This window comes from Thamnophis elegans, chromosome Z (assembly GCF_009769535.1).
Source record: "Thamnophis elegans isolate rThaEle1 chromosome Z, rThaEle1.pri, whole genome shotgun sequence".
Taxonomy (NCBI): domain Eukaryota; kingdom Metazoa; phylum Chordata; class Lepidosauria; order Squamata; family Colubridae; genus Thamnophis; species Thamnophis elegans.
The window spans coordinates 115,436,474-115,719,752 of record NC_045558.1 but is presented as its reverse complement, the minus strand read 5'-3'; the positions used below and the strand labels follow the sequence as shown (position 1 = coordinate 115,719,752).

Sequence of the window (283,279 nt, the reverse complement as noted above, 5' to 3'; positions counted from 1 at the left end):
TCACTGTGTGAATGGTTTGATTCTTGGGTGTCATACAGTTCAATACCAATAAACATAACAGTATTATTCCTAGTAATTACATTTCATTTTCGTTTTGTTTTACTAACATGTAATTTCTACTATCATCTTTCAATTCTAAACCTTCTCATCATACATTGTATCAGCTTAACATCTATTTTTCCTATTTCCCCCCTCTTATTTCTACCTCTACTTTAGCCTCCCTTTTTCCCATTCCTCTATCATTCTAATATTCAGACATGATCCTTCCTTTTTCATTATTCAATATTTCAATATGTACTTCTAGCATCAATCATGATCTTTCAAGCATTTATCAAATTACTTAATCCTAGCTTCACTGTTAATCACATTTTATACATATTTAATGAAACCCTTATACAAATTCTGTTTATCTAATTTACAAACTATTTTTCAGCCTCTATAATTCTAATGATAATATACATTACATTACTACCTTATTAATATATATTCAAAAATGATTTTTTCTCACACCACATACCGAGCAGTTATCCAACTTATATAGTTCTAATATTCACACACATTATAATACACAATAATTGTAATAATATGCTTTTCTATAAACAGTTCTCATTTAACATAACGTCTTATTTATTGTATAGGTCTCTAGTAATGTTTAGGTAAATACTTATAATCCAACAATGTAAAAGGTCCCAAAGTTGTGTAGTTCTCCTTTTATCAGCAGATGGTGCTCAAACTTCAGCTTGGTACTGTCTCTCTGCGTAGTGCTGATTTTAATTATTTTAAATTTGTAAATCCAAGAGGGCAACATTTATCATAATAAAAAACAAGCTCCAGATCGAATTCCAGTATTTAAAAAAAAAAAAACCTTTTCAATACCACCTCTTCACTTTGAGAGTTCAATTTTCTTTTCCTTAGTTTTCTTTCAAAAAACTTCTCTTCTTAAATATTCTGATTTTTTAAAATGTGCTTTTTCCACTGCTAGCCAATAGTTCCAATATGCTTCCCCTTTGAATTTCTTGGGGTCACTTTTCAATTAAAAAAAAAGTCTCTTACCCAGTTCACAAGCCATTCACTTTCACTATTCCTGTACAGTCTTAGGTTTTCAGGCTGTCTTCAGCTTCATGGCAGCCATGTTTGCTGCTGCTGCTCCCCGTTGTCGGCTGAGGGAGCTTTCCTAGTCAGGGAAGGAGATGCGGCTCCCCTCTACTTGCTAGGTGGTCCCCCTTTGCATCACCACTCCTTCTTAGTGGTTATGGTCCAAATTTGGACCCTCCAGTAAGGAGAGATCATAGCTGACCATGGAGTTCACAGATCAGGCTTCCAAAGGTGCCAGAAGTGCAACCGGAAGTTCCCAAAAGTGCTTTTTCAAGAGGCAGCTGGACTTTCTGGTTTTAAGATGTTTCGCTTCTCATTCAGGAAAGTTTCTTCAGCTCTAAATAAGCTTCTGTGATGGAAATGGAAATGTCTTCAGTTGCCTCTTGAAAAGGCACCTTTGGAACTATTTTATTTTGCAGTGATAGCATAATATGGCACTGTGTCTTATGATTAAACACTATATTTATATTTACTTTGTTTAAATTAACATTATAAAAACAAAGAATTGCTTCAATGAGCAGAAAACTGTTCTTTTGTTTACACCACGGCATGTATGCCCATGTTCCCTTCAAAAATTGTTTGAATGGAAGGTTTCTGACTTCACAATACCTGCTCTGCATTAAAGCAAGCTACATTCACTACTTTAATGAAGGGCAAAGACATTTTCTGCTTCCGTGTTTCCAAGATCCATTTTATTTCTACTCAATCATATTCAAAGCTTTCAAATGTCTTCTTGGGGCTATAGATTGGCCTAATTTGTGTTTGTAAACTGGAAGTGGGAGATAGTAAGCTAAAAATCCTGGAGATAAGATTCTTGGCTTTGGTGCCCACAAATGAATTGTATATTCTAAAAGATCAATGTCAGCACTGTATCCTGGTTTTCCCTTTAAAGCATCAATCAGAAAACACCTAAGCCTATAACCTGAGAATAGTTTGTGGAAAATGTCCTTAACAGGTAGAGTAAATGGATACTTGAACTGGAAATTATGGGGCAAAAATGGTTGCATCCCTGCTTGTTCTCTAGAAAGTAGAGCTCTCCATCCCAGCCAGCTTTACTAGACAGGTGGGAGACATGCCTGGAGAGTTGCTAGATCCTGTAAAAATATCTGTGAAGAATAACCATAATTAGCTTTCGGAAATGGTGATCTCCAAATGTGATGGACCAAGGAATTCCGAAATTCTCAGCCAGCTTGGCTGCCTGTCTGGGTGTTGGCTTCCCATATCGGGCGTGTGCTGCAAAATTCTGGGTATGTTCAAGCCTGTATGGTGTGAATAAAAGTTGCAAAATGAAATATTTCTTATCTTACTGCATTCGTTAGGAATTTTTTTAAGTGATTCAGATGGTGTTAAGTAATGATCTGACAGATTTGCTGAGTCACTGCAAGAAGATGTCTAGGTATAAGTAGTCCTCAATTATAACCCCAATTGAGCTCTAAAGTTCTGTTGCTAAGCAAGACAGCTGTTAAATGAGTTTCACTGCATTTTTTCATGACCTTTTTTGCCACCACTGTTAAGTGAATCCCTGCAGTTGTTAAGTAAGTAATATGGCTGTTATGACTGTTAAGTGAATCTGGGTTGTCCATTGACTTGTTTGTCAGGTGACAAAACATGACCACGTGACCCCAGGACTCTGCAATCATCATAAATGAGAGTTAGTCGCCAATTTTGAGCATGTGACCACAGGGTTGCTTCAGCAGTCATGTGAAAGAGTCGTAAGTCACTGCTTTCAGTGCCATTGTAACTTTGAATAGACATTAAGTGAACAGTTGTAAGTTGAGGACTATCTGTATTTGGTAGATAAAAATATTCCTGGGCTTCTAATTGTGTGTGTGAATAAAAGTTGCAAAATGAAATATTTCTTATCTTACTGCATTCGTTAGGATCAGTTTTAATGAACTCTTGCAACTACTTGTAAACCATGATCACAGAAGAATTCGGTCTTTAAAACTATTACTTTGCAATACATCCAGTTCAAGATAAATTAGTAATCATAATAAGCACTTGGTTTTAGAAGTTTGCATTCATTAATTGAAGCAGCTACATGCTACATATGCTTGCCGTTAACAGGTTAACAGTTGATGTCTGCATAAAACATTTATCTTGCTGAAAACATCTTTACTCTTCAGCTACATATGTTTGTACCACATTCGTTTATATTTTGTTGTTTCTTGGGAAAGTTAAAAAAACCCTTTCCCTGAAGAAATTGCTGGAAGCTTGCAGAAGGTGTCAAGTTGAATCATGTTTAGCTGTTAAATCGTCTTTCTACTAAATATAAACCAGCAATTAACTGAATTCTGTACTAATTGTAGAGGCATGCCAGACAGATTTTTGCTGTTTTTTGCTTGCCAAAGTCAGATTTGATGTGGCTCAAAAGTGCTTCCTTCATCATTAATATTTGACTGTTAAATTGCAATATTTGAGTAAATGTGGAGAAAAAAGGATTAAAGTTTTAAGTAATGTAAAAAGTACCACAGAAGAAAATTCTATCAAAATGCAAACTAGAAGAGAATCAGCTGCAAATCCCATGCATTTGTTGTAATTCAAATATATTTTAAAGTAGTTTTTAGACTTAGCATTTTTTTAGGTTAAGGATTTTTGTACGCTGTCTGAGTTAGTATGATGTAGTGCATGAAATTGCTGGATCAAGAGCCTAGAGAGGCAGTCTTGTCAATGACCTTGGTTCAGTCTCTCAACTTTAGGAAAAAGACAGTAGAAAATCACTTCTGAAAATCAAAACTGCAGGGATTTACTCCTTTAAGCACCAGGAACCAGGTTGCCTCAATAAACCATAACTGCATCCAGCCTCATTTTAATAGTATAATGGAATGTTTCATGACATAATTTCTAGCATTTTACTTGAAGTTTCCCTAAATCTTACTGCTATTGTCAAAGTCGCTCTGTTGAAAGGAAGAGCAGGGAATAATTTAAAAAGTAATATAATAAACTACTGTATGATTGCCTAAAATTGTGAAGATGAAGCAGTTTCTTTTGAAAATCTTGAGCTCCCTCTAATGGCAGAGTTTTTGAATTGTATGAGATAAATATATTAAGACTTTTTTTTCCTCCAGAAATATTAAGTTACCTCATAATTTCCACCTAGCGTGCCCTTTTTCTGCAAATTATGGGTGTTTCAGTGCAGGGCTTCAGCAAGGTACTAGTTCAAGGAAGCTCTTGCATAAGTAACCCTCTAAGAATCATTAGAAACAAACAGGATTTTTTAAAAAAAGGATTTGGAGTTATAGATCAGTTGGTATGCAAACCAGAGCAGTTTAGTAGGATTAGGATTCATTGTATTGTGCCGCCCCCCACCCCACCCCTACGGTTAATTCAATAACCAGGTTAAATGCTTAATAGGTTAAATATAGTCAATGACTGCAGGAACACATTTCAATTTCACTCAAATCCGAGAATCCCTCGCAAGAAAGCAAATTCTCTTTCAACAAACCAAATGAGTGCCAACAGAAAATGCAGAATCAGTGTATAAAAGCACAGCTTGGAGTAAAGGTATTCTTGGCTTTTATGAACCATCATCTCGTTCCTTTCTGCAAGGGCCACAGCCTGGAGTTACGTCCTCTCTTCAGAAACCGCACACACAAGGCACTAATTGTGAAAGTTCTTTATTCTGAAGTTATTTCCAAAAGGATGTTCATTCAGGGATTCCATACTTTCCAAGATGGATAAAAAAAAAAAGTTGGTGGGGAGATCTCCCTTATCAGCCAATACAAAGAGAGAGAGAAAAGATCTTAGAACAAAAACTGCCACAAAGTGTGGTCTTTCACCTCTAACTCTTCTGAAGGTACCTTTTCCATTTCGGTTTCAAAACTCTCTCTCTGTTCACATTTGATAACAGAGTCACAAAAATATATTCTTCTTTGTTCCTATCTATAGGCCAAATATTTTGGTTTCTTAATTTTATGTCCAAATAGTTTTAGGGAGTAAATCCCCCTGAAAGAGTGGAATATAATTCTAAGTAAATAAACATAGGACTGAACCATTTCGGAAATGCAGAACTAGGTTAAGGCAACATCTGTTTTCCAACCAAAGCCTTCACATCTCAAATCATTCCCTCCATCAAGAGGCTACATTGGAGGTACAAAATACACACACACACATATATATATTCCCCATAGAACCATCACTCTGGATCACCTTCCAGAAGAGGCTGTGTGAATATTGTCATTCCTCATGACATTTTAGAAATATTGTAGGTTTTAGAGCCTTTCATTATCTCTGATAATTTTGATATTATTTGATGGTCAAGCAACAGTTTGGTCCAGCTGTTATTTGTAGCGATTTTACTGTACTACAATGTAGTTTGTTTTAATTCAAGGCCTTACTGGACTAAAAAAAAAAAAACCCGATAAATACTCTCAAAAAATAATAAATAATAGTTTAGCCTTCCTACATCTGCTATCTTTCTATGTGCGGGATTACATTCCCTCCACCAAGAAGCTATGTTGGAAGTACCAAATATTTTCCACAGAACCATTACTCTAAAAAAAAAAAAAAAAAACCCTTTATGGAAAAAAACCAACCCATCATTCTGGATTGCCTTCCAGAGGCGGCCGTGTGGATATTGCCATTCCTCAAGACATTTTAGAAATATTGTAGGTTATAGAACCTTTCATCATATCTCTAATTTTAATATTATTTGATGGTGAAACAACAGCTTGGTCCAGCTGTTATTTTGTAGTGATTTTACTCTACTCTGCAATGTAGTTTCTTTTAATTCATGGCCTTATTGGATTTAAAAAAAAAACAAAAAACGAGATAAATACTCTCAAAAATAATAAATAAATAATAGCTCAGCCTTTCTACATCTGCTATCTTTTCTACGTGTTGGATTATAACTCACATCACCCCAAAAGCATGACCGTGGTGGCTAAGGATAAAACGAAATGCAATTCTAGACATCTGCAGAGTCCCAGGTGAGGGAAAGCTATAGCAATATAGTGAAAGTGAATGTGCTCTTCTTTTCCTCTGAAGCAAGCTTTCTCAACCGTGGTCAATTTCAGATGTGTGGACTCCCAATTCCCAAAATTCCCCACCCAGTACATCAACATTCTGGGAGTTGAAGTCCACCTATCTGAAATTTGCCACGGTTGAAAACCACTGCTTTGAAGGCCCAAGCACTGCCTTATTTCTTTAAAGTAATTTAGCCCCCAGGGAAGGAAGGAAATTTCACCCAGATTTCCCAAGAAAAGAGGAAAGGAAAAACAGAAGTGCCGTGGAGAGTGAAAGTATCTCAGAGAAAGTATCTTTGGAGAGCCTACCATGTTGTCTTTCAAAATAGATTGATTAGCTGATTTCTTTGCCTTGGGAGGATTGTTAGAAATGAAGAATTGCTACTGAAGTAATAGGTTGTTGGATTCAATTCCAAATCAGACTCTTGCACATAAAGAGGTTTTTATTATTATATTATTATTATTTTAAAAAGTGGGAAAGGTCAGCTTTCCACACTGCAACAGCATAAGAGTGGGAAAAGTATTACTGATTTCTTTCTACATACCAACAGTGTAAAAGGAAGGAGTGCCCTGGCCTGCAAGGAACAACATGATGGCCCCACAGAGTTCTCTCATCGCAACAATCCCAGCTTGACCCACATATGTGCCACAGAAAGAAGTGAAGGAAGTGAGAAAAGCAGATTCTGTCCAATACCCCACCACAAGGTGTTCCAGGGAACAAACACTGCACTGCCTGATATGAGTAGCAAGGGGAGACCCATCCTGGTTATCAAATGTTTCTTTCCCGCTATCGAAGCTCTGCAGGAGCCAGATCTAAAATTAGGACCACAGGGCTAAACCTGGCCACCAATCTACCAGATCTGTTTCTGGGGGGCAGCCCTGTTTTTCAGCCCAACTACAGAGCAATTCATGGTCAAGAGAACAGCGTAGGCATCTTGTCCCAGAATCCTTTACAGCGTTTACACAAATCGCAGGCCCTGTTGTGCTAGCATTCTCTGCCAGGCTGTATGGAATCCTGAAACGTGTGCCTCTTGGACCCTGTCTGTGATACAGACCCTGGTGAAATAATATAACCACGAGAATCTCTTCCAAATGTTGTGATCGAAGTGTCCCACTCACCCATCCCGTGTTCCTTCTGAAATTACTTCTCTACCACCCAACGTGTCAAATTGTGACATGGATAGGACTCAGGAGAGGATCAACGAGGCTTTCTGCGTTAGGAGGGTTCATCATGTCCAGACCTTCACTAGACTCTCTCAAATGGATCCGCTGGTGGTACATCATGCTGTGTCTCCGCCTAAACCTCACTCCGCACTCACCACACTGATAGGGTCTTTCTCCGGTGTGAATTCTAAGATGCCGAGTGAGGTGCGACTGTCGGCCAAACCGTTTCCCACATTCAATACACGGGTAGGGTCTCTCGCCAGTGTGGGTGATCCGATGCCGAGTCAGATGGGATTGCCGACTGAAGGTTTTTCCACACTCGGTGCAAGGGTATACCTTGGTTCCCAGGTGGGTCTTCTGGTGTCTCGTGAGACCATAGAGATCATGGAATATTTTCCCACACTCCGTGCACTGGTAAGCTTGCTTCTCAGTGTGGGTTCGCTGGTGAGCGGCCAGCTCTGAAGGCCATATGAACCCCTTCTCACACTCTGTACAGAAGTAGCGTTTTTCTCCTGTGTGGATGCGCTGGTGGGTGGCAAGTTCCGATGGCCATCGGAATGCCTTGCCACATTCTCCGCAAGCATGGCGTTTCTCTGTCATGCCAGCTCCCAGGTAGGGAGGATGATGAGGTGGCTGGCTGATGCTGTTCTCACAATCAGCAATGGGAGGCAAACTGTTGCCTGCGTGGGTGCTCTGATGGGCTGTCAGCTCTGAGGGCCACTGGAATCCCTTCCCACACTCGGGACAGAGGTAGTGCTTGTTCTTGTTGTGAGTTTTCTGATGAGCGGCGAGTTCAGAGGGCCACCGGAACCCTTTCCCACATTCAGGGCAAAGGTGAGGCTTCTTGACTGTGTGAGGTTTTACCATCTCGCCATTGGGAGGAGCTTTCTCACCTGTAAAAATATTCTGCATTATACTGAACTCGGAGGGCCACTGACCCAAAGTGTCAGCATCCATGTTGTAGTGCGGCTGTTCAACAGCATGGATCCTCTGGTGGATGACTAGCTCCGTGGACCACCGGAATCGCTTGCCACATTCGATGCAGACGTGGCACTCCTCACTCATGTGGGTTTTCTGATGCCTGGTGAGATGTGAGGATCGACCAAACTGTTTCCCACATTCAGCGCAGTGATAGGATTTGGGCCGGGTGTGGACTTTTTGATGTAGAGCCAGTTCCGATTGGCAACGGAAACGCTTCCCACATTCAATGCAAGGGTGCCGTTTCTCTCTTATCCGTATCCTCTTCGGAGCCAAATGCTGCACACCGCCATTGAGTCTTTCTCCAAATATCATCTGAGGATCTGCCCTGTTGGGAGTCTGGGCACCTGCTTTGATGTGGGAATAAGAAAGAAATCAAGGTTTATAGGCATCACATAGCTTTGCTGACTCAATAAACCATTATCAGACAACTTATATTCATTCATGCATAATAGCAATATAGCAATAGCAGTAGACTTATATACCGCTTCATAGGCCTTCAGGCCTCTCTAAGCGGTTTACAGAGAGTCAGCATATTGCCCCCAACAATCTGGGTCCTCATTTTACCCACCTCGGAAGGATGGAAGGCTGAGTCAACCCTGAGCCGGTGAGATTTGAACCGCTGACCTGCTGATCTAGCAGTAGCCTGCAGTGCTGCATTTAACCACTGCGCCACCTTGGCTGTTGTTAAGGGAAACCATGATTAGCCAAGTTACTAATTCAGTTTAGATTAATTGACTGAATTAATTATGTCTACACAAGAGAAACTTATGCAAGCAAAATACATTCTTGGTTTTGAGACATCACACACATACCCACTCATATTCCAATAAGTGCTTCCATGGAAGAGCCTTTCCATTTTATCTTACACAGCAGATAATATCCCTCCTAAAATGGTCTCTCCTCTGCAGCTTTTCTTAGCTAGCCTTCTCAACCAAAGATTCTATGCATATAATTTGAGACTTCATTTTCCATAGGAGAGGATTTACTGCCCTACTTCTGAAAGCCAGAGGAGTGAGGCTTGGTTAGTATTTTAGATGGGAACTGCAAACTACATTAAGCAATCAAAAGTCAGCTGGGCCATTTATCCATGAAATCGCCAGGAGTCAAGCTCTGCTTGAAGATTTCACCTTTTTTTTTTTTTGGCCCATATTGCCAGAAACTCTAGTTGTAATCCCATTGTATTTGAGATTACAGAGAGCTTTGATGGTGCTGTGATTGAAGTACAATATTGCAGGCAAACTCTTGTTTACAGTCTGGAGTTCGATCCTGATGGGGCTCAAGGTTGATTTAGCCTTCCATCATTCCAAGATCGGTAAAATGAGGACCCAAATAGTTGGGGGCAACATGCAAATAATGCTGACATTGTAAATCACTCAGATAATGCTGTAAAGCACTATGGGGTGGTATAGAAGTCTAAATGTTTTTGTTATTCGTATATTTAGGTCTCCATTTAGACTAATCATTATAATAACATACCTTACATATGATAATAACATACAAACAGAAAGACAAAATCCAAAGTTTTATCCAAAATAGGGACGATAGCATCTACAGCAAATGGAATTGATGCCCAAACATGCAACTCCTGATATCATAACACAAATGACACAAGTAAATATTTGGGTTAAGACATCTGATACAAATTCAGAAGTTAGGACATTTGGGTGATGACGTTTATCTACACAAATTATTAGTTATCTCCTTGCAGATGCTACAAGCAAAGAACTAGTGGCTTTTAAGCTAGGGTTGGGATTCCCATCTCCCAAGGTCAAAGGTCAGGAATGATAAGAATTGTATAGGTGATCCTCTACTTATGACCACAATTGAACTTCAAATTTCTGTTGTTAAGTGAGATGTTTAGTGACTTTCTCCCCCATGTTACATTTCTCGCCACAGTTGTAAAGTGAATCACTGTAGTTAAGTTAGTCACCCAGTTGTTAAGTGAATCTAGCTTCCCTATTGACTTTGCTTGTCAGAAGGTCGCAAAAGGGGATCCCATGACCCCGGGAACACTGCAGCCATCATAAATATGTATTAGTTGCCAAATATCTGAATTCTGATCATGTGATGGCAAGGATGCTGCAAAGGTCATAATTGTGAGAAATGGTCATAAGTCACTTTTTTCATTGCCATTGTAACATTGAACAGTCATTAAATGAACTGTTGTAATTAGAGGACTACTTTTAGTTGATAATCAAAAAGACAAGCAATTCCCCCAAATGATTTAATGTTCAGTCTGAATGATATTTTTTATTAAAAAGTGATTCTTTTGTTCCTTATAAAGAATTTTGCTAGCTTCAGACACTATAATGTCCCAAGTACTTACTCCAGAGTAAGGCATCACTGATTTTTTTTTAAAAGCTTGCTGCTTAGTCTGCATTAATTGACAATTAGCATTCATTAAGTTGACAAAAACAACATGGGCCTTTTAATTGGCGAAATAGCTTCTTTGTAACATTTAAGGCATTTTCCCCAAAATACAAGCCTGTATTGCAATTCAACCAGACAGCATAAATAATAGTACAACTGGTTTCTATATCTTTCAATTATGTTCATATTTTTATTCTTATTATTACTATTATTAAAGCATATATTTCTATCCCCTATTACTATGATGGCATGGTTAAGCAGTGCTGGAAAAATTTTTTTTAGAAACTAGACATAGATGGCTGGAATAGATTTCCAATAGTAGGAATTATAGATAGTCCTCGACCACAATTGAGCCCAAAATTTCTGTTACTGAGCGAGACATTTGTTAAATGAATTTTATCCAATTTACGACCATTCTTGCCACAGTTGTTAAGTGAATCGCTGCAGCTGCTAAGTTAGTGACCCAGTTGTTAAGTGAATCTAGCTTCTCCATTCACTTTGCTTATCAGAGGGTTGCAAAAGGGGATCATGACCTCAGGACCTTGTAATTATCAAAGATATGAGTCGGTTGCCAAATTTCTGAATTTGGATCACCTGACCATAGGGATAGCAATAGCATTAGCACTTAGACTTATATACTGCTTCACAGTGCTTTACAACCCTCTCTAAGCGGTTTACAGAGTCAGCATATTGCTCCCAACAAACTGGGTCCTCATTTTATCCACCTCGGAAGGCTGGAAGGCTGAGTCAACCTTGGGCCTGGTGAGATTTGATCTGCCAAACTGCTGGCAGCAGAAGTTGCATGCAGCACTGCACTCTAACCACTGTGCTACAATGGTCGTAAGTATTAAAAAGGGACATGTCCCTTTTTTTCAGGGCCGTTGTAACTTTCAACGGTCACTAAATGGACTACTGTAAATCGAGGACTACCTGTACAACATCAACTCCCTGGGTGAAATTTTGTCAGCTGCTCCCCCACAAGACTGTCATCTTAAATGGAAGAATTGGAAGCTTCTTCTTTTCACAATGATCATGCCGAACAAGCCCACCCTTGCTAATGCATTAAAAAGAAAGGATTTGTCATCTATTTGTCTGGTACACAATTATCAAAATAAGATTATCCTGATGCAGAAGAAAATCTGAATTCATCTGCTTCATTGGTAAGTACTAAATGAGCTCGAGGGCCATTAAGGACAGCAGACTTCGGGCAATTAGCAAAAACCAATGCCTTTTACTAATGAGAGACTGTTTTGGAGCACAAAAAACTGTAAAGCCTTTTCGTTGTTATAGCCAGGCTGGCCAGCCTCTTGACAGCTGAAGCCTGCGCTCAGAAGAATGGGGTTGGAGGAGGGAGATTAAGATCACAGCTATTCAAAATAAGTTGGGTCAGGAGCAGGGTGGATAAAAATCAATGTTTTTTTTTTAAAAAAATTAAAAATCCAATTTTTAAAATCTAAAAGATTTTTTTAATTTAAATCTGATTTTTAAATTTTTTTAAATCAAATTTATATTAATAAAATGCTTTTGGAGTAAAAAAAATCTTATCTAGTTTTCCATTTAAGATACATTAATAATTTAGTTTATTCAGCATGAAATGGAGCTTAGTTATGTAGCATGAGGCGGCTGTATATTCTGCAATATTGGGGCTGTTGGGCGAGTCAAGGGGTCAGAGGAGCAGCCGCTGCGGGACGCAGGTGACTCGCTCTTTAAAAATCATGATTTAAACCGAGTTCATTTAAATCAAGCCTTTCTACTACTAATTTAAATCATGATTTAAACCGACTTGATTTAAATTTAAATCCACCCTGGTCAGGCACCCTTATTTTGAAGTAGAAAGCCTCACCCTCTTTGCAGGATTTCCTCCTACATGCTGCTGTAGAAGGAAAGGTCCTGACTCACCTGAACCTCCTCCTCCTCCTCCTCCTCTTCCTTCATCTGCAGAAGAATCCCAGGTGGCTTCAGTGTCAGAAGAACCTATGCAAGAAAGGAAAAAAGCCAACCCTAAAGCTTACTTGAAAACATGCCTCAGGATTTGTAAAGAATACTCACCGCCGCAAGACTTTTTAAAAGATCTTTTGGAAGGAAAGCTAGCAAATCAAATCTCTATTAGGGTCAAAGATCAGCATGTTGGAAAGCTGGCAGGTTTCTGCTTGATAGCAGGTGGTTAGTACTTGTCTGGGTTTTTCAAAGACTTTGGTAACATTGTGGAATCCAAGGCCAAGGAAGCACAAGAATGGATTGCATTATCCAGGGAAAATGAATGTGTACTGTTCCAAATTCACTTCACCAGAGTTCCATGAAAAAAAAAGAGGTCTCTATATTGTTTAATTGTAGCCCAGTTGAAAAAGAAAATTGTAGGAGGAAGTGACATCATGGCGTCTAACAGCTGCAGGAGAATGGAGCTCTCTGTCCCCTGCGCTGGCTTCTGCTTGTTCGTGGGCTTTGAAAAAAGCCAAACCCTCCTTGGAGGGGAGGTGAAGCTAAGGAGGACTGTCCTGTGAGGTTCCAGGAGAGATCACAACTCTCCTGAAGAGCCCCGGGGCTTTTTTCTTCTATGCCATGTTGAGAGAAGAGACAGCTTAAGATGGCTGTCACAAAGCCGGAAACAGCTTAACATCCAAGAAGAGTGCTGATGCAGATTTGGTGAACAGTGTTTGGAACTCGGTGAGAAGAATCCTTTTTAATTCAAAGTGTAACCCCAAAAGAATATTCAGGAAAGAGACTCATAATTACTTTTAAAGTGGTGGCAACCTATCTATTTTGAGTAAAATCTTAGAACTTTGAAACAAATGAGAAAGAATTAAAGGAAGAAAATTTAAAAAAAAAAGCTAAAATACAGAAGACTGGATCTTTAAATTGGACAGGAATTGGGTGTTGGATAGGCATTTTAAAATGATGGAACTATTTATATAAAAAGTTAACACCACATTTAAATTTTGGAGTATTATAGTACATTTGTATAAAGAAGAATAAGTTTGAAAGCAGATTTAAGAGTACCAACTGTTGAAAAAAGAAAGGTACAACATACCCCCCAAATCCTGGAAAGACAGTGCGAGATTAAGAAACCCCTAAAAGCTTCAAAATAAGACTAAAATGGCAGAAGGATTTATTTTTTGACTAATTAGAGGAACAGACCCGATTAATTTAAATTTGGGATACAAAATCTCTTGGACATTAAATAATCACTTGAGAACTGGCTTTAGTTTTAAAAATAAGATTGTTAGACAAAAAGAAACAGAATAAATAAAAATAAAAAACAAAAATGAGTAGAATTCGGGAAATTGCCATTAATCCTGGATTTTAAAGACCTGACAAGAGGATGTGAGGAGATTTTGAATAAAATGCAGAGCATAGATGAAAAGTTGGAAATTACAGCACAAAAGACTAGAAACCATGACTAGAGGTGGGTTCCTACCAGTTCGGACCGGTTCAGCTGAGTAGGTAGTAACTTGGCCTGCCAAAGCCCAAACTGTTTCTCTCGGGGGCACCATAGGCGCCGCCATTTTGTTTTTTGCTTCTGCGCATGCACAGCTTTTTTTAATAATATTGTGCATGAGTACATAGTGTGTATCAAGCATATGAATGAAGTGCGCGTGCAGTGCTTCCCTGAGCAAACTGGCGGCAGGAGCAACTGGAACCCATTCCTGACCATGACGCTCAGGAAGAGGAGTCAACTGAAAGAGTAGCGGGAAAAACAGAACAGATGAAACAATAAGCAAGAAGACAAGACAAAAAGGAGATTAAAATAAAAATAAGAATGATTGATGAAATAAACTAAGGGGAGAGTATTTTAAGGGAAATTAAACAGGAAATAGAAATACAGGGAGATTTTTTTGGGAGAGAAACATGGGTAAGAGTAGATAATTTGAAACTTAGACAATGGAATAGGGTAGAGAAGGGAGAAATATTTAAGAAGATTGGCCAAGCAGTGCAAGCAGATAGAGTAGATCCAAGAGAAGAACATGGGAGACAAGCTAAGAAAGGGAAAATCAAAGCTTTAAAATTGATGATGGATTAAAAAGAGAGGGGAATGTTTCCTTAAAATAACTGTGAGATAAGTTAAAATGAGGTTCCAAGTTAGAGAATGTAATATTTCCCCCCCCAGGTGAATTAATAAGAAGGGAACCTAGGCTTTTAATGATGACAATTTTGAATATATTTGAATAAAAGTGTTGCTTTAAAAATAACATATAGAAATATTGAATAAGCAAAAGATGGAAGAGTGTAACTTAATATAAATATGTGTATTATTAGAATAGCCATGCGTTTGTTAAAATGTAACAAATATGACTATCAACATTTTATTTGTAGTAAAAGGAATGATATGTAGAATTTGGTATGAAAATAAAATATTGAATTATTGAACAAGATAATAATGAAGAATTATAATTCAACAAAACATGTGTATGATTACTATTATTAGAATTATATAACTTGTCAAATATAACTAAGATGAACATTGTTTTATTTGTTTTAAAATGGGATTAGAAGGGGATATTTTTAAATATAACAGTAGCATAATTAAAAATTAAAAAGGGGAACAATGGAAGGTTATAATCCAATATAGATCAGTGTATTACTATTAGAATTATATGTTTGTTAAACATAACAAATATGATTATTGGTATTCTATCTGCAGTAAAAAGAGCAATTTCAAGAATATGGATATTGGCAAAAAAAATAATATATTGAAATATTGAATAATTAAGGCAAGATTATAATTCAACAAAATATATGTATTACTGCTAAAAGTATTTAGATTGTTAATTGTGTTGAATATGAAGTTTTTATTTGTACTAAATGTAACTCTTGGTTGTTTTATTTGTACTAAATGTAACTCTGGTTCCATATTGTTCACATAACGATGTGTTTGTAAAAAAGAAAAAGGAAATTGTAGGGGTATAACTTGGTTGCTATGTGCAAACTATAGGCTTCACAAATATGTTCCTGATCTTGTCTTGATATGCATTTACTATAGTTTGATTTCCAACCAGCTTTCAATTCTGCTTTAATGATTCTATTGTTTGTACAAAACAGTTTATTATACTTGAGAAGGATGTCTATGGATATTCTCAGTCATCCAGGTCATGGTTGTCTCATAGGTGCATTTTCAAAAGGTAAGTAGACTGTGTTTTTTTTTCCTTTGAGGAAGAAGAAGTTTCGCTTCCTATCCAAGAAGTTTCATCAGTTTTGGTTGGATGGGGGTGGGTGGGTGGAATGATTAGTTCTGACAGGAGGTTGGGGTGGAGTGGGTACAGAAGGATTGCTGTATTTTTCAGAGTATAAGATGCACCGGAATATAAGACGCAGAAAGGTTTTGAAGAGGGGGGGAAAAAGTTTTAGCACTCTGCAAACCTCGCAAAAATGGCCCATTTTTCGCAAAAATGGCCCATTTTTCGCAAAAATGGGCCCATTCCCCCGCTCCCCAAAGGCATGGAGCATTTAGGGAGCTTGCAGAGTGCTCCTCGAAAGGGGGGGGCAAAAACAAGCAAAAGACAGCCCGTTTTTCGTTAAAAAAGGGGGGGCATGGATAGCCTTTAGTGCTCCTGGGGGCAAAATTGAGCAAAACAATCTGCTCATTTCTGCCCTCCCCAGCCCCCAGGAGTTCTCTAAAAATTTCCTTCAAGATATGCACAGCCATTTTGGTGAAGGTGGCAGGGTTTTGGGAGGCAAAAAATGCTATATTCAGTGTATAAGACACACCCAGATTTTCAGCCTCTTTTTGGTGGGAAAAAGGTGCATCTTATATTCTGAAAAATACAGTATTTTTTTTCAGTCATCTGGTCATTAGCACTCCCTCTGAGAGCCATTGAGGCCATTTGTGGAATCTTCTTGGAACTGCAGAAAGGATTGCATTGTAGACAAGAGATAGATGCAGAAGTGGCATTCAGCCAGTTTGTACCTGTTTGCCTGAACCAGTAGTGGAAACTGCCCACCGGCCCTGGCTCTATGCCATCCTATTTCGGCACATTTTCAAGCCAAAGCTCATGCACGGAAAGCCGAGAGCACACGTGGAAGGCCAAACGCATGCACAGATGGGGCGAGTGTGAGCAAAGTGAGCATGTGCGCGCTCACATTTGTGAACTGGTAGGGAAAGTAAGTGAATACCACTCTTGGATAGATGCTGTCGTAGTCCTTCCCCTCTGTTGAGGGACCGCTGTTCAATTCACACATAAATAGCCTTTTATCCCTCTTTTAAACTAATGGTCCTCGCTATCCAGAATGTGGATTTCCAAAGTAGAGACCTGCTATGTTAGAATTAAACAGCACTCTCTCAACAGAGGGAGAGGAATACCACACCATCTATCTCCTGCTTACAACACAGTTCTTTTTGGCAGTTCCAAGAAGATTCCACACCCATTTGCAGTCTGATTCAGGTGACCTTGAGGGCACAGATAAACCCTAAGTGGCCTCAATGGCTCTGTGAGAGAGTACTAGCCACCAGATGATTGCAAAGTAATATAATCCTTCCATTCCTCCCAAACATCCAGTCAGAACTAACTCTTTCATTTCTGTCCTCCCACCTCCACCCCCAAATCATCCAGCCAGAACTGATGAAGTTTCTTGGGTGAGAAGTGAAACATTGTCTTCTTCCTCAAAGGAAAAAAAAACACAGTCCACCTGCCTTTTGAAAATGCACCTTTGAGACTTCTGGAAGATATCACAGCAGACCATGATTTTGTCCTATAAAAAAAAAAAGAACAGATTTTAAGGCTAATTGCTTTGACAGGTCTTCAAAACTATGGCTATGGATGATGACATCTGGAGGACACTGGATTGAAGAAACTAATAGCAATAGCACTTCGACTTACCATATTTTTTGGAGTATAAGATGCCCTGGAGTATAAGACGCACCTTAATTTTGGGGGAGGAAAAAAAGTTTCTGCCTCTGCCTACCAGCATCCATCTGGCTAGCGTCCTTGCAGCAAACAGAAAATGGCCAGGTCAGCCTTTCCCCCTGGTCTCTCCTGCTGTTGGCTGCTTCACCTTTGTCTACGCGTGGTAGGGAAGAACTCGGGGGGAAGCCCGGGTAGGTGGGGGGAAGAGTGTGGAATGCCTCCCCACAACCCTGATCAAGCAGTTCTTGCAGGCCAGCTGCCAGGGGAGCAATCTGTGCGGTGCTCCGGCCAGGAAACTTCATAATGGGAAGAATGGGAGGGGAAACCCCTCTGACCGCGAAGCCCACACTCAGCGACAGGAGTCGAAGCAGCCTTCTGCATGCCAGGATTTTGGAATCGGGAAGGAAAGCGTTTTCGGGTAGCAGTGCCATGATTCTCCCCCCCCCCCCCTTTCAGATCTGCCACCTTCCTCACGTGCCATTTTTGGAATTGGGAAGGAAATTTCCACTCTGCCTCCTGCTTCTCCAGATGACTGAGAAGGAGGGTGGCTAGCTTCTGATGGATCTGGCCAGGAGGAAAGAGAAGGAGTAGAGCATGCTCTTTTTCTCTTCTATTCCAAAAACAGGGCATGCGGAATCAGCCTCTAACCGAGGCAGCAAAGGCACAGGGGCTTGTTGAGAATGGGAGATGTATCTGGTCAGGAGGAACGCACAACCCATTTTTGCAATCGGGGAAGAAAAAGAGCTTTTCAAGCGGTGGGCAGTTCCAGGCTGCGGGGATTGCAGCTCCATCTCCTGGGCCAGGAGGAGAAGCTGACCGGCTTCTACCTGGGTCGTCTGGAGAAGCAGAGATGCCTAAGGAGCCGCTAAGCTCCCACCACTACTTTTTAAAAATTCAGGCCAAATTGTTTTGGGCACAAAGATTCTCTTTTGCAAAGCCACTCATTCTTTGGCTAGTCATCCTTTTGGTGGTTAGACCGACTCTACAAAGCAGGGAGCGGGACACTGGGCAACACCTGCCGTCCCTCCATGAACATGGAAGGGGCGGCCTTGAGAGGACCCCCTCTTTTCTTTCTCTTCCGCCTTCCCCCCAACCCACCTTTTTTTCTCCCCTCGGCTACTCATCAGCTGCTGGCTGCCCTTCCTTCCCTCTTAAGACAAATTGCTTCCCCCTTCTCCCTCAGAAAGGGAAGGAGACCCCCCCCACACACACACGTGGATGACCCCATTTCGGCCTCGTTTCATTAAAGTGGAGCAGTCCCTTTCCAACCTGCAATGTGCAGGCAAGACAAAACCTCACACCGTGCTCTCAAAAGCCCCCATTGTGTGCCCAGCATCTGGTCCCGCCTCATTCACCTCCACTAACCCCCGCTTTTTCATCGTGTGCCCGGGGCCTGGCACAGGCCTCCCACAAAGTTCACCTCTACTCCCCCCCAAAAAGCCTCCCCAACGGCCATCTGGTCTCCCGGGCTGGCTAGGGATGAAGGCAGCTAGCACAACACACATACCCCGCCCGCCTAAAGCTGCGCGGCTCTAGAAGGAAAGGCGGCACCAAGTCTTCACTGGAGGAATCCACCACCAGCAACACACACACACTCCCTGCCCGCTGCTCAGAGTTCCCACTTGCCTGGCTCCCTCCAAACGTAGCCAGGTCCAGATTAATCCTTGACCCACGTGGAGGGCAGTTGGTTTCTGCTCTTGGCCCGGGAGACAGATCTGGCTAGGGGGAATGCATGCCACATTTTTGTAATCAGGGAGGAAAAAGAGCATTTTAGGCGACAGGCGGTTCCAGGCTGTTGGGATCACAGCACAACCTGGAACTGCCAGTTGCCCGAAACGCTCTTTTTCCTCCTCGATTGCAAAAATGGGGCATGCATTCCTCCAGATCCATCTCCCGTTCCCAGCAAGCCCCTACACCTTTGCTGCCTTGGTTGGAGGCTAATTCCGCACACTCTGTTTTTGGAATGGGGAGGAAAAAGAGTGTTTCAGGCGACGGGCGGTTCCAGTCTGCGCTGCGATCCCTGCAGCCTGGAACCGTCCGTCACCTGAAATGCTCTTTTTCCTCCCTGATTGCAAAACAGGACATGCGTTCCTCCTGTCCAGACCCATCTCCTGGGTCAGGAGTAGAAGCCGACCACCCTCCGCCTGGGTCATTTGGAGGAGGGGCAGGTGAAGCAGGCGCTGCGCAGGAGGCGTAAGGCAAGATGGTTTACTGCTTGGCTTCTCGCTTCTCCAGACAACCCAGGCGAAAACCGATTGGCTTCTGCTCCTGGCCTGGGAGATAGTTCTGGCCAGGAGGAATGCATGCCCTGGTTTTGCATTTGGAGTATAAGACACACCCAGATTTTCACCCTCCTTTGAGGGGGAAAAGGTACATCTTATACTCTGAAAAATATGATGTATTCTACTTCACAGTGCTTTTACAGCCCTCTCTAAGTGATTTAGAGTCAGCATATTGCCCCCAACAATCTGAATCCTCATTTTAACCTCGAAGGATGGAAGGCTGAGTGAACCTGGTGAGATTTGAACTGCTGAATTGCAGGCAGCCGACAGGCAGCAGAAGTAGCCTGTAGTACTGCACTCTAACCACTGCGCCACCACCACTCTTAAATTTAGCTATTCTTAAAAGTATACTTAGTCATCTGTTAGGATTTATATCAGTATATACATTTTTGATCCTAGGTGTTTACCATTTTATATAATCTTTGAATGGTGGGAATGCATACATCAATAATACTTTTAAAAATGCATTTAGAGAAAGAGAAGCAATTGAAAGCACTAAGTAGGTGGATTGATAGTTCCTTACCAAGCAAACATATGTCTCCATCAACCTGCTGTCCAGTTTCCATGCATATATCTCCATGCTCAGTATCTGAAAGGACTTGGTCTTCATTAGGAAATGTCACCACTACCTCCTCAAATAAGTCAAAATCCTGAAGATTCATCAAAGAGGCACAATTAACAAAGCCAAAGACGGTTTAATGCTAAACTAAGCACACTTAGAAAAATAAAAATAAACATTTCCTCTCTGAAAAAGAAAATAAAAGATGTTAAAATTTTGGCCGCAGCTCTCCCAGAAGGTCTCTATTCTCCATACAGACCTGGTTTTTCAGCAGGAGGTTAGGAGAATATTTACATCTTATTTTAAAACTCCATATTCCTGGATGGGTTTAAGTAGAAGGTAGTTGGCCATCTGCAAAGGATGCTGTAGTAGATTCCTGCACTGAACAAGAGTTGGATTAGATGTTCTCCAAGATGCCTACCAACTTACCTTCTAGGAAACTAGAGATGATTTTTTTTAAATAACCCACCTCACAAGGTTGTTGTTCTAAGAAAAAGAAGAAATATTACTATATACATGCCAGCTTGAGTTGTACCAAGTAAGTGAGGAATATCATCATAATCATAACTGGTGATAGAATAGAAGGTGACAAGCAACAGAACAACTTAACTCATTTTTTGCAACTGTCTTTACACAAAGGGGGAAAAAACAGTCCAACCTATCAAAAATAGCACTACAAAAAACAGATTAGGAACACAAATTAAAATAGGGAAGAAAATGGTAAATGAGCACCTGTCTACCCTAGATGAATTCAAATCACCAGGACCAGATGGATTACACCCCAAGATTCTGAAGGAACTGACAGACGAGATCTCAGAACCACTGAAATATATCTTTCAAAGATCCTGGAGCACCGGGGAACTGCAAGAGGACTGGAACAGAGCTGATGTAGTTCCCATCTTCAAAAAAGAGAAAAAATGGATCCAAAAAACTACAGACCTATCAGCCTGACCTCAATACCAGGGAAGATTATGGATAAGATAATCAAGCAACGAATCAGCGAACACCTAAAAGCAAACTAAGTAATAACCAAAAGCCAACATGGGTTTGTCAAAAACAGGTCAGGCCAGACTAATCTTATTGCATTATTTGACAAAGTGACAAAATTAGTGGACCAGAGGAATGCCGATATAATTTATTTGGACTTCAGTAAGGCATTTGATAAAGTAGATCCTAACCTACTACTAGATAAAATAGAAAAATGTGGGTTAGACAGCATCACCACCAGATGGATTCTTAACTGGTTGACCAATCACATTCAACGTGGCGGTCTTCATGGAACTGCATCTACATGGAGGGAAGTATGCACTGGGGTTCTAAATTTCCTGACAGTTAGAACAATTAATCAGTGGAACAACTTGCCTCCAGAAGTTGTGTGAATGCTCCAATTGGAAGTTTTTAGGAAGAGATTTGATAACCATTTGTCTGAAGTGCTGTAGGGTTTCCTGCCTGAGCAAGGGGCTTGTACTAGAAGATCTCCAAGCTCCCTTCCAACCTTGTTATTCTGTTTTTTATGCAATATAGGTTTTCCCCATCTCACAGTATTCTGCTTTTGTTGCTATTCAAAATGTGATTTATTTGCATTTTAGTATCATTCACTGATGACAAGCAAAACACTACATAAAGTTTTTAATTCACATTATTCAGTGCAGTCTTAGCAAATGAAATCTTCTCTGTTGGAGAGCTAAAATCATGCATGGCTTTTCTTCTGCTTTTTTGTTGTATTAACTTTTGGTTTTAATCTTTTCTCTAAACCTCTAAAGCAGGAGTGCCAAATTTATGGTGTCACATTGTCATGTGACATATAATGACTCCCCCCCTTTGTTAAATTGGGGATGGGCATGGCCATTGCTTGGTGCATTCAGTCTGAGGGCCTGAGTTTGACATCACTGCTATAAACCTTTTCACTAAACCTGGAGCCAATAAGAGCCAAACAACAAAAATAAGAGAACCCCACAAATCGGTTCCCATTTGGATTTTTCCACTTCCCTTTTCAAACAGGAAAATCAAAATTAAAACCTGTCTGGAAAAAAAAGAAGCATCATTTCCTAGTGATTATATTTTATGTAGCTCTGCTCAATTGTAATTGTATGTCCATTCAGCCTTTTGGAAATCTAGCTTTTTATGTGCTTTCTAGCAGGTAAAATTTTTCAAATTGGCTTTCAATACCCAAAGGCACTTCTGAGTCTGTTTCCTCCAACACTGAATCTGCAATGCCCGTACTAAATTAAGTGAAATCTCAAAAAAGTCTGAATCTCTACAGTCTCTTGAAACCTTTAGCTTTTGATTATAAAGTTGATAAATTTAAAAAAAAATTTTTTTTTGAAACTTATGATTTGTGAGTCAATTTGGTTCAGTTGCAGTTATGAGTTTTGGGTAAATATTTCTTTCTCTTGATCCTTTTCAGACAAAGGTGTACAACAATAAACTGAGGGCCAAGGCATGCTAAGTTTGTTCTTTTATTGGCATTTTAGGAGCTGAGGCCAAAGCAAAAATTAAATTTCAATCAATGGAATCAAACTTCAGAATAATCTGTCAAATATAGTTGCGGCTTCCACAAATAATAAAGACTGAAATTCTAGAAATGCTACAAGAATTAAGAGAAACTCCATAATTGCATGGGTTTTAGAATTCGGGAAAGATGACAAAGGCTAGGGATGATATAGGATGCAATCAGATTGAGGAGGCTGGGATTGTTGTACAGTATGGAAACTACTTCCTGAACTGCTTCTGGTTTCCATAAAGACATTCCAATTAAAAATCATCAATTGTGACTTTCTGCTCCAATGTCACAATTTATATCAATGCCAACTTTCTGATTACAGTTTACAGAAAGGGGCTCTTAGAAGAAACCTAATTTAACTTCTTAGAAGAAACCTTTGCTTCGAGGCTGCAGGACTACGGCTCCCAATATCCTTTGCAGTGTTCTGGAAATCTACTGAAGGCAGATGATGCAACTTTCTTTGTGGAAGACCAGCACAACAAAGAGGAAATAAAGGGACAGGGGGAAAGATGTTGAAAGGTCTTAATTTAAAGATCTGTAAAGCCTATGAGATTTTGAGTGGACAGCTCAGAGATTTGAGGAGCTGAGAAATGAAAAGAGGTTCAAGACAATTTGGTTCTTTAAAATTATAAGCAGGATGATTGTTTAGAGCCAGCAATATCCCTGATGCTTGAGGCAATCTCTAAAAACATCTTGAGAATGGGGGAAAATGCATAATTTTTCCTGATGAGAGAGGGGAGAATTTTGCCCAAACTCATTCCAGCTGAGGCCCCTCAGCTTTGGTATCCCAAACTATTTATAATTGCTCAGATGTTAAAGAACAGATCTAATTGCCTCTGAAAATTACAGCCTCTGCTTCTTTCTTTCCTCTCTCTGCAAGGTCATCCAAGAATGTAAGGTGTATCTGATGTGAGTGACCCTTTCCTGCACTCTCCTTCTGTGGGGGAAGAAAGGAAATCAGAGTTGTGTGATGTCCTGGCATGTGAACCGTTTCAATCTATTACCAAAGTGGCAGAGAACATGTCAAATAATAGGGCACTTTTCCTAGGAAGCTGAGCCTTCTACAGAACAACAATATTGGCTTCTGAGAAAAGTTAACAATACTAAGTTTGATGTATATTGAAAATCAAACTCTGAAAATTTAGAATTTCTTTGAATTTATCAAGCTTGAATGCAAGTAAAAAGATAATTTTTACACTGCTGTCCTTGTCTTCACAATACGTAGGAAACTTTTTGTGGTTCATTACTTTTGATAAAAGTTTTGCGTCAACTTCTCTAAATAAAAGGATCAAACAAAAGGTAATGCGAAAATACTCTGATAGTAACGTCAGAGAGTTGATGCAACATAAAATAGCTGAAAACTGTTTAGCCTACAGTCCTCTAGATACGTGGGTGTTTTGTCTACCATTATGCCAAGGAATATTATTATTATGGTTTGTTGCACAGTACCCACCTGTTTAGACTGGATTTGGCATTTTTATCCATCTAGTTCTTCTCAAGGACGAGGACATTATCTATATCAAACCTTATTTTAAAAAACAAGGTAGTGAACATATCTAATACTCCTTCCTGTTCCCACAGTATTTTCCCCACAATAACCAGAGACTGGTCTAAAGTCACCTAGTCAATTTTCACACCAAGAAGGGACTAGAACTCATGGTCTCCTAGTTTCTAGCTTAGTGCCTTAACCATTAAACCAAACTGGCAACCTATCTCAATGTCTACATCCAGTCATACTGCTATTTCAACTCACAAACATTTCAAGTTCAAAACTTAGTTTCCAATTTTGCTGCAGTGGAGGCAGAAGCATCCATGAGCCATTTTAAATCCAGATTTGCAACTAATACACATTTGTAGATTAGGACAAAGTTCTAAAGGGCTAAATAGTTCCAGAAATGTCATTTTAATCTCAGTATGTAAATCAGAAATTCAACCAAAATAAAGTTTCTTTAGATAGGAACTTTTGATTGGTCTCATCTCCCTGTTTAAGAGATGGGGATACGGTGTCGGTAACAAACCTTTTAACAAAGAAAGACAGAAATCTAGTGAACCTCCATCAGCAGACACATCAGCCTAGCTGATGAAAAGACATGGTGAGTTGTAATTCAGCAGCACTGGGGTGGGGTCATAGTTTCCACACTGCTGGAAACCTCAGATGGGGCTGAGGATCAATCCAAGACTATAAACACATTTTTATGACAATAGCAATCTGATCCAGGAATTATCCCTACCACTGGTTTGCATCCCTATAGGAAATCAGTTTGAAAGGAATCAAAAACTCCAGCGCATTCAGCCATTGCCAGAATTTTTCCCCTATGCATATTTCCTCCCCATTTTGCACAGGGAATTGACTGTCTGCTGTTATTCCCTCCCCAACCCCACCACCCTTCCAAGCTCATGGATTAAAAGCAGCAAGAAGTGAGGTGAGCATATGGAATCAGCAGGCCACAGTTGGCTAAGGACAGCTGGCATTGCCAATAGATTGCAATGTGATAAGGCTGCTAAGGAGACAGTGGATTGCAGCATTTCAGATTGCAGATGATGAGATATCACACTTTTGGGTGCTCCCCACAGATCTGCAAGTAAAACAAGCCAAAGGAGAAGTAAGAATAACAACCTAAAGTACTAGGTGTGTTTTGGTGTGGTTGTCTAAAGCTTGTTATAGGAGGAAATATTTAAAAATGGCATTCACCTTGCTAATTTGGAGCAGCCATAAACCTGCTGGGACCTTCTCAGACTACCTACTGGAAATAGAATGAATGAATTATATTTCTTATGGGTGCTTTATGTTATTGCTCTGTGATTTTTTTTATGGTGAAGTCATTGAGATTTGTATGCTATGAAAGATAGTTGGAAGATAGTATCATAAAGTCTTCATGAATAATAATTGCGCAATTGCCACCAGCCAGGTGTGAACAACTTTTGCTCCAAAAAGAAAACATTTTGACTCTCCACCCATTTCATTTACCTCCCATACTTGCTGCAGCTGTCCTGTCTCAGACACCTGCCTATCCCAAAGTCTTCCCCCCAAATAATATAGCCCAACAATGAATCTTATGTATATATGTGAGGAAATGAAGGGGGACTGACCCATCTTACCTCCTCCTCTGGTCTTTCTGCTTCATTCTGCTTGGCTAGGAACTCCTCTGCTAGGGCCACTGCCCGTGCGCAAGTCTCCGGGCTACATTCCCATACCCTACTTCGGATTCCAGGAGGGAGAACAGCCAAGAACTGCTCCAAGATTAGGACGTCAAGAATCTGTTCCTTTGTGCGATTCTTTGGCTTCAGCCAATGATTGCAAAGCTCCCAGAGCTGACCACATGCCTTTCGTGGACCCTCAGTATCTTGGTAACAGAATTGCCGGAAGCGCCGGCGGGCAGTCTCCAGGCTGAAGCTGCTTCCTCCAGATATAGGTGTCCGTGCTTTGCCAATACTCCCTCTATCTGCACTAGCCGGTGAGCGTTGAAGGTCCCGGTGGCTCTCTTCAATGAAAGATGCTCCCCATGGGGATGAAGTACTCATTAGTTGCTCCAAAATGGTTGGAAAAGCCTCTGGTTCTACCCCTAGGTCAGCAACTTCCACTACCTCAGTGATATTGGAGGTGGCTGTTGCAGCAACTTCCACTACCTCAGTGATATTGGAGGTGGATGCTTCTGGAGATATTAATGGTGACTCTATAATTTCAGGAAGGAGAGGCTGTGAAGTTTGGGACACCTCCTCCCACTGGACCTCCCAGCGCTGAGGTTGTGTTGCCTCTAGCTGCACTGATTCAGCAGTTAGTGTGGCCTCTAGGCCTAGCAGCTCTTCAACTGTTCCAGTACACACCACAAACAGAGAGTCATCTCCATCAACTGCTGCCACTGCCACTTGCTGAGGGCCTCGTGGACATGCTTCCTCTTCTTCCTCCTCGTCTTCCTCCTCCTCCACTTCTCCCTCTTCCTCTTCTTCTTCCTCCTCTTCTTCTTCTTCCTCCTCCTCCTCTCCCCCCTCTTCCTCTTCTTCCTCTTCATCTGCCTCCCCTTCAGCATCTACTTCTACTTCATCAGGCTCTTCCTCCTCAATTGTGATCTCTGGATACATCTCCTGCCCAAGCAGCACCTTAAAATGGAGATCCAGCTCTCCTGAACCCTGTATGGACTCCATTTTGTCTTCTAAGAGGTAGACAGACTTGTCCCAATTGTAGACCGGGGTCTGACCAGTCATACCCAAAGTCTCACAGGCAAACATGATGGGAAGAGTCTTCCTCCTCCTCAAATTTTGACCACAAGCTTAGGCCAAAGTTTACCAACAATTTCCAGGAGGCAGAGACTGTTGTCAAGGAAACTGCTCTGTCACAGGATTCCGCCATACATCAAGAGGATTTGGTTTTTCCAAATGTGTTTACATGAGTACTTTCTCCCTAAAAAGACAAAAAAGTAAGCAATCACCTATGCAGTCAACAACATGAGATTAATCAAATTGATGTTTACATAATTCATTTCCATATTAAGAAGGAAGGTATTTCTGAGGAAAGGGGTTTTTTTGTATGGCTTGTTTTGGTTTAGTTTAGGATGATGGATATATTTCCTATGGTAGAAACCATTTTAAGAAAAAATTATCCTGAAGTGTAAAAAAATTACAAAAAAAGACATCATTTTCAAGAGTAGGACAGTTACCCCTAGATTTCACATATTGCAATTATAATTCAACTATGCTTCAACCATTTAAACCTGTTTTCATTCACAGGGGCAGTTGTCATCAGTCAAAAACCTTCTATTGCCATCACAAAGGCAATGGGGAAAGGAGTAACACAACAATGATTATTCTGTGTCCAATCTATTTTCAGAAAGGGAAGGGGAAGAAAGAGCAGAGGATGATGGTTTCATCCATATAGCTCTCTCCCTGAATCTACACATTCAGAATAATAACGCTTTGTGGATTCTATCACTTCAGAATCTGGAGGTATGATTAAGGTGCTGATCTAGGAACCAGGAGATGGTGAGTTCTAGTCCCATCTTAAGTTTGAAAGTCAACTCGGTATCTTTGGGCAAGATACCTTCAGTCCAACTCACCTCATAGGATTGTTTGTTCTGGGAAAAATAGGAGGAGGAAAGAGTATTAGGTATGTTTGCCACCTTGAGTTACTTATAAAGTAATAAAAGCTTAGATAAAAATCTAATAAATAGATCACATTACAGTAAGGTTGTCTCTTCACTCATCTTTCACCATGCTGGAAGCCACAGCTTAGAAGTAATCTTTCTCTAATATGACAGTGTTTCTTGATTAAATGTTCTGGTTGCAGAAATCACCTAATATATTATACCCACCTCATATTTTGAAATCCTAGAGCTCATACAACATTGTTCCATCTCCCCAGAAAATAACAAACCAGTTCCACAATACTTATCTTCTTTTATTGCAGTTCAAGTGTTTGTTTGCACACCACCACGCACAGGTGGTGATAAAATGAACCATTTACCAAATCTATACAGTAAAACAAAACAGCACAGCAGCCAGGATAATTGTAAACTATTCATTGTTAACCAACAAAAAAGTCAGGAATTTTCTTTCAAGTTTTCTAATTTCTCCCCACTCATGAAGATGTTGCAGTGGCACATGATGCTACTTCAGGATCAAGACTATAGAAAATTATGATGCTTTGGGGCAAATGTATAATATTCTAAAGGATTCCCTTCCAAAACAACAAATTTGAAGGTATCTTCATTTTCAACTACAGTAGTAATGAGTAAAATCTGAAAAATTTCCCTAATTTTTTATTTCAAAAATTGCATATTCTTCTTCCCAATTGCTCCTTGTCACATTGTAAGTATGATTTATAACTGTCTTTTCCATTAAAGTTACTCAGTCAATATTAATGAATAAGAATTTGAAAAGAAAATCTGGATCAGGGCTTTACATGTTCCCTTCATATCCAAGTAATTTCTATAGCGCTCAAAATAATCATTGAGACATTTCATCTTTCTAAAAGGAAAAAAACCTTTAAAAATGTAAATAATCAAACAATATAAAGCTACTATTCATAACAAAACCTATTAAGAAAACAAGCAACAGTAATAGCAGGGTCACTTTTGCCTATTCATATTTAGATTTACGCATTTAGATGTATTGTATATGGAAAGGGTATTTTTTTTCAGAATCAACAATTGTCAGAATTGGTTTACTGATTCTAATTTACTGGATGCAATCTCTGTTTGGGATTTTGACAAACAAGCAAAAATATCAAACAGATTATTTTCATTGATTTATTTTACCAACTCAATCATAGACTTCTGAGGCAAAGGAATTTTTCACAAGATATATATCTGAAAAATTCAAAATTCTATCCCTCATTTTCCAAACAACACCCAGAGAAATATCTGGCTCACAAATGTATCCCTTTCTAAAACATCCATAAAACCCCCTACAGAGAAGATAGGGTAGCAGAGGATAAGGACTGCTCACCAATTACCAACCTCATCAATCCTGGATTTTGTTTAATGCACCTGCTATTATAGCAACTCATAAGGAATTAAGAGCCACACCATCTTTTTAATAATTGGAATGAAGGCTCTAACTGGTTCATTAGCAAATTCATTGGGTGTCACAGGGTTGAAGACGCAGGCAGGACATTTACAGTTATTCCTAAATGAGCAAACCATGTCACTTTTTCCCAAACAGGGCTTGGGCTTATAACATCACCTCATTGTTGGAAAGGAGAACTTTCATAAAACGATTCCTTCCCTCTTTTCCACACTTCAGACGCTGAGATAGATACCCTTCCTCCATTTTAGGGTTTGCAAACTCCTCTTCCTGTTCTCCCCCAAGCACAGCTGCCCCCTAACTTTCCCCTTCCAACTTATGGCACCTCCACTTCCTGTCACCCGCTTTCCAAAACATGTTCTACCCAGCCCTCCTTCCTAAGTATCTGCCTCCCCACTACCACCATTACCACCCGCAAAGGGTTTCTCCCGTTGCAAACCCCGTTGGGGGCTCCCACCCCCTTTGCAAGAAAAACGCGCCCCCCCCCCCCACGGAAAGGACCTTGAGCCATTCATTCCCCAACCCCGCGCGCGCCCTGACTTTCCCCCCTGCTACGCCCACTCCTCTCCTGCAAAGCGGGTCTTTCGACTGCCCTGCACCCCACAGTGGAAAGTCTCTCGGGGCGCTTCCAGCCCATCCGTTCCCCCCCCTTATGACACCAAGACAAGGGGAATGCAGCCATTTTGCCTCTTTGATGTGGTTGGGGGTGGGAGGGGCAAAGAGATGGCCAAGCTTTCTCCCACCCAGCCACCCCTTTCCGACCTTTTGATATTATACCCACCTTGGATAATGATAAAACCCCACCTAAACCCTGTACCTTGCCGCCGCCGCCGCCGCCTCTTCTCGCACGTGTCTTTACAAGAAGGGAAGGCCCGCCTCTGTCCTGAAACTCACCCTTGGGAGAGCTGGTCTTCCTCCCATCCCCTTGCACCAGATGCGACTGCTGAAGCTGGAGAGGGGGCGGGGAGGGGTTTTCAACCCCAAACCTTTTTTTTTTACCAACCCAAAGGCGGAGCAGGAAGGCGCCGCCTCCTCTTCCTTTTATCCCACGTGGGCGCCAGTCTATTAACCCTTTCTCCGTCCAGATATTTAGCGCGACCCTCTCTTCCGTCTCCCCCCCTCACCTCCCCATTAGGATCGGATTTTATTTAAAAAAACATTGTGGCTTTCAAATCCGAGCCCTAGGTTAAAGTTTGAAGCGGGAGAGTTTTGGGTAAATGATTGTCTCCAGACACCTGCCTTGACAACGGGATAACCATAATAGTAGTAGAAATAGTAAAGGTAAAGGTGCCCCTCGCACATATGTGCTAGTTATTCCCAACTCTAGGGGGCGGTGCTCATCTTCGTTGTGGCCGGCATGATTAAATGCCAAAAGGCATGGAATGCTGTTACCTTCTCATCAAAGGTGATCCCTATTTTTCTATTTGTATTTTTATGTGCTTCCGAACTGTTAGGTTGGCAGAAGCTGGGACAAGTAATGGGAACTCACTCCATTTCGAGGCACTGGGGATTCGAACTGCCAACCTTTCTGATCAACAAGCTCAGCAATCAAACCCTGTCAGCCCTAGAGGAGATCAACCTTTAGAAGGCCAGACCCTAAAGATGAAACTCAAATACTTTGGCCATCTAATGAGAAGGACTCACTGGAGAGTCGGACACAACTTTCCAACTAACAACAACAAGATCATGATAGTTTGATCATGGGATATATACTATCATGGGATATACACTATTCTCAATGTTCTGCCTCATATTTTCTTTTCTTTTGAGATTACATTCAAACCATGCTTTTTCATTTTCATCCTCTAAAAGCAAACAAGCATTATTCTGGTATGTTGAGAGCTAAACCGTTTATTATCCTTTCCCCGGAGAACTCCAGACATATGATGTTTATAATCTACCAATAGCTTTTTCTTCCTTAATTCTTTTTTTTTTTGGGGGGGGGGCTGGGGAAACAAACTGAAGTTCCAGGTATGAAAGCTACGGAGAGTACAAATGAAAGATCACAAAATCTAGATCCCAAATAAAATTCTGGAAAATATGCTGGGAATCCTCAATAGAGTTCCTTTTTGCCAATATTCTGAAACAGGATTAAATTTCTTTCTAGAGGTTTTGCGTGGTCTGTTACAGCAGGAATGGAAAACACTGGGATTTCAAATTAAGGGCCACTGCTATTCAGAAAATGGCAGCCTGTGACCCAGTGATGGACAGGAGAATAAGGACATGATGTCTCACCTATGCCCAGTGTTTCAATGAAGAGCCAGGCTTGATGACCTCCCAACTCCCTTGAGGTTCCTACTGTGATATGAAGAGAACAAACATTGATGGAGGACACCCCTGGATTGAGTGGCTGCTGCACTTTAGAGCTAGTGTCAATGCTAGCATATCTCCGAGTAAGGCTTTCCATGTAATAGAACAAGACTGCCACATTAGGACACTGTTGCTACAGGGATGGGCAGAAGCAATAAGATATTGAAAGCAGTTTTCCCATAAACAACCCATTGTATTCAGAGGTGTCCCAATTGCTGAAGCTGAACAATATTTGTGTACATCTCCATCATGTTCTTGTTCTCCAGCAGGAATGTGACTTTGGACAACAGCAACTATAATACACACAACTAATATAGCGTTCCCAGGTTTAACAGAAATTACTGTCCTGTACCTTTTAGTCCCTCCCTCCCTCCCTCCCTCCCTCTCTCTCTCACACACAGACATCTTCTATCATCCACCCATCCATTTTTCTATCCTTCTAATGGAGGAAAGGATATTAACAAGGGAGCCATCTTACTAGTTCACATTCCCCTAGTGTTGCCATGCCTGCTAGCATAACCACTCTCCTTTAGCCCTAGAAAGCAAGCAATGTCAACCCAGACAGAAATAATGTATCGAAGAGAAAAACAAAACAAAACAAATCCCTCCACCCCCAAATTGCGGGGTCCTGAGGTTGTATTATATTATTCACATTTTGGTGAGGTTGTTTTTATTGTTCTGGTGGTCATGTTTTTTTCTGGTGGCAACTGGAACAGAAAAAAAGTTGCCATTTGCAAGTTTGCAGACATAACATGTCCCTCCCTTTCATCTGTATACATTGGAGAAAAAGCAAAGGAAGGACAATTAAAAAAGAACTGTCCTTGCTAAATAGAAACAGATGGATAAAACATACAGATTGCAAGCAACTATTCATTTGGTGATCACCCAAAATTACAGTGGCAAAATTACAGTGAGAAAATAATTGGTCTTATGACTGGTCCTCACACTTAACAACCATCACAGCATCCCCAGTCATGTAATCAAAATGCGGGTGCTTGGCAAACAGAACGTATTTATGATGGTTGCAGCATCCTCGAGTGATGGGATTTCCATTTGCAAACTTCCCAAAAACTTCTGACAATCAAAATGAGTGGGAGAAGCTGGATTCAAGGTCATAAAATCTGGCACGATTTACTTAACAACTGCCTTGCTTAACAATGGACATTCTGGTCCCAATTGTGGTCATAAGGTACAACATTTTTGAACACCCAATGATGTGCAATCATAACTTAGCTTGTACATCTAGACCTCAGGGCTTTTTCTCTTCCCCACCTCCCCAAGCAACGTTACTTCCAGGCTGAATTTGGGGACCCAATTGCGATTTGCATGTTTATCTCTCTTGCTATTTTTTTATTATTTCAAATAATTCATTAGGCGAAAAAACTACTTTTCAAATTACCGGCGTTCTCAAAGAGTTTGAACCAGGAAGCACCGGCAATCCAGATGTGGTCTCTTCTTTCTTCAGACGCGATTTGTACGACTTAAGTTTTCCAGGGGTTAATATGATAGAGGGCAAGAAGGAGCCAATGGGCTGGGAGGAGAGCTAAATTCCTTCCTGCTCCGCCTTCTGTGGTAATGGGAATCAGGTGTTCCAACCAACAGGGAAGTGGGACCGTTACGTGTGGGCAAATTTGAGGGTGAGTTTAAAGGGATCTGGAAGACGACAGTAGCATCAGAGGAGAACATATTCAGCTGAATAGTTGAGAGACATGCCTAAATCTATTGAGATCAGGTGATGCTGATTCCATGTGGCTTATTGTAAAGCATACGTACTTTAAAAAAATTACTACTTCCCAATCTCTTAAGTGTCCCCCAAACCTACCCATTGAAAAATGGTCCAAAACAAGGGCTAAAACAAGAACAGGGACAAAAAGAAGTATGTGATCTCTAATTTTATCCAAAATGAGTCCTGGATTTATAACGAATGCAGGTCAGAATGAAACCAAAATGAATCTCATTACTTCAGTTTTCAAGCAAGCTTGAGTGGATTCGAGAGCTATTATGAGAAATAGTTTGGATTTTGTTAAAGAGTGTTGAAAGCATTTTAATCAAATTCCTTCAAATACCACAATACTTCAAATTCTGATATTGGCATACGGAAACCTAAATGAGAACAAATTTGAACTTCGTTTAACTGCTTTGTTTGTAACATTTGGTATTTGTGACAGCTGGAATAGATTTGGTTGAGTCCTTGATCTATACAATAAAATTGTCTGCATGTCATAATTGGCTTTTGTCAGACTTCCTTTTTGGAGAACATCTTATCTTATTGCCTTATAATCTCTGGATGAAAAACAAAAATTGTTAGTGGATTAATTATAAGTATTTTAACTCATTCACTTCTGGTACATTTTTATACTAATAATGCAAGATGAAAAGTATTCTTTATTTTTGTTTGATGCGGAAGAATTAGATTTAATTAGTTATTAGATAGGTAGATCTTAGAGAAGGCTTTCCATACTATGTGAGACAGAAAGAGATAATGCAGGTTAATTTTCTTCTGTATTTGCTAGAGAAAGGGAGTCTTTGGAATAGAGACTTGAAGGTGGTGCCATGAGAGTGAAAATGGTGGTGGAGCTTGGGACCCTTAAAAGTGGCTCTGCACATGGAATCAACAGAGAAGAACAAGGAGCAACAAACTTCAGCATATGAGAAACTCCAGAGAAAGCAGGACAAATTCCTTGTGTCCTTCATGTGGGAAAAATCTTGAGTTGGAAGTCGTCTCCACTGCTAAAAGAAAAGCCCAATGTAGGGATGATCCAGCATTGGGAAATTCAAGGCCAAGACCCAGAACATCCCTGTCATTTTGAATGCAGGGGGAGGTGGCCAGTCGCATTTGAGCCATGAGAAGACACATGAGCGCTTCTAGCTTCTTTTGAACATATAGCCCAGGGATGGCTAAACTTTTCTGCACCGAATGCCGAAAGAGCGCAAGTGCACATGCGCACATACCCATTATGCAATGTGTGCGCAACCCCTGTGCCCTCTCTGCATGTGCATACAACCCCCACATGCACCCCACCCCCATGCATGCATGCACCCCATCCCTGCGCATGCATATACAACCCCCATTCACCTCCCGTGCATGCGTGCACATCTCCCACATGCAGGTCCCCTGATGGTACATGACAGAGACCCAAAAACCAGCTGGCCAGAAAGAGGCCGCACACATGTGCGGTGGAGCTGAGCTAGGGCGACGACTTGCATGCCTGCAGAGAGGGCTCTGTGTGCCATCTGTGGCATGCATGCCATAGGTTAGCTATCACAGATGTAGCCTATGGTCTAAGGAAGAACTAGTAGGCTGGCTTTTGCCAACTTTGAGTGGGAATGCCCTGAAGGCCTAACTGAGTTTGGATGTTAGGATTATGGAAAAGTGAAGGCCACCATCTTGAAGAAGGAACCTGTGGCTACTGAGAAGCAAAGATGACACTTGTGACACTTCCAATATCAGGAGGCCACCTGCTGCTTGGAAGGAGCTTCGGGAGTTTTGCTGTCAGTGACTAAGGCCAGAGAGCCACACCAAGGATCAGATCTCGGAGTTGTTGATCTTGCAGCAGCTCCTGACCACTTTGTCTCAAAAGATCCAGAGCCAAGTATAGGAACGTGTCCCTGAAACCTGCAACCAAGCGTGACTGTAGCCGAAACTTTTCTAGCAAGGCATCAAGCAAGGAAAGAGAGAGGCAGCTGCTGCAGGTGAGGAAACTTTCAACTCTTTATTGGCACCTTAAAAGTTTCAGATTTGAACTCAGAGGGGCCTTTTTCCTTTATTCCTCATTATGGAGGGGTGAATGGGGGACAATTGGTTTTCCCATAATTGCCATCTGATTCCTGGTCAAGCTCAATTCCTGGTAACTTTATGGACATGACATTTTCTTGGCAACAGCATGGAATAATTTCTATTGCCTTCTTTTGAGATGGTTTTTCAACATCCCAGAATTTTCCAAGAGTTTCCTCCCCAAATATTAACCAGATGTCTGGTTAAGTTGCAGACCTTTTAAAAATCAACCAGGATTAGGTTAGTCACCTCACAATTAGCCATGTTGGCCGAAGAGTGTCCAAGTAATACTTGAAGGGCTACAGATTTTACATCTTTTTTTTTCCTATTTAACTTGCATGTAAATTCAAGTGGCATTCCTATACAAAATTCAAATTAAAAATTAGTGCGAAAACTCAGTACTGATAAGGCAGATGAAACCTGCAGCCTTCAACTTATTTTATTTGGGTCTAAGATCAGAAATAACAAAATTGAAACCTAGAATAGGAAATAAGGAACAAAAAAAAACTTGGAAAAAGAAAGGCAAATTACTCCCATATTACAACATTGCTGGGAAAGGAATTAAATGCATCAATTGAATTAATAAGAGTTGAGATTGAATCAGAGATTTAAGGTTTTTACTAAGTTTAACTGTTCTTTGTAAAGTCAGCTCCCTTAGCAAAGAGTTATTTAACTCTGCAATGGAAGAAGGAAAGTAGAAAGAAAAAGAAACAGGTATTGCAGTCCAAAGGACTCGCAGGAGTCTTCAGCACCATAGTTCAAAGGCCTCAATTGTTTGGTGCTCAGCCTTTCTTATGGTCCAACTTTCACATTCCATCACTATGCCTTTGCTTTGCCTTGTGGTAGCTTCATGGGGTGTTTGCATCTATCTACCCCCAAATCCCGTTTGTGCTGGGGTTTTTGGAATGGGCCAGTGGAAGCTGAATCTCAGATTTTGTGTGTGGATAAAACAAAATTGCTGAAGGGTTATAATTGGACAAGGATCAAGCTGGGATCAAATGTTGGTGTGTGATGCAAATAAAATCGCTGGATGGCTGCTTTGAGAACAAAAACAGGAGGAAGGAATTCCAAATGCCAATGAAAATAATGTTATTGAAGTTTTTTGGATTTGGGAAATAAATTTCTTAAGAGCACAGGAAGAAGAGATAACTTTGCACATATTTATATAGTACATATTACATAATATACAAAAGTAGATCATTTGCTTTGTGCATCCTAACCTACAAGATAGAAGGCATTAAGAGACTGGTATTGAGATGCCCTATGATAGAGACAGGGACAGCCTCAAGCTCAGCTGCTTGGGAATTAATGGACCTGATTGGCTTCTACAAACAAACTGATTAAACACTGAAGTAGACAAGAAGTTCAGCTTAGAGGCTGCCCAGAAAACAGTCTGCTTGCTTGCACTAGGAAGACAATGTTGGCCTTGGGGCTTGGCTTCCCGAAGCTTTTTCAAGGCTGTCCTTGAAACATATGTTTGGTAGGCAACATTGTACAGCATTGTGAGTTTATGTCAATGAACCATTTGCCTTTATCCATCCATCCATCCATCCATCCATCCATCCATCCATCCATCCATCTATCATCTATAAAAATTATAGTACCATCCACCCATCTGGATGGCTGCTTCAAAGACAAAAAGAGGAGTAACGATTTACTCTCAAGAAATTTTTCCCTTATGTTCGCTTATAATTCATTGGCATCTTTCAGTCTTAAAAGACTATGGTATCATGCTCTGGAAAGAGGTAAAGCTGGTAAAATGTCCTCTCCAGCACGAGGCCTGAGTAATATGGAGGATAGACCGTTAACCAAGCAATAGCAATAGCAATAGCAGTTAGACTTATATACCGCTTCATAGGGCTTTCAGCCCTCTCTAAGCGGTTTACAGAGTCAGCATATTGCCCCCAACAATCCGGGTCCTCATTTTACCCACCTCGGAAGGATGGAAGGCTGAGTCAACCTTGAGCCGGTGAGATTTGAACAGCCGAACTGCAGAACTGCAGTCAGCTGAAGTAGCCTGCAGTGCTGCATTTAACCACTGCGCCACCTCGGCTCTAACGTCGCTGAAATAGTCCAATGGAATGGCAGAGCCGATACAATTGGTTCCAGCTGCATCGCAGGAGTTACCAGAACATGGGTGTACACAGTCACGAACTACTTCTGGGATTCTGGCTCCAGATTTTGCCTCGAGGTTGACTTCTGAAGCCTTTTCCAGTAGTGGATGTAGCCATCAGGCAGTGGAGGTTTGTAATCAGTTTCCCTTCTCCTAGAAGATGGTCCTGCCACTTTATCTGCCATTGGGGGATAGAGCCCTCTTCCGCCTTAGCAATAGCAGTTAGGCTTATATACCGCTTCATAGGGCTTTCAGCCCTCTCTAAGCGGTTTACAGAGTCAGCATATTGCCCCCAACAACAATCTGGGTCCTCATTTTACCCACCTCGGAAGGATGGAAGGCTGAGTCAACCCTGAGCCGGTGAGATTTGAACAGCCGAACTGCAGAACTGCAGTCAGCTGAAGTAGCCTGCAGTGCTGCATTTAACCACTGCGCCACCTTGGCTCTTTAAAACCTTCAAAACCATCTTCTCCTGTAATCCTGGAAAGAGACCCTTTTGAGGTGCTACCAGCTAGGCCAAGTTTTTTTAAGGAGGCGTTACTCCTCCATCACTCACCCTTTGTTCTGGCTTGTGACAGGCAGAGCCTGGCTTCCTAAACATTGGGCCCAGGATGGCGGGTTTTGCTTATAAGGAGTGTTGGAAGAAAACGTAAAGGTCTTATAATTCCTAATTTTCACAGGCATACCAAATCTTTCTCCAACCCAACAAGATATTTATTCCCACTCCTTCAATTTGTCATCTAGAACATGCAGCCTAGTATCCCACTCTACTAAGCCAGTTCTTCTGGACGGAATTGATCTCATCTTGCCATTTCAGATGCCAGGACCATGGAAGCACATGGATGCTGTGAATACTCCAGAGGCACAGTTGTTTCTATCAAATACTAGACTGATGTTCCCCTTCAGGAAGACCAAGCAGGGAGGTAGTGAGGGATACTCTGCTCAGTGGGTGAGTGATTCCAATATTTCTATGTTCCCTGGGAATGGGATCTGAAGTCTTCCTTTTGTATACCTGTCTATTTATCTTATAAATGATGGAGGTAATTCTTTACGGTAGTGTTTCTCAATCTTGGCCATTTTAAGATGCTAGCTGGGGAATTCTGGGAGTTGAAATCCAAGCACTTTAAAGCAGCCAAAGTTGAGAAATGCTGCTTTAAGGGCTTTGCAAATGATTCAGCAAAATAAGAATGGATCTCTTTTTGAATAGACTGAGAATATGACTGCTTTTCATCAGTCAGATTGTGATATAGATGTGATGTAAAGATAACCTTGATTACAAGAAAGAGCACAACAACCAGAGGTGGGTTGCTGCCAGTTCAGACCGGTTTGGCCAAACCAGTAGTGGCGGTGGCGGGAGGCTCCACCCACCCGCCCAGACACTTCTGTGCATGTGCAGAAGTGTTGCATATGTGCGTGAACATGCATGTGAGTATGAGCGAACCAGTTGTAAACCGGTTAGCAACCCATCACTGACAACAACCCAATATTGGAAGAGGAATGGGTAGCTGGATAAGTCTTGCGTGTGGCCAGACTCTGTGATTGAGATAAATTAAACCTTTACTTTTAAAGAGCATTTGTCTTTGTGGGGTATTGGTTTTCTTCCAGCATTAGAAAGGCATGGCCACCTGTGGCTTTGTTACCTTTTTCCTTCTGTATAGCTTAGGGTGGGCAAAATATGCCAACTTCACACAAAAAGATTTTTCCCTCCTTTATTTGGGGTTGTGTGCTCAGGAACCGAATACAGTAAAGTTTTTGTTCTTCTCAAGAAGAATGTAAAAATAGGAATCTGCTCCGGCTACATTCTGTGTGATTCATCCGGGGAATAACAGTGCTATATTTCACATGGTCTATTCTTGATTAGAACTACCCTTCTGGTGATAAGGATGGGAATTGAAACAAGGTTTTTCATGACAGAAATCTCTGGCAATGAAAAATCCAAGCATGTCAGTCTTTAAACAGGCCAAGGATGGGGAAGTTTATGTCAAAAGCAATATTCTATCATCCTTCCTAACCCTTCCCCTTCCTTCCTAACCCTTCCCCTTCCTTCCTTCCTTCCTTCCTTCCTTCCTTCCTTCCTTCCTTCCTTCCTTCCTTCCTTCCCTGATTTTATATTCTTTTCTTTCTTTGTCTTTTCTTCCCCTTTATTCTTTGTGAAGCATCTTTGTCAGAGGTGGTATTCAGCAGGTTCTGACCAGTTCTGGAGAACCGATAGTGGAAATTTTGAGTTGTTTGGAGAACCAGTAAATACCACCTCAGACTGGCCCTGTCCCCATCTATTCTCTGCCTCCCGAGTCCCAGCTGATCGGGGGGGCATGGGGATTTTTCAGTAACCTTCCCCTGGAGTAGTGTGGGAGTGGAGATTTTATAGTATCCTTCTCCTGGACTGGGGAGGAAATAGAGATTTTACAATATCCTTCATCTAGAATGGGGTGGAAATGAAGATTTTACAGTATCCTTCCCTTGCCATACCCACCAAGCCACACTATGCCCACCAAGCCACAGAACTGTAGTAAAAAATTTTGAATCCCACTATTGATCTTTGCACATGACAATCTGAGAGTCTCATTCACTATGTGGATTAAGCAGCTGAATACAAACTACCCTGGATAACTTGCTGGTTTTTTTATTGTAGAGAAAGCACAGTTATTCTTAACATGTGACGATAATTGAGCTAGAGAGAATAGTTCATTTTCCCCCTTCTTTTAAGTGCTCCTTGAATGAGGGCCTTGGACCAGGAAAACAATATTCAAAAATAATATTATTGGCACAACACACAATTCTCGATACATACAAACAGGAAGCATAATAATCCATTAGTTTCCTAATGGAAAACTGAGACCAGCACGCACACATCAGCAACACCCCATTGATGGAAAATTCTATCTCTTCTGATGTTTCTTGTTCTCTTTATCTGTGTTGGGCTGATCTGCTCTGAACTCTTTTCTTGCTGCAGGCTTTTCCGACACAGAAACTACACGGGACTCTTCAGTAGAAGAAGGGGGCTCTGTTGAATTTGGTAGGCAAGATCCTTTTGTAAGGGTAGGTAAGTTAGATGGTGGAGTATCTTCTCCTAGCCTGATGCTCTCCAGATATACTGGACCACAGCTTCCATCAAATCCTGAGCTGGATTGAAATCCAGCAATGTAGATTTTTCTTTAAGCAAGAAGAAGCCAAAAATTTGCTTTAGATGGATTGGTTACAGTTAAAACTCTGTGCTCCAAATCATAAAATGTCTTTGGTATCCAGCTTTGGGGGGGGGGGGGGGGGGGGGGGGGGGGGCTTAGGCAAGGTTTCCCATTCTCAACCTCAGGTTCCATCTGTAGTATGGGCAAAATATTATTCTGTCTTGGAATAATTGAAAGAATAACGCCAGGATAACGTATGCATTTTGAATAGATACTATATAAGCCTGATATTCAAGTTGGTTCACAAAGCTCTTGGGAAGATCTTGGATCAATCCCTCTTTCTAAATCTCTCTCCTAACAAGTTTGGTGTGAGAATAACTACGTATCTGATTGAACTTTTTTGTAGAGAAATTTATTCAGCAGTGTCAGTGTAATAAACAAACAAATAATTGAACAATATAAGGTAAGGGTGAAATTCAGCAGGTTCTGACAGGTTCTGGAGAACCGATAGTAGACATTTTGAATAGTTCGGAGAATCAGCAAATACCACTTCTGGCTGGCCGCAGAATGGGGTGGGAATGGAGATTTTGCAGTATCCTTCCCCTGCCACAACCACCAAGCCATGTCCACAGAACCGGTAGTAAAAACAATTAAATTTTACCAGTAGTATAAGGGCCTTCCTTGACTTACGACCACTTTTATTAATGAAATTTAAAGTTATGACACATTTGGAGAAAGTGATTGAGCCAGGATAAAATTAAATAAATTTTATTTACATTTAATTTTAATCAAAAGACCCAGTAGTTATTATGACTACTGTTCAATTAAATATTGAATCATCATTACAATTTGGTAAGAATTTGAAAGATTTCTGAGGTCTGCGATTTTTGTGGCTTGCAGGCACTTCTCTGAGCCCTTAAATCATGAATCTTCAATCAAGTAGCCTACATATCCTCCACTGCCAGCATGGATAGTTGTGAGCCAAATAGTTAAACAGCTAGAGTCAACATAAATGACTTTTTTTAGAACTTTGGAGGTCTTTGGAACAAGCAATGATGACCTTGTGCATCATTACATTATGTTAATTACTTGAATCAGGTTGATAGCTTTCTATCCCTTTTAGTTGTTGATAGCTGTGAAGTGAGAGCTGTATTCTACAATAAAAAGGGTCACCTGGCACAGGTCTGCCGGGCCACCTTGCCGCTTCCTCAACAGCCTGAAGCCCCTCAGCAGCCCTATGGCCAGCAGGTGCAGCCGTGCCCCCAGCAGCCGTGCCCCCAGCAGCCGCGTCCCCAGCAGCCGTGCCCCCAGCAGCCGCACCCCCGGCAGCCCTGCCTCCAGCAGCCGCGCCCCCAGCAGCCCCGCCCCCAGCAGCCGCACCCCCGGCAGCCCTGCCCCCAGCAGCCGTGTCCCCAGCAGCCGTGCCCCCAGCAGCCGCACCCCCGGCAGCCCTGCCCCCAGCAGCCGCGCCCCCAGCAGCCCCACCCCCAGCAGCGCAGACATGATGACTGCTTTGCTGTGGGCAAGGGTCTCCCTGCCACCCCTGCAGAGTTGGTCAGCCAAGCGACGGCCGGCTCTAAAAAAATAACTCTCTTGCTTCTGCTCGAAGGGTCGCCCTACACAATGGAGGTTGATTCCAGGTCCTCCCACTCCCTCCTATCTTGGGCAACTTTCTCCTGACTCTGCCCAGGCGTCTCCCGAGCCCAGCTGTCTCCACCGGACACCACTCTCCGAGACTACCAGGGGACTCAAATTCCCACCCTGGGTTGCTATGTGGTGCAGGTGGAGTTTGGGGAATTTAATGGCTGCTTCCCTGTTCTGGTTGTTCAGAAGCCGCTGCAGGCCCTGCTGGGCCTGGATTGGTTTTCTTCGCTAGGCCTGTCACTAATGGGGGTGCACCACATGGCAGACACGACCCCCCAGCATTGAAGACATCATGGCGGAGTACACTGATGTCTTTGATGATAAGCTGGGGAAGTACAAGGGGACCACTATCTCCCTGAACCTAGACCCCCAGGTTGCCCCAATTAGGCTGAAGGCCCGCAGGGTGCCTTTTGCCTTGAGGCCAAAGGTGAATGCAGAACTCAACAAATTGTTGGCGCAGGGCATTCTGGAGCCCGTCGACCACTCTAGATGGGAGACTCCCATAGAGGTCCCTGTCAAGGCCGACGGGTCTATCAGGATCTGTGCCGACTATAAGTCGACCATCAACCTTGGCCTCCAGGCAAACCCCTATCCAGCCCTTGTAGTGCAGCACCTGCTCCATTCCTTGGGGCGGGGCTGCATCTTTGCCAAACTGGATATGGCGCAGGTCTACCAGCAGCTCTCAGTGGATGACGATGCGGTGGCTGCCCAGACCATTGTCACCCAACGTGGGGCCTTTTGTTGTCACTGCCTCCAATTTGGCATTTCCATTGCCCCGGGGATCTTCCAGAGTCGCATGGAGCAATTGCTTCATAGGCTCCCTGGCGTCGTCCCCTACTTTGATGACATCCTGATCACTGCAAACAGGCGCTCAGGGCTCATTGAAGTATTACGGAAGATCCTTGACTGTTTCAGGGGCGCAGGTCTCAAATTAAAGCGCAGCAAATTTTATTTTGCTGTGCCTAGGGTGGAATTCCTGGGCTTCTTAATTGATGCCCAGGGCATCCACCCTACCCCCTCCAAAGTTGTGGCCATAAGGAACGCCCCAGCAGCCACTTCCAAGGCGGAGCTACAGGTGTTCCTCAGCCTTTTAAATTTTTACGCGCCTTTCTTGTCGCACAAGGCGTCACTAGCCGAGCCACTGCATCGGTTGCTCAACTGATCTGCGGCCTGGCGCTGGGGCAGTCACGAAGTGCATGCGTCCAATATAGTGACAAGCTGCTGCTGCTGTTGGCATGTGACGCCTCCCCTGTTGGTCTGGGGGCAGTTCTGAGCCATGTCCTTCCAAATGGCTCAGAAGCCCCCATGGCTTTTTATTCCCGGACACTCTCTTCGGCTGAGAGGAACTACAGGCTCTGGCTGCTGTGTCCAGGCTTAAAAAATTCCATGACTACCTCTATGGTGGGCATTTCACGCTCTTCACAGACCAAAAGCCTCTCCTTGGGCTTCTGGCCGGTGACAGGCCGACCCCTCCCATCTTTTCTCCGAGGATGACCTGCTGGATGGAGTCCCTGACAGTGTATTCCTATACGCTGAGGTACCGTCCTGGCAAACAGCTGGGGCATGCTGATGCCCTTAGCCGTTGCCCCCTTCCCTGCGCTGACCCACAGCCAGTTCTTAGTCTTTCTGTCCTTTCCATAGCTGACCTGGGATTGCCTCTGATGGCCACTGATGTGGCTGCCCACTCCAGGGCTGACCCTGTCCTCTCACAAGTCATGGCTTGGGTCCTGAGGGGCTGTCCTCCGAGGACTTCTGACCGTTCAAGGCCCATCAGCTGGAGCTATCTCTGCACTGTGGTGCCTATTGTGGGGGGACAGGGTCATTATTCCCCCACCCTCCGCCACCAGGCACCATCTCATCTCCATGGGGACCACCCGGGCGTCACACGCATGAAGGCGCTCGCCTGGAATTATGTCTGGTAGCCCCACCTGGATGACGAGATAGTGGCCTAGGTGGCTTGGTGCTCCCCGTGCCAGGTGTCCTGCCCTTCTCTCCCTATTGCCTCCCCCCGGGAGGGGGAGATGCCCAGGGGACCCTGGTCCCGCCTGCATCTTGTGGGCCCCTTCCGTGGCCAGGTGTTCTTGGTTGTCGTGGATGCATACTCTCGCTGGGTGGAACTCATCCTGATGTTGTCCACCACAGCTGAGAGTACGGTGCGGGCGTTGCGGTTGCATGTCCGACAATGGCCCACAATTCTCATCCACGACCCCAGCAATGGCCAGGCGGTGTGGGTGGTCCAATCGGCCAAAGAGGCTTTGGGCCGGATGGACCAAGGCAATTGGCCGGCAAGGGTGGCTGCTTACCTGTTGGGTCAGCATTCCACCCCTTACCCTATCACACAGAAGAGCCCCGCTGAGCTGCTGATGGGCCGGCGCCTGCAGACTATCCTAGATAGGCTGCACCTTCTCTATTCTGGGGAACAGCCTGGCAAACTGGGGGCCCTGCCCCGCACTTTCAGGGAGTGGCACCTCGTTTGGGCCAAGAGTTTCTCCGGGGATCCTAGGTGGGTGTCTGCCACTGTCACCACAATAATTGGTCCCTGTTCTTACAGGGTGCACCTACCAGATGGCACCGAGTGGCGGCACCATGTGGATCAACTAAGACGCCGCCTACCACCTGAGGCCTCCACTCAAACCAGCCCGTCGAGCCCGGCCACCGTCACCCAGCAACCGGTCTCCATTCCGCCGCAGCATTCGGCCTCGATACTATGTGAGGCCTTCCCACAGTCAGGCCTCTCCTATCCTGTTACCGCCTGCCAGCAACCGTTTGTTCCACTGCCTCCTTCCGGTCTCGCACCCCATGGGTTACCCCATCCAGAGGCCTTCCCCCAGTCAGGCCTCCCCTGTTCAGACGCCGCCTACCGGCAGTTGTTCTCAATCCCGCCCCCATCGGCTGCGCCCCCTCGCCCCGGCCTACCTGTATCTCCGGTTCCACCCTCTGATGCAGGCCCTGGTGATGTCACCCGGAGCTACACTCCCTTTGGGGAGGAGCTGCAACAGGGATGTCTTACCTCTCCAGCTCCTCCTCCTGAACTGAGGTGTTCTGGGCGTGTCCACCGCCGGACTAGCTACTTTCGCAAGTACGCATGCCCGACATTTCTGCATGTGTCCTCGCTAGGGGGGCGGGGAAAGAAGTGTTTAGTCCTCGAGCTTATGACTGACAGCCGGCAACAGCCAAGCCGTGCCTAATTGGCTAAGGCGCGACTGACTGAGCGCGGGCTGTCAGAAGCGCACCTATTGGTCGCCCTGCTTGACAGCTCCGTATAAATAGCTGTCAAGCAGGGCAAGGTGCTGAATCGCTACTTACTTGTTATCGTTGCTTCTCTGTTTGGAATAAACTTGTTAAACTAACCTCAGGCGCCTCCTGTCTCGTCAATCCCTCGGTCCACTTCAGACTCACCTTCCCATTCATCAGCAGCAGCCCAGGATCTGAAGAATAGCATCCACTGATTCTTCCCCTCTTTTAATTGAGATGCCATTTTGGATCCCATATTAAAATGGCTCAGGAATAACCAAAGATTTGAGGGAGGGTGGAGATTGTGGACACAATTGAACGACCAAAGTCATACCCTGTTTGTAGACCTTTACATTGACTTGGAAAAAGTATATTTGAGCCTTTATGTATCATTGCGGGAAATGATTCACATCATCAAGAAGTAGTTTGTCAGCATGTTTTGATTCGCTGAAGATTTGTTTTGAAAATTCAGATTTAGTCAAATCCCCACAGAAACTCTGAATTATTCAGCCAACCCTGCTGTTTTCTATCCTGGACAGGATGAATGGTGAACTAGCAAGAGGTCTGCATAGGTTGAATTTGCTTTCACTTGATGAAATATGGAGGTGGTTGCGAAGGAGGATCTCTTTTCAAAAAGAAGGAATGAAGCTTTAAGGTGTTACAGATGGTTGTTCCGGCCAACCGAAAGGATTATTACGTTTACTTTTCTGAAAATGTTTAAGTGTGCTGCTTTAAATAATTTCAAAATTCTGATTTGTGTCAATGATTTTAGGGATCTGGGGCTAGTCGTGATTTCAAATTAATTTTTTTAAAAAATGTAAGGTTTTAAAATGTTTTTTGTACCTGGGACTGAAGACAGATTAATATTTACAGCTGCAACACCACTGTGCATATTTGTTCAGTTGAAGCTAATATCCTTTTTCTGAGAAAACCATCCTGCAGCTTTGAAGGAGTTGCTAAGTGCTCAACACTGATTAGTAAGTACTCACCCCCAAACTTTCTAAAGCCTTTCAGCACTGTTTACTTTATAAACGATGAACAACAAAATGTTATGGTTTCTTTTGCCCTCAGCCTTAAGATTGCATGGAAGAATAAGAAACAATGTAAGTCTGGCATCCCAGAATTGAGATCAAAGGCTAGAACTTTAATAAATATTATAACATTAGTTGCACTGCATTATCTGAAGTTTGTCAAGATTGCTAGAGAACATTGTATTGTGCTGGGGTTTAGACTGCATGGATTGTAGTCAGTGTGGAAAGAAAGCCATTGTTCCTAAATCTAAGGGCAAACATGGAAATCGCAAAAATAATTGTTGAACACCCGTTACCGGAGACAATTTTGTGACCTTTCTTTATACCCCTCTACAATGTACACTCAAGTTAATTTATACCCTTCTACAGTCTAGATCCAATCTAGCATTAATTTTCTTCAAAATTAACCCAGATACATTTAATAACAAAACGAAGTAGTTTATTCAAAAATAACTTTATCTCGTTGGGCCAGCCTCAAGGTTCACATTCAGTAGCTAGAGAGCAGGAGTATCAAACTCAATTTCATTGAGGGCTGGATCAGCATTGTGGTTGTCCTCCAGGGGTCAGGTGGAGGGGCATGGCCAGGGTGGCTGCGGCTGAGTGGGCATGACCCGGGGGCATGGCCAGTGTGTTGTCACTCACGTGGGTGGTGCCTATGGGAGCCGGGCAGAGTTCGGAAGGGAATCCAGGTATCTCTGGTGAGTGGGGCGGGGACAGTGGGTGAGAGGCTCATCCTGCGGGATGAGGAGAGATAAAGCAGGGTGTGGGGCAGCTACAGCCAGAAACTGTCAGACACCACGCACTCGAAGCCCCTTGTGCTTGGGGGAGGGAATGGTTTCCAGTGCACACTATGGCTCTGGAACCCACAGGCTGGCTGTCCAAGCAGCAGGGAGAGGCAGGGAGAAGCATGTGATGCTGGACACACTTATTACGTCCCACTGTCTGTTTTGGCTTGTAGTTGGAAAGCAGGTCACCACTGATCATCTTCTGCTTTGCTCCTCACAGGTCTTGCTCTTCCCCTCACGCACCTTATGCACCTCAACCCAGCTGTGGTTTGCTGCCACCGCTGCTTGCCAGACCCACCCACCCTGAAGGAGGCAAAGCAGCCAGCTAGAAAGGCCGAGTAGCGGTAGTAGAGCACGCCCAGGCCCATTAGAGCCAAGGTGGCGCAGTGGTTAAATGCAGCACTGCAGGCTACTGCTAGATCAGCAGGTCAGCGGTTCAAATCTCACCGGCTCAGGGTTGACTCAGCCTTCCATCCTTCCGAGGTGGGTAAAATGAGGACCCAGATTGTTGGGGGCAATATGCTGACTCTCTGTAAACCGCTTAGAGAGGCCTGAAAGGCCTATGAAGCGGTATATAAGTCTACTGCTATTGCTATTGCTATTGCATTAGGCAAAAGATGGCCACTGCGAGTGGAAAAGCCAGATCCCATTGGCGCCATGGCCGCCCATGCCCAGCAGAGATGGTGGGAGGACATGATGATGGCAGTGGCCTAATGAACCTGTGCAAGATGCTGGCGGCCTCGGTGGTGGCAGTGGCCCATGGTGCTGAGGTACATCAGGTGCTCGAGGGGAATGCTTTAAGGTCTTTAACCACATAAGTAAAATAATGACAATCTAGAGCTGTACTGTCAAACTCCCAGCCTACAGGGCAGATTAGTCACAGGCTGGCCATGCCCACGTTCAGTTTAGTGAGGGGGGAGGGAAAATCCCAATACGTAACGTGATGCAGCCATGATGATGCAGGCCAAGGGCAATACCCACAAGGGGGCCTAGGAGATCACCAGTGATGATCTACTCTCCAACTGTAAGCAAAAACAGATGGGATGGGGTAGGCGGCCCAATGGTGTCTGGCAATATCCTCACCACTCCCTGCCTCACCTTGTCTTGGCCTGTGGCGGCGGCAATAACCAGAGGTAGAGGCAGACGGAGGAAGCATGTGGTCTGGACTGGTGGATGTGGTGGGCAGCCCCCTGCCTCATCCCAACCACATGGCAAGCGCATCCAGTGGTATGCATTACATGCCTCTCCCCAACTCTGCCTGCTGCCAGTGCCACCACTGCCGCCACCATGCCTGCCTCTTGGAGGGCCAGCTGCGGATCCCTGCTGCTGGACACCTTCCCTCATGCTTGCGTGCATACGTGCATGTGCACGCGCACACACACACACACACACACACACACACCTCCCTGAAAGGCCAGAGACACTGGTGTAGGAGCGGCTCTTATCTGCAACCTGATGGCATCAATGCCGTTATGGAGTGGGCCAGGCTGAGGTGACGCTGCCCCAATGCCTCCTTTGCACACACGCACACACCGGGATAGGGCGGACCGAACCTGTGTGTGCATGTGCCTGCCTTCTCCCGTGTGCCTGTACACATGCTGGGATGGGGTGGGCCAGGCCGAAGCGATGAGGGGTGGCCCCTTACAGTTTCCAGGTTGTAAGCTTTTGACTTACAAAATCTCATTTAGTGACCATTTGAAGTTACAAGAGCACTGAAAAAAGTAACTTATGGTAATTTTTCACACGATAACTGTTGCAGCACGCCTATTGATGACACAGTCAAAATTTGGATGCTTGGCAATTGGTTCATACTTACGACAGTAGCATTGCCCCAGGGTTTTGTAAGTTTAAGTTTATAAGTTTAATAACATTTATATGCCGCCCAATCCTTTAGGACTCCGGGCGGCTTACAATACAAAAATAATCAAAAAAGAAAAAAAAAGAAAGTAAGATACAGGGAAGAAAGATAGATATAAAATACAACACATCATGCACTCCATTCTCAATGGGGCTGGACTGTATTTGGGGTCAACAGCCCAAGGCCTGCCAGAACAGCCAGGTTTTAATGGCTTTCCGGAAGGCCGAGAGAGTGGGAAGGGTCCGGATCTCTGCGGGTAGATCATTCCACAGGGTCGGGGCAGCTACAGAGAAAGACCTCCCCAGAGTAGTCGCCAACCGGCATTGCCCGGTCGACGGTACCCGGAGGAGGCCCAGCCTGTGGGATCTTATGGGTCGTTGGGAGGTATGTGGCAGGAGGCGGTCCCGCAGATATCCAGGTCCCAAGCCATGTAATCATGTTTTTGGTGATCTCCCTCACAAGCAAAGTCAATGGGGAAACCAGATTCACTTAACAATCATACGGCTAATTTTACAATAGTAATGACTCACTTAACTGTGACAAGAAAGATCGTAAAATGGGGCAAAACTCACTTAACTGTCTCACTTACTGGTAGCAATGGAAATTTTAGGCCCCATTGTGGTCAAAAGTCGAGGACTACCTGTGCACCAGATCCCCATCCTCAGCACAACAAAATCAAAGCTGAGGTTAGCAATGGAGATACATTTCTAAATACTACTGCATCAGTGTGCAAAAGAGTGAAGGGTTGAGATGCGCAGCAGCTGGAGATCATCTGTTGTAGTATGCACACCAAACAGAAAACAATACTGATTTTTATCTCAAAGATATTGGAGTTAGCCACAATCTTCTAACCACAGCTTCCTTGGAATTTGTACACAAAACTCTAGCCAACCAGCCAAGAAGTCAAAGAACGATCTAATCTTTTCCCGCTTTCAGTAATGGCTCTCGTACACAGCATTCGTCCCATTTCCATAAATGGATGTGTACAAAATCTTTACTAACTAATTATGAACATTGGGAGTTGTAGCAAATCAAACCAAATGTTTTGTGTTGAATTGGAAAGTTTGTGTGCAAGATCCTTGGAGTGTGAGAATGTTTCTTAAAAAGTCAGTTGTCGTTGTTGGGCCTTGCTCTTGTATGTAACTTGAGCGTTAACAGTTTGGGAATGAACTTCTGGGTTCCCAGTAGGGCCGTTTTTGTCCCTCCGGAGGCTTCAGGGAAGCTTTCTGAAGACCCTGGAGGGCGAAAAACAGCCCTATGGGTTGCCCATAGGGCCATTTTTCGCCCTCCAGGGGCTTCGGGTAAACCTCTGGAGGGCCACTGGGAGGATGGGGAAGGCCGTTTTTGTCCTTCCCAGACTCCTAGAAAGCCTCTGAAGCCTGGGGAGGGTAAAAAATTGGTCCATCATGCGCCAAAAGCAGGTGGGCAGTGGTCGTGCACGCATGCACGTGGGGGTGCACGCACATGCATGTGGGGGTCATGCGCATGCACACGGGGTTGCACTCATGGAATTATGGGTATGGGCCCCCCCACGCATGACACCCCCCCAGCGCTCCCCCTCTTTTGGCTCTCGATGAGGAAAAGGTTAGCCATCATTGTTCTAAGCCATCACACCAAATGTTTAAACTAACGAATTTGTTCCCCCATTGCAATCTGAGCAGTCTAGAAGTACCTCCTCAGTGTAAACAAAAACCAAGCTTCATCCATATCTGCCTTTTAAAATTTGATGCTTGATAGGGGTCTTAACTGTAATTCCTGATATCTAGATTGAAGATATCTTCCGTATGTAACAGGGCTTGAAAACTCTGGAAACTTCATTAATCTATTCTTCAAGGTAATCTACTTGGTTATAAAAGGTGACTATAGAAACATACGTTTTTATCCAGTGGAGCTTCAGCTAATTTTTCTTACATTAAAAATGAATTTACGTTCTCATCATCTACAATCTAAAATCTGCATCATAATAAAAAGCAAATTCTGGATCCTATACAGACTGTGCAAATAAAATACATTTGCACATATTTGGGGGTCCTTTTGTATCAATTACAAGTAATTGGAAGACAATCCTGTAATTTCATCTTTTGATTACTATGAGTATTCAAGTATCTCTGTTTTTTCTTCTCACTTTGATTTTTCCTACACAGCTTAGTTCCAACTATAAATGCATATTTTCTTCTTGCAAAAATGAAAAAAAAACACAGAACTCTAAGGGGATGAATTTAAGGTAAAAGGTAGATGTTTCCCTCGCAGATATGTGCTAGTCGTTCCCGACTCTAGGGGGCAATGCTCATCTCCATTTCTAAGCCAAAGAGCCAACGCTGTCCAAAGACGTCTCCATGGTCATGTGGCCAGCATCATTAAATGCCAAAACACATGTAATGCTGTTACCTTCTCACCCTATTTTTCTACTTGCATTTTTACATGCTTTTGAACTGCTAGGTTGGCAGAAGCTGGGACAAGTAACGGGAGCTCACTCCGTTATGCAGCACTAGGGATTCTGTTGAACTGCTGACTTTTCTGATTGACAAGCTCAGCGTCTTAGCCACTGAGCCACCACATCCCGAGGATGAGTTTAATGCCCCAAGTTCAAATAGGTCCTTGCATACCATCATGGACAGACATTTTTTTTAGGCAGTTGGCCACAGAAAAGCAAACCTGGTTCAATGTATTGAGAAAATGTCAATGCCTCACATTTATGGTGAAAAATCTGTAATACCAATATGGTGTCCACTATGAAGGAGAAAGCTTATATAATTTCAGGACAAGGTAGCTGTGATGAGGCTGGGCTTTTGCTTCATGACAAAGAAATGATCTCAGAGCAAGGAATACAGGTTGCTTTATGTAACAATAAATCAGTCTAGATGACTAAAAGACCTTTTACCATTTTATTAATTGTTTTAATATTTCTCAGTGAGCTTCCCTAAGGGCGTTGTCAATCTGAAGCGAATCTGGCTGAAGGCATCTTTTTGCTCTCACATAGTTGCCATGAACCCTGAGAGGGGGCAGGAAGAAGGGAAGCAGATAGATGAGCTAACAATCAAAACAAAAAATTTTTCTTGTGGGAACCAAGGTCATTTCAACAGATGGCAGTTGAAGGAGGAAAGGAGTGACCAAGCAGCCTGCCAGCTATTTTCATTAGATAATGTGATCGGTAACATCTGGGAGAGGGAATATTTGCTCTTTTAATTAGGTGAAAAGCATGAAACTTTTAGAATTTATTTTCACCAACTGCACCGATATGATGTATCCAATAAACATGTTATTTGAGGAATCTACCTGCCTCAGAATTCGAATTACTTGAAACCAAAGGTGGTATTCAGCAGGTTCTGACCAGCTCTGGAGAACCTTTATCTTTTATTTCCATTTCTGCACAGATTAATATCTTCCTTAACATTTTCTCCTCTGAAGGGGTGTTTTCACTCTTCCGCTGCTGTGCATACACTATTCTTGGTGTGGTCAAGATGTGTAATATTAGATATATTGTCCCTTTATCATAGCCATCTGATATGCCTAATAAAAATAATTCCATCTTAAACTCTATATGTTGTCTAACCATTTTTTCTAACAACATATGAATTTGTACCCAAAATTTCCTTGCCTTTATAAAGGTCCACCCTGTGGTAGAATGTGCCAGGTATTTGTTTACAATTTCCAGCAGTTTGGGGACAGATTGCTAAACATTTTAGCCAATCTTGCCAGGGACAGATGCCACCTATAGAACATTTTGTAGAGATTTTCTTTATATGATGTGGTCATTGTCACTTTCCAATTTCTCTCCCCAAGCTTTTGCCATTTACCCAAATCTATATTCTATCCAAAAATTTAGCTCATACAATTATCATCTCTTTAACTTCTTGTTCTTCCATTTTATAATTTAATAAAGAATTGTATATTATCCTTATCAGTTTGTCATCAATCCCCACTAATATCTTGTCCAATGTTGTTAATTTTCTATAGGAACCCTATGTTTTCACATCTTCACATAGCACGATTGTACCTGCAGGTATGACCACCACTCTTAGTTCCATCCCTTGGTCTTTTAGTTCTAGTCTGGTTTTCAATTTACCCTTCTCATTTAGTATATCCTAACAGGAAACAATTTTTTCCATATTTATAAGATTTGGTTGTATCAATGCTTCTAAGGTGGAGAGAGCCAGACTGGTATTTTCCTATAGTTTTGTTGCTTAATTTTGTCCCACACTGATAACAGTGTGTTTCTTACATAATGCCTTTGGAAGTATTGATGTTTTTTAGATTTAGATTTTATTTGTCTTGTATGCCGCCCACTCCCGAAGGACTCCGGGCGGCTCACAATAGACAAGGGAAAGGGGGAAAACTAGACAAAGACAACACTTTAAAAACAAAACCACAACATTCACAACAAGGCCGGGAGAGTAGTAAGGGTCCGGATCTCGACAGGGAGATCATTCCAGAGGGCTGGAGCTGCAACAGAGAAGGCTCTCCCCCAGGGGGTCACCAGCCGACATTGGCTGGCAGATGGAATCCGGAGGAGACCTAACCTGTGAGATCTAATCGGTCTGAGGGAGGTAATCGGCAGGAGGTGGTCTCTCAGGTACCCAGGTCCAATGCCATGTAGGGCTTTATAGGTAGTGACCAGCACCTTGAAGCGGATTCAGAGACTAATGGGTAGCCAGTGCAGCTCGCGGAGGATAGGTGTGATGTGGGTGTACCTGGGTGCTAACTGGAGTCTTTGAACACTCTTCAAGGGCAGCCCCATGTATAGCACATTACAATAATCCAGTCTTGAGGTCACAAGGGCATGAGTGACTGTCTGAAGGGCCTCCCGATCCAGGTAGGGTCGCAATTGGTGCACCAGGCGAACCTGGGCAAAGGTCCCCCTGGTCACAGCCAACAGGTGGTGTTCTAAAATCAGCTGGGGATCCAGGAGGACTCCAAAATTGCAAACCCTCTCTGAGGGGCATATAATTTCACCCCCCAGCCTGAGAGATGGAATAATTGGCCAGTCTTTGGGAGGGAATATCAGAAGCCACTCGGTCTTGTCTGGATTGAGTGCCAACTTGTTTGCTCCCATCCAGACCCTAACAGCCTCCAGGCACTGGCACATCACTTCTACTGCTTCGCTGAGTTGGCACGAGGCAGACAGATACAACTGCATATCGTCTGCGTATTGATGGTACTTAATCCCGTGCCGGCGTATGATCTCACCCAGCAGCTTCATGTAGATGTTAAATAGGAGGGGGGACAGGACCGAACCCTGCAGCACCCCGTAATTGAGGGGCCTTGGGGTCAATCTCTGCCCTCCGACCAACACCGACTGCGACCTGTCCGAGAGGTAGGAGGAGAACCACCGAAGAACGGTGCCTCCCACTCCCACCTCTCGCAACCGTCGCAGAAGGATACCATGGTCAATGGTATCGAAGGCCGCTGAGAGGTCAAGGAGCACAAGGATAGAGGGGTGGCCCCTATCCCTGGCCCGCCAGAGATCATCGATCAGCGCGACCAAAGCAGTTTCCGTGCTGTAGCCAGGCCTGAAGCCTGACTGAAAGGAGTCTAGATAATCGGCTTCATCCAAGGACCGTCGGAGTTGAGAGGCCACCACTTTCTCAACAACCTTCCCAACAAAGGGAAGGTTGGAGACTGGGCGATAGTTGCTCAAAATGGCTGGGTCCAGACACAGTTTCTTCAGGAGGGGTCTCACCACTGCATCCTTTAGGAGGGTCGGGAAGATTCCCTCCTGGAGAGAGGTGTTAACAATCGTCTGGATCCAGCTGCGTGTCACCTCCCTGATGGTCAAGACCAGCCAGGAGGGACACGGGTCCAGTATACAAGTGGAGGCACTCACCGCTCCCATGGCCTTGTCCACTTCCTCAGGAGAAGCACGTTGAAACTCAATCCATAAACTATGCTCAAGACCTTCCCCCGGTACCTTGTCTGGTATCGTGCAATTGGAGTCCAGCTCTGTCCGAATCCGAGCGACTTTATCCATTAAATACTGAACAAATTCCTCAGCTCTTCCTTGTAAAGGGTCATCCGCATCCCTCCCTTTCAAGAGGGAGCGGGTTATTCTAAACAAGGTGGCTGGGCACGATTCAGCGGATGCAATAAGGGCGGCAAAATGCGAACATTTCGCCGCCCGTATTGCCACGAGATAGGCTCTAATAAAGGCTCTCATCAGTGCTCGGTCTGACTCAGATTTACTGGCCCTCCAGCGGTGCTCTAGGCGTCTTTTTTGGTGCTTCATCTCCCGGAGTTCCTCGGTAAACCAAGGGGCCCTCCTGGATCCACTGTCTCGGAGAGGTCGCAAAGGTGCAATCCGGTTTAGAGCCCCCGCCGCCGCTGTATTCCAAGCAGCGACTAAGGACTCCACTGGATTGTGGACGATAGTGTCAGGTATTTCTCCAAGCGCCATCTGAAATCCCATAGGGTCCATCAGGCGCCTGGGGCGGAACCACCTAATCGGTTCCCCCTCCCTACAGTGGAGGATTGGCTTCCGAAAGTCAAGTCTCAGTAGGAAGTGATCAGACCATGACAAGGGCAAGGTTTTAATGCCCTTCAACTCTAGATCACATCTCCACTGCTCCGAAAGAAATACGAGGTCAAGTGTGTGGCCAGCTGAATGAGTCGAACCCCGTATTACTTGGGTCAAGTCCATGGCTGTCATGGAAGCCATGAACTCCTGCGCCCCATCAGAGCGTTCACCAAGTGTAGGCAGGTTGAAATCCCCCATAAGCCTGGGGAACTCTACCGCCAACTCGGCTACTGACTCGAGGAGCGAGGGGAGGGCTGTTGCAACGCTGTTGGGAGGTAGGTACGTTAGCAACAAACCCACTTGACCACCAAGGTCCAACTTCATCAACAGGGATTCACACCCGACAAGCTCCGGAGCAGGGATCCTACGAGGAACTAAAGACCTTCGGACGATGACAGCCACTCCCCTACCCCTTCACTGGGGTCGCAGCTGATGAAGCACCTGAAATCCCTCTGGGCACATTTCGGTGAGGGGGACTCCTCCCTCTGGGCCCAGCCAGGTTTCAGTAATACATGCCAGGTCTGGCCCCTCGTCTAAAATTAGGTCCCGGACAAGGGGAGCTTTGTGAACCACAGACCTGGCATTTAGCAACAACAGCCTGAGACCAGGGCCCTGACAGTTCTCGCCACCTGGCCCTGGAGTGGAACTAACATGTGCCATGTTTCTCCCATACTAACATGTGCCATGTTTCTCCCATACTAGAGAAATGTATGCCACCCAAGTTGAATATTGTAACTCTTCAATAATAATAATCTTCTTTTCCTTAAAGTTATCTACTTTGTTACCCACATAAGTGCAGCAGGCTTGATAAGCCCAAATGTCAGATGATAAGTCAGGCAGACCAGAACCTTTCTCTTTTGACTCTTGCAGTGATTTCAATTTAATTCTCAGGGGTTTTTTCCTTGCCAAATGAATTTCAACATTTCATTCAAATCCTCAAAATATTTTTTCTCTAATTTTATTGGTATAGTTTGGAATAGAAAAAAAATATCTTCGGCAGTATGTTCATCTTTATTGGAGCTATTCTACCCATCATGGAAAGTTGCAAATTTTTCCATCTCTCCATATCCAGTTTAATTTGATGCCTTAATTTTGTAGTTATCCTCTTTGATTGTCATAAATCTTACCTTTAGATAGATTCCTAAGTATTTCACTTTTTTCACTATCTGGATATTCATTTCCTTTATTAAATCATCTCTCTGTTTATTTGTAAGATTTTTAACTATCATCTTGGTTTTTTCCTAAACTGCTTTTGTCTTATGTCTGGACTTTTGCCTTGTGGCATGGCTGGATAATCTATGAACTGTTGTTTGGGGTACTAAGAGTGAAGCTTTACTGATCAGTGGAGGGTTATTTGTTTAACCATTCCCAAGAGAAATAAAGACGTCGCTGGAGCTTTCCTAACCATGACCACCTGGTTCATAACAGGTATTTTTATTTTCTAGCAGATTATGTTCATACCAGATGCTTAACCTGGGTCTTGAATTAACCCATTATTTGGGTTTACACAATGTACTGGAACTTAAATCTAATTCAATGAGTGGGATCCACAAAACACGTTAGCAACTACCAAAGAGTAACAAAACTTAGTGTGCTGAGCAGTGCAATACCTTGAGTGCTCATTGTCCTGATAACTGTGTCAACATGGCCACCATAATTAATTACAAGAGATCCTTGATCAGGGATATCGGGTCATATGTCAATAAAAAGGGTGAGCTGCATTCAGTGCCATCCACCGATTTTCTCCAGAAAGGACTCTCAAACTCAGGGGTCTGCAACGTTAAACACTCAAAAGGGCCACTTGGATATGTTTCCCACAGAAAACACTGGAAGCCACAAAACCTGGCTGGGCATAGCCAACTCAAGGTCATTCCCACCCAGTCACATGACCTGCCCCAGCTCTGCCTATATGGGTTTTGTGCTTGTTTTTGGTGGGAAATGGGTCTTTCTCTCATTTTTCTTTTTCCTCTCCCTTTTTCTTTCCCTACTTCTCACTTGTTTCCTTCTCCCCTCCCTTCTCATTCTCCCGCCAACTCTCATCTCTCTCTCCCTTCTCACTCGTTTTTTTCCCCTCATACTCTCCCTCATTTCTCCCTTTCATTGTTTTCTCTCTTTCTTTCTTTCTCTCCTTTTTCTGTTTCTTTTTCCGTATTTTTCCCCCTTCCCATTTCCCCCCTCCCGTCATCATTTTCTCATTTCTTTTTCTCCTTCTCTTTCATTTGTTTTTTTCCCTCACCTTTCTTTCTCCCCTTGTTTCCCTTTTCCATTTCTCTCCCTACAGGTCATTTCTCTATCTCTCTCTCGCTTCTCTCAGTTTTCCCCCTCTCATTCTCTCCCTCCATCATTTTCTCATTTCTTCCCCTTTCTCTCTCATCCCTCTTCCCCACCTCTTGTTTGCGTGTGTGTGTGTGTGTGTGCATGCATATGTTCCGTCTTGAACCATTTCCCAAAACAGGTGAAGTTTGGATGTCCCCCCGCCCCGATGTTCTTTCTTCTTCTTTGGGTGCTTTTTACTATATTATTTAAATCAAGAGTCATTTCAGGTTCAGAGATAAACAAAGCTCTCTCATCCTTCTGCTGTAGCTCCCTGTCGGCTGGCTGGCCCCGCCCCTTGCCTTCCCCTCACAGTCACTCCTCACATGGCCTGGAAAGGTAAGGGCAATGGCGGTGATGGAGACTAGCTCCATATTCCAGAGTGGGAGCAAAGCACCCCTATACTTGCCTTTCACTTCGGTCACCTAGGGAGATGCATGACTTGATCTCCACTCTGTGACATGCTTGTCCTGGCTACAGCCAATGTGCCACATTGTAATGGGCTCCAGGAAGATGGGGGATGCTGTCCCCCCCATGGTGTAGAGCACTAAATTTAAGTATTGCAAGGTGCTGCGAAAGGAGCGAGCAAGCCATGGAGCATGGGAGAAATGCTACCGGTTTGGGCCGGTTTGCCCTAACTGGTAGTAAAAAATGCTACTGGTTCACCTAAACTGGTAGTCAAAAAATGCTTTTAAAAGTTTTTTTTTTTTAAAGTCCTGACGATCAACTGTGCAACGATCAGATGTGCCGCGCGATCATCGGATCTTTTTAAAGCTAAAAAATGTTAAAAAACATTCCTTTTTGAAAGGCTCCAACTCCTCCCATCGCTTCCCATGACTCCATGTGAAAAGCATGAAAAATGTAGCAGTGGGTCTCCTTTTGAAGTACCCAAGAATATACCTTTGTGATATTTTTTGCTGAATATGAGGAAAGAGTGTTTTGCCAGTGTTGTCACTCACACACAAGAAGAAAGAGGCTGAGGTGTGCAAGTAAATCAATAGGATTACTGATAATGAAAAAGACCAGATGGGAGGCCTGCCCTCAGTCCCCTTGTGTATTGATGGCCAGTCCTAGGAATTGGCCATAATAAAGTTCACCTATCCTGCAGGCCAACCACTTGAAATCAAACCCAGCCCTGTGGTATATATTCCGTGCCACTACAAATTAAGGTTGACAATTTTTCCATTTATCAAAGTTGTAATTTTTTTAAAAAGGCAAAATAATTCACAGCAGCTTCCCCAAGAAGGGATCTCCATCATTTTAAAGATTTCAACCCTCTGCTAATACAGACTGGTCATTTTCTCTAAAAAATACATTGCTTTTGCTTCACAACAAAGAAGTGTTCTCAGGGCAAGGATTACAGATTGCGTTATGTAACAGAAAATATGTCTAGATGACTAGAAGGCCTATTTCATTTTCTATTAAAAGAGAGAATGAGGGAGGAAGGAAAAGGAGATAGAGAAAGAAATAAAAAGACATCCAACTGGAGCCACCACAATATTAGTGGTTTAGTATTGTCCAGGAAGTCAAATCTACAAAGGCTCAGCACCTTTTTAGAGTAATCAGTTCCGTTCTAACTGTGATTCTCTAGTTGTAGAATAAAAAATTGATATTGTGGAACTACCACCTTGCCTATCCCGCTGGAGACAGACTGGGTTCTTTCTAATTAAGCCACATCCACAGATAAACCTCTGCAGATATTGAACCAAAGGTTCATCTGTCATCTGGCTCATTATGACACTAAGCTAAGTGGTGGTCTGGTTCCATGTTTTGGCCCTTATTGAGCTTTCAATGCTGGGAAACACGGTTTTCTTTCTTTCTGGGAAGATCTTGGCTAAGTAGTGTGGGTTCTCCGATGTCGAACCAGGTGTGAATTCTGACCAAACTTCTTCCCACAGTCAGGACACTTGTATGGTCTCTCTCCTGTATGGGTGATCTGGTGTCGGATGAGATCAGAACTCCAACGGAACTTCTTCCCACATTGGCTGCACCCGTACGGACGGTCTCTGGCATGGGATACTCGATGCCTGGTCAACTCTGAGCTCTGGTAAAAACTTCGGCTGCACTGAGCACATCGGAAAGGTCTCTCTGAGGCATGGGTCCTCTGATGACGTGTCAGCTGGGAAGTATGACCAAAACGTTTGCCACACTGAGGGCACTGGTGGGGCTTCTCCCCAGTATGGATCCTTAGGTGGGTGAGCAGATGTGAGTTACGGCTAAATGTTTTCCCACACTGTGAACACTGGTGAAGGGACTTTCCCGCTGGGTGAGAGCGTCCAAAAGAGTTGGGGTGTGCAACTGGATTCTCTCTTGTGTCTCCACATCTCACTTCAAATTGTTGACCCATCCGTTCACCACAATTCTCACCCAACACTTTCTCCCGGGAATTCCCAGGTAGCAATCCCGTTTCCATCGTGCCTCCGGGCAAAGAGTGCTCCTTTCGGTTTCCATTGGCCAGTAGGGAGCCTGTCAAGAAAAAAAGAAAAAGAAAAGTCTTTCATAATGGGCAGATGAGTCTGACAACATGCAGCTATCAACATAAGACAGGCACAAGTAGTCTTCAACTTATAACCAGTTGTTTAGTGACCAGTTGAAGTTGTACCAGACCCCCAAAAGCTACAGGTGATCTAGTTTTGAAGTTCTGACATTGTGCTCTCCTGCCAACATGCGGCTGCGTTTTGGGTGCTTCTCAACCGGTCTGCATTTACAGCTCTTGCAGTGCACTGTGGTCAGATGGCTGATTTATGAGGGTCTGCTGTAAACCAGCATTTACTTCTGGTTTCCAGCAAGAAATGCTTGACAGCTAACAATGGATTCACGTAACAGCTGTGACGTTCACCAAACAACCCCAACAAAAAATATCGTAAAACTGGATCTGGTCACAGATGCTTTACAACCATCATGACTTATGACCGTAACTGCCAGCTTCAATGATGGCTATAATTTGAGGACTACCTGTATGCTCTCCATTGTACATTTACTACAAGCTGTCTCAGTTCTTGTAACTTCTGTTTGCAAATTGATAGTTTCTATTTTATCGTTTTAGAAATGATGAAGCTGGGCAGTTAATTTGGACCTTTACAACCTCAACAAAAATCTCATTCTGCTATTAGCACGTGTTATATTGACTCTCGGCTTTCCTACAGTCCACATGGCACATTTGGAGCACCTGCCTCCCCCCTGCACTTCTGTCTCCATCTGTTGGTACCGCTGCATGAAGACAAGCCTCCTGCAGCTGCCCACCCACTTTGGCTTTCCCCTGGCCCCCGCAGTGTATCCGAACCACCTCCCCCTCACCCCTGACTGCTGCTTGAACAGGTAATTAACTCACCTGGGCTGTAGCTACTGATGGACAGCATCCACCCCCGTGGCTTTGACACCTCTGGTGCTGGCCACCCCGCCGACTGATAACAATCTTAACTTAGGGCTTATTTATTGGGTAGAGCTTATTAGGAACACACTAAAATCAGACTAGGGCTTATTTTCTGGTTGGGTCTTATTTTGGGGACACCATATTTTGAAGAAATAAGGAAAGAGTATACAACCTTGTCTTACTCCTTCCAAACTTCCACCAAGTTCCATCCAGATTATGTCTTCCTGTGCTGTGTAGGAGGTTTTGCAAGAAAACAATGAGACATTCTAAGATTGTTGTTTTCCTAAAAACATGCCACAATTTGACATGGTTGACACAATCCATGCCATTTCTATATTCAATGAAGCATGTATTGATTTATTTTTGGTATTCTTTGGCTTTCTCAATTATCCAGCATGCATTAGCAATAATGTATGTTGTTCCTCAGCTTAGAGTCATAGAATTGTAGAGTTGGAAGAGATCTAAAGGGTCATCACATCCAATCTACTGCACACTGTAGGATTTACTACACCATCTCCAATAGATTATTAACTAGCCTCTGCTTTGAAAACCTCAAATGAAAAAGACCACTCCATGCAATAATTCATTCCACTGACTGACAGATCTTGCTGTCAAGTTTTTCTTTATGTCTAATATGTGCATATATCCTTGAGGTTTCATCCTTTTAGATATAGTTTTACCCTCTGGAGCAAGTTAGAACGAGCCCAAATAGCAATAGCACTTAAGTGCTTTCTAGCACTCTTTAAGTGCTTTACAGAATCAATATATTCCCCCAAATAATCTGGGTCCACATTTTATCAACCTTGGAAGGCTAAGTCAACCTTGAGCCAGTCAGGATCAAACTCTTGGCAGTGGGCAGAGTTAGCCTCCAAAACTGCATTCTAAGCACTGCGTCACCACAAATCCCCTGTAATGTGACAGCCCTTTAGAAAGTTGAATACAACATCATGTTGCCTCATATATTTCTCATCTGCAAACTAAACATACCTAGGTCTTCCAATTGTTCCTTATAGAATCCTTTCAACCTTCTTGGAAGCCCTTCTATGGACTTGCTCCGGTTTATCAATTTTTTAAAAAACTGGATGTACAGAGCTGAATGCAGTACCCCAAATGAAGCCTGACCAAAGCATAACAGACTGGGACAATTACTTCTTTACAATCTGAACTCCATTCTCCTCTTGATGCTCTTCAAGATGTTGGTATTCTCTGCAAGCTGCATAACACTGTTGAGATTGGCTAAGCTTATGATCCACTAGTACACCCAAGTCCTTCTCACATGTGCTGCTCGTGACTCATTATTGTCCGCATCCTATGCAGATTGTCCTCAACCGAACAACTGTAATGGGAGCCTGAAATATCCTTTGTATGTCATGACGTTCATAAGTTGAGGCAGATCAACCCGATTTTATGATGATCGTAAAGCGAATCTGGCAGTTGTAAAGCGAATCTATTGTCAGAAATGGGTGTTTTTGCCAGCAAAAAACAAAACAAAACATAAATCACATGACTGTTAGATCCTACAAATGGCTGTAAATGCGGCCAGTTGCCAAGCACCCAAAATTTGATAATGTGACCATGGGTGGATAGGGGAAGTAGCTGTTTGGAACTATGAATCAGTTGTATCTTTGGGAGAGTCCATGGTTGCTAAGCAATTGGTGATAAGCGGACTACCTTTACATGTTTGTTTCTTTTTTTTTTAACTTTACATTTCCCCGTGTTCAATTCCATTCTATTTCTTTCTGCCATTATCTAGCTTGACTAAATCTTCCTGTTTCTTTCCCTTCTCCTCCCATGTATTGACCATCCTTCTTAGCTTTGTATCGTCTGCACATTTGGTAAGTATTCCTTGGACTCCTCTTCCACATCGTTTATAAAAACACTGGAACCACCCAAGACACAGTCCTGTGGCATCCATTCAGAATGTCTATCCGGGGTACATTTGATGCTATCTAGAACTACCAGTAGTGTTACGATCCTTGAGCCAACTGTGAATCCACCTCGTGGTTGAGTTGTCGAACTCATGTTTGACCATTTTGTAGGTAAGGATGTTCTGAGAGATTTTGTCAAAAAGTCTTGCTGAAGTCAAGATATACTATATCCATAGCAATTCCCTAATCAACCAGACCAGTGGTGGGATTCCATTTTTTTTAGCACTGATTCTATGGAGGTCAGTTGGTGGGGGTGGCAGGGGAAGTATACTGTAAAATTTACATTCTCACCCCATTCCCTCCTGATCAGCTGGAACTTGGGAGGCAGAGAATAAATGAGGGCTGGGCCAGTCAGAGGTGGTATTTACCGGTTCTCCAAACTATTCAAAATTTCCACTACCAGTTCTCCAGAACTGGTCAGAACCTGCTGAATACCACTCTGAACCAGACCAGTCAAAAGTAGATTGTTAATCTGATATGACTTGTTTAGTATAAATTCATGTTGGCTCCAATTAATTAATGAATTCCTATCTATGCACTCACATGTGCTTCCTGATAAATCTGCTCAAGGATCTTGCCCAGTATTAATGTCAAGCTCATAGGCCTGTATTTTCCTGGGTCCCTGCTTCTTCCTTTTAAATAAATAAATAAATAAATAAACATTAATCCTTCTCCAGTCTTCTGGGACCTTGTCTATTTTCCAGGTGTACTCAAAATTACAGAGAATGGTTCTGCTAATATCTCTGTTAGTTTCTTTAATTTTCAAGGGGAGGGACCCCCAATACCAATCTGTGGCCTGCACAGCAGGAGGTGAGTGGCAGGTAAGCAAGTGAAACTGAATCCATTCCCCCTCCCCCAATGGAAACATTGTCTTCTATGAAACTGCAAAACAAAACAAAAAAAAAGATTGGGGAGATGCTTCCCCCAGGGTATAAATCAATTGGTTCTGAAGATTAACTAGGAATTCCCTCAGTTGCTCCTTGTTTATCTTGAGCTTCAGTTCATTTCCCCCCACCAATGGCACAGTGTGAGCCAACCGAAGGTTCATTCAACTTCTGAGAGAAAACAGATGCAAAATAAGAGTTCAGTTATGCCTTCTGTCCTGTTCCTTAACCATTTTAACATTCTCTCTCTTCAGAAGACCTCCTGTCTCTTTCACTTTCCTTTTGCTTGGGACTTTCCTAAAAAAAGAAAACTTTTGTTGTTTTTGGCATCCCTAGCTACCCTGACTTTGTACTAGGATTTAGCTCTTCTCCCACTAGATCTGTAGTTTTTGCAAACTGCTTTGTATTCTTTGTAGGATATATTCCTCCTCTCTTTCCATTTCTTGTACATTTGCTTTTTTCTTTTAAGCGATCTTTTTACGTTCTGTGAAAATCCACTTTTGTCTGTTCAGATTTTCTAATTTTTCCTTCTTGTATGAATTGTTTGGATTTGTTGCCTCCAAGACCACATTATTACAGAAGCTCCCAATCTTCTTAGACATTTTTGTCCTTTACAATATCAAATGGATCTTGCCTACTGTCTTCCTAAGTCCAACAAAGCTTTCTCCCATGAAGTCTAATACTGAGGTATGACTGCAGTTTCTCACCATCACACTATCTGAAATTCCAGGACAGCATGGTCTCTGCCTCCCACAGTTCCAGTTACTTTTACTTCCTCAGCCATTTCCTCTCTTTGGTGGTTGTTTTTGACATTCATCCATAACAACTTTTTAATTCTATAGTATCTCTGGTTTCTTATCAGTGAGGTTGAGGACTTCAAAGCTCCCAAGGTTGTCTTTGAAAATGGTATGCTAATGTTTAAGATCTTACTTTGAAAACTGACTGCCTTTGTTCTTCCACTTTAGCTTGAGCTGAATCTATTCTGTGATTAGCTTCTGGTCACATCTTTGTTCTTCCAACTGAGCTCTTCCGCCTCTTTATATGAAAAATATAGTCAATTTAGTTCCTGTATGTTCCATCTGGTGATATCTGCATACATAGGCATAGTTTTGGTTGTGTGTCAGACTAATAGCTGATCAAAAATAAGTTGGTATAGGATAAGACCTATTTTATTCCAGAGCATCTATACAGAGTACAAACAGAAGTAAACATTTTTTAAAAATAATTTCCACAAATTAATATTTAGTTCTTGGTTGAAGATTCTTTGGCACTTTTAATTATTGGCCAGGTAGGAACAATGATTGTTGGATTTGGAAAAGCAGTAAGTAGAGAATAAATATAGAAATTTGGTTCCAAAAAGAGAAACCAGGAACAGCTAACTATATGCAAGAAAGGGTTGACGTTTGGTAGAATAAAAAGAAGAGAAGACTCATTTATGATTGATTTTGCTCAATTTTTCCTTTCTCAGGTTTCAAACTTGTTCTATTCAATGTCTATTGTAATTATTAAGTTTCAAAACAATATTTGGATGAAACAACTGCATTCCAGTTTGCCCATAGATACAGGAATTGGAAATCAGATAAATTTACATTACACTGTTAATGAACTTCTTGGAGATTCTCAGTCATCCAGGTCATAGTTGTTTCAAAGGTGCTTTTTCAAAAGACAGCTAGACTTTGTTTTTCCTTTAAAGCATTTTGCTTCTCATCCAAGAAGCTTCATGAGTTCAGCAGGTGGGTGAGGATGACAGAAAAATTAGATCTGACAGAATAGGGTCGGATGGGGGGTGGGTTGGAAGTGTTATATTTCTTTGCAGTCCTCTGGTTGTTATCACTGTCCCTGAGAGCTCTTGAGGCCACTTATGAGTTTATCTGTGCTCTCAGGGTCACCTGTATCAGAGGGAAAATGGGGATGGAATCTTCTTAGAGCTGCTGAAAGGACTGTGTGGTGTCCTATTCCTCTCCCTCTGTTGAAGAAGAACTGCTAAATGTTAACATAAATGGCCTCTTTTACACCTCTTTCAAACCAATGGTCCTCTTTATCCAGAAAGTGAACAAACCAATGTGTCCTCTCTTTCCAGAAAGGCCAAATTCTGGACTTTTGCCCCCAATATCCTACCAGAACCCATGAAGCTTCTTGGATGAGAAGGAAAATATCTTTTTCTTCCTCCACAAGGAAAAAACAGTCCAATTGCCTTTTGAAAAAGCACCTTTGAAAAAGCCTGAGGCAGTTAATTGGAGGAGAAACAGTTCAGCCCAATTAAAAGTCCTGGAAATGGGAATTACTGGAGTTTAACACGTGATATCTGGTAGGAGCCAGTTATCAGGCTGCATTAATGGAGCAACACTCCTCATCTTTCTAATCCTACAATAACTTTAGTTAGCCTGAATAATATGTATTGTTTTGAGTTGTATCTCAAATCACTGCCCTCTGTTGTCAGTCAATGGGAGCTCCTACGGAAAGCATGACTGACATATATTCTCCTTTTATTTGGAATAGAAGTTCAACTCCTCTGGAATGCATCAAACAGAGAGAGACTTCAAACGAAAGATCTATTTCTCTCTCAAATACAACACACACAAATGAAATCAAATGAGATAAGATTTAGATACAAAATCATTTACATTTTGCAGTGGTTTAACAGTTTTTATTCCTGCCTTAGGCTTGAATCTGTCTGGGCCTGGCTTTCTCTCTTTGCCTAGAAAGCAGGGAATGGCAAACCACTTCTAAAAAGCCTTGACAGGAAAACTGTAGGACCCATCTAGACATTTGCTAAAAATCATTGTGACTCAAAGGCACAAAAAGAAAAAGTGCTGTATTACTGGAAGAAATTGAATTTTAAGATTTATTTTCTTTTTCCAAGTCAGCTCTTTCCCCCCAAACATCTGGGCAAAGAATATCATGTTTAGAATGGTCATGTAAGCTGCCCTAATGAGTGAAGTAAAAATGCTCAGATAGATAAGAGATAGATAGATAAGATAATTATATTCTCTCTTTTACCTTCATCAAACTGCTGTCCCCTAAAAATGTGGACTGGAGAAACGGAAATATTTTTAAAATCATATTTACTATTAAATAACATAGTTTGCACAGATTTTTTACTGCAAACATCTGGATGCCCACTAAATGGAAGCAAAACATTTAGAATTCTAAAATGAATATTCATATTCTCTGATAGCCAATCATTCCATAGATTTATTTAAAAAAAACTGTATGAATTTCTTAGCTCAACTGTCTTCCAAATATTGCTGGACTACAAATTCCTGTTCCAACTCCACTGGCTGGAGATAATGGGAGTTGGATAATTCCTCATCTGTTATAGACAAAGCTTCCCAAAAAAAATATCATTGATTTGTTTTTCTTGTGGCAATTGATTCCCTTTGGCAGGAAAAATTCCTAGAACATTCCTGATTCTCTCTTCCTTCTTACCTGTTTCCTGAAGGCCCTGTGGTTCCTGTTTTGGGATGCAGGGCATCTTGAGAGCTGGGCCTGGGACAGGCTGGTTTAGTGTTATATCGGATGAGGATAGATACTCAGGATGGGGCAGCAGCGAGGCTGAAGGATCCCACGGTGCTCCAGGTAAAATCATTTCCTGGGGGCTTACCTGTTCAACCTTGACCCGCACTGTAACCTAGCAACAAGGGACAACAGTGGGTCACTAAGAACTTACACTAATCTACCCATTCCATTTATTTGTTTAAGCCTTGAATCTAAAATAGAATAATTAAGCAGCCATTCAAGTGTCCATAGTAGTTTTGCAATTCCCATTCCAAAAACTTTTCAAAAGGATACAGATTGATCTGATAGCAAGTCCACCTTAGGTCAGGCCTGGAAGCCATCTTTTGCATTGGGCCTTCAGGCCTGCCACATTTAATGCTGTGAGGAAATGGGAGGGGGGATTATATGGAGAATGGCCAGTGGTGGGATTCAGCCAGTTCGTACCACTTCGGGAGAACCGGTTATTAGCTTTCTGAGCAGTTTGGCGAACTAGTTGTTGGAATAAATCATTAGGGCAGAGAACCAGTTGTTAAATTATTTGAATCCCACCACTGAGTATGGGAGATATATAGTCAAAATAACATTCCTTTTTCAGAGAGTCAAGGACATTTTGCCCTGCACCTGGAGTGGCGTGACTGGGAGGCATCTCCAGTTGGGATGGTGCCTTGTTTGGAACTTGTGATGGACTTGTGGGTGCTGGGCAGGGACTTGGACTTTCATTTGAGTGAGGAAAACCTGGAAGATTTCAGATTCGGGTTTTCCCAGATATGCCAATATGACATCTCTAATAAAATGGAACTTTGAGGAAATTCAAGCCTCGGAGTCTTCTTTTGTTAGGGGCGTTTCTTGCAACTCTGACATCTTAGCTAGCACTCTATTCATTGGAGTAGCCAAAAGCCCGGGGTCTTTTGAAGGCTTTGGATTTCAGCTCTCCTCAGTTCTAACCAACATGGCTAACAGCAAGAGGCCGTGAGAGCTGCCATCCAAGACATTTGGATATGCTGCTTCCCACCAAAATCCCCTTGCTTGCTTGCTTCCATACAAAGACGCCCTCCACAATCGATGAACAGCCATTTCCAGCCTGGGTAAATCAGGAAGAAACGAGGTCGTCTGAATGCAGATTCATTTGTTAATAATGAGGAAGGCTGTCGTGTGACTCAATCTTTTCTGCCCTCTTTGTATAAAAAACAGGAAAAGTTTTAAAGCCTAATTAAAAAGTAATTGATAAACAGCACATTAAAAAAAAGACAATTCTGTTGAAATCATGTGCCAACTCAAAAAAACTTTTACCTGTGTATCATCCTTCCTCTATTCTTGACTGAGCTTTTTCCTCCCCATTTATATTGCAAGTTGCATTTGGCTATTTTTATATCCATGAAACACTGATTCAATCATTAAAACACTGATACAATTCTCTTTTGCCTTGTGGGTGGGTGGATGCGGGGTTGTGGAGGGGGAGTGGAATGAGAAAACATATATTGGAGTGCTAAGGATGTTAGAAGTTTTCATCACAATGTATCCCTTAGAATCAAGATGATTAACCGTTCCCTTACCTGCTGCTCCCACATCCCTGCCTCTCGCCGTCCCATCTGGTATCCTTCCACTAAGGCCACTGCTTGGGCGCACGTCTCAGGGCCTCGTTCCCACACCCAGTTCTGGATCTCTTGGGGCAAGATGGTCAGGAACTGCTCCAGGATCAGCAGTTCCAGAATCTGCTCCTTTGTGCGGCTCTCTGGCTTCAGCCAACGTCGGCAAAGTTCCCGGAGCCTCCGACAAGCCTCCCGGGGGCCTTCGGAATCCTGGTAACGGAACTGCCGGAAACGCTGCCGTTGCATTTCTACATTGGCACCTGATTCCCCTCGCAGGCCGGAAGATTTGGACTTTCTGTGCTCATTCCTGCTACTTCTGGCATCCAAGCCATTATGGGGTGGCTGGGGTTTTCCAAGAGCTGGCATAAGGCGGCTCATCCACTCTCCTCTTGGCCACTGGCATGATTCGGCTGCCCGCTCAAAGGATGACAGGTAGGCTTCGATGTCATCCACGGGTGCAAGCTCAGGTAGCTGGAGATTGCTCCAGCCAGGGGCTGGGGGTGGGACAGGCACAGGGGCTGGCATGACGTCAGCAGGTGTCCTCAGGCTTTGCACCATCTCCTGGCACTGAACCTCCCAGAGCTGTGGAATTGGGTCGCTCCTCACTTGGGGAGGAGTTGCCCACCTCAACAGATCACTAATGGTGCCTGCCTGGACAACAAGAGGAGTCTTCCCCGGAGCATCCCATTCCCAACCAGCTTCAGGGCATGGAGGTCCCGGCTCTTCTATTTTCACCCTGGGTGCCATTGTTTCTTCTAATGGGTATAAAAAATGGAGGCCTAATGCGGGAGGAGGTACTTCCTGTGTGGCAGCCATCTTTCACGCCCGCCTCCAAGTTTCCTGCAGATAAATGTAGAACCACCCAGCCAGAGGAGACTGGCGCAAGTGACAGAGAGCTTCAATGCAACGTGTAGTCCCAGGGAGCCAGATAGGTGTAAAACACCCAACAGGAAAGGATGGACAATCTTTAAAGGTATCCTATTGTCAGTGATGTGATGATTATGTTAAAGGGCAGCTCCCTGATACAGAAAGGGAAAAAAATCATTAAGAATTATGCTCAGAAGCAGCAGGCCCATTCTTAAGTATAACTTTCGCAACCATTATTTGCCTTCTACTAATACTGGTTTCACACCTAGGCAATGGCAATTAGGTGCTAATATATGAAGGTCAAATGATCACCTCTGGACATTTTTCCTGACAGCCTCAATCAAACGTCTGGATAGTAATACAAAATGGTCTAGTTTTCTACAAAATAGTAACCTCCAGATGTCCTGGTTTATAACTCGGATGGCCATGATGGATGGGGATTATGGGAGTTATGGTCTATAAGACACCAAGTAGGGAACCCTGAATTAGAATATATTTGCTAACAAAAGGGAATGTAAGAATGCCCATTCTGTCTTTAAAAAGTCCATTGTTCCTGGAATTTACAATACATCCACATTAGTTATTGCAATAATATCCCATTAGAAATCAGGAAATCATCAACAGAGAAGAAAGCAATGCATTTCCCTTTCTGTTTTCAGGAGCATATAAATGATTTACTGCTTTGGAAGACTGAATTTCAATATAGAAATCACAGCTAGTAAGTAGAACCTTTGAGAATACACAATAGGATAGAGAGCTATTATTCAGGATACCAGCCTCCTGATCCATTCCTACCCCTTTGGGAATACTCTGATTCCCTGGACCGTTGCCCAAAATGCTTGTGTGGTCCTCCCATTCCCCCCCACACTTTTGTGTGTTTTTCTGTGAAAAGAAGGGAATACAGAAAAGAAAAAATAAGCGAATATAATTAGCACTAAAAGGTGGCATCTGAACGCCCTATAAAGTTGTATGAATGAGACAGGGCTGTTTTGCAACAAACTACTTGTCAAGAAGCGGTTTTAAATACAGGTAGTCCTTATCTTATGACCATACTTGTTCCTGGCAATTACAATTGTAAAATGGGTCACCATCAGTGACCCACCTGACTTTAGAATCTTCTTTGTGGTGGTCGTAACCATAAAACCCTTTGTTTGTGGTGGGCTATTTTCTGCTGGAAAGGAAGTAAACTGCCAGTTTCCTGCAAAAACATGGTAAATCATGGTTATATGACTGAGGTACTCTGCAAATGGTCATAAATGTGGGCCAATGTTCAAAATGCAGTCATGTGACAGGGGAACGTGATAGTTAGAACTCTGGAACAGGGTTGTAAATAGCTTTTTTTGGTGGGGTGTGTGTGCTTCCCATGTAACTTCAAATAGTCAAATGACTATTTGAATGTAACTCATTCAAATTGATGACTACCTCTCATCAAAGTTCCTCCATGTCATCCTAATTGGTTCCTTCTACATATTTTATAGTGTCTTCCTAAGGCTGCTCGTGCTACCATTTTTCAGTCAGTGGTGCTCTTTCTCCTACATAAATATCAGCATTCATAACTAAGTATCAGAAACAGGGAATGAAAATAATCTCCTCCTTCAGGAATATGTCTAATCTCTGCTTAATATCATCTCACTTATGTGACAGACTACAACTGTTTAAATTTCTTCAGCTTTGAAGGTAGCGGCTCCCATCTTAGCTGTGTATCTGGTGTCCCTTCTGTCACATCCTGCAGCGAATCCCAAAAGAGAAGAGAATTACTTACGCTGATTATTACTGGAACTACAATTCAGCATCCACTGATTTGGGAATAAATCTTAATGAACGATAGGTATGTATAGGTATGCAGGTATACCTATGAATGGATAAGCATATATAAAACAGTATTTTTCTAACTTAGCAAATTTAACAATTATGACAGTTGAAGTCCACATCTTAAAGTTGCCAAATTTGAAAAACACTACTATAGAATGTACTGTACTATCTATTTGAATGGTAATATGAAAGTCCACTCTCATTTTTAAGCTCTCAGAGAGACACAGAGAGAGAGAGGGAGGGAGGGAGGGAGGGAAGGAGGGAGAGAGAGGGAGACAGAGACAGACAGAGAGAGAGAGACAGACAGACAGAGAGAGACAGACAGACAGATCTTACAACATGTTGAATCTTCAAAGATCTATGCAAGGTTCCTCTTTGTAGACTTCAGCTCAGCATTCAATACCATTATTCCACATATTCTTCTAACTAAACTAAACCAGTTAGCTGTACCTGACCACACTTGTAAATGGAGCACAAGCTTCCTAACAGACAGGAAGCAGCAGGCGAAGCTAAGCAAAATTACATCAGATACTTGTACAATTAGCAAAGGAGCCCCCCAAGGCTATGTGCTCTCTCCTCTTATCTTCTTTTTCTATACAGATGACTCCATCTCAAAAGATCCCTATGTTAAAGTACTGAAGTTTGCAGATGATACAGCAGTGATTGGTCTCATTTGAGACATCAATGAATCTGCATACAGACAGGAGGTTGAACAACTAGCCTTGTGGTGCAGCAGAACAGTCTTGAACTGGAAACACTTAAAACTGTAGAAATGATAGTAGATTTTAGGAGAAACCCTCCTACACTACCAACACTCGCAATACTAGACAACACAGTAGCAACAGTAAATACCTTCAAGTTTCTAGGTTCTATCATATCTCAAGAGTTAAAATGGACACCCAATACCAAAAATGTCATCAAAAAAGCACAACAAAAAATGTTCTTTCTGCACCAACTCAGAAAACTCAAATTGCCCAAGGAGCGGCTGATTCAGTTCTACAGAAGAATTTCATCTACACCTCTATAACTGTCTGGTTTGGCTCTGACACAGACTTCAATACATAATTAGAACTGCAGAAAAAACAATTGCTACCCACCTACCTTCCATTGAGGACCTCTATACTGCACAAGTCAAAAAGAGGGTTGTGAAATATGTACAGACCTCACATCCTGGACATAAATTGTTTCAACTTCTACCCTCAAAATGACGTAAGCTCCAAAGACGAATTCCTTGTGTGCCCAATCACACTTGGCCAATAAAAGAATTCTAATTCTATATTATGTCATGTTCCTGTACAGAAAGTTTTATATGACTTCTAACACTACCCTCTTGGGGATGGGTGATTTATTTTTCCATACTATATTTTTTTTTTGGTGTTTTCAATTATACTAACTGCCACAACATCCTCTTTGCAGAGTGATGCAGGGGTTAAAGGGCTGGTCTAGGAGCAGTATTAGTAGCTCACTGAATGATTTAGGGCAGCGTTTCTCAATCTTGGCAGGTTAAAGATGTGTGGATTCCCCAATCAGCCATACCAGCCAACCTATTCTGGCTGGGGAGTTCTGGGAAATGAATTATACACATCTTCAAGTTACTAAAGTTGGGAAACACTGATTTAGAGTTTTTAGCCCTCTCTTTGACTCATAGGGTTGGTATGGGAAAAATAGAATGGAATACTATGGATACCACCTTAAATTTATCAGTGAAAAATAGGTTATAAATTTTATCAATTCATCTTATAAATAAATCTTATTAATATATATGATAATCCCTAATAAGGATTAAGTTAACCATGGAATGCTTGCTTAGAGTCAGTATAGAATACTGTAATACTGGAATGATTAAAGGTAAAGGCCCCCCTCGCACATATGTGCTAGTCATTCCAGCCTCTAGGGGGCGGTGCTCATCTCAGTTTCAAAGCCGAAGAGCCAGCACTGTCCGAAGATGTCTCCATGGTCATGTGGCCAGCATGACTAAACGCCGAAGGCGCTCAGAAAGCTGTTACCTTCCCACCAAAGGTGATTCCTATTTTTCTACTTGCATTTTTACATGCTTTCGAACTGCTAGATTGGCAGAAGCTGGGACAAATAACGGGAGCTCACTCCGTTAATCAGCACTAGGGATTCAGACCACCGAACTGCTGACCTTTCTGATCGACGAGCTCAACATCTTAGCCACTGAGCCACCGTGTCTCTTTTATGGAATCATTAGGCACTTCCTAAAATCCATCTTTTTCCTCTTTCTCTCATCATATAAGGAAACATTGCCTTGTATAGTTAGTTTAGCATTTTATTCTAGCCAAGACCAGCAGTGATGTAACTTTCTCCTTGTGGAAAAAGAGAATCTTGAGCATCTTCCTTTAAAAAATTAAGTAGTACATCTGAAAGATGCCTCTCTCTATGTGAGTTTGAAAAGTCACTAGGATCCAGTGAAGCTGATATAAAGTAGCCTTCCAACATTCCTTCCTATGGATAAGAGCTGAAATCCAGCAAGAGATATACTAAAAACACACCAGAGCTCCCGATTCAATCCTTAGCAAATCCTATAAAAGTCAGTGTGTGGAGAAATTCTTCTTCAGGAGCTTTCCCTACCTCAATCAGGATTAGAGACTCAAGAATCTGATTTCACTTTTTAGTGGAAACTCTTCATCCTTTCCCAAGAACCAAAAGTGTACAAAAACATACAAGTAGTTTCTAAAAATATTGGAGAAGGATCTACCAAAAGGAAATATAACTCACAATATTACACCCAGAATGCGGAGCTGTTTTCTTACTGCTGTTAAACAATTTGGAACCTGAAATTCTTGAATCATCTGTAGAGTGTGAAATAGCTACCAACAAATCTAACTCTCCCCTTATGCTTACTTCTGGAGCAGAATGGACTGGAACAGGCAAACAAATGATTTGATAAATCATTTTTTTCCTGTATTGCTGCTTCTGGTATTTTATTTATCCATTTATTCTTTTTGGCAAGACTATAGCCTTATGGTCTATCCTAAGACCTACAGCAATTTTTCTCCATTTTGGCCACTTGAAGATATGTGAAATTCCAACTCCCAGAATTACCCAGCCACCAGACTGGCTAGGGAATTCTGAGACTTGTAGTCCACACATATTCAAATGGCCAAAGCTGAGAAACACTGCCTTACAGAGTTGCAATAAATAAAAATTCACAATCCTGGACTAGCTGGATAATCGCATACTCATCTAGTAAATATAGACTTTAGTAAGCCACACTGACTATATATGCATAGCACACCCTTTGAGGATTTATACAGTGTGCTGAACCATCAACTTCCAAAATGGCTTGAGTTTATGTTAACTAACTACACTTCCAAACCCCAGAGTTAAAACTAGCTAAAGTTGATACAATGTACAAAAGTATTCACTATGTCTATAACTGACTTCACAAAGCATATTGTGAATTTAGCCATTGCAGTTAGGCTACTCAACTGTTCAATAGGGTAAAATGATGGTTAAAGTAAAGCAGAGCCACTTTTTGCAAAATGGGTAGCTGTGCACTTTGATACTAAATAAGTCTAAAATCATCATGCCCTTTTCAGATAATGTGAGTCAGTTGCAGTCTGATATGTCATCTGTATCTGTAGGTCTCCAATAACTACCATTGTTTCCACCTGCCATAGAAACAGGCTGATGGAATGAGTGCAAAGCAGAGTTGTTCTGACAGCAGCATCTCTACTTTTCCAGCTTCTTTTCAATCTCCGTGAACATGCAGGGAATTAATTGGCCTTGGGAAGGAGGTGGGCGAAGATCCAGCAACCCCTCCCCTCCACCCTGTGCCTTCAATTCCAAAGCCATTAGAAATGTTTATTCCATTGTTTAAGCTCAAGGAAAATGCATAAGTGGCTTATATATCTGGTGTGAGATTGCATGCTGCAGGAATAGCAATAGCAATAGCAGTTAGACTTATATACCGCTTCATAGGGCTTTCAGCCCTCTCTAAGCGGTTTACAGAATCAGCATATTGCCCCCAACAACAATCCGGGTCCTCATTTTACCCACCTCGGAAGGATGGAAGCCTGAGTCAACCTTGAGCCGGTGAGATTAGAACCGCTGAACTGCAGATAACAGTCAGCTGAAGTGGCCTGCAGTACTGCACCCTAACCACTGCGCCACCTCGGCTCTTAATTTGATTATCTCTGATGACTTAAACTCAGCAGATCATATGGGCATAGCTTATCTAGGATACTGTAAGGTAGACTCTAGAAAAGAGACTTTTATTTCATACTTTCCTTGTATACATTTAGATCAAGCAAAATATGGAGGGGGGGGGGACTTTGATAGCTTTTCTCAGCACCTAAGAGTATTTAGTTTCATTTTCCCAGTTTCTATGTACGGCTGTGAAAGTTGGACCATAAGAAAGGCTAAGCGCCAAAGAACTGAAGCTTTTGAACTATGGTGCTGGAGAAGACTCCTGCAAGTCCCCTGGACTGCAAGACAATCAAACCAGTCAGTTCTAGAGAAAATCAACCCTGATTGCTCTTTAGAAGGCCAATTCCTGAAGATGAAACTCAAATACTTTGGCCACCAAATGAGAAGGAAGGATTCACTGGAGCCTAATGCTGGGAAAGTTGGAGGGCAAAAGAAGAAAGGGATGACAGAGAATGAGGTTGGTGGATGGAGTCACTGAAGCAGTAGGCGTGAGCTTAAATGGACTCCATAGGATTGTAGAGGACAAGAAGCCTTGGAGGAGCGTTGTCCATGGGGTTGCGATGGGTCGGACACGACTTTGCAACTAACAACAACAAAAAATAGTATATTGATTTGAGCTAGCTTTTCCCAATCTGATATCTCCTCAGGTGTTAAACAATTGTTAGAATCCCAAGCCAGCAGAGCCCATTGCGGAAAGGATTTATTGAAGCATATGGCTTTCATTGTTCCACCTTGGGTCTGTGATTTATCTAAAATGGCCACACATAAAGAAATTGGCAAGTTCTTTAGTTAATCCCACACTAACTGCCAAACTTTTTCTCTGGGCAAATCAAATTGTACACAGAGCATTTTCATATTCCATCTTTAGGCCCATTCTCTATACAGTAAATATAGTATTTTTAAAAGTCTTCCCTGCATCTAGTGACAATAATTATGAACTTTAAAGTACATGATTCTGAATGTACTTCATGATTCTGTCCTGAATCATCTGCCAATCTATTTCATTAGATATACCACAAGATTTTCATTTATGGCAACAAGAGGAGAAAATACCAGTGTTGTACTAAACTCAGAGAACTAAGAATGGCATACTGAACCCTGTTGCTAAACTACTCTTTTCTGATTCATACCTATAATTTTATCCTAAATTCAGTGGTGGATGGTCTACCTCGAACGGGAACTCCTTTGTTCTTGGGCTGCTAAAGTTAAACAAATCTACAGGAAAATCCTTGTGACCTAAAGCAAGATTTGTGTGGCAGGCTCCCCAACCTGACTACAACTCCCATTCGGATTGGGGAATCCCCTATTAGGGGATATCAGAAAGAGATTTCTGATCTCTTTAAAATGTAGCAATGGAGCTCCTTTAAGAACTGAGCACACAGGGGGCCATCGTGTTAATTTTAAAAATTAATAATTTTAATGCTGTGATTATCTTCTCCAACACTTCCTGCCCTTCTGAAGAAATCCAAAATCCCGGCACTGGTTGGGACTTTTTTAAAAAAAGTGACCGATGCTTTGTGCCAAGCAGATCCCACTTTGTCTTACTCAAGGTGGATCCTGGGCCATTATCCCACCCACCTCCACGCCATCCATCTTTCCTGTACCCCCTTCCCCCGTGCCTGTGAAAAACCCAAATGAACATTCAGAAGATGCGTTTTGAGCCTCTTCTCTCCTCCGGAGAAATCAGCGATCCAGACGCCTAGGTTTCTCCAGGACTGGAAGCGTGCTTCCAAGAAAGCCCCTCTCTTCCCCTTCGATGAACAGCCCGCCCGCAGCCCTCTCCATGGCGCATGAGGCGCCCATTCATCACTGCAAGGACCCAGGTATTCTCCTCCTGGCGCCAACCCAGCCTCCTTCCTCCCCGCCTCCTTTCTAACGGACCCGGCAGGACGAGCCCTGTTTCCCCGGGTGGAGACGGGGCGATCGCTCTCCTTCCAACCCCGAAGAACTGCCGAAGTTCTGCTCCCCAGCTCCGAGTCCCGTCCCTGGCAGAACCGCCTCGCAGCCCGGGTTCCCCCCGCCAATCCCTTAACGGAGTCCGGAGAAGCGCAGAGTGCCCTCGTGAAAGCTCCCAGCCCGAGGATCCCCCCCCCCTCCGGCTCCAGCCGCCTCCGCCGCCCGCCTAAAGCCCGGGAGTCCCGGCTCCAACTACTTCTCCGCTCCCCCTTTGTTTCCTCCGCCCGCCCGCCTTGGCGCGCCCCGGGCCCGGCTGCGCTACCTGGGCCAGCGCGGCTCTCTTTTAGGGCTCTTGCGGCGGCGGCGGCAGTGGCAGAAGAAACAGCGGTAGCAAGAGCAGCATTGGCGGCGGCTCCGCCTTGAGTTCCGCGGCGCCCATCCTACCCTGGCCGGCTCGGCCCGACCCAGCCCGCCGCCTCTCCCGCTGCGCCGCGGAAGCCCTGCTCGCCTTGCCCTGCCCTGGAGGTGGCCACCAGGTTGGTTCCCGGGCTGCGCCGGAGAGGCTGGGGTTAGTCCCCCCTCCACCGGGCAGGCAGTGGCTGCGGTCCCTGTCAGTCAGCGCCGAAAGGAAGGGGAAGCCGGCTTGGGACAGCCCCTCGCCCAAAGGGGGAGGGGGAGGCCGGGTAGGGTTGCCTTGCCACGATTGCTCCATGGAGGAGTCGGCGAGCCGGGCCCCTGGCTGGAGGGTTTCCCTCCGCCCGTTGGGATGCGCCGTGGCCCAAGGGCGCGCCTCTGGGCCCGCTGCTCCTTCTCCTTGCCCTCCGGGGCCGCTTTTCTCTTTCTCAAAAAGGGCTGGAAGGTATCGAATTAGCAGCATGCTTGGGGATGGGGATGGTGTGTGTGTGTGTGTGTGTGCGCGCGCGCGCGCCCGCGTGCATGGTTTCTGAGTATGTGCAGAGTGCTCTTCGTCTGGAGAAAGGAATGGCCATCTCTAGGGAAAGCACAGAGGTAGAAAGATGAAAGGGGAAATTCTGGATTTCTATGGTCCAACCCGGATTTGAAAAATGGTGGCATCAACCTGGACAAGCCAAGATGAGTTCCAGGGTTTCACTGAAAATCAAGAATTGTGGGACTGGATTAGATGGATCGGTGTTTGTTTTCAGACTTGGCTCTTTTCAAGTGGGATTTTAATCTGGCACTTACTTGTCTTATTACTTAATTTTTACTATTATTCCAAGTGATGCTGTGGTCCCTAGTTAACCTCCAGTCTTTGCCATTTACTACTTTTCCTTTCAAAAAAATAATTCAATAGAAAAGACTCACTGAGGAGGAAGAGATGGACTAAGCCTTACAAAAAAATCCTTAGCCTTAAACTCTTGTCATCTAAGACAGCATGAGACGACAATGCCTTTTAAAAGGAGCACAATATGAACATGGGGCCTCGCTCATTTAGTTAGGAACACCAAACTTCGCCTGCACTCAGGAATGGGTTTACCACGGAAAGAGTATGAGATAGAAAGTATATCTACCTACCTGCCAATTTGTATAATTCATAGTGACTGGCCTAAATTTAAAAACCTCCCAAAAAATCATGTTTTAAAATAGCATTTACAAGTAGCAGCCTCAAGAACTATTGAATTATTTCTTAACCAAAGGTTTCAAGGAATCCTTGCTCATGAACTTTTTTGTCAGAGTTTTCAATAGACAGGATCACTGCAGAAAAAATCAATCAATCAGAACTTCAATCAAAATAGAGCTGGAAGGGACCTTTGAGGTCTTCTAGTCCGACCCTATGCTCAAGCAGGAGCTCTTATACCATTTTTTACAAGTGGCTGTCCAGTCTCTTCTTAAAACCCCCCAGAGATGAAGCACTAGGCATGAAATCCTCTTACCTCCGCTACTGGTTCAGTAGTGTGCTCTGATGATGTCTGGGTGGATGAGCAGAGCCTCCCGTTGCCACCGATAGAAGTTTGCCCAAAACGGGGTGGGGGGGGGAGAAACCAGCAGAATAGCACCTCTCTGAAGCATCCACAACCTCTGAAGGCAAGCTGTTCCTCTGGTTAATTGTCCTCACTGTTAGGAAGTTTCTTCTTGATTCTGGAAGACTGAATCCTGGAAGACTGCCCAAACTTTTGAGTGATGAAGCATACTGACCTTGGTACTATCTATCCTTCTTAATGCCTTATATGCGTACATAGGCTGTGATAGTACAATCATATGCTCTGCACAGTAATTTAATGTGGTTTAAGGAGCTGGACTAAGACCACACAGGCTCATCCTTGAAGCTCATTGAATTATTTGAGGCTCATATTAGCTCTCTGTCTCACAGGGTTGAGGAGAAATAGGATCTAGGAGTATGAGTGCCAATTTAAGTTCTTCAAGGGAAAATGGGATAGGCTGTAAATTAATAAACAGCACTACTGGTGAAAATTGTAAAAAACCCTGAGATCTGGATTCTTGCTTTGGTGGTTTGCTAGAAAGAATGGTCATTTGGCAATCTTATTAGAAACTCAATATTTTGATAAGCATGAAGGGTCAGAAATGTTAGAACCATCTTATTGGATTTTTAAAATTCTGCCTTTATTTTTTATTAGTAACTCAAGGTAGCAAACATACTTCATGCTCCTTCCTCTTCCTATTTCCCCCCACAACAACCCTGTGAAGTGGATTGGGCTGAAAGAGAAAGCTTTAATGCCTAAGGTAGGACTGTAACTCACAATTTCCTGTTTCTAGCATGGTGCCTTAACCACTAGACCAAGCTTTTAAAAAAGAACCTGGGGAAGTGGATAGGGCAGCTTTCCAAGAAGTGATATCTGAGCTGGAAATCTAGGTCTTTTAAGCCCAAAACTGGTTATGTGATGGGAAAGCAAGATTCATTGCAATTTGCAGAGTGCAATTACCTGAGGAGAGAGAAATTTCCCTACAAATGGTCTCACAACAACAGTGAAATATTTTTTTGGGCTTCCGAAAAATTCATCACAAGGATTGCTCCCAAACCATTGAGTACATACCTACTTGGTTCCCCACCACCACCAATAATGCAGAGGTTTCATCTTTACAGGGCAGGGGGAGGTGTAAATATCCTTTTCACAATTAAGGATGACTTGATCATGTCCAGCTTTCCTTTCAGTTATGGAACACGGAGCAATGGCAAGTTGTAATAAAGAATTCAGGTAGTTCTTGACTTATGGCCAGTTGGTTAAGCACCGTTCAGAGTTACAGTGGACAGCCTCGGGAAGAGTTCTTTGCAGCCCTTCCAGATGTTGTAAAATGTCATGCCACACCTATCTTCCTTGTGAACATACAACCACATTTTGGACACTTGACAACCAGCTCATATTTACAACAGGTTGCACCACCATAGTTACATGACTGCAATTTGTGGGGTTTTTTGGCAAAAACTGCCCATTTAGCAGAATGAACTTGCACTTAGGATGGTTATGATTCGATTAATGCCTGCTGTAAAACCAGTTTTGAAATCAGATCCGGTCACATGGGTTCCTCAACTTTCAACTCTTGACAGCTTACAACCATAATTTCAGTCCCGATTGCAGTTGAAAGTTGAGGACTACCTATAAGAAAATTAGGATGAGGATAACAGAATAAAGAGTTGGAAGGGACCTTGGAGGTCTTATATTCCAACCCTTTTGCTCAATGAGTCTGTTTGATGAAATGAATATCACAGTCTGCTTGACTGGGTATTAACCCCAATGATTTGAAGTCATGGAACTGTCATTGCCATCATCATCATCGTCATCATCATTATCACTTCCCCTCCCTCTCTTCCCTCATCCTCCATCATATTTGATAGAACAAAAACACCAACATCAATTAGCTGTATGAAAGTGGAATTCCTGCTATTCTGTGTAGAGGGTCATCGTTAGTGAAAGACAACAGACATGAAGTCACATCTATGATATTCCTTCTTTTTGGTTCTTTATCCGAAGCTGAACATAGAATGCAAATGAACCTGGTAACTTTTCAGTGTCCATAGTGAATCTTATTTTTTTGGCATAGGAGATAAAAATCGATGCTCTGCTCTCTCTAAGTTGGAGCTAAGCCATAAGTTCAATTGAGTTCATTGTTAAGTGTCTCTCAAAGGAAATCTGGGAATATGGGGGAGGGGGAAATGAATGACTCTCCTATTAGAGCTCTCTAACTTTAACTCTTAACACAGTGGTTCAGTGGCTAAGATGCTGAACTTGTCGATCAGAAAGGTCGATAGTTTGGCTGTTTGAATTCCTAGTGCGAAACAGAGTGAGCCCCCGTTACTTGTCCCAGCTTCTGCCAACCTAGCAGTTTGAAAGCATGTAAAAATGCAAGTAGAAAAATAGGAACCATTTTTGATGGGAAACTAACAGCTTTCCGTGCGCCTTCAGTGTTTAATCATGCCGGCCACATGACTACAGAGACGTCTTCGGACAGTGCTGGCTCTTCGGCTTTGAAACTGAGATGAGCACCACCCCCTAGAATCTGGAATGACTAGCACATATATGCGAGGGCAGCCTTTAACTTTTTCATAAACCTTAAACAGAATTCACTTTTAACAATTCCTTAGAGACTGAAGGGAGTCTAGCTAGTCAAAACAAGTTGCATTTCTGGCAAACCAAGCGTTGGCTTTGCTTTAAGATGCTTCTGAGTGAAGTTCCTGAAAGGAACCACTGGATGGCAAACTGAGCACAGACAAGAAAAGGATTTTTATCCCATCAAAGATAATGAATTGTTTTTCTCCTCATCACTCAAAACTGGTTCTTGCCTTGCAAGGCTAGCGGGCCTGTGAAAGAAAGGCCTGCCTTGCTTTCGGCATACCAGGTGTTTGCTCAAAAATGCTGTTCACAGGAATTCTGGAAAACTTAACACATGGGCCAAAGAAATGCTGAGGTAACAGGGAGTATGGCTGTTGGTGCTTAGCTGCCCTCCAGGTTGAGCCCAAGCAAAGGCAGACAAAATCTGAGGTGATTAAAGACACAACTATCTCTACAATGACCTTGGGAGGAAACTGCTAATTCAGTGGGAATTATAGCATTGGGTAAAAAACCCCAACAACTCAGACTGCATTTGGTATCTTGAGTTAGATCAGATATACCAATTGTAGCTTTTCAACCTGCCAAAAGAAAATATTTGTGCAATATGGACACCAATAGGAGAAAATTAAAAATATAAAATTTACCAGTGAATTTCACATCTTCAACATTTACTTAATTTGGTTTAGATCCCACCTTTTCAATCAGCAGCAGACACAGGAATCCCTTGTCCTGACTCTTAGTCTAACACTTAACTACTGGCTCATTTGGGAGTTTTACACATTTGAGATGTGGCTGTTCAACTCCTGTGGATGTCACAAATGCAAGTTAGGAATGTAAAATTTAGCCTCAGAATTAAAACTGAGCACTTTGTGCAAGTTTATTAACCTCTTTATATAAAGCAACTCTAGGAATGCGGTGGCTCAGTGGCTAAGATGCTGAGCTTGTCGCTCAGAAAGGTCAGCAGTCCGGCAGTTAGAATCCCTAGTGCTGCGTAACAGAGTGAGCTTCCATTACTTGTCCCAGCTTCTGCCAATCTAGCATGTAAAAATGCAAATAGAAAAGCAGGGACCACCTTTGGTGGGAATGTAACAGGGCTTTGTGCGCCTTCGGCATTTAGTCATGCTGACCACATGGCCATGGAGACATCTTTGGACAGTGCTGGCTCTTCGGCTTTGAAATGGAGATGAGCACTGCCCCCTAGAGTCAGGAACAACTAGCACATATGTGTGAGAGCAGGGGTGAAATCCAGCAGATTCTGGAGAACCGGTAGTGGAAATTTTGAGTAGTTCGGAGAACCGGCAAATGCCACCTCTGGCTGGCCCCAGAGTAGGTGAGAATGAAGATTTTGCAGTATCCTTCCCCTGGAGTGGGTTGGGAATGGAGATTTTGCAGTATCCTTCACCTGCCATGCCCACCAAGCCACACCCACAGAACTATTAGTAAAAAATTTAATTTCACCACTGTGCGAGGGGAACCTTTACATTTACCTATAAAGCAACTATTGAAGGAAAAAATGGTTGGAGGATCATTGCTTTCACTACGGTAGATAAATGTTATTGCCTCACATGAACTGTAATTTCTAAGAGCTAATCCCAGCATCTCTACTTCAGTTTCAGATCTCTGCTGTCCTACTAACAATATTTATTTGGTTACATTTGTTGTCTTATTTTTGATAACATTAGGAATGTCCTTAATAGATAGCTTTCAACTTGTTTAATTGCAGCTTTGAAAAGAGTGCTTTACAGACACTTCTAATCACTGTGAAATGTGCTTCCCCCCACATTTTGGGTATTGACAACCAGCTTACAACTGCAGGGTGCAGTAACCACAGGACCCCGATTTGCAATATCCTGCAAAAATGCCCCAGCCATTTGGGAGAATGGATTCCCTTTTATGACTGTGTGATTTTGTTTGTTTGTTTGTATCCTGCCTTTTTATTTTTAGAAATAACTCAAGTGGTGAACATATCCAGCACACCCTTCCCCTATTTTCCCTCCACAACAACCCTGTGAAGTGGGTTGGGCTGAGAGATAGTGGCTAGCCCAAAGTCCTTATGTGACATTCATGACTAAGGTGAAACTTGAACTCATGCTTTCTAGCCTAGAGACCAGACCAATTTACTTAACAACTATATGATTTAGACCAGGGGTGGTTTTCAATTTTTTTTACTACCAGTTCAATGGGTGTGGCTAGATAGGGGGCATGTGACTGAGTGGGCATGGCCAACTTGACGTCATTCATGCACATTCAGTCACATGACCCTTCCTCACCAAGCCATGCCCACCAAAACAGTGAAAAGTTTTGACGGGGGGGGGGGAGGCTCCAGCCTTGCTGGAGCTAAGGAAACACCTGAAAACTACCCAGTAAGAAAAAAAAGTTTTTGTTCTCCCCAGCCCCCAGGAACAGTCTCTGCAGGCTTCAGCAGGGCTGGGGGAAGGCCAAAACGCCTCAATTTTTGCGAAAAATGGGTGCAAAATGGGCCGTTTTCCTTTTCCCCAGCCCTGCTGAAGCCTGGAGGCTGGGGGAAGGCAAAAACACCTCAATTTTTGCAAAAAAATGGCCCATCTCTGGGACCTCTCTGGGACTGGCATATGCACACTATTAAAAAGGGGGGAAGTTTACATTTTTTTTTCAATGAAAATTGTTCTGCACATGTGCAGAACAGAAAATAAAGATGGCGGCGCTCAGGATAGAACCGGTACAGTTACGTGTCCAGTTGAGTTACTACCTCTTAGGCTGAACTGGTCCGAACCGGTAGGAACCCATCTCTGATTTAGACTTACAGCCATGTGGTTCTCTCAATGGCCACTGTAAAAACAATTGTAAGATTGGGTTTGATCCAGGGATGCCTCGACTTAATAACTGAAGAAACTTGTGAATGAAGTTCTAGTCCTAATTGCGGTTGTGAGTGGAGGACTATCTGTTAAGGGGGGGAAAAGCCATTTGATGTTCCTCTTCATTAGTTTTGAGCAAATACATCTTTCCCTCCTTGTTAAACTATTGTAATTTGCTATGCCGTATCATTTATCAAAGCACATCACCCTGAGGCTTTCCAGATGTGTTAGGCACATCTGGACGATACCTGTCTGAAGAAGGCTGTCATTGGACACAATACAAAGAACAGGAGGCACCCAACAAGGAAAATAAACTTCATTTCATGCTAAGCATTTTGTAAACTGTTCCTTTATCAGCTCTCTGTCTGCACTCTGGTTTTATGGTATTAATTAAGGCTGATAACTTAAGCAATCAAGCAATTATATTAATTAACCTAATCTACTATTTTCAAGCAGTGTTGAATTATGAAAGCTAGCTAGATTAATAAACTTTTATTTTTAGTACACATACTTAAAATACCTAACAATGACTGATTGCCTACGTCTTGCAACAGGCATTTCTTGTCACCTAAAGAGAAAAAATGGCTTTTCTAACTTGTGTATATTGAAGTTCGAAGGAACAGATGAGGCATGAGGCAGCTGAGGCAAGCAAACAGCTATTTATTGAGTAACAGCAACAGTTAACAATATACAGAGAGAGTTCAGCACCTCACCCTGCTTGACAGCTATTTATACAGGAGCTGTCAAGCAGGGCGACCAATAGGAGTGCCTCTGGCAGCCCGCGCTCAGCCAGCCACAACTTAGCCAACCAGGCGCGACTAGGCTGTTGCCGGTTGTCTATCGTAAGTTGACAACAAGTCAAGGACTTACCACTCCTTCCCCCCCTAGGGAGGGCGCATGCGTGAAGGTTGCCCATGCGTAATCACTTAAGTAGGCAGGCTGGCATCGGACCTACCCAGAACGCCTCAGTTGCAGCGTCATCATCAATGGGGTAAGAGGTCCCTGTGGTAGCTCCTCCCTGAAGGGAGTGTAGATCCGGGCGACGTCATCCTGGCCTACCCCTGAAGGCAGATCCAGCGGAAAAGATAGGATGGGGCAAGGGGGCACGTCCAACGGAGGCGAACCAGATTGTGGCTGCCAGTAGGCAGTAGCGGGATAGGTGAGGCCTGATTGGGTGGAGACTTCATGGTGGGGAAACCCAGGAAGAGCGTTGACAGATGGAGATGGAACTTGGTACGGCTGCTGGAAGGCGGTAGCAGGATAGGGAAGGCCTGACTGGGCAAAGGCCTCAAACGGAGCTGCATTCGATGGAGGAATTGCGGGCCACAGCGGAACTGGGGCCGGTTGCTGGGTGACGGCGGACGGGCTCGACGGGCTGGATTGAGTGCAGGCCTCGGGTGAAAGATGGCACCTCAACTGATCCACTTGGTGCCATCTGTGAGGGCGACCCTGTAAGAGCAGGGATCGGTTACTGCAGTGATGGTGGCAGGCACCCACTTTGGATCCCCAGTAAAATTCTGAGCCCAGACAAGGTCTCCTTCCCCAAAAGTGCAGGGAGAAGTCCCCAGATTGCTAGGCTGTTGCCCTGAGTAGAGTGGGTGCAGTCTGTCCAGGGTGGTTTGCAGGCGCTGGCCCATCAGCAGTTCGGCGGGGCTTTTGTTAGAGATAGGGCAAGGGGTGGAGTGCTGACCTAGGAGGTAAGAGGCCACCCTTGCCGGCCAGACGCCCTGATCCATCCTGCCCAACGCCTCTTTGGCCGAGTGGACGGTTCGTTCGGCCATTGCAAGCAGGATGGTAAGGGGTGGTAGGCATGTGGCGGATCCCCTGCATAGCCAGGAACTCCTGGAAGGCCGTAGACGCAAACTGCGGCCCATTGTCGGACACAACAATTTCTGGCAGTCCATGAGTTGCAAAAAGGCGCTGCAAGGCCCACAAAGTTCTTTCCGTGGTGGTGGAAGACATGAGAATAAGTTCCACCCAGTGGGAGTAAGCGTCCACGACCACCAGGAACATCTGCCCATGGAATGGACCTGTGAAGTCTAAGTGGAGCCTCGACCAGGATCCCCTAGGAACCTCCCAGTCCCGGGATGGTATCGTGGGCGGAGCAGGGCCAGGGACAACTGGCATGGGCAGCACTGTGCCACCCAGACTGCTACTTCCTCATCCATGTGGGGCCACCAGACATAGCTGCGAGCTAACGCCTTCATGCGAGCTATGCCCGGGTGCTCCCCATGAAGGCAGTCAAGCACCTGGCAGCAGAGGGGGAGAATGATGGATCTATCCCTCCAAAGCAAACACCCGCTGTGGATGGACAGCTCCAACTGACGGGCTTTAAAGGGGCGGAACTCCTTGGAGACCCTGCCCATAGGCCAGTCCCTCAACACCCATGAGAAGACTTGGGAAAAGACAGGGTCGGCCATGGTGTGGAACGCCATGTCCGAGGCAGTCGGAAGTCGAGGGAGGCGATGGAAAGCACTGACAAGGATGGCACCAGCTGCAGATCAGCAATAGGGAGGGGGCAGCAGCTGAGGGCATCAGCATGTCCTAGCTGCTTGCCTGGACGGTACTGCAGCGTATAAGAATACGCAGCCAGGAACTCCATCCAACGGGTCGTCTGAGGAGAGAGGATGGGAGGAGTAGGATGGTCACTGGCCAGAAGTCCAAGGAGAGGCTTGTGGTCAGTGAAGAGTGTGAAATGCCATCCGTATATGTAGACATGGAACTTTTTAATCCCAGACATGGCAGCCAGAACCTCCTCGTCAATCTGGCTGTAGCTCCTCTCAGCCAAAGAAAGTGTCCAGGAATAAAAAGCTATGGGCGTTTCAGAGCCATTGGGGAGGACATAGCTCAGAACTGCCTCCAGATCAACAGGGGAGGTGTCACATGCCAGCAGCAGCAGCAGCTTGTTGCTATATTGCATCAAGACAGCCGCTGATGTAAGTATAGCTTTGACAACTGTGAACACATGTGCTTCGTGGCTGCCCCAGCACCAGGCTGTGGATCAGTCAAGCAACTGATGCAGCAGCTTGGTTAGTGACGCCTTACGACGTAGGAATGGCGCGTAGAAGTTTAAAAGGCCCAGGAACGCCTGTAGCTTCGCCTCCCTTCTTGCTACAATGAAAATGCTGAATTGGAGGCGGCGACAACGAAAGGCCCCACGGTGGGTGGCGATGTTCTGGGCAGCCGCCGTATCATCATCCACTGGGAGCTGCTGGTAGGCCTGCGCCATATCCAGTTTGGCAAAGATGCAGCCCTGCCCCAAGGAATGGAGCAGGTGCTGCACTACAGGGACTGGATAGGGGTTTGCCTGGAGGCCAAGGTTGATGGTTGATTTATAGTCGGTGCAGATCCTGATAGCCCTGTCGGCCTTGACAGGGACCACTATGGGGGTCTCCCATTTGGAGAGGTCGACGGGTTCCCGAATGCCCTGCATCAACAATTTGTCAAGTTTGGCATCAACCTTTGGCCTCAAGGCAAAAGGCACCTTGCGAGCCTTCAGCACCTCGCTCTGCTTGACAGCTATTTATATGGGAGCTGTCAAGCAGGGTGACCAATAGGAGTGCCTCTGGCAGCCCGCTCTCAGTCAGCCGAGTCTTAGCCAATCAGGCGCGGCTAGGCTGTTGCCGGCTGTCAATCGTAAGTTGAGGACTTGCGGCCGATCGTAAGTCAAGGACTTTAGGACCGGTCGCAAGTTGAGGACTTAGCAGTGTAAGGCCCCAGTACCTTAAATCCCCAAAAATGAAACATAGTCTAATTTTTATGTAAAGCTACAAGTAGTCCTTGTTTAGCAACTGTCTTGTTTAGCAATGTTCACAGGACAGAAAAAGTAATTTTGTGACCAGTTCTCTACGATCTCAACAGCTCTGTAAAGCAATGGAAAGCTGAAGTAAGATCATAAGTACAGTTGTGGTTCCACTTAATGACTGCTTTGCTTAATGACTAAGTGGCTGGTCCCACTTATAGTCACTAAATGAGGCCTGCCTGCATTCTGATTCCCAGCATAATTCCAAAGGAATTCCCATCGTGTTGTGGCCTGCCAGTGGCCAGCAGAGCTGGCAGCAGATTCGGACAGTGGGGAGGTTGGGGAGGAACATGGGCCAATCCTGGAATCTGGGGAAGGCTCTGAGGAGGGCTCTGAGGAGGCAGAGGCAGAGAGGAGGCCAGGGCCGTATGCCAGTTATCAGCTGCCTTCAGAGTCAGACATCATCGAGGCAGACGAACAGCTGGAGCCTGTTCCCAGTGTGCGCAGAGTTGCCAGACGAAGGAACAGCTAAAGAATGGGTCGACCTGAAAGTAAGATCACAGGTGAACGATGAATGGCCCTTCCCAGAAGAAATAAAAGAAGAGCGAAAGGGGAGTGGAGTTTGCAGGAAACAATTAGTTCGCTTAATTGGGACTCTCCGAGACTCCTTATCAAGTTTTGCAGATATTGGCCTGGCAGTTCTCCAAGCCAGATAAGATCTGTGACTATAAATCCTCCCTTGAAAGATTTTGTTGGATGTGAATGAGAATAATTCACAGGAAATTAACAAAAGGGGTTTTTGTCAGGCCAAGGAGTTTGCTTCATGCTCTTGGGAAGCCTAGGTCAGAACACATTGACTTGATTTATGCATAAGTAATTGCACAAAAGATTACGCTGTTAATTCATTGACTAATTGCGGATCATATAATTAATAAAAATTTAAGGGAATTTTAACTCTCTGCAATTCAGGATCCTTTATGTTTCCACTTCTGTTTCCTCACTCTGGCCGATTCTGTTCTGCTGAATACTTCCGTGAAATTCGAAAGTGTGTGTATTCTGGCTGTAACATGCTTAAGTAAAGGATAGATAGATATACCATTTGCATTTGTTACCCCTAAAGAACTGGAGTGAGACCTGCTTGAATTAAGATGGCAAGTTTCCCTCCTGACCCAAGAACCTCTCTTTTAGCCCCCCTCTCACCAAACTCAGGTGTCCCCTGCCTTTGCCCCCCCTTTCCCCCAGGCCTTCATCATTCACACTTTCTCATTAAGCTGCTGTCTCTCTCCTGCCAATTCCAGCAGGCTGGGGCAGACTAACCGGTTCCTTTGCCAGGAGGAGAGGAGCAGCGAGGGAAGGAGGGGGTGCCTTTGTCCTGACAGGGTTCCCCCCACACCTGTCAGCCCACCCACTCATTAATCTGCTGAGTGCATGGATCCCCAAAGACAAGTAGCATGCAACCCCCCCCCCACACACACACCTCTGGCTCAGGCTGTCCCCTCTTGCACCTTAAGTCATGTACCCCAATATTTTACAATCTGACCTCTATTCTTAGACTCCCAGACACAGGTCTGGCTGTCAAGGGGCCGCGACTGATTTATGTGGGGAAGATTTCTGCTTCTCCAAGCAGCTGCAAGGGGAGGACAGCGGCAGAGGGGGTTGTGTATGATGGTAGTAATTGAAAGCGGGTAGCAAGCAACACCCCATTTCTGAAGGAATCTACACCGCATTAAAATGCCAAAGTTAACATGGGTAAAATCCCTGTTCAGATGGTTAGAAATTGGAAGGAGATGACTGCAGGATATTGGGATTAATTTTACATGCAGAGTCCCTAGGGAGTGGGCGGCATACAACTCTTATTAAAGTTGCAAAGTTGCAAGTGCTCTTTATTAATCCCATTTCTAGAAGCGTTGTGATAATCTACTACTCTCCCCACATAAATCTGGTGGAATGATAAACTGGGAGTTAATTTTTATATGTGATGTCCTTGTAGCAAGAAGGGAAGTGAAATTGTCACTGTTGATTTCATGATATTAAAAGCTCATCTGTAACTACTGTGTTTTCCCGAAAATAAGACAGGTCTTATTTTCTTTTTACATGATATTAGGCTTGGGTCTTATTATGAGAAGAGAGTTTTTTGTTTTGGGACTGCCGGGCGGCTGCTCTCTTGTGAACAGGCCCCCAAAGAGCCAGCACAGCCTCATGGGTGAACGGCTGTGTTGCGCTGTTGCAGCAGCGCAACACAACAGCCATGAAGCAACCACAGTCATGAGCAGCCACCTGGCAAACCCCTTTTCCATCCGGGCACAGCGCCATTCACTGACCTAGGGGTATTGCCAAACCGCATGAGCGCCTGTTTGCCACCGCCCAGCTACGCAGGCTTGGCACCTTCAAAATGCCAGTGAATGGTGCTCTGGACAGCTGGAGAGGGGGGTTGCGTGAGCGGCTGTTCCACTCTCGCTCACGCACCTCCCAGTCTCATGATGCCCTGGCCCAGCTCTCCCACCGCCACCACCATCCCAGCATGGCTTTTTCGGTGGCTTCCAAACCGAGTCTTTTGGCAGTGGCCGCTCTGAGCGTACGCTCTATGGTTGTACACTCTGCCGACAGCCAGCCCACAACCATAGAGCATACGCCCAGAGCAGCCACTGCCAGAAGACTCATTTTGGAAGCTGCTAAAAAAGCCAAGCTGGGATGGCGGTGGTGGCAATGGAGGTGCCCTGGCTCTGCAGGGAGAGCTGGGCGAGGGCATCGTGAGATTTGGAAGTGCGATTGAGAGTGGAACAGCCGCTCACACAATCCCTTTCTCCAGCCATACAGAGCGCCATTCACTGGCATTTTGAAGGTGCCAAGCAGCGAGAGCCGGTTGATGGCGAACAGTCTTCACATGGCTTGGTGATACCCCTAGGTCAGTTAATGGCGCTCTGCACAGCTGGAAAGGGGGTTTGCCGGGTGGCTGCTGTGCCCAGCTCTTTGGGAGCCCGCTCACAAGAGAGCAGCCACCCGGCAAACCCCCTCTTCAGCTGGGCACAGCGCCACTCACCAACCTAGCAGTATCCCAAAGGCACCAAGTTACGTGATCAACTTCCCCCCCTGGTTCCTACGGCTTGGCACCTTCGGGATACTGCTAGTGGTGAGCGGCACTCTTCCTGGTCAAAGGTGGGGGGTTGTCCAGGGGGCTTATTTGCGAGGGAGGGCTTATATTTTTGCCCACCAGAAAAATGTGGCATGGCCTTATTATCAGGACATGTTGTATTTTTGGGGAAACACAGTACCATATAGGACAGAGGTTCTCAACCTGTGGGTCGCAACCCCTTTGGGGTCTAACGATCCTTTCACAGGGGTTGCCTAAGACCATCGGAAAACAAATATTTTCGATGGTCTTAGGAACAGAGAGACCACTCCTCTATGGTTGGGGGGGTCACCACAACATGAGGAACTGTATTAAAGGGTCATGGCATTGGGAAGGTTGAGAACCACTGATATAGGACATAAAACTTTCTGAAAATCCATCCTGTCTTACCCACCCTCATCAATAAATCTTGATTTCTGAACATTAGGAGGTTGTTAATTACATTTGTGAAGCTCATGTCAGATTCTCCAAAATCTTATCTATTTCTTACCCAATTAAAGGTTTGGTTTTGTTTTTTTAAAGGGAAAGGGGTTGGATAATAAAATTCCCACTCCTGTGTTCATTTATAAGGATAAGCTGATCAGATCCGACCACAAAAATGTGGACGATTAGTAAGTGTTAGCCACATTTAATAAACTTGTGGGGGGTTTTTTCTGTCTTCTGAAACGATTGTCCAGTTTTTTGTAGCCCAGATCTGAAATGGGAAAAGATTGAGTAAAGAGGTTTATTTATTGGATTAAGAGATTTGTGTGATCCCTTCCCATTTCCAGAATCTGGGGTATTGATACAAGTAATCTGTTCCTTGGTGACTTACAACAATGAGCAATTGCTGGTTTGCCAAGGGATATCACTAGTCTACCACCCCTGAAAAGGCCCCTTGGATCATCTCAAATCACAACCACAATGCTTTTTTAGCAAGGTCAAATCAATATTTGTCTGCCAGTTGAGTTAGAGGAACCCAGTATGCAGGCATAATACAACTTTCCTTAGTAGATTTAAAATTCCTGAGGTTTTTTGTTTTTTTTTTTGCATAAACCATTCACTAAAAGGAAAATTAATTTGTTTACTACTCCATAGCAAGCCTGATTAATTAAGTGCCGGTTAGTTAACAGGAATGTAGAGTTGCTGATTGCATTGAAGCAACTAATTTTAAGCATGCATTGTAAATCAACCTCACCTTTCCTGGGAGTGACAGTTCTTACCACCCCATTCTTCTTGGAACTTATAATCTAATATTGGGAGGGACCTGGAAGATTGCTGGGGGTGGGAGTTTAGTCTACCACTAGGTGCCTGATTCGGGGAGGAACATGCGTATCTAAAGCCCATTGCACTTTTTACAAGTAAAGGATTACATGCTAGATAAGAAAAAGTACATTTTCTTTCCTCTGCTAGTCTTGCTTTGTCTCTTTTTCAAGTAATGTTTATATAAATAGGAGGTTTTTAATCAGTTTTAGGGGCAGGAAGGGGCACTGTTGTTAAATATGCCGAGGGTGCTGAACGTCTGTCTAAAATAAAGAATCTACGTTCTGAGGAAAGCCCAACTCTCCCTCAGAAACATGGGATAAAGCCAAGTGCAGCTCTCCCTCAACACTGCCTCCCTGTCACAAGGCCAGCTGGTGGCTTCTGGCCTGCTACAAGCCAAAGTGGAGCCCACAGCTTCTGGGTTCTCCAGCTTCTCCCATATGGCTACGTGCCCTCCCTGCGGCCCAGCCCCTGGATTGCCTTCCCTCACTCGGCAGTAATGTCAAACAGTTGTCTGTGGTCGGAAAATAATGTTTTTAACTGACAATTTGGAAACTTGTGTGAGTGCTCAGCGTGTGATGGAGTGGAGGGAGCAACTGGGAGGCTCCGAGGCTGCGGAAAGGGACATAGGCACACGTACACACCATGCTGGATGGTGCCCCTACGCTTAATGCCTTCTCTTTGTCTTTCGAAAGGCACGGGACCTCTCTATTTTTAATTGACAAGGAGGTGAATTTTATAGCGCGCTGAGTTTCCGCTTTTGACAAGCTAAAATGGGCTTTGGTACATAGTTAATGGTTCAATTGCAATTAGAGGTGGTCCTCGTTTAATGGACACAATAGGGACCAGCAACTCAGGCATTAACTGAAGCAATTACTAAGCGAAACTGCAACAGTTTTACTTCAGCTTTCCTTTGCCCAATAGATGTGCGAAGGTCATAAATGTGAGGATGGATCATAAAGCTACCTCACTAAATGAGGTAGTAATTAAATGAGGAGTCTACAAGGCTTTGTTCTTCAATATTTACTACTTATCCCAGAAAAGCCAAATCTTCATTGGCCTAAAGGTTTATAGGGCTAACTTTAAGCCTTCGGTGCCACGCTCAGCCGTTTCCCCAGCCTTAGCCGGTCAGTTGGGTCATATGCAGCAAGACATCTCTGCTGATGCTTGTTCGGGATGATGATATCACAGCCCAACCAAATTGTAAACACTGCATTTGGGAAGGCTGTTTTAAGTGGCCATGAGGAAAACAGGTCCCTTATACAGCAGAGGGGAACATAATGCAGAAACCCAATCTGATTATAAAGGAACAAACCTTGTTATAATCAAGAGAAGGAAGGGTTTGTCTAGCTAGCCATTTGCTGATTCATAGGCTGACAATTGGTCTCCCAGTGGTGACATTAATTTTTTTTTTTTTTACTACCAGTTCTTTGGGCGTGGCTTGGCAGGCGTCACAGGGGAAAGATAATCCCATTCTCACCCCACTCTAGGGCCAGTCGGAGTGGTGTTTGCTGGTTCTCTGAACTACTCAAAATTTCTGCTGTCGGTTCTCCAGAACCTGTTAGAACCTGCTGAATTTCACCCCTGCCCTGTCCTTACTGCCCCTTTGCTTTGCTGGTAGGTTCAATTGATTTTGCTGTTGGAAAGAAGAGAGGAATTTAAGGAGCACTGTTAATTTGGTTTGCTTGGAGATGAAAGTAGATAAGTAGATCCGATGAATGGTGGAATCAGGAATGATGCTAGAAGAGAATAGATTTATGAAAGTTTCACTGATGTTTCTCTATCTTTCTTGATACAACCCTATCATCATGGCAAGAGAGTGTTGGCTTACGTGTAGTGGTTAAAGGCTCCAACATAGAAACCAGGAGATTGTGACTTCTAGTCTCAACTTAAGTCTGAAACAAACTTGGGCTAGTCAATCCTCAGCACTAAGAAGACAAACTACTTCCGAAAATGTTGCCAATAAATTTCAGGGAATTGTCCAGGCAGTCCCTGGAGTTTGGCTAAGTTGAAGGCACAAATATATCTCATCACAGTAATTAGTACGTGGATCGAAGTTAACTTTGGGGTGTTTCTTAGAGATCCATTGGGTGCTCTTGTCCTAGGGCGGTGTTTCCCAACCTTGGTAGCTTTAAAATGGGTGGACTTCAATTCCCAGTGCCAAGCTTGGGAAACATTGCACTAAGGCCATGATGGCAAAAATATGGCATGTCGCTAGCTGCTCTTCTGGTTTTCCAGCCAATTGGTCTTTGCAGTGCCAGAGCACCAGAAAATGGCCTGAAAATGTCCCAGAAAAGCGGTCTGAAAATGGCCAGGAAAATGGCCAAAAATAACCAGGCATGTCCATGCTGGTCAGCTGGTCTTTGGATTTCAGGTGTTCCAGGGCACGTGAAGACCAGCTGGTCAGTGAGCATGTGCTCCAGTGCATGCACCTGCACACACGCATGCATGTGTGCTTGTTTTGGTTTGGGCACTCAGTGACGAAAAGATTCGCCGTCACTTCACTAGGCATTCCTTGTTTAACAAAGCCAAGCTACAAATTTCTCCCTCTCTAGAAGATTATCTCCAAGTCAGTCCCAACTTTTTACAAAACACCTTGTTTTTTCCCCTTACTTGGAAGCAGTCGGTCTCACTTCCTTTGGTTTCGTTCTTGGTCGCGCTTGAGTGTGTGTTCACAGAATGCCAAGGACCGGACGTTTGTGGTCTTCAATGCAAATGAGGTTTCATGAGCCGTGTATGGAACAGCAATTGGAAACACCATTATCTGCCTTTCGGTCTGGATTCAGCTTCTCAGCTCCAACGTCAAGCTGAACTAGCACAGCAAAGACCGAAACCCCACAGAGAAGGATATCTGTCCTACTTATTATACACGATGGGACTTATAAGAGGCTTAGTTTACAATTTCCCTTTTTTGAGGGACTGGGAAGGAAGAAAATTTGGTCGGTAGCAGCTCTGATTCTTTCCTGAGACCAAAGAGATGTTTGTCCAAGGAAACCTATAGGTGTATCGGGGACTTTGTGTGTGTGTGTGTGCATGCGCGCGTTTAGATCTGCAAATGGATGGAAATCTATTCTAGTGCTGTTAAGGAAACCAATGGGGCTGATTCAGACTGAGACCTGCAGCATGGCTCAAAAGACTATATTCGCCAATTGCCACATGTCAAATACCACATCAACATGTCTGCATTTATAGTGACTCACAAGCCATAGTAAGAGGCTGCATACACAGACCGCCCTGGTGTGTTCTTTAATAGCATTGGCACACCCACATATTGCGCAGAATTCAACCCACTTATGGATAGGAAGTTGCATTAAAAACATACATGCAAAATGTTGACAAACCTTTGCTCCAGGCAAAATTGTTAGTGTTCTGCCCCCAAATTTTCCTTGTTTATCTCTACCCATTTCGGTTTAGCATATAAAAACAACAACAGTATGTACTGCTGTGAACAAAGTGGAAGGTTTCAAATAGAAAGATGTTGATACCACACTCAAGTATTAAAACATATACAGTATTCTCTCTCTCTCTCTCTCTCTCTCTCTCTCTCTCACACACACACACACACACACACACACACATACAAACACACACAGTTGCTTTTTCCAAACCAGTCTTCCCTCCCTCTGCAAACTTCAACAGCTGCCTGAATTGCCTCCAGCACAAAAGCTTCTGTTCTTTTACATATACATATATCACACACAAACGTATTAAGTTTCCCTCTCACAGACACACAACTACTGTCCATTTTTAATGAATAACTATCGCTGCTCTCACACATGTTAGCCATTATACTTCAATTGATTATTTTATTCATTCGCTCATTCATTATTCATCACATTTATATAGTGCCAAATCTTTTGACTTTTATGTCTCCTTTAAAACTCTCCAAAGCCTGTTTATATGCTAAGTATAGCACAAAAACCACAGTTAATTGCAGAGCATTAGCATTAGTAATAATAAAAGGCCAGCAAAAGTTAAAATGGAACTGCCACATTCAGGAGCAGTATGCCACTGGATGCTAGTTGACACAAGATGGGCGATAATGAGGTGGCTTGTAAGCATCAAATGCGACTTTGGGACTGATCATCTGTAAGCTGCTGGATGAGACAGATTTCAGTGGGATCAAACAAAGCTTAAAAAGGACAACTCTTATCACTTTATCAATCAGTGTGTCCACTCCTAACACTCACTTGCATGCATAATTCTCTGTTTGCTGACAGGGGGCACGTAACAAATTTGCCCAACTGCAAGAAACTCCAAATAAGCAGATGTCCCCATTGTGGTGCACCAGTAGCTCCTGTTCCGTGCCATTGATAGATACACTGACGCAGAGAGAGGCATATGCTTGACAATGTTTGCTATCTCCCTCCTCTGTTGAGTGACACATGAGGGATGTTTGATGCACATCTGGCAGAAGGGTTATGTTACTCCATCTGGAGGGTTGTGTAATGTACATTCTTGAGACTGTGAACTAGCTGTTCCCACACCCACCTCTGCTGGAGAGGTACTTGTGGTGGTACCTATAGGGATGTGACAGCACCGAAAAGACAAGTCTAAAGCGGGTGCTTTGAAGCCCCTCCATGCATGGTGGGTAGGGCCCAGAGGCCCATGCAAGAGTGGGAGGCAAAAGCAGAGGGGTTGCAGGCCTGTGGTGTGGAATTACTGAAGCAACATTTTTACATAGCGGATGTGCAGGATCTGGAGCCTGTTGACCACATCCAAAGCTCCAGGGAAGCTCAGAGCTATTGATCGTTCATTGTGGTCACCGATCCCCCCAAAAAAAGTCTAATGAAAAGCAACAAGAGTGGCTTGCAGATTGAAACGAAGCTCATTAAACCAATAGGATGTATGCCAATAAACAGAGCAAACCTACGTTGTGTGAGAATATTTGGTCCATGATAACAACTTGCATTCACAAGTCTTCATAGCAAACAAAAACAAAACCAGAAAAGCAGCTGCTGCTTCTTGAATCAAGCTCCATTTACAAAGATCCAGCAAGTTACGGTTCATTTAGTGGCCATTCAAAGTTCATTTAGTGATCACTCAAAAATTACAACAGCATTGAAAAAAGTGATGAACATTTTTCACAGTTAAACCTTTGCAGCCATCCCCAAATTCAGATGCTTGGCAATTGGTTCCTACTTATGACCATTGCAGCGTCCTGGGGTCAGGTTATATCACCTCTGGCAACATTCTGACAAGCAAAGTCAACTGGAAAGCCAGATTCACTTAACAACCAGGTTACTAACTTATCAACTGCACTGATTCACTTAATAACGGTGGCAAGAAATGTCATAAAAGGGGGCAAAACTCAACCAATGTCTCACCTAATAACAGAAATGTTGGGCTCAATTGTGGTTGTACGTTGAGGACTACCTGTACTTTCATAGGCAATGCGAACCTTATCAGCTGATCTTTCTAATACCAGGAAAGGGCTGAACTGAATTACCCCGTTAGTGTACTTAATTACCATTCAAATTATGAACTGCTTTTAAATGTGTATGAAATGAAATGAAAGAAGAACCATCTTAAGGTCTCCTTTCCTCCCATCCACCACTTTCCTGAGGACACGACACTCAAAAGGGTACCATTGGCTAAATGGCGCACTGTCATGCAGGAACACTACGGTGGCGGAGGGCTAGGAATGCCCTCTGGCTCCCCTGGTGGCTCTTTGGAGAATTGCTCCCCAGGGGACCCAACTGTGCAGTATCTTCCCTCCCACACACACACACGTTTTGCCTCCCCCCCCCACCTCCGGTCACCCCTGACCGATCCCCAAGCATCCATCCACTCCTCTTCAGACATTTGTTGCCATTCCCTTTGGTAGCTGGATGCCAAGAGCAGGAGACAGAAATAGCTGCGCCTGGTAGACTATAGGATGAGAGGAACAAAAGGCAGCACGCCTGGAATCTCAGGCACCCTGCTTCAAACAGGAGCCGGATCAGAGCAGGCTCAACATTTGCCAGGTGCAGCTGGAGGCAGATCTGAGCACAGAGGGGGTGGCGGGAAGAAAGCCATTCCTGGCTGATACGCTTGAAGGATTGGGTTACTCGGAAGCTGGGGAGGGGGCCACTGGAGAGGGAGAGGGTAAAGAGGGAGCAGCAGAGAAATCCCATGGGGCAGAGAGATCCCAATCCCGGTGCAATTAAATGGACCATTTGCAAAGTCTTTGTTTTGGATCATCCCAGAATTTTTTTTCAGGTTGTAGATTTCAGAAACGCTCTGCTATCCCTGATGTCGCCAAAGAGGTATAGATAGCCCTCATTTTAGGAGCAAAATTGAGCCCAAAATGCATGTTGCTAAGTGAGAAAATTGTCCAGTGAGTTTTGCCCCATTTTACGACTTTGCTTGCCACATTTGTTAAGTGAACCCCTGCGGTTGTTAAGTTTAGTAACATGGTTGTTAAGTGAATCTGGCTTCCCCATTGACTTTGCGTGTCAGAAGTTGCAAAAGGGGATCCCATGACCTCTGGGACACTCCAAGCGTCGTAAATATGAACCACTTGACAAGCATTCTGAATGTAATTCACATGACCATGAGGATGCTGCAAGAGTCGTAAATGTGAAAAGTAGTCATAAGTCACTTTTTTCAGTGCCTTGTAACTTCAAACAGACATTAAACGAACTGTTGTAAGTCTAGGATGACTCGTACTGAAAAATCCTTGAATGTCATTTATGTAGCCTGAACACTAGCTCTGGGGAACACCAGGAACAATAGAGCTATGGTTGGAAGGCTGTACTACTGGTGTTTGGGAATTTAGATTAGATTAGAATAGACTAGAATAACAGAGTTGGAAGGGACCTTGGAGGTCTTCTAGTCCAACCCCCTGCTCCCTATACCATTTCGGACAAATAGTTGCGCAATCTCTTCTTTAAAACTTCCAGTGTTGGAGAATTCATAACTTCTGGAGGCAAGTCATTCCACTGATTAATTGTTCTAACTGTCCGGAAATTTCTCCGTAGTTCTAGGTTGCTTCTCTCCTTGCTTAGTTTCCACCCATTGCTTCTTGTTCTGCCTTTAGGAGCTTTTGAGAATAGCTTGACTCCCTCTTCTTTGTGGCAACCCCTGAGATATTGGAACATACTACTATCGTGTCACCCCTAGTCCTTTTTTTCTTTCACATACTTTGGTGGACCTGTGTGTGAATTTGGCACATTGAGACTACCTCTGCATGCCTAGGAACTATGTATATATGTATATATGTGTATGTGTGTATGTGTGTATGTGTGTATGTGTGTATGTGTGTATGTGTGTATGTGTGTGTGTGTGTGTGTGTGTTGTATTTGTGCTGATAAATAAATAAAGGGTAAATGTGCTGATAAATAAATAAAGACAAGCCGATGGACAGAGAATGGAAGCAGTTAGCTTCCTCCCATCATTGGGGCATACCAGGGGTTGTGACACTAAATATATATATATACACTATATATATATTAATATAGCAATTCCATCTTTAATTAAACAGTGTGTCATCTGGGTACAAATATCTTTTGTTTCCCTGTTTCTAGCTTCCATTTTTATTATCTAACCATTGATAAAATAAGTCCCATGTCATGTTATATTCAGTTTGTTCTTTTTCTTAATTGCTAGCATTAGTCTATTCATTTCATCACATTCTAATATTTTACTGATCACATTCTCATGTGTGGGAATCTCTTCACTTTTCCAATTTTGTGCAAATATGATTCTAGCTTCAGTTAATATATGAATAATTAGATATGCATTGCCCTTACTATATTTTTCGGGTGAAATCCCCAACAAGAATATTTCTGGCTTTAAGTCAATGTGTTGCTTTATCTTTTTTTCCCAGCCACATATGTATTTTTGTCCAATATTTTTTTGCCTCTGAGCATGTCCACTACATATGATATGACCCAGGATCTGGTGGCACTTCCAACATTTAGCCGACTTATCTTTGTCAACCTCGCTGGTGCAAAATACCATCTATAAAACATCTTATACAAAAAAAATATTATATGCAGTTGACATTGTTAATTTATAGTTATGCATGTCTAAGAACTCTGGTTACAACAAAAAAAAAAGTTGTCACCCTTCAACCAAAGCATTTCTGCTTAGAAACTGATGTAAAGAACAACATGATGTGTATCTGACTTTCGTCTTTGCTTTCTCTACTTCTGAATGGCTGAATATGACGTGCTGTGTTAGGATACCAGTTTGAGTGAAAAGAGAAAAATGTTGGCATGACCATCTGCTTTATGGCAAGTGGACTGTAGTTACTTGTTGAGTAGCCTGAAAACATGTATAATAGTCTGTGGAGAAATCATCATTTTAGCCATGGTCTATCCACTGCAGGATGAAAGCCGCTTCCTCATGTTTCCAACCAATATGGTCCTGAGCTTTCTTTTGCCAATTGGGCCCACAATACTTGCTGATGTCTTTGATCGATCTTGGTTTAGGTTTCTTTCATGGACACTCTCACTTTTTATCAAGTGAGCTCTATTCTCTGGCTGCTTTGGTCCACTTGCCATCAGTTAGATCTCACAGGATTGGCCTCCTCCGGGTTCCATCTACTAACCAATGCCATCTGGCTACTACCCGGGGGAGGGCCTTCTCTGTGGCAGCTCCGGCCCTCTGGAATGAACTCCCCGCAGGGATCCGGACCCTCACCTCTCTCCAGGCCTTCCGAAAAGCCTCAAAACCTGGCTTTGCCGGCAGGCCTGGGGGTGATGAGTTCCCTCCCCTCTCGACATGTATGGTTGTGTGACTGTTGCTATTTTTATTATTTGTATTTCGCTTTTATGTTCCCCTTTTTCCCCTTTTGAATTGTTTGCTGCCCTGAGTCCTCCCGGAGAAGGGCGGCATATAAATAATAAAATTCAATTCAATTCAATTCAAGTTCTTGAAAAGAAATTGCCATTTCAATTCTTTTACTCTCTTGATTATATCACATCATTTGGTTTGTTCTCTTATCCACGTTCAGGTCTTTCTATCTTGTCTTGTAATGCTGAGCATCAGGGGTGGGTTCCAGCTGGCTTTACTGCCAGTTCACTCATGCACACGCTTTGCACACGCGCGCATGCACAGTCTAATTAAAATTGCTCTGCGCATGCAGAGAACTCAAAAACAAGATAGCGGCGACGGCCAGGGAATCAGTTTGGGGGCGTGGCAGGCCTGGGTTGCTGCCAGTTCTAGGCTGTCATACCACTACCAGTTCAGCCGAACCAGGCCGAACTAATAGGAACCCACCTCTGCCGAACATGTATCTTTTCATGGCTCTTTGTACCACTCAGAACTGTTGTATCATAAATATATCCTATAAACAACTTCTTGGATGAGAAGCGAAATGTCTTCAAGGAAAACAAAGTCCAGTTGCCTTTTGTAAAAGCACCTTTGGGACAACTATAACCTGGATGACTGAGAATCTCCATAGCCATTCATAAATATAGGAAGCCTTGTCCAATCTGGTGCCCAAGTGTTGGGACTGCGACATCCAGAGTTCCACAGCTGCTATGCTGTATGTTCCATCATTCAAAGCAATCTGCCAGCTGGGGAATTCTGGGAGTTGCAATCCCAACATACAGCAGTGGCCAAAAATTGTGGAAACCTTTTGGAAAAAGTATATTTTTGAGGTTTGATGACTAAAAACACCACTTTTTTTTTTGCACTAGGAGTACCATACAATTATATATCAATGGAACGACGCTTTAATCAGGAATGTGATGCAACAAGGTTTGTTCAATTATCTGTATTCTATGAAAAGCTATAGCAAAATATAACCAGCAATAAAACTAGCTTAATAGAAAGCAATCATTCAATCTTGGTTTCACATTATAACAGCTGCAGAACTAAAAGACTTGGTTCACTCCAAGGGAAGATGTTGCAAGGCCGTAATTCAATGCTAAAGGTTACCCAATTAAGTATTAACTGATGTGGTGATAATTTTTATATATCTCGTTTTTTTCTATGTGTTTCACTTTTCTTTCTTATAACTGCTACTCTAATAGCAAATCCTTTATAAAAGTTACTGCATTACATTCTTGATTAAATTATCTTTCCATTGATATATAATTTTATGGTACTACTCAAAAAAGAAGAAGAAGAAGAAGAAGAAGAAGAAGAAGAAGAAGAAGAAGAGGAGGAGGAGGAGGAGGAGGAGGAGGAGGAGGAGGTGGTGGTGGTGGTGGTGGTGGTGGTGGTGCTGCTGCTGCTATTAGCCATCAAACCTCAAAAATTCTGTATACTTTTCCCAAAAGCTTTCCACAATTTTGGCCACTACTGTAACTGGAGAGTGCCAGACTAGAGAAGACTGATACATACAGAGACATTGGATCAGTGGTGGGTTACGACTGGTACGCACCGGTACACACTGGTGCCTGCCGGGAGCACTGGGAATAGTTCCAGTACGGTGCTCTGGAGGGCCTGCCTGCCTGCCCTCACTCCTTACTGGTATTTGACCTCTTCCGGGCTTCCATGCATGGAGCGTACGGTGCCTGCGTGACTCTCCGCCAGGCAGCTGGAGAATCACAGAGGGTAAGTACGCTTGCGGCCTGTGAGTGCGTTCTGCGCACGTTCATGTGGTGGACGCCGGGCTATGTTGCACTGTACCGGTGCAATGGGATCCGGAACCTACCGGATGCACTGGATTTATCATTACTGTGTTTGAGCAACTCTAGCCCCAGTTTTTCTTTGATTTCCACATGGCACCCTAGTCCAGGGGTGGCCTTCAGCAGTGGGAGAGGAAGGGGGTGTCCCTCTACTCTGCAGCATCAGTTCTGGGACTCATCAGGGCCAAATTAAAAGAAAAGGGATGTGGCATTGAGTGGGTGGGAAGTGGAGATTTTTGAGGCCGGTTCTTGCAGCTGGAGGCCAGATGAAGACAAGGCCTGTCACACTGTCACCATTTGATTTGCATTCTTCTTAATCCTTAATTAATGGACAGGAAGAGGCAGAAATTGCCACCCGCTCCGCACCCCACACTTGTCCTCCCCTCCGGAACCACCTGTTTGATTAAGAGGGAGCTTCCCCAGGGCAGTGTCCTGTGTCCCACATGGGTTAGGAAACAATCTCGCACGGAATGGCCCTCTGCTTGGGTTGCACAAAGGCTAGCCCAGAATAGCTCCCGTTCCCAGCTCACAAGATAAGGCTGGAGATGTTTTGATCTTCAGTTCCCACAGTCGTTTGACATTGACCAGGATGGCTGGAACAGATGGGAGCTGGAATCCGATGGTCCAGTGGACCCTGTTGGATTCTTCCAACTGTGTACAGGTAGTCCTCGACGTACGACCCCAACTGAGCCCAACCTGTCACTAATTGAGACAGTTAAGGGAACTTTGTTCCGTTTTATTAACTTTCTTGCCCCAGCTGTCATGTGAATCACTACAGTTGTTAAATTAGCAATAGGGTTGTTAAATGAATCAGACTTCCCTTTTGACTTTGCTACCCAGAAGGTCGCAAAAGGGGAACACACGACCTGGGAACACTGCAACCGTCATGAATACGAGTCAGTTGCCAAGCTTCTGAATTTTGCTCTGTGACCATGAAGATGCAGCAGTGGTCGTAACCGTAAAAAATGGTGAGTTTTTTCGGTGCCTAAATGAACACACAAAGTTCATTTAGTGACTTTGAATGGTCACTAAATGAACTGTTGTACATCAACAACTATCTGTATTGGGCCAGGAAGCCTTGGGATGATCAAAAGTCCATCTTCTCCTGGATTAGTTAGCATTTTGTGCCAAAACACAACCACAAAATCTAACCTGATTTCCATTAACTTCTCCCATCCGTTGTCCTCATTGTGATTTGGGGCTGCAACTGCCAGTATTTCAGCTCCCCTGAAAATTTAGGTATATTATCTTGACACGTCTATAGGGCACTAGCATCAGAGGTGGGTTCCTTCTGGTACGTTCCAGTTCTATCCTCAGGGAGTAACTCCGGCAAGACACGTGAGCCTACCAGTTCTATCCTCATCGGCGCCATCTTGATTTTCTGTTCTGCACATGCGCAGAACAATCTTCATTGAAAAATTATAATTCTCCCCCACTTTTTAAATGTTGGGCGAATGCGCAGACTGTTTTAAGTGCAAATGTGAGCGGAGCGCACATTTGGCGTGCGCACAAAATTTTTCGGTCGATGAACCAGTAGTAATGGTGGCAGGAACCCACCCCTGACTGGCATGAGAAAACCCATGTATACCCTGGTTGCATTCACAAAATATTTGAGAGTTATCCCACGACTCAGCCAATGGTTTACAGAAGACAATGAACCATGAAGTCACCCATTGGATGGATTCATATAGCTCTGAGACATAAACTGGCAAGCCACAGCGGTGGAGTGTGTTGTAGGAGGACAGCCAAAGCTTTTCAGAGCTTTCCATGTCTGCAGATGGTTAGAGGCCTTCCATATGCAAGGCATATATTATCTATCCTTAGGCCACAACTTTTTGGTGAAAAGTTACAATTCCCCCCTCAACATTTGGAGGGGTAGTGAATCTGAATCACAGGGAAAATGTATAGTTATCATGTAGTTTGCCTCTGTGGATTTGCCTCATTCCCTTTTAAAGGCCTCCAAACTATTGACCACCACCACATCCTGTGGTAGCAAATTCCACAAATTAATGACGTGTTGTGTGTATGGGATTCCCCCCCCCTTTTTTTTGGCAGTTTCCTGCCAAACTATTCGACTGGATGACCCCAAATCCTAACTTTATGAACAAGGGTAAAATAAAATGTATCATTTGGGTTATTTTGCCCAAATCTAACACTCTCTCCACACAAACACATGTGCAATTGTTGGAAGTTTTATGCCCTCTCTGGCCTTTGAATTTGATTTTGTGTTCTGATTGGTTGTCAGACTCCCATGTGGCCATGCAGGGGCAATCTTTGTAAGTTGTCTTTTGAGCCCCAGGCTTGGTTGACTCTTGCTGGGTGATGATGTAATGAAAGGGCTTTGGGCAATTCCTACTATGGCTTTGCCTGAAGGAGGTAGATATCTTTGATATGTAGAATAGACTGACCCAGGCCTTAATGGCCCATTGACAAAGGTGGAGGGGGCTGAGTTTCTGCCTCCCTTTTATTCTGCCCTTTGAATATTTCTTAAAATATTTCATTTTTCCAGGGAGAGGGGTGGGTATCCTACACACTCACATACACACACATGCCACTCAGAGACATCTGCAGAAAAAAACCCTCAAAATGGCAGCCTAACCATTGCAATTGAACCTTGTTTCTTTGTATGTGCACATAAAAATCTGTGTGGCTTCAATCATACAATTGCAACTGGTATGGGTTGTGGGGAGGGGGGGGGGAGGCAGCTTCAAAAAAAATGTTGACTTTTTTTTTTTTAAAGCTGCCGTCCCCCCCTTTCCACAATCCACAGTCACCCATGGCCCCCACCTTTATAGGCCATAGGCTGTTGCATTAATGTCAGTCTTTTATAGGACAATCTTTCCACACATACTGGATAGATTCCAAGACTATGTTCAATCTTAAATCCAACCAAAACACATAATTGTTGAGCTCACATAAACATGTTATTTCTCTCCCTCCCCCTCCCAAACAAGCCATTTAACATGATGGCCCGCTTCAGAAAATGTGCTAAGATATTGTCTGGATTCCCACAACTCAGAGAACCACAAACTACCCAGCTCTAATTAGCCTCATCTAGGATACTGTGGGAACTCTGCGGATGTGTAATTAACTGATGGGCTTCATTGCTGAAGCAGCCTTTAAGAGGATGGGACAAAACCAGATACCCACAGACCCACTGAGGTCTCTGCTGGGCTAGCAAAATAAATCCTTCACAGCCACAGAATGAGAAGATGGGCCACACCAGTGTTTGGGGTGGGAGGGGGTGGGAAGGGGCAGATATCTGCAGGGGAATCTAGTTGGCTTCCTTCCCAATATGACCTCATCTGGGCCGGTGTTTCAGGTATAGCAGCTGCTGTGTTGTTGTCTGGGCCCCCACTTAAGGCCACATGATTAAGCGGTGGAGGGAGCTACGTGCCCCTAAAAGTTTCCTCCCATTGAAAAGATCTGGCCTTCAGGTAAACATCCAATGGGCCCAATCATTGCCTTTGCCATTTTTATTGCTGGAAGCGACTTCTTGTTCTGTTTTCCTTTTTGTTTTTTTAAAAAAGCTACAGTCTTCTGAAAGGCTGATTTGGATTATTGCAGTACCAATTTGGGAGTTATTCTAGAGTCAGCAAGTGAGTGGAAGGAGAAGGAAGAGGCTTGGCTTCTTGCCATCCACCCATCCATCAACTGGAATGCCAGCAGAACCACTGCTGTATGTTCTTTAGGGGGGGGGGGATGTGAAATTTCCTGCATGTTGGGCCCTGAGACAATTGTGAGCTATTCTGCAGTAATCATATATTAAATATGGGAAACCAAACTTGTCTCGTGTGAGTCTCTCACTCTAGGTCCCTCACTCATAAAAGGGAAAATGATCCTTGGATACTTGTGGGCTAGCTTCCCAGTGGTTTGGCAAAGAATGGGAAAACCCTCACTCAATCTTGTGTGCATAAAAACCAGTCTTTTCCTTCCCCCTGCCCCAAATAGGCTCTTGCCAGCCCTCCTTTCCCACATATCCAGTTCTGTTTCCAAGATCCTGATTGCTGGAAGGGACACAAAAGATGAAGGGGAGCCATGATCACATGTTCCATGATCTGGAAGAAGAGAAATTTGAGAATAGAATTCCGTTTTGGACAACTTGAACATTGAAGTTGGTTGGTTGGTGGTTGGCTGGCTGGCTGGCTGGCTCTCCATTCAAGTGTTCAGCCCACATTCCTCCAAACCTAGCTTTGAAATCTATTGCTAATTATCAGCGGTAGATTTCAAGAAGCCTTGTTCATCATTTCTCAGAGCCCCACAAAGCAGACGTTAATGGCTAGAAATGTCTGCTTTTAAAAAAAAAATGATTAGGATAGGGACTGTAATTTGGGGGTGAGTCCATGTATTTTCATGCAGCTGTTCTGAAGTTGTTCCTTGGGCCAATAATAAGAAACTTGAGCAGGAGATCCTGAGAAACTCTTCTGCCTAAAAACCTGGTCAGCCACTGCCGATCAGATCAGTCTGCCTTTTGAGCTTTGGGGACCTGTTCCCACTTTTTAAAAAATACGGATAATTCCTAAAGAGTTTTTGTCTGCAAGGGAGATAGATAGATAGATAGATAGATAGATAGATAGATAGATAGATAGATAGATAGATAGATAGATAGATAGATAGAGATGGACGGACAGACAGACAGAGGTAGATAGATAGACAGATTGATGCTATATGCATAAATACATCAATATTTCACAATTAAAATGGATGCATTTATAGAATGTTTATTTACCAAATCATTTTAAAACAACAATATTAAACCCATGAGATCAGGCATGTCCAACCTGTGGCACATGGGCCATATGTGTGCCTGGACAGATTGTAAACTTTTAACATCATGTGGTATTTTTGCAATATTTATATACATTAACTATTTTGTATATTTTATATGTAATCCAAGACAATTCATCTTCACTAAATGTGGCCCTCATTAGAGATCAATATAAATAACATATTTTTCATGAAAAATCCCTATATTTTTTAACAAAAAATAAAAACGAAAAGGGTGAGATTCTTATTTTATTCATTTATTTATTTCACTTATTATATTACTGTTACTTTACTTAGTGATTAAATTTATATGCTGCCATATCATGTCTCTGGCTTATAAATTGTTTTAAATTTTTTTGCAAACATCTTCAGTATCTAGCCAATAATTTTGATTTTGCAGAGCCCTGAAAGTGTCTCGAAGGACATCATAACCCCCCTCTTGGGGGTTCTTACACCACACTTTTAAAAAAAACCTCTGGATTAAATAGACCAGTGGTTCTATCTGATAGCAAGCAACATCCACTGGACTCCTGAGAAGGCTGAACTGGGTGCCAACCAGTGGTGGGATTCAAATTTTTTACTACTGGTTCTGTGGGCATCACTTTGTGGGCGTGGCAGGAGAAGGATACTATAAAATCTCCATTACCATCTCACTCCAGGGGAAGGTTACAGCAAAATTCCCATTCCCTCCCAATAAGCTGGGACTCACGAGGCAGAGAATAGAAGGGGGCGGAGCCAGTCAGAAGTGGTATTTACCAGTTCTCCAAACTACTCAAAATTTCTACTACCCGTTCTCCAGAACTGGTCAGAACTTGCTGAATACCACCTTTGGTGCCAACAGATGTAGAGAAGCTGTTCATTGGCTAACTAGTTGGAGGGGTTGTCTGTAGACGTTGGATACACCAGGTGGTATAAATACACACCCACCCAACGCTATAGGGTGGGTGTGTATTTATTTAGTAATGTTTGCCTTCCCTGATTGATTCCTTTACCAAGAAACACCAGGATCCAAGCTCCACCCCATCATCTCAGGAGCTCATTATGCTAGGCTGTGCTTACTGAATACAACAGAAGGCATGCATTCTGCAATGCTCAGGGGTACTCTTGCAAACAGGATCCAGGACTCAATTCTGGTGGGGATGCTTGCTCCTCAGCAGCACCAAGCTGGAAGATCTTCAGATGGGACATTTTGAAGCACTGGTTCTGTGTAACAAGGCAAGCAGCCCAGACTGGTCATATCACTTCTGGGAAATCCCCTTTTTTTCACTGGGGCCTCTTTTCACTCTGGGGAGCAGGAGGAACAGTAGAATGGCATGCTGCAGTGAAGGGGGCAGTGACTGCTTGCAGTTTACTGCCTCAGGAACACTTACTAATTACAAGTATACTGCTTCCAAACGGACAGCCAGAGTAACTAACAGAGAGGTGCTAAATCATATGAAACCAGAGACATCATGGAACTAAAATCACAAGACTACGGTCTGATTTACTTTGGTCATGTCCAGTGGTGGGTTTCAAATTTTTTTAGGACCTCTTCTGTAGGTGTGGCTTGCTTTGTGGAAGCCATGCGACCAGGTGGGAGTGGCTTGCCGGCCATGTGACTGGGTGGGAGTGGCTTGCCAGCCATGTGTTTGGGTGGGCATGGCCAACTTGTAAAATGTGGTGAAACTCACTTAACAATGCTCTTGCTTAGCAACCAAAATGTTGGCTCAGAAACTCTGGCATTTGAAGCACGCAAGTCTTAAAGCTGTCATATTACAAGACCCTTGCACCCCTAACTCTTTAGGGAAAAAACCCCCCAAGGGTGTTCAAACTTGACAGCTTTGACTAGTGGACTTTAACTCCCAGAATTCCTCCTCTCGCTCTTCATCTTGATGATGTGTGGACGGGTGGGGGGAGGGAGCTGGAACCGGTTCTAAATGGCACTGTAGATTTGTGGAACCTCTTCTGTATAAGAGGTTAGAACTGGCAGGAACCCACCCCTGGTCATGTCATATGTGCAAATTCATTGGAGAAGTCAATGGTGCTAGGAATAGATAGTGGAACAAGAAGAAGGAGCAAGCAAAGAACACACCAGCTTGATAATATCAAATCTGATACAAAAATCAACACCCAACAATTGATAGAAGCTGTACTTGACATGGTAGCATGGAGGTCACTTGCCTGTAAAGTTGCTAAGAGTAGGACACAACTGAATGATTAAACAACAATAACAAGCTTCCAAATATGGAGGTTCTATGTTCAGAGCTTGAGGTTGGGTTTACATTAATAATAGTAACTGCTTATGATGGTGCATACTGATGGGCTTTGCATATGTGTATGTGTGTGTGTGTTTTCATCATCCCCTGTTAAATGGCAGAGCTGCATATTCCCATCTTGCCACCTTGCACAACAAAGAATGTTCTTCCTGTGTAAACTCAAAAACTGCAGACCGCCCAAGGAGCTACCAATACACTTCTGTAGAGGAATTATCGAGTGTCATTTGTACTTCTATAAGTGTCTGGTTTGGTACAGCAACCAAACAGGACAGGTACAGACTTCAGTGTGTGGTTAGGACTGCAGAAAAAACTATTGCAACCACCCTGTCTTCCATTGAGGACTTGTATATTGCATGGGTCAGAAAGTGGGCTGTGAAAATATCTACAAACCCCTCACATCCTGGACACAAACTGTTTCAACTCCTACCGTCTGGGCTCTGCTACTGGATATTGCATACCAAAAACTAGATATAGAGACAGTTTTTCCCCTTGTGCTGTCATTTTGCTGAATACCTAATTCCCACAGTACTGTCTTATATCTAAGTATATTTATCCATGTAGTATGCCAGTATTACTTTTAATCTTCTCATCCCTTCTACTTATTAGTATTATTATGATTATTATTGCATTGCTGTTTTGCATATACTCTAAGAGTTTGTGCATCAGAGACAAATTTCTGTATATCTACTGTATTTGTCGCAATATAAGACGCCCCGGACCATAAGACACACATTAGCTTTAGAGGAAGAAAACAAGTAAAAAAAATCTGCCTCTGCCTCCCAGCATCCATCCGGTATTCATCTGGCTAACATCCTAGCAGTAAACAGCAAACAGCCTGGTCAGCCTCAGCGCATTATCACAGCCCCAGCATGTGGCTCATCAGGGCTCTGCTCTGTGGAGCCCACTACTGGTCAACTGATCTGAGCTGCTGCCGCCGGCGGGAAATACTGGGGCTTTCACTGCCAAGCAGCTGATTGGTGATTGGATCAGCCTCCCAGAATACCACTGATCAATTGTTCTAGGCAGCGGAGATTGCCGCCACCACTGTTTGTAGCTGCTGTTTGCCGCTGTTTTCCACCAATCACCACCGTTCGCCGCCATTGCTGCACGGAGATCAGCAGCAAATAATGACAGTGGCAAACGGCAGCCGCTGCTGCCTAGAACAGCTGACCATCGGTATTCCAGGAGGCCGGTCCAATCGACAATCAGCTGCTCGGCAGCAAAGGCTCCAGCATTCCCCTGTTGACAGTGGCGACAGGCGGCGGCAGCAGCAGTGACATGTTGCAGCACCAATCACCTCCCCACACCACAATATTCATTCTACAAGACACACAGACATTTCCACCCACTTTTTTTGTGGGGGGGGGGGAGTGTGTCTTATAGTGCAAAAAATACAGTAAGCATATGGCCAAATAAATCTAATCTATTCTATTCTATTCTATTCTATTCCATCATGAGTGATGTCGAACTGGCGATGGCCACTCCGGTCCTGTGAGATAAAACACAATCCTGAGGTTGCCCTCAATGAAATAGAGTTTGACACCCCTGCATTAGGGCACCCGAGGTACAAAATCCAAATAGCAGACCTTGTCTGTCGTTTTAATACCAATTCTGGCATTAATTACTCGATGGTTTGAAAAGGTAAGGAAGTGGTTTGCTTTTCTTGACTGAAGCTTTCAGGTTCACATGTCCTGTCCTGCTCACATTCTTGACCCTATGGCCCCAGAGAAATGGCCTCTCAGCTTGTCTGGCCAGACTTGTGAATGATGCCATGCCTCACCCTACCATTGGGAAAGGGCTCCCTCTACCCCTCCACCCAGCCTTAGTCGTGTGATTTACATTCAGATGCTTGACAATTCACTCACATTTATGATAATTGCAGTGTCCCAGGGTCATGTGATCGACTTTTGTGACCTTCCGACAAGCAAAGTCAATGGGGAAACCAGATTCACTTAGATTAGTGTTACTAATCTAAAAACTGCGCCAATACACTTAACAAATGTGGTGAGAAAAATCATAAAGTGGGGCAAAACTCACTTAACAAATTCCCTGCTTAGCAACATACATTTGGGGCTCAATTCTGGTCATAGGTTGAGGACTACCTGTATGTATCTCTTTGTTAAATTTCTTTAGAATGTAATCATCTTGCATTTCCAAACCAGTCTGCATTGAAATGTTTAAAAGCAGCTATTCTCCAAATTCTGCAGTGTGGTTTGGTAACAGTTTAAAATAAATTGTGGAAGAGGAGCATATTAGAAAAAAATAAATAAATAATGCAATTATTGAATGCAAATAAGGTACCACAGGAGTTTGCTAGTGAAAACATTTATTTGACTGTACTAACAATTGCAAAGAAATGAGGGTCAGGGTATTCAAAGAAATGTGCACCAAAATAAAACTGATGTTAGCTCAATTTTTTTTTTTTGTCTGAATCAAACCGTTTGCAATAAGGAGAAACCCATAATAAATAAAACTGCTAGACTAACTCCTTTAAACTGGGTATTAATGCTCCCTACTCACATTCAGATTCCTGAGTATATTGATTCCAATACAGGTAGTCCTCGCTTAATGTCTATTAAGTGACTATTCTAAATTACAATGGATCCACCAAAAACTATTTATGACCCGATTGTAGAGTTCCAGTGACGGTACATAACCCCACAGTCACATTGCTGAATTTTGGGTAGTTAGCAATTCCCCAAACTTTATGAAGAGTTGTTGTATTCATGTGACCGCAATTTACGTTTTTACCAGTTTCTGGCCTTTTGGGTTGATTTTTGGCAAAAAAAATACTTATAAGAATACATTGATTCACTTAATGGCTGCCATGTTCAATGAATGATCACCACAAAAATAGTCATAAAATCAGGTCTGGTTGGTTGGGTACCAGTGGTGGGATTCAATTTTTTTTAGTACCGGTTCTGTGGGTGTGCCTTTGTGGGCATTTCAGGGGAAGGATACTGCAAAATCCCCATTCTCAAAAATTCCACTATCAGTTCTCCAGAACCTCTTAGAACTGACTGAATACCAGTTCTGGTATGTACTTCAACTTACAACTGTCATGACTTATTACGGAAATTCCAGGCTCCATTATGGCCATATATCAAGAACTTAACCCGAGGAAAAGATTACCATGCAAGAATCTTACTATTTCTTCCATAGAGGTGAATAGGGGGGTTTTAGCTGTCATTTTTAAGAGCTGCCTCCTAAAACTGGGAGAGAATTTGAGGGAGGTTTTGAAGACAGGTTTTATGATTATGCCATGTTTTTAATACAGGTAATCTTCAGCAACGGTCTTGTTTAGCAGCCGTTCATACTTATGACGGTGATAAAAATGTAACTTTATGATAAGTAATAAGTAATTTTTGTGTGTGTGTGTGTGTGTGTGTGTGTGTGTGTGTGTTTTACCCGCCTCTGCTGGTGCGCGGGCTGGCACTTTTTTATTTTTTATTTTTTAAAGCCATGCCACCGTGCCTCGCCATAGAGCGGGACACACCGGCTTCTGGGCATACAGTGGGTCCCGTTGTTTGGCCGGGGCGGCAGCATGCACTTTAAAGTGCCGGTGGGCTGTATGGCCGGGCCCGGGGTGGCGGCATGCACTTTGAAGTGTCAGCATGCCTCCTGGCCATAAAGCAGGACGTGTTTCACTCTATGGCGGAGCGAGGTGGCATGCATTTTAAAGTGCATGCCGCTGTGTCCCGCCAGAGAGCAAAATATGTCCTGGTTTATGGCTGGGAGGCGTGCTGGCATTTTAAAATGCATGCCAACGCCCCAGGTCCAGCCATAGAGCTCACTGTATGGCCGTGGCGGCGGCGTGCACTTTAAAGTGCCGGCGTGCCTTCCAGCCATAAAGCAGGTCCTGCTGTATGGCCGGGGTGGCGGCATGCACTTTAAAGTGCCACGCACTGGGCTGGGCAAGTCCTGGAAGACGGGCAGGAGATGGCGCAGGCATCTGGAACCCCTTCTGTCACTGTCCCTGAGGAGCCACCGCTGCTGCCTCACTCCTCCTCGTCACTGGTATTTACAAATATAGAAATATCCTATTTCCAACCATGTTGCTTTGCGTTTATCTTATATATTTTCACTATTATAGTTTCAAACATAATTCTAGTCTCCATTCTATCAATCTTAGCCATTGCGTATTTTGGGTCTTTTCTTTTTTGTCCAACCATCAATAAAATTTATCTCAAATCTTATAATATTGAATACCACCTCTGATCCTCACATTTATGACTTTTGCAGAACTGTACAGCTGACGTAAGGTCATAAGCACAGTCTCAGTTTTACTTAGCTATAGCAATAGCAATTACACTTATACGCCGCTTCACAGTGCTTTACAACACTCTCTAAGCAGTTTATAGAGTCAACATATCGCCCCCAACAATCTGGGTCATTTTATTGACCTCAAAAGGATGGAAGGCTGAATCAACCTTGAGCCAGTGAGGATCAAATGCCTAGCTGTGGCCAGAATTAGCCTGCAATACTGCATTCTAACCATTGAGTCACTATGGTGCACCATTGCATGCACCACGCAGTCCTTAGCAGCCATTTTGCTTAATGACCCAACTGCTAGTCCCAATTATGGTCACCAAGTGAGGACTGCCTGACATTTTCCCCTTCAATCATGTTGCCAAAAGTGAGTGGCAATTTTTGAGGGAAGTCTCAAATTCCCATTCCAGATTTTGTGGTCTGCGCCCAAAGCTTGGACAGTGTCCATATGACTTGAGGTCTCTTCCCATGCACCCTGATATTTGAAATCGCACACACTTCGCCATCTGAAATGGCTGAATTTAGTATCATTAAAGTCTGTAAGTATTTGAATTTCATAGTCCTTTCCATTCAGCTGGCTACCATCCTTTTATGAAATAACCTAGTTCAGTTACCGCTTGTCCCCTCAACCTCTCTACAAGTGAAATTGATGGATCTTCACCCTTCCCTATATAATTTCCTTATTATAATTTATTGAGAAAGTTTTGAAAATATTGGGCTGCCTCTGATGGAAAGAAGATGCTGAATGAAAGGACAGATGGAGCAAACCCGTATTTGATTTTTACAGGTGGTTCTCAACTTACAACAGTTCGTTTAGTAACCGTTCAAAGTTACAACAGCACTGAAAAAAAGTGACTAATGACCATTTTTCACAGTTATGATCTTTGCATCATCCCCATGGTCACATGATCAAAATTCAGACGCTTGGCCACTGACTCATATTTATGACGGTTGCAATGTCCTGAGTTCAAGTGATCATCTTTTGTAACCTTCTGGCAAGCAAAGCCAACGGGGAAGCCACATTCCCTTAACAATTATGTTACTAGCTTAACAACTGCAGTGATTCACTTAACTGTGGCAAGAAAGATTGTAAAACGAGACAAAACTCACTGTCTTGCTTACCAAAAGAAATTTTGGGTAATTTGTGGTTGTAAGTTGAGGATTTCCTTTTCTTCTTATTAAATATAAAACACCTGAGGAAGACAAGAGTACTCCAAACTCTCCCTGGAGCTTTGACTGTGACTTCCAGAGTCAAAGAAACTCCCAACCATGGTTGGTTTGGAGCAGGGGTCAGCAACCCGCAGCTCTGGAGCTTCATTTGGCTCTTTCATCCCTCTGCTGTGGCTCCCTGTCGCAGTCAGTAAAGGGAAAAATGATGCCATGCTAGGAGAAGACTCTATGGTGGAAGAACTGGACTTCTGGTGGGCAGTGGAAAAAGGATGCTGCGCTAGGAGGAGACTCTATGGTGGGGGAACCGGATTTCCAGTCAGCTCCAGAACTAAATGGGGGGTTTCTGGTTAGGACCTTTGTGGCTCTTTAAATGTTTAAGGTTGCAGACCTCTGGTTTGGAGCGACCATACGGGGCCTTCATCTGTGTGGGGCCTCATCACAGACCTGTGCTGGGGCTTTAGTGTGTCTTACAGCCACTTTGGGGAAAACCCAGTTTTCTGGCCTTAAAGATATTGCAAGTTTAAGTTATTTGGCAAGAAACATTGGTGAAGGATATGCACTCACCATTAATCATCTGGGGTGAACTCTTCTCAACTGTCCAGCTTCAGAAAAATGGCTGACTGTTCAAAGAGATGCTAGGCATCTGCCAGACTCCGCGCGCCATAACTCTCCCACTCCCACCAGCCCCAGCCAGCATGGCTGGTAGGGAAGATAATTGTGGGAGTATTGCAGTCCTTCAAATTTTCCTGGGTCACGGACTATCTGCCTTTGCTCTCTCTCTCTCTCTCTCTCCCCCATCCCCCTTGTGCGTGCCTGTATGCACTTGTACACTCTTCCATGTGGCTACCTGGGTGCTGCGCTACTGGCAAGGAATGTGTGTGTGGTTGCAAGGGGAACGTTTTGGAGCTTGCCTCAGCATTTGAGGGACTTGGTTGCATTTCAAAGTCTGGATTTTTCTATGCTTGAGTGTTCACAGAAGCTTTTGTAGTCGAGGTATGATTGATGCCTCCATGGCCTCCTTCTCATCCCCCTCCCCAATATGCACCGCTATTTCAGCTACCACCTGGGGCCACTCCCTGCCCCCCTTCTCCAAGCCTGGGGGGGATTCCAAGCCCCCTTCAAAGGGGGCAGGTTCCTGCAGGCCCCAAAATCTGAGCTGGCTTCTTCTCCTCCCTGCACGGAAACCCCCTCAGCCAGCAAGGGGAGCTGCCAAGAGACACCAAAGCAAGCCACATCACACCTAATCCCCCCCTTGATCCCCACAAAATTGTTTCCCCCTGCCCCCTCCCCCTTGATAGCTTTGAACCTGAAAGAAAAAGGCAGATGAAAAGGAGGAGAAGAAAAAAGGTGTGGTGTTCTGGGACTGATAAGCCACAATGCCAACCCACAAGAACCCGTTCTGACACTGTTTTGTCCCTTCCACCCACAGCTTGCTAATCCTGGCATTCTTTTCTGCCATCTCATTGTTCCTCCACTCTTAGCCTCCCTAGGAAACCGCATCTGGAGCTATGCCCTTCCATCTCTGCACATCTACACACATTGACCTAATTTTATGTAGGTTGGGGTCATTACTGGTCCCCTGAAATGTGGCAAGGTTACTACTAGTCCCTATTTGAGAAACAGAGTAGAACAAAAGCCCTCTTTCACACCATGTACCTCAGAGAGTTAACACTCTCAGGCAGGGTTAAGATTTGTGGACTTCAACTCACAGAATTCTGAGAGTTGAAGTCTACATGCGTCTGCTTACAGTAGAATCCCTTATGCTACCAGGCTCGAAATTTTGGGCTTGGACAATCTGGAACTGTGCCTATGATGTGACCAAGGCACAGTACACAAAATTGTCCGCTACAACATTCTACCTGTCAACGACTACTTCAGCTTCAACCTCAATAATACATGGGCAAACAATAGATACAAACTCAAGATTAACTGCTCCAAATTCGATTGCAGAAAATACGATTTCAGCAGCAGAGTGGTCAACGCCTGGAATGCTCTACCTGACTCTGTTGTTACATCCTCTAACCCTCACAGCTTCAACCTTAAGCTGTCTACAGTGGACTTCTCCCCATTCCTAAGAGGTCTGTAAAAGTGGGTGTGCATAAACGCACCAGTATGCCTACCATCCCTGTCCTACTGTCCCCATTTATTTGTACTCATTTTCTTTCTTCATGTCCATGTTCATACTTATACCTGCTATCTTGTTCATGTTTTGACAAACTAACTAAATTATAAATAAAATTGTTAACGTTGAGAAAACTAAGGCAATTTTTGGTTTTGGTCCACACATCTTAAAATTTCTGAGGTTCAGAAACTGCTTGTAAGGCATATTTTTTTGCCGTGGCATCTGCACTGTGGAACATCAACTCTCCCCCACTCCCCCAAGATTAGATTAGCCACAACCTTGCTACCTTTTTAAAGTACCCAAAAGCAGTTTGGCTAAAAGGCAGAGGAACCAGGGAACATCATATAGCCAGCACAGTGACTGTGCCAAGTACCTAGACTCTGAGTTTTTATTTCACAATAACCCTATAAGAGCAATTAGGCTGATGGTTGTGAAGGTTTTTTTTTGGGGGGGGGGGGGAAGCATTGTTTACAGGCAGTCCTCCACTTAGTGACTGTTCAAAGTTACAATGGACCCCTCCAAAGCTACTAATGACTCAGTTTTGAAGTTCTGATGTTGGGTGGTGTGCTTTGAGTCAACTCGGTTCTTGTGACCTGCCCAACAAATAATCCTGAAGTTCAGACTTCAAAAGTGTTTTTCATTTGAACAAATTGTGTTATGGATCCTAAGAATCTTTAAAGGAAGTACACAATAGCTAAACCAGTTTCTTAAACCAATTGAAACATTTTCTTAAACCAATTGAATATTGCATTGTCAACTTTCTTCAACCCAGAGATGGTCAGACTTAGGTTTTCTGGATTTATTGTCTTTGCTAGATCCTCCAAATCCACCTACCAGGAGGCAGTAGTGGGATTCAATTTTTTTTTAATACTGGTTCTGTGGGCGTGGCTTAGTGGTGTGGGAGGGGCAGGATACTGTAAAATCTCTACTCCTTCCCCACTCCAGGGGAAGATTAGTGCAAAATCCCCATTTCCTCCCAATCAGCTGGGACTTGGGAGGCAGAGAATAGATGGTGGAGGGGGCAGTCAGCGGTGGTATTTATCGGTTCTTCTCAACTACTCAAAATTTCCACTATCGGTTCTCCAGAACTGGTCAGAACCTGCTGAATACCACCTCTGCTTGGAGGGTAGGTAACAAACAGTGGCTCAGGAGATGAATCAGGATTGGGGGGGGGTAATTAAGAAGCAGAAGAATCTCTGAATGTAGTTTTTAGTGTTCAAATGACAGCCCTTTCACATGAAACCCCAATTCTGATTATTTTTTGTTTCATTTTCTTACATCTCATTGTTCTGAGGGGGAACAGAATTTGATCCTGTTGCTTTTGCTAAATAACTGGGAGTCAGAAATGCATTTTGATCAATTGAGAATTATTAAGAGAACGATTTAGGTGGAGATGAAAGGCAACAAATCTGCAGCACCTGGAGGGAGAGGCCATTTTGGGGAGGACTGCTCTAACCATTAACTCAGCACAGGCTCATCTCTCTTTCACCTTGGAGTGTCTTAGTATTTTTTCCCCATCATTATTACAAGGAGATGCAGCAGGGCATCGTACAAATTCACCCCAGGTTCACACCTTGAATCTCTTTTTATAGCCAAAATATTTTATTTAATAGTATGCATCAGTCTAGTGAATTAGATGACATACACATCACTATAATAAAAAAAGAAAAGCATTTGAATATAAACTGACAACATTTCTACTTAAATTAATAACCAGTGAGATCAGGCTTTTACTGTGAATTTCTAGCAAGTATTGATCCATGGAAACACTGGGTAGAAAATCCCAGTGGTGGGATTCAAATAATTTAACAACCCTCTGCCCTAATAATTTCTTCCAACAATCAGTTCACCAAACTACTCAGAAAGTTAACAACCGGTTCTCCCAAAGTGGTGCAAACTGGCTGAATCCCACCACGGGAAAATCCTTTTGGATAGCCCCTAAGCTTAGCTCTTTCTGCCTTTCAAAGTTGGGTCCAACACAACCTTTGGACTATGTAAAATCAGAGAAGCATTTTCTCTGGTTTTTTATGGCATCAATTTGAAACCACAAGGTGAGATTTGGAGTGTCATCAGCATATCGGTCAGCCTGAGGAAATAGTTGATATCTTGGACTGTCACTTGGGCTGGCTTAGTTTTGGGTTGAACGAGTGCGAACAAGCAAAGCTAATTTGAAGCTGCTATTGATGAAGAGATAGCTTGGCCCAGGTTTAGATTTCAAATTGTTCCAGAAAGAGTTACAGGTTTCTTGGAAATGCTTCTTTGCTCCTCTTGGCTTCCAGATTTTGAGTGGCAGCAGTAGAAGGGAATTCTTCAACAATTAAGTGCAGTGCATCAGCTGTAAAGTTTTCTTTCCTCCATACTTTAGCCACCATGACTGGACTACTGCAGTGAGCTCTAGGTAGGGCTACCCTTGAAAAGAATCCAGAAGGTGTGAAAAGTTGCAGTTAGAGTATTTATTGGGGTGGGGTACCCCGATTATATCCTTGTCACCGGAATATCTCTGCTAGGGGCCATTGCTTTTCTGACACAGTTTAATTTATTAACCTATAAAAGCTTCTAGGGATGCGGTGGCTTAGTGGCTAAGACGCTGAGCTTGTCAATCAGAAAGGTCGGCAGTTTGATGGTTTGAATCCCTAGTGCTGCTTAACAGAGTGAGCTCCTGTTACTTGTCCCAGCTTCTGCCAACCTTTGAAAATAGGTTAAAAATGCAAGCAAAAAAATAGGAACCACCTTTGTTAGGAAGGTAACAGCATTCCCTGCACCTTCTGAGCGTTTAGTCATGCTGGCCACATGACCAGGGAGATGTCTTCGGCTTTGAAACGGAGATGAGCACCGCCCCCTAGAGTCGGGAATGACTGGGGAACATTTACCTATAAAGGTTTATGTGGCTGATCCCGGCTATGTGACTGATTGCCCATATTCTATGACCTTGTCTGTTATTCACTCCAGTAGACAATCTTGTTTTCTAGTTACCACCGACCCAGCTTATGAGAAACGGCATTCTGGCAGATGAATGCATATCCACCCACCCGCTTTGCTTCTGGGAGGATTGCCAGAGCCCTTTTTAAAATTACGTGGTTTTTTTAAAACGCGGGTCTGTGTTTGTTAAAAGGGCTGATTCATTGATTCTGTTGTTTAATGAACTATTCTGTAGTATTCGTGGTGTTATTTTTGTTCTTACTAGCTGATCGCCCGGTATCTCATCTGTGATCTTCATCTGGTTGGCTTTCTCTTGCTGACGCAGGGCGGGTGTTGAACAAAAGCTGCCGGGCGGGGTGCAATCCATAGCTCCCGTCCTGGCCATCCAGCAACTTCCATCACCCCACGCCCGCGTCCCCAAAACTCCCGTTTTCTCATTACGAACCGCCGCCTCCTTCCTTGGCTCCGCCCCGTCTCGGATTTCCAAGGCTGCGCGCAACGCTGAGAAAAGGCAGCGACTCGCTTGCAAAACCGACGCCGCCGAAGAGCCGCTTCTTCTCCCTCCCCTCCCTCGGCCCTCCCTCTCCGGGATGGGACGTCCCAGGGGCGGCCGCCGGCCAGGGCGGGGAGATCTGCTGGGAGTGGGGTGGGGATGGCGGGGGAGCCGCCTTCCCTTCTGCCTCTGGCTGCCAGGGGAGCGGGCTGGGGGAACGGAGCAAGGCGGCGGAGGAAGCAGCAGCAGCGATAGCTGCGGCGCCCGAGAACGGAGCCGTCTGGCCAAGCGTCGTCGAGCCGGGGCGCGCGCCTGCGACAGGTGGTCGTCTTGCTTTAGGACGGCTAACTGAAGGGCCCGACCTCTCCGCTGCCCAGCCGAGAGGACCACAACTCGGGTTGCCCGAGCTGCGTCACCCGACCGATGTAAACAAGCGCCACGGCTCTTACTCCCCTCGTATTTAGTTCTTCGGGGATCCGCCGGCTCCGCAGGCGGCTGCGGCTGGCAGGATCGCTCTGGGCGCCACAGTCCATTAGACGCCGAACGACATTCCTCGAGGGATAGAAGAAGCCACCTGAGGATGACACCTGGCGGGAACTGGGCCTGACCGGTCTGAAGAGGGGAGGGTCCGGAGATATCCGGATTTTATCCCAGGAGCGAGAGGGGAGCAGGAGGGATTGGTCGGAAGCCAAGAGAGGCGGGGAAAGGAGGCGGAGAGAAAGAGACCGGGAACCATCCCTAAGCATCCCGTTTCTGGCAGGAGGAGACCCAGCCGATTCGAGATCTGAAGTTTGGGAGCGAAGCCGAGAAGGGCGAGGCGCAATCCCGTCTCCGAGGCGCTTCTTCAATCCCGCCGCCAGAATGATCTCCGACCCGGAGAAATCCCAAATGTCTCCGGGAAGACGAGCCTAATCTGTGGCTGCGTTGGGAGGGCGCCTCTTGGGCTCCTGACTCCCGAGTTAAAACTCCAGGTGCGCGTCGACGGCTGCTCCTTCAGATCGGGAGAAAGCAGCCTCCGAGGCTCTAGAAACCCAGAGGAAGATCATAGTTGCAAACAACAACAACAAACAAACAAACAAAAAACCCTACCCTGAAATCAGGTCCTGGGGACCATGGCAAACATTGCCCACTGATCCATATGACCCCTTGATCCCTCCTCTCTTGGCCCTCGCGGTGACATTTCAGAGAGGGTTTTGCAACCCCAATTGTCAGCTCTAGCTGTCAGTTGGGATCCTGGCGGTTCCCACACCCTCCAGCTGCGGGGCAGCCTTGATGCCCAGAGCAGGGGTGACACTGTCCAGAGATGCCCTGGGAAGTCGTTGGTTTCCTGCTGGTGCTCCTTCAACGGTCCTGGACTCTGCAGAAAGCAGGTAAGTGAACTGGGAGGATGAGGTTGGGAGTGGGGTCCATAAGACCCAGGACTTAAAACCTGGGAGGTGGGACAAAGAGTTTGGCCGGGGATGAGGAGCAGACATCCTGACTTGGCCATCTCTCCTTTCCTAAACCCGTGTTACCCAGGCAATTCAGACTACAAAGCCCATCATCCCCAATCACAGTGGCCATCGTCTTTCCATGCACTCCCTACCAGCATCATGGGAGTTCTAGAATCACAAGATTGAGCACCAGGTTTGATAGAGAGCTGAGCAAACATGCCCTCCGTCTCACATGCAGGCAGCATTCACACATCTTCTTATCAATTGAAGATCTACCAGCAGCATTTGCAAAGGTGCCCAGCTGGTTTAGTTTTGAGCTTGGTTTGTCTGCTCCTGGCTTACAGGGTTGTGGCACCCCCTCCCAAATGGAATCGCTCCAGAACTAAGTTGTTGTGCGAACATGCATCTATTTACTCCACATGTGCCTGTGGAGCTTGTTGTGAGAGTGTTAGCCACACAAGATGCAGAAAGTGACAGCTGGAACACAGCCGTAGCCTGTGGACACGCCAGAGACTGGGAAGAGAAGAAGGCGAGCCACTTAAGTGGTGTGGGTAAACTTTCCCTCTGCTTTTGGCCTGGGAGGACGCTCCTGCCTCTTTCACTTGGTGCCTCTGCTTGGCCCGAGGAGCCCTCGGCCTCAGAAGCACCCCGTCTGGACCACCTGTCCTGCCCAACTGCAGACAGATGAGCCTCACCAATTTCTCCCTCACCCTGGCAGACCAGACAGCTGCTGGACCACAAACACGGCAGCACGGATGGTAGTGGGATGGGAAGAGAATACCCTGGCAGAGACCCTGCCCTCTCCCCCTGCAGCCCTTCTGAGCTGAAGCATCCTCTGGCCTTCCAGATGTGCTTGACTGGAGTCCAGGAGTTCTGTGAAATGGGGATCCCAAGTGACTGGAGAGGGTTGGGCAAGACTATTGATTATTGAGAAAAAGACTGTGGTGGCAGGAAGGGATGAGCCTCACCTACACCCCCAAAACATTCCCATGCTACTAGAATGATAGCAGCTTCAGTGGCGGTTTTCCCAGTTCTTCCTTTTTCTCCTCTCCAAACAAGCTGATCCCTTTTTCAGTTATTTGCAAAGATGGTTATTTGAGGTATGGCAAAGCTTTGGGGGGTGGGGGGGGTGGGGCTGGCTGTAAGAGTAGCAATGGGAATTGCTTGCTGTCTATTGAAAATGGGTGTTGATAGGGTTTATCGACTCCACTCAAGCACATCTGGAGGGGCAGAGGATGCTTCAGCTCAGAAGGGCTGCAGGGGGTGAGGGCAGGATCTCTGCCAGGGTAGTTTCTCCAGCAAGGAGAAACTGGGGGTTTGTGATCTTCATCAGGCTTTTGTTTTCAGCACTCACAGCACTGGATGAAGAATGAGGGACAGGACGCCGCCCCAAACTGGAGAGAGACGGAGAAGAGCAGTTCTGGGGAAACAGCTCCGTGTTTTTAGCTTTAGTCAGGACTGCTTTACACAGGCTGGTGCCTTTTGGGATATGTTGTATTACAGCTCCCACTCATCTCAAGCGATTGACATACCGGTTTGGGATGGTGGGGGTTGTTAAACCCTCAAGGAAAAACTCCAGATTGGGGAAAGCTGAAATTGGATGCAAGGAACTGCAGAGAGTTCCAGACGTATGGTGGATTAATTAAAGTAATTAAATGGGAGGAATAGCCTAGTGAAAGGTGTGTTTGTATCCATCATCACTAGAGTTAGTTTGGTGTAGTGGTTAAGGCTCCAGGCTAGAAACCAGGAGACTGAACTGGGTGCCTTCTGGCCACTCTCTCTCTCTCTCTCTCTCTCTCAGCCCAGCCCACCTCAGGTTGTTTTGGAGAAAATAGGAGAAGGAAGGAGTGAGTATTAGGTATGTTCCCCACCTTGAGTTATTTATAAAAAATATAAAGGCAGGGTGTAAATAAATAAAACAAAGTCACTACCACTGTGCAATTTAAGTGGGAAATCTGACCCTTGATGTTGAAAGAACCTAACCAGGATTGTGATCCCTCCCATGTGCACTTTGTATCCATCATGCACTTTTGTACATATTCAGTGGTGTTCTTGCACACATTCCAGAGTGAGCTTCTCTTTGGGAAGGGATCGTGGCAGTGTGCTAAAGTACCTGCTTGGCATGCTAGAGGCTGGATTCCATTGGAAAAATCCAATTACAGCAGGTGAAGGAAAGCATCTCTATTTTATCCTCTGGAGATGGCCTTCTGGCAGAGCAGGCTGCCCTTGCCTCAGAGGACCAGTTCATCTCCGCATGAGACGGCTTCATATATTCACAACCCAGCCAATATAGATATGTTCTGGGCTGAAGACCAAATAACAAATGCTGTCCAGGTATGCAGCAAGAAGACATTTCTATTCCACACCTCCTTTAATTGTATCTCCCAGGGAGAGGGAAAGATGTCTGGCTACTTTCCCAGCCAGGCAAGGACTTATATCATGGAGCTGGATATTAATCCTTGAGATCTGACAGTTACTAAGGCTGCCAATATTCTCCCCCTTTCCCCTCCCCCCCAAACATACCTTGGCTGTCCTTCAGTGCCTTTAATGTAATACTTTCCTGAAGTCATCCTACATCTCTACTTATTCCTCTGTTTGGGGGCTCTTTGTTCTCTTTCGTGGACAAGTGGTGTGGAAACTCTTGGGTGGTATGGTTGATCCATGCGCAGGTGTGCTTGGTGGGTGCCATTATTCGGAGAGGTTCAGAATAGGGCTTTTAAGATGGTTGAGGAATGGAAGACTCATCCAAGAAGATGAACAACTCTTCCATTTTTCTTCTTCCCATCTTGGGCCTCCTTCAGAGTAGTTAGATGTCACTTGGATAGGGAAATGTGTGCCTTGAGAAGCACAGAAACAGCCAAAGAGAGATGCCAAAATCAGAACGGCAATGGAAAGGATGGGGAGACACAAAGAAGAGAAGTGAGATTAAGTCTTCCAGTTTTTCAAACTCTACTCACTGTCTCCAGCCACTGTTAGTTTTGGGCTCTACCCACTCTTCTTTGGTCCCTCCCCACCAATCCACTTTTATTTTGCCCTTACCCCTACATCACCATCAATATTTCTCCACCCATTTGTCATTGTTCAGTTTAGCATGTTATGTGAATGCAACCACCACAGCTTTTTTGTTGGCTTGATTAAATCTAGAGCACATCCATTAAATGACTTGGGAACACCCATTCATTCTTTTTGAGTTTCTCTTAATCTATTAAAAGAAAATGATGGGGCATTCAGCTTGTTGGGGCTTTTGGGGGGAAGTTGGAACATTTAATTTACCCAGAGTTTACCTGTTGGAGAAAGAAGGTTTTACCTATCATGTTATCCAACTTTTCCTGAAACCTCCTCTGCTGTTTATGCTCTCGTACATTGACATGTTCAGGGTAAAGCAGCAATTCAGCAGATGATATATGAATACCTGCACTGAAGCTGTAGTAGATCACCTGTTGAACCTCTGGCCTTTGGTGCAGTTAGCAAAGGTGGGGTTATTAGTGTTGACAACTCTGATGGTTGCAGATCATGAAATACTCCATTTTCTCTTTGTTGTTTTGCTTGAATCAATTATAATTTCTTTTGTAACAGGAAATGCCAGTTAGTCTCTTTCAAAGTAGCTTCTTTCTGTTTTTCTATGTTCTGAACAATAAGGCAGAAAAAGCCAGTTTTGAAGCTTCGGGCTCCTTAAGGGGGCACTGTGGTCACAGAGGCAGTTAGACAAGTTTGTTTGCTTCCTTTTGTTCCAGACAATTTTCAGAATGGCCCGACGCTATTTTGACTTTTTTAGTTTTTAATCTCCTGGGTACGATCTTTAATAATGCCTCTGCAAGTCTCACTGTCCCTGAAAATACAGTTGCCTTAATTACCTGCTGAATTTCATTTTGGAAACCTGTTCAAAGATGAGACTCAGGAAGAGAGACACAAAAGAAAACAATAAGGCAATTTTCCAGTTTTGTGGAATGCAGAGTAGTTAAGAGTGTAGAACGCAGAGGCGTGACCTTAGTACATAATCCACGCTCCAAAATTAAAGAGTTATCTGAATTAGCGGCATTCTCACATCTTGCCGTAGGAATACCCAGTCATTTCATTATGCTGTTGTGTGGATTTTGGCTAAGCCAGGATTTATTAATTTATGAGCAAGAACTCCTGCCAAAAGGCTTAAGCCAAAGGGCTTGTATCAAAAGCGCACACCTTTCAGTTTCTCACAAGTAAACTAGAGACGTTCCTATACTTGTAAAACCCATTATTCTGACGCCAGAGCTGCAGTCTACCCTTCTTTCCGACGTACACGCAGTAGGCTGCAGCTGTCAGTCTTTCCAAGTTCAGTTTCCTCCTCCAGTCAGCTACAAATTAGGTCTCAGCAAGGGGTTGTATGTCTTTGTTTCCACATACAAATGCACAAACACGAGGGGACCCGTAGCCCCAGCCCTGCAAAGACCGTGGCTGGGAAGGCTTACTCTGAATTAGGTTTTTCAAGGAACTCTTCAACTGGAAAAAAAAATGTGCACTCTGTTTAAATCAAGGGCGGACAGACTACAGTATTGCAGGCTAAATGAAGACCAGGCAGGATAGAAAATTCAGCAATGTGTAACAGATGTGTTCGAGCATCGGTTCATGGTAGGGAAACTTGAGTTCTGTTTCTATCCCACCTTTTCCCAGAGACGTTCAAGGCAGCAAATAGGGTTTTCCTCCCTGCCGCCTCCCACTTCCTCCCCGCCATTCCTCTGGCAGGCAAGTCAATCAGAGAGACAGCAATTAGCACAAGGTCATTTAGTGTGTAATATAGCTGAGCATGGAAATGTTGCCTGGATCTCCTCTGATCAGTGCATCATGCTGGCAGGTTTCTGGGGCCCATTTGTGAAATGTTGAAAAGCTGGAAGGGACATCAGCTTCTGAACCTGGTGCCCTCCAGATGTGATGTACCACAATATGACATCAGCCCAGACAATAGCTGCTCCATGCCCTACAGCAGAAGAAACTGCCAAGGCCATTGTGAATAGATGACGACCATTAGGAAATGACTTCTAAGAAGTTAGCCAGAAGCAGACATTTCCTTGCATTTTTCTTTTCCTACCCATGGCTTCCAGTCCAGGTCTCTGAACTACAACTGGGAACTTAGCTCCACTTTATATGTGATAATCCTTCAGAAATTTAAGACTATTGCCATGTGTTTGCTCAATCTTCTCTTCTTAGGGTTAAATATACTCAGCTCTCTCTTTCCTCCTTCAAAGGACTTACTTTCCAAATCTAGTGATTCTCCTCTGTTTCTCAATTCTCTTCTTAACTGTCTTTTCAAAGCGCTGAATATTTTAACTGAATTTTTATGGAGCTTGTACATTCCCTGTTTAAAAAGGTCATGCTTTTCTTCAGCTTTTCACTTTAATTGGTTAATCTCCCCACCACCCCTAAAATAGGGTAGGATGATGGGATATTAGATTTCTAACGCTGCTGGAGAGCATTAGATTAAGGAACACTGCTGCTTGGTATATTTATTTAATTTGCAGCAATAAATGACTTTGCATCCATACTGAATTGTGCTGGTTGCAAGCAAAGAGGGCATCTGGTTGGTGGGAAAAAAATAGAAGGAAAAGGCAATTTTAAAAAAGTGATCTTCATTTTATGGCTGCCTGAGGTATAGCAGCCCAATAACATGCATGTAAATGGTATGTGCTGGAAATCAAAAAATCATCCCACTTTTTATCTCTTCTATGCTTTTATTGATCCCTTGGTAACGGTTTCAAAATTATGCACAGGAATTATTATCCTGAAATATTTAGAAAAATACCACTTAATGTCATTGAACAGAGACATAACAGCACTGATTTTATCAGTAATGACATTATGGCAAATGCTGAACTACAGCTTACTCTGACAGATGATATTTGTGTGAAAGTGTGTAAGTATCATCATCATTGTTGTCATCATCATCATCACCATCATTTAGCCATTGTCTTTCCACTGCAGGATGAAGGCCTCTTCTGCATGTTTTCAATCAATACAATCCTCAGCTTTTTTTGGGTCCACAATACTTCTGTTATATTCAATCCATTTTGTTTTAAGTCTCTTTCACAGAAGCTTTTTATCAAGTGGGATCCATTCTATGACTGTGTTGTGGCCCGCAAGCGGAGCTGGCAGCAGATTCGGATAGTGAGGAGGTTGAAGAGGAACATGGGCCAGTCCTGGAGTCTGGGGAAGGATCTGATGAGGGCTCTGTGTCGGAGGCAGAGAGGGGGCCAGAGCCGTATGCCAGTTATCAGCTGCCTTCAGAGTCAGATATCAGTGAGGCAGATGAACAGCTGGAGTCTTTCCCAGTGTTCGCATGCACAGAGTTGCCAGATGAAGGGATCAGCTAAAGAAAGAGGGGTTGACTCTGGAGTAAGGGCCTTCCCAGAGGAAATAAAGGAAGAGCGAAAGGGGAGTGGAGTTTGCAGGAGACAATTAGTTCGCTTACTTGGTTTGTGACTCTCTGAGACTCCTTGCCAAGTTTTGCATATATTGCATATATGTCAGCTCTCCAAGCCAGATAAAGTCTGTGACTGTAAATCCTCCCTTGAAAGGCTTTGCTGGATGTGAATGAGCAGAATTCACAGTCAATTAATAAAATGGGTTTTTGTCAGGACAAGGAGTTTGCTTCATGCTCTTGGGAAGCCTAGGTCAGAACAGACAGCCTTGGTCTGCCATCAGTTCTTATATATATTTATATATGCATACTTAAATATACCTAAATATATGCAGAGGCTTCTTAACGCTTATCATACAATTAAAGCAACAAAAACCAAGAGGGGAACTCCTTTCTCCAAAGTGTCTGGTTTATACTGATATTTTGGGAAGTGGGGAGATGGAAAATTAGGTGTAAAGAGGAGCGGGATGGGGTATCATGGAAGAGTTATAAATGGCAAGGTAGAAAACTGTTCCTTCTTTTCTCCTCATATCCTTATTCTTTCCTTACCTACCTCTCATTTGAGCTTTTTTAATGTTCACATTTGTACACGAAGCATCAAGAAGTACATCACTTTTGTTTCTATTTCAATTTTTTTAATTGTCTCAGGTTTCTCAGGGTTCATATTGTTTCCAAATCCCCCACAGACTACCTGCCACAGATCCTTTGAGTGAATCAGGGAGGCTGCCCTAAGGATTTTTTTGACAGCACCATTGTTGACTCTGGGCCCTGAAGGCCAAACTGGATGTGGCAGTCGCAATAAACCCAGATCCCTTCACAATTTTTGTCACTGACATGTACAATGAGGAGCAGAGAGTGTAGATAGTTTTACTTAACTATATAAATGGTACTAAAGAAGGGGAACCCCAAGCCCTTCAGGATTTCTGGGCCTTGCTACCTCTCCAATCCATTCTCCATTCCTTTTCCATCTCACTTCCATCTCGCTATCTTTGAATTGAAAAGAGAATGATGCAGCTAGAAAAACAGAGAGATAGACTGAAATCCAAAGCAATGGCGCTTCTCTAACATGTTCCCTTTACACTTGGCTACTTAATACAATAAAATACAATAGCAGAGTTGGAAGGGACCTTGGAGGTCTTCTAGTCCAACCCCCTGCCTAGGCAGGAAACCCTATACCGTTCCAGACAAATGGCTATCCAACACCTTCTTAAAGACTTCCAGTGTTGGGACATTCACAACTTCTGGAGGCAAGCTGTTCCACTGATTAATTGTTCTAACTGTCAGGAAATTTCTCCTCAGTTCTAAGTTGCTTCTCTCCTTGGTTAGTTTCCACCCATTGCTTCTTGTTCTACCCTCAGGTGCCTTGGAGAATAGTTTGACTCCCTCTTCTTTGTGGCAACCCCTGAGATATCGGAACACTGCTACCATGACTCCCCTAGTCCTTCTTTTCATTAAACTAGACATACCCAGTTCTTTGTGAACTGTGTGAACATGTGAATGATGGCCCCAAAACATCTCCGGTCCTCCCTCGGCCTGCTTGATGGGGAAGGGGAAGATCCCGGGGGTGGAGCAGCTGTCGCAAACGATGGGCCATTTGCTGTAGGGCCATTTGCTGTAAAAATGCAAGGTTATGGCAGGAACTCAGAAAGAAGGGAGGAGATGCGTATTTGCAAAGCCTACATAACAAAAATAATGGAAGAGGGAGAGTGGACAGGTGGGGCCCCTTTCATAGTAGAAAACAGGAGCTGACTGTCAGACAAATCATACAAGGCATTGCTAAGATAAGGAATAGGGATAAGACAGCCAATAGAACAGAGGTTCACAGTCTATGGGCTATTGCCCACTACTGGGTCGTGGCCTATTTGCCATCGGGCCCCGCGGGCAGCCGGTTGGTGCATGAGCAGACATAGACCCACTCACATGAGCACCTCAGTCACTCAGGGCGCCACTCGTGTGAGCATCACAGACACTCGTGGTGCCACTCGTGTTAGCATCATGGGTGCTTGTGGTTTCACTTGCACTAGTGTTATGGGCACTCATGGTCCCACTTGCATGAGCATAACAGACACTCGCGGCCCCACTTATGTGACGGTCATGGGCATTCTCTGCCCCATTCATACGAGCAACATGTGCTCATGCGCATGCATGCACGGCTCTGCCCCCTCACAAAACCATCCTGTCTCTCCTCCCTCCCCCTCTGCTCCGGGCTGCCAAACTTGGGGAACTCTGCAATAGACGAGTTACTCAAAATCTTCTGGGATGCCTATTAATTAATTTTTAGGAATATGGTTGAAGTAGAGGCCACAGAATACTTGTTAGATAACTTTTGAAGTGTTTATTAGTTAAGATTTAGAAATAGAGATGGTGTGGAACCAATATATGACCTTTTAGATAATTTTCAAAAAGCCTATTAGACAATGTTTCTTTATCCCACCTTGAAAAACTGTATAAAAGTTCGTTCAATCCTTGTTTCTGGATCCTGGCATTTGGATGGCTGGGACCCCTTTTTCGGAAGCACTTCAATAAAAGGAAATCAACCCTGCACTTCGCGTCTGGTTTTCTTCATTGGCTTCGGCGCCAGGCTAAGACCCGAATTTGGGGACAACACCCAAAGCAGCTGATCTAATGTGACTGCTATTCTCACTAAGGGGGCCTGGTAAGTATCCCAAGGATCTCTAGAGTATCCGGAACACAGATGCAAGTCCCAGAGATACAGAATAAAGGTGTGAATATACCCTTGATTTCTTTTTAAAGAAAGGCATTACAGAAATTTCTGACATTCTTGCCTGTCCTATTTGTCGTCCTTTCTCCACAGCCTGTTGGTCTTTCGACAGCTGCAACCCCAGCAGGAGGAAGCTTTCCACAATGGTACCAAAATAGCTAATCCCACGTTTGTTGAAACAGAGCTATGAGCCTCCCGGCCCGCCTGTGTGCGTTCATGTCGCAATTCTTCAGCAATTCAACAGTGCGGTAACACCGAGGCCTCCTGTAGCATTTGTCTAATGCTTCACTCCTGATTTTTACTCCCCCTCCCTCACCTCCCCAGGGCCATCTCACATTCGTGCCCCCCAGATAGCACCCCACTGGTCATAAGCATCTTCTAAAGGACCAGCTGCCAACACCCGCCACCTGCTAGACATCCAGTCTCCGGCCTCTGTGGGCTTCCACATCCTCCCAGGAAGAGCTCACTTTGCTACCCTCCCCTTCCTAGTCTAGCCTAGTCCTCTTGCTTCATATTGACCACCTGTTTATTATGTTCCCAGCTATTTCCATCTCCAACAACAGGTGGGTCCCATCCCCCTGGGGCTTATGTCTGATGGTTGGAAAGGCATCTGGTTACACCAGGAGAGGTTTGGGCTTGGAAGGTGGGCGGCTGGATGGATTGATGGCAGGAGGCAAGTGAAGAGAAGCACAAGTCATGGGTTATTCCCAGCTGTGGAAGGACGTTACTATGTCTGGGATAAAACAAGGCAGGCTGGGGGCCAACGCTCTCAAGTTCTTGGCGGGGGTGAGGGGCACCCGCTGGATGTCTGATCTCCTTGCCAGCCCAGAACGCAGCCTCCCTTCCCCCTTTGTTCACTCTTGTGAGTTCTACCACCCGGCATTCGGCATTATTTAGACTGAAGGATCACTTGCTGAATCTGTGCCATTTTTCCAGAATAAAAACAAAAAAAAAAAGTGTGTGGGGGGAGAACTACAGATTGGATTCTGCAAGGAAAACGGCCTTCTGCCACTTCTGCAACCTACTTCGTGCCGTGCCAAGTAGCACAGACGAATGTTTTTGCTCCTACTTTTTCAGCAGATATACACGGTTGTGCAAATTGCCCTTATGGCTGCCTATGATCCTTTTGCTTCCTTGAAGTGCTATTCTGAGACAGCATTTTGCCTTTGCACCCCTTGTGGGGCAGTTCAATGCCAGGGCAATCTTCAAAATGGCAGGGGCCACTGGGCTTGGTTTTCTGTCTCAGATGCCTCTTCTGATCCAGAATGCTAGTTTCTTTGCCTAAAGCTGTAATGGAAATAAGTGGCAGGGTTCCAATATTTGTACAAAGCATATACTTCAGACTCTGGATGACAGAACTAACTTGTGGAGGTTCTTGGTATGTAGACACATATGAATGCAGTGAGGAATATGCTTGTATGACTTTGAAAGAGAATACAAGCAAAGCCAGGGCTGGGCTGGGCTGGGCTGGGCTAGAACTTTTTTTCTTGATATGTCAGTTTTTACTTGGGCGAAAGGAAGTATAGGTTTTGTGTGTTTTGTTTTATATGCATTTAGAAATGACATACTAACTTGCAACCTGATGTGGTGCATTCCTCCCATCATTTTCACATTTCTATCACTTCAATCAGCTGCCTAGAGTAGTAATTCTCAACCTGTGGACTTCACTCCCAGAATTCTCCAGCTAGCATTCTGAGAGTTGAAGTCCACACATCTTAAATGGGCCAGGATTGAGAACCACTGGCCTAGAAAGACAAATCTTTCCCCTGGGATTAGTGCTTCTGATGTGAGCAGGAAACACTGTCACTCCACAGTGGGACAAGGTGCTTACTAAGGGATCCTATGATCACCCATCAACCCTAAAAGCCTTGGTTGAACTACTCGGAGCCCTTCTACAATTTCTAATTCTTAATGAATTAATATAGGTAGTCCTTAAAAAAGTGACCTGATCATTCCTCACACTTATGATTGTTGTAGCATCCCAGTGATTATGTGATTGTGATTTGGATACTTGGCAACTTGCAAATTTATGGTGGTTACAATATCCTGCATTCATGTAATCACTATTTCTAACCTTCCCAGTTGGCTATGGACAAGCAAACTCAATGGAGAAACTCTTAGCAAAAATCACAAGTTGCAGACAAGTGATGTCTGGCTTAGTGACCATAGGGAAAAAAAAATCAGGTGTGGGCATGTGATGTCTCACTCAACAACTGCACTGTTTAACACATTTTCTGGTTCTTATGGTGGTCGTAAGTCAAGGATCACCTGTAGTGTTAAATACTTGAACATGTGTCCTTAGTTGCATGTATATTTGTTTTAATAACATTAATTAGGTTTTGAGGTAGACAATTCTAAACCTCTTTAGGAAGACAAGAAGGGAGATGACACCAATCAACAAATAAAGATAAACGATAAGCCTAAACAGGAAAATTAAATACATAGGAATAATCCTATCATCTGCGTGTAAATACATCAATTCCATTTTAATCCAATTGAATTTAATTCTGTCTTGGCTTTGCCCAGTTCATTATGTAGTCTCTACCATCTCTGGGGAATCTATCCCCACCTGTAACTCTGTTCAAAGACCAAATGTGACTCACCCCTCCTCCCCAAATATTGTTCATCCTTGGTTTACAAAGACTCGTTTTTGACCTTGGTGGAGGTCAGAGGTTTAGCAGAGGCTCTGCCCATCTCACTGTCCCCCCACCCAATATTCTTTCTTTGTGTTCTGCCCGCACTTGACTGTCTTGGCTTGGGCGATTAAATGTGTCTTTGAACTCTTTGATCCTCCTCCAATCCCTCCTCTTCCCAAATGTGAGATCTAAAAGGGTCTCCTGTGTTTCTCTTGCCTCCAGCCAAATCTCACAGGACACCCTCCGCCATTTCCCTTTGAATCTTCAAAGCCCTTACATGCTTTAACTGATTACACATTTAGCATCTCTAATCTCGTTTTTGGCCCCCACCCTGGAGGCAGCCTTGAGAGGAGTCCCTCTTCTTCCAAGCTTGTCTTGTCACGCTTGCTCTGATGTTTCTCCAGCTCCACATTTCAGGATTGGGAGGGGAAGGAAAGAAGGGGCAGCTGGTGGTGGTCTTCTGTGAATTTCCCAGAAGGTCCCTTCTCCAGCTGCAGGCCTTCAAAGATGTAGTTTCCTTCAACTTTTTGACCAAAGCGAATCCCCCAATTACTGGTAAAAGGGAATCAGGACTATCTTTTCACATTTTCTTCCCCAAAATTATAACTTGTTTTGACCGAAGCTCTTTCTGTGAAGGAACAGAGGGAGTTTCCTCCACTAATTAGTAATCAAGGGTTGAATCCAGCCATCAGGATTCCTCTAGGACTGAGAGATTAGCTTTAAGATTGTTTGAAAGTTTGGGATCTCTTCCTCATCTAAAAATAAAATTCTATAAATCATGATTATGTAGATGTCACAGCTATCCTGCATAATTTATCCCTGATTGAATTTTTGAATCAAGTACAGGTGATCGTTTTAGTTTAATGATCACAACCAGACAATGGTAACTAAATGACTTACTTGAGCTTCCTTTTGCTTTACAGACCTAAATATGAGGAATGGTCATTAAGTTATTTTTTTCATCACCGTTGTTAACTGTGGACAGTCACTAAACAAGACAATGACTAAACTAAGGACTAGTTTTCCACTGTGCCAGTCTTACCATGCCACAGCTCTCCCTCTCTAATTATAATTACTAAAATCATGTTGTTTTGTTGATTTGAGCCAATTGGGAGCTTCAGCTGGCTTCACACAACTTAATCTGCATGAATTTTCCTGGTTTACACAATGCACTGAATCATGCATTAATCAAAGAAGTTGAATTCGCCCAACACATCAACTCACAAAAACTGAGATTAAAACCAAAAAGAATTAGTAACTGGTATGTGAATTTGCTATATTTTAATTGACTGACTGAAGCTTGTTGAATGAACAGGCCACTAATCTCTGACCAAGTACAAATTCACTAGTCCAGAAGACTTAGGGTTTTTTTTAAAATTGAAAGCCCTTCATTTTCTTGATTATGTAATTTGTATCCGTACATATATTTGTGGGTGTTTATATGCGTCTCACCAGGAACTGGTAGCTGCCTAGATGTTGCTGAACTATAATTCCCAGCAGTCCCAGCTGATATGGCCAATGGCTGGGAGTTAGAGTTTCAGCAATACCAGGAGAGCCACAAGTTCTTCATCCATGAGGAACTGTGGATTGTTTTCCTGGCAGGCTACCATAAGTTCCTTGGATGACCTTGAGCTGGTTACTATATCTCAGTTTAACAAAGCTCTCTGGGTTGCTGTGAGGACAAATTTGTTTGTGTATAAGAGCTTCCCTAGGGATAGCTGGTTACTCTTCTGCAACAAAATCGAAACAGACTCTTATGCCACTTCAAAGGCTGATGTATCTTTAGTTTTTATGCATTGCGATCCAGTTTATCAGTTGTAAGTGATATAGAGAGGATTGTTGTGACTGTAAGAGAGAGATATGTCTTGGGTTGGAAACGACCAAACATTTAGATTTCGTCATAAAGCAGCAATCAAATATGGCTTAGGTGTGAAGATAAGGCATTGCTTTGCTGACTTTGCTAAGAGTTGGACCTGATAGGTTGAAGAACATCCATGCAATCTTCAAGAGTTGATGATTTGCCTCAAAATAATCTTTACTTTGTATGACTTTGCTCTTCAGTGAATGGGGAGGAAATGCACCCAAATAGAAAATAAAATATGCAGGAGCAAAGGTGTCCCCCACCATCTCTTTTTCTCTCTGATTATTCCCCAGAATTATCTGAATGCTTTATGGTGAATGGAGCTGATTATCGGGGACTGCAGAATAGAACTTCTCCTGGATCCTCTGGGAAGCTTTGCCTTTACTGGAACCAGACACGAGAACATGCCTACAACACGGCCAAATATCCCAATGGCGAGTGGGGGCTGGGCAGTCACAATTATTGCCGAAATCCGGATGGTGATGTACAGCCCTGGTGCTACATCTCAGAGAATGAAGAAGGGATCTACTGGAAGTATTGTGACATCCCAACCTGCCATAGTAAGTGTTGGACTTTGCATTGAGGTGGGGGAATCAGCCAACATTGGATGAAAAAGTTTGGTCTACTCCAGTGGTTCCCAAACTTGGCAACTTTAAGACTTGTGGACTTCAACTCCCAGAATTTGGGAACCACTGGTCTACTCTAACATTTTAATGAAATTCTCAGAAACTGCGTGTTGTGGTTTTATCTTTATTGTGGGAGAGCTAAGATGTATGGATGAAAATCCACTCTTGGTCTTCAGTCAAAGGCAGTCTTCCAAAGTGGGGAAGGGTGGTTATTCTATTGACCCTTTTCAGATTTTGAAGTAAGATCAGCAAGGGCAACTTTGAAGTCTTCCAAAGTGGGGAAGGGTGGTTATTCTATTGACCCTTTTCAGATTTTGAAGTAAGATCAGCAAGGGCAACTTTGAAGTGAAAGAAACAAAATACAGCCGTACCACTCCTGTACTGTAAACCCAATACATCAAGAAGAGACATTTGAATCAAAATTCAAGGACCCTGAAAAAATAAATACAGGAAAACATAAACAATACAGGATGAAAACATTTCAAAGAAACCATAAGGCAAAAGTTGGCAATAAATCTATTTTATCTGAAGAGAATCCATTTCAAGACAGCTGCCTGAGCCCTTTCACCCCAAGCAATATGGCACTGTTTCTCAACCTTGGCAACTTCAAGATAGGTAGACTACAACTCCCATGATTCACAGCAGCTGCTGTGAATCAGGCGGTTAGTTTGCGTCACAGGTGGTCATCACTTGTTGACTGCCTTGTTTAGTGACTATTTGAATCTGTGACAGTTGAAAAAGAAAAACAGCTTTGCAACCAGTCTTTGCATTTACAGCCATACAAGGTCCCATAGTTAAGTGGTTGCCATTTGTGAGTTTCACAATCACCTTCAAACAAGTAAAATTAACGGAGAATGTGAATGTTGCAGTCATGTGATGTTTCAGTTAGTGACTATGATGATTTGAAGGAGAAGTGACATCATAGACCAGGGGTATCAAACTCATGGTCCATGGGCCGGATGCATCACTCACTCCCCCCCCCCAGTTTAGCAAAGTGGGGAAAGTTGCGATACGTCACATGATGACAATATGACATCGCAAGTTTGATACCCGTGTCATAGGCTTAGCACAATCACATGACTTTTATGCTTAGTGACTGTGGCGCTTAACTACAGAGTTGCAAATCCCAACTGTGGTTGGTAAATGAAGATACTTGTAGAGTCCTAAAGCTACGTAGTATTGTGATACCTTCCTGAATAAACATTTAACATTTCTACCCACATCTTTCATTGTTTCTTTCAGTGCCCGGTTATGTTGGCTGCTTCCTGGATTCTGGCACTCCCCCAACACTAAGTGGCAGCAGCGGCACCTCCACCAAGCTTACAGTGCAAGTTTGCCTCAGTTTCTGCCGTAAACGAGGCTATAAGGTACAACCATCTCTTTGTTACATTCAACTCAGGAGGCCTTCACAGTCCATTGAAAAGGTTGCTTCAAACAGCCCTCCCAACATGGTGCTTTCTATGCGTTAGAACTACATCTCCCAGAATTCCCAGATAACAGGCTGGCTAAAAATTCTGGGCTGGACTCAGAAGACAGGAATTGAGTTCTTGAACAGTCCAGATACAATTAGCTGACATTTGTTGAGAAAAGGGGACATATAGATTTAATATAAAATAATAAATAAAAGTCAGGGAATGATTCCACTCAGTTTCCACATTCTATTCTCCAGCCTAGGAAAAAAGCACCAGTGAGAAGGATTTCATTCTTTCTAATCTGCCACACTGGAGTTGTATGATGCAGCTCTGGGCTTGTTTTTAATTTAAACATAGAATCCTGACATTGTTTCAAATACCATATGCTTATAGATTTGGCTTTCCTCTCACTTGGTTTGTAAAGCTTGAGAAGGCTAATTTAATGATCTCTAACATTGGTCTATATAAGGATCTATCCTGGTTCACAGAGATACAAAGCATTGCTCTGACACAGCTAACAAATTTTACTAGTGTGGGACTGGAAACTATTAGGAAGTTCTCAATACATAAATGTTAAATTTATGTATTGATTTATAATTATTGATGAATAAAAAAACTTGGAACACAACAGAGTTTAGTGACTACAGAATAACAGAGTTGGAAAGTTTGAAGTTTCATTTTATTTATATGCCGCCCTATTCTCTGAAAGGGACTCACGGCGGCGAACAACTCCAACGGGAAGGGGAACATGCAAATACAAAATAAACATTTAAAATGACCAACAACCACACCTGTCGAGAGGGGAAGGGAGCTCATCAACCCCAGGCCTGCCAGGTCTTAACGGCTTTTAGCCAGGAGAGAGGTGATGGTCCGAATCTCTGCGGGGAGCTCGTTCCAGAGGGCCAGAGCTGCAACAGAGAAGGCCCTCCCCCAGGTCGTAGCCAGATGGCATTGGCTGGTGGATGGAACCCGGAGGAGGCCGACCCTGTGCGATCTAATGGGTCTTTGGGAGGTAATTGGCAGCAGGCGGTCTGGAAAGGACCTTGGAAGTCTTCTAGTCCCCACAAAATTTCAGAAAAATAGTTGTCCAATCCCTTTTTAAAAACTTCCAGTGTTGGAGCATTCACAACTTCTGGAGGCAAGTCCTTCCACTGATTAATTGCTCTATCAGCAAATTTCTCCTTAATTCTAAGTTGCTTCTCTCCTTAATTAGTTTCCACCCATTGCTTCTTGTCCTACTCTCAGGTATTTTGGAGAATAGCTTGACTCCCTCTTCTTTGTGGCAGCCCCTGAGATATTGGAACACTGTTGTCATGTCACCTCCTAGTCCTTATTTCATTAAATAAGACATACCCAATTCCAGCAACTGTTCCCTGTATGTTTTAGCCTCCAGTCCCCTAATCATCTTTGCTCTTCTCTGCACTTTTTCTACAGCGTCAACATCTTTTTTACATTGTGGCAACCAAAACTGGATGTGTTATTCCAAGTGTGGCCTTACCAAGGCATTATAAAGTGGTATTAACACTTCACGTGATCTTGATTCTATCCCTCTTTCAATGCAGCCTTGAATTGTGTTGGCTTTTCTGTCAGCTGCAAGAACACTTATATTTAAGTGATTGTCCAGGTGATTGACTATTTCTCTGTCTAGGAACCAAAAAGTTTTAGTTCCCTGAATAAAAAATATCTGATAGAGAAGCTCCACTTGTAATTTCAACCTCTATTTCATTTGTACTCTTAATGCCCCATTAAACTTACATTTCCCATTAAGAACAGTATGACCATTCTTTTTTTTCTATTAATGGGTAGCCAAGATGACTCATCTTTCATATTTCAACAGATACCATGAAAGCAGCTATAGAAGTCTTGCTGTCTGCTGATTCATGGTTTTTAATAAAGAGCTATCTATTTAATATTGATATATGGATAGTTTATTTGCCAGCTTTTTTGAACTGATCTTAACTACTGGGCCTTGAGCAGTTGCTGCATGATTTTATCGTGACTCGTCAAAACCGCGCTCGACTAAGCCGCGCCCGATTAAACCGCGTCGCTGATGTCATCAACAGGGCGACAATAGCCAGCGCGGAGAAAGAAGGACGCTTTAAATAGCGCTTTGAAAGCAAGCCAATTCAACTTAAGGTAAGGGTTAGGTCAAGGGTTAGGGTTAGGTTTAGGGTTAGGTTAAGGGTTAGGGTTAGGTTTAGGGTTAGGTTAAGGGTTAGGATTAGGTTTAGGGTTAGGTTTAGGGTTAGGTTTAGGGTTAGGTTAAGGGTTAGGGTTAGGGTTAGGTTTAGGATTAGGTTTAGGGGGGTTAGGTTTAGGTTTAGGGGTTAATTTTAGGTTTAGCGTTTACAGCATGCTTCTGTCTCCGCGCTGTTGTCGCCCTGTTGATGATGTCAGCTACGTGGTTTCGTCGAGCGCGGTTTAGTCGAATGCGGTTTTGTGGTGGAACCGATTTTATGGGTAACAGTGCATATCTCCATGCCATAAAAAACTTTTCCAGTTGATTTGCTTGCCAATTACGACACCATCAGCACTTTGCAGGCAACCAGTTCTCTACCCTTCATTTGAAATTCAGGGTACAACATCTGAAAAGCAAATTAAATGATGACCAACATCCCAGAAGACAAGTTCAGGATCCAAAAAGATCTTGACAGACTTGAACAATGGGCCCCATCCAACAACATGAAATTTGATGTGGAGGAAAGCAAGGTTTTACAATTAGACAGGAAAAACCAAAGGTACAAGTAAGGATTAGGCGAAACCTGGCTCAAAAACAGTAACTGTGAGAGGGATCTTGGAGTCCTAATGGACGATCGTGTAAACATGCCCCAGCAGTGTGCGGCAGCAGACAAAAAAACTAATACTATATAACCCTTGGTTGTATAAACAGAGGCATAGAATCAAAATCACATGAAGTATTAGTACTGCTTTATAAAGCTTTAGAAAGGCCACACCTGAAATGCTGCATCCAGCTTTGGTCCCCACATTAGAAAAAGATGCTGAGACTTTGGAAAAAGTGCAAAGAAGAGCAGCTAAGATGATTAAAGGCCTGGAGGCTAAAATGTGAAAAATGGTTGCAGGACTTGGGTTTGGCTGTCTAGAGAAGGACCAGGGGGGAAATGATAGTATTTGAGAGACTGCCACAAAAAGAAGCGGGTCAACTTATTTTTCCAAAGCACCAGAGGGCAGGATAGGAAGCAATAGATGGAAACTAACCAAAGAGAGAAGCAACCTGGAATTAAGGAGAAACTTCTTAACAGTGAGGACAATTCAGCAGTGGACCAGCTTGCCTTCAGAAGTTGTGGGTGTTTCATCACTGGAGGTTTTTAAGAAGAGACTGGACAGCCACTTTTCTGAAATGGTATAGGATCTCCTACTTGAGCAGGAGGCAGGACTAGAAGACCTCCAAGTCCTTCCAGATCTATTCTGATTGATTGATTGATTGAACCTCAGAATAAGGCAGAGTTAGCTTACATGGAGGGCCTGAATGCTGATTTTCTTCACTTGCTCTGGGCATGTGTCCTCTGATCTGATTTTTCCCCCCTTTTTTGGATTGGTCTTTCTAGTCTTCTCAGACAACTGATGCGAGTAGAGTAGACACATATTATCCCCCTTCTCTATTTTCATCCCATCAGCCCAATTCTTGGCATCCTGTGAAACAGAGCTCAGCCATCAAACAGCATTTGTTTTGTCGTTCCAGACTATCAGTTTTTATTAGCGCAACAAATGCACAGTTGTTATCCATTTGTCACACTTGGTTGAGACGACTGCCCTCATGGTTATGCTTCTGTTCTGGAGATACTGAATTTGAAGATTAATCTATTTTTTTAATACCTGGGAAAGCATTATTCAATCTGGTGACTTGATTATGGCCCCTGTTTAAGCTTTCTCATTTGGAAATAGCAGGAATTTGGGGCTCTCACAGACAATGTTGGCTTTTTCTATAATCTTCCATATTCTTCACTCCTTTTATTTTATTGAAACAAATCTGCTGGTATTACTCTGCATAATTGCTCTACAGAAAGTAAACCATTTCTTTTGGCTCTAAAAGTGGACAACTGGCTTGATAGTTTATCATGCAAATACAGTCCTTACGGTCTGTAAACCATGATTTATGGTCTAGCATGTTGAGTGAACCCAACCAATTTGGCTTATTCAATAAACCATGATTAAATCAGGCACGGCTTTCAGTCTACGAGTATGTCATGGGAAGTCTTAAATTTCCTTCGAGACAACTGCCTGTCCTATTCTTGTTTCCTTGCAAAATTTCACGTTTCACCATTTTAGCCATGCACTTAAAAAGATGGTGCCATCTTAAATCGTCTTTTATTTTCCTCTCCCTTTTTGGAAAAGTTTGCTGGAGTGGAAGCTGGTTATGCCTGTTTCTGTGGCCATGAAGGGGATATCCGGCACAGCCAGCAAGTGAGTGCTGTGGAATGTGATCAAGTCTGCTTTGGCAAGTCCAGTGAACTGTGCGGAGGAGATGGCCGGATCGGCATTTACAATGGTAAGTGTGAAAATGTGCACACCCATCTTCGATAAAAGACATATCTGGTACAGCCAAATGCATTCAGATAAAACTTCCTCCCTATGCATATTAATTGAAGGTCATCCATTGAAGTTGGTGGGGTTTAGAAATAACTTCAATACACTTTTAGAAAGACAAAATGCAAGTTACCTTCGTATTCAAGGATTTGGAATCCAAGGGCTCCCTAAGTCAGGGTATGGGCCGTGCCCTTGTACCGGTCCTTGAGCCATTCAGAATTGGACCGTGGAAGTAGGTGAGCACATATGTGCATCTCCACTTGTATGATCAAATGGAGCTGTGTGGGAGTGCTTGCCCACTGTTCACACAGAAACACCCCCCCCCCCCATGCAGATCCGCAAACTCGGAAAGATTGGGGGAACTCTGCCCTAGGTCACATATTGGACTACCTCAGACTGTATGGGGTTTTTCAGAAGTTTCATATTGTTTATAAAGGCTTTTTTCAGCAGCTTGAAAATGTATGGATTTCGACTTCCAGAATTCCCTAGCCAGCATTTGAGAGTTGAAGTCCATACATCTTCAAGCTGCAAAGGTTGGGAAACCTTGTTCCATGCACATATTGAGGCAGTGGTGAAATCTAATTTTTTTTACTACTGGTTCTGTGGGTGTGGCTTGGTGGGGTCATGTGACTGGGTGGGCGTGGCTATGAAGTCATGTAACTGGGAGATCAAAAGACAGAAACTCACTTTAACAATGTCCTGCTACAGCAGGGTTGGACTAGATGACCTCCAGGTCCCTTCCAGCCCTGGATTATCCTCTGAAGCTGTGTCTAGTGCCAGGTTTGTAGTCTTCTTTCCTCTCCTTTTTCCATCCCTCCCTCCCTCCCTCCCTCCCTCTCTCTCTTTCTTTCTTTCTCTTTCTTTCTCCCCTCTTTCTCCCCTCTGTCCGTCCTTCCTTCCTTCCTTCCTTCCTTCCTTCCTTCCTTCCTTCCTTCCTTCCTTCCTTCCTTCCTTCCTTCCTTCCTTTCTTTCTTTCTTTCTCAGCACCCCCACAGCCCATTTTTGGCCAAGCAGGCTTCAGAGAAGCCTGCTGAGAGGAAAAATGGACACACACCCCCCCCACGTTTCCGGATAACTTGTAGTAAAAAAAAAATTTTTTAAAAATTTTTTTTAAATGTTCCGAAGATCAGCTGTGCAACATGCGATGGTTGGAATGTTTTTTAAAAACTCTTTTAGTTTTAAAACTACCGGTTCTGTGAACCAGTAGTGTTTTTTACTACCGGTTCAGTCGAACTGGCCCAAACCGGTAGCATTTCACCCCTGTATTGAGGTTGTACAGTAGTTTAGGTTCTGAGATTGTAATTGCTTCTCCCTGTATACCCATGACACTGTGAATTCTCTGTGAGAATTTGAAAAGTGATCCAATTAACTGGTGGCTCATTTCCTCCTCCAGAGAAAACATTTCTCCTTGTTTCACTTCCTAGATGCTGGAATTTTCCCTCTTCTCCCCTTGCCACCATTCATTCATCTACCGTAGTTGTACCATGTAATGGCTAGTGAGCATTGTTTCTGTTTTTTAAACTTCTTCTCATGAAAATGTGAAAAGGAAAGAAGAAAGGTAGAAGAGTGCCAGCTTCCTGCCTTTTTTCAGTCTTTCATTGGACTGGATCACTTTTCAAAACCTCACAGAGAGTTTACAGAATCATGGGGACACCAGGAGGGCAATGACAATGAGTTGGAAGATGTGCCAGTCACTTTACAGCACAGAAGGTGAAATCCTTGCTAAATCCACCACACTGGCATCAGATAACGTTTAACATGGACACTGGCATGGAAATGCTGCTTACATTTGGAGGAGTAAATTGATGGCTATGGATCAGAGGATAAAGTTCCATGGAATTGAGTGCGATGAAATTCTGAGAAGAGACTTTCATAGATTCAGAGGAATCTGAGGCAAGAAGGATAGGCAGGGTGAAAAAAATGACAAAACCAATGTCACGCTATCATGATGAACTCTTCTGGGTTTACTGCGTGATCTTACACACATGGGCAAAAGGAGATGAGCTTGCATTGTTGAAGGTATGGCTTTGTTTTCCTCATTTAAGATGACAGTCTCCAATCCTGCAGATTCTTCTGCGTAAATTGTGTTTTCTTTTGCGGAAACTGATGCTGCCACACAACACTTTTGTACCTGGGATTAGAAAACTTCCATTGTTAATGATGCAAGGGTGTGCTTGAGTTCATATTTTGCCATAGCAGAGAGTGTATTTGCAAGTTTCATTTGCAAGTGCCATAAACCTCATCATAAATAGGAAGGACATTTTAGGAACAAGCTCTTGCACATTTTTTGGTACAGGAGAGAAGGATGGTATTTTCTTTGGTCGTTAGCTATAATTTGCTCCCATCCTGCTAGTTTTATGTTCCCAACATCTGGAATGCAGTTATTTATTTATTTTAACTAGTGTTACTTTTCAAGAACTTTGTTTTGTCTTCCTGTTTATTTAAGATGCAGCTGGACTCTTTTCCTTCCTGATTTTGACTCTTGACAAAGGCTGTTCGCAGCTTAGTATTATTTCCATTTTAATTAGTTTTTAACAACCATAGCAAGTTGGGATCTATCACTATGTAGGAGCTCCTTCCATATGTGAGATAGAGCACTGATAGTTTTTCCATAATAAAATTGCAACAGAAGGCATATGGCAAACACAACAAGATAGTGTTTGCTTTGTCTAGAATATGTGCGTGAGATGCACACTGAGTAATTGTGGGAGAAGTGGGAGGTGCTAAAAAGGTTATGTGTTTTTTATGACTAATAGCTCTGTAATTGCAAATGCCGGCTTGGCCTTTTAAATCTGTTTTTCTCTTTTGAATTGTTCTTTGTTCCTTTAAATTTAATAGTTTTATTTGAAAAAGGAAAAGAAAAAAAGATCTTCCAGATCACCAGAATCTTCTAGGGGCAATGTGATGAGGACTGCTGCTATCTCTCATTTTCACAGTGATAACACTTATTCTACTATCAGTTTTATACACTCACCATAATCTAGTTAATTTCACATGTCTTTGTCATTTTATTATGAAACTAGACAAAGACATATGAAATTGACTCTGATTCTAACCCAAAATATCCTAAAAGTAAAATCAGTAGTAGTGCTTTTAAATATCATGTATAAACTTTTTTTATTAAAAAAATAAAAATAAAGCCTAACCAGAATAGTGGGGTGGGGAGCAGTTTTGATTTTTTTTAAAAATAACAGGACAGTTGGATCCTTCTTTTCATGGTTCATCAAATTAAGCAGCTCGATCCATCCAGCTCCCTTCTTCCTTTCCCTTTTAAACTTTGTAGAGAAACCTTTCCTCGTAAAGGAGAAAGAAAAACAGAATGTTTCTGCAAGTGGTGGTGGTGGGGATAAATCCACCCATTGCCTTTCAAATTTTGCCGCTTCCCTGCTTCCTGTTTGCCAGCATGTCTCCAGGTTTTTTTTTTTCTGGTGGGGCCCTGAGTTGGCTCAATGTCCAATTTCCTGGGGCCACTTGTTCGGAACCCACCTGGTTGCATTCACCTGGCCGTGCCATCCAGCTGCTCCAGTCATCTATGCTGAGCTGGCTGCACCTAATCCTCTGCATCAAGATGGCCACACCCACCAAGCCACGCCCACCTGGTAGTGTCCAGATGGCTGCACCCACCCAGTCATGCCCACCTGACTATTGTGAGTCATCCCATTCCCAATCAGATAGTCTTTGATTTAAAACTGTGATTGGGACCAGAATTTCTGTTGCTAAGCAAGGCAGTTGGTTAAGTGAGTCACACTTTATTTTAGGACCATTTTTGCCATGGTTGTTAAGCAAGTCACAGCAGTTTTTTTAAATTCATCCAGCTTTGACTTGGCATTTCAGCTGGGAAAGTCACAAATGTCAATTACATGACCTCAGGATAATGCATTGTTGCAACGTGCCAGTTGCCAAGCACCTGAATTTTGGTCACATGATTGTAGAGATGCTGGATGTTGTATGTGTGAGGACTGGTCATAAGTCATTTTTTTTAGTACCATTATAACTTTGAATAGATCCTAAATGAATGGTTGTGACTCAAGGACTACTTGTACCATGTTTGAAGGTTTGTCTCAAGATCTGGCATATATTGGCATAAATATTGGGGGTGGGAGAATCACATATTCGATCAATTCCTTTGCCTGGTCATTAGGGACTCATGAGTTGCTTACTATATAATTAGGAAAGGTAGCTTAAGGTGATCCAGTTCTAAATAGTTCCAGATTAGATTAGATTAAATTAAATTAACTCCTCCTGGACATTGTTACCCATGCAACTAAATTCAGGATGAATTAATGGCCAATTCTTAGGTGATATCCTAAAGAAGAGTAGATTTTCTTTAGTGCCATCATCTCTGACAGCATTCTGATTTTCACACAAATATACTTGTGTGACTTCATGGGGGATTAAAAAAGAAGCCAAAAGGGATTAGCCTGAGTAGAACATAACTTTGTCCAGCTTCTCCACAATCAGACAATCTAGTTGTGCCTCACTTTGCAATGGCTGCAGATATTTAGCCAGGTTTAATCTCATTCTGCTAGCCCTTGAGTTCAACAAGTCAACTGCCTGGGAGAGAATGGCTCCAATTGTCAAGAGCTTTAGCTTTTATGCTACTTGGAAACCCTTCTCCTTATGAACATTCGTTAAAGGTAGTTCTAGGTAGCCATTCTCTGACTGAGCATTCTGGTGGAGGAGTTCTGGGAGTTGAAGTCCACACATCTTAAAGTTGCCAAAGTTGAGAAACACTGCTCTAAACAGCCAGTACCTGAGTATCTTCCTAACCTAGAATCCAGTGAACATCTTTTTTCCAAATTCATTGACAACCAACTCAGGAGCCCTTCAGGCATAGCAGTCATGCCAGTCCAGCAATTGGCATCATGGCAATGAGTTCCCACAATTGATTTGCAGTGCTGGAGCTCTATGGAGATTTGTGTGGACTGTTTTTCTATACATGGAATCTTGCCTCTCCACTTAGCATTCGCTAGGAGTTTTTTCTTCTTCTTCTTTTTCCATTTCAATCGTGTTTGATTTTTAGAGATTGCCTGGACAAGTCCCTACAGTTTTCTTGGCAAAGTTCTTGAGAAGTGATTTGCCATTGCCTTCTTCCTAGGGCTGAGAGAAAGAGATTGGTCCAGAATCATCCAGCCGGATTTGTAGTTAAGGTGGGACTTAAACTCATGGTCTCCCATTTTCTATCCTGATGCTTTGGTCACAACACCAAACTGGCTCTAGGATAGCAATCATCAAATTAGCATCCATTGTGCATTAAAGTCCATCTATCAGAGAACCTGATTTTGGACAGCATTTGGAAGAAGGAGCAAGATTGGCAGAAGCAGGGTGATGGTATCATGATGTAAGTCCTATCGCTTTCCTGATGGAAATTCCTGGCTCAGTTACAATATAAGTCAAGGACTATCTGTATTGAAGGGACGTGGTGGCTCAGTGGCTAAGAGACTGAGCTTGTTGATCAGAAGGTCGGCAGTTCGGCGGTTCAAATCCCTAGCACCACATAACAGAGTGAGCTCCCATTACTTGTCCCAGCTTCTGCCAGCCTCGCAGTTCAAAAGCATGTAAAAATGCAAGTAGAAAAATAGGGACCACCTTTGGTGGGAAGGTCACAGCATTCTGTGCGCCTTTGGCATTTAGTCATGCTGGCCACATGACCACGGAGACACGTCTTCAGACAGTGCTGGCTCTTCGGTTTTGAAACGGAGATGAGCACCACCCTTTAGAGTTGGGAACAGCTAGCAGATATGTGCGAGGGGAACCTTTATCTTTACCTGTATTGATCTTTTTTTCAAGCCCAAACCTTTTGGAGGCTACTCCAGTCTTGAATTTTCAGAACTGTTAATATGCCTGCCTCATCTTATCTGGAGCCTGGCTGTTTTGCTCTTTTTTCGGCATCCTCCCCTTTAGCTTGTAGGCTGTTTCTCAACTTGGGGAGGAGAATCGCATCCCATGTTGACTGCTTCTGCATGCCACCGTTGGTATGTGTCCTCCTGGTTGAGAAACCGCGATCTAATGGATTTTCCAACCTTATCAGCAAACCCAATCTTAATTCTCCTAGCAAGTTTCACCATACTTCAAAACTGCCTTGCAACATTTTTCCACCTTCTTTAAGAAGTTTCCACACAAGAGCAGGCAGCACCCTACAGCATTATGCTGACTTTGAGAATTTATAGACAGAGGGGGAAAAATGCATACACAGGTAGTCCTCGACTTACAACCGTTTGTTTACAAACTGCCGCACTGAAAAAAAGTGACTTAGGACCATTTTTCACACTTCTGACTATTGCAGCATCCTCATGGTCACGTGATCAAAATTCAGATGTTTGGCAAATGATTCATATTTATGATGGTTGCAGTGTCCCGGGGTCATATGATGCTGTTTTGCAACCTCCTGACAAGCAATGTCAATGGGGAAAACCAGATTAATATTGTTTAATAACAATGTGTTATTAATTTAACAATTCCAGTGATTCACTTAACAATGGTGGCAAGAAAGGTTGTAAAATGGGGGAAAACTTGCTTAACAATTATTTTCACTTAGCAACATTGATTTTGGGGTCAATGGTGGTTGTAGGTTGAGGACTACCTGTAAAAGGATGTTCCCTAATGCCAGGAGTTTAAGGATGTTTTTACAAAAAATGCCAAACCACAAAAGTACACACTGTATATGGAAAACACAGGGGTGGGCTTAGCAATCCCCCCCTTTCAGATTGGCTTAGAGCAGGGGTGTCCAAACTTTTTGCAAGGAGAGCCAGATTTGGTGAGGTGAAAATGTGTGGAGCCGACCATCCAACCTGACATCCTTTGAACCATTAACATTAAATGCAAATGAACTATTTTATGAAAGACTAAACAAATCATTCCGGTGGGGAGAAAGCGGGCCGCTCGAAATTTGAAAACGGGCTGCAATGGGCCCCTTGGCTGGACTTTGGACATGCCTGGCTTAGAGGCAAGGGGAGTTTGTGGCTCCTGGAACTGCTTTAGCTCAGGGCACAGGTCAAGAACAAATGGTATTTTTTGTGCTCATCTTTTGGTTAGTTTGAGGGATTAGGTCAGAAGTGGTATATCCAGCAGCTTCTGACCGATTCTGGGGAACTGGTAGTGGAAATTTTGAGTAGTTTGGAGAATTGGTAAATACCACCTCAGACTAGCCCTGCCCCCATCTATTCTTTGCTTCCTGAGTCCCAGCTGATCTGGAGGGAATGGGGATTTTGCAGTATCCTTCCCCTGCTACGCCAACCAAGCTACACCCACCAAGCCACAGAACTGGTACTAAAAAAAATTGAATCCCACCACTGGATTGGCTTTATTGTATTCCTGCTTGCCCTCAGAGTTCCAAGGAGTGGAACAATCTCATGTCTGTTTCCAAATTTGGTGGGTATGGGAGAATGGGACTGGGAAGTAAAATTGGTCCTCTGCAAAAGTTCTGTAAAATTGAGGTAGTTTAATCAAGCACCTGTACATCCCACCAAAGAGAGCTAACTATGCAGAGTATTATTTTATGCGTATGATTCTTCTAAACACCTGCATTCCTGGGTTCCACCTCCCTCTTATCTCCGAGGTTGCACACAGAAATTGATGGAGCTTACGAAGCATAATGGTTAAATCTGAGCCAGCTGCAAGATGTAAGAATATTGCTTACATAGGAAAAGATCCAACTCTTCATGTAGGTGGCGCTTACCTTTGGCCAGGTTATAACAACTCCATGCTAGTTGGATGCAATGCTTAATACTCCCTGTTAATTGCTTTTAGCATTACGATGTGGGATGTAGTACTGTAGCTGTTGACAAGCTCGATTCAGATCTAAGTTCAGCCAAGTGCTTACTGCTTAGCCTTAGGCAAGTTGCTCCCATTCAGCTTTCACCAGCCCTCTATAATCATTAAGGCTATGCAACAATCCAGGTTCAAAGGTCTACACTGAATTTTGAGCACACATGGGTGGTGCCCATAGCACTTGTTGTGAATACCTTTTCCTGGAATTGTATGTGAGTGAAATCAGGTATAAATCTAATAAATAACAATAAGTAGGATATGTCAGGGCAAGAATATTGATTATACACTAATGGGAGGCAGGGCAAATTTAAAAATGAGAGGAACCCCCTTCTCCAGTTTTATGAGAACTCAACAGAGTTATTAAGAGAGGTGTAGCAGAAACATGGAAATGTTGGAAATCTCATCTTCTCTCCTGGGATACTCATACCTGGACTTTACCTCTTCCTACTTATAGTGGCTGGGCAATTCTCACTGCTTCCCAAGCAATACCTTATGGACATCTTCACAGTCCTGTTATGTGTGTGAAAGGATCTTGTGTCGCTGGCAATAGCAATCATGAAAAAAAATTAAATTCTATAATGCAACCTGCTGGCCATTGGGGGAAGAGGGGATGACTTTGAGGGAAAGGAGGAAGAGCTGCTACCAAGGACACAGGCAGATAAAAGAGGACTCAGCCCAGATCAAGAATGTAGTGTGCATAAATGTCTCAGATAAACCCCTATGGCTCAGTGGCTAAGACGCTGAGCTTGTTGATCAGAAAGATCGGCAGTTCGGCAGTTTGAATTCCTAGTGCCACTTAATGGAGGGAGCTCCCGTTACTTATCCCAGCTTCTGCCAACCTAGCAGTTTGAAAGCATGTAAAAGTACAAGTAGAAAAGTAGGGATCACATTTGGTGGGGAGATAAACAACGTTCCATGCGCCTTCGGCCACATGACCACAGAGACATCTTCGAACAGCGCTGGTTCTTCGGCTTTGAAAGGGAGATAAGCACTGCCCCCTAGAATCGGGAACGACTTGCACATATGTGCAAGAGGAACCAGACAAATCGCTCCCTAGTTCTCAAGAAGATAAAAGGAGGAAGGGGCAGGTGTATTCAGAGCTGCAAGATTCTGTCATTGTAATAATAGATAATAGATAGTCCTTGTTTAAAAACGATTCATTCAACTATTCAAAGTTATGATGGGGCTGAATGAGGAGGACCAGTTTGCATGTCACAGCATACTGTGGTCACATTATTGCTACTTGCGATTTTCACTATTGACTTCCAACAAACAAAGTCAATGGGGAAGCCAGCAGGAGATCTCAAATGTTGAGTACTTGACCACGTGACGTTATAACCTTTGCAAGATTCATCAAACAACAGCAACTGCGATTGCCAGAACTGATATCACAAGTCAGTGTGGTCATGTAACGTACTTTACAACTGAGTCACTTAACAACAGAGTTCCCAATTCCAATTACTGTTGGTAAGTGAAGACTACCTACGTACAAACCTCTATTTACTATAAAAAGGCTACAGGTAGTCTTCAACTTATGACTGTAATTGAACCCAAAATTTATGTTGCTAAGCGGGAAATTGTGAGTAGAATTGTGAGTACAATCGAGTACAAGTGTGAGTGAGTACTGTCCCATTTTATAATTTCTCTTGCCACATTTGTAAATTGAATCATTGCAGTTGTTAAATTAGTAACATGGTTGTTAAGTGAATCTGGCTTCTCCATTGGCTTTGCTTGTCAGGAGGTCTCAAAAGGGAATCATATGACCATGGGGACACTACAACTGTCATAAATGTGAGTCAATGGTCAAGCATCTGAATATAAATCATGTGACCATGGGTCATAAGTGCGAAAAATGGTTGTAAGTCACATTTTTTTAGTGCCGTTGTAACTTCGGTCACTAAGCAAACTGTTGTAGAGGACTACTTGTATTTCTTTGATCAAAAAAGAAAAAATTGCTGGGCAAAGTTCTGTGTTCTCCAGTAGACAAAGAAGAAAGAGCCAAGAGGCTAGTTCACGTTTTCTCCAGAAACTCAAGGTCCAGAAAAATCGCAGAATCTATTCTACTGTACTTCCATAGCAGTAACCAAAAATTGTCTGAAAGAGAATCACCTGTCAGTTTCTGTTGAGGAAATTTTCCTGGTTCTAATCTAATTAGACATTTTCAGTTGCTCAAAATCCTTCAATTAGTTTAAGAGTGATTGTCTGAAGTAACAAATTATATTAAATCATTATGTGGATTTCTCTCTAGACGCATTTGGAAGATAGGAACGTTTTTATATTTTGACACACAACCAGGAAGTTGAAACTATTGCTGAATTATCTAAATTTGAAAACAGAGATGAGGCTCTTCAGCTTGAATGTCTGGGCCAAACAAAGGATAAATATCTTAAGTCACTTGATTTTTAGTAGTTGTTTTAAATATTTTCAGAGGTATTCTGAAAATGATTTACCCATAACATCTGTTTGGCAGTACATATTGTTGAAACATGTACTGACAAAACAGCACAACCCAGATGCTTTTAGCAGTTTTAGATGTACCTGGAGTCTTAAGAACCCTTAACAGATGCAGCACTTAAAGTGAACCCAACAATTCACTTTTATATGGAATTTAAAAAATAGAAGGAAGACTAGCTTTAATTATATTATCTGTACTGTGGAATGAAGAATTGGAATATCCAATTTTGGAAAAATCAAAGGGCGCAGCTTTTTTTTTTAAAAATGTAATACTTATTATTATTATTTTTAAGAATTTAAGAAATTCAACAGAACATATTATTTCATGTCTACCGGACTCCTCAAATAAAGTTTTTAAAAGGTTGGACATTCGATTTTTTTTTTTTTTGTACTGGCATTATAAATATTTTTAACATCATTTTGAAAAGAAATGGAGTGTAAATGAAATATTTGTTATATTCCTAAAACAAGGAATTTGGTGTTTTATGAGGAGGTTTGGCTGTACCCTAAACCTGGGGCTTGGTAAGGTGGATGATCTTATATAATTTAAATAAAACCTATCTGCCTGATATTAAGAATTCAGGATATGGGTATGAGTGTTATCTATCTTTGAAATCTTTTTATTCCAAAAATAAGAAGGCAAAGCAATATGTTTCTTCATGATCTAGATTTAATGATAAACTTAAAGATTGAAATAATCTCATATCAACATGAAATGGATTTTACGTGCATTTGGATCTTTTAAAATCAACTCTTTTTATTTTCTGTTCGGTTCCGTTTAGTTTATTTTCATCATTATACAACATACAGAGTTTTCGTAGCTTAGGTATTCAGTACCTTTTATGTTGATGTTGCACTTCTTTGTATTTCAGTATTTGATCATTTTTTTAAAAAAATTAAAAATATCTAAGTTTCATAACCTGAAGATGAGCTCGATTCATCAGAGGCTTTTCCTGTAATATTGATTGCAATTCTGTTCTGATTTTTCTCCTCTCGTTCCAGTCTCCATGGGGGCCTGTCAGGGGAACTTCAGTGATCTGTCTGGAGTGATCTACTCTCCGCAGTTCCCAGATGACTATGAGGCCAACAGCAACTGCAGCTGGGTCCTTTATCCTGCAGGTTATGATTCTATAGAACTCAGCTTCCGGATCTTTGATGTGCGTGATCCAAATGACCGCCTTGAGGTTCGGGATGGACACAGCAATCTTTTACTGGCCCACTTTGATGGGCGCCGAAGGCCAACTGCACCTCTGCTGTTCCCCACGGACTGTCTTTCTCTCTCCTTCCAATCAGACCAGTTTCTGCAAGCCCAAGGCTTTGCCATCTTGTATCGAGGTAGGCACTGAATTGGCTTCCTGGATGATGCGGTCGCCTGACTAAAATGTTAAGCGGAAAGTTCTAAAACTTATATGATGATGTTCCACAGGAGCTCTTTCTCTTTTCCCCTCACCTTCTGTCTCCAAGTGGCCCTGCTTACAGAGGGGGACATGAGAGACCATCTTAGCAAGATGAGTGAAGTCAACTTTTCAGGCAGTGTAACCATAGATACCTTTGACCTGTGTGTTGGATTGTACTCAGTTATACTAGTGACATCTTACTCTTGCAATCTGGGCTCAATCCAATGTAATCTTTTTTCCTTGTGCTTGTTTCCCCAATTAGTAGATTCTAGATCCATGTGTGTTAGGAGTAGCAATAGCAATAGCGCCTAGACTTAAAGACCACTTCATAGTGTTTTACAGCCCTCTCTAAGCGGTTTACAGAGTCAGCATATTGCCCCTAACAATCTGGGTTCTCCATTTACCGACCTCGGAAGGATGGAAGACTAAGTCAGCCTGCAGCCTGGTGAGATTCTGCCAAACTGCTGGCAGCCGGTGATCAGCAGAAGTAGCCTGCAGTACTGCACTTTCACCACCGCGCCTCATAAATTTAGTAGAGAGTAGAGGTGTTCTATTTTGGAACATATTTCAGGATTCCTTGAGAAATGCCAGAAATCTATTACCAAATTTATTTATTTAATTTATTGCTACCTGGCCTACATGAAAAATGTTTCTCAATCAATCAGAATAGAATTGGAGGGTACCTTAAAGGTCATCTACTCCAGTGGTCTCCAACCTTGGCAACTTTAAGACCTGTGGACTTCAACTCCCAGAGTTCCTCAGCCAGCTTTGCTTTGCTGGCTGAGGAACTCTGGGAGTTGAAGTCCACAAGTCTTAAAGTTGCCAAGGTTGGAGACCACTCCAACTTCCTTCTCAAGCAGGAAACCCTGTACCATTTTAGATAAATGGCTCTCCAATCTCTTCTTAAAATACTCCAGTGATGGAGCACCCACAATTTCTGAAAGCAAGCTTTTCCACTGCTTAATTGTCCTTTATGTTAGGAAGTTTCTCATTTCCAGATTGCTTCTTGTCCTTGGTTAGTTTCCATCCATTGTTTCTTGTCTTGCCTTCTGGTGCTTTGGAAAATAAGTTGACCATCTCTTCTTCATGGCAACTCCTCAAATACTGGAATACTGCTATTATGCCACCCCTGGTCTTTCTTTTCTCCAGTCCAGCCATAGCCAGTTCCTGCAACTGTTCTTCATATGTTTTAGTCTCCAGGCCTTTAATCATTCTAGCTGCTATTCTCTACACTTTTTCCAAAGTCTCAACATCCTTCTTGTAATGTCCCCAAATTTTTTAATTACATTTTTTTAAAAATTACGTTTTACATTCAGTTTAATTAATTTTTGTAATATCCCCAAAGAGTTAATGTAGGCCAGTTTCCCTTGACATCCCTTTGAATCTTTCTGTAGCCCCAGATCAGTAATCTGGCTGCGTCCCCAGATTTATTTAAAAAGAGCTAACCAGAGGTGAATTTGCAAAGCTAAGGAGGCACAATTGTGTCAGGCTTTCCCAAGGTATGGTTTGGTCTTTGAAATGAGTGGTTGTTGGATCAGTAGTTTTCATCTGAGTAATAAGTAAAAATATATCTCTACATATTCACATTTGTGGGGGTCACTAATTTCAATGAGGAAGAATACCTAAATTGATATATCGTGCATTGAGAAGGTCAGATGTATATTTTGCTGTTGAGCATCTCCAAATCTTAAAGATGCTTTGATCTATCTACTTTTACAGTCAAGTTTTTGCTTGGTTGAATGATTTAAATTCTTGTATTTCATTCAACCTTTCTCTAAAGCAGCAGCTTCCACTAACTGAAAAATGGGTCTCTGTATGGGGAAGACTCTAGGGGTTCAAAAAAAATTACCAATAAGCTGCATTTGTTGCAATTATTGCTTTTGTGCAATCTGCCCTTACTACAGCTCTCATCATGGTAGAATGGTTGAGGCTGGTGTTACTGTTTAACATATCAGGAAAGCCTGAGATTTTGATAAGAAGTGAAGTTGAACATCCACTATAATCAAGTCCTTCATGATTAATGATTCTGATTTCCTTCCAGGATTGAAAGCTTCCTCGGTCAACTTACGGACCCTTCCAGGGGATGGATCCCGTCTGACCCCTACCTCTTCTGATTGGCTGAACTCAACCTGGACCTACAGTGCCAATGACTCTGCTATTGGGGTAGGAGGTAAAGGACTAGATCGGAGAGGGCATATTATACTGTGAAGCTGTTAAATGTTATATAAACAGATTCTATGACAGTGTTGATTTGCCCTGGATCAAGAAACCTTTGGAGCCATTCTAGTTATAACTGCTAAGAGAACCAGGGTGGCCTTAAATATACAATACTTGAAAGAGGGGAATTCATTCGCATGATGAACCGTACTTAATTCTTTTTCCTATCTGTTTCTTTCTGCTGAATCTAGGGTGAACCAACTGTATGTACCAATGGTTCAGAGGGGGGTTGCTCCCGGTTTGGCCTGGATCAGACAAACCGGAAGTAGCAGTGGCGTGAGGCTCCACCAACCCACCTGGTTGCTTCTGCACATGCGCTGAAGCGGCGTGAGTGCGCACGTGTGAACCGGTAGTAAAAAAAAATGGAATCCCACCATTGCACTGGTTGGCATGCATCTTCAGACTTTTTAAAGAAGAATCACCAGATCAAAGTGCTTAAAACTGGCCCGGCCTGATTTTGCTCTCAAAATATGCATAATAGATGAGGCATGCCAAGGTTTAGCCATAGCTTTACCGGGATTTGAACTTGGGCTATTTTACATGTTAGGCAGTTATAATAACTCTGAGCCACAAGGTCTTCCCCTCTGGCTCATCTGATAAGGGAGGAGAGCTTGTGGTTCAGAGATTATAACTGCCTAACATGTAAAATAGCCCATGTTCAAATCCCAGTAAGGGTAAGGCTAGCTGATGAGAGCTAAATAGCTTGAAATAGATCTATACTAGTCTCCCTTCATTTATTGATCAGCAAAAAATTTAATAAAAAATGGTTTTGGCCTGGAAGGCTCCTAGGCATATATTTGGGGCATTCCAGGTACCTTGACAAAAAACCCAAAACAATCAATACATTTTAAAAGTCGATAAAAGAGTTTTTTAAAAAAAACTCATCACATTAACACATATTATCCCCTCCCCCAACTGAATACGGATTAATACATTTATACATCCATCTTCTAAGTCAGTGTTTCTCAATGTCAGCACTTTCAAGATTTTTGGACTTCAATGTCCAGAATTCCCCAGCCAACAGCATTGGCTGGAGAATTCTGGGAGTTGAAGTCCATACATCTTCAAGTTGCTGAGATTGAGAAATATTGTTCTAAGCAGGGCATTCTTTCAGCATTTTCTCCCACAGTGATGATGTTTGGATACTTTAAAGGCTGATAATTTTGGAATGGAGCAATAAGTATGGATGGAAAGCAGATCCCCAACCTTGCATTCTCCCTATTGATTCTTTGCAGAATTTCTCTTTCCCATAAATAGTTCCAGGCTGAAACAAAGAAACAGAAACCCACTGGGGGACTCTAAAACTTTTTCCAAATGTATCTAAAACGTATTTTTCAAATGGAGAAAAGAAACATTTGAGGAATGGGTTCTTTTCACATTTTAATACAAACCATTCCTTCTTCTGCTGAATTGAAGCAAGGCTATCTACAGGTAGTCCTCGACTTACGACCCAAAATTTTGAGCCCAAAATTTTGCTTGTTAAGTAAGACATTTGTCAAGTGAGTTTGCCTCATTTTGCAATCTTTCTTGCCACGGTTGTTAAGGGAATCACTGCAGTTGATAAGTTAGTAATACAGCTGCTAAGCGAATCTGGCTTCCCCATTGACTTTGCTTGTCAAAAGGTTGCAAAAGGTGATCACGTGACCTTGGGACACAGCAAGGCAGCTGTTTCATACTTATGAAACGTAAGTATGAAACAGCTGCCAAGAATCTGAATTTTGATCACATGGGGATGCTACAAAGTTGTGTGAAAAATGGTCACAAGTCAATGCCATTGTAACTTTGAACTGTCACTAAATGAACTGTTGTAAGTTGAGGACTACCTGTGTATTCCCTCGTTGCCACACATTTGGAATGTATATTTTTCTAGATGAGTTCGTACCAGATAGTTCTCAACTTGCGACCGGTTGGTTAGCAACTGTTTGAAGTTACAATAGACCTACCAGAGGGGGCTACTTATGACCAAAGTTCTGACAATTGTTCCCCCACACATGGTCACATTATCCAACTTTGGGTGCTCAGCAACCAGGTTGCATTTATGGTTTTTGTATAAATTGTGGTTGTGCAACTGTGATTTTGCCAAAACCCAATAATTTTCCTTTGGTTTTTGGCGAAAATGCACCCATAGTAAACCATTAATTCATTAAATGGCCATGGTGTTTCACTCAATGAGTAGAGCAAAAAAAAAAAGGGTCATAAAATCGGATCAGTTTTGTGACAGATTATTTTTTACAACCGTCACGACTTATGACCATGATGGGCAGCTCCATTACGGTCATAAGTCAAGGACTGCCTGTAAAGGAATATTTGAAAGAAAATATGTAATTATTTAAATATCTAGTGCTCTGTAAAATTAGACACAGGATAAACAAAAAAACCCACACTGAATAGGGATAAAGTCATTGTAAACAGGTAATAGTGTTATGGAGAAGAAACAGGTTGATATGCAGCTCAAGTTTTCCTAATACGGTTTTTCTCCAGATATGCCAGCATAGCAACTCTCCTAATTCTGAGACTGTCTGGTCAACTTATGCAAGGGTGAAACTGGGGCATCACACTCTTGCAATGGTTTGTCTGTGCAATGCACAGCCTTGCACTGCAGTAATGTTTCTCAACCTTGGCATCTTGGAAATGTGTGGACTGTTCAACTCCTAAAACTCCCCAGCTTGGGAGTTCAAGTCTACACATTTTCAAATTGCCAGGATTGAGAAACATTGCACTAAAACAGGGGTCGGCAACTTTTAACACTTAAAGAGCCATTTGAACCTGAAAAGAAAACACCGGGAGCCACAAAGGTCCTAACCGGAAGCCCCCATTCAATTCTAGAGCTGACCGGAAATCTGGTTCCCTTACCATAGAGTCTCCTCCTAGTGTGGAATCCTTTTTCCTCTACCTGTCCTAACTGAAAGCCCTATCAATTGTGGAGCCGACCAGAAAACCCGCTTCTTGCTATAGAGCTGGGACAGCGAACCTATGGCACGCGTGCCACAAGTGGCACGTGGAGCCATTTGTCAGGGCACACGAGGCATTGCCCTAGCAGCTGGCCAGCATGCATGCACGCGCTGGCCAGCTAACTTTAGCCTTTTTTTGAGGCCATTTTTACCCTCCCCAGGCTCCAGAGACTTTGTAAGAGCCTGGGGAGGGTGAAAACAGCCTACCCACCCACCCCGGAGTCCCTCTGGAGGCTTCAGTGGCTTCCCTGATGCCTCCAAAGCCCAAAAAAACCTGGTCCTACGGGCAAACCGGAAGTTCGGGAACGGACTTCCAGTTTGCTTGGAGGGCCAATTTAAGCCCTCCGCAGCCTTCAGGGGCCTTCTGGAGGCTTCCCTGAAGGCTCTGGAGGACAAAAAACGACCTTACGTGCAAACCGGAAGTCACTTCCGGTTTGCTTGTAGGGCTGGTTTAAGCCTTCAGGAGCCTTCCAGAGGCTTCCCTGAAGGGTCTGGAAGGTTTAAGCTGGTCGTACGAGAAAACTGGAAGTCTGTTCCCGGAACGTCCGATTTGCCTGTAGGGCCATTTTTTGGCACTCCGGAGGCTTCAGGGAAGCTCCTGGAGCCTCTGGTGGGGGGAGGCTGTTTTCGCCCCCCCCAGGCTCCTATAAAGCCTCCCGAGCCTGGGGAGGGCAAAAAAAGCATGCAAAAAAGTGGGGTCGTGCCTGTCATGTGTGCATGCACTTTGGGGTCGCGCATCGCATTACGGGTGCAGCACACCCACGCACGCTCCCCCTATGCTCCCTCCCCTTTTGGCATGTGAGCCAAAAAAGGTTCGCCATTGCTGCCATAGAGTCTCTTCATAGTGCTGTGCTCCCTCCGCTCCCCAATCGAAAGGTCCTCTCAAAATTGTGGTGCTGACTGGGGACAGGGAGCTGCAACATAGGGTTGAAAGAGCCACATGTGGTTCCAGAGCCGCGTGTTGCTGACCCCTGCACTAGAGGATAACTCTTACTCTCATTCTGATATTTATTTTGTTTTATTTTACTTCTATCCTGCCTTTATTATTTTTACAAATAACTCAGGGTGGCAAACATATTCAACACACCTTCCTCCTGCTTTTTCCCACAACAACCCTGTGAGGTGGGTTGGGCTGAGAGAGAGAGAGTGTGTGAGTGGCCCAAAGTCATCCAGCTGTCTTTCATGGCTAATGCGGTACTTGAATTCACAATTTCCTGCTTTGTAGCCTTGTGTCTTAATCATTGAATCAAACTGGCTCTCTGTGCACTATATACATATATACTTTATATACCTATAAAGTACATACGTATATATGTATATAAGTACTCTTTGTACTCCAAATTGGGTGAATGAACACACCCAGGATCCTAGCAGATAACCTCTTACGTATTTGGGACAAGACTTTGAATCTATTGCATGGGAAAATAACAACAGCAAGATAAATCAGATCTCTGTGCAAGAAAACAGGGCACGGTGAATGCAAAGTTAGCAAGTTTGTAGGTATATGCTTATTTGGCACATCTTTTTCTGCTGCCTTTATGAGAATGGGAAAAGTCATTTGGAGAACTCCCTTTTTGGCTTCTGTTCAGCCTCTGCCTTACCTGACTTCAGTTCTGCTAAGTGTTGCTCTGCCAGTTTCAAATCTGTCTGTTAAGCCAGAGGGACTAAGAAGAGCGCACCAAGCCGAAGCCAACATTTCTCAGCTTGGCATATACTTCCATGACGCAGTCAAAGAAGAATGGAATGCATGCTGTCAATAGAAGGGGCCTTCCTTTGGCTACGTTTCTGGTTGGCTTGTGTTCATGCAAACCTGCAACTGTTTGTATATACATACCATACATAGAAGTATACTGGGTGACACATATTTTCATGGCGAGTATCTCCATTTCTGAAGCTTGTGCCATGTTCTTAGGAACATTGGCATCAGTAAATCACTCCTGTTGTCAATCAGGCTATCTGGGATTTTATATAATTGGGTGTCATCTTCTAGACTTCTTTCTCCTCCAGAATAATGAGGTTGTTGCTCTGCATTATCTACCCAGTGGTAGGTTCTGGATCCCGTTGCAACTGGTACGGTGCAATAGGGCCCAGCATCCACCACATGAACGTGCGCAGTGCGAGTATGCGTACTTACCGCCTGTGATGCTCTGCAATGCTTCTACAACACTCCAGCTGCTCGGCGGAGTGTCGCGCAGGTGTTGTACACTCCGTGAGCGTGCGTAAAAATATCCGGCAGATGGGCCCTCCAGAGCACCATACCGGAATGGTAACCAGTGCTCCCGGCAGGCACTGGTATGCCCGTACTGGGGCATACCAATCGTAACCCACCACTGTATCTACCCCATCTGGAAGACATTGGTACTATTATGTAAATTAAATTTGGCACCACCTAGTGGCAGAGGCTTTGCCATTACAGATAGGCCAATGGAGGGTTTTAAATATGGCCCAGTTAAACCAAAGTGAACCTGGCTTGGAGTTCTGTGACCACTTCTTTTTTTTTTCTTTTTTTCTTTTTTGTGGCAGGAAATTAGGGGTCTTGAGTTCAAATACATTTGGCAGGCACCAGGTTGAGGAGGGCTGTTGCGTTTAGCATGAAATGTTTAGCAAGCCAACATTTGTTGAACACCCATTGATTTCTTCTGTTCTTTTGTGACACAGCTTGGGTGATGTACACGGCCACAGGGACCTTCATCTTAGCCATCATCATTGTCTCATATCATTTGCGCAAGAGGTAGGTTCAAGCTGATTGGGAGATGCTGTGTAATTTGTTGTATAATGGAAGTCCAGGCATCCCTGCTTGGAAGTAGGAGTGGTGGCTTCCCTTCCAGTTTTGCAGGACGAAAGGGAATAAATTTTGGAGAAAGTAAGTTAAGGCTCAGAGATTGAAAATAAGGTGTGTGAAGGCTGCATGGGTACAGGCTAATTCCTTAAGCCCCATGAAAGAAAAGTTGTCATCAAACATGTAAGTCCTTGACTTACGACCATTTATGACTTATGACTTAAAATAAGGAAGAAAATGGTAAGTGAGCACCTGTCTATCCTAGACAAGTTCAAATCACCAGGACCAGATAAATTACACCCCAATATTCTGAAGGAACTGGCAGACGAGATCTCAGAACCACTGAATTATATCTTTCAAAGAACCTGGACCACTGGGGAACCACCAGAGGACTGAAAAAGGGCTGATGTAGTTTCCATCTTCAAAAAAGGAGAAAAATAGATCCAGGAAACTACAGATCTGATCTCAATAGCAGGGAAGATTCTGAAAAAAGATAATCAAGCAACAAATCAGTGAACAGCTAGAAGCAAACAAAGTAATAACCAAAAGCAAACATGGGTTTATCAAAAACAGATCATGCCAGACTAATCTTATTACATTCTTTTGACAAAGTGACAAATTAGTGGACCAGAGGAATGCTGCAATATAATTTACTTGTACTTCAGTAAGGCATTTGATAAAGTAGACCATATTTGATAAAATAGAAAAATGTGGGTTAGACAATATCACCACCAGATGGATTCGTTACTGGCTGACCAACCACATTCAACATGTAGTCCCAAGGCTCTGTTTTAGGCCCAGTACTCTTCAACATCTTCATCAATGATTTGGATGAGGGGATAGATGAGGAAATCATCAAGCTAGCAGGAATAGCCAACACTCTGGAAAATAGGCTTAAGAAGGGTCTTGACAGACTTGAACATTGGGCGCTATCTAACAAAATGAAATTCAGTGGTGAAAAAAGTAAGGCTCTACATTTAGGCAAGAAAAATAAAATGCTCAGGTATAGTATATGTGGTACCTCGCTCAACAGTAGTAACTGTGAGAGGGATCTTGGAGTCCTAGGGGACAACCATTTAAATATGAGCCAGCGGTGTACAGTAGCTGCCAAAAAAAGCCAACACAGTTCTAGGCTGCATAAGCAGAGGGATAGAATCAAGATCTTGTGAAGTATTAATACCACTTTATAATGCCTTGGTAAGGCCATACTTGGAATACTGCATCCAGTTTTGGTCACCACAATGTAAATAAGATGTTGAGACTCTAGAAATAGTGCAGAGAAGAGCTGGTACTTCTGCCCTACTCCATTTGGCATCTCCCAAATCAAAATAATGTAAAATAAGTGAACAAATAAATGAGTGAATGAATGGAAGACACCAGGACAGAAATAGTTTCAGAGATGAAACTGCAGGTAGTGATGTCTTCTAGAGAAAAGATCTGATAGACTAATTGTTGAGCAACCTCCAGAAAAGAGAAATGATTAAAACTGACAAATACAGGGAAACTAGCAAATAAACACTAGAAGCCCAGTTCAGCCTCCTCCTTTCTTCTTTGCATGATGAAAAGCAAGACTTCTGCATGCTAAAATAAAGACATGTTTCAGAATACAGCTAAAACAAGCAGGGATAAACATACCCCACCTTCACTTTCCTAGAAAATACTAGAAGGTGGCTGTCCTCTACTCTCCATTTTTGAGGTTAGCCTCAGATAAGGCTCCAGGAAGTAGTGGATATGAAAGAAGTTCAGAATAACAGAGTTGGAAGGGATATTGGAGGTCTTCTAGTCAACCCCCTGTTCCAGCAGGAGACCTTATACCATTTCAGACAAATGGATTGTCCAATCTCTTCTTAAAAACCTCCAATGTTGGAGCACCCCCAACTTCTGGAAGCAACTTGTTCCACTGATTAATTGTTCTCACTGTCATCACAAGCCAAAGAATAAAAAAAGCCATGGTGGATTAAAAAAAAAGACCCACCTACCCTAGAGATGACCCAACAGGTGACATCTCACTCCCCCACACTTAATTTATAGCCAAACTTACTTAGTTCAAGGAACTAAGCGTTAATGAAGAGAACTGAGCATTAAAGGCTGAGATGGAGGATGACAAATGATCAGAGGGGAGGAGGCATATCAACATCTCCCCCAAACTCCTTCCGTTGCTGCAACCCATCAGTTGACCTTATCTCCAGATAATGGAAAACGCAAAGCTATCAATTTTACACAATTTTGAAGCTGGTTGGTTTATACGGAAAAAGACAGCTTAAAAGCAATCTAGAAATGTACAAATAGTTCCGTGCTTAGTTACTGCAGTTGGGACCCAGAATTCAGTTATTAAACTAAGTGGTCTCTAACTAAAATCACCACTGTGCTTATAATCTTATTTCAGTTCTCCTTTGCTTTTTTTCCATAGAATTTTTTTTTATTTTCCATTTTCATAGCATATAATCACATGTATACTATTACATAGTCAATATCATGTTGTATTATTAAGTAATTACATCAATTTATCTTACCATCAACTACCAAAGGAAAAAAAAAACCAGTTATTGGCTCTTCTGCTCTCCATACACCATATTTATACTTTATCCGATACTTTCTTCCCCCTCTCTCCTCCCCCTTTCTACATCCTTTCTTCCCACCATCATTTTCTACTCTACTTCCCCTTCCTTTCTCCTTCTCCTCTCTCCCCTTACCACTCCTCCTTATAAACCTCATCTTCTCCCCTCACCCTCTCTCCTATCCCTCTCTTCCTATCTTTCTTCTCTCCTCTGCTTCCCACTCTTCCTCTAATTCACTTGGTGTATTTCAGCTTCTGAGCAAACTCTCTTTTGTGTTGATGGTATTTATAATTCCATTTCAATATACATAAAAAAGAAAAAATAGCAGTATACATGTACAATCATAATACCTTAAAATCCAACACCCCTCCTCCAACTTAGTAAACTCCGCTCCCTCCCCCCTCCCCCCAACCCCCTCCTTTGCTTTACAGACCTGCAAAGGTAAAAAAAAAGTGCAAACACTGGTGCCAATTATTTTTTCATCACCATCGCAACCATGAATGGTTGCTAAATAAGACAGTCGTTAAACAAATCTACCTGTATCACCAATTGCCCAGGAAAGTCATTAAAAGTTATTTTTCATGATTGTGCTCTGGGAGGGGCATTGGGCATGATTGCATGGCTATTGCTGACTTCTTGCTATAAGAGCTAGCTGGTCATGTGACCTGTTTCTCCCTCTTTTCCAGGACTTGCCTTTTTGTACAAAAGAAGACGGGGAATTCTTTAGTCCCATTTTCCTCCAAAGGGCCACGGAATCGCTGCCAGTGTCTCGGGGGTGAGGCGTGGGCTGTAGCCTACCGACATACCCGTGTGGTGATCTGCACGACACGTGGGGCCCCCCATCACCGTCCCCTGAACAATGGGAGTGGAGTTGCCGGGGCAGACGACGAGACATCCTCCGACTGCTCGTGCCTGTGCCACAGCTATGAGAACCTTTCTTCCACCAACCAGTCCTCTCTCAAGTCCCTCATCTCCACCATCTGAGGAGTTCAGATCCTGCAGTTTGTGACTTTTACTGCCAGACCTTCCTTGGTTCGTTAGGGACAAAAAGACTGGGGGCCTTGCAGTGTTTAGCCACTCAAGATGGGCGGCTGTGACTCTATGACAAGTGGAAGTCGAAGCTTTTAGGCTGAGAACCACATTCCGGAAAGCCAAAGTTCACTGGGTAGCAAGGCTCCGTAACAATATCCCCCACATCACAGCTTTTTTTGAGGCAGGAAAAGCCTGAGGGAGTAGAGACGCTCTCGCCATGTCTCCTTGGGGAAGATATGTCAGCTTAATTTAATCTCAAAGCAGCCTTCATGGCGCTTGGCATTTTGTAAAAAGGTCCTGCTGGACAAAGAGGAATGGTAGAAACTCCCATCAGACCAGAAATATTCCACAATGGCATTATGGCGTAATGTAGATCTGTGTGATGACATACCTGTTCCTTATCACTGATGGAAGGGGGAAAACTTTGGAAGGAATGGAGGCCTGGGTATAGTATGCTTGATGAATTTTTGGACACTTGACTAGGGAAAACCGGTTCTCATGTTGTGGTTGTATCATCGGTGAGATATTTAGCTGCAAACCCTCCTTGAGACCCATGGAAACATTATTTACTTGGCTTCAGGTAATTTTGTAGAGACGCCAAAGAACGAGGAAAAGGAAGCTGTCCTTTGCGCCACAGGTACAGGATGGATTTTGGAACTCGAAGCCTTCATTAAATTATTTTCATTTTGCCAAGGATGCTTCTGTGTTATAAGTCATCAGCTCTGTTGGGTTGTAATTCAGAGCTTGGTACATTTTCTGCTTTCCTGGACTGAGTAGGAGATACACTGGATTGTCCATTTTTCATTGAACATGGCTCATTTCTGTGAGTATTTTGCCATTAGTAGAGGGGGAACCAAGTGATCTTTGATAAGAGGACAGGTTCTGGAAGAAAGTGAGGAGCATTGGTACTTTCTGCTGACTTTTGCTAATCTGGTTTCAGATTCCTGGTTTCCTACTGGACCTGCAATGTGTTTGGGAGGTAAGGTGTGGTGGGGATGTCCCTAAGGCTCTGAGCCCTGCAGCTGTAGCCAAGGCTTGAATGGCTATGCCTCTATGCTGTTCTTAAAAAAAAAAGGTACAGAATATAGGGTGGCAACCAAAATCCTTAGGAGCCTTGAGCAATTCCCAAATAAGGTTGTTGTTATTTTTTTACAATGCTGGGATGAATTTCATGAGGAGGAGAAGGTGAGCAAGATAGGCAATAACTGCATAAAATTATGCAGAATGGAATAATCCCCCAATAATATAACATGAGTATATGCAGTGAAGCTGAACTGACAGAGGAAATACCAGCATTTTTCATGTCACATAGCAAATTCTAGCTAATGGGGCAAAATCTGCTGCATCTAAATAGTGTGTTATTTTATTGAATCATAGACTAGATTGGTGATGATGATGAGGCTATTGGCAGATCCTTGTGCCAAATTCTTTCAGTGTTCTTTCCCTAGTCAAAATGGTTGCCAGTGCAGAATTGTTTAAAAGAAGAGGACAGCATAATCGCCTATTGTTTTCATTTCCTGTTTGAAGTACCCAGTAGCATCTGGTTAGCCACAATGTGAAACAGGATCCAGAACTATGCCATTGATTTAATGCAGTGTGTTTCAAACTTGGCAATTGTAATATGACTGGACTTCAACTCCCAGAGGATTCTGGGAGTTGAAGCCCACATATCTTAAAATTGCCAAGTTTGAAAAACCTGATGTAACCTATCAGGTTTTTAAAAATAATATACTATATTTAGGAGAGAGCGAAGACCTTATTCTTTCAACATCTATAAAGGCCAGCTTTTTGCAGTGTGTGATCCATTAGCTTTTGTAATTCTTCAGCTGAGAATGGAATTTGGGGAGGGGGGGGGTCTGCTCCAGCTGTTAACTTCAAAACAATATCCCGTAGATCAGGGGGGGTCAAACTTGATTTCACTGAGGGCCGCATCAGGATTGTGTTTGATCTCAGGGGGCTGGGTGGGCGTGGCCAGCTCGACATCTCTCATGTGTTGGCCTGAGTGCTCTGCCAGTGAAAATAAAGCTCAGGAGGGACATGCATGGCTCTCCCGAGCTCTGTTTTAACTGGCAGAGGGTTGCAAGAGGCTGTTGCAACTGAAAACGGAGCTCGGGCAAAGTGCACGCTGGCAGAGGCAACACGAGTCAGTCCTTCGCTGTTTCCAAGGTGGTGCTGCCATATCTAAGCACTGCACAGGCTGGATTTAGCCTGCAAGCCTTACATTTGACACCCTTGTCCTAGATTTTCCCAACCTGGTGCCCTCCAACTGACATCCTCGTTGTTACATGCTTTTCCCAAGGTGTGTTATTATAAAATTAATCGATAATTTAATAGCCAAACTTGTAAATAAAGTTTAAGGGAAACCAGGAATTACAGTCCTAGTAATTCTAGAGTATCCCAGCTTGTAAAGGATTTGTCTGAATGGGCATCCTTTGTGTGTGTCCCAGGAGAGGAACAGTGCTAATTAGGGAAAACGTGTGTCTGTGTGTGTGTCTTTGTGTGTGTGTGTGTGTGTGTGTGTGTATATATAATTCATGAACAGAATGTACGGAATGTTTCAGTTCCAATCATTTTAATTTCAGGATCTTCGACCTTGTTTACCCACGTGCCTTTTGTCAATATTAGGTACCAGAAACCAGTTGTTGGAACGCTTCAATGACTTGTAAGAAGACGAGTCCAGAAATTTTTAAGACTGAAAGAGAACAAGACTAAATCTAAACCTTAAGACCATGACTCCAGGAGCTGTGATTTCAGCCCTCAAGTATGTGAAAGAATAAAGAGTGCCTCTGAACATCAGTAAAGTGCTCTCCCTCAACAATTAGGAACTATATCAAGTGCCTAGGGCAGCACTGTAAAACAAGGGCTGGCAGATTTGTCTCTTGATGGGTCCCACCCAATGTTCGTTAACTCTCAATCTTAGAATCATTTTGTGGCGACTGGAAAAGATTACAAGCCACGATTTCCAATTTCCTGAAAGGATGCTGAAATGGTATTCTAGGAAGTATTGATAGCAGCCCATCGGACAGTTTTAAATACCAAAGTATGCATGGAATGGGCCCTTTTCCAAAAAAAGGGACTTGGGTTAATGCCCCATTCCTTCTCCATTTTTTTTTAGGTTTGCTGAATGTCCAGGGCCTTATTTTAGAATCATTCACTACAGAGTCTACATTCAAATATATTTGGTGTTTGTTCTGTCGTTTCAATGAATTGAATCCATATCCGAAGCTTTATCAGGCTGACTCCTCTTGTCATCCTATTGTATAGAGTTGAAATCTGTTTAATTATTTAACTTATTATGAAATAATTGTGCTGCATGTATATTAAAAAAAACATAATAAAGCAAGTAGCCATTTAAATTAATCGTGTGATCTGAATATGGGCATGGTCTGAAAACACAGATTGATTTATTTAAGAAATCACCTTCATGTTCAGAAGTGAGTTTTGTATACAACAGCAAAATGTTTTTAAAATGTTCCTACTGAAATAAAAATTGTCTTCTTTTTCTGGAAGACAGTAGAATCATCAATACGCAGGGAAAGCAATCATCTTGCTGATATCAGCAGTCTGGTGATGGTGTAACACAATCAGCTGAAGAACCCAGCTGCTCCGTGAGCTTTATAAAAGCATGATTCTGCTTGCATCAGGGGGAAGAGACATTTGACCTCCTTTGACCTTCAGTCCCCTCTACATCCCTGCTTCCTACCTAGCAAGTTTCTGAAAACAGTTTGCAAACCCCATTTGTGGAATCAGTAGAGAGAAAGAGTTGACTTATCCTCCACTGAGAATGGCTTTTCAAAACCACCAAAATCTGGTAGAGCAAGTTTCATATCCTGCCAATCCCTCAATTCCATATTATACACGTACAGTTTTCATCTATGAAGTCTTCCAGATGTAACAGAATTGCATATATTGATAGATAACCTTTATTGTCATTATTTTTACTGTTCCAGGGTTGTCCTTCTGTTAGTTATCTTAGACCAGGGCTTTCAAACCTGCAGGCTGAATGCATGACATGCTGGCCACCCCCACCCCCGGCTTAGCGAAGGGAGGAAAAGTTGCTATATGTCATATGACATTGCCGTGACAACACGAGTTTGACACCCAGCCTTAGACTTTCTCAGTAATAGATCAACACCATGAAACAGGCTGTATCCGAAATACATCTTTCCTTGACTCACTTTGCATTTAGAAAGGCCCCAAAGCCTATTTTATTTCAGTGGGCCTTAGGTCCATAGTTTAATTGTAAGCAATCTCAGATGATTTTCATGGTTGTTTTCAATAGAAATATTATAAGTAAATCTCACTTAATGATTATTCATTTAGTGACTGTTCACAGCTACAACAGCACTGAAAAAAAAACCTATGACTGATCCTCACACTTATGACCATCACAGCACCCTGCAGTCACATGATCACCATTTGTGATCTTCCCAGTCAGCTTCCAACAAGCAAAGTTAATGGGATAGTCGGTAGGGAAGGTTGCAAGTTGCACTCATGTGATGTCTCAGTGAACACAGTGATTTGCTTAAGGGTCATGACAAAAAAAGTTGCAAAATTGGGTGTACTCACATGATGACGCATTTAACAACTACTATTTAATGATGGATTTTCTTATTCCCTTTGCAGTCTTAATTTGAGGATTATCAAACACACTTTGTACACTTTGCTTTATTTCCCTTGGCGCGCACTATGCAGGGCATAAAATTCTATGGGGATTGGGGAGTGAATTAGAGAACAAATTATATATATTGTGGCATTGTGACACAAGCCCATTACTTCTGTATTTGGGGTAGATGCTAAGATACAACTGAGTAGTTACTGTACATTGGCCCAGATATTCTATTGGACCAGTTTGCCCCAACTGGTAGCGGAAATCGTGGGTGCCCCACCCACCCATCCCGGCTCTACGGCATCCCATTTAGGCCCTTTTTTAGCCTAAAGTGCATGCGCCAAAGGCTGAGCGCTTGCGCTCACATTTGCAAACTGGTAGGGAAAGTAAGTGAATACCACCCCTGGCCCAGATATAACTATGACTGGGACAGTGTACCATCCATTGGGCAGGATTCAAAACTTACAAAATAAAGAATAAAGAAACACAACTTTATCACATGGATAGGACTAATATAGTCGATTTGTCATGAATGTGAGCATTTTGTGGGTGAATGGTAAAAGAATCTAGACCTTGATCCATAAATTATTACCAGTCAAAAATAAGTGAAGAGTGCAATTCCAAACTGCATCAATTTTTTTAATCTTTCTTTTATATAAGGAGAATCTTCTGCAATATATGATTTGAATTCTCTCCTTCCACAATGGCAGAATGATTTACAGACAAGGAGTTTCTTCTTCAAAGTCTATTTCTGCCAAACACTCACTCTGATCTCAGATAAATCACTGTTAACAGCCAGCAATTTGAGGGAAATGATATGTGGTTAGACTACCATACAGGGAAGTCTACAGGGAAGAATATAGGAAATATTACTGACCTTTTCTGAACTTTATAACCCTATGTAAGATCAGATCTGGAATTCCAAGTCTATCTGTTTGTCACAGAACATCTGAGAAGAAAGCCTTATCAAACTGATTCTGTCTTGCTGAAAAGAAAACTGCATGCCTGTAACATGTTCTGGCATTTTTAAAAGCATAAATAAACCTCCTAAATAAGGGGAAAAGTTCTGTTAGCCCTTACTGAAGAAAACTTATAGAGTCACTCAGGTCCAAAATAGTCTTCAAAACTCAAAGCAGTTCCCTCAGACTTTCATTTATGATGGGAAATTTGCGCATGCTTTTGTAGTGTTGAATTGGCTTGTTTGTGAAATTGTTTGTGGAATTGTTTTAAAATGGGGATAATCTACAGGAAAAAAATGTTCTATAAGTAATTTAAAAATTAAATGCCTCTTATAACACAAAGACCAAGAGTAGTCACAGAATCATAAGTCTGGAACGGACCTTGGAGGTCTTCTAGTGCAACCCCCTACCTAAGGCAGGAATCCTGGAATAATAATAATAATAATATAAAATAATAATAAGAACAAAGTTTGGTTCATTGACATTGTAATTTGGTTGCAGTTTTGACATCAGGTGTGTTGAAGAGAAGAAAGTATGGTTCATTGACATTGCAATACCTGGAGATGCACGAATTGAAGATAAAGAAAAAAAATCACAAAGTACCGGGACTTGCAAATTGAAGTTGAGTGACTGTGGAAAAAGAAATCGTGTGTTGTCCCGATTGTAATTAGAGCCCTTGGAGGAATACCCAAAGGGCTACCTCATTTTTTTGAAATTTTAAATTTATCAGACTTGAACATTCTGATTCTACAAAAAACCACCTTACTCGGAACAGCTTATATCCTCCAATGTTACCTTAACAGTTCCTAGGTCCTTGGTTAGGACTCAAGCTGTTGAGCTACCAACCAGCCCCAAAGGCTGTGAATCTCACCAAAGATTAACCACACAACAACAATAACAACAACAATAATAATAACAACAACCCCCCCGAGCTTTACCTTGTCGTAGTGGAGGGGCTTGTATGCTCTAATGATCCTAAGGGCTATGCTGAACAGGTGCAACCATATCAGACAGGTCTTAGGTGACGGGCCAGACAAAATTCCTCCACAATCCATTCAAATATGGTGAATTTAAAAAAAATGAAGTTTATGCCCGGATTAACAAGGGTTCTGTTGGATGCTATGGCTCCTGGGCATTCTGTGAAAAATGAGCTACAGGGCTCAGTTCCCTCTGCTAGGCAACCAGGGCATGGAGCTAACAAGCTACTGGAAGAAAAAGCGAAAAAGTGAAAAATCTGGACTAGGGAAGAAAACATCTCTATTCTGAAAGCTTACTATCTGTCTGAGCCACCAAAACATGGATTTCAAAAATGAATGTATCAAATTTGGAAGATGAACCACACAGATTGTGATATCAGTAAACAAAGGCTAATGGACTAATGACGTGTAATTCTAAGCCACAAATTTTTCACTACAGCAGAATTAACAGGAATCGAAGAGAAAGCAATTAATGGTCTGAGTATACCAACAAAGAAGAGTAACATCAATGGTCTGAGTATACCAACAAAGAAGAGTAACATCAAGAATGATCTGCAAACTCAAAAGCAAACTGAGGAAGAAAGGGAGGAAGAGGATGCTGAAATGGATGAAGATAAAGGACAAGGAAACACTAAAGAACAAACACCAACAGATATTGCTCAATTGGCTGAGAAAATAAAGCATCAAATGGAAGATGCTGAAAGAACACGTTTGCCAAAGCTGAACCAAGTGAACCGGAAAGAATTGAGAAAGATACTAAAAAAGGTCAATGAGGCCGTGCAAACCATTCAAACCAACATATTAGCTGAAACAAATCAGCTGATGTATGCAGCAGCCTTCATAACCACCAAAGAATTGGGTTTGAAAATACAAAAGAACCGAAGAGGCAGGAAGAGGAAGCCTAAATGGAAAATTTGGTTGGAATTGAAGATCAAAAAATTTCGTGGAGATTTGAGCAACTTGAAGAATCTAAGGCAAGGTCAGCTAAAGAACAAGCAGGTCAAAAGCAGCCTGGAAGTAAGATACGATTTGGAGAATAAGGAGATTGTGGTAGTAATTGAAGAGCTGAAGCAGAGGGTTGGTGCCATTGCTGAAAAGATTAAAAGGTATGAAAACCAAGTAACTCAGTTCAAGGAAAACTCACCGTTTAGAGCAAATCAGCACCAGTTTTATAAAAGCTTAGAAAGTGGAGATGGAGTAACAACAAATGAAAAGCCTGATAAAGAGAAAGCTCTGAAATTCTGGAAGAATTTGTGGGAAAACAACAAGAAGCACAACAGAAATGCAAAATGGATCAAACAGATTGAGGATTCTATTAAAGTGCATAAAATGGAAGATGTGAAAATAACAAAAGAAATGGTGCAAAGACAGTCAAGAAAAGTGAGGAACTGGAGTGCACCTGGACCAGATGAGTTACATGGCTTCTGGTTAAAGCCACTTACAAGTGTGCACAAAAGATTGGCAGCTCAAATGGAGCTGGAAATTTCATGGAAATTTCAATGAACCTCTAGAAAACAAAGCTTATAGCTAATGAAGAAGAACTGGGTGAAGTTGAAATTAAACGAGGCATTTTCCAGGGCGATTCCCTTTCACCCCTACTTTTTATACTCTCAATGCTACTACTGACAATCATTTTGAAGAAGATGGACTGTGGATACGAACTTGCAAAGAAAGGACTGAAAATTTTGCACTTGGTGTACATGGATGATTTGAAGCTGTTTGGTAAAACAAAAGTGGAACTGAATTTATTAATTAAAAGCACAAAAGAATTTAGCCAAGACATTAGTATGCAGTTTGGAATTGACAAATGTGCAACAATGGCAACCAAAGCAGGCAAGGTCATAGAAGATGATGGAATAGAACTTGAGAATGAAGAAATGATAAAGGCAGTAAAACCAGAAGAAGGCTACAAGTACTTGGGGATTTTAGAGGTCTCTGACTTAATGCATAATAAAGCCAAGGAATTAACTTCAGCCAAGTACATTCGACGAATTCGCAAGATATTCAAGTTCAAATTGAATGGAGGAAACATCATAAAAGCCATAAATACCTGGGCTATACCTGTGATTCGATACTCTGCAGGAATAATTGACTGGACCCAGATGGAGTTGGACAATTTGGACAGAAAAACAAGGAAGCTTATGACAATGAATCATGCTTTGCACCCTAAAAGTGATGTTGACTGATTATATCTACCAAGAGCAGAGGGTGGTCGAGGATTTCTACAAGTAAAACAGACTGTAAAAGAAGAAAAACACACCTTGAATGATTACATCCAGAAAAGTGAAGAACCAATGATTAAGGAAGTAAATAAAGGAGGCCTTTTAAAGACAACTAAGTCAAAAGCTGAATATAAGAAAGAGGTAATTGAGAAGAGAGCTGAAAATTGGAAAAACAAAGCTATGCATAGCCAACACTTGAAAAGTATTGAAGGCAAAGCTGACCAAAAGCTAACTTGGAACTGGTTAAGATCAGGAGCACTGAAAAAAGAAACAGAAGGCTTTATTTTGGCAGCTCAAGAACAAGCCTTAGCCACAAACTGCATGAAGGCAAAAATTCACCATGTTACCACAACAGCAAATGTCGCCTCTGTAATGAGAAAGATGAGACAGTCGACCACTTGATCAGTGGGTGCAGCAAAATTTCACAAACTGACTACCTACAAGGTCATGACTATGTTGCTAAGATCATTCACTGGAAATTGTGCCAAAAGTTTGGATTTGAGTATAGCAAAAACCACTGGGACCATCAGGTTGAGAAGGTTTTAGAGAATGAGAAAGTCAAGATTTTGTGGGACTTCAGAATCCAGACTGACAGGCACTTGGCCCACAACATACCTGACATAACAATAGTTGAAAAGAAAAAAGTATGGTTCATTGACATTGCAATACCTGGAGATGCACGAATTGAAGATAAAGAGCAAAAAAAAATCACAAAGTACCAGAACTTGCAAATTGAAGTTGAGTGACTGTGAAAAAAGAAATCGTGTGCTATCCTGATTGTAATTGGAGCCCTTGGAGCAATACCCAAAGGGCTACCCCGCTATTTGGAAAATTTAAATTTATCAGACTTGAACATTCTCCGACATTACCTTAACAGTTCCTAGGTCCTTGGTTAGGGCTTGAGCTGTTGAGCTACCAACCAGCCCCAAGGCTGTGAATCTCACCAAAGATTAACCACGCAATAATAATAATAATAATAATAATAACAACAACAACAACAACAAAAACAACAGCAGCAGCAGCAACAACAAACAGTAAGTGCTGCCTATCCAAAGAAGCTGAAGAAATAGTGGACCACCTGGTAAGCTGCAAGAAGACTGTACAAACTGACTACAAGCAGCGGCATGACAAAGTAGCAACAATGCTGCATTTGAAGATCTGAAAGAAATATCATTTGCCTGTAAGCAAGAACTGTGGAACTATAAAATAGAGAAAGCCATAGAAAATGAAGAAGTTAAAGAGCTCTGGGACTTCAGAATCCAGACAAACAGGCACCTGCCACATAATACCCTGGACTTAACAGTTGTCAATAAGAAAGACAAAAAAGTCTGGATAGTGGATGTGGCAATGCCTGGAGACAGCAGAATCGAAGAGGAAGAACTGGAGAAGATAACAAAATACAAAGACCTAGAAATAGAAATAGAATGACTATGGCAAAGGTTTGCAAGGGTATAATCAATAGTAATAGGCGCCTTGAGTGCAGTCCCAAAACAACTGGATCACCACTTGAACACCATAGGCATTAACAAATTTGCCATCAGTCAATTGCAGAAGGCAGCTTTACTTGGAACTGCTTCCATCCTGTGATGATATCTGTAACACCATCAACATTCAGATTTGCTTATCCCAGACCGAGACTGAACATCTGACTGACTGTGCGATGATGATGATGATGATGATGATTGGTTAATCTTTGGTGAGATTCACAGCTTTTGGGGCTGGTTGGTAGCTCAACAGCTCGAGTCCTAACCAAGGACCTAGGAACTGTTAAGGTAACATTGGAGGATATAAGCTGTTCCAAGTAGGGTGGTTTTTTGTAGAATCAGAATGTTCAAGTCTGATAAATTTAAAATTCCCAAATAGTGAAGTAGCCCTTTAGGTATTGCTCCAAGGGCTCCAATTACAATCGGGACAACACACAATTTCTTTTTCCACAGTCGCTCAACTTCAATTTGCAAGTCCCGGTACTTTGTTTATTATTATTTATTATTATTATTATTATATGATGATGATGATGATGATAATGATGATGATGATAATAATAATAATAGTAATAATAATAATAGATGATGCACTTCAAATACCATCGCAAAATACCAGGACTTAAAAATCGAAATTCAACGACTATGGCACAAACCATCAGTGGTAATTCCAGTGGTAATTGGCACACTGGGTGCTATTCCAAAAGCACTGGAATTACATTTTAAAACAGTTAAAAATTGACAAAATCACCATCAGTCAAATGCAAAAAGCTGCACTGCTTGGATCTGCACGCATATTACGAAAATACGTTATAACTTTCTAGGCCCCTGGGTGGGGCCCGACTAGTAACCAATGCCAAATCCGGCAAAACAACTGGCTGTGTGATACAATTGTATAATAGATGATGATGCACTTCATATATTGTAATATTGTAGAGGTAGTCCTCTACATACAGTTTGTTTAGAATATGTTCAAAATTATAACAGAAAAACGTGACTTATGACTGTTTTACCACTTAACAACTAGTGCAGCATCCCCATAGTCATGTAATCAAAATTCAAATCCTTGGCAACTGATTCATATTAATGGTTGGTTGTAGTTTTCCAGGATCATGTGATCAGCTTTTGCAAATTTCTGGCAAGCAGTCAATGGGGAAGCCAGCTTCACTTATTAACCCTCTTACTAACTTAATAACTGCAACGATTCACTTAACAACAGTGGCAAGAAATGTCGTAAAATAGGGCAAAACTCACTTATCAAATGTCTTTCTTAACATATATTTTGGGTCCAATTGAGGTTGTAAGTGGAGGACCACCACCTATATATTCTAGATTGTAATGGAAATATGATATAAAATAATAATTATTAAGATGCTATAATAGTCCTCCTCTAAGGAGATGTAAGTCTGCTGAAGGCGCTTAGGCTTAACAGACTAGTGTACAGTAGTTTCCGATGAATTAGGATTTAGAATCATGAGGCCTTAACCTTACACACCCTTCAGCCTTTGGAGGGCGTCTTTTGCCTGTTTCGGGCTATCTTCAGCGCGCGCCGCGCTACCCAATCACAGCCCTCCCTGGAAGGAGACGACGGGCGTGTCTCAATGCTTATGCAAAAAGCTGACGCTTATTAACAGCGAGCCCTGATGCGAGGAGGGCCTTTGGTTATGCTAATAATAGAATGCTATAGTTTTCTCCTGGAGAGTTGATAGGCTCCCAAAATAGAATGGGTGTGGTTTGCATCCCTACATCCTATAGTATTACGCAACGCAGAGAACCCTGGTTTTGGACAAGCGTGCGTATCGAACTGCGGTGCAGAGATTATGCAAACGAGGCGAAGGGTAGTGGGCGCGGCTTGCCTAAGAGGATGCAAACGAAGAAGGGCAGGGCAAGCGTGGCCTGCGAGAAACGCGGGCAAAGGCGGCGGGAGACACCCCGCATCTATTATGTTAATGAGATCGGTGGGCGGGGCAGAATTGTGAGCTCAGGCTGCGGAGGGGAAAAAGGAGCGGGGGGGAAGCCCAAGGAAGAGTCCCCGCCTGCAGCGGCCCCATCAGCAACGGCAGAAGCAGGAGGAAGGGGAGCTGGAAGGATGCAGAACCCCGGCAGTAGCTGACCCTGGGGGGGGAGCCCGGCCATGGCTTTCCTGGGGGGAGCCCGGCTCCTGGACTGGGCCAGCTCCCCCCCTCATTTGCAATTCAACCGCTTCGTGCTAACGGGCTACCGGCCGGCTAGCTCCGGGTCCGGCTGTCTCCGCAGCCTCTTCTATTTGCACAACGAGCTGGGCAACATCTATACCCACGGTGAGATGCGGCAGATTGTCCTTCGAACCCCACGCTTGCTTCCCCTTACCTTCTCACCAACCCCCTCCCAGCTTCCGGGCTTCGATCCCCTGCAGGGCCGGTCTCCGCGATCACCCTGGCCGCCACCCGCGCTTCTGCCCACTCAGAGAACTCGGGGATTGCGTGGGGCATCGCGGAGGCTTCCCCGCCCGCCCGCAGCTTTAGCCGGTCCCGTGTCTTTGCACGGCTCCCGTGGCGGCAGTGATTTTTCAGACGCCGGCCATCCCTCGGAGCCAGCCTCCCGATCTCATTCTTTCAGGGCCTGGATATGTTATTTCCCACCCGTAAAAGACTTGGAACCAACCCCCTTCTGCTTTTTCCCCGTCCTAAATCTATATAGTTCAGCCCAGCTCAAATATTGAACATCACTATATGGCAGCCCAGTGCAGCCCAATAGTAATAATACCCGTGGAATCACTTAGCTTTCCTGCACCGCATCCTCAGACACACAACCACCTTCGGGAGTTGAGGTACCTACCCGCTTCTTCTTTGCAAACAGATATGTTTTTATCTGGACTTTTTTTCAACTTTGGATTGTGCCCCTTCCCCCCTCCCTCTTGTTGACAAATGAGGGATTTCTCCTACAAGATGGCAAAGAAGACAAGTTTGCCAGACTTGGGGCAAAGTTATGCAGGGAAGCATGGGCATAGAGTTGTTCGGTTGTAGCAGTACCTTGCCTTCTCCCAGCAAGTTTGCTATGGGAGTCTTAGTTTGGATTGAGCGAGCAAACGCCTGAGAAGGACTAAGCTTGCACTTTGTATAGTTAAGACCTTGGGTTCAATCCCCGACAACTTTTGTGTGGATTCATTCTCACCTCTTGTGCCTTCTTGACCCTTGATCTGTGACATTTTAGTATGCACCCTGTCCTGGGCTTAATTCTGTAGTTTTTATCCCTGACGAAAGAGCCTAAGAGATAATTTAAATGTTGCTAAACCCAACTCTGATCAACGAGAGGAGTTGTTCTTAGCAGTATTTAGAGGGTTGCAGTATGCCCATTTATCATTGAATAGGAATGGGTGGCTTTAAAATTCCTCTAAGTTCAAGGAAGCAAAGAAAGTGGCTAGTCCTCATCATCATCCCCCCCCCCATAACTACATAGCTATGTGGATCGTTTTGTGACATGTTGATGATACTGAAGCAAAGTTGGCCTCTCCTATCTATACTCAGAAAGTCAGATAAATAAATAACGACTGCCAATGAAAAATTCTGACTTTGCAAAGCATGACATATATTCAATAGTCTGCACTACTTTGCAATCTGATGTAAGCAGATTGATGAAGCAGATCTACTGCCCAGAACTCTCCTGCTCCTTCACTTGAGTAGAGAAGGTGTTTCTACCTTTCTAGCAGGATCATTTGTATCACTGCTTTGGTACCTTTCCTGTACTTGCTGTCAACTTGCAATAATAAAAGCAAGGATCCTCATGAACATAGGTTTGCATTGGTGGATCACAAATTAATGTTTTGGGTTGTCGATTGGAAAAAAATAGGCATAAGTATCTAAAACATCCTTTCTCATTCTTTGAGAATTCCAGGGATGTTGTGGCGAAAGTTTCATAAATTCTTATAACATCTTTGTAAACTAGCTTCAACTCCGTATTCCTGATGTTTATGAAAACTCTGTTGTGGTGATATTTGAAGTGTTGCTTGCATTTTAGTTATTCTATTGCATTTGTTTACTGTTGAAGGAAAGCCATGGTTTGCAATATATAATTTATCCTGGTGCTTAATCAAGTGCTGTGTTCAAGGAAATGCTGGTATCTGTTCCTGAAAGCCCTTTATTTTATGAACCAATTGGGAAAGGGTGTATATTTAACTACATATCTACATAAATTATACATATTTTTAATGTAATTTATGTAACCTCCACAAACACACAAACTTTATGTAGAATGATTCACCAAACATTGGACTTTATTGTTTAAGGAAGCAACGTATATTTAGATTTTGTTTGCTGCATCCAAAGTACACTGAATGGAACGGTATGTTTTACTCTTACATTTTTAAAAAGGTTCTAATGTTGGAAAGAAAACCATGCAGGCAGAAGTCTACAGCTAATTCTGTAAAAACTAAAATCAATGTATCTTAAAAGATTTGTGTAAGCTATTTTTAGATGCATTCTCATATTATTCTCAAATACTTGGCCCTTCTTACTACAAAAGTTGTGATCCAATTTCAAAGTCTATCTTTTAACTTGAGCATGTAAAGAAATAATACCTATATTCCCAAGGGATGCAGCCACCATCCTTTAGGAATTGTCTGGGGAACATGTATATATGATTTTGCTTTTCATTATGGAAAAGAAGCAGCCTATCAATATATCACATTTATACAGGGCAGTATTTAAGCTGTTGGAATTGTGAAATCGGGTTCTAATTGTCTTCAAAGACAAAAGCTCCCCGATCATTTAAAATTGGTCATTTCCTGTCAGCCCAACCTGTTTGCCATAGTCTGTAATGAGAAACATTGGATGCTTGTGTACCTACCCTAAATTCCTTGGGAAAAAGCAGGAAATTAGATATATTTGTTAGACAGAAATCTAATCAATGAATAAAATAATATGGAATAAAATAAACAAATTAAGAGAGGTGCCTTCAAGAACTGAACTTCTGCAGTTTTTTTTAAACAGCAGCCAGTGAGCTAAGTTTTTATAAGAGATGAATGCCTTTTTTGTTGTTTCATTACTTGCTGTGAGAAAATAAGAAGAGCCATGTTTCCACTGTGAGCAAGTCCATTAGTCCGGAATAATAAAGGGAGTAAAACTAATTGTAACAAATTTTCTTAGGACCTTGCAAATTTCCTTTTGCTAACTGTTCTTGTCAGTTGACCAACAAGTGCAGCCCTTCCTGACCTCTTATGCCTAATCAAGCAAGGTGCTCAGGGAAGTTGCTTGTTGTGGGGAAAGAAGGAAGTAGAACACTTCCTTTCTTAAACTGTTTTCTTGTGCAAATAGCTTTCCCCATTCTGGCTCCCTTCCAAGATGGAGACTATCGTTCCTTTGTGCTCCTTACCCTACCAGATCACTTGGAGCAAAACAGTATTTCTCAACCTCAGAAGCTTTAAGGTGGGTGGACTTCAATTCTGGGATTTCAAATCCACACATTGTAAAGTTGCTGAGGTTGAGAGACATTGATTTAGACAATGCCACCTTGGGAAAAATTGGCTTAAAGGTTCTCAATTTTTGTAAGAATAGTATGGGTTCATTCATTTGTTGAATTAATTGAGAGTTATTTGTCATGTATTAAGAGATGTTTGTCTTCTGTGGCCACCACAATTCCTCTTAGATGTTTTACAAGATTGGAGTTGCAAAAGCTTCCCATCTACTTGTGTCAAAGAAATCAAGAATGTGATAGGACCTTTTCCACCTTACAAAATATACCAAAAGGCATAAGCACTTGTGAGCTGCAATACATGCTTAAAAATGTGTGTTCTGCCAAGCTCCTGATTTTATGGTCACCATACACTAACCAGCTCTCCTTCTATTATATCTACAACCTAGATGGTGCATATTATTTAGCACCGTAAGACTCTGTGGGTTGAGGCTGAATCCTGAAACTGTTTCCAGAGTGTTCTTTTCTTCCCTATATACACTTTATTTAAATGGACCTATTTGGATTTACTTGAGTCGATGCTATCCTCCCCACCAATCCCAAAGTAAATTTTTCAAGTGTGTCTTGGTCATCAGAAATGTTCAACAAACCAGAATGTAGGAAGCTGGTCACCCTGCAGTCTTTTGGGAAAATGGCATTTCAAATGCTCTAAAAGCATCCTCCTTAAATAGTAAGCTTTTCTTTGATGTGCCTGAGCCGGTCAACAAGAGCACAACAAGAGCATCGTAATGAGAAAGGGAATTGTTTTCACTCCATTGATGTCAAATGAGGGCAGGGAAAAACAAGAGAACAGAGGAGCAGTTGTAGTTGCCTGAGCGTGTTGAATGGTATTGATAAGAAACAACAGTAAGCATTTGCTGGGTAGATAACTTTGAACAATATATGTAGAACTTCCAAAGTTCTCAGACAACACCCTGGGCAGTGTCCTCGGGAACAGTATTACTCAACCTTAGCTGCTTTAAGACGGTGGACTTCAACTCCCAGAGAAGGGGACTTCTGGGAGCTGAAGGACATCCTTCTTAAAAGAGCTAAGGTTGAGAAGCTCTGTTCTGGAGATATGGAGCCCTGAGGGTGGGTGTGTTGGTACATGTTTTTTAATGAATCACTATCCCACAGAGAAGATACTTAGTTACTTAGTTTTCTTCCTTCTAATAAGAAGGAAAAAAGTTCCTAAATAGAGAGACCTCCTTCTACATTGTTTTCTTTGTCAAGCTAACGCCAGTCCATTTGCTAAGGAATCTGTGCATATTGCAAAGGATTCTGGAAAGGGGGATCTCTCAGGCATGCTGGATAATGGTGGACATGCAGCCTTCTCATCCGGCTTATTCCATCCCTCAGAAACAATTTGCATCTCCAAATTGCTTGGGGGATGGCCTAACTTGTGGAATTTTAGCCAGCATGGCCAAAAGGAGGCTGAGAGTTTTGGGAGTTGTAGTCCCTCACAGGTGGAGATGATCCTAAAGAAGCGGGAGGGTGAGGGAGAGAGATAGGAAGGAGCAATAGCAATGCTAAGGTAGAAATCCAGTGACTGCAAATTAATTGCAGCAACTTGTTTTGCAAATCGAATTCTTCCAGCAAAAAAGCTAAGGCTCAGATAGATCCCTGAGCCATGACAACTGTTGAGTCAAGTGAAACTAAGTCTCTGTGTTTGCATACTTGTCTATATTCACTTCCCAGGAAAACTGACTTATGGACGCTATTGATTATATTAGCGTTACAAGGGTGGAGATCTCCAGGGAGTGTCGTGTACCAGATGCCTGGGGTTGGTTTGGCAGTGTCACTTCTTAGGGTTGTGGCTCAAGAATGCAAAAGGAAGAAACAAGGGTGGGGTAAAAACAGGACTTAAGGTAAGTGTTGATCTGATCTAAATGATGACTCATCCCAAACTTCTGAGAAGCTTAGAACTAGAACTTGTAAATGTTACTCATCTATTATTTGTCCTTTGGCAATTCTCTAAGCTACACTGCCTTTGCCTGTGGGAATATTTACTAGTTCTTCTATTAGTGATAGCTTGTGGGGGACTTTTGCTTGATTTTGACTAGCACTGTGCCCTGCACAGCTGTAATTTTGGGGTTAAAGAATATCATATAATGAGCAGGAGTAGATTCTGTTTGATGTTTTATAAAGCCACTGGCAGTTGGAATAAGCCATGCTATTCTTAGATCATTGTGGTTTATTTTGATTTGGGTTTTTTTTTCTCCTATGCTGACTATAGATCCTACCCCAAGGAGCAGATTGGACTAGATGACCTCTGGACTGTTCTTGTTCCAGCTATTAAGTCATCTAATTGGCTTGTTGTACAGCTCAATATATAGGACTTTAATCTGTCAAAGGTGATCTTTCTTTCCAGTTCAGTCTAGTTTAGCTTTCATCTTTTGTAGAATTGAGGAGTCCTACTGGGAGGTGAGAAGAAATTATAGTTTATAAACAACATAGAAGGGCTTGCTTCTGAATTGGAGAAGAAACCTTGTTTAAGTATTTCATATTCTTTACCCGATACTGAAGGATGAGGACAGGATATGATTACCATATTTGAGCTGCAAAAATCCCATTGGCCAGATACGGCAGCACCTTCTCTATTGCTTTACTCTTGTCTAAAGGTCATTCTAATTTCCGCAGCCACATACTGTATAATAGCCACAGGAGGTGTTATATGGTATAAACTCTTCAGCAAAAAGTCATGGATACTACTGGGTCTTGACTCTCTTGTTTTGCTTAAAAGCTTTAATTTCTAAGATTTGTGAAACAAAGTACTGAAGCACAGGTATGAGCTAGAGTGTATGTGTGTGTGGCAGATGTTGTGACTTGGATATTTTGAAGTCAGTTACATAATATACCCAGTAACCACCTTAACAGGTAGCTCTTCCAGAAAACTCCAAGCCCAAAGTGCCAGAGCATATTTCACAGATTAAAATACCCAGAATTATTCCTTTACTTCTTTAGTTGGGAACAGTAAAATCCCTGGTCAAACTAGAGGAGGATTGCTTATCTTTGGCTGTTGGGTTGAGGCAATGTCCCAGAATTCCACGGGCAGTATAGCATTGCTAAGAATTCTGGGAATGGAAATGCACACATGTGGGGAACATCCAAGTGTAGGAAGATTGTTGAAAAGATTCTATAGAGCAAGGTGGCTGCAGAGTCTAATTCCGTAAAACATTCATCTATCACAGAGGTGGGGATCTATGGCCCCTTTATGACTTGTGGACTTCAATTCCCAGAATTCTTGAGCTGTGCTGGCTCAAAAGTTATGAGAGTTGAAGTCCACAGGTCATAACAGGGGCTTGGTTCTCTACCTATCATACTAACCATGTCAGTTTTTCAATGAGCTCGTGCTGATTTTTGAAGTCAGAGTCAGAGACTGGATATGCCTCGTGATTTGATGAGTCTATGCTTGGAGAAATTAAGTGATATCATGTGGCCATGACGTAAGAAGAGGACCTGGACCTGGACTTCCCCTTCTCTTAAATGCTGCAAGTGACTAAAAGACGATTGTATGTACTCATCCTTCCTTCCTTTTGGCTTGGAGGATTCTGTCCAAATAGAGGTGAACCAATGTATCCATTGCCGTGTGCTGCAATTCTGAATCCTTTGCGTAGTGAAGAGAGTTTTGATTCTTCTTTCACAGATAGAGAATTGAGGTTTGGGATTCAGCCAGGATTTTATGGGGGTGGTAAAACCTGATTTCATTATTATTTAAAAGTTTTAAAACTGCCTTTTGATGGCTCACAAATATTTGAAAAACATCCCGAATGAATAAGATAGATTCACTCAGCCTAGAAAATTAAATAATATATTCTAAGAACAAATATAGTAAATGGGTCAACAGTAGCTAAAAAAAAGAGAGAAGATCAATATTAATTGCTGTTTAAGGCTGAAGAGAACAGGATCAACTGTGCCTGGTATCTGAAAGGCGATTGTGCCAGGCAAATATGCTTACAAATGGAGTTCCATAATTGTGGTGCTGTCACAGAGAAGGCCTTCTTGGGAAAAGTTACCCACTGGCCGCCGGAAATTGGAGACTGCAAAAAGCATACTCTGAATTATCTTGCTCCGTGTAGCCAAAATTCTGCAATTTGCCTGGGACAGTGGATCTTCAAGGAGTTGGCATGAACAGCTTGAAAAAAGCAAGTGGAAGGTGAATATGTCCATTCCTATTTGAAGCCGAGTGTCGATATCTTGGTTTGTAATAAGCTGTTTAGGATACTCCAGATCTGTTGCATTGGAATTTCCTTACAAATTAAGACATTTGGAGGGTACCATTCTGGAGTTAGCTAAAACCATTGATATATTTATTCAGTGCAGATTTTGTGAAATATCCTTTAAAAAAATAATTGGGGACAAAGAATCCTTTTTCGTTACCACCCTTTTTGCAGCTTGCAGAAACAGCTCATCAGATTACATTGTCAAGACTCTAAATCAGAGGTCTTCAAACTTGGCAACTTTAAGACTTGTGGACTTCAACTCCCAGAATTCTCCAGCCAGCTCTGCTGACTGGAGAATTCTGAGAGTTGAAGCCCACAAGTCTTAAAGTTGCCAAGTTTGGGGACACCTGCTCTAAATCTTTTGAGAACCCCAAATTATGACAATTATTTTCAATTCTTTGTGACTTTGGAACCATAATTACTTTTAACTTTGTCCCACCACATGGAAGATTTAACACTAAGCCCTGTACTCTTTTCCTGAGCTCATCTTGAAATACTCCAAAGATATGAAACAATTATCCACCTTCTATTTATCTTTCTATCTCCTTCTTTCCAAATAGCTAATGGTGATCCTATTATAGGCTCAGCTCTTTTCTCTTCCTTCCTTCCTCCCTCCCTCCCTCCTTCTTCTTTCCAGCCAGAGGATCCACGTCACAGGTCCCGTGGGAAGGAAGATACATCCTATCCCAGATATGCTGAAATAGTAGTTTTTGATCTGAGTGGTTTACACTTTAGCAGCTGACTATGTAGGTGGCAAGGAGAAGCTGATTTGAACTCTTCAAAAGTGTTTTGGGTGTTTAAGCACAAAATACCTCGCATAACGCCTTTTGCACATGTTTATATACTGTATATGTACACCTGCATTTACATCACACACAACACGTTTATTATTGCTTTCATCATTATCTCTTCTTTCTGCTCCTCCTTCAATGAAAATCTAGATCATCATCAGCCTGTAACAGAGTCCTGTGTATCCTGCACATAGCCTTCAGTTGTTCGGCCTGCACTCAAACTCTATTGTGGCATAGCCACACTATTTTCCCTTACCTTTGGGAAATCTATTTTTGCTTACAAGTTCGCTGGAGGAAGAATGGAAGTTTTATTCTCTTCTAGTGCTCATGAGAGAGTGGTTAGCTTTCTGTTTAACCCCTAAAGAAATTTTAAAATGATTTATGTATGCCTCATCCACCTCAGCAAGCATGCTCAGCTTGCTCCTATGTGCTGCATGTGCTGCATATATAAATGACAACCCATAGAAATAAGTGAGGTTTGTCTTGTAGCCAGGAAGATATTTGGTGTAAAGGGAAGGTGTATTTATTCATGACAAAGGGTGACGGTGGGTGAAAAGCAGGGGAATCCCCCCCCCTTTATTCCTTTTCCAGGAAAACTCAAATAGTAGCATGGTGCAGCATATATATTTTCCCTTGCCCAAAATTGTGCAGCTTGGGGAGTATCATTATTATTGATTAGTATTATATTGCCATGATGCCTCTGAGTTCGAAGTCCCATCAGTGATGCAACCTTGAGGGAAGCAAGCAAAGTCAGGATCTGTGCAGCAAGAAAGAGAAATATCAAGAGAGGCACTGAATGGAAAGATAAGATACAATTGGAAAACTCCAGTTAGCTGCCTTTTCTTGAGCCCGGGCATTGGATGGAGTTGAAGGCCATTTGCTTCCTATCCTCTAACATTCTGTACATTCTTCAGGTTGTTAGGTTTATATGTACCTTGTGCCTTCCCAAGGCCATCACTGTGCTTTATGGCTAACTGTGGATTTGCATCCTTCCCTCTCCCACTTCTGGTATATAACTGAAATTTTAGACTACAGCAAAGAGGTAGAAACTTCTCATTTAAGTGCATTAAATTTTGCATTCTCAGCCTAAATCTATGGTGTAGTTAAGACGTTCACATACAATTTCAACTATTACCTTGCACAGACCCACCCAATTTTTAAATCTAATTTCCCCGCCGAATTTCTAAAAGCTATTTTCAGCTTCTTTCAAGTTTCTTAGCACTTGAAAGTTTAGATGTTTGAATTCAGGTTTTGTTGCCTTTCTTCTTTAGGTTAAAAATCAGGTTCCTCGGTGGGAATGTGAAAGAAATGACAGGAACTTGGTATATTTTCTTCTAAAGTAAAAACATCCTCCTCCAGAAACTAAGTTGCTGCATAGCTTGTTTAATTGGTTTGGCTGCATTTTGGAGGCATTTGCTGCTATACAGTTAGAGCTTGGGTACCAAATTTCTGCTGTCAGCAAAATGTACAGTTGCAATTTATCTGCTGACACACCATCCCTGTTGTCCTTGAGGCTGTCATCCCATCCGATGGAGTTTCTAGGAACCAGTGAGAACTAAAGTGAAAAAAACACTTAGATATCTGTTCACTGAAATATCTGGTATTAGCTTCAGTGACTTGATTTTATAATCATCATCATTTCTTTGATCCTTAAATGCAAAGTTTTAGATTCCAAGCCCATAATCCTCCCTATTAGTAGGAACATTCTTAAAGGTAATTAATAGAACACATACTTTGTTAGGAAGATACAGGTAGTCCTTGACTTATGACTACAATTGAGACCAAAATTTCTGTTGCTAAATGAGGCATTTGTTAAGTGAGTTTTGCCCCATTTTATGAACTTTCTTGGCAGAGTTGTGAAGTGAATCACTAGAGTTTTTAAGTTAGCAACATGGTTGTGAAGTGAATGCGACTTCTCCATTGACTTTGCTTATCAGAAGTTTGCAAAAGGGAATCCCATAACCCTAGGACATTGCAAACGTCATAAATGTGAGCCAGTTGCCAAGTGTCTGAATTTTGATCATGTGACCATGGGGATACTGCAATGGTCGTAAGTGTGAAAAATGGTGATAAGTCACCTTTTTCAGTGCCATTATAACTTCAAATGATCACTAAATGATTTTTTGTAAGTCGAGGACTACTTGTACATCCTTTGGGTGTAAAATATCCAAATTCCAGGGTTTAGGTCAGGCAGGAAAAGTTACGTTAATTTTTGTTAACCTGGAAGATGTGGTTGCCTGTGGTTCCAATTGTCACAGTCAGAGATGTGCTGCTTCGTGGCACGACAAAACCGCGCTCGTCAAAATAGCAGTGATAAAACCGCGTCGCTAAAGCCGCAACGTCATCACCACGCGTCATCACCGCCGTGACAACAGCGCGGCGACAGAAGGGCGCTTTAAAACAGTGCGGCGGCAGAAAGCCGATTTAAATTAAGGTAAGGGTTAGGATTAGGTTTAGGGGTTTGCTTTAGGGTTAGGTTTAGGTTTAGGTTAGGGTTAGGTTTAGGGTTAGGGTTAGGGTGCTGAGTGCTTCGGAAGGCGCAGATTTGCCCTCCGCGATTATGTCATCGCGGGAGTGTCGCGTTTTTCCTTAGCGCTTCAAACAGCGCGGATTTGCCCTCTGCACGTATGTCGGCGTGGATAAGGGCTTCGCAGTTTTGTGGTGGAACCATGCTGCTTTGTATTATTGGGGTAGTAGGAGAGCCCAGGTTTGGGGAACTGTTAGTTTAGACCAGTGATTCTCAATCTTTTCTTCACCATGGACCCTATTTAAATACCATATTTTTCAGAGTATAAGACACACCGTTTCTCCTCAAAAAGAGGCTGAAAATCTGGGTGCATCTTATACATCGAATACAGCATTTTTTGCCTCCTGAAGCCCCGCCCCTTCACCAAAATGGCCATGCATAGCCTTATGGAGGCTTTCATTCAGAGAGCTCCTGGGTCTGGGGAGTGCAGAAATGAACAAAACATGGACTGTCCCCCCCCCCCAAGCCCCCAGCAACACTCTATAAGCCCCCATAAGGCTATGCATGCATTTTTTTTTTACAAAAAACGGGCTGTTTTTGCTCGTTTTTGACCCCCCCCAGGAGCACTCTGCAAGCCTCCCCCCAGGCTATTCATGCCTTTTTTAAAAAAATGGTCCCATTTTCACAGAAAGAGGCCATTTTTGGGAGGTTGGCAGAGTGCAAAAAGTTTTTTTTTCCCTTTCGGAAAGCTCTTTACTTAAATTGATTGGAGAATTAGATTGATCAAGTGCTGTGCCAGTAGAAACAAAGTCTTAGGTGCTGCAGATTGTCAGTGATTTCTTTGTTCAGCACATGGATAAATACACCTGGAAATATCTACCTACCTACCTACCTACTCTCTCTCTCTCTCTTTCTCTCTACCTACTATATTTCTCTCTCTTTATCTCTCTCTCTCTCTCTCCACCTACCTACCTACTCTCTATCTCCCCCTACCTATCTACTGTATTTCTCTATCTCTTTCTATTTCTCTCTATCTACCTACCTGCACCCTCTCCCTACCTACCTACCTACCGTGTTTTCCCAAAAATAAGACAGGTTCTTATTTTCTTTTGCCCCACGAAATATGGCCTTGGCCTTATTATAGGGGGAGGGCTTATTGTATTGGGGTGCCGGGCAGCTGCTCCCTTGCGAACTGGTTCCCGAAGAACCGGGCACAGCCTCAGGGGCGAAGCAGCCATGAGGTGACCATGCTCATGAGCAGCTGCCCGGCAAACACCCTCTCCAGATGGGCTGAGCAACATTCATAGGTGAGCGTCTGTCTTCCAGCAGCCAGCCCACAACCATAGAGCGCACTCCTAGAGCGGTCGCTGCTGGAAGACTCAGCAGCCAAGTTTTGGAGTTTGGAAGCCGGAGAAGAAATTATGCTCGGAGCACGGCAGGGGCAGAACAGGTGCTCACGTGCCCTGCTCTTCGGGAGCCAGTTCGTAAGGGAGCAGCTGCCTGACAATTCTCCCCTCCAGCCAGGCAGAATGCCACTCCCCAACCTAGTGGTATCCTGAAGATGCCAAGCAATGTGAGCGCCTTCCTCCCCTGCTCCTGCAGCTGGGCGCCTTTAGGATACCGCTAGGTCAGTGAGCGGTGCTCTGCCTGGCCGAAGGGCGGGTTGTGCAGGGGGCTTACTTTGGGGGGGGCTTATATTTTTGCCCACGTGAAAAATGTGGCAAGGCATTAGTTTCAGGACAGGTCGTATTTTTAGGGAAACACAGTACTGTATTTCTCTACTTCTCTTTCTCTCTCCCTTTATCTACCTACCTACCTACTCTCTCTCTCTCTCTCTCTCTCCCTACCTACCTACTGTATTTCTCTCTCTTTCTTTCCCTCTCTAACCCTCTACCTACCTACCTACCTACTTTAAAAAAATTGCCTCTTCAAAATCTTGGTGCGTCTTATACTCCGGTGCGCCTTATACTCCGAAAAATACAGTACTTTTTGTGGCGGACGAAGGCCACAGACCCAAGATTTAAATCATAACATTTTTTCAAGCCCCTCTAATGACATTGCAGCCCTCAAGGGGTCTGTAAACCACAGGACAAGAACCACTGGTTTAAAGAGTATTGAATTTAAAGGCTTGGAGTAAAATGTTTGCCTGTCCTTTTCTGGGTGGAGCTTTGGCCAGATTTAAAAAGTGGAGTTTTCTCTTTGCATTATCAAGACAAAGTAACCTGCTCTACCAAGGTTGTTGGTTCTTGCTGAGCCTTTCATGATGGAAGTAGCACTCTTGGGATGTTTTAAGAGATTCAAGGTTTTCTTCTTAAACATTACTCCTCCATCCCTTTGCTCCTTGCCTCTGCCGTGGTCAATTTTACTTCAACTGAATTTTAAATTTAAATTTAATTAATTAATTTTTATACTGCATTTTAATTGAATGACTATAAACTGACTAGAGTTGCTTATGGCGAGAGATGGGCAGCAGGTAAGTTAAATAAATCTATTCCTACCCTTTTTTGTATTTTTATCTCCTGACTACGGCCCAGTGCTCTTGATATATGTTGGAGAAAGCTGAAAAAACTACATTTGGGGGGGGGGAAGGATAATGACTTACTAATTAACATTGTTTTTCATACTGCTGTTAAAGCCACAGAAATCCTGTTAGCAAAATATGCTTGGCCATAAACTTTCTGCCTGATGCCTCATTTTGTGACACTACCTCTAGTCTTAGTGGCAGGCCACCTGAGTTTTACTTGTTGACTCCATCACTTGTAGAATCTTCTCTTGGGCCTGACACAAGGAGAATGGCTGGCCCTTAATGAACTTCAAGATCTGTGTGTGTGTGAGGGGGGGAATGTTTATCATCTTCCTAATTGAGATCTGGCTTTAGCGCAGTAATTGGGCTCAAAGGGACCTAATCTGTTTGTGTAAAGCTGCAACCTCTGGGGAAACAGGAGATGAGACAAAAGAGGTTAAGGTCAAGCATATACACGTGCCAATCAGAAATGGATGAAATTCATTGGGTTTGGAGTGAAAGGAAATCTATTCCAGAATATACCTGTGTTTCCCCAAAAATAAGACTGAGTCTTATTTTCTTTTGATCCCTGAAATAAGCCAGTTGGCCTTATTTTCGGGGAGGTCTTATTATTTTTGAGTTGCACGAGGCGGCAAGCATGGTCACCTCATGGCTGCTGCTATATTGCAATATTTTCGGGGAGGGCTTATTTTCAGGGGAGGCCTTATTTTAGCACATGCACCCAAAAGCCTGATTAGGCTTATTATCCGGGATCTTATTTTCAGGGGAGTCAGGTAGTAATAGGAACATACAATGTTTTTTCCCTTAGAATAATTTTTAGGAATTATCATGGCTGGATGACAGATTACAACAATATTATATCCTTGAGAATGATGAATTGGTATCGAACAAGTGTGAAGATTCCTCATATTTGTGAATTATTTTCTTTGAAGGAAAAAGAAAATATCAAAGAATGCCACATGAGTTTTACTGGTTACATTGGACAGCAAAAAAAGCATTGTATGAACAGTTCTGTCCTTATTGAGATAAGATGCTATTCTGTAGGGATCAAAGCCTCTACTAACAATTTGACTCGGGTACATTTGCATCTTAGTGCAAGTTAGTACAGTGCATTAACGTTAGGAGCTATTCAGGTGATTGCAGGAAGAAATATGGGGAAATGGTTTCAGAATTGGGAAGTCATGTAAAATTCTGTACGGAGGGACATGAAATAATGTAATGTCTGAATCTCTCTGCTCTGAGAGTTTCAAGGAAAGTAGACTGCATATGTCCGTGATGGTGAACCTATGGTATGCGTGCCACAGTCATATTGTCTGGCACTGCAGCCCTCAGCAGCCCTCAGTGTCAGCCTCTGTTTTGGTTACTTGCTTATGGCTGCTTTGTTACGCTTGCTTACTACCAGCTGCATGGTATTGGGGAAGGAAATAATATTGTACTGGAGGAGTCTTCTTCTCACCATCTTCTGCGCATGCTGATGGCTGATGTTTGGACTGGTCAAGGCCAACCGTCTCACATACCAACTTGATCAGGCTGTTTGAAGATGCACCCCACATGACACCTTAGGGAGTTGCAGATTGGACACTGGTTTGGGGAATTGGGGTGGAGGGTGCTGGGTAAACGTTTGATATGTATATGTTCCTGCCTTTCTGGCTCAGATCTTGCTTTCCTTTTAGCTGCTTTCACCTCATATCTAGTAAAAGTACTTTATCTCTATTAACATGAAGTTGAGGTTTTTCTTTCTTGGATATTGAAGGAGGTGTGCCTGACATTAAGCAAGATCTCACTTCACACCCATCCCAGAATTAAAAGCTTCCATGGGGGGAGCACCCAAATGTCTAACCCCTGAAACAAGCAGGAGAAGAGAATGGCAAGAGTCACTACCAGCCGAAAACCAGAAGATGATTGGCAGGCAGCGGAAAGAGAGGATCTCATGATGACCCATGCTTTACACCTTCTTCAGGAGGCTTGGCATGCCCGTGTAAGTCTCACTGAAAGGGAGAGTGGATTAGCTGAGCAGGCTGAGGGGGGAGCAGAAGACCTGGTTAGCCCTGAAACGTCCCTGGGATCAGCTCCCGGACCTGGGCAAGAAGGCGGGACCCCAGCCACAACAGCAGCAGTTCGACCTCCCCCAAGGAGTGAACTACAGAGGAGATCCCAAAGAACTGGGAGGGGGGGGTGTTACTGCAAGTTTGGGATTACATGGAAGAGTATGGGGAAGTTTTCTCAGTAGAAGTTGCCAAAGTAAGAAGTGTTACTATGGCTTTGGGAGGCAAAGCGGCTGCCTGGATGATAGCCTTGTGTAATGATGATTCCCCCCCCTGCTGAGGGATTACAAGGAGTTTATGACTGCCCTGAGGAAACGTTTTGATGACCCCTCCAAATCAAAAGGCGAAAAGTAGGATGAAACCCTTAACCCATGGGGGTGGGGGAGGTCTGAGGTTGAGTACACACAGGAGTTTCTTGAGCTGTTTATGCATATGCTGACCCCGGCTGGTAGGGAGGAACCTGGTTGGCAGCTAGAGAGACGTTGTGAAATTGTCCTGGAAGGCATGGAAGGTGCTGATGTCCTTCCTCCAGGCCAGGAAGAGAAGGAACCCTCCTCTTCCACAGGAGATAGTGAAAATGATTCAGATGATGACTACTCGGTGAGTCTCCAGCCGGGCCCCATGACCATCCCAGTAGAATTAAAAGTACCATCAACTGGAGCCCAGGGGGAAGATGCTGGCGCTTTTAGACTCTGGATGCATCCAATGTGTAATCAGCCCGGAGGGTGGTGGAGAAAATGGGTTTAAGGCTGAGGACTTTGAAAGGGCCCATTGCCTTTTGCCAGTTGGATGGGTCAATCGCTGGGGGTGCCCCTACCCATTTTGTAACTGAACCAATAGAAATATGGATGGGGGATCACCAAGAAACCGTGAGTTTCATCATGACACCTGGGATGGATCGGCCCCTCATACTGGGATTACTGTGGCTACGGAAATGGAACCCTTACGTGAATTTGGGGAAAGGGTGGTTGCGCATTTATTCCGCAAAACCCCCTGAGGGGAAGGGGAGGACGTCCCACATAGCCAATGCCAAAATGAACCTAGTTGCTGCAGTGCAGAAAAAGATTAAAGGAGAAGAGAAAATCCCCAAAGAATATTGGGATCTCAAAGAGGTTTTGAGTGAAAAGGCCTCCAGCAAACTACCCCCCCCCCATGCTACTCTTAGCAGCATTGAAATCATCTCAGGGGAGAAATTCCCTAAGCCCCAGATATACTCGATGACCCCACGTGAAATGGAGGAATTACAAAAGTTTATTGACAAAAACTTAAAAAGGGGTTTCATACAACCAGCTAGGCCACGAGTGGCTGCACCTGTATTGTTCAGATAAAAGAAAGATGGCTCCTTTCATTTATGTGTGAAGTACAAAAACCTTAATGGAATTTGTGTGGAAAATGTATACCCAGTACCACTCATGAAGGATATGTTAGCCCACTTGGGGAAGGGGAAGAATTTTACCAAGTTGGACCTAAGGGAGGCCTACTACAGAGTCAGAATCAAAGAAAGGGATGAGTGGAAAACTGCTTTTCAACTGCCCTTTGGGATGCTTCCAGTTCAGGGTACTCCCGTTTGGTCTGCAGGGGGTGCCAGCAGTTTTCATGCAATTAATAAATGAAGTTTTGCATGAGCACCTGTACAAGTGCGTGTTAGTCTATCTCGATGACATCCTTATCTACACAGAAACACGTGAGGAACACGTGACTTTGTTCCGCTCAGTCCTCAAGAAACTCCGAGTCGCTGAACTTTATACGAAATTGTCTAAATGTGAATTTCATCCGGAGAAGATCGATTACCTGGGATACCATATCTACCACAAAGGCATCAAGATGGACCCAGCAAAAGTCCAGCCCTCTACTGATTAGGCGCATCCTCGCACCTGCAAGCAATTTCAAAGTTTTCTGGGATTTGCAAATTTCTAACTTGTAAATATGTTTTATTTTCATTTTCATTTCATACAGTCACATATATACCGTGCATAACCGGGGCCGTATAACATTGAACAATAAACACAGCCATTCTTGTCAACAATACCCCCCCCCAAAATACAAACCCAATATACCACTTCAACCCTCCATACACCCTTTCTTTCACCCCCCTCCAACTTTCCTTTCTCCCCTCCAACATTCCCCTCTACCCTACTTCCCCTCCCCCTCTATCACTCCTGCAAATTTCTATCGTCAATTTATTCCCTTGTTCGCTAACATCGCTCTGCCCATTACAAATCTTCTAAAATCTAAAGGAGAAGCAAAACCTAGGCCGGGGAAGCCTTTGAACTGGACTATGGAGTGTCAAGCCGCTTTCGAAAAATTAAAGCGACTCTTTGCAGCAGAGCCAGTTTTGAAACACCCTGATATGGATGCACCATTCGTGGTACAGCTGATGCAGTGACGTGGCGATGGGGGCAGTATTACTTCAAACACTGACGGTAAATTGCAACTGTGTGCTTACACCTTAAGTAAGCTTACAGAGACAGAAAGGAGATGGGCCATATGGGAGAAGGAAGCTTTTGCTGTTAGATGGGCTTTGATGACATGGCAACATTTTCTGGAGGAGGCGAAACACCCTTTTGAAGTATGGACTGATCATAAAAATTTAGAAGCATTGAAGACCCCGTGAAAACTGTCACCGAAACAAGTGCGTTGGGCACAACACTTCAACCGATTCAATTTTACCCTGAAATACATCCCGGGAGTGGGGGGGGGGGGTGAGGAAGAACTTTATGGCTGATGCCTTGTCCAGGCTTCCCCAATACAACAGCTCTAAACTGAGCATGGTTCATCTGATCATCCCAGCTAGAAATATTGCTGCCCCAATGATTACTAGGAGCCAAGGCCCAGTAGACTTGTATGTAACTACGGACCTAATGAACAAACTCAAAGACGGCCTTGAATCTGATGAACTAGTTCAAGGAACATTCTGATGAATGCACCATGAAAGATGGACTGGCGTAGGTAGGAGCTAAACTGTATGTTTAGGGCCATTTTGGATTTGTAAAGACTTTGCATCTGATTAAGAGGCAATTTTGGTGGCCTTCATTGAAAAAAGACATTGAGTCCTACATAGCCAGTTGTCCCATCTGTGTGGCTGCAAAAAGACCACCAGGGAAGCCCCAGGGTCTCCTCCAAAGTGTTTCCCCTCCTGGGGCCCTATGGAAAAGAGATATCAATGGACTTTATTGTCGAGTTACCAGAAAGTCTGGGGAATACCATTATTTGGGTTATCACTGATCTGTTTCCCAAACAGGTTCATTTTGTGCCATGTTCCAAGATCCCATCAGCGAAGTCGTTGGCTAAATTGTTTATTTCACATGTATATAGGTTGCATGGAGTGCCTGAATGCATTATTTCGGAAAGGGGGGTCCAATTCACCTCCCTCTTTTGGAAAGAGTTCCTGAAATTGATTGGCTTCGCCCATGGGCTAAGCTCCACCCACCATCCTCAGACTAATGGGGCTTGTGAACAGACTAACTCGGTTTTGGAGCAGTACCTCCAATGTTTCATCAATTATCAACAGGATAATTGGGCTGAACTGTTACCACACGGAGAGGTGGCGTACAATAATTCAGTAGCAGTACCAGCATGACCCCTTTTAAAGTTTTGTTTGGTCAGGACTTTGTGCCAATTCCTGAATTGCCTCAGGAGAAACCACAAATTTTGTCCTTGTCTGAATGGAGTGATCAACTTTGGCAGTTTTGGCCCATGACCTGCAAAGCGTTAGATGCGGCTCACTAGGCTCACAAACGACAAGCGGATAAGAGAGGGGTTAAGCTGAAAGAGTACCAAGTTGGGGATAGTGTGTTTTTGTCCACCTAGTTTCTGCAAACCACCCAAAAGTTGAAGAACTTGGGCCGAAGTACGTAGATCCATTCCTCATTGTAAAAGTCATAAATCCGGTATCCGTGAAGTTGGACCTGCCGAAAAACCTTAGCAGAATTTATCCTGTGTTTCATGTGAACCTGTTGAAGCCAGAGCTTACTTCTTCCTTTCATCCACCTCAACCTTTACCTCCAGTCCCTCTTCTTATTGAGGGAGAGCAACATTTTGAAGTTAAAGAAATCTTGGACTCCAGAAAACATAGGGGTCACATTCAGTATTTGGTCTCCTGGAAATATTTTCCCCCTTCCCTGAATGGGATGACAAATCTCATGTTAGAGCTCCAAGACTTATGCGGAAGTTGTACACCAGTTATCCTGATAAGCCTTGATTTTATAATAGATGTATATGCTATATTGCTATTTTGTATTGTTTTTCCTCTCTTTTCCTGCAGGGATTATATCTCTTTTTGAAGGAGGGCCGGATGTCAGCCTCTGTTTTGGTTACTTGCTTACGGCTGCTTTGCTACGCTTGCTTACTATCAGCCGCATGGTATTGGGGAAGGAAATAATATTGTACTGAGGAGTCTTGTTTTCACCATCTTCTGCGCATGCTGGTGGCTGATGTTTGGACTTGGTCAAGGCCAACCGTCTCACATACCAACTTGATGAGGCTGTTTGAAGATGCACCCCACATGACACCTTAGGGAGTTGTAAATTGGACACTGGTTTGGGGAATTGGGGGGAAGGTGCTGGATAAACATTTGATATGTATATGTTCCTGCCTTTCTAGCTCAGATCTTGCTTTCGTTTTAGCTGCTTTCACTTCATATCTAGTAAAAGTACTTTATCTCTATTAACATGGAATTGAGGTTTTTCTTTCTTGGATATTGAAGGAGGCATGCCTGACACTCAGTTCTGGAGTGCCGGTGGAGGGTGTTTTCTCCCTCCCCAGGCTTCAGGAAAGCCGACAGAGGCTAGAGAGGGCGAAAAACAGGCCCAACGGCCCAACTGGAAATTTGGGAACGAACTTCCGGTTGGCCTGTTTTTTGCCCTCCCCAGACTCCGGAGGCTTTCCTGAAGCCTAGGGAGGGTGAAAACAGCCTCACCTAGCCCCCTGGAGGCTGGGGGATGTGGTTTTTCCCAGGCTTCAGGAAAGCCTCAAGCCTGGGGAGGGTGAAAATCCTTCTCACATGGGGTGGGTTGCTCGTGCATGCGCAGGTAGGTGGGCACATGCGTTAGCACGCGCACATACAGTTTTGGCACACCTTTAGAAAAAGGTTAGCAATCACTGGCATATGCCATTCTGATAGCACTTCCAGAGATCTTTCCCTGCTATATGCTACAACCTGGGTAGCTGGATAGCTAATGCACAGAGTAAATCCTCAACTTACAGCCATTTATTTAGTGACCAAAGTCACAGTGGCACTCAAAAAAGGTGACATGATTGTTTTTCATTTACCACCCTTACAAAATTCCTGTGGTCACATGATCAAAATTCAGATATTTTTTTTCCTTCCCCCCCTCTTCTTTCAGGTATCCCTCTGCTGGGATTTCTCTTCGTGCTGCCGCTGACCATTCCATGGGCTCGACTTTCAGAATCATGGCTGGGAGTCGTGCACTATTTGGCTTGCATTTTTCCACAGCTGGGCAGCGTGCTTTACCATCTCTTCATGAATCATGAGGGAGGCCCTGCTGTTTACCATACCTTGCTCACCCTGGATATGTGTGGGGTATGCATGGTCAACACTTTGGGTGAGTTAAAGCGCTCCCTTGTGATCCATGGATGACTTATTGGATTGGAGCAGTAAAAGGGGACAAAGTTGCAGCGTGTGCTGAGAACACAGGAGGACTGAAAGTGGTATAGAGGGGCAAATTGCATAGAGGACATATGAGCCAAATTGTGTTGGCTTTGGGTACTGAACAGCCAATCTTTATGTGATGGCAAAGTCATCTTGCGTAAAAGCTAAAGAATGAAGAAGAGGTAAGAGGCATGTAGAATTGAGCAGTTCCTGTTATGCTTGGAAAGGAAATACTCATGCTGACTTAAAACAACTGAATTTAAAACAATGAAAAACATATTTTCCATGAATGATCCTTGCACTGTAAAGATTATTTGGGGTATTGTTGTAAATACAAGACTCTTTGTTCTGGGAGAATCTGGAGGACAGCTGAAATATTTTGAGAGTGCTACATGAAGTCCTTGCTTAACAACTGTTTACAATAGACTTTAAAAAAAAGTTATGACCCATGATCAAATTTATGCCTCCTGCACGCATTCTTGAGATCGTATGATCGCATTTCAGGCATTTGACAATCAAGCATTTGTGACTGGTTGCGAAAATCCAGCTGTCATATGATCACAATTTGCAACTTCTTTGCCATTTTCCAGCAGGAAACAGCAAGCAATGCTCACTGGATATGCTGGATTTGCTTAATGACCATGTGGTTCAACCAAGTGATTCGTCTAACTTCTACATTGATTTGCTTTATAATTGCTATAAAGAGATTGTAAAATTGAATCTGGTCAATTTATTGATTTTAGGCCACTATGACATACAAAATTCAGGCTCCATTATGGTTGGAGACTACCTGTAGTGACTGGCCATGTAACCTGATTGCCATTGTTTTTATCCTTAATTTCTTGGTGGACTGACTGTCTCTTTCCACACAGGTGCTCTACCAATCATCTACTGCACGCTGGCCTGCTGCCCACTTCTTCGTTCTATTGCCCTGCTCGCCTACACAGGCTTGTCAAGCTATGGTATCTTTTGTGCAGTGACTGCTCGTTCCAGTGTCCGGCGCTTACGAGCCTTTGCCTGGCAGGCTCTGTTCCGCTTCTTCTTCTTCTATTTGCGGTGGGTGGGATTAGGCACTGGCCATCCCACTTCTCTGCGTTCATACCTCATTATGGACGGTCTGGCCTTTCTTGGGGGCGTCATCAACATCTCGCGAGTGCCTGAGCGCTGGAAGCCAGGCTGTTTTGACTATTGGTTCAACAGCCATCAGATTATGCACGTGCTGGTGGTGGTCAGTATACTCTATCTTCATTGGGGAGTAGTGGCTGATCTTCATTGGATTGCCAACTCAGCCTGTCCAAAGGAAGGACCACATCATGTTTGAATTCACCCCTTCCACAGAAAATGTGCTGACTGAGAAGTGGGTGTCATATAAGGTGTGAACCACTGTTCTCATTGTTCAAGATCTTCTACAAGGGCTGACGTACATAAGAAAGGACATCTTCTGGATATGATTTATTTAAGAGGCTGCATTTTTTCCCTGTGGGGTTAATATAGTAGTTTCCTATTGGTTGATTATTCATGGATCAACTTGTCTAGGATTTGTATACTTCTGAGTCTAAAGTAATGAATTTCCACCACTTGAAGTTCTTAGATCAGTTTGTGCAGTTCAACTATTCTTCCAAATTGCAACAGGCAAACATAATTTGGTTAAAAACAATCTTGATCACTAATAAGGTAGAATCAGAGAAATAATTCACTGTACTAGTGAAGATTCCCATCCCCAACTCTTACTTTTGTTTGCTGTAGGACTTTATGACGTTAAAACTGTTCTTGAGGTAGCTTTGATGATAGTAGGAAGAACCCGATTAGTTGCTTCTCTTTTTTGAATTTGCATTGAAAATGAAATGGGCACTGGGAAGAGAGAGATGTTCTTGGTAGAAGATGTTGGAGTTGAGTGCAACTTCTCTGCTTTTTAGAGGCAGTTACTTAGATACTTTTTATCCAGGTGTCTTTCAGACACCGTGCAATACTTTCTGATTTTTAAAAGGGCTTGTCAGACACCAGAATATTGAACTCTGCTGCATAGTTTAGTTTTTCTTTTCCTGCCAGGATAATCAGGAGCCTTGAAACTGGATTTGGATTGAAGTTGAAGAGTCCTGATTTCAATTCCTGGCTAATGTCATCAACTTTAGGGCCACGACTCTTTTGCAGCATACCTCAGTTTCCTATCTCTTTCTTGGCAGAGTGTACAATGTTTATGGTCAGATTGGAATTCTTTTTTCTGCTACCACATTCCAATTTTACCCTGACCAGAGCAATGCTTTTCAAAGCTTTATAGTTTTGTATGAATTTGGAAGTACTCTTTCTACTCCGTTGATATGGCTGCTGCAATTGCAGTAATCAATAATAGGCAAACACTGCTATCTTTTCCCCTTTGTTACTGTCTTGACTGGTCCATTAACTACAGCTTCTAGATTTTGGTTCCCTTCTTTCAGAGGCTTCCTGAATTGGTCCATTTTGAAGATTTTGCTTTTTAATTTGATTGGTTTTTGATACAAATAGAATCCTGAGATTGATTCTTCCTCTGAAGAAGTAAGTTTTAAACTGTTGGTCCATGGTCAGAATTTTTGGTGAGGGGGTGCTTTTTGAGAACCTAATCAGAAGTGGCAGGTTGAGGATCAAAACAGCATTCTAGCAAATATTTTACAATCCTTTTGAAGTTTTCCCTTGGCTTAAAATTAGGAACTGGGAGAGCTAGCATTTCTTTTAGATACCTAAATTTGGCTCGTAGTCCTTAGCTTGCTGAACTATATTAGACCCTGATGCATGTAAGACTATTGTCTAAATAGGGGTAAAGTATGTGATCTTACAGGTCCTGATGATCTTCCACATCTGAACACTCAAATAATTGTGCGTAATGCTACTTTCAATGTAAAATGGATTTTCAAGTGGAATTTGTTTTAGTGTTTTATGGCAGATCTTGAGATCAGGTTTTTTGGTTTAGCTTCAAAATACACCTAAATCAAGCAAACCATTCAATATTTGGTAGCCCTTTTTGTTTTGCATTTATGTAGATCAAGGTAATTTGGCTTTTAAAAAGCTATGTGTAGAGGTTCTCCTTGAAATGGGGAATTTCTCTTATTTTCTATGCAGCACAAGTTACTTCATATTATTTTAGTAAGCGAGGCACAGAATATTTTAAAAAATGGTTAAAGTATTTTATGTGACCTTTACTGAAAACTAATTTTCAGTATATAGTAAACCAACCTACTTGGATTTTAGTTTAATTTATGGTCAAATAAGAAAAAAATCATCTTATATCTTTCTAAGAATATAAGTGGCAATGGAAACTCCTTTCTCCAAAGAAAGAAATTTGGAAAGGGAAGAGGATGATATTGTGACTAACATATCAACTAAAATAAATTTCTGATTCATTTAAAGATCAAAATTGTCCTCCTGCAGCATCTGTAAATCCACCTTGTTAAAACCAGCCAGACTGAAAAACAGATGTGGAGACCAATTTGGATTTTTAAAAGAATCAGAAAAAACCCACCTATTATTAATATATACAATATGTTAGTTTGGTTGTATCCTCTTTTGAAAAGATAACTAAGATAAAACATGAACGTGATGTAACTTAAGCTGAAAAGTGAGTCAAACAAATTCTTGAAGGAAGAGAGTAAAGGTTAAATAATTTCTAGGTTGCAAGTAGATCTGTGTTATGAAAAGGGAAACATTGACCTAAACCTTCCATGTTAGAATGTGAATTTTGTGTCATACAGCTACATTTTGAAAGAGGATTTAATCTGCTGCTAATCAAGTCTTGTCTCTTGTTATCTCAGGGTAGATGGACATTGCTGATGTTCACAGCTTCTGAAGTTGAAGCGTCACATATCTTTAAAATAAAAGAGCAAGGCACCACATTCAAAAAATGCACTTCATATGTGAGGGAGGGGGAGAAGGGAATTTTAAATACTTAAGATCCAGAACTTTTTTAAAAAGGCTGAAAAAGTTGGGCCAGTGGCAGATTTGGGCTTTTGATTTAAAAAAAAATGTTTAAAATGGGGCTGAAATGAACTACTTCAAATCTCTTGAATTTTTTCAGCTTATGGTGGCTATGTTATCCCTAATGCCGGATGGCTCCTTTATATGTCTATTAAGGTATCCATCAAATTTCATTCTGAAGCAGGGGGGTGTCTTAAAATACTTTCACTTTAACAGCTTTTATTGTCTCTCTACATTTGAATGAATTGCTGCTAAGGGTAAGATTTATGAACTTGAATTGTGGTTCAGCGAAAACTAACATGCTGGCGGGAACTAATTGGAATCTTTTACAAGTAAAGGACCATGCTTCTTCTGGAAATCATAAGTATGGTTGAAGATTCTATTATGAACCCTAACCCTTTGAAGCTATATTGGCTAAAAGGAAAAAATTGAGAAGGAACTTTATAAGAGCAACTTAAATTTTAGAAAATGAGATGCTAATTCTGGAATTTCTAAGATCTCTTCATCAGGTAAATAGACTAACATTAACCCAGTTAAACAAAATCAGCTCCTGAACAATATATATTGGTTGAGTTACAACTGGCATTTAAGGTATTTTTGCCTTAAATCTTGTATCATGGAACTCTTGCTACTGAAATTTAAGATTGATTCTGGAAAACTACATGTTAAATATTCTGATAAATGGGCACGTTCATTTTCTCTATGTAAAAATAGTAGAGATTTCCCAATAAGAGCAACAAAGTATAACACCCATTATACTTTGTCACCTATTGTTTTAGAGGTTAAAATCAGGTTGTCAGTACTGATGAAACCACAAGATGCTTATTTCATGCTATTTGGGCATATCCTGTTCCTTCTTTTCTCGTCACCTTTGCCTGCTTTCATTCTGTTATCTCCGTAAAAAAACAGGATACGGCAGCATTGTGCTGGCGATTTGTCAAAATTATATAGCAGGACTAGACTACTCTGCTCAGCTAGCAATGCTTTAACCTTATCATTTTTACCAAGTTAGTGCCAGGCTGAAATTATATAATAAAGAATGATGGCATCAATGTATTTTTTGCCCCCTTGCTGGTTAAATGGCATAGGAAGTCCATATGTATTGTCTATTTAAGAGAAAGGAATGAAAGAATCTGCAGTGACTTTTTAACTTCAGTTTGGATTACAACATAATACAATATAGAGTCAGCCTACAGATGAGAACCACTATCTGAAACCAGATTGTCTTTCCTCACTCCCCAATTCTTCCTGTAGTGCCTTGGTTGGCTGCTATTTTTCCTACTAGCAAATATGCAGAAGAAAAATTATAGCCAGAAAAATCAGCTGCTTTGGTTGTGAGATATTGCATACATAAAATCAAAGCAGTCCCATTCTATGAGGCAGAACAGATGCCATAGAAGTAGGACAGGAATTGGTAATGTGGCAAATTTCATGCTGATACTGTACAGATTTTTTTTTGCTAACTGAATGATGCACATACATTCATCAGGCTTCCAATTGGATATTCCAAAACCAAAATACATGCATCCTAATTATCTCCTAATTGAAGCTTATTAAAGAATGACTACGCTTCCAGAAAAGCACATTTTTATCAATCACCAGTCACTTTTATCTCTACCTAATATGAATAGGGTATCTCATGTAATCTGATTGAAAAATCCTGAAACCAAGAGAGACACAAAAATATGGGTAGCCAATAATAATGTGCACAATTTACAATCACTTATCTAAAGGTCTGTATTTCAAGGTTTCTTTCCATTAAACATGAAACTCAAATAGCTTCCCTCATCATATATTAGACTTGGCTTTAAATAACATCTCCTTTAAGCCTTTTTTTTTCTTAATGGAGTTTTATTTTATAATCATGCTTTTTTAAAAAAGAAACAAACCAATTAGTGGAAATTATGAATGCTTTTAATATCATGAATTATAGCTACATTTGTAAATCCCCAGAATAAAAGATCATTGAGCCCCAAAACTCAAAGTCCAATTCCAAATGACAAAAAATATTTGATACAAAAAGAAAAAGACAAAAGCTTTAAAAAAAATCATATAGAAATCCTCATATTTTTATGAAAGTAGGATGCCTTTTACCTAAAATGGTGACAGATTATGATCTGCTTTCTACTATCAGAAAAATATTCTTAAATCATAAAGGCAAGAATATATAAAAAACAGCCTTATATATACTGACGTAGATAAAATATACACAGCAAAGCATCCTTAATAACTTGCCTTTCCTTCACTAGTCTGAAGTTGGTCAAACTTTGGTACCTCTGAGCATACTGACCTCTAGCACGCTAAAAAAAAATATGTTCCCCCCAAAAGGGCCTAAGCAGTCAGAAAATAGTTCCCCCGTCAGCTCTGACATTTTTGTTTTGGTGTTGTATAATCCTCAAATAAGCTTAGCAAATTTTTTGGCTCAAAAGTGGAGCACTCATCTGAGCATTGAAGTAAAACTGATTCCCATTTAACTTCTGTTTCATCATATGTTGGTGTGTGCTGCAATGTATTCGCAGGTAACATGTTTGATGAAGTGGGGCTGCTGCATGGGGACTTCAGACTAATGCGACTAAGGTTGGGACTTCCCTGGAGTGTAAAAGACCTATGAATGATTAAAAAAAGGAAGAAATTATGGAAACTTCACAATTTAGCAAGAAAGAAACTAAAATATTTGGCCTCTCCACAGTCTTAAGAGTCTTGGGAAAATCTTAAGCTTCAAAATACCACACTTTTATCGTTTCCTGAACAACTGAAAACATGCAAACTAAAGTATTAGGCCCGTGCTACAGTTGCTGCCTGGCTAAGCCATCAAACATTCTGAATATTATTTTGTATCTTTAGTTTGCAGGTGACTCTGCAAAAGTCTCCAGAAGTTTAGTTAGTTACTGACTAGTTTTAGACACAGTAAGCCTAGGTTTAAGTAATAGGACTTTACTGAATATTACACTTGCACAATCCTGTAAATCAAAACAAGCCAGATTATATCTGGTTATACATATATGAAAACAAATATTTCTTCATAGTCATTGCTTCAATAATATCTCACCTGCTTTTCCTGCAACGAGTCTGTTGGGGTGAGGGATGCCGTGGTGTGGAGGTGCTTCCTGCACATGGGCATATGGTAAGCAGCGGGGAACCAGGCTGTCTGGAAGAAAAATAAAAAGGAGGTTTTTAGGCTTAGCAAAACTCTGACAGATATATTGGAGAATGGGTGGGGAATTCAGACCAACACATATAATAAATGATGCACATCATGTTTGAACAAGTAGGCTGTGTTAGTTACTTGTTCCTCTTCTCCCTTTCATTCATCATATAAGCTCTAGGTAAAACAGACCTATTCTGTCCTTTAAGAAAAATGCAAATCATTTTCCCCAAAAGTTGAATTCTTAGCCAGAAATAATTTGAATTATCAGGGGATAATTATTTTTTGATAGGGCAATTGGTTATCCTTATCAATTAAAAAAGATGAAATTTTGTTGAAAAGCTAAATGAGTATTTTCAATTTTTTAAATACTTAAGACAATAATTGATGATAGCATTTCATAAGCTAAAACATTTCATAATAATTAGAGAAAATATCAGAAGAGCAATACATTCTCATATGAAAATTAGAATTGAATAAGTTTACTAATGTCATAAGTTGCCTTCAGGCTTGGATTGAATTTTTCTGGAGAATCATTATGACAACTATAAAAAAGCATTGGAGGATACTACTGCTTAGAATAGTGAGGTAGTTTCTCTCTCAAAGACTTGGTGCTATCCATTGGAAGCTCTTACTTGTCAGTTATGCTCTAAGCAGTAAATTGGGTAGGGCTCTTTACAATATGCTTCTTCAAGTCCTTTTAACAAGATAAACAATTTTCCTTTGTTTTGGGTTTCAGAGATGGCTAAAACCAGATAAGTTACTGCATGCATTTGAAGTGTTAGGGAATTAAGAAGTTCTAAAAAAGGCTGAGTGAATGGACTTTGTTTCATGTTAGTAATTCATCAATTCCAGTATCAAAAAAGATATTTTTCAATGGATTGTTGAGATTTGACCTTATCTGTTTTTCAAATTAGGCAAGCACTTCACTGACCTTAAAAAACACTAAGATTCATCTACCACTATTTTAATATATTTTGATGCAGGCCACTTGTTCATGTTCACTTTCTACTTCTGCTACATTTTAAGATAGGTAGAAAAGGGAATATGCTTCTCTCTAACTTACTTATCCAAGGACTGCAGCTCCACAGGGCAAGTGTGGTTATGTCCTTTACTTATCTCTGAAAGTTCAAATACATCATCGCCAAAGTTCTCCTTATCATCATCATCTTCTTCACCCCAGTCACTAGTTAGATTGCTGTTTTCCAGGGGAAGAAGAAAGGGTGAATGTGGTGGTGTGACTGGAACAGTCTTACGCCAAAAGAGCAACCACTGAGCTGGACGGTACAGAGCTCCCCAAAGCCATTGCATGAACCTGAGGAGAGTCTGTAATGAGCAAAAGGAAAATATTAAACTCTGAGAAAGAGATCAGCAGACACACCAAGCAGAAAACAACCATGAAATACAGCATCTCCTAAATTTGACAACAAAACAATCTAGAAAATGTTCTAGCATTAAATGATAATAAACATTTGGAATAAATCAGTGAATTTTGTACTAATAGGTACCAAAGAAATCCAAGAATTCAAGGAGAAGTAGAACCAGTTCAGTTTCATTCAATCACAGGTAAAAGTAATAAGTTAATAACAAGGATGGAAGTCATGACTATAGTTATAAGGAAGAGAGTGTTCTGGCAGAGTGTATGGAGTATTTATTTTTAAAATGTTTAACCAATTTTGAAGCAAATGTACATAAAAATGAAGTCACCGAAGAGGTGTAGTTAAATGTTGCTTTAAAATTTGGACCATAACAATGTCTGCCTAAATTCATGCTTACCTTGTACACGGAGACACCCTGCTGGATCCCAGAGTGTGCTAACAACACAAGTTTTCGCCACCTCTCAGTTTTTTGCATAAGACTAGAATTAAGCAACATCTCTACTGAGGGCCGGAGAAGATGATTGGGTTCCAACATGGCAACTAGGAGTTTTTGCAGCTCAACTGAGAGACCTGAAATGGAAAGGAAGATTCAGTCACCTATCTTTAATTGTGTGGCATACTGCATTTTTCATTTCATCTTCACTTGATCATTCTGCTTTTCAGTTTGCCTGCTTAAGAGATTGCCAGCAGAATTCTTGAATGTAGATATTATACAGAGAGATGTCTCCTTTGCTGCTGCTCACCTGCAGTGAATTCAGGGGGCAAATAACCCTGTCGAAGTTGCTGCCAGCCTTTACCTCCATTGGGGAGCTCCATATTACAGGCAATTTCTAGAATAGTTATGCCAAGACTGGGAAGAAAGAAAGACATATATCAAGCAACTGAAACAAGCAGCACTATTAAACTATATCACTGATTTTTAATACCCATGGTTAGCAACATTTGAGGAAAATGAGCAAACCCTATGCAAGAATCACCATTCCTAGCACCAAAAAATCTAGCTCTCATCTTCTCATCACATCCCACACCTGAAAACATCAGCAGCTTTGGTATATTCTCCACAGAGCAGTTCCGGTGCCATGTAGCGTGGATCCCCTTCTTGAGCATCTTTCAGATCCCCAGAGTCCAACTTCAGCATTAGCCCAAAGTCACCCAACTTACAGACATTGGTAGATGATAGAAAGATGTTAGCTGGCTTGATATCCATGTGTAGAAGGTTACGACTATGTAAATGACGCAGTCCTTGAAGCATATCCCAGAGAAAGGTCTGAACTTGCCATTCGGACAGAGGGCCATATTCCTCACAGTACTGCAACAGTGTGCCCGGGCATAACTCTGTCTGGATGTAGAGTTGACCACGCTCCTCCCAAGCCTGTACAAAGCTCACACAGTTGGGATGGTGCCCCACATGCTCGTGCTTGCGCACCTCAGCCAATTTGCGCTGCCTGTCACCCTCACCCCGGAAAGGTTCCACAGAACGCTTCACTGCATACAACTGACCATCTTCACGAGACCGTACCTATAAGAGAGAAGAGTGATGAACTTGGACAGTCCACAGAAATGTTTTAAATTAAGAATCCCACCTGATAATCTCAACATTCAAATGAGGAATGGTACCATTTTGTGCCAAAAATATTAAGTTTCTCTGACAGGGAGTAGTGTTTATATCATGTAATTAGATTGCAAATAAATGTTTTATTTGTTGTAAGTACTAAGGCAGCCAAAATTAAATCACAAATATTTAAAAGACCGTCATCTGAAACGCAAACATTTCTAGAAGAGGTACTTTCAAACAATTACACAAGTTACACTTAAAGACAGAAGAATATCTCTGCCCAAACAAAAGTTCAATATGTTTCAAACCTCTTTGAAATTGAGAATATGATCCCAATACTTTTCTTCCAGTCACCACATAGACCTGCAGAATGTGGAATTTCCATTTAGCTGTCCCAACTATACTCCATTAATATAGTCTCCATTAATTTCTATAATCTTATCAGCCACTAATCATTAGTTGATGACCCCCTTACCTTATATACTTCCCCAAAAGATCCTCGTCCCAAACAGCTGAGTTTCTGAAAACATTGCTTGAAAAACAACTCTCTTTTAGAGGCATCATATAGATGACTATGTAGAGGCGATTTCTGCTTGTGCAAGTCATGAAAGGAAACACTACGTGGCTGGAGCTTGGTCCAAGGCTGCAGACGGCGGTCAGAGAAAATTCGGCTCACAGTTAATGTACTCTTGTGACGTGGTCGTGGAGGAAGGGTATAGCTGAGTGGTTGGCGGGTCTTTTTGATGGAAAAACTGCATTCTGCTTCTTTGAAGAAGGCAGGCACGGGCAGAGGAATATGGCTCAATTGAGACTCAGCACCTGAACAGTCAAGAGCTACCGGCATCTCTGAAAGTAGGAAGTGCAATCAGTAAGATTGTGCAATATCTTCTTTTATAGCCTAACCCATAAAGCATCAGGTTTTGGTGCTAGGCTTTTCCTCAGGTTCATCAATTATACAAACTGAATAGTCAGCATGGTCACAAATTATTCCACATATTTAATCTAACTGGAATAATATAGATCATGATGTATATTGAATTTAAACCATTTTTTCACACAACATAATAGCATATTAGACAGATACACTGTTACAGTCAGTGACCATAAGTAAAAAGAAAACAAAACAAACAAAGAATAAAATGTAATAAGCATCCTTACATTGTTCATCTTAATTTGTATGAATGTAAGTAAATATATTTAACAAAACTATGAAATTCTTAGAGTTAATATAAATAGCCAAACCTATAAAGCCTATTAACTATGCTTCTGTCTGCCTTGTTTATTTCTTCCTTAGTTAGATGCACGGAATAAAATAAGTAGTAGCATATTTAGAAACATTATAGGCTGAGAGATTTTACTGCTATTATGGCCCAAACAAATGCTTCTTTATTTCTAGCTTACAATTCTGGAAACAACCTTTGATAGTAATAATTTCAATGTTTTCAGTTTTTTTGCAGCAAGATTCTCTTTATTTTATCCTTTAAAAGCTTTAGTAACAATCATGCTTTTCAAATAGCATTAGATTTCCCTCTGAGAAAATCAATGCTCTGTGGTCTGCTATCTCCAAATCCTGGCCATTTGAATAGTATTTCAGGTAAACTGGATTTCATCTATCTGCTGCAGGGGTCCAGGATCCATCAATAACAGTCATGAAATTTCTTAATGATTCCTGATAAGACAGGTGACATTCAAATGAAACTGGCAAATATGACTTGTTAGTTTCTAGAGGCACTCAAAGCACATCTGTCAGCAGAAGTATAAATTGAACAAGCAATAAATGGAACATGTTGGAGATATAAGTTTCAAATTATTGATTTATTCTACTAGTTTCTTGTTTACATAATCCATCATAAAGTACTTAAAAAAAGAAGTAATCATATATGCTTTTCGGTGATAATTTCTACTGAAAATAATGGGGATTACTTAATGGTAATGGGCAGCATGATGACTCAGTGGTTAAGACACTGGGCTTGTTGATTGGAAAACCAACAGCCCAGGTTTGAGACCCGGATGCCAGGAGACTGGGTGACCTCTTCCTTGCCTCAGCTCTTGACAACTAGCAGTTTGAAAGCATGCAAATGAGAAATAAATAGGTACCACTTCGATGGAAAGGTAACAATGCTCTGTGATGTCACGTTGGCCACATGACTGCGGGAATGTCTTCGGACAGTGTTGGTTCAATAGTCTGGAAACCAGATAAGCACCCCCCTATAGTTAGCAACGTCTAGGGAGAGTAAAATCCACAGGGAATTTTTTAGCTTTACTTTTACTTAAGAATAAATATTACAGAGTGCACTATGTGCTCTCTTATCCAATATGGCAACCGTAATTGTGTATAATGTTTTGTTTAAAAGACACAAACATTTCTATAGTGCTCAGAGCATCAGACTAATAGGACTCCAAATGTGGTTATGAAGCTGGTTCTACATATAATGGAACAAATCTCACCAAAATATTCTAGCAGATCTGACCAAAATATTTTATAAAATAATATAAAAATGGTCCAACAAGTATTTTTAGATAATAGAGTGATCACTGGACTCCATCTGGAGTAAAATCAAATTTACAAGGATGTTATAAGCATTAAAAGAGGTATTTAGAAGAAGCAGTTGAGTTAATAGGAATTCTTTTCTGACAGAACTACAAATCTGAAGTAGAGGGTCTGAATTAAATTATCCCTTAAAAATATTCTCTACTAATCCTGCTGCTTATATTCCAGCCTGTTATTAGTTCACATAAACACAATGGGTCTGGCTATAGATTTTCCACACTATAATCTCCTCCTCCTCGTTTTTAAACTGAAAAAATTACAACTTAAAGAATGGTACATACTCTAGGTAGCCCTCTCTTAACTTCTATTTGTTCAGAAACCATTTCAAGTTACTTCATTACTAGCCTTTTAGCTAGCCTCTCCCTGATCAATCACCGTTATAACATTATAACAAATTTCTCCTCTTCCACCAATTCTTCATTTGCTCTGCCACTTCTGATGCTGTTCTACTGTTGTTCCTTCAACCTCATACTGAGAGGAAAAGGCAATACAAATACCTGAAATATTTTGGAGTAAATATCCAAAACCAGAGCTTATGTAAAACATCTTTAAACTGGGGGTATAATTTGATTTCACTCTCGACTCCCTAGTCATATTTAACTTTCTCCTTAGTTTCCTTTATGTCATTCTTGCACTTATCTAAACAGCTTCTTGGGCTGCTAAAATGACAACCCTTTCTTTGATACTTTGTCCCATTGATAGATGGAAGATTTTATCCATGTCCAAATAACTGATCCATGGAAGTGAATTTGTCTACACTGTAGATAAATTAAAAAGAATTAAAGAAATTTTGGTCTATTCTAACATGTACTGTGATTATCTGCCAAACCAATTTTCCTGACTATTTCTCATCAGGTGTGAACAGGAGGGTCTCAGCACTGAGAAGAATCTAACAAAATTGCACATTTAATGCAGCAAAGTTCATCTCCTGATCCTTGGACAAGACACTGTGATGGAAATCTTCCAAAATATTTGTCCACTTTTCCGTGTAGAGAGAAAACTTGACCAGATACAGTAAACCAATTCTACTTTATTGCAAGGTATTGTATTAACAAAATCTTGCATGTCTGAAAGTATAAATTTCCCACTGTCTTTACAGCCCAAGAAACTAGGGAGGGCTCTCTTCAGAGCCTCTTGCTTTGTCCACTATCCAGCAATGACTTATGTCCTCTCTTATCCAATCATTCTATAGACAACATCTCTTTGCCCAAGTTTCCAGGGTCTTTCCCACATACCATTACAATATTAGAGGGTATAAGTTTATTGGGTAACAAAATGCAATCATCATTGGATTCTACCTTTACTAAAGTTAGTTCTATGGCTTTCTTTGTACTCTAGCCCAGGGGTCCCCAACACTTGGTCTTTGGCCCTTTTGGAACTGGGTTGTGGAAGTGGTGGGTGAATGTGTGCATGTGAAGCTGCATTTGTGAAAGCAGGATGAAACCATCCCTTCTCCCTCACTGCTGCCACTGCCAGTCCACCGAGCCGGAAATGTTGGAGACTGCCACTCTAGCCCACATGACTAATTCACTTATGGGGTGTGGCCTATAGATTTTTCCAGAACATCAACTTGCTCTATGATCATGGGTCACTTTTTAAAGTCTGAATTATTTTACAGAATTCTAATGAACATAAAACTGAATTTCAATGTACAAGAACTGTGTACTGTAATTTTTTGAAACAGTTAAATAAAGACAGAATGAGGAAATAATTCATTCAATAAATTATTTATTCCCCTTGAAAAAAAACCAAATATTTTATCTAACACCCCACCCAGAGAAAGTCCATCTTTCATCTATAACACGTCAAATGCAAAAGAAACACTTATTTCTCCAATCCTAATACATTAGTTCTAAGCTTTTGAAACTTTTCTGCTTTCTCATGTTCTACCCATCAGTATTAATGCTAATATACATGGAATTAATTCTTCTCAATGCCTCTTGCTATATGCACACAACATACTGTCGAATGATTAATTTTAATTTACTTAACAAATTCAAATTGTGTTTGCACAACACTATCAAAACTAAAATATTGGCTTGATTAAAATATGATCGGCTAATCCATGGCACAATGCATTATGTGAATCTTTATTGAGTCACCTTTTTCTGCAAGTCCCTTCTCAAAGCTACCAGTATGTTCCATGAAATCTTAATTTCCTTTAATCTCAACCTCTAATGTGATTAAAGGTAAATAAGCAAAACTGAAATGTCTATTTTCCACTAGCCATTCTTAATTTGCCTCGTCTTCCTCTAATATTCCTATTATTCTAAATCTAGATTATAAATATCTTTGGAAAGATAATTGCACTTATAATTTGCATTACACAAAAGCAAAGTTACCCTTGAGTTAATCTTAACTCTTGATGACTACAGAACATTAATCTGGTGGTATTTTTAGTAATAGTTCAAAATTGGTTGGCTATTGCCTCTTTCAAGAATAATTTTCTAATTTAGCCAACTCAAGTACTATCTAGAAGCTTCCCATACAACAGCGGATGATCAGCTTCCAAGCCTTCCCAAAGACAAGCAAATGCTGCCATCCGCTAAAACATAAGAAATAAATTCTGCTAGGTACAATATCCCAATAGTAACTTTCAACAGTCTGGCCTCCTTTTGTTGAAGTATTGGCAAACATTACTTCATCCTAGCTATTTGTCAATTAACTGGGAATAGTGAAAGGTGTCATCCAGTGGTCCGAATGACACCAAATTGAAAAGATCTAACACACAAGAGAAAACATAGATAGTATAACCTATATTATAAGTTGAATTCCTAAAGCCGGAGTAAGCCTCCAGTTCCTGTCATCTGGAGTCAACCTGATTGTGGTTATACTTGAGACAATTGGAACTGAACACATACCTTATTAGAGTGGCATTATTTATATAGGTAGAGTGGATAAGCTGCAGTCCCATTTATTTTGTCCTTTTTTTCCTCTAGTTCAAGGCATATAACTACTATTTGCACCATTTTTTACCTCATAACAAGCCCAAGGGAAAGGTTGCAATGAGGCAATTATTGGCCTAAAGCCACATGGGTTTTTCTTGACCAAGGGGAGATTTGAAGCTGGGTTTTGCCTCAAAACTGACAAAACCAAGTGTGTATGGAGCTGAAGACCAATTCCCTGAATTTGGGAGAAAAAACCTTTACTTGTGTGGGGTGTCAGCGATAAGTCAATAAATAAGTGATCAGTCAGTAAAATATACTGATTGCATGGGAAGTTTGAACAATGGAAAACATTGATTCTAGATAACATTTCACAAGTGACAAATGTATGGGTTACATTATTTTTCACCAAGTAGATTAATATCTTTCTTTGAAAGTTGCAAGTCCTTGTATTCAAGGACTTTGAAAATATGCTTTCTATTTGCGGTTGCTGAAAAGGCAAGTTCTCCCATACCAAAAGAAATTACGTTGGGTAAAAGAAAAGAAAAACATGCTTTCTTACACATTGAAGATTAGCCAAGACAGTCAAGTTAAATAAGATAAAGTAACCATTATTGTCACACACACACATTCACACCTATACATACACACAAACACACACACCAAATGTACTAATATTGTCTTTAAAATGCTAACAAAGCAGCCTAAAATTTGAGGCAGTAGGGTCGTCCTGCTCCACTCCCCTTCACAACAACAGCGACCGACTACACCTTCTCCAAAGAGTATCTGGCTGGGTTGTTTGCACCCTTTCCTCAATAGCTTAGTCGGTTCCACCAACTACCTCTCTTCTCCTGGAAAAAACTTCGGGGACTCTCCTACCTCTCTCAACTCTTCCTCCGTCCCAATCCCCTCGGAGTCACGAAAGAAGTTCAAGAGCTCGGATTCTCCGGGAGTTCCCAGACGCAGCAATCCCGGCTTTTTTCTCTCTTCCTCTCCTCCTCTGAGGAGCGCGCCAAGCTTCCGAGAAGGGAACCCAACGCTCCGCGCTCGCGCCAAAATTCCAAACGGCCTCGCCCATTTCCGCTTACGTCATAATTGCGACGCATACGCGCCTGCGCAGGCACCTGCGCTTTTTTTAAAAAAAAAAAAACTTGAGAAAAGACCACCCACTAAAGAGACTCGTCGTCCACTCGTTTGGCAATTGAGTCCCTCTTTTATAATGCCGCCTGATGTGGTCCTCAGATTCGCCTGTCCCTTGTTTTGTTTGTCTCCCCCATCTTTTTAAAAGACGGTTGTTATAATAATAATAATTATTATTATAATTTTTAATCTCAGGCGACATCGTTCTGTATTTATATTGTTTTTATCGTTTGCTGCAAAACTCAGGGCTATCACAGGGTGGCGGAAAGTGAAGTGTTCTGCATAAATACAGCAGTCTTGGTTAAAAGACGAATATTTGCTATGCTCATTTGTCTGTGATGAAACTTTATGTTTGACTTCTTGGCTCTGTTTGAACGATGATGCGTCAGGCTCAGTAGAGCCCTATTTCGTCAGTAAAAAACATTAATACCATGAAACAAATATCTAAAACTCCGCAATATTTATGTCATGGTGCCATGAAATATTTTGTCTCTGGGAAAAAAAGATCCATTTGTATCAGTGGGATTTAGGATTGTACTATCAATTTTTAAAATTGCATGTATTGTTTCTAAAATATATTATCTGCAATATAGACCTTAGATTGATAAGAGTTTATGTGGATAAAAAAGAAATAGAGCAATTGACAACTGCTAAGTAGTTGGAAAGGATGCGGTGGCTCAGTGGCTAAGACAACAGAAAGGTCAGCAGTTCGGTGGTTCGAATCCCTAGCGCTGCATACAAAGTGAGCTCCCGTTACTTGTCCCAGCTTCTGCCAATCTTGCAGTTCGAAAGCATGTAAAATGCAAGTAGAAAAATAGGAACCACGTTTGGTGGGAAGGTAATAGCGTTTCCACCTTCGGTATTTAGTCATGCCGGCCACATGGCCACAGAGATGTCTTTGGATAGCGCTGGCTCTTCAGCTTTGTAAGAGAGATGAGTACTACCCACTAGAGTCGAGAACGACTAACATATATGTGCGAGGGGAACCTTTACCTTTATATTACAACTAGTTGGAACCAGCTTGAGAGCCAGTTTGATGTAGTGGTTATGGCATTAGGATAGAAACCTGGAGATGTCTTAAGCACATAGCCAGCTGGTTGACTTGGGCCAATCATTTTTTTTCCTCAGCCCTTGGAAGGAGGCAAAGGCAAACCATTTCTGAAAAACCTTGCCAAGAAAACTGCAGATTTCCAAGTAGTCTGAGAATCAGACACCGTTGAATGGAAGAAAAAAAAATCTGATAAAAAATTAATGTATGTTAGAGCAAAGGATATAAACACTAAGTTTTAAGATAGTTTGCAAATTATGGAAGTTTGAAAGAGCCACTTTACTGTACTTGTTAAAATGTTGCATTAAAAAGAATGAGCTCAAATTCATCAGCATAAGATCTAGCTGGTGATTTTGGGCTAGTCACACTCAGTCTCTTCCCAATCCACATCACAGGTTTGTTGTTTGGAAACAATCCAGAAACACTACATAAGGCCTTTATAAATGTTATAATGTATATGATGTATAAAAGTTATAAATGTATATAATAATACCATATGATATAATGTAAACACCATTTGTCCCAGATTAGGCAATTAAGACATGCTTTTTTGTTATCTATTTTGGGGTTTTCAGAAATTGCTTGATTTTGGCTTCCTGGGGGCGTGGCCTGTTGCCGAGGAGGGCTCCACCGAGCTCCTCAGAGATCTGGTCTGTATATCTAAATAAGATCATAGATAGCACCCCTTTTTGGCTAAGAAAGGGGCAGGGAGGATAGCTCCGTAGGCTAGGGTCTATTCGTAAGCCACAGCCTTTTTTCTTTTTTGGCTGTGGAAAGAGATTAGATCCAGCCGAAGCGGAGCGTTTATCTCCAGCCATTTCTTCTCAGCTGCCTTTTTTTTTTGGCAGCCCCAGACAGGCTAGCCCCCCCCAGGACAAAACAAAGTTTTTTCAAGCTAGAACTGATACGGGCGGGTCCCACCCCTGTGAGATTTATGCTTTTATTACTATCGTAAATACCAGCACCATTCGTCTTAGAGACTTCTTTGTCTAAATAGACCTCAAAATGGCGATTTCTCTCTGTGGATGATTGATGTACTTAGCCGGTTTTATCTTCCTGCAGACCGCTCCTTAACAAAATAAACTCTTCTTCTTTGGAAATAGAGGGGAGCGAAGCTCTGCTTACTTGTTTATTTATTATGGCACCCAAGTCAAAGAAGCGTCTTGCTACAAATGTGTCTAAAGAATTTAAAGAATCTTTATTGGAAACACAGCCTTTGTCTCCTATGCCCTCTGCTGGAGAACTTTTAACACAGGAATATCTCTTTAAAATGCTTAATGCTTTTAAGAAAGAAATTAGGGAATTTGTATTGGAATTATATGATGATTTAAAATCTAAAGTTAATCAAATGAAGGCGAATACGTTTGCAGCCGTGTCTGCCCTGACAGATTACTCTGCTGAAATGGAGAACAAATTGGAAAGTCTGGAGAAGGCTAATTCTAATTTGACTACCAATATTCAAATTTTACAACAAGAAATTAGAGATAACGAAAAACAGCTTATGATGATAAATTTTAATAGGAAGGCATCTGCAATAAGAGTCAGAGGATTCCGTGAAAAGGAGCAAGAGAATTTGAAACAGACCTTTGCTGAAGCCTTCAGCCATGCGCTGGGAAGCCCGGGACTTAACTTTGATTGGCAGATTCGGAAAATCTATCGCCAGAACTCATTGATAGCGGAACAGCGACAGCTCCCGAGGGACATAATTATACATTTCTCTACAAAAGCATCTAGAAATGCGATTGTGCAAAAGCTTCATAATAACAGTTTCCGAGTTGACGGCCAGGACCTGATTGTTTTCAAAGATATTCCTTTTCAGATGCTGAAAGCAAGAAGGGATTACGCCTTTTTAACTAAGGAGCTTAGGAGTCAACAGATTCGATACAGATGGGAGGCCCCTGCCGGTATCACGGTTACATTTGAGAATCAAAGATTTTGTCTTAACTCTGTTTCGGAGGCTCAAGATTTCTATTGTAGGATTCTGAAGGCGGGACTTCCTGACGCGCTTGGAAGAGTGGAGAGACAAGCGGAAGGAGAAGCCAAGCGGCTGGCCATGTGGTTGCAAGATGGAGGGGGTAGCCCCTCCTCCCTCGGAGAAGCAGAAAAACGGAGATCGAGAATCTAGACATTTCAAAATGCTTGCTAAAGTTGAGGACTGAATGGGGGTTTGAGACCTCTCTCCGGTAGAAAAAGCGGACTAATTTTTATCAGAAGGGAAAGCTGGGTGAAACTACTTTGAGCTAGATTTTAAATTAACGTTAGCATAAATTTGATAGTGGTAAACATCAGACAAGCAAGGGATGAGGGTAAAATTCACGTTGTTAAAGCTTATTAATGACTTTTGCTGAAAGTATTATTTGAATATGTGGAATGATCCATGCTATTTAACTTTTATTTGAAGGGAAAGTTGGTTGAAATCGCTCTGAATTACATTTTAAACAAATGCTAGTATAAATTTGATAGTGGTAAATATCAGACAAGTAAGGGATGAGGGTAAAATGCATGTGGAATGAACTACGTTATTTGTGGTAAACATCAGACAAGCAAGGGATGAGGGTAAAATTTACGTTGTTTAAAGTTTATTAGAACAGAAAGCCGGTTGGGATTATCTTAAGATAAGTGTAAAAAGAATGCGGAATGATTTATGTTGCTTAAACTTTGTTAGAAGGGATTACTTTAAAATAGAAGGTTAACTGACTCTTGCTGAAAGTATTATTTGAATATGTGGAATGACCCATGCTACTTAACTTTCATTTGAAGGGAAAGTTGGTTGAAATCCCTCTGAGTTATATTTTAAACAAATGCTAGTATAAATTTGATAGTGGTAAATATCAGACAAGTGAGGGATGAGGGTAAAATGCATGTGGAATGAACTACGTTATTTAAATCCTATTAGAAGAGGAAGTCAGTTGGAATTATCTTAAGATAGAAATTGATTCCTGTGTAAAGTAATATTTGATCTACGCTGTTTAATTTTACTAAGAAGGGGATTTTGAATTACTGTTTGAAAAGGGGGTAAAGAAAGATCATTTACGCTGTTTAAATTTTACCAGAAGGGAAAGTTTGATTACTTGTCTGTAAAGTTATATTTGAATATGTGGCATGAACCACGCTGCTTACATTTTATTGGAAGGGATCATGAGGTTTAGGAAGAGGAACGGGAGAATCTACAGAAGGTTGGGGTAAATAGCAAAGAAGTAAGAGACGAGAATAAAATATAGATAGAATGATTTATACTATTTAAGCATAGATAAAGATAGGGGGCTGAGATCAACACAAAGAGTGGTTTCCTTTTTTTTCTTTTTTTTCTTTTTTCTCTTTTCTCTTTTCTTTTCTCTTTTTTTTTTCTCTGTTTTTTTTTTCTTTTGATATATTACTTTTATTTTTTAATCCATATGTATACAAGATATTTTAGACAGAAGGTAGTGCCAGGTGTGGGCCCTGGGAAGTCGGGAGGATTAGGGATGGGGATTTGTGGGGGGTGGGGTGGGGGGGTGTTAACATAGTCTTAATAAGAACGAGAATGTATTTATATACGGTGGTTTTTTTTTTTTTCCCTTTTTTATTTCTTTTTTTCCTTGGTTCATTTTACTTTTATCAGATCAAACAACACTCGAATAAAGGCATACACCAAGGAGGGAGGTAGAGGGAAAGAAGAGGGAGGAGTAAGGAAGGAGTAAGGGGAATGTAAGGAGGGTGTTCGGGGAGTAAGGGGAGAAGGAAGGTTTGAGGGGAAAGGGAAGTAGGAGGGGAGTGTTAGAGGGAGAAAGGAAAGTTGGAGGGGGTAGATGGGGTGTATGGAGGATGAAAGGGTTAGGTGGGGTTGTGAATGATGAGTTGTGTTTCCTTTTTATTTGTTCGTTTTATTCCCTTTTTCTTTTTTTTTTCTTTTTTTATAGTAAATACCCTGTATATAAATGATTGCAAATGGAATGTGAAAATTGAATAAAAATATAAAGGAAAAAAAAAAAAATTGCTTGATTTTGTACCATGATCTGAATATTTTTTGGGGAAGTTAAACTAGTAAGATTCTGTCTTATACCAATAATCCAGAAAAAAAAATCTGAAATGATATTTCAGAACAATCCTAATATTTTACAATATCCTCCAACTTGCTCGACAGGTATTTGATATCATAAAGCACAATCTGCAAAAAGTCCTTTAAAACTTTTGAAAAACATTAAAAGTTTACAACCTACTGGATTAGCACAGCTGAAAACATTTACTATACTACTGGTATTACACTTCAAAATTGCATTTTTGTAGATTGTTCTTTGCAGAATTATCTTAGTTGTTATGTTAATTGTCCATTGTCTGCAAAATGTTTCCTTTTGTGTGGGGTGACTGCCTAGTAGTAAACTGAGTTGATATATAACAATATAAGAATGTGTGTGTATGTGTGGGTAAGTGTATATGGCAATAATAGGTATATTGATCAAAAGAATATAGTTGTATGAAAGTATTAAATTCTGTCTCAGCCATAAATTCATGTATAATGACTTATACCAGATTATAAACATTTTAGAACATTAGAAAAACCTGTTTTAATGAAGCATTTCATCTCTACCATGATAAAATTACTTATTATCTATTCCTCTTCTGTACAAATACAGTGGGGTAAATAAGTATGAAATGTTTCTGTAAATATTCTGTAAATTAGATTGACCGTATTGACATTTTTGATACAAAGGTTAAGACAGTTTCCTATTGTTTAGATAAAATAAGGGTCTCCAATTCCTTTTTAAAATGTGCATATCAAAATGATTAATTAATAAACTATGTATAAAGACTAATTATGGACTTATTGATCTCATAAAATGTAATCATCTTTTCTAATCATTTAAGTATCTCTGAAGCTGAAAATGTTAATGGTTCAAATTATGATGTAAGCAAATAATATCCTTAGTTTATCATCCAATAATTGATCTGAAGATGCCAAAATTCTTCCATATTTTCAACTTATTTTTTAAATCAATTTTTAGATTCCATAGTATCAATTTTAGCATGAGAAAAGCATCAAAATCATAATATACTTAGTTTTTATGGAAACTGCAGCAATGGAAGATATTCAGTGGGATTTTTGAGGAAAAAAAACACACACAAATATACAAAGTTTGTTTTTGCAAACAAGGACACCATAAGTATGGAAGACATTGAGAATGGTGGATTTATTCTTATGTAAAAAAAACATTGGGGTCTGGCCCTCCAGACACATAATTAGATGAAAAACATCACTAGATTGCCTCCTAATCTGTGGAATTCACAGGGTATGTCTTGGGGGGATGGGGGAAAGCAGTTTCTAGCTTCTCAAACTTTGTGTAATATGGTCACAAACATAGTATTAGTCCTTGGAAAATATTGTTGACCAAAGCTTTAAAAACTAACATGCAATGTTTTTCAATCTTTTTTTTAAAAAATGAAACATTTCTAATGACAAAATAAAACATACAGAAGGAAAAAGACACAGCCATTTATATTGGGAATGCAGTTGTTGGTCTTTAAACATAGCACCAAAGATTGTCTAGATGTCAGATCTTGCTGTAGGAAGTTCTGAAGAACAGTATTGTCTTTCAGCATTTTCCAGAAGAGCAGCGACCTAGGAAAAAGTGAAGACAAAGGCAGCCATTATTTTATTTTCCAGCATTGCCATTTACAGAGATTAAATGCGGGACAGCATGAGATGATTTTGGAAATGTCTGTCCTATTCCCCACATAATTAACTAGGAAGCCACTTCCCCAACATTCACAATTACTTCCTTTCATATAGTCCCATAACCCAGTGCAGTTTTTTTAAATAAACCAAAATAGTCAAGAGCACAAATACAGTTGTTTTAAACAGGCAATAATATGTCATTATTTTCTTCAAATGATGCTGAAATATATAACAGATTTCTGTTAGTAATCCCTAATATTTTTCATCTAAGATGAAATCCCAGAGCCTTCAAGAAAGACAGTGACTGGTTTAACTTAATAAACGGGTTAGGGTTTGTTTTAAACGGTGGGATTCAAATTTTTTTACTACGGGTTCTGTAGGTGTCGCTTTCTGGGAGTGGTGTAACTTTGTGGGTATGGCTTTGTGGGTGTGGCAGGGGAAGGATACTGCAAAATCCTAACTCCCCACTCCTGGGGGAAGGTTACTGCAAAATCCCCATTCCCTCCCACCCCATTAACCTGCTTTCCCACTCTGTTCTCCTGTTTGGGGCAACAAAAGAAGATCAGCTGGGAGGCAGCAGGGGCGAGGCCAGCCTATTTATCAGTTCTCCGAACTATTCCATATTTCCACTCCAAAATCTGTCAGAACTGGCTGAATACCACCTCTGATTCTAACCATAATTGGTTGATCACAAGCTAGCTTCACACATGTTTTGCAAATCACAACAGTTGGGCTCACCCACAAGATAAATAAATTACATTATGACTTGGGAACCCAGCAAAGATTTAAATATAACTATTGATGATTGTGTGGAACTTTTAATTTTACATATATGCCTAGAAATGAGGACAGAATGTATGTTTTGGCTGATTGTGGGTATGAAGGTGAAGAGAAAATTAACATAATAGGAGATATATGAATTTCATCTTCTTAAATCATACCTCTATAGCCATTTCCCATGTATCCATTCATTCCGTACTTTGATTCCTTCCCTCCTAAACCAAAAGAAAAAACCCCACCAATAATTAACATCATATTCTTGATTGACAATATTTCTGTATGTAATTCTAAGCAATAACTTTATTGTTTAGTAAACTTTAATATGGACTGTTTCATAACTGTGCTCAAACTGCAGCACTCCAAAAGATGAATCCAGATAATTTTAATCATATTTTCCCAATGTCTATCTGATCATAGCATAAACATGTCCTGGAAACATTGAATGGGGATGTGAGTCTATACTAGCATTTTTCTTTCTTCTCTCTTGTGTGGAATGATGAAGGGATTTTGTTGCTCCAGGCTGGTCTTTCGTCTATCCCAGAGGTGCCGAACTCAATTTCATTGAGGGCCACAGGGCTGTGGTTGACCTTGGGGGGGGGGGGAGATGGGCATGGCCAACTGGGTGGGCATAGCCAGCTTTACATCACTCCTGAAACTGCTGGCATGTTTCCTCTTTGTATTGGGTAGACCGGGCTGAAGCCACATTGGTAATCTTTCCTCTTCGCATTGGATAGACCAGAATGGCCCTGCTGGCCAGATCCAACCACATCGCAGGACAGATGTGCCCCCCTTGAGTTTGATAACCCTGTTCTGTCCCATAGGTAAACTTCAATGATTTGTTCATGCTGTCTATTAGCAGGCATTATTTCCCTTCCCAACAGATAGATCTGTACCAATGTGCACCCATAGAGACAGATGCTGGAGGAATGATGTGCTATTTTCTCACCATCACAATCTGGGTTTTAGTGCAGTAGAAATGATGTAGGACCCATAATAAATTGGGGCAGGGCCCTGTTTGGCTCATGCATTCCAAAGTCTGAATTTATGAAGGCAATTTGCACAGCCAGTTTCAAAGCAATTTTCTGGGAATGCAGAATGGAAACAGTGCTACTTAGAAGTGCCCTGGATATCCCGTTACACAGGTAGTCCTTGACTTATGACGACAATTGAGCTCAAAATTTCCATTGCTAAGCAAGACAGTTTTAAAGTGAGTTTTGCTCCATTTTACAACCAATCTTGCTATAGTTTTTAAGTGAATCACTGCATTCTATTCTATTCTGAGTTTAAGATGGTTGCTTTGCTGTGTTAAGGGCAGGGCTAAGTCACCATGATTCTTGAAATCATATTTTAATTCAGTTAAAAATAATATCTGAAAGGGAGAAAAAAGAATACATATAACAATTAAAACATTTTAAACTGCTTGTAAGATGGAATTATATCATCTTCAGAAGGCAGCATAGAAGTAGGAAAATGTTCAGGGAAGAGAACCTTCCTTTAGAAAGCTGTTCTTTCGGGATTTGCCTTCCAAAAAAGCCCAGGATGTCTACAGAGATGTCCAGTCCATATTTAGGAGCGCACAAGATGTAAACAGGGTTCAATTCTGGCCATATAGATCTCCCAATGACATGCCAAGTACATTTTCAAATCTTTCTCAGTTACAGAAGTTTGAAGTGCTTTTAATGGTAGCTTGAATACTATCAGATTGGGGTCCTATCATTAATGCTTCCACGACATCCAGATTAGCTAATCATGAAGTATTCTGTTTAGGGCTGTACTTGAAAGTGTTTGTAAATTGATTATTTCCTAATTATGTTCCCACATTTTTAAGGAATGGTGGTGGCAAATAAGAGTATGATGCTCTAGTTTTTACAAATAAGAGTATGATGCTCTAATTTTTACTGTTTCATTGGCTATATAGCTGGTTGCAGAGTGCTGATGGATAGAAGGATTTATTTATTATGTCTAAATCTGTAGGGTTTAATTATTCCATCTTTATTACTTTAGAAATAACTCATGGAGGTGAACATACTGTACACAATACTCCTTCATCCTACACTCCCTACAACCATAATCCTGTGAAGTGAGTTGGGCTAAGAGAGAGTGACTGGCCCAAAATCACCCAGCTGGCTTTCATCCCTCAAAACAGATTAAAACTCAATCTCCTGGTTTCTAGCCTGGTGCCTTAAACTAGACCATAAATTTAGGGTTCCGAAATGTTGAAGGTAACTATATAAAACAAGCCTTCTCAACAACAGTCCCTAGATTAGGAAGTACCACTGAGTAAATACTTAGTATGCTTCTATTTAAGTGACAAACACTTGCTTTCTCCAAAGGGAATTCCTACTGATCACCATGAAGTTTCCTTTCTTATTACACTAAAACTTTTAAAGAAAAATACTTTGTTTAATACAGTGTTTTTCAACCTTTTTTGTTCAAAGGCACACTTTTTTCATGAAAAAAATCACGAGGCACACCACCATTAGAAAATGTTAAAAAATTTTAACTCTGTGCCTATATTGACTATATATAAAGTAATTTTCCCACGGCACACCTTACACTATGTCACGGCACACTAGTGTGCCGCGGCACAGTGGTTGAAAAACACTGGTTTAATACCATCTTATTATTATGAATTCATTTTTACTAAATTGCTTGGTGATTACTTTCATTTGAAGTAGTTAGATATAAAAATGTTGAAGAATACAGTCCTTAAGGAACTTATATTGAAAGACTCCAGAATTACCCAGACGCATAGTTTGAAAAGTAATTGCTCATTCTAAAACTCTGGAAGTTCTTTATTTTAGGCCAACCTAAAGTTTTAGGATATTAGCAAAAAAAGTAAAAAAGATGGGAAAACAGAACTGTGGTGCCACTTACGATATCCTCCTAGTGGCTGTCCAGGGCCTGGCAGACTGCGATATCCTCCTGGAGCTTGCCCTGCAGCAAGGGGACCATACCCAGCTGCCAGATAAAAGAAGAGGAAAAATTTAAGCACAAGGAAGAGGCAAGATAATCTTTGATGGTACTATGAGCCTTTCCTCCCTGGTGATAGCAATAGCATTTATGTACCGCATCACAATGTTTTCCAGCCCTCTTTAAGCAGTTTACAGAGCCAGCTTATTGCCCCCAACAGTCTGGGTCCCCATTTTACCAACCTCAGAAGGATGGAAGGCTGAGTCAATCTTGAGCTGGTCAGACTCAAATTGCCAAACTGCAGGCAGCTGGCAGCCGGCAGAATTAGCCTGCTGCATTCTAACTACTGCACCGCCACAGCTCCTTAACTTACTTCAGCCAATGGTCTTTTTATATCGATGTCCTGATGAGATACTGATGTGCTATTTTGGTTCTTAATACCACTCTGACTGGCTACTGAAATGCCCTTATTGATACCGGTAGTAGTGAGGATATTTGCTGATTGGCTAATGAACAGCTAATAGCATCTCACCTAAAATATAAGGATTTTTCCAGGATCCATTGATCAAAGCTGTTCTGGTCAAATAAATACACCCATCTAAAAGGGGGCGGATAGTACAGAAAATGCCCATTGCCCATCATGGTTCTGTGTTGGCTTTAGCTGAGTTAGTGTTAAAATCACCACAAGACTGCTTAAATCATGTCCTAGGGTGAGATAAAGCTAGTATCATGTGACAAAGGGAGAAGATTAAGATTAGGACTGTCAGAACATTCTAATGCTAATTACATAACTAGCAGCAGGATAAAGATTTAAGAGTCTTTTCTGGGGGTAGAGTGAAGGTTCACACTTAACCTTACCTGCCCCCAGTCCATTAGCTTGAGGGTCTCTAGTGTTCAAATATCCTAGTCCATTTCCATTGCCTGCAAAGGATGGAGAAATAGAAAGGGAGAAACGTGCAACATAGAAAATCACATCAAATGCCCTGTCACTATGCTTCCCTCCTGTAAATTTGGATCATTGGAATGGGAATCTAGGAAGTGGTGTTGACCACTACTTACTGATAATGACCTTCAATCATCTATACAGAAATTATGTTTTGCATCTAAAATGAAAGTATATTTTAGTCTCCTGGGAAACTCTGCTGGCAATCTGAGAACTATTCATCAACTGTATCCAATTCAGGCAATACAGTATATTTCCATATCTAATACAACTCTTAAGGAATACTGAACAGACTGGCCTTCTCTGAGTTGTTCTGTCAACAGCAACTAGTCATCTAAAGATATCACACAATTGTGAGCAGAGTGAAAGCTTTATGCAGATACAATCATTTGTGTGTATCTGTTTATTTCTAATTTTCAAGATCTGCATTGGAGTGGAATGGTTGAAATGATGATTTGCAGTTCTTTTGGGTGGGAGAGTTTATTTCTTTTGAAAGAAAATGGGCACATTAAGCTTAGCCTTTTTGCCATTTAAATTGTATTTTAACAAAGGTGATGTCAAAAGTTGCACATCTGCAACCAGAAGTTACATTCTGTTAGCTAGGGATTCCCCCTGGCTTAATATACTCAACCACTTTGGTTTGCAAATCAAGATTTATAGCAGTGTACTTAGGTGATTGCAGTTTATTTAAACTTAGATGGTTGCAGTTTATTCAAGAAAACATAAATGAACCCTATCTTAGTATAATACACCATTCATTTAAAGCAGAATAATCTCTGTTTCTGGGCTTGTTTTAACAGGCTAGCCTAACAGCTCCTCAGAAATTTGAGAATGTTGCCCTGGGACATGAAAGAAAGAAAAAGAAACATGCAGGAATAAAATTGGTGCTCCTTTATTATGTCAATCATATGTTAAGTGTTTTATAACTTGGTCACTCACACTTTGAGATTCTCGGGGAGACATGAATAATGAATAGTTTCGCCTTTTCACAATAAACTATTACTAAATTCCTATTTCCATCCTAACTTGTAGAAGATTCAATTTCTTACCATCCAACCCTATCGCCTTGGCAGGCTGGGGTTCATATCCTACTTGTGGCCCACCTGGGTGAAAGAGACCAAAAAGCAGAAAAGTGAATTTCTTAATTCCACAGATACAAGAAATTTTCACATTACACAGGACTCACCAGATGTAATCTAGGGATTTTGAGGTTGGTGTCAGATTTACAAAGGTTTCTTGCAATACAATAAATTCAAGGTAAACAGCTCCAAACTCGATTGCAGAAAATACGACTTCAGTAACAGAGTGGTCAATGCCTGGAATGCACTACTTGGCTCGTGGTTTCATCCCTAAACCCCCATAATTTTAACCTTAGACTGTCTACTATTGACTTCATTCGATTCCCAAGAGGTCGGTAGGGGGTGCACCAGCTTGCCTATCATCTCTGTCCTACTATCTCCATTTATTCGTAGCCATTTACTGTGTTCACATTTATGTTTATACTTATACCTATCTTTTATATGTTTGACAAACTAAATAAATAAAATAAATCAATAAACATAGCAGACTTGGCCTGCAGCATTATCTTTCTAAGTGGGAAGAGGAGCTTCCTCCTTTCAAAGCCCATATTGGCAAGGAGTAACCATATAGCCCAATCCTGGAAGTAAGGAGAAGAGGGCTGAAACACAGTCTCCCAACTTTTGGGGATATTACAAGAAACCAAATGCTGTTTTTTTCTTCTTTTTTTTAATGCAGCAGGTGAGAAAAGGAGGCCCTGAGGGACAAATTGCTCCTATTTAAGTGGGGCTCTGATCACGCTTGTACTAACCAATAGAATGGAATAGTATAGAATTCTTTATTGGCCAAGTGTGATTGGATACACAAGGAATTTGTCTTTGGTGCATATGCTCTCAATGTACATAAAAGAAAAATAAAATAGAATACATTCATCAAGAATCATAAGATACAGAACAGTGTCATAGGTTACTAATAAGCAGTCAAATTATACTAGAAAACAAATAAAATTTAAAATTTAAAGATACAAGCAACATGGTTATAGTCATAGGTGGAAAGAGATGGGTACTAGGAAAGAGATAAGTACTAGGAAGGAAGTGAATAATAATAGTAATACAGTCAGTAGATAGTTTGACAGTGTTGGTAATTTTACCAGTATAGAAAAGGAAATTATTATGTCCCACCATGCCATATTGAAAGTATTAAACCGTAAGTTGATTCAGGCCTCTGAAACAAAATGCATACCAAGGCGAAGGAGATTCCTCAAAGATAATTTAGAACTCTGTAAAACAATCACAAAACAACTAGAAAAATGTTCCATAATAGTCTTACCAAATGGTCCTGCTTTACCATCTACTCCAAGACCAGCAGGTTGAGCACCATATGGCAGCTGGCTGGGGTCTCCTAGAAGGAAACATTCAGCGCAAGAGATGTGGTTTACAAAGAAATGAATGTTCTGCATCAGGCAATCTACTCCTGAACTTCACTTCAGCTTTCTAGGAAGACAACTCTTTAATGCATCTTCTAGGAATGCCACTCTTGGTTTTTTTTTCTTTGAAGAAGAAAGAAGAATTCAATTGGTATAATCCTTTTCACCTTTATGTGTTGGATTTCTTCCCCATGCTGATGATAAAGTATAACTCTACCCGCATATATGACATATTTGGATATGTCATGTATGGACAATCATTTCAATTTCTTAAAAGTGTTACCTAGAAGAAACCTCTTTGCCTACAAATTTTCTAATCTGTTTACAGGCAAAATACCTTTCTAAAAATCTTAAAAAGGGGTCTTTAAAAAGACTAAACCTTGAGTTAGTTAGCATAAGATTTAAATCTATGTTATTTTTCTATTCTTGTATAGCGTATTAGTAATCCCACTACAATTGATTCTGCTTTACACACACCATATCTGCCAGCACCATAATTTCCCAGGCCGGTAGCTTCTGGTTGTTGTGGTTGTCCTCTGTATGGATTTTGCCCAGCACCTGTAACAGAGATGGCAGTCAGAAAATTAACTAGGACAGAGACAATCCCTTCCCTCACACAACTACACCTTTAGTTCCAAATAAATGAAACAGGCCTTCCCTCTCTCCAATGATATGAAGCTCCACGACAGCTTTCCCCATGTGGTACTTTGCTAATAGAACAGAAGTTCCATCATCCACAGTGACTTTCTGTCCAGTACTTTGGAAGGACATCACACTTAAGAAAGAATTTTGAGGAGATGTATGGTTCTTCCACAAAAAATTCTCTTTGCCTTTCTCAAAGGATATGATTGTTTTTGGAAGAAGCCATGATAGAAGGCTTCGTAAAATCAGAACAACGGTCAATGTAGTTCTGCTCAACCATTCTGAGGTCATATCTTTGGTACTCAGAGCTTACTAATCACTTGGCAAAGTTCACTTAGCTAATGTCAAGCTGCACAAAGATTTGTTCGGTTGCCAATGAATGGCAGAGGAATACTGCTCTTCATTCTGTTGTAGGTTGGAGACTCACCTCCATACTTGGCTGAGGCAGCAGCAGCAGCTGGACCGCCTAACTGACTGCCATATGGAATCTGGGCACCTGTAAATGAAACAAACCTAAAGACCGTGTTTGCATGACACATTTAAGCCAACATCATTATGCTTTGTTCAATTAACATATTTTTTTGGGGGGGATTTGTATAACATCCTGGAATTTAATAGCAATAGCACTTATACCGCTTCACAGTGCTTTATAGCCGTCTTTCAGCAGTTTACAGAGTCAGCATATTTTCCCCAACAATCTGGGTCCTCATTTTACCGATCTCGGAAAGATGGAAGGGTGAGTCAACCTTGAGTTGGTGAGATTTGAACTGCCGAACTGCTAGCAGAATTAGCCTGCAGTACTGCATTGTAACCACTGCATCTCCATGACTTTAAACAAACCACATGGCCTGAATTTGCACAAAGGTGAGGCTACTGTCTGCAGAACAGCCTGCATCTCAGCAATGATTCAATTATTCAGGATAGAGTGTGATTAATTTCGTACAAATAGGCATATTTCCTAAATCTACTTTCTTCAAACTGAAGAAAGCATTCACTCCCCAAATCCGCAGTTGTAAATGTTAGGAGGAAGTGGGAATACTAGTTGTGAGAATAACGATAAACGAGTCCATGTAGATTTTACTCCGCTAGTTGTTGCTGAATATAGGAGCGGGTGCTCATCTCCATTTCAAATCCATTGAGCCAATGTTGTCTGAAGACATTTCCATGTCATGTGGCCAACATGATGTCACAGAGTGCTGTTACCTTCCCACCGAAGTGGTACCTGTTTATCTACTCTCATTTGCATGCTTTCAAACTGCTAGGTTGATATGACGTGGGACAGGGACGGGGAGTTACCCCATCATGTGACGCTTGGGTCTCGAACCTGGGCTCTTAGCTTTCCAGCTCATTTAAGCCCAGGACCTTAATTGCTGAGCCATCACACCGCGCTAGTTGTGAAAGAACTGGAATAAGATCTTCTGCATTTTAAAGCTACAAGGAAGGAGGCTTGTTTCAACCTGAGACCACAGTAGTGATGTGATAAGAATACTATGTATTTGATTCTAAAAAAATCAAATACATAAAATTCAATAATGATTTTTGATAGGTGGATAAAAATGCCAAATTCAGTCTGAACATCTGCTTGTGACGAACCATAATTTATGTCATTATCTGATCCAAATTTCTCTTTTTGGAGCTACCCAATGCCTCGTAAAACAGATAGGGTCTATATTATGGGTGTCAAACTCAAGGACTGGAGGCCGAATCCAGCCCATGGGGTGCTTAGATCTGGGCCATGGGGCCGCTATGAAAATAGCAAAGGGCAGGTCCATAGTTCCTCTGCCAGCAAAAATGGAGCTCAGGAGGGCTGTGTGCAGCCCTCTTAAGCTCCATTTTCACTGGCAGAAGGTTGTAGGTGGCTATCACAGCCAAAAACTGAGCTTGGGAACCCATTTTCATTGGCAGAGCACTCTGGCCACCACAGGTGCCTCTGACACAAGTGACATCGAGCTGGCCATGCCCACCCTAGCGATGCCTATGTCCCCCAAGGTCAAACACCATCCTGATGCAGCCCTCAATGAAATCAAGTTTGACATCCCTGGTCTACACAACACTGGGATAATTTCAGACTAGAAATTGGCACAATAAAGAAATGACAGGAAAAGCCTGTTCCCATAGTCCTGATTAAAATTTACAGATTGACTGACTGGATTTGCATAGCATTTTAAGCCATAGTCAAGTTGATTTGGAGATAATTTGCACTCCGCTAGCATTGTATATAGCGGATCATAGTTAATCACCTAGTCTGAAGTAAAAGCCACAGACAGTTGGAATCAGTGGTTTATGGCCGTAGGAAGTTAGCACCCATCACTTTCCTAGAAAAATGAAATATCTTAGGAAATATTGAAAAGGCAACATATTATATTTCCCTGGATGTGAAAAGAGAGAAACATGTTTTAAAGACAAAGTAGCTCCCTGCAGCTTCCTGCCCATTCCCCTTTGTCAATGGGCCATTAAGATGCCCAAGCCAGTCTATTCTACATAATAAAGAGTTCTCCCCTTCAGCTCCAGGGTAATGGGATTAGCCCTTTACCCAACTCACCACATGGCATCTGAGAACTCAATCAAACTTGGGATTCAAAACACAGCCTACAGAGTTGCCCCTGCATGGCCCCATGGGAGTCTGATAACCAATCAGAATACATTTCTTACACAGGAACAGGGAACAGAGAGGTGGGGCCGAACAGATGATAAAAAGCCCAGCAAGCCCCTTCCTCTCCTTTCTTCTTCTTCACCCAACATTGAAGCATGTGATCACCTTTTCTGTTCAGGACGCAAGCCATGTGGTCCTATCCACCAATAAACCATCTTTCCAAGCAGCCTCCGTGTCTCCAGTGTCTTTTTCCCCACTTGGAGCTGAACCCATAAGGGCATTTCTTCCAACATAGCATAGCCCAGTGTGGCTTGTTCAAAAACCGTGATTGAAAGGAATTATGGCTTAGCATAATGTGGGAAATTGACACACATTTTCTTTTGCAAAATGCTGATTCATCTAATTATAAATCTCCCTGGAACAGAGAAAGCAGTTCAGGAGGCCATCTCTTTTAGCTGAATATTACGGGAGATATTCCTACCTTTTGCTTTCTAGATAAGCTGGGACTACAACTGCAAGAATTGCAAGACAATATGGGAAACTAGTGTATTACTTGATCCTATACTTATAGCAGTGTAAGTGATTGGGCCTGGTATTCCAACCATGAGCCATACTCAGAAGAGCATTTCTATTGCCATGAACTCTGAACTACATGAAGGGAATTGGTATATTTGTCTGGGTCTCACATAAATTGCCTTGCACCTTCAACTAATATTCCTTACGCTTTCACCAGCTCAAATGATTTGCTCCCTAATGTCACACTTTCCTGGCTGAAGCACACAATACTGACCGAAATAAGCTCTCACACTGAGCTAGAGATCCATGCCTGATAACAACTTCCCTAGCCCACTACTTCTTTCTTACTCTTTGGTTTCTTCGTACTATCTCACTCCCAAGTGAATTTCGTGAATTTTCCCATTACTATCAATAGGGTGCAGCTGCGGCAGCTGCTGAATTTGAACATGAGCAACCAATGTTCAAATACGGCCTTTGTCATCGACTTGACCAGAAGGTTTAGGCAGATTGCCATCTGGTCAGCCTACCCTCCCTTATCAGTTGTTATGTTAAAAGGGTTCTCTAAATTCTCTGAAGGAAAGGAGAAAAACAAATGTGAGAAATTAATGCCACCCATCCCCATTTCGCACCTGGCTGAGTTCCAGCGGGAGGGAATCCATTGCCCCCAGCTCCATAGCCTGAAAACGTAAAAGAACATATGATCTTTCTAGCCAGCTAGAAACTCAAGCTATCAATCTTGGATTTTCTATTGTGTATTTTACAGCAGCTGAATTCAGATAAAGAAGACAGCATTTATTTCTTTTTTTATACATTGGTCAATAGCTCCACATTCTGGATATACCTATTTATTGCAGCAAGTGATGTGCAACAATGTTTTTTAGGCTGCTTCATTTATGCAGCTGTCTATGTTTCTGAATCAGTGATACCAGGGAAAACCGGGAACTATTTGCATGAAATAGATATGAAGCCATGATTTTTATCTGCTTTGTAAAAAGCTTGTAGACAGGTAATCCTTGACTTACAACCATTTGTTTAGTGACTATTCAAAGTTACGATGCTGCTGAAAAATATCCAGTCTTTACTCTTATAACTGATCCTTGCACTTATGACAGTCACGCACCCAATGTTCACATGATTGCAACTAAGGTGTTTGGTGACTGACTCACATTTATGACTGATTGGAGCATCCTGCAGTGTTGATTTATGGCAAAAAAGTGCCATAAATTTGGAAGAATGGATTTGCACTTACAACTGTGGCATTTGCTTAATGAGCCTGGGTTCACTCAATGACTGTGGCGATTCAATTAAAAATGGTTGTAAATTTGAGTCTGAATTCTGGTCTCAATTATGGACATTAGTCGAGGACTACCTGTATCTTAAGTATCCCAAAACAAGAAGGCAGAAGTGGGAACAAAGAGGAAACTGAAAGGACAATCTGTACCAGTGGTGGGTTGCAGGCGGTATGCCCGGGTATTGTTCCAATACGGTGTTCCGGAGGGCCCACCCACCCACCTCAGCTTCTTACCTGTCCTTTAAAGGCTTCCGCGCTTCCGCGCATAGCACATACAGCACCTGCATGGCACTCCATTGAGCAGCTGGAGCATCACGGAGGCTTGTGGAAGCGTTGCTGGCAGGTACGACGCATGTGTGCACTGTGCGCACATGCACGAGCACTGTGTGCATCCATGTGGTCAACGCCAGGCCTGCTCCAACCGTACTAGTTGGAACGGGATCCAGAACCCACCACTGATCTGAACATAATAGTTCCTCCAAAGAAGCTGCACATAACACATTTATTGCCTCACTAGCTTAGTAGTAGGCATTCTGACCCACCTCCTACCAGGTGTTCCTTGACTAGAAGTTGACACGTGCTGAATTTTTGCATGCAAGTCCAGAGTATCATGTGCAAATTTATGAAGGAGCCTATTGGCATAGTATTTACAGGGCACAATCCTGTGTGACAACATGTGTGGCTTTCTTACCATTGCCATATCCATTTTGCATCCCATTGCTTGGGAAGCCTCCAGCTCCACCACTATCCATACGTCCTGTTGAAGAAAATACACTGTAAAAATCAAGGCACAAGTAGAGAGAGAGACAGTGCAGTGGTTAGAATGCAGTATTGCAGACTAATTCTGCCGACTGCCAGCAGTTCAATTCTCACCAGCTCAAGGTTGACTCAGCCTTCCATCCTTTTGAGGTCGGTAAAATGAGGACCCAGATTGTTGGGGACAATAATCTGACCCTATAAACTGCTTAGAGAGGGCTGTAAAGCATGGTGAATTGGTATATAAGTTTAAGTGCTGCTGCTATTTTTCCTTATCATTTGCTTAAAGCTCAGATGGCAGGGCTGACATGGAAAACTGTTAATAATGACTTCTGAAGAGGTGTAAAATATTTTTCTTGTTCAGATAAGGCGGGACAGAGAATAGCTAAAAATGTATGTTTTTAAAAAGTAAATCGAGCCTAAACCTTTAGAGAGATAAATCTTAGAAAACTCTCAGTAAGACTCTGTAACCACAGTTTTATAACTAAACCCCCTGTGGGTTAATTCCTAGGTTATCAAGCTGTGTTCAGAAATGAGCCCTGTTTGTAACTTGCTCATGGTAATCAGAAGCTAAGAATGTTCTGAATGCTTCCCTTGATAATCTTCTCTGATCCTGCTTTATTGCCACCTTCGTTCTTCATTTCCCTGGCACTAGTAACAATGTGAAGATCTGGCTGAACCAACCCCTAAAAGCAATCCTTTGCTACTTTCTTAATCCCTTGAGTAATGCAACAATACACTGTTATGCTATAGAGCTTACAGTATGTGATTTCCCAGGACTCCCTTGTTTTTATGATACCATATATCTGATGAACATGGATACATTAATATTTCAAGCTCAAGAACCCTAAATTATGGGTTTCCCTGTTGTTGATACCATACAGATAGTCCTTGACTTATGATGACAGCTGAGTCCAGAATTTTAGTTGTAAGTTGTTGCAATTATTAAAACTTGATTTTAAAACATTTTTACAACTGTCACAAAGTGAGTCACTGTGGTCATTAAGCAAATCACGTGGCCCTTAAATGAACCATGTGGCAATTAAGTGAACCCGGCATGTCTAATGGGCATTTTTTGCTGTTTTCTGCAAAGTTTCAAAATTTCATTGAAGCAAGATCGAAGAGTGACACACATGTGGGTTAGCATCACCACCAGATGGATTCATAACTGGTATGACCAACTGCACTCAACATGTAATTCTTGCATTGGAACTGCATCTTCATGGAGGGAAGTATGCAGTGGAGTACCTCAAGGCTGTGTCTTAGGCCCAGTACTCTTCAACAACTTCATTAATGATTTGGATAAAGAGATAGATGGGGAACTCATCAAATTTGCAGATGACACCAAGCTGGCAAGAATAGCCAACACTCCAGAAGACAGGCTTAAGAAACAGAAGTATCTTGACAGATTTGAATGCTCCAACACTGGAAATTTTAAAGACAAGATTGGACAACCATTTGTCTGAAGTGGTGTAGGATTTCCTGCCTGAACAGAAGATTGGACTAGAAGACCTCCAAGATCTCTTCCAACTCTGTTATTCTATTCTGTTCTGTTCATAAATGTCTCCTTAAAGAATCATATTTATGGGTGAGTAATTGGTTCTTCTTTATCATGGACTTTGTGATTCAACACATATATGAAAGTCATATGTTACCATATCTGAAGATGGGCAAAAGATCAAAGAAGGATAAGACTAGCTTGCCAAAAATGCTTACTGAGACCAAAGGTGCAATTTGTAATGTCTGATGAACTGGAAAATTGCAACCATGTGGCAGCCTATGAGATAAAAAATACAATAATGAGAAAAGGCACCTGCTGAGGCTAAGGTATGGCTCTCATGGAATGACTGTGAACTCTAATAAGATGTGGGTTTCCTGCCAAATCATAATTGTACTGTGACCCACTGGGAGAGATTAAAATGGTATATGAATGTCTTTCCAGAGTCCATATTTCAGATCTTTCTTAAAGGAAACCATTCAGCAAAGAGAAAAGAAAATGCAGTGGATACTATCTATTTACCTTGTTTATTTGACAAACCTCCTTATTTATTGTTTTTATTCCTGCTGGGAGTCTTGCATTTGCAGCAATGGATGAATGGATGGATGAATAAATGGATAAAAATAAACTGTCCACTGAATATGAAGTGCCAGATAAAGTCCATTAAAAGTGGCCTTTGGATTTAGGAAAAAGATGAGGAGGAATACCTCATAGAGTAAAGGGAAATCAGAATCCGCAATTGACAGGAAACAATGGATGATGTTGCCCCATGGAAAGGTAATAAAACTCATGTCAACCTGAAATACCAGGTTTTCTGGCACTTCTGGATAGTCTATTAAGAACTAAATGGATGGCTTGCAAGAAACAATAGAAGGAGCGGGTAGCTATAGACTCTAAGGCTTTCAACATCAATATGGACAGGACCAAGATTTAAAAGTGGGCCATAACATCCCTCCAAAGTCTTGGCTCAGAGCCTGTTTCTGGAGATGCCCTGAGCCAAGAGCCCTAATTTTTATGAGCCTGCAAAGACAAGGCTTATTTTGATGCCACCTTTCTGACATTCCCTTGAAAGACGTTTAAGATGAGACAGAGAGAGGGGGGGTGGAGGGAGGGAGGGAGGGAGAGAGAGAGAGAGAGATGATGATGATGATGATGATGATGATGTGACTTCTTTAGAGCTTAGAAGAGAACAAAGAATGATGGGAAGAAAGAGTCCAAATTTTACATGCTGAATACTATGAAGGTTCAGGTTTTTCAGTCTGAATGCTAAAAATAGCTCTGGAATATTCTGTATAGGCCTAACAAGTATAGAACCCATACGGGTAACAAGGTGAAAATTTGCTCTTGCTTTTAAGCAGACAGCATCAATTTGAGCAATGTAAGTATGTGAGCTGGTGTATCAAGTTAGCTTACTCTTTTTGTGTTGGATTCTAATACAGTGTAGGAAATGACCTGGCTAAGCCTGAGGGAGGGGCCAAACGTGTCATAAGTCATGAGTCCCTATGTGCTCACAAAATATCTCAGTTCAGCCCACCTTGAATGCCTTTTTAATTCCTGCTCATTTCCCTTGACTATTAGGAGTGCAGAATCCTGTAGAGAGCTTAAGCGTAACAATAAATCTTTATATTCATTTGAACTGCCTGAATCATCTGATTTCCCTGGTGCTTGACATCCAGGTTGTTTTCAACATAGAACCATTTGTTTAGCGACCGCTGGAAGTTACAACAGCACTGAAAAACATTACTCAACATCGGTTCTTGCACTGCAGCAGCACCAGAGTCATATGATAAAAATTCAGGCACTTGGCAACCCGCATGTATTTACAATGCTTGGAGTGTCCTGGGATCATGTCATTGCCACTGGCAACTTTCCCAGCTGGTTTTCGACAAGCAATGTCAATGGGAGAAACTAGATTCACTTAATGACCACATAATTCATTTAATTGCAGTGATCCACTTAACAACCATAGCAAAAAAAGTCAGTAAATTGGGTGGGATTCACTCAACAACAATCTTACTTAGCAACAGAAATTCTGGTCTCAGTTGCAGTTGCAAGTTGAGGGCTACCCTCTATATATTTCAGGTGTCCCAAAAGTAATCTACTGGGGAAGCTGAGATCCGATTACCTTTTTTGGAAGTCTTGCCTCTTGCTCTATGACCTGTGGGATGATAGACTGAGAAGTCAGGCCTCTATATATTTTGCAGATGAAGCTTTTTGGGTGAAATGGAACAGAATGGAAGAGAAAGGGATAGGGATAGGATGGAACAGAACAGAACAAAATAGAACAAGAACAAGAATAGGAATGGGAGTGGGAATGGAATGGAGTAGAATAAAATACAATAAAATAGAAACTATATTGTCACTTCAATGTCAAAAATCAGCATACATTAAAATGAAATTTCATTACATTCAGCTCTGATAAGATATTATGCATACACACACACACACACACACACACACACACAAAACAGAGAAACATCTTTCTAGTTTAAATGCATACATATATTGGCGGGAGGGAAAAGAAAGCTGCAAATTTACAAGATGGATGGCAGAAGGCCCAAAGCTGTCACAGAATTTAGTAGTCCTGCTATAGGTCTTTCAAAACCTCCTCTCAGAAGGGAGCAACGGAAACAGACCATAAAGTGGGTAAGTGGGGTTTCTAACAATGCTCCGAGCTCTAAGCGCACAGTGCTTATAAGCAGTATCCTGAATAATAGGAAGCAAGCTTCCTATAATCTTCTCAGCTGTCCTTACCACTCTCTGTATGGACCTTCTATCTAAGACACTGCAGCTACCAAACCAAACAGTGATGCAGTTTGAAGCACCAGAGGGCAGGACAAGAAGCAAAGGGTGGAAACTAATCAAGGAGAGAAGCAACTTAGAACTAAGGAGAAATTTCCTGAAAGAACAACTAATCAGTGGAACAATTGCCTCCAGAGTTTGTAAATGCCCCAACACTGAAAGTTTTAAAGATGTTGGATAACCATTTTTCTGAAGTGGTGTAGGATTTCCTGCCTAAGCAGGGGGTTGAACTAGAAGACCTCCAAGTTCCCTTCCAACTCTGTTTTTCTATTTGCTAGACACATTTGTTAAAACATCCTCAATCATGCCTCTGTAAAAAGTGACCAGGACAGGAGGAGAAAGATGTGCTATCCTCATCTGAAGCAGGAAATGCAGACACCAATTTGCATGCTTCACTAAAGGTAACATATGAATAGACCAAGTCAGATTGTTAGTTATCTGCACACCCAGATATTTAATACTATTGACCACCTCCACAGCTGCAGCCTTAATACAAAGTGGCATATAATTATGCCAGCTCTTTCTAAAATCAGCAATGATCTTTTTATTAATAATGCATGCAAATCTGGCGTTGTTCATCTTTTTTTAGTAACAAGCTAAAATTCTAAAGAATGACATTTTGCACATTCACACTAATAACAGTCACATTATTATAATCATATATACATGTATACACTCTCTCACACACAGATTCCAAAGGAAGAAACTGAAAACATGATTTGCATAAGAAAAACACTTTAAAAAGAACCTGTCACAATAAATAGAAATAATAGGTTAATTAGGCTGACTGCTGCCAAGTGTTATGAGTGAAAACCAAAATATTCAAATGGACTCAACAATAGCTATCAATTAAATAAACAATCTAAGATCTCATATAAAAAGAAAGAAAAATCTGCAAACTAATCATTACAAGACCTGATCCCTAAGAATCTTAAAATGAAAGAGGCGCCCAAATGTTTCTAAAAAGTCAACACAGGCAAAAGAAGGGTTGTTTTTAACCAAGAAATGCAATTAAATCACCTGGCATACTTTGAGCATGATGTGTTTTGCACAGAAATATTAAGAGAAAAAAATGTAGAAACATCTCACCAGTCCAAAGTCAACTTCAGTTTAAAGTATTTATGGAGCACAAAACTATATGTGGTTTGCTGCCTTATCTGAGGTTTGTGCTTTCTTAAAATAAGAGTTGTTGACTATGATTGTTTAGTTTTATAGTATAGATTACTCAACGAATCTGAAATTTTACTTTTATAGTTAAATATAAGTTTTGAAAATGTTAAGGTATTAAACTGTCACAGTCAAGTTTACATTTGTTTTAATTCAGATGGATTTATTAGTGTGTGAGATGATTCTTCTAGTAATTTGTATCTTGTTCTAATGTTACCATACATTATTCTGCAAAAAAAATTCCGTATAATTTCTGTATTTTCTAATGTGTGTGCATCTTTCCTTACTTTTATTCCCCCAACATTTTAGAAAAGAAGTGCCTCTTCATCTGGGAAAAAGAGTCATAAAAAATAAAGAAAAATATCCAATCCAGGATTCTTACCTCCCAAGGGGAGACCTTGATGGGGATAACCAACACCTGTGAAGCCTGGAAAGCAGAGATGCATCATGAGTTTGGACAATGTTAATTTCTTTTCAAACTAATTTAATTCATCAGTGGTCATATTTCATTTCTTGGTGAACAATGCATTTTTAGATAATCACGTCAAAGCAGCTTTCCTTGATCTAATATCGGCTAGATATTTTTATAGACTAGAGCAGTGATGGCTAACCTTTTTTCGGCTTGGTTGCCGAAAGCGAGCATTTGCGCGCGATAGTACTTGTGTGTGTCCCAACACCCATAATTTAATGCCTCCGTTACACCCCCTGCCCATGCGCACATGTTCCCACCCTGTTTTGGGCCTATCAGACTCCGGAGGCTTAACTGAAGCCTGGGGAGGACGAAAACGGCCTTCCCCCGGCTCCCCCAGAAGCCCTCCGGAAGCCAGAAATGGATCATTTCCAAACTTCTGGTAGGCCCATTGGGCCCGTTTTTCACCCTCCCCTGGCTCCGGAGGCTTTCCTGAAGCCCAGAGAGGGCAAAAACGGCCTCCCCCGACTCTCCAGAAGGCCAAAAATGAGCTGGCCAGTGCACGCATGCGCACTGGAGCTGACCTAGGGAAACAGCTTGCGTGCCCACAGATATGGCTCTGTGTGCCACCTGTGGCAAGTGTGTCATAGGTTCGCCATCATGGGGCTAGAGCATAATAAGTGCTCTGGGCTGAGAAAGATATGTTGACCCAATGTTAAACACTTCAGATGACTTATCAGTCTATACTAAGTTTGTTTTTTAACAGATTAACAGAGTTGGAAGGGACCTTGTAGGTCATCTAGTCCAACCCCTTACCCAAACAGGAGACCCTACAACATTTCTGACAGATCTAAGTCAAACAAGTTTCATAGTATTTCAGATTTCTTTTTAATGCCAGACAGATGAGGCATTTGCTTAAGATAACCTGTTTGGTTGAAATATTCCACAACTGTCTCCCAAATCATTGGCCAATAGTTCCTGATGTATCTCTCTGCACTTAATCAAACATAGTTTTTATTTACTAGTCTTCACTAAGTGCTTAATCTTACAAAATGTTTTAAAAGGGGGATCTGTGTATTTCTTCAAAACACTGATCAGGTGGCTTCTTTCCCATATCTATAAAGACGGGCAGAGGTCTGGATTTAGGCCATATCAAATCTTCATGTTCTTGTTAGAAATACTGTTGTAATCAAATGTGGTCAGCAAATTGTCTGTGGCTGGTCTGTCTAACCATTGGAAAAATAGAGCCAGCTGGCTCCTATTCCTGGCATGGAATATCATAAAAGTCAAGCAAATATCTGATTTTGAAGGTAATGTTTTAAAATTCCAACCATCTCTAATCTTTGTGCAGCCAAATATATATTAATTTTCCTTGGTCTTATCTTCCACCATCAAAGGTCCAGAGGAGGCATCAATACCGTTGCTCTTTCAACAGTCTTCTAAGTTTACAGTGGGAGGGTCCCCAACATGTAGGCCGCAGCCTATTTGCATCTGGGCCACATGAGTGGCCGATTGGTATGCATGCATGCATGCATGCATGCACACAGCACCTCGTGTGAGCATCGCAGGGGGTCACAACCCCACTTGTACAAGTATCGCAGGTGCTCTCATCTCTACTCGCATGAGCAACAGGTGCTCATGCACATGTTCCTGCCCCTCCCACAAAATTATTCCCTCTTTTCCCCTCCCCCCCAGCTCTGGGCCACTAACCTAGAAAGGTTGGGAAACTCTGGTTTACATAGTCCAGCAGATAACTGGTACTCCTCTATGTACCAGCAGCTCTTTCTCTGGATGGGCCTGTTATCATGATGATTCACTCTGTTTTTTCCAGTTCCATCAGCTTTAACTCTTCCCTTTCCAATGGATCATGTTAAGTCTGAAGTCACAGCCTTTCTTACTTGTGCATACAGTGCAATCATTTGGGGCACAAAAATCCATAAGTAATTGCATTATTCAATAATGCAAATGCAGTTAGACTTAATAAATTAGTTAATTTTTCACCACTAATTTCTCCTACAGTTCTATTTGCTTGATAACAGAGCACGGAGAGGTGAGATCGCCCCATTTTGTGCTAAAGCTACCAATAACCAAAGGAATTTCCATGGGCTTTGTCTCACATGCATTTAACTACAGCACATCTTGAAAACATCTTTTTCCTAGTTTTTCCTCTTGTAACAAGTGAGGTAGGCTTAAGTCATTCCAGTCTTAAAGTAGGGGTTTTCCCTCCTTATCTGGACAGCATCTAAGAACAGTCTTATGGTATAGAAAATTTCTTACATTTCATCCCTCATTATCTTGAAGAGAAATCAATTGATTTCAGTAACTGTAAACAAAGTCATTTGAAGCAGGACAGGAATCAACAGTGGGGTAGCAAATTGTATGTAATTGCCTGTAATCCTCTGTTGACTCAAGGATGAAGGTAGAGAACGTCAACTCATTGGAGAGAAGACTTCAAAAATCCAATCCTTATCTCTCAACCTTCCCATGATATTGAGCTCAACATTTCCCAATGTTGTTTTTTAAGTAGGTATATGTAGAATGTGCCATCACAGAACATTGTGACCTTGGCTGTTTTAGATGTTCCAAAGGTGGTACAATGTATGTAATGATATATGGGAATGGCATTGGGAGGGGGGGGGGAGAGGCACTCCTTAGGGAATGATCAGATAAGAAAAGGCATAACCTTAAGCTGCATAATGGGCAGAGGAAGAAACTCAGAAAGGAACTTCAATCATTTCTCAGTCTGTAAAAGGGGTGAGAGAGTTCTACTTTCAGATTTGCAAGATTCTGTTAATAAAGTAATAAATCATAATCCTTTGCAATAAAGTAGAATTAACTCATCTGGTCATGCCTCCTGTCTGGTCCCATCCACCTAGGAAGTCTGACAATGTGAAATGTTCAGAATAGGCCTGTTTTTATGTTGGACTACTGTACTTGGAGAACTCCAAGTCAGAGATGGTATTCAGCTGGTTCTCTCTGGTTCGGGCAAACCGGTAGCGGACGCTACAGGAGGCTCCACCACCTGCCCTGACATAATGTGCAAGCACTGTGCATGTGCAGAAGGTGATGCACATGCACAGATGTGGTGCGTGCACTCACGAACTGGTTGGGAAGGTAACTGAATCCCACCCCTGCTCTAAATGTCTATTTTGAACATGGAAGAGTGCATGCATCGAAACTGAACAAGAAAGGCCCATCATACCAGTTCCATATCCAGCTGGCATCCCGTAACCTGTGGAGGGATAGAAAAATTTAGACAGAGAAGCATTAGATAGTAACATTAATCACTTCAGGGGGGGAAATGTAAAAGAGGGATTGCCAAAATCTAAAACCCGAGCTACAAGTATTTTCCATTATTTCAAAGAGGGATTGCTATTAAAGTCCTGCAGTAGTTGTTCATTTAGTAGACAAATCTGTGACCTCAGGCCCACAGGCTCCTCCAAGTTTGTTGTTCCAATCTCCTTCCTAAGTTGTCGCAAAAGGGAACAATGATTAAATAAATAGGTAGTCATCTCCTAGCCCTGTCCCTTTTTTGGCCTGAAGCCACTGAAAAGGTAGTGGGGGTCCTCAGCTCTGAAAAGAACTCTGCATTTTTGCTAAGTCTCTTTTAAATCCCCTCATCACAAATATCTGGTTAATAACTTGATTGTTAAGGGATGCGATGGTCTAGTGGGTAAGACGCTGGCTTGTCAACTGGAAGGTTGGCAGTTCAAGACCCAAGCACTGCATGATGGGGTAAGCTTCTGTCCTTGCCCCAGCTCCTACCAACCTAGCAGTTCAAAAGCATGCAAATAGATAAATGGGCACCACTTCAGTGGGAAGATAACAGCATTCTGTGCGCCTCAGTGTTTAGTCATGTTGGCCACATGACCACAGAAGCATCTTCATACAATACTGGCTTCCACAGCTAAGAAACAGAGATGAGCATTGCCCCCCAGAGTCAGACACGACTAGACAGGAGAAACCTTTATCTTTACCTTTTCTATGCTCAGAGTTGGGTTCATTACGCTCAGAGACAATGAGGCCTACTCAGGGTAGAAAGAAATTACCTGCTCTTTCTATCCTGAGTAGGCCTCATTGTCTCTGATGCATATTTAGCGAAAACAAACTGTCAGTGTAGATTTTGAACTGACAGATTGGAATCCTGCTGTCAACAAAGGCATTTCTCACCTGGCTTCCCTGGTTTGCCCCCAAAACTTTGTGGAGCCCCAAATCCGTTTTGTGGAGTCCCAAATCCGTTTTGTGGAGTCCCAAATCCGTTTTGTGGAGTCCCAAATCCGTTTTGTGGAGTCCCAAATCCGTTTTGTGGAGTCCCAAATCCGTTTTGCACTCCTGCAAGGATAAACAAGGAAAGCTAAGACTTGTGTGTGACTGCAGGCAGATTTAAGGTTATTTCCCTGAAACCATACATTTTGTTTGTACTGACAAAGCAGAGGAGTCAAAATTTTGCACCAGTTCTTTCAGACTAGATTGCTTACGATGAATGCAGCAGCAGAGAAGCAGAATGGGCTTATCAATCACCGTTACTGTGCTGCTCTAGAAATTCTAGCTGGGTTATTATTCAGATAAAAGTATTGAATGAGAGAGAACGAGTCTCTCTTTAACTGATGGGAAAATGGGATGGAAAAAAAATATGAAACAATTACTTTAAAATAAAGAGGTCCACATTGTGAACTTGTTAGTGGGCATGTGCAAAAAGTTTGGAGATTGCAGTGGGCTGTTCAGAGTGGTCCATAAATGGCTTGGACCTTCCAACCTAATCTGAATGTTTCAAGCATTTTAGAAATGGTTCGTCCTCAAACAGTCCTTCTTAGGTTACTCAAATCCCTCAGAATGAATCAAAAGGGACAGTTATAGCTTCAAACTTTCTCTGAGGGAAAATTTGGCACACCTCTGAGTGCTAGAGATGCCTAGGTCTACATTCAGTCTAAATACCAAGGCGGGCTAGACTTATACACCTTCTAGAGGGAGGATCAAAATCTGCAAGGTAGAGGGTGCTGCATAACAATAGAAGCACTTCTTCTTTTGCACATGTATCAGCATAACACTGTACTAGCCATCATGAATATTAGTACATTGCTTACTTCTTAACATCAGTAGAACATATTTTGAAAGCTTCATAACTATTGTGGATACATAAATAGCTTTCTGCAAATACCTAACACGTACAGTTAGTCCTTGGCTTATGACCAGTTGCTTAATGACTATTTGAAGTTACAGGAGACCCTTCCAAAGGTACTTGTGCTCTAGTTCTGAATTCTACTGGCTGCCCCCCCCCCCCCCACACTCACATACTTTATGTGACCAAATGTTGGATGTTTGGCCTGCATGTATGGCTGTCATGTTCCAGTGTCCTGGAGTCACATGAGCATGTTTTACGCTGTTTTTGTTCAAAACATGCATTTATTTCTGGTTTCGGTAAAAACAGTCCATGGTGGATTCACTTTATGACAGCTGCATTTGCTTAATAACCACTGCAGGGAAAAGATAATAAAAATGGGTCTGGTGATGCGGAAAAGTCATAAAATGGGTCTTGTCATATGGTGACCTGCTTTACAACTGTCACAACTATAATGGGCAGGCTCCATTACAATTGTAGGGCAAGTCGAGGGCTACTTGTGTTCAGGGACATCAGGAAAATGTAGCATTTTCCATCACTCTTTTAGCTTTCCGCTTCTATGGTGTTTGTCATATATTTAAGAGCTGACTCCGTCAACGTATTCCTTCTACTCTATGTCACCAAATGCCAAAGAAGCTCCAGTCCTTTCAAGTTTTTAGAAAGCAAATAGAAGTATTTCTGTTCCAGTCAAACTTTAGCCCACAAATACAAAAACAACCAACCCAACCCCAAAAGTGTTATACTTCTTAGATTTATTTAATTTATCTAGCTAAACTTACCTTGTCCTGGAGAAATCCCTTGGGCCCCAAAGGCAGAGTATTTTCCTACGTTGATAAAAGACAAAAATGGAAAATGTAAACAGAAGGATAATTACAGGTTAGCCTGTACTACAAATTATGACCAATATTGCTTTTTAACTTTTACCATGTGCTAAATATAATATGAACCAGGAAAAAAAATCCCTGGGATTGTGTCTCCTCATCTATGACACCCACTGGTTCTACAGATCACTTAACAGCTATGTCTCAATTTAATTTAAAGTGTTGTTACAGGGATAATTTGGGGTGGGGGGGAAATCTCTCTGCTTTCAACTCCTTAATAGCAGGATAATATGGAATGGAATGCAAAGGAATAGAATGGAACAGAACAGAATGGAGGGGAAGGGGGGGAGGGGAGAAGAGAGAATTCTTTATTGGCTTGGCTATTGTGATTGGACATCAGAGGTGGTATTCAGCCAGTTCTGACCGGTACTGGTGAACCGGTAGGGGAAATTTTGAGTAGTTCGGAGTACTGGCAAATACCAACTCTGGCTGGCTCCACCTCCATCTATTAGCTGCCTTCCGAGTCCCAGCTGATTGGCTGGGTCTTCTTCTGTTGCCCTACACCAGAGAACGGAGCTGGAAAGCAGGTTAGTGGAGTGGGGAGGGAATGAAGATTTTACAGTATCCTTGTCCTGAAGTGGGGTAGAAATGGGGATTTTGCAGTATCCTTCCCCTGCCACGCCCATCAAGCCACACCATGCTAGTTCTAATCTCTTCTAGACGTTCCACAAATCTACAGTGCCATTTAGGACCAGTTCCAGCTCCCTCCCCCCGCCTGTCTGCACATTATCAAGATGAAGAGCAAGAGGAGGAATTCTGGGAGTTGAAGTCCACAAGTCTTAAAGCTGTCAAGTTTGAATACAAAAAACCTGGGTTTTTTTCCCTAAAGGATTAGGGGTGCAAGGGTCTTGACAGCTTTAAGACTTGCGTACTTCAATGCCAGAGTTCCTGAGCCAACATGACTGGAGGAGGAATTCTGGGAGTTGAAGTCCACAAGTCTTAAAGCTGTTAAGTTTGAACACAAAAAAACCTGGGTTTTTTCCCCTAAAGGGTTAGTGGTGCAAGAGTCTTGTAACGACAGCTTTAAGACTTGCGTACTTCAATGCCAGAGTTCCTGAGCCAACATGACTGGAGGAGGAATTCTGGGAGTTAAAGTCCACAAGTCTTAAAGCTGTCAAGTTTGAATACAAAAAACCTGGGTTTTTTTCCCTAAAGGATTAGGGGTGCAAGGGTCTTGACAGCTTTAAGACTTGCGTACTTCAATGCCAGAGTTCCTGAGCCAACATGACTGGAGGAGGAATTCTGGGAGTTGAAGTCCACAAGTCTTAAAGCTGTTAAGTTTGAACACAAAAAAACCTGGGTTTTTTCCCCTAAAGGGTTAGTGGTGCAAGAGTCTTGTAACGACAGCTTTAAGACTTGCGTACTTCAATGCCAGAGTTCCTGAGCCAACATGACTGGAGGAGGAATTCTGGGAGTTAAAGTCCACAAGTCTTAAAGCTGTCAAGTTTGAACACAAAAAAACTGGTTTTTTTCCCCTAAAGGGTTGGTGGTGCAAGAGTCTTGTAACGACAGCTTTAAGACTTGCGTACTTTAATGCCAGAGTTCCTGAGCCAACATGACTGGAGGAGGAATTCTGTCCAGGGAGTTGAAGTCCACAAGTCTTAAAGCTGTCAAGTTTGAACACCCCTGGGTTTTTTTTTCTAAAGGGTTAGGGGTGCAAGGATCTTGTAACTTGACAGCTTTAACACTTGCATGCTTCAAATGCCAGAGTTTCTGAGCCAACATTTTGGTTGCTAAGCAAGAGCGTTGTTAAGTGAGTTTCACCACGTTTTACAAGTTGGTCACGCCTACCTAGTCACATGGCTGGCAAGCCACTCCCACCCGGTCACATGGCCAGCAAGCCACACCCACCTGGTCACATGGCTGGCAAGCCACTCCCACAAAGTAGGCCACATCTACAGAAGTTCTAAAAAATTTTGAAACCCACCACTGCACCACACCCACAGAACTGGTAGTAGAAGTTTTTGAATCCCACCACTGTTGGACATTCAAAAAAATTATCTCCTGTTCATAAGCTTTCAGTGTTCATACAACGAACAAAGTGACATCATAGATCATGAATTGTAAGATAAAATCATCAATTATCATTAATATCAAATAAGAAAGCCAGTTTGAGGCAGACGTTAAGGACACTGGGCTAGAAGCTAGGAGACCAAGAATTTTAGTCCTGCTTTAGGCACAAAACCAGCACTCTCTATCTCTTGGCCCTAGGAAGAAGGAGAGGCAAATCATTTCAAAAAATGCTATCGATAAAATGGCAGGGACTAAGCTAAGAATTCTTGGATTTATGAGAGAAACAAAAAGAGGGAACATTGTGGTTGAAAGATCATCTTGCCATCCAGCTGTGGGATTAATTTTTTTTTACTACCAGTTCTGTGGGCGTTGCTTGGTGGGTGTGGCAGGGCTTGGTGGTGTGGCTTGGTGGGCGTGGCAGGGAAAGGAAGGATACTGCAAAATCTCCATTCTCCCCCTACCTCCAGCGGAAAGTTACTGCAAAATCTCCATTTCTTCCCAATCAGCTGGGATTCGGGAGGCAGAGAATAGAAGGGGCGGGGCCATTCAGAGGTGGTATTTACTGATTCTCCGAACTATTCAATATTTCCGCTACTGGTTCTCCAGAACTGTTCAGAACCTGCTGAATACCACCTCTGATGCAATCATTGAAATCGAAGAGGTATTCACTGTGTCCCCTTCCCACCTATATCTGATAGATGAACCTTGTTCTAAACACATTTCAAAACAACATAACACCTCAAGCTGCAGTTTCCTAATCTCCCAGTGTCTTTATACAACAAGAGGCAAAATATCTTTGATACTACATCAAAGACATTGCATAATAACTGATAACAGAGGCAGAGGGGGATAATAATTTTATTTTATTCCTCTTTTGAAATACAGGTACATTTTTAAAGTGAGTTTTGCTCCATTTTATGACCTTACTTGCCCCCAGATGTTACGTGAATCACTCCAGTTGCTAATTTAGTTTCATGGTTGCTAATTGAATCTGGCTTCCCCATTGACTTTGCTTGACAGAAGGTTACAAAAGATAGTCACATGACTCTGGGACAATGCAACCATCATAAAAATGTCTGAATTTTGATCACGTGACCATGCAACTATTAAAAGAGTGAAAAAGAGCCATAGGCCATTTTTTTCAGTTCTGTTGTAACTTTGAATAGTCCCAAAATGAACGCAAGTTGAGGCCTATAAAGAGAATATCTTCCCCAACTTGCCATTGTTATCCAACTTACCAGCTTTGGCTCCAGCTGGTCTCATTCCAGCTCCTGGTTGAAGAGCTCCTGCACCTGAAAGGCAGGATACAAACAAGGGAAGCTGAAGTTAAGGACATCCATGGGGCAAGGATGGCAGCACTGAACCACAATCACTTTTAATATGTATCCTTTCATGTGCACAATTCATATAAATGTGTGTGTGAGAGGGGTTTCAATCATGCACCTTTAGCCACTCTCTGGACATTTTTGACCCATCCACATACCTCCCTTCCTTCTTAGTTTAGTTTCAGAGTTCACTTGAGTTATAAACTAGAAGTGGATTATTTGAAACAGGAAGAAATGAATAGTGCAGTGATGGCTAACAATTTTGTTGTTCTATGCCGAGAGTGGGCACACACGTGCAACAGTGCACCTGACACCTCCCCGTGCGCCCCACCCCCTGCACACGCACCGCCATGTCCTGTTTTTGGCCTAGTAGGCCTTCCTGCAGCCTCCTAGGACCAAAAACAGATAGGGGGCGCCCCCCCCCCCATGCATGCATGTAGAGGCTCAAAAATCAGATGGCCAGTGGAAGGTGTGCCCATATGTGTGGTGGAGCTGAGTTGGGGCAACAACTCACATGCCCGCAGAAAGAGCTCTGGGTGCCACCCATGGCACCTGTGCCATAGGTTTGCCATCCTGGGAATATTGGATGATTGTTGCTAGATTATTACCTCTTCCAAAAGAACCACATTGTGCTATGAATGCATAGAAATTAGCTCAATTTCTATGTACAAAATTTTAAATCGCTCATTGGAATAGGCTTTGACAATAAGGGACCTTCATCAATTAAGTAGCATCCAACTCTTTCTAAGAAGGCTGAGAAAGAGGGAATGACACAAAATACTTACCTCTTGTTAGAGATGAAAAGTAACCTCCTCCATGGCCACTTACTTGAGGTCTCACCCCTGAAATAAGTTGGGGAAAATTGGGAATGAGACTGGAGTCACACCAGGTTAAATCACAATTTGTTGACTAGGCCAGACAACACCTAAGCCTGTTTTCACAGATCTAAAGTAACTAAAATAACTAAGCAGCATAGAACCTGTTAGGGTTGAAGTGGTAAATTTGAAAGAAAGAAAGAAAGAAAGAAAGAAAGAAAGAAAGAAAGAAAGAAAGAAAGAAAGAAAGAAAGAAAGAAAGAAAGAAAGAAAGAAAATGTAGGATAAGAAATGGCAAACTTTTTTTATATTCCTAAGAAAATTATATAAACACAAATTACAAATTACCAGGGGCCAAATTCTTTTTGGTACTGCTATTATCTGAACCAAAGCAGCTGGGTTCATACGTATAGTTTAGTTCAAGATGATTGGATATCCATGCCTTGCTTAAGGTGCAAGGAGAAAAATAGCAATAGCAATAGTACTTAGACATATACCTCTTCAGGATGTTTTACAGCCCACTCTACCTGGTTTACAGAGTCAACATATTGGCCCCAACAATCTGAGTCCACATTTTACCAACCTTGGAAGGATAGAAGGCTGAGTTAATCTTGAGCCAGGGGACTTGAACAGCCAAATTGTTGGCAGTTGGCTGTCAGCAGAATTAGCTTGCAGTACTGCATTCTAAACACTGCACCACCAAGGCTCTTAATGATGTCATCGGGATTGTGCAAACAGATCCTATACATCATAGCCTTTCTGTCTTAGTTTAACTAACCTTAAATTCAACTGGATTACAATTATCATTTGCAGTTCTAAAAAGGCTATCGGGCTGAAAGCATCCTGTAACTGAAAGGACTGTCCAGGTTTAATCCAGGTTTAAAGGCAGAAAGTTTTAAACAATGATTGGCAGAAGCTATCAAGTTGGCCATAAATCTTTCGTGACCCGTCAAAACCGCGTTCCACAAAAGCGCGATCGATGAAATCGCGTATGTGACGTCATCACAATGCGACAAAAAAGATCAAAAAATTGAAATAAAAATTAAATTACAGCAAGCCGATTCACATAAAGGTAAGGGTTAGGTTAAGGGTTAGGGTTAGGGTTAGGTTAAGGGTTAGGGTTAGGGTTAGAGCGTTAGCGTTACGTTTAGCGTTAGGTTAAGGGTTAGCGTTAGGTTTTTCGTTAGGTTAAGGGTTAGGTTTAGGGTTAGGTTTAGGGTTAGGTTTAGGGTTAGGTTAAGGGTTAGGTTAAGGGTTAGGTTTAGGGTTAGGTTTGGGGGGGTTAGGGGAAGGTTTTCGCTTTATTTTTACATTTTTCGATCTTTTTCGTCGCACTGTGATGACGTCACATACGCGCTTTCGTCGACCGCGATTTTGTCGTCCGCGGTTTTGTGGTGTTACCAAATCTTTAGTATCTGTTTAGCAGATAAAAAAATAGTCACATTCTCTGGTTCCCAATCTTATCTCAGAAAAATTTCTAAGTAGAAATAATTATAATAATTATATATTTGCTTTTCTTTATATACATCACTATATGAATAGAATAGAATGACAGAGTTGGAAGGGATCTTGGAGGTCTTCTAGTCCAACCCCCTGCTTAGACAGGAAACCCTATACCATTCCAGACAAATGGTTATCCAACATCTTCTTAAAAACTTCCAGTGTTGGAACAATCACAACTTCTGGAGCCATGTTGTTCCACTGATTAATTGTTCTAACTGTCAGGAAATTTCTCCTTAGTTCTGAGTTGCTTCTCTCCTTGATTAGTTTCCACCCATTGCCTCTTGTCCTACCCTCAGGTGCTTTGGAGAAAAGCTTGACTCCCTCTACTTTGTGGCAACCCCTGAGATATCAGAACACTGCTATCATGTCACCCCTAGTCCTTCTTTTCATTAAACTAGTCATATATAGTTCCTGCAACCGTTCTTCATATGATTAACTTATGTAAATGTTATGCAATATATAATCTCCTTTGTCTTCTTTGAGGAGGAGGAGGAGATACAGCATCTCATCAAGAAATGTATATGCTCGTCTTAGATTTAAGCTTAGATTCAGAGAATGATAAATCAATGAACTATGAGTGAGGTTAGTTTAATCTGCTTTTTTGTGTGTGTTCTAAGTTCCAATGTGTCTTTTGGGTAGAGGATTTTAGTAATTCCCTCTTCAGTAATTCTGTAATATATCAGATGGTTGAATGAATCATCATTATCATCCAATCTCACACAATATTCTTTCTTACTCAGGTCCTCCAATTTTTTTTGAATTACCATTCCCATTGTCCCAGACCGTGGATCCTGCTCCCTGGAAGTGATGGAATGGCAGGTCCACAGTGAACAAAGCACATGTACTCTTGTCTTCAACTGGCACTGAGTGCTGTAGCACTTCAAGTTGCTATAACGCCTGATCCGTTTTGGTTGCTGAGAAAGCAATTTTCCTGTTGCATCTGGTGGAAACCATCCATCGTTTTTTTATGACAAGTCTGATGGGGTCAAGTCTGGGCCTTTTCACAAAGCTGCTTTCAGAGCCTGACTCTTTCATGCCAAAGGATTATTTAATCGCTGTAGGGAAACATTTAGAATTTCTAAGCCACCCTAGAACTGCAGTGTCTCCTGGCATAGGGAGCTGGCTGGCCTCCCTTTATGGCTTTGCAAGAGTGTTTCAGTGTTTCCCCCCTACTGAGGGCACTAAAAAGGCCTTTGTATGTAGAAGGTGGACAAGAGTACTAGAGGAATTTGGCATCTTTAGGGCAGGCAGCTATGTGGCATAGGTTGTACTATGCAAATTCCTATTCACACATGGAGTGGTCCTTTTGGATAGATTTGAGACACAGAAAGTTTGGCTGGGAAGTGGGAAGTTTGGTTGGGAAATATGGAAGCCCAGATAGGTTGAAACACTCTATAGGTAGTCCTTTACTTATGACCATATCTTTAGCAAGTGTTCAATGTTGCAATGAGGCTGAATAAAGTGACTTAGGACTAGTGCTTACACTTAAAACTATCACAGCATTTCCATAGTCAAGTGGTCGTAATCTGGAGGCATATTTTTGATGTCAGTTAATACTAAATGACGCAAACATTATACCATAGAAATTGTTAAAGGAGATATTTGAAGACTGGAGCCATAAATTAGTAACAACAACATCAAAACTGTAATGATGTCTGATTCTATGGTTAGACTATGTATAAAAGATGTTAATGAAGGAATGACAAATGTGGAACAAATTTTATCTGACAAAACAGAAAATACAGAATGTGAACCTACAAATGATAGGCCAAGAGAATGGTTTGTGAAAAAGACTCTTTTGGATATACAAAAGAAACTGTCTGAGGTTTTGAAAATTAAAATACAATTATAAACCAAGAGAATGACCTGGAAAATGTTTGCTAATTTGATCTACAAGAGAAGTTGGTTAAACCTTGAAGAAATTTATGTGATGGGATAAGGGAGAGCTGAAGAGAAATCAAATCCTATGAAGATATTTGATTGTATTACAGATTAAGACCGTTAGAAGTAAAAGGAAGGATTATAACGTCAGTTTATTTGAACAAGGTTAAATTAAAACTTTTTTTTGCAATATTATGGCAAATGTTTATGGACTGTTAACACTAAGATTGAAAAGTTGATGTTTTATGGATTTGCTTATAGATAAGGGATAAGATGTTGAATGAAGATATATCTGTTTAATCTTATAGGGAATGAAGAATTATTAAATGTATTTATTTGTGATGAAGTTTAGAAGTCACTTTTTATGTATGTTTACTTTTTCTTTATTGTATTCTTTCTTTTTCTTTTCTCCCCTAAAGTTTTTATTCTTTCTTTCAATTCTCTTTCTCTAAGTTTGTATTAGTTTTTACTATTGTAATTAAAATTCTTCATAAAAATATATTAAAAAGGAATAAACATATTTTAAAATAAATAAATTAAACAAAACAATATATTAAAATTAAATATTAAAAAGGTATGACAGCCTTTCAACCCTCATTGCATCATCACAATCTGTAATGTTGAATTTTGTAAATTCAAATTGGGGAAATGAAATCTTGATATTTTAGGACTTTAAATTCTTTAATTCTCATTGATTAGAGGCTGGCCAACAAGATTTGGAGGCCCTATGTTCTTTGGCATTCCTAAAAAAATCTTTAAAAATGCTTTTAAAAAGCTGCCTGAAATTTCTTGCTATTTAGACTAAAGGCATATCCTTAGTCTTCTAGAAGAGATGTGTCGAACTTAATTTCATTGAAGGCCACATCAGGGTTGTGTTTGACTGGGGGGGGGGGGGGGGCTGGGGCCGTGGCCAGTCCGATGTCACTTGTGTTGGGGGCACCTATGGTTGCCCAAGGGCTCTGCCAGTGAAAATAGAGCTCAGAAGGGCCCTTCTGAACTCCATTTTCACTGGCAGAGGCACCATGGGCTGATCCTTCACTGTTTCCACGGTGGTCCCATGGGCCAGATCTAAGCATCCCGCAGACCATGAGTTTGATACCCCTGTACTAGAATGACAAAGCAGAGGATAAGCTTGTAAAATACAAAATCTGAGTAGTTGTGAGACAAAATGTTAATTGGGTCAGTATTGAACCTGCAAGATAAATAAAAGATAGCGGCTTCTCCCAATGTGCTGGCAATGAAACTCCCAGAAAAACCAACACATTGCCTGATGACTATATTTGGTGAATATTCTGGGCATTATAGTCTCAACATATTCAGAGAAAGAATCTGCTGATTAAAATTGCTTTATTAAATTTTAATCTGCAGGCTAAATATTTTTTTTTAATTCTCAACAAATGTCCTTTGTTTCCCTTGACATTTGAATTAATCTTGGCCTGATTTAGAGTGAAATTTATTTCTTTTTTGCCTGCTGCAAAATCTTTGTGGACATGAAATTTTATCTTTAAGGTTGGAAAATAAAGAACAAGGGCTGAAAATAGTGTAATACATTCAAATAAAAATGTGTTTATCATAAAAGAAAAAAAGTGTGTGTGTGTGGGAGAACCTCCAATCAATCTCTCTCTGTCTTCATATGTTAATAAGCCTAATGCATTTTGGACAATGTCTTCTTCAAAACCTCTTATTGTTTTCAACTCTTTTATGAAAAGCACCTACAGCAAACAGCAGCCACGTTCCTTGTGAAGGACTTCATAAATATTCTTTAAGAGCCTAGCTAGAATCACGCTCAGTTTCATTTTAAAAATATCGTTTCATACAGTAATTAGAGGATTTCTCTTTTTGGTTCTTGGTGCTTTTCTTCTTCAATGAATTTATTAAAAAGAACATTGTTATAAAATTAAGACCGTAAAGTTTGGAGGTAGACTCTGTGGAACTTTGTTTTGTTGTACCCCGTTGGAAATAAATATACAGCACACATAATCCTCAAAATGTTTAATCATAAGAAATATTTAATTTGGAGGCATAAACAGATTTGGGATGAAACTAATCCTAGGGTCACAATATGTGGCATGCCTTGGTAAATTTTGCAACAGCTAAAAAATTCTATTAAGACTTTATATGTCCACTTAGTGCTGTGTTTAGATAATTTTACATTCCAAATAAAAATTTAAGAAAGTTCTCCTGCCTGGCTTTTGTTGGCAAGGTGGATTAACCTAATTTCTTCCGTTGGATATATCTGCTCTGCTTTGTTTGGAGGCATCATTTTGTTGAATAGAACCTTAGATTCTGCCTCCTCCAAATTACCAATGTTTCCCTAACCCCATGACACTCTATGAAGAACTGTTCCCTTATCACCCACCTCATCATCTATTACCTTAATCACTTCCATTTCTTCCTTTTTCCTGAACCATTTAGTGGAAATGAACACAGGTTGAAATTTACCAGCAAACTTGCACTGGTCATGTTCTAATCCAGTGATAAATGAGGGACAGGCCATTCATTTTAATCACCTGGTTCTTGCTTTTGAGCCACCTCACTGAGTTCCCCTAACCAAAATATGTTGCTTTGTTATATACAAGGCCTTGCTGTTTCATTAAAAAAATAAATTCCAACAAAGTATGTCAGCTACATGAAATTGCAGTGGGTGAAACTACTGCATACAAAAATCACATCGGATGAACAGGTCAGATATATCATCCGATGTGATTTTTATTTGCAGTAGTTTCACCCACTACAATGTCATGTAGCTGACATACTTCGTTGGAATTTTTTTTTTAATGAAACAGTGAGGCCTTGTATATAACAAAACACACACACATATATATGGAAAAATAGAACAACCATGAATTCTGATTCTTTGTAACTTTATAAAGCCGCATTGTGTCTTTTGCATTCATCTTTTTAAATTTTCTTTTAAATTCCAATTATGTCCTATTTTCCTCATGTAAATGGGTCCACACTTGTGATAAAAATAAATAAATATATATCAGATTCTCCATTCATTCCTACCTGTTACGTACACTCCCTTTTCATGCACCATGGTCTGACTTACCTCCCTGCAGGCTGCATCTGGTCAAACACAAGAGCAGAAGCATAAGACAGAGATCCAACCTGGCCATTGTGAAATGCTGCAGTCCCTTTGCAAAGCCTCTGGGTGCCACACAATGTTGAGTGGGGAAAGGGATGGCTGCTTTTATCCCCTCTTCTCACTCCACCCACCTCACACCTTCCTTCCTCATTCACTATTTAGATGATCCTTCCTTTACGGGCCCCAGTTGATTTTGAATATAATTCCAAAAAGGGTTATGGGCTACACTAGTCCAATCCTCTTTAGACAGCTGTCTAAGATAAATTTGCAACAGTTTCTGCAAATGCTACCACGCAAAAACTATGACAGTTCTATCTGTATAACCTGCAGGGACGATGAGCCCAGAAGTACGAATATCACTGTTGCACTATATTTGGGAATCATTAAATATATTGAGTTTGTAGTTGTTTTTGTAGAATAGAAATAATGTATGCCTTTTGGACGTACAAATGATTTGAACCTTTTTAGACACCGCATTTAATTACTGTAATTTCTTGGCAATAGTTCAATCACAATTTGATTTTTAATTGTAAACATCTACTATATGAACACCTTATATATCTATACATAGACATACAATGCTTCACAATCTCAACAGGCTGAGCAAAATGTCTGTCTGTCTGTCTGTCTGTCTGTCTGTCTGTCTGTCTATCTATCTATCTATCTATCTATCTATCTATCTATCGTATCTATTTATTCTTGCAACAGTGTGCTGTACACATTTGTGGACATCAGATTTTCAGAAGGATACTGACAGGTTAGAATAGATTCAGAAAAGAGTACCAAAGATGGCATGTTCCCTGTAAAGACAGGCTGAAGGAATTTGAGAGGTTCAATCTGAAGAAAAGAAGACTAAGAGGATACATACTAAATGTTCAGAAGCATAAAGGGATACAAAAAAAAAAAAGATGGTCAGGAACTATATTTCACTGCCACCGAAACTAAAACCAGAAATAAAGAATAATAATTTGCAGCTACCTAGATTTAAACATAAGGAAAAACTTTCTGATGATAAAGAAGTTTTCTACTAAACCATCTATCTATGGAGATTATAGGTTCTCTATCTCAGGAGGTTTTTAAAATGAGATTGAACAGTCACCCCTCAAGGATGGTTTCAGTGAGCTTTCTCTCGTATGCTGAGGGGTAGATTACATGATCTTTGTCGTGCTTTCCCACTCCGCAATTCTATAACAATATGAACATGAAATTTCTTGGTTCCATATACAGTAATCATCTGAGCAAGAATTTGGCTATTGGTTACTGCTGACTGTGTCTTCCATTGCACTAAGTCAGCAGGCTACTTTAGCAGAAACAGGGAAGATTGTGTGGAACAGATGTCTCTTAAGGGAGTGGGGGGATGGTTTGGTTGGTGGGAGGAATAGTTCAGAAACAATAACAAGTGGAAATTACTCTCTCCCCTCCTGCAATGCACCTTCATGCTTGGAATGCAGCATCTGCTGAAGCTACAGACCCTCTGTGGCTTTTTAAAAAAAAGGGAATATAGGATGAGCTCTACCTGTTCTTTCTTCTTCAAAACAACTCTGTAAAACCATTTGCAAAACCACCCTTCCTCATCCAACATAAATACTTGGGTTGGTTTCTCTTCCTGAATTTATTACATATCCGCCAGGATGTTTCATAAACTTTTGTATTAAGCCAGCTGTGTAATGTTCCCCCTCCAAGCTCCCCCTTTTTTCTTCCTCCTCATTTCTCCCCGCTAGCCCGTGTTTAAACTGTCTGGGATAGACACAGTCTCGGCTGTTGAACATTAGGTTTCCTGCCAGGTCTTGTTCCCAAAGTTGCTTCCAGCTCTCGTGCTGAAAGTTCGGCAGGCACAGTCTTTGCAAAAATGTTTAATGTGGACTAATATTACTTAGAGGCTTATTAGCTGATGATCTTTTCTGAGTGCCATTTCCACTCAGTTGCATTATGAGCCATGTACTTGCTAAATAGGTGTTAATGATCTGGAAACTTCTAGCTGCAACATGGAGAGAATAATGCTGGCCAACTATACAAGGTTGTGTGTGCCACTGATTTGTGTATGAAAGGTAGGGATGGCTTTGGGATATGCTATATCAATGGTCTTCATGTTTTAAGATTCAACTAGAGGAACCTGCAGTTGGCTCTCTTCCCATTCTGCTCCTTTTTGGATCTTTCTGTGGTTTGCTAACTCTCCGCTGTGACCCATGAAGCATCCTGCCACAATGTGTACCCACACACCTTGTGTAAGTATGACCTCCCTATTGATTTGGGGGCCAACACATACAGTACATAGCCTTTTCCTGCTTTCCTAACTCTTAGAAAACGCATCTACATTCTTAGTCCATGACCTGTTCTATCTTCAGGGCAACTGTAGGAGATTTCATCCTACAATGTATGAAGGAGGAACAATTGCCACAAGAATGGGGTGCTTTACCGCAAACACACATAGCAAATTGGGGCTGGAAGGGCTGTTGGTTGAGTGCATAAACAAATCCACTTCTTCTCCTCTTGCAGTGTTTAAGTTCCAGAAATCACTGTCTGGGAATGCTTGTGGTGGCAGCGAGGGGAGGGGGAGGATTGGTGGGGAGGAATGGGAGAGAGAGGGAGAAGGGGGGGGAAGAGGGAGGGAGGGAGGGAGAGAAGAAATACTTCCCATACTCCTCTATTCAACAAGATTGTGTTGGGGGGAAAACCAAATTAGCTTTCTAGAAAGACACAAAACTGGGACCCAAAAGTTATTAACCAAGTTGGATAGATTTTACAAGGCAGCAACATCCCAACTTTGTAGCCTACCAGTTCTAGGTAGACCAGACCAAGAAATCAACTCCAGATGTAGGCTAAAACTACTTTGGGGGGAATTGGCTACAATAACAGAATCTCTTGCAATCTGTGGTGTGTCCCCCCCTTCTTATACTCTTGTGAATTAGAGAGGTATCTGTCTGAGGTACTCATGAATATTATATGGTTGATTAAGGCCTTAAGGTATATTTTCCCCTTGTTGCCTTGGTAACAAAGCTTGCATATCTCCATCAAGGTCATCATCCTTACTCTCTACACCAATCTACTTAACTTTTTCTGGACCGAATGCCCAAAGTGCATGCATGGCTGCTGTGCATACACCCCGCCCGCATGCATGCCTGGCTCCTGTACCTGCACTTTGCGCATGTGTGTCCCCCCTGCATGTGCCCCACCTCCTGCCCATTTGCAGCAGAGACCTGATGACCAGATGGCTGGCGAGAGGTGTGCGCGCGTGCACAGCAGAGCTGGTGGGCAACGGCTTGCATGTCCAGAGAGAGGGTGCTGCATGTCACCTGTAGCCCACACGCCATAGGTTCACCATCACAGACCAATAGTGACCTAGGATGTTGGGAATTTCAGTCCATGGCATCTAGAAACCATTAGGTAACCAAGGCTGTGAGAGCCCGGCCAAAAGCTGAGGCCTGTGAGAAAAGTTAATGGATTCATTTATATAGAGTTTAGTACCTAAACTGCAACTGTACCAAAAGATAAGATGACCTTGGTAAAGGGAAGGCAGTTCCACAACAAGCCACGTGCTCTGCATGGAAAAATGGTGCTGTATTTGGGATCCCACCATGCCAGTGGTTGGTTCCGGATCCCGTTACAACCGGTACGGTTGGAATGGGTCCGGCGGTGTCCACATGGATGTGCACATATGCGTTTTACCACTTCCACGAGCCTCCGCAACTCTCCAGCTACTTAGCAGAGCGTTGCGCAGGCGCTGTACACGCCTTGCATGTGCACAGAACAGCCAAAGACTTGAAAGACCGGTGAGCCCGGACAGGTGGTGAGCCCTCCGGAGCACCGTACCGGATCGATATCTGGTACTCTGGGCAGGCTCCGGTATGCTCATACTGGGGCGTACTGCCTGCAACCCACTACTGCACTATGCATACAATCTGAAAGAAAACAGTAAGGTCCCATTACTCAGGAATACCTTCCTTCTAATAGATTTATATGAACATTATGTAATCTTTTAAACCAAAGAAGAAACAGAAATGATGATACAAAGTAATTTAATTTTCATTAAGAAGCCTCATAATTTTATAACAGGACAAGAGATTTTGAATACTCTACTGATGGGTACTGCACAATTTTGTTAGTCAGTAATTGGATTTAGATACTATTTAATGGCCCAGCTAAAGACAAGCTTAAACATTTTATCAAATATGTTTTTGGTTTACAGGTAGATGAAAAAATAGCAATCAGGGATTATATTTTAATTTTGGGTTCAGATATAGATTGACATAGATAGCCTCTTTGACTCCACTTTCAAACTAGCAGCCTCCTCTGTCCAAAATGTGGACTTTGTTGTCTTCAAAGAATTGCTGCTGTCTTTTAAATGCAGATGGACTGCTGAACCTTGCCCTAATGAATTTGTTTTCCTATGTTGTGCCATGTGTTTGTGAAGTGGTTGTTTTGTTTCCCCAATGTACAGATTTGCACATGTATCAATGCAATATCTTCAAAGAAAAAACAAAAAAAAATCCAGTTGCCTCTTGAAAAAGCACCTTTGGGACAACCATGACCTGGATGATTGAGAATCTCCATAGACATTTGAGAGTGGTATTTATATGGGCTCCACTCAAATATTTTAAACAGATTAACAAGTTAATGGCTAACTTTTTATGGATTGAACAAATGCCAAGGATTTCTTTCTTAATGAAATCTCATAGGATAATGGTATTAAAGATCATATCAATCATATCACTTAACATGATATTGAAATTTCTCCTGCAATCTTCTGCTACTGTAAGAAATAGAGAATCAGTGTTTGTGACCTTGTGTCCTTCTGGTTCCTATATATACATATAATATATACATATGTATTTACATATGTATATACATATGTATATACATATACATACATACATATACATTACATATACATATACATATACATATACATATGCATATACATATATTGCAATTGTACTGATAAATAAAGGGAGACTATATTTATTTATCAGCACAATTGCAACACAAATGTAACAAGGCAACATAAAAAAATGGCTTTCTGCCTGGATGGCTCCCAGAGTGAGCAGATAGACAGAAAAGGGAAGCAGTATCTTCCCTCCCATATTTGGGCATACCAGGGGTTGTGACACAATACATACACACACACACACACACACACACACACACACACACACGAGTTGCAATAGAAATTTAGCAGGCAAGAAGATAACAGAAAGCAAGGGATGTAAACTAAAACTGAGTCCTTAAAAGAAACTTGCTTAAATGGTTTTGCTATTAACAGGAATATGCATAAAAATAGTCAAAATTCTGCCCCAAGTTCCAAGAGACAGGTCAGGGTTGTTAGCCAGTCCAGGGGTCATAATTTCACAAGAAGCATCTTTACAAATGTCATACAAGAACCAGATATCATTCCCTTGCTTTGCAAGAAAGCTCATAAAAATATCTGCTCTGTTCTTCACTCTACTCACTAAGTGCAGGGTATTAGAGATATTACATAATCATTATCTGACTATTCCAGCTATGCAAGATGGTACCTGTATTTAATCAAACTCTGGTGACCATAGGTCCTGCTAGAAGAATTTCTTCAAATTCAGAGTCAGCATCTGAGTCATGACATTTTGTAGAGGAATAGCATTTCCAATGTTGTACTATAAATTCCCAGTCAGCTTGGAAAGCCATTCAATCACTGTACCTTATTCATTCTCCTCCAGCCTAATCTATTTTGGAATGATGAGCAGGATAAAATGGAGGCACGAAGAGCAGTGAGTAAATGCCACCTTATGGGAAAGGCAGGATGTATAGGAGGAGTAATTAATACACCTGCAATTTGTCTAATTAGAGTTTGAGTGATTGGCTATAAATAGTTGAGTTCCATTAATGTCTTCGTTTTGGGCTAACAGCAAGGTTAGAAAAAAGATACAGGACCTAGAATACTGCAGAGAAATGGGTCTACTGTGCAAGGATATTTTGATTCTATGTTCCCCTGCTGAAATATATTCACAAGAATACCCTCATTGTCAATGCCTAAGGTTTGGATTGCTTTTTGCTCCTCTTTTTCAGCAAAGAGCTAAAAATAAATTCCTATGTTTGCAGACGTTGTGATGCCAGGACATATGAGGCCCCCCATCCCAATTTTTGCTGTCCCGACTAGAAGTGTTGATATCCCCAGCATGATTTCCTGCGTGTTTTTAAATAAGGAATAGAATAAAAACAGGCTTACCATAAGGTATTTTTTTAACAATGAAAACATCACCATATGATTGCTGTTCCTGATTTATAGAGTAGAATAAAATATGCTTAAATCTCTAAGCTTAGCATGAGGAAGCATCATACATCTGTTGTTCCTAATTTTCTAGTCAGCTCTGCTATTGTTCTACACTTCCTAATTCTGTTTCTACTGTTGTCCTTCCCAGTCTCAGTTACAGTTGGCTCTGATTTTGCACTTCTCACTGCACTGGAGGCTATTCACTCAAATGAACGGAAAGCCAGCTTGTTGTTTCTTCTTGGTCACTTACTTCTTCCAGCAGTTATTCTGTTGCTGTTCTGGTTAACTGCTGTGGAGAATTTATCTTGCTTAAAATATCTCTATTCTCAGAATCAAAACTGAGGTGATTTCGGGACAGATTTGAAAGACAGGTTATCCTGAAAAGAGAAGAGTGCCAGAAACCACCAATAAAACTAAGTTCTAATCCACCTGAAGACCAGAATGGAAAGATACAGAAGGATTGGCACCCTACCAGAAAGTGAACTGAAGGAGATGAAAACACGGACCTTTGATACCTCTGAATTATGTCTGCATGTTTTAAATTAAAGTTGAGATGCTCGGAGGGAAAAAGAATACCTAAGTCTTTGGAGCCAGTTTTTGTCAGATATTTTGAGAAGTATTTTGAGAAGTATATCCAGTGCAAAACAATAGCTAAGGTTTCTGGATTCTCTGAAAGAGAACACAATAAAATTTTTGGTGTTTGGTCCAGAAAACTTCACCTCACACCTTAACTGCTGGCAATCTATTTATAAATGAAAGAAGACATTTTAGAGCATTACATATAATGATTTAAATGAACAGCCTTCTCCAACTTAATGGATTTCAAAAGTGTTGGACTACAACTCCCATTATTCCATGCCAGGATGACTATTGCATTAATTATTGCCTCATAATATTCTCAATCTCGGTGTATATCTGGCCACCAATGGATATCTATTTTAACTACTGCTCCTGAAGTGAGTACAAAATGTTTAAAAATCCTTTTTAAGTTAAAATAAAGACACTCCCTAGTGAATTTTAAGGGGTTCGTGGACCACAAAATGGGAACTTTTGTGCTCAGAAGTGGCATTTTCTGAATGTAAATCATGGTTGCTGCTCTTGGATTTTATGGATTATATAATAACAATTATATAATAATAATGGAGATTATTGTCGATCAGAAAGCTTGGCAGTTTGGCGGTTTGAGCTCCCGTTATTTATCCCAGCTTCTGCCAACCAAGCAGTTCGAAAGCATTTAAAAATGCAAGTAGAAAAATAGGAACCAGCTTTGGTGGGAAGGTAACAGTGTTCTGTGTGCCTTCACCATTTAGTCATGCCGGCCACATGACCATGGAGACATCTTTAGACGGTGCTGGCTCTTTGGCTTTGAAATGGAGATGAGCACCACCCACTAAAGTCAGGAACGACTAACCCATACGTGCAAGCAGAACCTTTATCTTTTTAAGAAATCAATTCCTCTAGCTTCCAATGTCTTTAGAACTAAATAAGCAAAGTAAAGGAGTGGTCATCCCCTCCTTTATGTTTCTCAAAAAAATCAATAAACTTCTTATACAAGCTAATTGTTCAGCTTATCAAATATTTGTGTGCGTGCATGCATATGCATGTGCAGACTTTCTCTGCCCAGGCTTGGGGGACAAAAACTTTGAATTATCAAGGTGGGTGGGATCAGTTGTCACCTAATACACAAAATTCCTCTGAAGCTCCATCAGAACCTGAGTATTCTCATGGGAAAGTCAAACAGCAAGTACATTCCAGGAAAGGCATGTAGCAAACAGATGAATTTTTTGGAAACCTGAGGAAGGGAGCATAGGCCATGACAACTGACGTGGTTGGGTAAGCATGCAAAAAGAGTGGGGTCCTTCCACAGGAGGATACAAATGCTCTTTTGAGGCTGAGCAAGATCAAGTAAGATAAACTACTGGAGAAACCAAAAGAACTGACCACAAGGCGATCTTTACAATGTGCAAATGAAATTAAGCATTTCCAGTTTTGAGAAGGAATCTGTTTAGGGCAATGGCATTGTGGTGGCTGTTACAATTACCAACTTGTCCTGGTCTTGTTAGTTGATGCCGTGATCTAAGATTGTGTGTGTGTGTGTTTGTGTGTGTGTGTTTGCTGTCTTTGCCTTTTGCCTTCTCTTTCCTGTTACTCCTGAGGTGCGAGACCAGCAGTAAGAAGAGACACAAAGAACCTCTTTCTCAACTCCCTAATTGCTGTCCGACTCTAGATATTGGATCCATTGTTTTGTTAGTAACGCTTAGGAAATTTGGGGTTTGAAATATTTGTCTATTAGATTTATATCTTGCCTTTATTTAATGACATTTAATGCAAGGAGGAGAACAAAATAAGAGTTAAAAGGAACAGATGTGAGCCAGTGCAAAGGCAGTTTGTCCTGGCATCCTGGGAGGCTCAAGCAGAATACAGCAAGGGCTTATTCAACAAAAGTGTGCCCAACTTGGACAGGAAAATGTTATCACAAAGAAGAAAAAGGATAGAGGTCTGTGTAAATATGCACTTGCAAGTTTAGAAATAGTGATTCTACAAGCATACCTTACTTTTTTGTGCTTTTTTTCCCCAAGACCCTCCAGAGCAAAAAAAGATTACTGAGTGCTTAAATGAAGATTAGCATTTTTTAAAGCAATAAAGTATCTTTAATTAAGCTGCTACATTGGGGTGTTTTTAGACATAATGTTATTGTATACGTAATAGACTACACAGCATAGTGTCAATGTAATTTTCATATCCACTGGGAAACCAAAACATTGTGCAACTTGCTTTATTGCAATATTTCCTTTATAACAGTGGTTTGGAACAGAACCCTTAATATCTCCAAGGTACACCTTTATGGGAACTTTTCATAATGGGGAATCTGCGAACAGGTTATTTCTGTTCCTGCTAAGTATGCTACCTATATTCCAAATACTGATGGGCATCTTGAAGAGTCTCCTTTCTTAAGTGTGTGTGTCTGTGTCTGTGTGTGTCTGTGTGTTTGGCTTGGAGAGTCATTCAAACAGAGAAAAATTTCAGAGCAAAATTGATTTCTGCCAGCTCTTCAAAGAAGACAACTATTTAGGAACATCGTCAACAGAAGGATAAAGCATGTCAAGATGGCTGCACCATTGATTTCCTTCCCTCTTTTTATGCGAATGAGATATGCAACACATGTAAAAAGAAGAGAAGTGGGCAGGCTTCTGCTGTATTTCCCCTATGAAAGCTCCTATAACTGTCCTCTGTAAAGTAGTATGAGTGACTACTGTTGGAAGAAAAATCCAGTTCAGTTCCAAGCCAGGAGAAAAACAAAATCAATGGAGGCTATTTGGTTTCCAGAAACTTCAGTGACAAAAGCATGTTTCTGGGATGGCTGACTAAATGGCTTAGTAAGTGGATGGATCTTTATAGGGTTCAGGGGTTTGATGATTGAGATGCTCCAGGGGGTTGTGCAATGTAGTGAACCTTGTGGCTTTTACTATTTCAAAGGTGGTAGGTTAATCCTATTATAAACTGTCACTCACAGAAGGGCATGCCCCTGACTCCAATTTGGATTCAGCGTGGCTCAGGGTTATTTCAGAATCTTATGGAAAGATTACTTCAGGGCATACCAGGCTTTGTCCCTTACTTTGGGAGCCTTCTGGGGCCTCCAGGAGGCTTCCTGAAGCCTCCAGAGGACTAAAACCAGCCTTACAAACAATCCGAAAGTCACTTCCAGTTTGCTCGAAGGGTCATTTTTTGCCCTCTGGAGCTTTCAGGGAAGCTTCCTGAGGGCTCCTGAACACTCCAGAGGGCTAGAATCAGGAAACTGGAAGCCCTATAAGCAATAGGCTCGCCATCACAGCCCTCAGCCCATCTTTCCCAATGCTTCCCTGGGTGGGGAAGGCCTTGCTCCTGGCATTGTTGGCATTCAGATACCCAGTGGGTGATATCCAGATCCATGTTGGGTCACCACGCATAGCTGTGGCCCAACGCCTTCATCCGTACTATGCCAGGGGGCTGAAATGACTACCCTGCTGCCCTAGAGGAGGCAACCCTGCTGCATGGACAATTCATGTTGCCATATTGTGAATGGGAAGTATTCTGAACCTACTGTTCCTAGGGACCATCCCCTCCTAACCCAATCCAACACTTTGGCTAGTACCTTATCTCGTGTCGTGTGTTTGGTAGCATCTGCAGCTGTAACAGGGAGTTGGAGGGTATTGATTAGCAATGCTGGGCAGGGTCCTCCACCATTATGGGAGTGGACAGTAGTTCAGTGCATCTGCATGGCTGAGGTTTCTTCTGGGAGAGTGTGTAGTTATACATAGCAAAAAACACTGTCCATCTGGTGAGGCAGGGTGATAGGACCAGCAATGTTTGTCTGTCTCCAGGGAGGGTCCCTAACAGTGGTTTGTGGTCCATTAAGAGGTGGAAGGTACATACAGATACTCGCGGAACCGCTTAATGCCATCCACAATGGCCAGGGCCTCTTTATCTAGCTCATGGGTCGTCAACCTGGTCCCTTGGGATTCCAGGTGGGCGGTAGGGACTTTGGAGGTTAAAACCTCCTTTTGAGCGAGTGGGCAGGTGCGAGCGCACGCATCAATAAACCAAAGTGCGTGTGCACGCAAACAAGCAAACACGTGGGAAGAGGAAGGGGAGGAGTGGAAACTGATAGCAGGGACAGGCAGAAGTGGAGCAGAGCAGTTGCAAAATAGGAGAAAGAAAAGTTATAGGCAGGAGAGTGCTTGCACGCAAACAAACAAACACGTGGGAAGTGGAAGGGGAGGAGTGGAAACTGATAGCAGGGACAGGCAGAAGCCACCACATATCTTGTAGAATCAGGCTTTAGTGCTGTTAATCATATTATGAGCAAACAGAGAAACCGTCTGAATATCACCAAAAGAGGAGACCTTCGTTTGTCCTTACAAAAATTGAACCAGATATCAAACATTTAGTCTCGCAGCATCAGCCTCAAAGATCTCATTAATCACTAGTAAAGCTAATTTCAATTTACTTTATTGTTTTCTAATTAAACTTTATAAAGTTAAAAAACATTATAAACATGCATAAAGTAGAAATAAAAAGATAAATGTACGCACATTTCTTTTTTTAAAAAAACACCGTCCTTTCTAAAAAATATTCCACACTTGCGCAAAAACTGGTGGGCGGTAAGGAAATTTTTCCATCAAGAAAGATCCATTAGTGGGTGGTAGGTAGAAAAAGGTTGACTACCACTGATCTAGCTAGCTATAATTGCATTCTGCAGAAGAGAGAATCCTTAAGAAAAATGCAATGGGTGCTTTGAACCCATTAGGTAGTTGGTGGCTAAGCACATCCCCAACCCCTTATGGTGAGACGTCACATGCTAGAACCAGAGGTAGCGTTTCTCTATATTGCATGAGCATGCTTTCAGATGTTAATAAGCTTTTGACAGCTTTGAATGCAGCTGCTTCCATCTTTCCCCATGACCATTTCAAGGATTTATCTAACAGGCGGTGTAGGCATTCGCCTAGTGATGCTTTGTGGGGTAAGAAAATGTTGTAAAACTTCAGCAACCCCAGGAAAACTTGTAGCTTGCCTGCTGAATTGCCTGTATCTTGGCAGCTGTGGGGTACAGTCTGGCCGTGTCCATGAGATAGTCTAGGAATTCCACACTTGGCACTGCTATTTGGCATTTGGACTTTTTAAGCTTCAGTCTGACATTTTGAAAACGGCGAAGAACTGTGCAAAGATAGCTGAGTAGGTCGGCATGGGTGGCAGCGGAAACCAGGACATTGAAAAAATATGGGACGATGCCTGGAATTCCCTGTAGTAATCGCTCCATTAGGTTTTGAAATATGCTGGGAGCAACACTGACTCTAAACTGGAATTGGTGGTACCTGAAGGCCCCTATGTGGGTGACTATGGTTTGGGCTTCTGCCGTAGCCTCATCTACCGGTAGTTGCTGATAAGCTTGTGCCAAGTTGAACTTGGCAAAAACATTCTCTTCGCCTAGTGAGTGCAGGAGGTGCTGCACTACCAGAACAGGGTAGGTGCTTTGTTGCAATACACGGTTGAGGGTGCATTTATAATCAGCACATATGCACACTGACCCATCAGCTTTTACAGGGTGACAATGGGGGTTTCCCAAGGAGCATGGTCTATTGGCTCTAGAATGCCTTGCACTATTAATTTGTCAAGCTCCACATCAACTTTTGGAGTGCAAAAGGCACCCTCCAAGATTTCTCTGGGAGCTACTTGTGGGGTCCGAGTTGAAGGCTAAGGGTATCCCTGAGTATTTGCTGAGGGCCTCATCAAAAACACTAGGACAAATAGCTTAAAAGTTACTCAGAACCTGTAGCTTCCCAATACAGGAATTGCATTGCCCTGGAAGTCCTTGAGTTTTAATGTGCAGGGTTTTAACCAGCTTTTTGCTATCTTTGAGAATAGCTTTTTAATGGAGCTCCAGGATAGTATTGATATGGACTACTCATTGTCAACCTCCATGTTGCAGACCTCTTTCTAAACTGACCATTAGGAAGATTTTCCCTTTTGTCGTGTGGACAATCTGGTCCACAACTGTTTCTGCTTGGTCTCTTAGAACAGAGAAACAGTCCTCGTCTTGTCTAGGGCAGTATCGGGGTTGCCTCTTGGGATAACTATTTTCTGCCAGTCGACTGATGGTTGGTTGGGCCACCCTACATACCCTCACTAGATGGCCTCTCTAACTGCACCTCAAGAATGCTTCCCGCCATAACCAGGGCAGTTAGTTTGGGGAGATTTGGTCTTATCCTGCTGACCTTTTCCTTGCATGGCATTGAGGCGGTGGATGTTGTCATCCCCATCTGCCGTGTCATCTGGGCTAACCTTTTCATGGTGGATTTTGAAGGATTTTCCTGTTGGTTGGGGGTTAGTTTTCTTCTATATTTCTTCAGTTAACTTATTTGACTGTTCAATAGTGCGGGTCTCCTCTAGCGCAGTTTGCAACATCAACTTGGTTTTGGCCAGGAGGCGGCACTGTATTTGGATGTCTCTGATGCTGCAGACTATTTGGTCTAGGAGGACATCATCGAGGACTCAAATCGCAGTAAATGGCCGCCGTCCTCTGGGCTGCCACATAGTCGTTAATAGATCCACCTTCCAGTTGGTTTCTTCAGTGGAATGCATGGTGGCGAGCTATTCGAGATGGCGTTGGCCCATAGTGGTTCCTCAGTTTAGCCATTAAAATGTCCCATGGCACTGAGGGCACTGACTGAGGTGTGAGAAGTGTCCGGGCAATGTTGAACATTTCTGTCCCACACAAATTCAAAAAGCAGGCTCTTTTTTATGACTGTTTGAGAGCTCCGTATAGTCATTCGCCTCAAAAAAACATTCAAAACGTGTGATATATGAATCCCATGTTTCTGCATTGCTATTAAAAGCCACGAAGATATTCATCAAAGCCATTCCTATCAGACTGTAGTGACTAGGCAAGTGGGTTTGAGGAATTAGGCTTGGGTTTTTTCCATTTCTCGTCTATTTCCTCAGGGAGGAATGGGCAGTTCTTTTAGTGACTGAGTTCTGTGTTAGTGATCTGTGTACAGCTCTCTGGTGCCTCAGTCTAACACCCCACCTTCATTGCCAGTGTTATATTTTCAGAACAGGAGGGTGAATAAATGAGGTGAGCCAAGCTGAAGTCTAACAGGTTTATTTCTAACAAGGTTGCCAAACGCGGCAGCTCACAATGCATCCTCTCAGCTAACGGCAATAGCTGAGACCCTATTTGACAGCTCCTTTTATACTGGCAGTCAAACAGGCGACCAATCAGAAACCAGCATAGTGCCAAGTTCTGATCCCGCTCCATCCGGTAGTGAACGCAGACACAGGCTTAGCTGTTTGCCACTCTCTATTCACAGCAATTATAATCCTGTTGGCTAAAATCCCAGACACGACTAACTGGCAAGAAGTTGGCAGCAACCCAGACTCCAACAGACATGGGAACACAAGGCAGACCAGACAAGAAGTTCTCCAGATTAGTACGAATGGTTGTATCCTGCAAAAGGACTCCTCCCAAAGTCTCCTCTTATATACTCTCTTGGGAGGGGCCAAGCCACAACCACCTGGGCTTGATTATCTCTTATGAGTTAGTCTCCGTAACTGCTGCCTCCGTTTCTCTGCCCTCCATTGCCTGGCATCAGGGACAAACTCCCTTTGATCTTCCCCATTGCTCCATGCCTCAAGAGCTTCCTGGTGGCCAACCAGCCTCTCTGGTCCCTGCTCTGAGTCAGAACCCTGCCCAGGGGCCTCCACATCTTCCATAGCCGACTCATAGGTTTCCTCACTATCAAAATCCATTGGCAGCTCCAACGGCTCCTGCTGGGCCACAACAGCACCCCCTAGTGAAAGTGGACCAGAGGGAGAACTCCAGACACAACATTCTCCATGGGTGTTTTTGAGGAATAGCAATAGCAGTAGACTTATATACCGCTTCATAGGCCTTTCAGGCCTCTCTAAGCGGTTTACAGAGAGTCAGCATATTGCCCCCAACAATCTGGGTCCTCATTTTACCCACCTCGGAAGGATGGAAGGCTGAGTCAACCCTGAGCCGGTGAGATTTGAACCGCTGACCTGCTGATCTAGCAGTAGCCTGCAGTGCTGCATTTAACCACTGCGCCACCTTGGAAGCCCCTCCCCTTCCCCCCCTTTAAAATTTTGTATGGATATACACAACTAGGTGGAAAAACAGAAAAGGTATAGATGGAACCAACATATATTTTTGTTTCTCTCCTCTCAATGCTCAATAACACATGCAAAGGAAATCTGGAAGATAACATTGAATCATAATTATAGTAACTATAACAAACAACTATATGCTATTTGTTTTTTTTCTTAGTGATCATTCTAACATCAACCAAGAAATAAATAATTCTAGATCAATATAAGAATGGAGAAAAGTAGAGAAATTTCAAGGGCAACTTTAGGTCAATGGAATAAACCGGCTCTATTGTTCAATGAAACATGGTTGTGTTTGTGCTGCTCAATGAGTCCTTATGTTCTGTCCTGTGGGTCAAGGGAATAAATAGCAGAACCTCCCCACACTCAACACTTTATGAATGCAACCACACATGCACACCTTGCATTCTTTCTTCTTGGTCATCAGCACTAACTTCTGGGATTTCAGATATGCCTCCTCTTGAAACCACTGCTTGGTCTTGGAGAAAGTACAAAAACCAATAGTGTTGGCATTTAAAATCCAGAGCATGGCACAGCTCTTCCCCAGACTGTAATTTCTCAGTTGTATTGGCTGGGAATTCTTGGATTTCTACCCTCATCACGTCTGGAAGGTACCAAGTTGGCAGAAAATGCCAAATAGCAGGACTGCTTTCAAGTAGAAGGGATGCTAAGAGGGATGGCTTTGGTCCCGAACGTCTTACTCTATAATGTGCCTATTTATGCATTGCCCATAAGTGGAAAAGTACCACTCCTCTCCTCTTCCAAAAAATGATTCTATGACACTTGCACTGGCAAATCTTAAAATGATTGCAATAGTCCTCGACTTACAACCATTCATTTAGCAACTGTTTAATGTTACAAGGGGGCTGAAAAAAAGTGACATGATTGGTCCTCACATTTATGACCATTGCAGTATTTCCACAATCACATAATCAAAACCGGGCACCAAGCAGCTAGAATGTTGTGATGTTGCAATGTCCTGGTGTCATGTTATCGCTGTTTGCAACCTTCCTGCAGCCAGCCTTCAACAAGCAAAATAAAAAAGTGGGATTTACTTAATGTCTATATAATTTATTTAACAACTACAATGAACAACTGTAGCCAAAAGGTCATAAAATTGGGTGTGACTCATTTAATAACCATATTGTTTAGAAATGGAAATTTTGGTTCTAATTGTGGTCGTAAATTGAGGATTAACTATAGATTCAATTATATGGTGATCGGATAGTTTTCAGATAGCTGTTGATAGGCAGTTCAACCTCCCTTTTTAAAGCTCTTAGTACTGATATTAGGTTTAAGAGTATAACATTTTTGAAAATAATGTAGGCTTATCAAATAAGTATTCTTCTTTATATACTAAGATGCATGTCATCTCTAACTAAAAATGTCTCAGGTTGCTAATATATTCTTCAAAACAATATTGCCAGGCTAAAAGCAGTATAGTTAAAAATCACACTGATCAGAGTAGCAGAAGGAAGAAAAAGAGAGGATCAAAATAAAATAAAAACTCAGGTTCACATTCTATATCAATCCATGATTTTCTTAACTTTATTTTTTGGTAGCTAAGCTCACACAAAGTCATACAAATAGTAACAACCAACTTAATCCAATATCTTAGGCCAAAACCAAACGAGCTACATCATGGTTTGATGCATTGCATGAGTCTCATCAAAGGGATCTTATTGGTTTGTTGGGAAAAATTATTGATTGCACAATGAACCACACAAATAAGAACTGTAGATTTGTCAATATATACACACTGTCATGTTTCACATACTGTATAAATCAGGTAGTTAGAAATATCAAGGTATAGGGAACAGGAACTTTAAAAAATGAATTTGTCCTCTAAATTTGTCCTCTAAATTTAAAGCAGAATTGTTATGGGAGGAAAAAGTGAAGCCTGTGCCACAAATTTTCTCCGGGCAAGAGAAATAATATTTGTCTTCACAGTTATGCTTTTCAGAGCCATTGGTAAGTTGGATCAGCTGCCTATAATTGCCATTTGTTTTACATAATCCATTTGTCACAAAATAGAAATTAGGAATCCAGACATGAGTCTATATTTCAGATGTCTGTGTGATTACAACCCCTTATACATATAAGAAATGCAAAGTGTGATTAAGCTCTCCCTTCAATGCCATAACCGGTCCATAAATTCAGATTATGAAAAAGTAAGTCGGCTTCTATATAAATATGAGCTCTCTGGCTTTCAAAACTGATATTAAAATATGGGAGACAGCTGAGGAAAAGACATTGGCCCATGTCAAAATAAGATAGGATGGAGATGATCTGCAGAGGATTCAGATTGATAGGAATTGTTACATTTCAACCAGTTAAAAAGTATTAGGGAGGGGCCAGAGGTGGAATTCAGCCAGTTCTGACAGGTTCTGGAGAACCGGTAGTGGAAATTTTAAGTAGTTCCGAGAACTGGCAAATAGGCTGGCCCCGCCCTCACTGCCTCCCAGCTGATCTTCTTTTGTTGTCTTGAACAGGTGAACGGAGCTGGAAAGCTGGTTAGTGGGGTAGGGAAGGAATGGGGATTTTACAGTATCCTTCCCCTGGAGTGGGGGGGGGAATGGGAATTTTGCAGTATCCTTCCCCTGCTACGCCCACAAAGCCACGCCCACACCAACAAAGCCACACCCATAAAACAAGTAGTAAAATTTTTTGAAGCCCACTACTGGGAGGGTGGAAATGTTCAGCCGGACATGCTGATTGAACTTAAATTATATACACTTTTCCATGTATAGCAAATGGGGGTTCATGTTTTAAAAGCTTCCAAAGCTTCATGTTTGGACCGGTTCGCCCGAACTGGTAGTAAAAAATGCTACCGGTTTGGGTGAACTAGTAGTTCCCATGATGTGACAATCAGCTGTGCTATGTGATTTATATTAGCTAGAAAGCAGGAAATCCTGCTTCCTAGTGAATCTAAATTGCACGGCACAACTGTTCCCCCCCTCGCTGTTCTACTTACTTTTGCAGAAAAGCCTTCTTTATCCTCTTTTTTTAACACTGCACGGCAGCACCCGCGGTGTGCATGAGTGCGAAGCACACACGTGTGTGTGAAGCAAACCAGTAGCAAAGCGAACCGGTAGCAGACTTGCTCTGAACAGAAGCAATTTTTAAAAAGATTAACATCATTTGGTGAAATATACCATATGGATACATTTGGTTTCAGGAGGTAGCTGCCTTGGGATGACCTGGACTGATCCTAACTATTTAGATTCTACAACTAGGTTAGATGTTAAACCCCATCCTGCAGGGATGTATCCACTAAAGGCAGCTTTCACTTAAGATTCTCTTCCATTTATCTACATTTGAAGTTGGAAACTAGGCTATCACAAAAAAAATCCAGTTTAGGTTTTCTCTATTGTGATTGTTTTCTACTTATTGGTCTTTGGGAAAAGGAAAGAAGGAAGGAAGGACAGAAGTAAAGATTCATACTATACATAAGCATATATATTTCAGTTGATCATCTACCACATGAATGAAAAGATTGTCAATTCAATCTCTTCAGAATTATTTCATAAGAAATAATAGTTCTGTTATTTTATTCCAATTTAGATCTCCACTTAGCTACCCTCTTTTTCCTTGTCTTCTTGGATACTAGAGAGTCAAGGTGGAATCTTTGAAAACAAATGTTAATTCCATGAGGGCAAAGCTAGAATATTAGTTATGAATCTTCTTTTACCCCTCATCTATAGATCTACTCTAAGAACAATTATTTCCTCATAATTCCTTCTGCCACAGATTTAGACCGGAAAATCTCCAATGACCACCAGATGGCAGCGAAGAGGGGTCTTTTTCTGTCTCTCCTGCCATCTAGTGACTGTCTTTATTTTTGTAGTCCATGTCTGCTAACTCTGCTGCCTCTATAATGATGAGACACGTCCTAGCTTATGGGTTTGCATGCAAGGCCTTGGTTTCAACATAGCTATAGCTGGTGGAATTTCTGCCCAAAACTCAGATACTGTCAGTCAGTGCTGAAAATATTGAGCTGGGTGCACAAATGGCCTGGCTTTGACAGCTTCTTATAGATGCATGAGTTTCACAGTTCCAGTTGGAGATTATAGTCAAATGAATTCATATTTTTTAAAAGAGATGCTGCAGAATTCCGATCAAAATTCTGGCATGTAAGTAAAAGATCCTTTATAGAAGATCTAATCAGATTTAACTTGGGCGTTACAAGAGTGCAGAGTTGGAGTTAAATTGCCTAAAATCTACCATGAACATCAGGTAGACTTTTTCTCCTGGTACAAAGATTAGAGTTATAGTGGGGAGGAGGGGAAAAAACCCTTAACATCACTCTTACTACTGTAGGAAGTTAAAACCCACCCCTCTGCTAGAAAAATGAAATATCCTGGGAAATATTGAGAAGGCAGAATATTATATTTCCCTGGATAAGAAATGGAGAAAAATGTTTATAGGCAGGAAATAGACTCGCACTTAATAGCCCCCACCTTTGTCAATGAGCCATTAAAGCTTGGGGTAGTCTACTCTACATAACAAAGGTAGAATTAACCCTCTACAAAAACTCACCACAAGGCACCTAGGAAAATTACAACAGCCAGCAAGGCAACCAAACATGGACTCAAAGCACAGCCTACAGAGCTGACCCTGCATGGCCCCATGGGAGTCTGACAACCAATCAGATTACAAGCTCAAGATCAAAGGCCATAGAGGGCATAAAACCATGGACTTTCAGCATTTTGGCCCTTTTTCTTCTTCACCCAACATCTTGAAGCATGTGATCATCTTTTTTCCCCAGGACCTCAAGCCATGTGATCCTGTCCACCATTAAAACCATCTTTCCAAGCAGCCTCCATGTTTCCAGTGTCTTTTTCCCCACTTGGAACTGACAAGTAGGGAAAAGGACATTTATTCCAACACGACAAAGTCCTAGCTTGAACCCTTCCTTCAGGCCAATTTGCTCATTATTATTATTTTTAGAATCTATTCATGCAAGTGCAAATTGCAAAAATGGTGTAATGTCTCGTTTTCCCCACATCCCATGGTTGCAGTTCCTGCTTTCCAGGTTCTGAATTGTCTAGGCTTTTAGGAATGTTGGAGGGGAATTTACCTTGAAAGGAAAAATAAAAATGCAGCTTTCTGGCAGGGAAAAAAAATTGTGATGGGAGTTTGCTTCCTGACCCCCCTATAAGTTCTTTTCTTCTCTTGCCAAAATGTGTCTCCTAAACAGTCTCTTCTACAGCACTCCCTGCATCATACATTTTCTCCTCTTGTTTTTGGCTGAACTTCTTCTTTAACTTCCCAGCCTCTGTAAGCACATTTCTAATTTCATTGGATAGCCCAATGAAGCCCCATTAGCTGCAGTCCCCTTTTTATAAATTCCTAATTCCTAATCATCAGACACCGGGGAAGGAGGTTAGAGGCTACTATAAAGGAATTAGCGATCAGTGATCCAAAAAAAAGAGTCTGTGGAATTTTAGGCCAGTTTCCTCTTTACTCAGATCCACCTTTATTTATTTATTGATAATATTTATATGGTTGCTCATCTGATAAACTGTGTCTCTGAAAGGTGTGCAAACTACATTTTTTTTTAAAAAGTCAATAAACACAATTAACATTATTAAAAAGCTAGGAGAGAGCATCAGAATGGAGTCACCACTCAACTGAGCACCATTCAGTTGCAATCCTCAGATCTGTTGACACAACCACTTTTTGAGGGATTTCTGAGATGAGGCCAATTTCACCTCAGGATGAGTGGGATGATGTTCCAAAGAATGGTTACTACGGTAAAAAGGGCTTAAATCCTGGTTTCCACCAGGGATGGGTTCCGGCTTCTGCTACTGCCGGTTCGCTCAGGGATGTGATTCGCGTGCATGTGCAGTAGTAAAAAAAATGCTTCTGTGCATGCGCAGAAGCAAAAAACAAGATGGCGCTGCCTATAGAATTAATTCAGGGGGACGTGGCAGGCCGAGTTACTACTTACTTGGTCGAATTGGTCCGAACCGGTAGGAACCCACCTCTGGTGTAGCTTCTTGGAAGACAGCACATGCAACATATCTCTTCTATCAGACCTGATAGCATGGGTAGATGCAATCAAGATGAGGCAGCTTATTAAAGGCTTACAGGCAAACTATTTAGAGAGGACTGTAAAGTACATAAGTATAAGTGCTATTGCTATTGTTTCAGGCCAAAACCAGCACTTCAAATTGAATCCAGAAGCAAACTGAAGCCATTGCCGCTCACAGAGCAGAGATGTAGCATGTGTCCTTCTAAGGGCACACATAACCATATTTTGCACCAGCTAAAGCTTCCAGATACTCTCCAAGGGCAGCCCCATGTACAGCATTAGTAATAACCACAGTGTTTATTTTCAGATATTAAATTAGTAACATTGTCTTACTTGTTAATGGCAATTTTTAATGGTGAAAAGGCCTTTAAAATGTGCAAAATATAATTAAAAATAAATAAAATAACTTAGTGTCTCCTCTAAAGCAGGTCTTTGTAGTTATTTCAATAAACCATGGCTAGGGACACCATAGATGAGTATTGTATGAACAAAGGTGGCCAGAGAATGATACATCCCAATGTATTTCATTTCATATTTATCAGATTTTATAGTCTGTACAGTATGGATTTAGTGCATTGTATGAACATAAGCAGAAACAAAACATCTCAAATTGCTTGCAACAGTGGTGGGATTCAAATAATTTAACAACTGGTTTTCTCTCCTAATGACCATCTGGGTAGGTGTGGCTCAGTGGTCATGTGACTGGGTGGGCGTGGCCAACTCAACGTCACTCACGTCGATGGGCGTTTTGCCTTAACTATTACAATGTAATAAGAGTTAACCTGAGAGGCAGTTTCTGTAAGCAGGGCAATAAAGATTAGGCTAGAAATAACACCAGAATATTTCCTTCCTGCCTTCCTTACAGGATTAGCCCTTTAAAGTGGAAAAAACCAAAATGAGATTTCTTCCAACAACTGGTTCTCTGAACTGCTTAGAAAGTTAACAACTGGTTGTCCTGTATAGGTGCGAACTGGCTAAATCCCACCACTGGCTTGCAAGTATAAGTGAGTTCACACAAAATATTAAAATAGATTATAATATGGTTGGATAATTTGTATTTAACATATTGTAGGAATGTAGACAGCTTTGGCTTATTCTTCATCTCTATTCCCCTCCTTCTGTGAGACCCGACAGGGGCCCAAAACCTTGCTTGTCTGTCATCTTGTCATCTTCTATCCAGGCTAAACTCTAGCACTAGCTGATGCTATGTGTTAATATTTAGGTTGAGTAATATATGGTCTTGTGAACTTGGGAGTGGCTGATTAATTGCTGCCTTGTGCGTGGAACGGTGTTTTCCCATTGCACAATGATTGCACCTGGTTGGCCACCCCATGGCTGTTTTCCCTTGAGCTCAAGAAGAGTGAGCCAGGAAGAAAAGAATATGCATGGGCAGGGAAGGGTTGATGTGACATGAAAGGATGTGAACAATTTTGTTTTGTGCCTTCTTCTTTGATGTCTTGCCTTCCTCTTGTTTTCATTCTAGGAAGGCAAAGCAAAGGAATTTCACATAAGAAGTGAAGGGGAAAGAGGAAGGGGGAAGGGAAAGAAATGCAAATTCAAGATACAAGGGTAAGTACCCATTCCTCAAATACATATAAACCACTGAAAGTTTAGTGCAGCACTAAGTTCTGCATTGGTGTAGATGAAGAATTTTGTAACTCTCATAAAATGAACAGCATTTTGAATATAGTCTCAAAATATGTTTCAGACCATGGAGGTACATGAAAATAGCACCTGTTGTAACACTGTAAATTAGCTGAGCATTTCCCAAAATAAAATAAATAAAAAACGTGTCTGCTTAAGTTAATGCAGATCGATCCACTGTGAAGCTTCCTTTGGAGATCAAAACCAAAGCACTGCAGATTTCTAGTAAATTATTATTATAAATCCCGAAAATCCTTTTTTAATAAATCATTTTTGATCAGATTACTGCCAATCAAATGTTAAACTGTCTGAGCTACAGAGGGATTTGAATGGCCTAATACGTATGGAATTAAATTAGAAGAGGTCCTAATTTCACAATTTGTTCCCAGATGCCTTTAACTATGGCTAAAACTTTCAGATTCAATTGAAATGCACTAAGTGCATAGTATTCCTTAATAAACAACTATGCTATTTCTAATTTGGATTCAGTTTGTTAATTGTAAGAGTAATGGAATAAAGAATATTCCACACTGTAATTAATTTCTAAGGATTTTAAAAGAATTTTAGATTTGTTTCATGAGAGGCTTCATAAGAGATATATTGATATTAAGAAAACTGAGCTTGGTGAGATCCAGATTCAAGTTCCATATCAACCTCATTTAGCCACTTGGAGCAGTCAGTATTTTTCCAGCCTATGCCAAGAGATGTCTCTCCATATGTGCTTTGACTTTCTTATAAGGAATTGCAGAATTAAAATCTAGCAAATAAATATCATCTGCCAAGTTAGGACTATTGCTTAATTGAGGAAACATTATTTAATGACTCTGGACTTTTACCAGTTCACTAATTTCTTTGGTTAATTAAGGTTTACAATCTTATATTTAAATCATTGGAATAAACCGCACTGAAATGGATCTGACAAGAGACAGAGCACTGTGATGTAAAGTGGCATATCATTTATGGAAGAGAAAGTAAGAGGAAAAAAATATTGCACCAATATTAGGAATAACAGATGGTGGACTTTGGGGTGTTTTTTGTTTTTTGTTTTGTTTTTGCTTCAGGTAAGGTAAAGGAGAGTTAGTGCAAAGAATATTTGTATGAGATTAATTTCCTGTTTTCAAATGGGAAATGGGGAAAGGACAGCTGATAATTTTATAATATAGAAGCAATTTCATAGCATTCATGGCATATGGAAAGTGGAGATTTGAGTTGGGCAAAAAAGTAGGAAAATATTAAGACCCCACTTTTAGTTCTACTACCCTAATTCACAAGAGCGTGTTCCAGAATTGCTTTTAAAGAAAGGGCTCTTTCTGAATCTTTCTAATCCAGTGTTTCTCAACCTTGGTGACTTTAAGTCCTGTGGACTTCAACTCCCAGAATCTGGCTGGGGGATTCTGGGAGTTGAAGTCCAGAGGGCTTAAAGTCGCCAAGGTTGAGAAACACTGTTCTAATCATTTATAGTTGGGTAGCCAATGTTCTTGAAAAGGCAATACTAGATTCTACCACTAGAGAGAAGACAGGGACTATCATTCTATCTGCCAGCTCTTCAGCTGCAAAATGTGCTTTTTGTTCTTTGAGCTAACAATAACCTTTTAAAGTAAATTGAAATGTTAGAACGCACCTGGTACAATCTCTAATTTTGGCAAGGCTAGTATAACCACTCAATTCTTTTCTTCAAATTGAGATTCTTATTTTTCTCCCAGTGAGTTTATTTTTATTGGGGAGCTTCTTTTATAATATTATAATTTTATAATATTACCTGGGGATGAACACCATACAAACACAGCAAATCAATAACTTGCCAGACAGATTAACTGTCTCTGTCTCTCTGTTTCTCTGTCTCTCTGTTTATCTATAGAAAGAGA

The 283,279-nt window shown here is 42.1% G+C and overlaps 6 protein-coding genes and 2 long non-coding RNA genes across 16 annotated transcripts; 3 read left to right on the top strand and 5 right to left on the bottom strand.

Moving 5' to 3' along the window:
* Positions 1-3,789: 3,789 nt before the first annotated feature.
* On the bottom strand, positions 3,790-33,062 carry LOC116520968 (zinc finger protein 436-like). Of its 6 annotated transcripts, none has more exons than XM_032235502.1 (5): positions 32,986-33,062; positions 25,848-27,156; positions 20,219-20,345; positions 12,474-12,548; positions 3,790-8,551 (listed from the first exon to the last, which is right to left on the bottom strand). In XM_032235502.1, exons 2-5 carry the CDS (start codon positions 26,982-26,984, stop codon positions 7,224-7,226), a joined length of 2,667 nt encoding a protein of 888 aa, XP_032091393.1. In that variant the 5' UTR covers positions 26,985-27,156; positions 32,986-33,062; the 3' UTR covers positions 3,790-7,223. The 6 variants fall into 6 exon arrangements, with proteins under 6 accessions (XP_032091393.1, XP_032091391.1, XP_032091394.1 ...); XM_032235500.1 differs by lacking the exon at positions 32,986-33,062 and adding an exon at positions 30,094-30,283; XM_032235503.1 differs by lacking the exon at positions 32,986-33,062 and adding an exon at positions 30,094-30,283 and having other exon boundaries at positions 3,790-8,548.
* A 1,717-nt stretch (positions 33,063-34,779) lies between these two features.
* On the top strand, positions 34,780-40,721 carry LOC116523090. Its single transcript, XR_004257032.1, has 3 exons — positions 34,780-35,279; positions 38,292-38,423; positions 40,428-40,721. It is a non-coding gene; the product is annotated as an uncharacterized LOC116523090 (long non-coding RNA).
* An 18,855-nt stretch (positions 40,722-59,576) lies between these two features.
* LOC116521056 (zinc finger protein 397-like) lies at positions 59,577-78,545 on the bottom strand. 2 transcript variants are annotated; one of them, XM_032235666.1, is made up of 5 exons: positions 78,318-78,545; positions 69,212-70,266; positions 67,590-67,791; positions 61,521-61,577; positions 59,577-60,441 (listed from the first exon to the last, which is right to left on the bottom strand). In XM_032235666.1, the coding sequence occupies exons 2-5, from the start codon at positions 70,061-70,063 to the stop codon at positions 59,810-59,812; spliced, it is 1,743 nt and encodes a 580-aa protein (XP_032091557.1). In that variant the 5' UTR covers positions 70,064-70,266; positions 78,318-78,545; the 3' UTR covers positions 59,577-59,809. The 2 variants fall into 2 exon arrangements, with proteins under 2 accessions (XP_032091557.1, XP_032091558.1); XM_032235667.1 differs by lacking the exon at positions 61,521-61,577.
* Positions 78,546-122,239: 43,694 nt separating this feature from the next.
* On the top strand, positions 122,240-167,997 carry KREMEN2 (kringle containing transmembrane protein 2). Of its 2 annotated transcripts, XR_004257021.1 has the most exons (9): positions 122,240-123,399; positions 137,363-137,629; positions 138,938-139,062; positions 143,461-143,614; positions 154,879-155,211; positions 157,315-157,443; positions 163,100-163,172; positions 166,465-167,633; positions 167,751-167,997. XR_004257021.1 is itself a non-coding variant. In XM_032238152.1 (8 exons), the coding sequence occupies exons 1-8, from the start codon at positions 123,333-123,335 to the stop codon at positions 166,760-166,762; spliced, it is 1,446 nt and encodes a 481-aa protein (XP_032094043.1). In that variant the 5' UTR covers positions 122,240-123,332; the 3' UTR covers positions 166,763-167,997. The 2 variants fall into 2 exon arrangements, 1 of the variants encoding a protein (XP_032094043.1); XM_032238152.1 differs by having other exon boundaries at positions 166,465-167,997.
* An 11,107-nt stretch (positions 167,998-179,104) lies between these two features.
* On the top strand, positions 179,105-204,638 carry PAQR4 (progestin and adipoQ receptor family member 4). 2 transcript variants are annotated; one of them, XM_032234985.1, is made up of 4 exons: positions 179,105-179,358; positions 199,881-200,099; positions 201,019-201,175; positions 201,380-204,638. In XM_032234985.1, exons 1-4 carry the CDS (start codon positions 179,193-179,195, stop codon positions 201,465-201,467), a joined length of 630 nt encoding a protein of 209 aa, XP_032090876.1. In that variant the 5' UTR covers positions 179,105-179,192; the 3' UTR covers positions 201,468-204,638. The 2 variants fall into 2 exon arrangements, with proteins under 2 accessions (XP_032090876.1, XP_032090877.1); XM_032234986.1 differs by having other exon boundaries at positions 201,019-204,638.
* A 1,368-nt stretch (positions 204,639-206,006) lies between these two features.
* PKMYT1 (protein kinase, membrane associated tyrosine/threonine 1) lies at positions 206,007-216,650 on the bottom strand. Its single transcript, XM_032234821.1, has 8 exons — positions 216,486-216,650; positions 210,646-211,016; positions 209,644-210,134; positions 209,359-209,465; positions 209,013-209,185; positions 208,303-208,562; positions 207,141-207,239; positions 206,007-206,696 (listed from the first exon to the last, which is right to left on the bottom strand). The coding sequence occupies exons 2-8, from the start codon at positions 211,012-211,014 to the stop codon at positions 206,450-206,452; spliced, it is 1,746 nt and encodes a 581-aa protein (XP_032090712.1). The 5' UTR covers positions 211,015-211,016; positions 216,486-216,650; the 3' UTR covers positions 206,007-206,449.
* Positions 216,651-225,579: 8,929 nt separating this feature from the next.
* On the bottom strand, positions 225,580-247,543 carry LOC116521593 (spidroin-2-like). Its single transcript, XM_032236250.1, has 15 exons — positions 247,496-247,543; positions 246,371-246,532; positions 245,403-245,432; positions 242,174-242,218; positions 239,948-239,980; positions 239,059-239,120; positions 236,260-236,342; positions 234,907-234,954; positions 231,596-231,664; positions 231,004-231,084; positions 230,430-230,501; positions 229,133-229,186; positions 227,999-228,061; positions 227,105-227,188; positions 225,580-225,596 (listed from the first exon to the last, which is right to left on the bottom strand). Exons 1-15 carry the CDS (start codon positions 247,541-247,543, stop codon positions 225,580-225,582), a joined length of 951 nt encoding a protein of 316 aa, XP_032092141.1.
* Positions 247,544-248,097: 554 nt separating this feature from the next.
* Positions 248,098-252,391, bottom strand: LOC116521038. The gene is made up of 3 exons (XR_004256879.1): positions 252,324-252,391; positions 251,452-251,505; positions 248,098-248,143 (listed from the first exon to the last, which is right to left on the bottom strand). It is a non-coding gene; the product is annotated as an uncharacterized LOC116521038 (long non-coding RNA).
* Between the last annotated feature and the right edge of the window lie 30,888 nt (positions 252,392-283,279).

Bases quoted from the DNA above. Each gene is read 5' to 3' on its own strand.
- LOC116520968 (XM_032235502.1), bottom strand. From the start codon at position 26,984: ATGTTTGCCTGTGAGACTTTGGGTATGACTGGTCAGACCCCGGTCTAC. The intron at 12,549-20,218 runs GTAAGGAACTAT...TTTCTTGCATAG, and splicing joins TGGAGACATATGTTTGCTTG to GTTCTTCTGACACTGAAGCC. The intron at 8,552-12,473 runs GTGAGTCAGGAC...CCCACATCAAAG, and splicing joins AGGAGGAGGAGGAGGTTCAG to CAGGTGCCCAGACTCCCAAC.
- LOC116521056 (XM_032235666.1), bottom strand. From the start codon at position 70,063: ATGGCTGCCACACAGGAAGTACCTCCTCCCGCATTAGGCCTCCATTTT. The intron at 67,792-69,211 runs GTAAGGGAACGG...CCTTGTTGCTAG, and splicing joins CAGGGATGTGGGAGCAGCAG to GTTACAGTGCGGGTCAAGGT. The intron at 61,578-67,589 runs GTAAGAAGGAAG...CCTCCTACACAG, and splicing joins ACAGGGCCTTCAGGAAACAG to CACAGGAAGACATAATCTGG.
- PAQR4 (XM_032234986.1), top strand. From the start codon at position 179,193: ATGGCTTTCCTGGGGGGAGCCCGGCTCCTGGACTGGGCCAGCTCCCCC. The intron at 179,359-199,880 runs GTGAGATGCGGC...CTCTTCTTTCAG, and splicing joins GGGCAACATCTATACCCACG to GTATCCCTCTGCTGGGATTT. The intron at 200,100-201,018 runs GTGAGTTAAAGC...CTTTCCACACAG, and splicing joins ATGCATGGTCAACACTTTGG to GTGCTCTACCAATCATCTAC.
- KREMEN2 (XM_032238152.1), top strand. From the start codon at position 123,333: ATGCCCTGGGAAGTCGTTGGTTTCCTGCTGGTGCTCCTTCAACGGTCC. The intron at 139,063-143,460 runs GTACAACCATCT...TTTTTGGAAAAG, and splicing joins GCCGTAAACGAGGCTATAAG to TTTGCTGGAGTGGAAGCTGG. The intron at 163,173-166,464 runs GTAGGTTCAAGC...CCTCTTTTCCAG, and splicing joins TCATATCATTTGCGCAAGAG to GACTTGCCTTTTTGTACAAA.
- PKMYT1 (XM_032234821.1), bottom strand. From the start codon at position 211,014: ATGCCGGTAGCTCTTGACTGTTCAGGTGCTGAGTCTCAATTGAGCCAT. The intron at 208,563-209,012 runs GTAAGCATGAAT...TGCTCATTACAG, and splicing joins AGGGTGTCTCCGTGTACAAG to ACTCTCCTCAGGTTCATGCA. The intron at 207,240-208,302 runs GTAAGTTAGAGA...TTTTTCTTCCAG, and splicing joins GAGCTGCAGTCCTTGGATAA to ACAGCCTGGTTCCCCGCTGC.
- LOC116521593 (XM_032236250.1), bottom strand. From the start codon at position 247,543: ATGACAGCCATACATGCAGGCCAAACATCCAACATTTGGTCACATAAA. The intron at 231,665-234,906 runs GTGCGAAATGGG...TTTCATTTACAG, and splicing joins TCCCGCTGGAACTCAGCCAG to GTGCCCAGATTCCATATGGC. The intron at 229,187-230,429 runs GTAAGACTATTA...TCTTTCACCCAG, and splicing joins TGGTAAAGCAGGACCATTTG to GTGGGCCACAAGTAGGATAT.